At 49.9% G+C, this 225559-nt stretch overlaps 3 protein-coding genes and 1 long non-coding RNA gene across 8 annotated transcripts; 3 read left to right on the top strand and 1 right to left on the bottom strand.

Moving 5' to 3' along the window:
- Positions 1–3356: 3356 nt before the first annotated feature.
- vps72b (vacuolar protein sorting 72 homolog b) lies at positions 3357–19814 on the bottom strand. Its single transcript, XM_063032623.1, has 6 exons — positions 19657–19814; positions 11891–12043; positions 9741–9864; positions 8772–8957; positions 7099–7243; positions 3357–4162 (listed from the first exon to the last, which is right to left on the bottom strand). The coding sequence occupies exons 1-6, from the start codon at positions 19771–19773 to the stop codon at positions 3793–3795; spliced, it is 1095 nt and encodes a 364-aa protein (XP_062888693.1). The 5' UTR covers positions 19774–19814; the 3' UTR covers positions 3357–3792.
- Positions 19815–32423: 12609 nt separating this feature from the next.
- On the top strand, positions 32424–44853 carry LOC134343066 (uncharacterized). Its single transcript, XR_010017148.1, has 3 exons — positions 32424–32538; positions 32853–33212; positions 44760–44853. It is a non-coding gene; the product is annotated as an uncharacterized LOC134343066 (long non-coding RNA).
- A 6457-nt stretch (positions 44854–51310) lies between these two features.
- LOC134343065 (aquaporin-10-like) lies at positions 51311–74679 on the top strand. Its single transcript, XM_063041920.1, has 7 exons — positions 51311–51382; positions 52545–52724; positions 56592–56718; positions 64439–64576; positions 66583–66701; positions 68328–68545; positions 73873–74679. The coding sequence occupies exons 1-7, from the start codon at positions 51374–51376 to the stop codon at positions 74024–74026; spliced, it is 945 nt and encodes a 314-aa protein (XP_062897990.1). The 5' UTR covers positions 51311–51373; the 3' UTR covers positions 74027–74679.
- Positions 74680–83475: 8796 nt separating this feature from the next.
- Positions 83476–181774, top strand: LOC134343067 (phospholipid-transporting ATPase ID-like). Of its 5 annotated transcripts, XM_063041921.1 has the most exons (29): positions 83476–83558; positions 99656–99723; positions 102427–102485; positions 103522–103635; positions 105590–105688; positions 107830–107891; positions 109116–109188; positions 109859–109929; positions 110967–111046; positions 112394–112552; positions 112960–113048; positions 115061–115257; positions 122276–122484; positions 126134–126177; positions 128612–128777; positions 146915–147103; positions 149129–149244; positions 154281–154445; positions 156183–156294; positions 161604–161709; positions 163126–163267; positions 163721–163904; positions 166391–166614; positions 168340–168423; positions 170472–170717; positions 171080–171218; positions 172678–172953; positions 178213–178343; positions 179238–181773. In XM_063041921.1, exons 2-29 carry the CDS (start codon positions 99693–99695, stop codon positions 179526–179528), a joined length of 3858 nt encoding a protein of 1285 aa, XP_062897991.1. In that variant the 5' UTR covers positions 83476–83558; positions 99656–99692; the 3' UTR covers positions 179529–181773. The 5 variants fall into 5 exon arrangements, with proteins under 5 accessions (XP_062897991.1, XP_062897992.1, XP_062897994.1 ...); XM_063041922.1 differs by lacking the exon at positions 105590–105688 and having other exon boundaries at positions 179238–181774; XM_063041924.1 differs by lacking the exon at positions 172678–172953 and having other exon boundaries at positions 170472–170727; positions 179238–181772.
- The last annotated feature ends 43785 nt before the right edge of the window (positions 181775–225559 follow it).

The raw sequence follows: 225559 nt of genomic DNA on the forward strand, positions 1-225559 counted from the left end.
TTAGGATTTGGGGGCCCATACCAAACTTCCTCAATCACCTGAAGTGAAAGAGGCACTGTTGTGTCTTTTTCACCACACAGCTGGTGGGTACAGATCACATGAGGTCCTCGGTGATGTGGATGCCGAGAAGCTTGAAGCTGTTTACCCTCTTAACCCCAGATCCATTGATGTCAATAGGGATTAGCCCATCTCCGTTCCTCCTGTAATCCACAACCAGCTCCTTTGTTTTGTGACATTGAGGGAGAGGCTGTTTTCTTGACATCACTGTGTCAGAGAGATGACTTCTTCCCTGTGGGCCACCTTGTTTGAGATAAGGCCAATAAATGTAGTGTCATTGGCAAATTTAATAAGCAGATTGGAGCTGTGGGTGGCGATACAGTCATGGGTATACAGGGAGTGAAGGAGGGGACTCAGTACGCAGCCCTGAGGGGCTCCTGTGTTGAGAGTCTCAGATGGTTGGAGGTGAGGGAGCTCACTCTTACAACCTGCTGGTGATCTGACAGGAAGTCCAGGATCCAGCTGCACAAGACAAGGTCAAAGGCCAGGGTCTCTGAGCTTTTTGTCAAGCCTGGATGAAACTATGGTGTTGAATGCTGAACTGTAGTCCAAGAACAGCATTCTCACATAAGCATCCTTCTTCTCCAGATGTGTGAGGACGGTATGTAGAGCAGTGGCTATTGCATCATCTGTAGATAAGTTGTGTCAGTAGATGTATTGTAGGGGGTTCAGTGTGGGTGATAGCATGCTGCAGATGTAATCCTTGACCAGCCTCTCAAAGCATTTGCTTATTATTGAGGTGAGTGTGACAGGATGCCAGTCGTTCAGGCATGTTACCTTGGTCTTTTTTGGTACAGGGACAATGGTGGATAATTTGAAGCAGTAGGGCACTCTACATTGGGAGAGGGAGAGATTAAAAATATCAGTAAACACACCTGCCAGTTGTGCTGTGCACATCCTGAGTACTCGCCCTGGGATGCCGTCCGGTCCCACAGCCTTGCGACTGTCCACTCGTTGGAAACGTCTGTGTACCTCAGCCTCAGAGATGACCCGGTTGCAGGTTGTAGAGGTGGCTTTCCTCGGAGGCTCAGAGTTAGTGACATCAAACAGAGCATAAAAGTGATTGAGCTCATCTGGCAAAGAGGCCACACATCAAAGTTGCTGGTGAACGCAACAGGTCAGGCAGCATCTCTAGGAAGAGGTACAGTCGACGTTTCGGGCCAAGACCCTTCATCAGGATGAGTCCTGACGAAGGGTCTCGGCCCGAAACGTAGACTGTACCTCTTCCTAGAGATGCTGCCTGGCCTGCTGCGTTCACCAGCAACCTTGATCTGTGTTGCTTGAATTTCCAGCATCTGCAGAATTCCTCGTGTTGGCAAAGAGGCCGCTATGTTGGCGGCATCACATTTGGCTTTGAAGCCTGCAATGGTATGAAGCCCTCGCCACAAGTCACAAGTCACGTGTGCTATTTGTTGTGAATCTTGACTCAATCTTCTCCCTATATTGTTGATTCGTAGCCTTAATAGCTTTGTGCAGACCATAGCTGCTTTTCTTCAGCTCTAGTCGATCGCCAGTGATGTAAGCTTGATGTCGCGCTGTCAGTGCTGTTCACACTGAACTATAGATCCAGGGTTTCTGGTTCAGGAAGATTCTGACTGACCTGGGGGGCAACATCGTCGATGCATTTCTGGATGAAGCACGTGACTCCATGAGTGAACTTGGAGACATCCTCATCATGGAAGACATTCCAGGTGAAGTCATCGAAGCAGTCCTGCAGCATGGAGGTCGAATGGTCGGACCCAAGGTGGACAGCTTTAACTATGGCTGCCTCTTGTTTCAGCTTCTGCGTGTACATCGGCAAGCAACCAACAACAAAAAACAAGCCCTGTTCCTCCCTCCCTCCCAAGCACATACACGGCCCTTTAAGCCCAGGACAGGCCTCCAGCAGACACAGACTTCGGCCTGCAGACACCAGACCTTGATCTCCCCAGCAGACAGGCAGAGATTCACAGACTTGGCTTCAGCCAATAGGCCTTGCCTTCCAGACTTTGTCTTGAACCCTAATATTGCTCTGTACACCAAAGGTGTTAAATGTCCTGCTATTAACTGACCTGCCAAAGTGCAACACCTCACACTTGTGTGGATTAAACTCCATCTCTCATGTCAATAATCAATCTATATCCTGCTGTATCCTTTGACAACCTTCACTGTCCACACCACCACTAACCTTTGTGTTACCTGCAAAGTTACTAACTCATCATCTACATCTAGATCCATGTCATTTAAAGATTTCAAAACACATCAGAGGTCCCAACACCGATCCCTGTGGCTCACCTCTAGTCAGCAAACACCCCTCCACTACTGCCCTCTGTCTTCTCTGGGCAAACCAATTCTGAATCCAAACTAACAAAACACGTATCTTAATCTTGTAGGTGCACAACTAGATTTCTTGGAATGATACCCGAGGTACAGTATTCACAGGTAGTGTTCTTTTACAAGTTGAGATATTGTTACACTAACTTGGGGATGACGGTGGTGCTCTTTAAAAAAACACATTCATTCAGTAATCCAAGGTTGGTGAACAAGTGTGAGGCAATTACAGTTTAACCCTTCTGAATCCAGTCTGATTTATAACCCAACAATTTACTTCTCTACTGCCATCTGTACCCCAACTTGGCACAGTAGGTAGAGTCGTTGCCTCACAGCTGCAGGGTAGCAGGTTCGATCCTGATCTCTGCTGCTACGTATGTCTGTGTGTGTGTGCATATATGCGCACACACGTATCTAGCGTTTGAAACTCTGAGTTTACCTTTCCCTGCCAGAACATAATGACATCCAAAGTTGGTGGGTTAACAGGCGGCTGTGTGCAACCCCCCGTCGTGGAACATGGGAAGATTAAAATCAAATCAGCTCAGACGACGTGGACCCTGTGGGGTCTGTTTTTGTCCTGCATCTTTCTGTGGAATGGAATGGATGAAAAGGTTAAGGAAAATGGAAGCCTCCACCATTCACAGATCATAGCACAAACCCATGGGCAGTTACAATGGTGGGAGGGTTCCTGTGGGAAATGGGAGACTGTAAACCGGGAGAACTATCAGTGTAACGCAGCCATGGCCCCTTGCTACTCCAAATACACACTGCATCCAGATCTAAGCAGGAAACTGGGAACAGAAGGGTTCCTGGTCTTTGAAAGATGACTTGAATAAAAGGGGAATATCTGTCCCAGAGCTAGACTTTGAACCTCTGTCCTTCACACTGTTCTAGGAGGATTTTGCAAAGTTTCCACCATCATTCACTGCAACCTCAAAAAGTTCCAAAATATCTTCAGCAATAGAACCTACAAGCTTTTACAAGGAGGAGCAACTTGTAATCATTTTGCAGATTTATTATTTAAAAATGACACTTTTAGGGGCATAAAGGTAGGCTGTGAATACACAAAAGATTATTATTTCTGCAACACATTGCCCCTGGCAGATAGATGTGACAAACTCAACCAGACACAGAGTGAAGCTCCCTCGACACTGTCCCATCTCATACTCTTGGGGTCAGTCATAGAGTAATTGGGAGCCTAGAGTTCTGGGACCTCTACAAGTCCTATTACACACTCGCAGGACCCCAGGTACGGAGTGAAGCTCCCTCCATCCAGTCCCATCACACACTCATGTGTTCAGATAACGAGTGAAGCTCCCCCTACACCGTCCCAGGAAGAGATGATACATCTCTCTTTGGATCAGAGGGGGAGAGGGAGAGGGCCATAAAGTACTCCCCTCCCACCCCCAACACTCCCCTCTCCCTTCAGGTAGGAGGTGCAGCCTGTTTGATGATGATCCTCTGGCGGTTGCGGCCAGCCTGCTCAGGCTGCGAGCTACCCTGGGAGCTGGGCAGCCCGTGCGCCGTGATGTACTTCTTGTAGGCTTCACGGATGATCTTGAAAGCCCGGGTGTTGGCGTAGGGGATGTCGGTGATGGGGTCACGGTACAGGGCTGGCTTATGGGTGACGGGGCAGAGCTCGCGGGCCGGGACCCTGGGCGGCTTGGCCTTGGGGAAGGCACGTTCAAAGGTGGCGTCATCACTGAAAGTGATGAAATTGCGCAGGCACCTCCCCACAGGAGCCAGCGCTGGTGTCTGGGATTGCTCCGATGTCGGCTGCGGGTCGTGGTCCAGCCTGCAGAGGGAAGAAGAAAGATAGAGAGAGATCAGATGTGGATGCTCAGGGGCTCATTCCCAGCACTCTATGTAAAAAAAACTTGCCCAACACACCTCCTTTGAACTTTCTCCCTCTCACCTTACCTGCATTTACACAGTTTGTTTACAGTTTACAGTTCCTGATGTTTACAGTTTACAGATCCTGTTTACTGTTACTGTTCTATAGATTTGCTAAGTATGCCTGCAGAGAAAAAGTATCTCAGGGTTGTATGTGGTGACATGTATGTGCTCTGATAATGAATTTTACTTTGAATTTTGAAGTGCCTGTCCTCCTCTAGTATTAAATATTTCAATCCTGGGAAGAGGATACCGACTGTCTGTTCTTTCATTGCCTCTCATAATCCTATAGACCTCTATCAGGTCTCTCCTCAGCCTTGACCGCTCTACAGAAAACAATCCAAGTTTCTCTGACCTCTCCTTATAGCTCATCTCCTCCAATCCAGGCAACATCCTGGTGAACCCCTGTCATGGTTTGATCAGAAACGAATGCAAAACTCCAGATGCAGCCTAACCAGAGTTTTATAAAGCTGCAACATAACTTCCCGCGACTAATGAAGGCAAGCATGCCATACGCCTTCTTTGCCATCATATCAACCTATGTGGCCATTTTCTGGGAGCTATGAACTTAGACCTCACAATTCCTCTGCTCTCCACAATTGTTAGGGGACTTGCCCTTAACAGTGTACTGTCTCTTTCCATTCAATCTCCCAAAGTACAACACTTCATATTTAGCTGGGTTTAACTCCGTTTGCCATTTCTCTGCCTATATCTGCACCTAATCTACAGTGTATCCCTGCTGTATCTTTTTACAACCTTCTACACTGTCCACAACACCACCAATTTTTGTATCACCTGAAAACTCACTAACCTACCCATCTACATTTTCATCCATGTCATTTATATCGATTACAAACAGCAGATTTGCCAAAGTAGATCCCCGCAGAACATCACTAGACATAGACCTCCAGCCAGAATAAGGCCCATCAACCACTACCCCCTGTCTGAATGCAAATAGCCTATTCGTCAGAGATCCCATGCACATTATTCTGGATAAGTCTCCCATGAAGGACCTTTTCAAATGGCTACTAAAATCCATCTTGACATTGTCCAGAGCTCTACAAGGCATAGGTCAGAGTGAGACAGGATGCTCTCCACTTGCCTGCGTGAGTGTGGTTCCAGTAAACCTCTGGAAGCTTGACAACGTATAAATGCCTTAAAAGCAGCCTCCCCTCAATGAACTGTCTACACTTCTCACTGCCTCAGTGCCTCAGTATAGCAGCCAACATAATCAAAGACCCCTCCAACACTGAACATTCTCTCTTCTTCTCCCTCCCATAGGGCAGTAAATAAAAAAGCCTAAAGTGATGTACAACCACATTCAAGGACAGCTACTACTCTACTGTTAAAACACTACTTAACGGACCCCTTGTATGACAAAATGGATGAACTTAAGTTTCTCACTGTACATCAGTACACGTGACAATAACTCATTAAGAAGATTGTTTTGCATGCCATCCGTACAGAGCATTTCAGCACCTCGATAGATTGAGGTAGTCCAAGGGAAAGCAATAACAGAATGCAGAATGAAGTGTCACAGTTACAGAGAAAGTGCAGCACAGGCAGACAATAATGTGCATGAGCCAAGGTGAGGAAGATTGTGAGGCCAAGAGACAATCTTACTGTGCTGGGGAACCATTCAATACTCTCATAAAAGTGGGATAGAAGCTGTCCTTGAGCCTGGTGCTATGTGCTTTCATAGAATGCAGCAGGAGGTAGGAGCTGATAATAGTAGAGTCCGATGAGGTAGACTGTGAGGTCAAAAGTTCTTTGTTACTGTACGAGATAAAAACCCTGAAAGCATGTACCACAAGGCTGAAGGACAGCTTCTACCTCTAGTACAATACGATGGACTCTTAACAGCACAATCTAACTTGTTATGGCCCTTGTCCCTTAATGCCTGTCTGCACTGCACTTTCTTTGCAACAATAACACTTATTCTGCATTCTGCTGTTGTTTTCACTGGGGTTAGGAGAGCTAAGGTACCGGTGACCCCTGTTTCCATCCAGGGGGTCAGTGTGGACATGGTGGAGGATTACAAATACCTGGGGATACGAATTGACAATAAACTGGACTGTCTAAGAACAATGAGGCTGTCTACAAGAAGGGTCAGAGCCGTCTCTATTTCCTGAGGAGACTGAGGTCCTTTAACATCTGCCGGACGATGCTGAGGATGTTCTACGAGTCTGTGGTGGCCAGTGCTATCATGTTTGCTGTTGTGTGCTGGGGCAGCAGGCTGAGGGTAGCAGACACGAACAGAATCAACAAACCCATTCGTAAGGCCAGTGATGTTGTGGGGATGGAACTGGACTCTCTGACGGTGGTGTCTGAAAAGAGGATGCTGTCCAAGTTGCATGCCATCTTGGACAATGTCTCCCATCCACTACATAATGTACTGGGTGGGCACAGGGGTACATTCAGCCAGAGACTCATTCCACCGAGATGCAGCACAGAGCGTCATAGGAAGTCATTCCTGCCTGTGGCCATTAAACTTTACAACTCCTCCCTTGGCGGGTCAGACATCCTGAGCCGATAGGCTGGTCCTGGACTTATTTCATAATTTCCTGGCATAATTTACATATTACTATTTAACTATTTATGGTTCTATTACTATTTATTATTTAGGGTGCAACTGTAACAAAAACCAATTTCCCCCGGAATCAATAAAGTATGACTATGACTATGATCTTGATGTACTAATGCAACAAAATGGATGGCATTCAAAACAAAGTTTTGCATGTGTGACAATAATAAACCAATTTACCAATCCTGCACTTCATGGAAAGCAGGGCAGCCGTTATCCCTCCCCCCCCACTCCCCACATGGCCCCTCACTCACCCTTCTACATCCACATTCTCCTCCTTTACGTTGATCTCAGTGACCAGCGGCATGGTGACGGAATGGAAACGGATGGTAGGTCCCACGCACCGCCGCTTCTTCAGCACCTGCTTCTTCTTGTCCGCCTCCAGCCGCTCGTAGTTCTCTGCAGGGGTGGGATTAAAGAGCCAAAGATGTATATCACACGTCATACGTACATCAAAACACACAGTGAAATCTGTGTCAGCAACCAACACTGTCCAAGACTGTGCTAGATGCAAGTGTCATCGTACTTCATGGTCACAGAGAGCAGGAGGAACTGAACTATGATCACTGGCACTGTAAAGTGTTACGCTAACCACACCATCGAGTCTGAAAAGTTCTGTGTGGCAGGGGGAGAAAGATCAGAGAAAGGACTGTGCACTTGGGCAGCACAGTTAAGCATTTAGAGCAAGGACACGTGGAGAACCTTCAGGCCCTCTAGACTATCCCATCACTCATAGTTCAAAGTAAGTTCATTATCAAAGTACGTATGTTACCATACACTACCATGAGATTCATTTTTTACAGGCATTTACAGGAAAAGGGAAATACAATAGACTTTTATGTAAAAAGTATACATAAACAAAGACTGACAAACAACCAATGTGCAAAAGAAGACAAACTGTGCAAATAAAAATAGTACTGGGTATGTGAGTTGTAAAGAGCCTTGAAAGTTGAGTCTGTTAGTCGTGGGATCAATCAGAGTTGGGGTGAGTGAAGTTATCCTCACTGGTTCAGGAGCCTGATGATTGTAGGGTAACAACTGTTCCTGAGCCTGGTGGTGTGGGACTCACGTGCCTCTGCCTGATGGTAGCAGCAAAAAGGGAGCCTGGCCTGGATGGACGCTGCTTTGCTTGTTGCCGTGCTCCATGTCAATGGTGGGGAGGGCTTTGCCTGTGATGGACTGGGCTGTGTCCATCACTTTCTGTAGACTGTTCTGTTCCTGGGCATTGGTGTTTCCATACCAACCCACACTCTCCACTGTGCACCTATGGAAGTTCGTTCAAGTCTCTACATGATCGGGCTGATCCACTACACTACTTCGCTGTGCTGGATGGGAAAGTCCGCTGTTGCTTCCACCTCCTCAGGAGGATAAGGAGTTCAGCATGTCCTCACTAATTTTTTTACAATGCACCACAGAGAACATATTCGGACCACAAGAGAACTCTGGGCACAACTCAGTACCTCAGGGAATCTAGCCTTCACTCTGCCTTGAGAAGGCAGCAGCCCACCCACCCTGGACATTCTCTTTCCTCTCTCCCCCCGACAGGTGGTGAACTAGTGTTTGTCGATGCTGTCTTGTCCCAGGTGCTGTCAAGCACCTTGACTGTTGTGGGAGATGCACTCACCCATGGAAGTGAAGTGTCCTGACATGCGTCTCGTCTTTGGGCAAGAGACATTGGAAAATTAGGTGAGTCACACCTTTGGGATGTGGGAGGGAACTGGAACACCTGAGCGGGACACTCACACAATCACAGGGAGAAGATGCAAACCACACACACAAAGACAAAGACCAAACACACATGCAACCAAACAAAGATATGCACACACACAACACTGGAAGTGGGGATCGAATCCACGACTGGGGCCACAGGGCAGCAGCTCTACCAGTCGGGCAGGATGAGCGAGCAGCCCCGTGTTTCTGAACCTACCCAGGGAGCGCAGGTTGATCTCCTCAGTGAGCTTGGCCTCCGCCAGCAGCTCCTCCTGGCTGAGCTGGTGGGTCTCTGCATGCGGCGCCTTGCGAAGGCGGCGGGGCTGCACCTGGCGCTCCTGCACCCGCAGGTATGTCAGCCGCGTGTGCTCTGTGGTCGACTGCCGCACCGACTTGCGGCCACCTGCAGGGAGAGCGGAAGGGAGGAAGTGCGGGGAAGGAAGGAGTTGAGAGGAATGGATGGGGCGAGGAGGAAGAGAATAGATCACGGTCATGGTCAGTTGTGGCTCCTGACTCGAAAACTCAGAACCACCATCCCCAAACCCCCGATCCTGTCACTAACACAGCAAGATCCCACCATCAGCAATATAACACCCCAACCTCCCCCGACCAGATACCTCCTCTGACAACAGTACATCCACTCCAGGTTCAATCCTGACCTCCAGTGGGGTGTGTGTGCGCGCACACGCACGCACATGGGTTTCCCTCGGGTGCTCCAGTTTCGACACCTCGCCCATGATGTGTTAGGTTGGAGGGTTAATTGCCCACAGTAACTCTTAACCACCCCCCCCCCCAGTATGTTGATGAGGGGTAGGATCTGGGGGATTTGACAGAAAATTGCAGGAGAATGAAATGTGATGGGCGTAAATGGGTGGTGGGTGGTTGGTGGTTAGTAAGACTCACTTTGCTAAAAGACCTACCCCAGTCCCAGACGTCTTTATAAGGAATAAAGACTGGATCCTAAGAGCACACCAAAGGCAGAGGTTCTACTTCTCGGCCACATCAGCTGATTAACCCATCTACCCGACATAGTTGGAATGTGAGAGAGAATTGAGCACCAAACCGTCACAGAGAGAATGTGTAGATTACATGCACACACAGAGCACCAAGGTCTGGATTACCACAGTCTGCCTCTGTCGGGCAGCTTTTGTTAGTGAGTGAACAACGTGTGGCAATGGACACTTACATTCTCCAAATTCGTCCGGGAGATCAGTGGTGTCCCCCTTGTCAGGATATGCTTTCTCTGACGTGCCAGGGGTGCCCAAAGACTTCCTGGGCTTGGCTTTTGGCCGACTCGACTTCACTGGCTCCTGCAGAATGACAACAGGCATTAACTCTGGTGTGGGGGGAGGAACACAGAGAGATCCAGCACAGAAACAGGATCTTCCGCCCACCCAGTGTTTTGTCCACGCTAGGCTGAACCAGCGTTTAATTATCCGTCCCTCGTTGCTCTGAGAAGGCAGCGGTGATGAGCTGCCTTCTACAACCACTGCAGTCCTTGAGGTGTGAGTAAGATGTCAGGGAAGCACTTCTAACATTTTGACTGAACAACGGTGAAGGAACGGCGATATATTTCCAAGTGGGATGATGTGTGGCTCGGAGGGCAACTTCCGGGGGTGGTGTTCCCCGTGTTTTTGTGGCTCTTGTCCTTCTATCTGGTAGAGGTTGTGGATTTGGAAGGTTTATGTCTAAGGAGCTTTGCTACATTGCTGCAGTGCATCCTGTACAGACTGCTGCTACCGTGCATCAGTAATGAAGTGAGTGAGTGGTTGTGGATGAGGTGCCACAACTGAGTGGGCGGCTTTGTCTCAGGTTGTGCTGAGCTTCCCGAGAGCTGTTGGAGCTGTACGTACCCAGGGAAGTGGAGAGTGTCCACTCACACTCTTGACCTGTGCTTTGTAGACGTTGAACAGGTGATGTGGCGTATGTGGAATACATAGATTAACTCCACCCAGGGAATTGGAGAGTGCCCCATCACACTCCTGACCCGTGCCTTGTAGACAGTAGAGAGGTAATGTGGCAAAAGTTGAGTGCATGGACTAACTCCACCCAGGGAACTGGAGAGTTGAGCCTTGTAGACAGGTGAACAGGTTTTGGGGAGTTTTGAGGTGATTCCTTCCATCAGCTCTTGTAGTCAAATTGCATGTCAAGGGCTACTCCAGTTCAGTTTCTGGTCAAAGATAGTCGCATAGATATTGACAGTGGAGGATTCAGTGATGGAAATACCATTGAATGTGTAAGGAAAGAGTTAAATTTGCCAGAAGTCATATTTGATTCCTCCTTAGCATGCGCAAAATTGTGTAACACAAAATGATGATAATATACTAAAATGGTGTCAGCTTGTTATTGGAACGGGTTTGTTCTTGTCACATGTACCAAGATACAGTGAAAAGCCTGTCTTGCACACTGTTCATACAGATCAGATCATTACACCCAGAAAATGCTGGAGAATCAAGGCAGCCTCTACGGCGAGGAATAAACAGTCAATGTTTTGGACCAAAGCCTTCATCAGGATGAAACATTGACTGTTTATATTTCCTTCCATAGATAGATGGTGCCCGACCTGCTGAGTTCTTCCAGAGTTGCTCCAGATTTCCTGCATCTGTAGAATCTCATGTATTCAAATCATTAAGAACGAGGTTAAACGACATCAGAATGCAGACTAGTGTTCCAGTTACAAAGAAAACGAGGGCAGGTCGACAATAAGGTATAAGGTCATAATGAGGCTCAAGGTGAGGTCAAGACTTCATTTTATCATACTAGGGAACCATTCTCCGGTTTGTGCTTCTGGGCTTTTGTACCTTCTACCCAGTGGGAGGAGAGAGAAGAGAAAATGTCTAGGGTGGGGTCTTTGATCATACTGGCTGCTTTACTGAAGCAGTGAGAAGTGTAGATGGAGTCCATGAGAGGAAGCTGGTTGCAATGTGAAAGCAAAAGAGAGAATTAGCAATTGTTTTGAGAAAGTGATCGAGTGCCAGTCAGCAGCATTGAGGGTCGTAAGGATGATTAAGATGCTGTTCTGTGGAAGAGTGGCCATACAGAGTGCCCTGTCACACTCGTGACCGGTGCCTTGTAGACAGGGGAGAGGTAATGTGGCGGATGTTGAGCGCATGGACTAACTCCACCCAGTTGAGCCTTGTGATCAGGTTCTGTGTCAGTGCAGGTGTAACTGTTATGGCAGGGGAGGAATGAGAGGCCAATTCCCATCATCTGATCTGCGCTGTGCCCTGCAGTCAAGGAGCTGGCAGTCAGATATATAAGAGGATGGAGAAGCGCCCACAGGAGAGTTTCTGCACCTCCCCCCCTTCCCCGCCCCCATGCCCACCCACACCTCACCTTGTAGACTTTGGTGATGACACGGCGTTTCCTGCGCGGCTCGTCATCCTCCTGGTCACTGGCTGGCTCATCCCCCTCGTCAATGTCGAAGTCAGAGTCCACCTCGTCCTCGCTCTCTGACTGGTCCGTATTGTACTCGTCATCTCCAGACTCCTGCCGAGGGAGGAGGGAGGAGAGGTAGAAGGAGAGGGAAAGGGGGAAGGAAGAGGGTGGAGGAGGGAAGAGAGTAGGGGAGGATGAGGAGGAAGCAAAAAGAGGGAGGGAAGGGAGGAAAGAGGGAAAGGAGGGGAACAGAGAGGGGTAGGGTAGAGGGATGATGGGAGGAGAGGGGGAGGATGGCGTGAGAGGAGGAGGATACAGAGTGAGGGAAGAAGGGAGAGGGAGAAGGGGTGAGAGGCATGAGGGGGAGGGGGGAACGAGAGGAGAGGGGTGGCGTGAGGGGAGGAGGGGCAGAGGGATGGGGAGGGGGAGGGGGAAGGGTGAAGGGGAAATGTAGGGGAGGGGGAGAGAGAGAAGGCGAGGGGGAGAGGGGGGAGTGGGAATGTAGAGAGATGTCATAGAGAATGAGAGTGGGAGAAAGTGAAAAGGGAGAAGGAGGATGGTGGAAGGGGAAGTGGGGGAGGAGGAGGGAGGGGAAAAAAGAGAAAGGACAGAGGGAAATGGATAGGAGGTAACAAAGGGGGAGGGAGGAGATATGGAGAGAAAGATATGTGAGGAAAAGTTTGAAGGGGAGGGGAGAGCAGTGAGAGAGGCAAAAGAGAGAGAGTGGGGCGGAGAGTGTCATCAGGGACAGCCAACACCATGTCCTGCCGGTTGCCCAGCAAAATTCTCCCCAGTCCCAAACAGCCCTTACCTGCTAGTAAACACAGTAACCCAATGCACGCAGCAAGCTGGAGTTCAGTTTATTGTCACTCAGTCGTACACATGTATACCATCAAATGAAACAACGTTCCTCCTGACCAGGGTGCACATCACAATACATACTACTCACACACACACGACATATGAAGTAATATTACCACAAATAAATGAACAAGTAATAAGGTGCATTTACAGCACAAGTTAAAACAGTCTAATACTACTGGCACTTCATATGTGATCAGGCCTGGATGGTGTCAATGAGTTCAGTTGTCTTACAGCCTGGGGGAAAATCTGTTTCCCATCCTAACAGCCCTTGTCTAATTCCGCAGTACCTCCAGCCTCATAGTAAGGGTCAAAGAGATTTTTGGACAGATGGAAGGACTGATTTACAATGCTAAGGGCCCTGCATACCCAGAGCTCCTGATAAATATCTCCAATCCTTTGTAGGGATTTGCGAACAAGTTCTATGAATCACATTTTCAATCACAGTAAACACTGGGTGTAGTTTGTGAGGAGGGATCACCCCGCCACAGGAGAAGTAGTGAGGAGGGAGAGCTGCATGGTGGGAGGGGCAGTGAAACCAGGTGAGGGAAACGGTGGGTAGGTTGATGTGAGAAGCTGACTAAGGAGGAATTTGATAGGAGAGGAAAGTAAACCATGGAAGAAAGGAAGGAGATGGAGAACTAGAGGGAGGGGTGCACCTGGTCTCGCCTATCACCTGCCAGCTTGTACTCTGCGCTTGCCCCTTCTTATTCTGCCGTTTTCCCCTTTCTTTTCAGTCCCGACGAAGGGTCTCAGCCCAGAATGTCAATTGCTATTCCCCTAGCTCGATGCTCCCTGACCCTCCAGTGTTTTGTGTGTGTACTTCAAGATTTCCATCATCTGCAGAACCTTTTGTGTCACTGCCAGGCAGGACATCCCCTGACTCTGGACACCCCATGCAGTAAAATCCTCTCCACATACAGTGGTGCTATAAAAGCTTGTGAAACCTGTAGAACTTTCTCAATTTCTGCATAAGTATGACCTAAAATGTGATCAGATCTTCACCTGTCTTAAAACTAGGTAAAGAGAACCCAATTAAATAAATAACACAAAAACATTATACTTGTTCACTTATTTATTGTGAAAAATGATCTAATATTACTTGTATTTGTTGGGAAAAGTATGTGACCCTCTGGAGTAAAGCTTTCTACAAAAGCTAACAACAGGAATTCTGCAGATGCTGGAAATTCAAGCAACATACATCAAAGTTGCTGGTGAACGCAGCAGGCCAGGCAGCATCTGTAGGAAGAGGTGCAGTTAGTGGTTGGAACCAGTTAGTCCTGACGAAGGGTCTCGGCCTGAAATGTCGACTGCACCTCTTCCTACAGATGCTGCCTGGCCTGCTGCGTTCACCAGCAACTTTGATGTATGTTGTTTCTACAAAAGCTATTTGGAGTCAGGTGTTCCAATCAATGAGATGAATTGGAGATGTGGGTTGTAGAGGTGCCCTGCCCTATAAAAAGGACACACAAAGTCAGGTTATTGACAGAACCTGCTCTTCTCAAAAAAAATCTGTTTATGGTGCACCATGTCTTGATCAAAACAACTTTTAGAAGACCTTGGAAGAAGAATTGTAGAGATGCATGAAACTGGAAAAGGATATAAAAGCTTTACTGAGTGTTCATCAGTCTACAGTAAGAAAAAACCTCTACAAATTGCTTCTCTCCCTTGGTGTGGGCATCCTGCAAAGTTCACACCAAGAGCACAATGTACCATGCTAAAGGAGGTGAAAAAGAACCCAAGGGTAACAGCAAAAGACCTGCAGAAATCTGTAGACTTGCTAAAGTCTCTGTTCATGTGTCCACTATAAGAAAAACACTGAACAAGAATGGTGTTCATGGAAGGACACCACGGAGGAAACCACTGCTCTCAAACAAAAACATTGCTGCACGTCTCAAAGTTTGCAAAAGACCACCTGGACGTTCCACAATGCTTCTGGGACAATGTTCTGTGGAGAGATGAGACAAAAGTTGAACTTTTTGGCAGAAATGCAGAGTTATGTTTGGAGGAAAAAAGGGCACTGTACACCAACACCAAAACCCCATCCCAACTGTGAAGCATGGTGGAAGAAGCATCACGGTTTGGGGCTGCTTTGCTGCCTGGACAGCTTGCAATTGTTGAGGGAACAATGAATTCAAAATTGTATCAAGACATTTTACAGGAGAATGTCAGGGTAGCAGACAGTCACCTGAAGCTTAATAGAAGTTGGAGAATGCAACAAGACAATGATCCGGAAGACAAGAGTAAATCAACAACAAAATGGATTAAAAAGAAGAAAATTTGTGTTTTGGAATGGTCGAGTCAAAGTGCTGACCTTAATCCTATAAAAATGTTGTGGAGGGCCTGAAGCAGGCAGTTCATGCAAGGAAGCCCAGTAACATCCCAGAGTTGAAGCAGTTTTGTAAGGAGGAATGGCCTAAAATTCCCCCATACTTTTTCCAACAAATACATATAATATTGGATCATTTTTCTCAATAAATAAATGAACTATAATGTTTTTGTGTTATTTATTTAATTGGGTTCTCTTTATCTAGTTTTAGGACAGGTGAAAATCTGATCATATTTTAGCTCATATTTATTCAGAAACGTTGAAAATTCTACAGGGTTCATAAACTTTCTAGCACCACTGCATACCCTGGCAAGCCACATACAAACACTCTGAAACGCTAACTGGTCCTTCCAGATACAGCCCAACTTGCCTTTTACCAGGTATTGGCAGGAGTTAAGAGCCTGAGTTACAGGAAGAGGTTTGGCATGCTGGGAATTTAATCACTGAAACATAAGAGACTGCTGAGGTCCCTCCATTAGTTGGGGTCAACCATGGATGTTGTTTCCCAGCTGTCTAGGTGATACAAAAGCCAGGGTAGTATGATATTGAAAGCAAGCTGTTGCCCATATAGCAAGCTCCCCGTCTCCACAAAGCTGATGAACCCAAAGGAAATGCAGAGGCCAATACAGTTTGACACCAGCAGCATCACAGGAGTTGCTAGTCAGCGTTGAATTCAACATAGGACTGCCTTAGAGACTCCAGCTCCAGATTTTTCCCTCGGGGTTTACTGTCAAAGCCTTCCCCATGTGTAGGTACAGTGCAAGGCAGTGGAGGTTTGAGATCAGAGTCTTCCTTCTCCTAGACGAGCTGCCAGCCACGGTTGACAAGCCTCGTCTGCGTAATGCAACTGGTTTTAAAGTGCCAGTAACCTGCCTTTGCCCCTCCCCCTGTTAGCAGAAACGGTTATGCCGAGCTTAGTATTAGCTACACATGAAGGCCAGGAGCTGGACTTGGTTGTCAGAGGCTACTTGAGGTGCACGCCACTGGGAGCATTTAAAAGTAGTGGGAGCTTATCTCCATTACCACCCACGGCTATGACAACCTTACAGAACTGTAGGAGACTGAGGGGTGATGTTACAGAGGTGTGTAAAATAATGAGGGGAAAAGACAGTGAATGCACAGTCATTTTTCCCTGGCTTGGGAGACCAGACTCTAGGGACCCTGGGAAAAAGACTAGAGGGTACAAGTTTAAGGTGAGAGGGGAGAGATTTAAAGGGGGCCTGGGGACAACTTCTTCTACACACAGGTTGTGGAAATATGGAATGAGCTGCCAGTGGAAGTGATTGAGGCACAATTACAAGGTGTAAAAAAAAGTTGGACAGGTACACGGATAGGGAAGGTTTAGAGGGATACGGACAGGTACACGGATAGGAAAGGTTTAGAGGGATATGGACAGGTACACGGATAGGAAAGGTTTAGAGGGATACGGACAGGTACACGGATAGGAAAGGTTTAGAGGGATATGGACAGGTACACGGATAGGAAAGGTTTAGAGGGATACGGACAGGTACATGGATAGGAAAGGTTTAGAGGGATACGGACAGGTACACGGATAGGAAAGGTTTAGAGGGAGATGGGCAGGTACACGGATAGGAAAGGTTTAGAGGGATATGGACAGGTACACGGATAGGAAAGGTTTAGAGGGATACGGACAGGTACACGGATAGGAAAGGTTTGAAGGGATATGGACAGGTACACTGATTAGGAAAGTTTAGAGTGGTATGTGCGAAATGCAGGCAAATGGACTGGCATAGACAGGCAACTTGGATGGTATGGATGAGTTGGCCTGAAGGCCTGGAATAACTGGTGGACAGTTGTGAGAAGAAGAACCTAAGTCTGAAAATGGAGAAGACCAGGAAATAACTGTTGACTTTAGGAAGGCACAAATGTATCATCCCCCTCTGCAAATACATGTTTGCTCCAAAGAGAAAGTTAAGTGCACCAAGTTCCTGGGAGTTCACATCACAGATGACCTCATTTGATCCCTCAACATCATCTCCCTGAACAAGAAGCGAGGCTCCCCCACCCCCCTCTTAACTGCGTTTTACAGGAACACTATTGGGAGCGTCATGACAAGCTGCATCTCAGATCCATCTGGTATGGGAGCAGCAGAGCCACGGACCAGAAGTCCCGACGAAGAACTGTGAGAACAGCTGAGAGGATTGTAGGGGTCTCCCTACCATCCACCAGGGCCATTGATTAGGAGTGCTGCGTACACAGGCCCCTTCGAAATAACATGGATCCCACCTATCCTTCCAGCATCCTCTTTGACTTGCTACCACCAGGCAGGAAACTACGATGTATAAAAACAAGAATAGTCAGCATAGAAACAGTTTCTTCCCCCAGTTCATTAGGCGTCTGAACTCCCAGCAGCTTCGTATTCAAAGTATCACTGGTTAATCTGTTCCGTTGCTTACAATATTTAATTTATTTATACATAATTTATCTCCTAAGTGTACCACTGTGCTTTACACCCCGGTCCAGGGAAGCGTTGTCTCATTTGACGGTATACATGTATATTGTTAAATGACAATAAACTTGACTTGCTGATTCAGTGATATGTTTGTGGTCCTGCATAAATTTTGAATGTTCCAATTAGACCAACGCCTAACCCCTGAACTCCAACATCTCCACACAACTAAAATTCCTCGGACCCAGGAGCATTCTGGTAAATGGCTTCTGCAAGCCTGTGCCCCTCAGCTATGTGGAGTACTTCGCCATGTCTTCAACCTGAGCCTGAGGCTCCGGAGAGTTCCTGTGCTGTGGAAGACGTCCTGCCTCGTCCCTGTGCCGAAGACGCCGCGCCCCAGCGGCCTCAATGACTACAGACCGGTGGCATTGACCTCCCACATCATGAAGACCCTGGAGAGACTTGTTCTGGAGCTGCTCCGGCCTATGGTCAGGCCACACTTAGATCCCCTCCAGTTCGCCTACCAGCCCCGACTAGGAGTTGAGGATGCCATCGTCTACCTGCTGAACTGTGTCTACGCCCACCTGGACAAGCCAGCGAGCAATGTGAGAGTCATGTTTTTTGACTTCTCCAGTGCGTTCAACACCATCTGCCCTGCTCTGCTGGGGGAGAAGCTGACAGCGATGCAGGTGGATGCTTTCCTGGTGTCATGGATTCTTGATTACCTGACTGGCAGACCACAGTACGTGTGCTTGCAACACTGTGTGTCCGACAGAGTGATCAGCAGCACTGGGGCTCCACAGGGGACTGTCTTGTCTCCCTTTCTCTTCATCATTTACACCCCGGACTTCAACTACTGCACAGAGTCTTGTCATCTTCAGAAGTTTTCGGATGACTCTGCCATAGTTGGATGCATCAGCAAGGGAGATGAGGCTGAGTACAGGGCTACGGTAGGAAACTTTATCACATGGTGTGAGCAGAATTATCTGCAGCTTAATGTGAAAAAGACTAAGGAGCTGGTGGTAGACCTGAGGAGAGCTAAGGTACTGGTGACGCCTGTTTCCATCCAGGGGGTCACTGTGGACATGGTGGAGGATTACAAATACCTGGGGATACAAATTGACAATAAACTGGACTGGTCTAAGAACACCGAGGCTGTCTACAAGAAGGGTCAGAGCCATCTGTATTTCCTGAGGAGACTGAGGTCCTTTAACATCTGCCGGACGATGCTGAGGATGTTCTACGAGTCTGTGGTGGCCAGTGCTATCATGTTTGCTGTTGTGTGCTGGGGCAGCAGGCTGATGGTAGCAGACACCAACAGAATCAACAAACCCATTCGTAATGCCGGTGATGTTGTGGGGATGGAACTGGACTCTCTGACGGTGGTGTCTGAAAAGAGGATGCTGTCCAAGTTGCATGCCATCTTGGTCAATGCCTTCCATCCACTACATAATGTACTGGGTGGGCACAGGAGTACATTCAGCCAGAGACTCATTCCACCGAGATGCAACACAGAGCGTCATAGGAAGTCATTCCTGCCTGTGGCCACCAAACTTTACAACTCCTCCCTTGGAGGGTCAGACACCCTGAGCCAATAGGCTGGTCCTGGACTTATTTCCTGGCATAATTTACATATTACTATTTAACTATTTATGGTTTTATTATTACTATTTAATTATTCATGGTGCAACTGTAACGAAAACCAATTTCCCCCGGGATCAATAAAGTATGACTATGGTGGTAGTGGAGAATGAGGACGGGTGCATTTCAATTCTCACAATGCATTGCAGTGGGGATGTGAATATGCAAACCCTCCTCCCTTCCATTCGCTCCACTCCATCTCCGAGACAGCCGCAAACCCCTGGGGTTATCCTTCCGAGAAACCCGGGACGCACACTTCATACTCCGGGAGACAGGCGCGGAGACTGCGTCGTAACTGACTGCGGTGACGTCCAATAGGACACGAGGGTTTCCCCAGACAGAAGGCACCAATTCAGCCAATCGGAGGGCGAAGAAACACAGTTGGTCCCGCCCTCCCTTCAACCGCCATACCCGCCATTAGGCCGTCCGGCCGACCGCCTTGGCCCGGGAGCGGGGGCCACTGTCCCTACCGCCGCCGCCTACCTCGTGGAAGCCTCCGTAAGTCGTCTTGTAGAAATCGTCCTCTTCCTCTGCCTCCAACAGCCGCGACATGCGGTTGCCGGCATTTTTGCGCGACGGCCTGTTCTCCGCCAGGCTCATCCTTCCCTGTTCGATGCGTTCGACCCTCCTTGACAACGGGCAGGCGCGATCCGTCGAGTGGCGAGCGGACTCTGATCGAACCGACAATCGAGAGCCGAGAGCATCGATGGCATCCGAGTTCATGGACAAGTTTGCGCGAACGCAATGAAAAACTAGTTTGCGGCAGCATCCGAGGCATTACAATCATAAATATTGAAACAGGATCAGGTTAATAATAATATATTATCAATATCCTGAAATGTGCTGATTTTAGGAAGCAGTACATTGCAAGACATTGTAAAAATCTACACATTACAATATGAGCAACACACATCAAAGTTGCTGGTGAACACAGCAGGCCAGGCAGCATCTCTAGGAAGAGGTACAGTCGACGTTTCAGGCCGAGGCCCTTCGTCAGGACCAACTGAAGGAAGAGCTAGTAAGAGAAATCTCTTCCTAGAGATGCTGCCTGGCCTGCTGTGTTCACCAGCAACTTTGATGTGTGTTGCTTGAATTTCCAGCATCTGCAGAATTCCTGTTGTTTACATTACAATATGAAATACATTTTAAAAAATAAGTAAGTAGCACAAAAAGAGAACAAAATCAGTGAGCAAATGTACATTCAGAAATCTGATGGCAGAGGGGAAGAAGCTGTTCCTGAAACGTTGAGTGTGTACCTTCTCTCTAGTGGTAGTGATGAGAAGAGGTCACATCCTGGATGGCGACAGGCCTTAATGATGGATCAGCACACACAAAATGCTGAAAGAGCTCAGCAGCTATGGAAATGAGTATACAGCTGACGATTCGGGCGGAGACCCTTCATCAGGACTGGAAAGGAAGGGGCAGAAATGCGAATAAGAAGATTGGGAGGGGGTAGGGGATGGGAGGAAGTACAAGCGAGAAGCTGGGGGTGGGGGAGGGGAGATGAACTAAGAAGCTGCGAGGTGATAGGTCGAAGTGGTAAAGGGCCGAAGATGAAGGAATCTGATAGGAGGGCAGAGTGGACCGTGGGAGAAAGAGGGGCACCCAGGGGGAGCGACTTGCAGGCGAGGAGAAGCAGTAAGAGGCCAGCGTGGGGAATATAAGAAGAGGAAAGAGGGAGGGAAAATATTTCTAGAAGGAGAAATGAATATTCATGCCACAAAGTTGAAATATGAGGTGTTGGCCCTCCACACTCATTGAGGCAGAAGAGGAGGCTACGGACTAACATGTCAGAACAGGAACGGGGATAGGAATTAATGTTGGCCACTGGGAAATCATGCTTTTTGCGGATGGAGCGGAGGTGCTCGACAAATTGATCTCACAACTTACGTCAGGTCTCACCAATGTAGAGGGGCCCACATCGGGAACATTCAAGTACTCGAGACAACCCCAACAAATTCACGGGTGAAGTGTTGCCTCATCTGGAAGGACTATTTGGGGCCCTGAACCGAGGTGAGGGAGGGGATGAATGGGCAGGTGTAGCATTTCTGTCACTTTCAGGGATACATGCCAGGAGGGAAATTAGTGGGGAAAGATGAATGGACAAGGGAATCACAGAGGGAGCGATCCCTGTGGAAACTGGAGGTAGTGATATGTTTAGTAGTAGGAGATGGCAGAAGTTGTGGAGGATGATGTGCTGGGTGCGGAGGCTCATGGGGTGCCAGGTAAGGTCAAGAGGAACTCTATCACTGTTAAGGCAACAGGAAGATGGGGAGCACACAGATGTCCAGGAAATGGAGGAGGTGTGGGTGAGGGCAGCAACAATGGTGGGGGAAGGGAAATCCCATCCTTTGAAGAAGGAGGACTTCTCTGATGTCCTGGAAAGGAAACCCTCATTCTGAAAACAGATGCAGCAAATACGAAAGAACAGAGAAAAGGAAATAGCATTTTTCTAGGAGACAGGATGGGAAGAGATATAGTTAAATAGAAGATACCAGTGGACAGTTTGTCTCCAGAGATGGCAACAGAGAGTTCCAGAAAGGAGAGGGAGGTGCCTGAAATGGACCAAGTGAATTTATGGTAGGGTGGAAGTTTGAGGCAAAGTTGATGAAATTAGCAAGCTCCGCATGGGTGCATGAAGCAGCACCAATGCAGTCCATAAGACGTAGGAGCAGAATTAGGCCATTCAGCCCATCGAGTCTGCTCTGCCATTCCATCAGGGCTGATCCGGGATTCTATTCAACCTGATATACCTGCCTTCTCACTATATCCTTTGATCCCCTGACCAATCAGGAAACAATCAACTTCTGCCTTAAGTATACCCACGGACCTGGCCTCAACTGCAGTCTGTGGCAGAGCATTCCACAGATTCACTACCCTCTGGCTAAAAAAAATTCCTCCTTACCTCTGTTCTAAAAGGTCACCCATCAATTTTGAGGCTGTGCCGTCTAGTTCTGGACACCCCCAACAAAGGAAACACCCGCTCCACATCAACCATATCTAGTCCTTTCAACAGTCGTTAATGTAGCGCAGAAAGATTTGGGGAGCATTACCAGAGAAGGCTTAGAACATGGGCTGTTCTATGTCACCAGTGAAACAGCTGGGGCCCGTGCAGGTGCCCATGGCTACCCCTTGAGTTTGGAGAAAGTGGGAGGACCCACATTCCACCGGCTGGGGGAGGGGATGATGGATGCTGTTTCCTCGAGGCACCACGTCTTGAAGATGTCCTCCATGGAGCTGGAAGAGTCTACAACCCTCCACAGCCTCTTCTGATCCTGAGCATTGGAGCCTCCACACCAGATTGTGATGCAACCAGTCAGAATGCTCTCCATCATACATCTCCAAAAAATTGTGATGAGAGTTTTTAGTAACATATCAAATCTCTTCAAACTCCTAATGAGATAGAGCCACTGGTGTGTCTTCTTCGTGATTGCATCATATTGTTGAGCCCAAAATAGATCTTCTGCGATGTTGGTGTCCAGTAATTTGAAACGGCTCAGCTTGTCACTGTGTGTGTTCTCCCAAGGGCCGAAATTGTCCTGTAGGTTTTCTGCGTTTCTGTGTCACATCTCCTCCATGAAGTCCACAATCAGTTAGTCGATCTTCTTGGTGTTAAGTGCGAGGTTGTTGTTGCTGACATATCTCACTCCTCTAAGCCTCCTCATTGCCATCTTCATTTACACAAGAAAGAACAATTAAACCAAAAAAAAAAGTCCATTGTAGTGCCAAGTTGCTCTACTAAGGTAGTGATTAGAATTGCACAGAGGGTTCAAGAACTGATTTTTTTTTAAAGATTAAAGATTAGTTTTATTTATCACACGTACAAGGAAACATACGGTAATGTCCTCGCCTAGTTCTGGGGTCTGAGCCCGAGACAAGACCCAGGTTCTGGGTCCTTGTCCAGTCTCTGGCTCGCAGTCCAAGCCCAGGCTACTAGTTCCCAGTTCCTTGTCCTGATCCCGCTTTCCAAGCCAAAGTCCTAGCCCAGGTCTGTGTTCCTGTCCCAGCTCCCAGTCTGTGTCCTGTCCTGTCCCTAACTCTAGTCCAGTCCAGTTCCCAGTACTTCAGTGTCTGAGTCTTGCATTTGGGTCCATTCCCAACGCCCCCTTTATGACAGGTTTCCATCTCTGAGAGGAACACCACCTCCCACAGGATTCCCCCTCCACCACCCCGACCCGGGAAATACACTCAGTGGCCACTTTATTAGGTACAGGAGGTATTTCTGTATGTTTGTAGTCTTCAGCTGCTGTAGCCCATCCACTTCAAGTTTCAACATGTTGTGCATTCAGAGATGCTCTTCGACACATCACTGTTATAACGTGTGGTTATTTTGAGTTCCTGTCAGCTTGAACCACTCCGGCCATTCTCCTCTGACCTCTCTCATTAACAAGGTGTTTTCACCCACAGAACTGCCACTCACTGGATTTTTTTTTTTTTGTTTTTCACACTATTCTCTGTAAACTGTAGAGGGTGGGGTGTATAAAAATACTCAAACCACCCCATCTGGCACCAACAATCAGCTACTTAGATCACAATTCTTCTCCATTTGTGGGAACCCTCTTCCTAAACGGACTGCTGGCATTCAACATGGCAGCCCAACTACCACCCCCCCCAAACCAATCCTGCCCTCTGGAGGGGCAGTGAGGGATGGGCAATAAATGCTCACCAGTTAATGGCTCGAAAACCCCTAGAAACCTTCACGGAAGTGAATCTCGAGTTTGTGTACTTTAATACTGAATGGACATCAAACTTTGAAGAAGCCTATGAAACAAAATCAAAACCTTTTGACCTTCAGCTAAGTGACATGAAGTGGGGTGGAGAGACTGATACCCAACGGCAGAGCAGAGGGGCAGGAAAGAGAATTATGCACTGGCAGTGAGGAGGGAGCTGTGACGGGACGGGGTAGTGAGGAGGGAGCTGTGACGAGACAGGGGTAGTGAGGAGGGAGCTGTGACGGGACGGGGGTAGTGAGGAGGGAGCTGTGACGGGACCGGGGTAGTGAGGAGGGAGCTGTGACGGGACGGGGGTAGTGAGGAGGGAGCTGTGACGAGACGGGGGTAGTGAGGAGGGAGCTGTGACGGGACGGGGGTAGTGAGGAGGGAGCTGTGACGAGACAGGGGTAGTGAGGAGGGAACTCTGTACCTTGGGAGCGGCAGGTTGTGCCACAACAACAACCTCTCACTCGATGTCAGCAAGACCGAGGAGCTGATTTTTGACTTCAGGAGGAGGAAACCAAAGGTCCATGAGCCAGTCCTCATCAGGGGGTCAGAGGTGGAGAGGCTGAGCAACTTTAAGTTCCTCTGTGTTATCATTTCAGAGGACCTATTCTGGACCCAGCACAATGTAATTATGAAGAAAGCACGCCAGCGCCTCTAGTTCCTTCAGAGTTTGTGAAGATTCGGCGTGACATCTAAAACTTTGACAAACTTCTATCGATGTGTGGTGGAGAGTATTTTGACTGGCTGCCTCACAGCCTGGTATGGAAACTCCAATTCCTTTGAACAGAAAATCCTACAAAACAGTGGATTCAGCCTAGTCCATCATGGTTAAAGCCTTCCCCACCACTGAGCACATCTACATGGAGTTCTGTCACAGAAAAGCAGCATCCAACATCCGGGACCCCCACCACCCAGGACATGCTCTCCTCTCACTGTTGCCATCAGGAAAAAAGGTACAGGAGCAACAGGGTTCATACCACCAGGTACAGAAACAGTTATTATCCCTAATCATCAGGCTCTCGAACCAACGGGAATAACTTCACTCAACTTCACTTGCCATATCATTGAAATGTTCCCAGAACCTACAAACTCACTTTCAAGGACTCTTCATCTCATGTTCTTGATATTATTTATATATTGTTATTATTTCTTTCTTTTTGTATTTGCACATTTTGTTGTCTTTTGCACACTGGTTGAATGTCCTGTTGGTCTGTCATTGACTCTATCATTCTATAATGGATTTATTGAGTACGCATGGAAGAAAATGAATTTCAGGGTTGTATATGTACCTTGCTAATAAATTCACTTTGCACATTTCAAAGTTCAGGCAGGTCAGGCAGCATCTGTGGAGGGAGAACCAGAGATAATATTTCAGGCTGATTTTCCTGGAAGTTAGAACTTGGTGAAAGTGACTGAGGGGTTGTCTGTGATCTGACAGAGATGAAGACTGCAAAGTCTCACTGGAGAAATGCACAGTGGCGTATAGAGCAGTTGTAGGTATGGATGAAGAAATGGCAGTTGGAGTTTAACCCTGGTAAGTGTGAGGTGTTGCACTTTGGGAGGCCCAGGTGTAAAGAAGCGCTATACTATTAACAAGACACTAGGACATAGGAGCCGAAGTAGGCCATTCAGCCCATCGGACACCCCGGCTGAAATCTGGAGGAAAACACATAGAGGATGCAGAGGGGGATCAAAAAGGCGAGGAAAGAGGACTGGGTCGAGACAACAGAGACTTATGGAGAAGAGGAATTCTCCACTTGGACTGCACGTGGACAAACCCGACCAAAGCTTTTCCATGGAGGGCTTCCAGACCGTTTGGGCTGACCGGAAGTGCACTGAGAGCGGTAAGCGTAAAGGAGTTGGGGGCTTGCTGTTCTGGTTAACAACGGATGGTGCAATCCTGGTCATATTACGATCGAGGAACGCGTTTGTAGCCCGGATATTGAACTTTTTGCTGTTGGACTCCGGCCATATTCCACCGAGATACAACACTGGGCGTCACGGGAGGTCGTTCCTGCCTGTGGCCATCGAACTTTGCAGCTCCTCCCGTGGAGGGTCAGACACCCTGAGCCAATGGAGTTGTTTCCATCTGGCATAGTTTGCATAGTGTTGTTTGATTGTTTGTGGTTTTTGTATTGCTATGCTCTATTCTTGGTAGATGCAGCTGTAACGAAACTCAATTTCCCTCGGGATCAATAAAGTATGTCTATGTCTATGTCTATTTCTATGTCTGCTCTGCCATTCCACCTTTGATGATTTATTTCCCCTCTGAAGCCCATTCTCCTGCCTCCTCCCCATAGCCTTACTGATGAAGAACCTATTAACCTCCGCTTTAAATACACCCATTGACTTGGCCTCCACAGCTGTCTGTGGTAATGAATTCCACAGTTTCACCACCCTCTGGCTAAAGAAATTCCTCCTCATCTCTGTTCGAAAGGGATATCTTTCTATTCTGAGGTTGTGACCTCTCGCAGGACCCTTAACAGTGTTGATGTGTCGAGAGGTCTTGGAGTCCAAGGCCATACCTCCCTGAGAGTGGCTGGTAAAGAAGGCACGCAGCATGCTTGCCTCCATTAGTCAAGGCTTTGAGTTCAATAGTCAGGAAGTTATGTTACAGCTTTACAAGACTGGTCAGGCCACAGCTGGAGAATTGCATTCGGTTCTGATCGCCCATGACAGGAAGGATGTGGAGGCTTTGGAGAGGGCGCAGAAGGATGCCGCCTGGGTTAAATGGTTTGAGCTGTAAGGAGAGGTGGGACAAACTTGGACTGTTTTCTCTCCAGTGGGGACAGCTGAACAAAGACCAAATAGCAGTTATGACAGGCATAGAAAGAGTAGGCCGTCGATAACTTTCTCCCAGCATCGACCTGTCTAATACCAGAGGGCATGCATTTAAGCTGGCGGGGGGGGGGGGGGGGTGGAATTCCAAAGGAGACGTGCAGGGTAAGTTTTTTACACAGAGAGTGGTTTGTACCTAGAATGTGCTGCCCGCGATTGTGGTGGAGGCAGATCTGATAGAGGTGTTTAAGAGGATCTTAGACAGACACAAGGACGTGCAGGGAATGGGGGGGATATGGACGTTAGATTAGATTAGATTATGAGGACACGCAGTCCTCTTTTATTGTCATTTAGTAATGCATGCATTAAGAAATGATACAATATTCCTCCGGTGTGATATCACAGAAACACAGGACAGATCAAGACTGAAAAACTGACAAAAAATACATAATTATAGCATATAGTTACAACAGTGCAAGCAATACCGTAACTTGATGAAGAACAGGCCATGGGCACAGTAAAAAAAAGTTCAAAGTCTCTCAAATGTCCCACATCTCATGCAGACGGGAGAAGGAAGAAAACTCTCCCTACCATGCCCGACCACAGTCTGACTCTGAGTCGTCCGAAAACTTCGAGCCTCCGACCAGCCCTCCGACGCCGAGTACCGAGCACCATCTCTGCTGAACGCTTCGACCCCAGCCCCAGCCGCCAGCAGCAGGCAAAGCCGAGGATTTGGGGCCTTCCCTCTGGAGACTCTCGATCGCACAGTAGCAGTGGCAGCGAACCAGGCATTTCGGAAGTTTCTCCAGGTGTTCCTCCGTGTTTCTCACGGCTGTCTCCATCAAATCAGGATTGTGCAAGGTACCCTATTTAACAAATATGATATCATTTCACCGGAGAGGCTGCGCACGTTGCGTCGTGCCGCCATCTTCTCCTCCTGCCTCACGTGTCAGTGCATGTTAAATTAATCTGGCTAAACACCATGGGTGGAAGGGACTGTTCCTGTTGCTACACTGTTCGGTGTTCAATTTCTTGGGTGCGGGAGGGCTGTTCATGGCAGCTTCTCTGTCTGAGGGAGGTGTAAGCTGAGATTGGCACAGGAGTGGGACAGAATCCCTGAGGAACCAGCAGGCAGAGTCTCTCTGTCTCTCTCTCTCTTCCTCTGCAGATGCTGCCTGACTTGCTGAGTGTTTCCAGCATCTCCTGACTTGATTTGAAATTCCTTGATGTGCATGTTAACCCTTCCTGTGCCAATGCCAGAGTTGTTATCGGGGTTGCATTGAAGCGGGTTGGAGGGTGGTGATGGTGCTGAAGTGGGTGTCAGCGTATCGTGTGTACGTCACGATGTGCGTCAAGGTGTTAGTATGTGTGTGTCAGTTCGGGTTTGTCGGTGTGTGAGTTTGTGTGTCACCACATGAGTGTTTGTATGGTGGTGTGGGTGTGTGTAGCAGTGCGAGCATGTCAGTGTGTGCTAGTGTGAGCGCATTCAAGTGTGTCACTGTGTGTCTGTGTATGTCAGAGTGTATCATTGTGTATGTCAGTGTAAATGTTTGTCAGTGTGAGTGTCTGTGTGTGTGTGTGTGTGTGTGTAGGTGTGTATACTCCTGTGAGGATGTGTCCATTTGTGTGTCAATGTGAATTTATGTCTCTGTGAGTGTGCTACTGAATCTGTGCCTGTGTGAGTGTGTCATGGTCTATGTATTACAGTAGTTGTGCAAATGTGAGTGTCACTGTGTGTGTCTGTGTGAGTGACCGTGTCAGTAAGAGTGTCAGCGTGTGTCACCGTAGTGTCAGTGAGAGTGTGTCAAAGTCAGTGTGTGTTTGAGTGGGTGTATCGCCTAGTGTGAGAGAGTGAGAGTGTCTGTGTGTATGTCACTGTCAGTATGTGGTCTATGTGTCAGTGTGTATGTGTCAGGGTATATGTCACTGTCAACATGTGTGTGTGCGAATGTGTCAGTGTGCGTGTGATTCAGTGTGTGTATGTGTGTGTTATGTGTTAGTGTGTGTATGTGTGTGTTATGTGTGTCCGTGTGTGTTATGTGTTAGTGTGTGTTATGTGAGTCAGTGTGTGTATTTGTGTGTTATGTGTCAGTGTGTATACGTGTGTCCGCACAGCCCTCACTCGCTTCCCCCTGCCCCGCACCTCCCGGCTTCACGCTCCGACCCGCAGCGAGCCGAGTCGGGGCGGGAGGCCGAACTCATCAACCCAGCAGCCTCGCCCCAACCCGGTGCTGGACGAGGCGTTAAAAGCCCCGATCAGGAAGCAGCTCCACACATCATCCCGGAGATCCCCCACAGCCCAGAGTCCCTACCTACCACGCGGGGCTGGCGCAGCCGACAAAAGGACGTTCCCTGCGGTAAGCTGCTCCTCAGAGTTCCTGCCGTGGCGCTGTCAGCCCCGCCGAGAGCCGGGAGCAGGCATGGACAGAGTCAGGGCACTCAGGAGAAAAGACCAAAGCAACACTTTCAGTACACTGGATGAACTCAGCAGGTCGGCCAGCATCAGTCAGAAACTTTGAGTCGACGTTTCGGGCCGGAGCGAAGGGTTCTGACGAAGGGTTCCGGCCCGAAACGTCGACTCATCGTTTCTGACTGATGCTGCCCGATGTGCTGAGTTCATCCAGTGTACTGAAAGTGTTGTTTAAAAACAACAGCAAGGACAATCATGGAAACTACACGCCCGTCAGCCTGACATCAGTGGTGGGGAAGGGACAGGATCTACCAGCATTAGGACAGCCAGCGTCTAATTAGGAGTCAACATGGCTTTGTGTGTGGAAAGTCACTCAGAGGTCCCTGAAGAGGTAACCAAAAAGATAGACGAGGCTAGTGTAGTGGATGTTGTCTACTTGGACTTTAGCAAGGTCTTCAACCAGCGCGGTAGGCTGCTCCGGGAGGTTACGTCATATTGAATCCAGGGACAGCAAGTTAGCTTGGCTGTGGGAAGCAGAGGGTGAAAGTTGAAGGTTGTTCCTCAGAGGGAGTTCGGTGACCAGTGGAGTACCACAGCAGTCAGTGTTGGGACCCTTGTTTTTCAATATTTAATGATCTGAACACGAATGCACGAGGCTTGATCAGTTCTGCAGATGACGCAAACAATAGGAGGTGTTAATAGTGAAGAAGGTAATCGCAGATTACAGGAGGAAGTTGATCAATTAAGGGGGTGGCAAACGGATTTAAATACTGAAATGGTGCATTTTGTAATGTCCAACCAGAGAGGGACTTGAGCGATGAAAGGTAGGGCACTAGGAAGTGTAAAGGAACCGAGGGACCTGGGAGTTCTTTGAAAGCAGCAGACAGACAGGACGGTGAAGAAGGCATTCAGCAGGTAGGCCCTTATCAGTCAGCGTACTGAGGGCAAAAGTTGGGACATTACTTTGCAGTTGTATTAGTCATAAGTGAGGCTGCACTTGGTAAACACACAAAATTCTGCAGATGCTGGAAATCACACACACAAAATGCTGGAGGAACTCAGCAGGTCAGGCAGCATCCATGGAAATTAATAAACAGTCGACGATTCAGACTGAGACCCTTCATCAGGACTGGAAAGGAAGGGGGAAGATGCCACAACAAGAAGGTGGAGGGAGGGGAGGGAGGACAAGCTGGAAGGTGACAGGTGAAGCCAGGTGGGTGGAGAATCTGATAGGAGAGGAGAGTGGACAACAGGAGAAGGGGAAGAAGGACGGGCACCAAGGGTAAGAGGCCAAATGGGGAATGGAAGAAGAGGGAAGGGGGGAAGGAAAAAATACCAGAAGGAGAAATCAATGCTCATGCCATCAGGTTGGAAGCTACCTAGACAGAATATGAAGTGTCGTTCGTCCGCTCTGAGAGTGGCCTCATCATGGCACAAGACATGTTGGATTGGGAATGAGGATAGGAATATTTTGGCCACCAGGTCATTCCACTTCTGGTGGATGGAGCAGAGGTGCTCAACCAAGTGGTCCCCAAATTTACATTGGATCTCACTTTGGGGACCACATCGGGAGCACCAGACACAGTAGACGATCCCAGCAGATTTGCAGGCAAAGTGTTGCCTCACCTGGAAGGACTGTTTGGGGCCCTGAATGGAGGTGAGGGAGGTGGTGAACAGGCAGGTGTGGCACTTTGGCCACTTGCAGGGGTAAGTGGCAGGAGGGAGATTAGTTGGGAGGGACGATTGGACAAAGGAATCACAGAGGGAGCGATCCCTGCGGAAACCGGATAGGGGGAAGGGGAGGTAAAGATCTGTTTGATGTGGGATACTTTCGAAGATGGCAGGAGTTGCAGAGGATGAGGTGTCTGATGCAGAGGCTTATGGGGTGCTACGTAGCACAAGAGAAACTCCATCCCTGTTGAGGTGGGCAGATGGAGTGAGTGCAAATGTCCAGGAAATGAATAAGATGCGGGTGAGGGCATCATCAGTGGTGGAGGAAAGGAAACCCCTTTCTTCAACGAAGGGGGACGTCTCTGATGTCCTGAAAAGGAAAGGTGTATTATGTACAGATTTGGTCACCCTGTGGTTAAACTGGAAAGAGTACAGAAAAGATTTTCGAAATGTTGTCTGGACTCAAGGGTCTGTGTACAAGGAGAGGTTACCCAAACTGGGTCTTTATTCTTTGGAATTCAGGAGAATGCGGGGAGACCTTATCAAAGTGTTTAACATCACGGGAGGCATAGATAAGGTGGGTGGTAACAGTCTTTTCCCCAGGGTAGGGAAATCCAGAACAAGGGGACAAGCTATCCAGACAGATCATTCCACACACGAGTGCGAGGGAAAATAGAATGCCAAGTGCCAAGCAGGCGGACAGAGAAAGTGCAACACACACAAAATGCTGGAGTGACTCGGCAGGACAGGCCCCAGTGAAGCAGACTGGGAGATCAAGAGCTCATCTTGATTTAACATCTGCCGGACGATGCTGAGGATGTTCTACGAGTCTGTGGTGGCCAGTGCGATCATGTTTGCTGTTGTGTGCTGGGGCAGCAGGCTGAGGGTAGCAGACACCAACAGAATCAACAAACTCATTCATAAGGCCAGTGATGTTGTGGGGATGGAACTGGACTCTCTGATGGTGGTGTCTGAAAAGAGGATGCTGTCCAAGTTGCATGCCATCTTGGACAATGTCTCCCATCCACTACATAATGTACTGGGTGGGCACAGGAGTACATTCAGCCAGAGACTCATTCCACCGAGATGCAACACAGAGCGTCATAGGAAGTCATTCCTGCCTGTGGCCATCAAACTTTACAACTCCTCCCTTGGAGGGTCAGACACCCTGAGCCAATAGGCTGGTCCTGGACATTTCCTGGCATAATTTACATATTACTATTTAATTATTCATGGTTTTATTACTATTTATTATTTATGGTGCAACTGTAACGAAAACCAATTTCCCCCGGGATCAATAAAGTATGACTATGACTATGACTATCTTTCAGCGCATGCTGACGTCTGTTCGTGTCTGATAACAGAGGGAGAGAACCTGTCCTTGAGCCTAGGGGTACGTGTTCTCAGCTTTTGCATCTTCTGCCTGACACATATAGAAACACACTCACACACACAGACACAAACACACACTCTCTCTCTCTCTCTCTCTCTCACACACACACACACACACACACACACACACACACACGCAGGGTTCAGCCTGTACAACCCTCGGGAAGTTCTCCCTGCGGCGCTGACGCCAGTTATGAGGAAATCGCAGCAGCGATTGTACCGATTTCTGCAGTCGACCTTACACCGCCTGTCCATTCCCTCAACATCAGCTGTTCGGCTGCGGGGCGGTGGCCCAGATGGTGACCGGTAATGGCTGCCGCGGCGAGCTCCTCTCCATCAACCTGGGATTCGGGCTCGGAGCCACCTTCGGCATCTATGTCACGGGGGGAATCTCTGGTAAGTGGTCCATACGCAGGAACACTGCCCCTCCCGACAGGGAGTCACAGGCTGGGATCTAATGCAGGGGTTCAGGGGGTGGGGGTAGTATATAGAATAACACCCTGGCAGAGGGCTACGGTCGGCGATTTAATCCAAGGCTTCGGTGCGGGGCGGGGGGGGGGCGGTTGTTGTATATAGAATAACAGATCCTCAAGAGTAGGTTATAGATCCTGGGAGTGGGTAAAGGGATGGGATCTTTAATAAATAAAATTAAATACTGAAAGAGTTTTGTTATCAGCTGGTAATTTTTTTTACACCCTTCTGTGCGTCAGCACCATGGACAGTTTGCAGCGGAATCACTTAACAACTTCCTGACAAAATTTGACCATTACGAGGCCTGGAGACGGGCGACCCAAAACGTTGGGGAGGGGAGAGAAAGAGAGAGAACGATCTGAAGAGATTTAAGGCGGCATACCGGCTCTCTGGGCCCGGGCAGCTGAAGGCAGAGCAGCTCAAGGCGGAGAGAGGGATCTTTGGAAGGATTGTGAGACCTCTGGAAGGTGATGGGTTGGAAGGGTTTTCAGCGGCTGTTACAAGCCTTGGACACGGAGATGTCGGGAGGTCCAGGAATGAAGATTGGCGGAACGATTATTCACAGCCGGGATCAGCTCAGAAGAGTCCAAATGCGGCGGGTGAGTTGATCCGGACACCTCTGCCAGTGTAGGTCCAGGCATGTTCCCTGGGATTGAGATGGTGGTGGGGAGGTGGGGGAATAGATTCACAGAGCCACGGAGCACGGGAACAGGCTCTCCGGTCCATGTCGACCAAGATGCCCATCTAAGCTAGTCCTGTATTTCGCCCATGTCCCTCTAAACCTTTCCTATCCGTGTACCCGTCCATATCCCTCTAAACCTTTCCTGTCCACCTATCTGTCCAAATATCTTCTGAAGGCTCATAATGTACCTGATGCAACCACTCCCTCTGGCAGCTCATTCCATATACTGACCCCGCTCTGTGTGAACCGCCCCTCCCCAAACTCGCAGCTCACGTTAAACCCGTGCCCTGTCGTACTTGATTCCACAACCAGGAGAAAAAAGACTGTGTGATTCACCCTATCTACAGCACTCATGATTTTACACACCTCCATAAGGTCATCACTCAGTCTCCTACGCTCCAATGAATAAACTCCCAGTCTGCTCTGTAATGCAGGATCTCGAGCCCCGGTAGTTAGTCAATCTCCTCTGCACCTTCCAACTTCGTGTTGTCTCTCTGCAGTGGGGTGTCTAAAATCGCATTGGAAACGCGGCGCCCGCCAACATCGTGTTTACATTCCCGTGGATTCGGTTTGCTGTGCCTGTGGCCGTTGTGGAGAAGGGACGTTGCTCTCGGGAACCAAATATAAAATGTTCCTTGTGTAACACCACTGCAGTGGCGGCGCGATCTCTCGAGTTGGTAAGATGTTCGCCTGAGGGGTTGTCTGTTGGTGGGCCCTCAGGTGGATGTCGAGGCCGACCCAGGATCCATATATTGTGGTGCGGTGGGCACGAGTACGCGATGCCTGTGACTAGCGGTTGGGTGATTTGGTCGTTCCGTCTCTCCTTTCGGTCTGCGGTACAGTGGAGTGCCTTCTCGTGTAGGTTAGCTCCCTCTTGAGCAGATTTCCTCAGGGTGGGTCTGTTGTGTGCAATGTCTTGAACAACACACGCAAAATGCCGGAGGAACTCAACATGTCAGGCAGCGTCTACGGAGGGGATAAACAACTGCATTTCCGGCCCAGATCTTCATTAGGTCCCGATGAGAGTTTCGGCCTGAAACGGCGACTTATTACGCATCTCCTCCATAGATGCTGCTTGACTTGCTGAGTCCCTTCAGCATTTTGTATGTCTTACTCTAGCTTTCCAGCATTTGCAGAATATCTTATGTCTACGAGCCGGATGTCTTCCCAGATTTGAGATGTAATGCTGAATTTCTCCAGGCTGATTTTGATCGTACCTTTCAAGCGTTTATTTGCCCACCAGGGGCTTGGTAATATTCTTTCAACCGGGAATAAAAGTTCTGTTTGAGGAGACGCGAGTTTCGGCTTCGGCGTGACATGACCTCTCTGTCGGAGTTGGTGTTGCTTTATCGTGATGGCGATGTTGTCGACGTTAGACTCCGCTGCACGCCAGTGTTAGTGCGTCAGTCCTTCCGACTTGAAATAACATCGCTACCGTGATCGCATCCACGACAGTCAGAGTCATAGAACACTACAGCACAAAACAGGCCATTCGGCCCGACTAGTCTGTGCCGAGCTATTATTCTGTCTCGTCCCATCGACCTGCACCAGGACCGCAACCCTCCATATACTCATCCAAATTTCTCTTAAATATTGAAATCAAACCGCATCCACCGCTTCCGCTGGCACCTCATTCCGCAATCTCGCCACCCGCTGAGTGAAGATCAACTCCTTTATGTTTCCCTTAGATCTTTCAGCTTTCACCTATGACCTCCGGTTTAAATCTCATCCAACCTGGAGTCAGATATTTACCCTATCTATACCCCCCATAATTTTGTATCCTGCTATCAAATATCTCCTCCGTCTCCCACACGCGAGGGAACAAAGTCCGAACCTCTTCAACCTGTTCCCACAACTCAGGTCCCCAAGAGTGAGACAGATCAGATAACGTACGGCGGCCGGAATCTTTTCTAGTGATCTCAGGGAATGTCGAGGGGTAGAAGGGGAACGTGAGGGATTCTGAAAACGCCAGACAAGCGTTGGCCCGGGATCGGTCCTCTGAGATGACGGCGTCCAGGAACTTGAAGCTGCTCACCCTTTCCACCGGTGACCAACCGCTCAGTGAGGACTGGTGTGTGTATTCCCGACTTCCCCTTCCTGAAGTCCACAATCAATTCCTAGTTCTTGCCGATGCTGAGTGCGAGGTGGTTGTTGCGACACCCCTCAGCCCGTCTATCTCACTCACTTCCCTGCGCGTCTTGGCCACGGTGTGGACCGGTCCAGCGAGGCCTCCGACCCAACATTTCCGCCCCAGAACTCAAACGGTAGTGTGATAGTAATTTATAGTATTCTATGTCTTGCGCTGTACTGCTGCCGCTAAAAAAACACATCAGTGATATCAACCCGATTTTGATATATAGTTCACACAACACACAGGAGGTCGGGATCGAACCCCTGTCGCCAGGGCTGCAAGATGGCGCCACCCACTGCGCCACTGCACAGGAAAAGGCTGACAGCATCACTTGGTGAACTTTCTTGTGCTTAACTTTCAGGCGCCCATCTAAATCCGGCCGGTTCCTTCAGCCTGTGTTTGTCAGGGAGGTTCCAGTGGAAGAAGCTGCCATTTTGTATGTTGTCCCAGACCCTCGGGGGGTTCGTTGGTGCTGCTATCGTGTATTGTGCATGGTGGTAAGGGGGGAGGGCGGTAAGGGCGCAGAGACGATTTGGGCTGACAAGCTAAAGGTGTGGACTTGGCAAGGAGAGGGTGGGGGGAGTGAAGAAGGGATGTTTCCCCAGTGGAACCTACTGTTGATATCTGGAAGCTCAGAGTGTGGGTCAGCACTTCCGGTATAGACACTCGATCAGAGTTAAAGTCAAGTTTATTGTCAAAGACACTGGTACAATGGAAAACTTACAGCATTAGTTAAACAAATTAACATAGTCATAGTCATACTTTATTGATCCCGGGGGAAATTGGTTTTCGTTACAGTTGCTCCATAAATAGTAAATAGTAATAGAACCATAAATAGTTAAACAGTAATATGTAAATTATGACAGTAAATTATGAAATAAGTCCAGGACCAGCCTATTGGCTCAGGGTGTCTGACCCTCCAAGGGAGGAGTTGTAAAGTTTGATGGCCACAGGCAGGAATGACTTCCTATGACGCTCTGTGTTGCATCTCGGTGGAATGAGTCTCTGGCTGGATGTACTCCTGTGCCCACCCAGTACATTATGTAGTGGATGGGACACATTGTCCAAGATGGCATGCAACTTGGACAGCATCCTCTTTTCAGACACTACCGTCAGAGAGTCCAGTTCCATCCCCACAACATCACTGGCCTGACGAATGAGTTTGTTGATTCTGTTGGTGTCTGCTACCCTCAGCCTGCTGCCCCAGCACACAACAGCAAACATGATAGCCCTGGCCACCACAGACTCGTAGAACATCTTCAGCATCGTCCGGCAGATGTTAAAGGACCTCAGTCTCCTCAGGAAATAGAGACGGCTCTGACCCTTCTCGTAGACAGCCTCAGTGTTCTTTGACCAGTCCAGTTTATTGTCAATTCATATCCCCAGGTATTTGTAATCCTCCACCATGTCCACACTGACCCCCTGGATGGAAACAGGGGTCACCGGTACCTTAGCTCATCACCCCTCCCCCCGCGGCGCTGCTTCCTCACCGCTATTCCCACAACGCTCCCTCATTATCTGTGAGGCCTTCCGGCTGCCCGTCCGGCATAGTCAACCCCTATATGTCCGGCCTCAGCGGCCGGCCATGAGAGACAATCAGCCACGGCATTATCTCCCCCCTCGATACGTCGGATATCAGGTGAGAACATGCCATGTAGGCCAGTTGGCGTTCCTGCCATAAAGGGTCATTGCGTGCCAGAGGTCAATGAACGCGGTGAACTGGCGACCCTCGAGTAGAAAATAATGATGGGAGAGAGCGAGAAGCTCGGGGTCAAAGGTGTTGAACTTGCTTTCGCGGGGACGGAGCTGACGGCTAGACAAGGCGAGCGGCTGCCGCACGCCTCCGACCGACCATTCGAGCGCGTCGGTCTATGGGGGTGTTGTGTGCGCCAGCACGGTCGGGATGGAAAGAGCCCGTTTGCGTTGCAGCCGCGGCCACCCTGGCTTGTCGAGGAGGGGAAAGGGGCAGGAATGATGCACCGCCGCCTGGCTGAGTGTAGATTATCCTCCTATAGTCCTTCACCGGCGTATTGGTGAGCGCTACGCAGACTTGATCAGGCATTTGCCGAATGAAGAGTTCTTTAAAAATAAAACAAAGATGGTGATTTCCCAGGAGGTACACACGTGGTCCGTTAGCTCCGGTGGCCCGGCATCCGAGACCGGGCAAGGGGAGCAACTGTTTGGCGATCTCAGACTCCGATAGTCCAGAGCTCTGTAAAAGGTGAGTTTTCAGCCATCGGTATTTATCGTGTCCAGCTGGATGTTCTAACAGACCCACCACTCTCACAGCCGTGGAGTTGCTGAGTGACACTACCACGTGGAATTATCTGGTGTTGTCGGCGGTGATTTCCCGCAGCCCGAATGGAGCCTCGGCTTGTACAAAACAAGCGACGGCGTTTTGCTGCCAGACTCCGGCGGTTTCAAAGCGCCTGCACTGGTCGACACGTTCAATAACTCTGGAATCGTCCCAGAGCATCGGGGTCGCCAGCTATGTTCCCTCTAAGCTGTGCGTGTGTGCGCGCAGTCACGTTTTTCAACCAGCGCACAAAGGAAATTAATGTGCGCACAAAAGGTTAGTTACCTAAAATAATGTAGTAATTAATAATTATACTTATTGAAAATAATCTTTTAGCTAAATGTTTCTGTTAACTAGTTAGTCGGTTTTTCAAATACCACAATGCACGTCACCGACTGATTCACTTCATTTTGCGCGAGACAAAATTAACAAGATAAGGAAGTAGTATCTGGGAGACAATGTTTCGTGGAGTGACAAAGTTAAAGTTTTGCTAAGCCAACAACATGAAGAAAACGTCACAGTAGATACAAGTTCGCTGTTGACTTTTATAGTCTTTGTGTTCATTTAGAAGTAAGGTTTCCTGAAGATGAGGTACAAGAATGGTCAGCTTTTGATTTCTCCGCAATTGCAAATTGTGGCTTCACATTTGGCGATGAACAAGTTAATGCCTTATGTCTAAAATATCGTGATTTTCTAGCTGAAAATACTGTAATAGTTAGACAGTTAAATGATTTCAAATTTTCCGTCCAAGAAAAAAATTAAATCCAAACTGATTTCAAACTTCGCTCAAATGGTGGCATTTGATGAAAAGTTTTGCGACCTTGCACAGTTGATGGACATTGGGGGAACCTTTCTTGCGTCTCGTGCGGACTGTGAGCGAGGTTTTAGCCTAATGAATCAACTCAAAAACAAGCTGAGAAACCGTTTAGGTGAATGTCATTTCGATATGTTAATGAGAATCAAAAGCCTTCAATTGGATGGAAGTTCTATTAGTCTAGATAGAGTTTACAAAGAATGGGTAAATGCCAAAGTCAGGAGAGAGAATAAAATAACTTGAGTGACTTAAATATGTATGTTATTTTGTTGTTATTCTGTGCATTTTTATGTGGGATATTCTGTAAACCGACATAAACTGTCCCATGTGTGCATTCAGTGTGCACATACTTTTGTCACAGGAAAAAAATTTGCACAACATAAGATTTTTGCACCAGTAAGTTTTTATTCAAACATCTCCTTTAAGCAATATTTAAAATGGACCATATTTTTAATTTACTTAGTTTTAATGTGAAAGGATTAAACCATCCTGTGAAACATAATAAGATATTTAATTATATTAAGAAATTGAATGTCTCAACTATTTTTTTACAAGAAACACACGTTCATAAATGTGGTAATTTACATCTTTTCAGCCATTGGAAGGGTTTATCTTTCCATTCCTCCTTTCAGGCTAAGGCAAGAGGAGTTTTGATTCTTACAGACAATTCAGTTTCTTTTGTTCATCATAATGTAGTGTCTGATACCAATGGGTGTTTTGTTATAGTCTCAGGGAAATTAGATAATAAATTAATGGTTTTTGCTAATTTGTATGCCCCGAATATAGATGATCCAGGCCTTTTTTAATGTTTTGTTTTGCTTTTACCAGATTTAAGTTTATATTCTTTGGTTTTAGGAGGAGACTTCAACTGTTGTTTAGATACTGTTGTAGATTGTTCTTCTTCTAAATGATTGTCTTGTAGTAGATCTGCCTCCTTTATCCAATCTTTTCCCATGAAATGTGATATTGTTGATGTTTGGCGTTTTTGTATCCAACAGATAAAGAGTACTCATTTTTTTCTCATGTTCATCATACATATTCATGTTCATCATTTTTTTTGTTGATAGCCAATTGATTCCATTAGTTCGATCCTGTGAATATAAAGGAATTGCCGTTTCAGATCATGCTCCTGTGTTTTTTTATCTTTAAAACTTCTGGGTATCTCCCAAATAAACAGATTCTGGTGTTTTAATCCAACTTTGTTATCAGATAAAGATTTAAAAAATTTTTTGGAGAGACAAATTATTCCTTTTTTTTGAAGAGATACACTAGAAGAGACGTCTAGTCTTATTTTAGGGAATGCTTTTAAGGCTTATATTAGAGGTCAAATTATTTCTTTTACTGCAAGTGTTAGGAAAAAAGCTAACAAGGAGAGAATTGAATTAGCCAATCAGTTGAAACAATTAGACCAAAAATATGCTTTGGCTCCAAATCCTGTTTTATATAAAAGGCATGTTGAAATTAAAACTAAATACGATCTGCTTTTGATTTATCCAATTGAAATGCAACTTTAAAAGATAAAAGTCAATTTTATGTTCATGGAGATAAAATGGGTAAACTATTAGCTAACCAACTAAAGACCTTTATAGTTAAACATCAAATTAAAGAAATTTGTAAAGCTAATAGTGATAAAACGTCTGATCATTTAGAAATAAACAATGCTTTTAGAGAATTCTACTCTAAATTTTATAGTTCTGATCCTCCTAAAGATAATACTCTAATGAATAATTTTTAGATTGATTGAACATTCCTACACTTTCTGATGATATTCGAAGATTGTTGGATCAACCTATTTCCTATGAGGAAATTGCCGAGGTTGTACACTCTTTGCACTCAGGGAAGGCTCTGGGTCCTGATGGATTTTCTAGAGAATTTTATAAGGCTTTTTCCTCTTTGCTTATACCTCATTTATATTTAGTCCTTTCCAACTCTTTTAAATTAGGCAAGTTGCCACAATCTATTTATGAAGCCTCTATTTCACTTATTCTTAAAAAGAATAAGGACCCAGTTGAATGCTCTTCTTATAGACCAATTTCCTTACTTAATGTTGATACTAAAATTTTATCTAAACTTTTGGCTGGTAGGATTGAAAATATTTTGCCATCTATTATCTCTGATGGATTTATCAAAAATCAGTACTCCCACTTTAATATTTGTCATTTATTGAATGTTATTTATTCTCATTCTAAAGAGATTTTGGAATGTGTGATATCCTTAGATGCTGAGAAAGCCTTTGATCAGGTTGAATGGAATTATTTATTTATAACTTTAGAAAAATTTAACTTTGGGCCTGATTTTATTCAATGGATTAAATTACTTTACTTATCTCCCTCCACTCAGGTTCTTACTAACTCTCAGTACTCTAAACCATTTAAACTTTATCGTGGAACTAGACAAGATTGTCCTTTGAATCCTTTGCTTTTTGATTTGCTCTTAGAACCTTTAGCTATTGCTTTCCAGGAATCTAATGATATCACTGGTATTTTAAGGAGAGGTATTGCTCACAAAGTGTCGCTTTATGCTGATGACCTCTACATTTCTAATCTGGAGTCTTCTTTACCTTCTCTACTTTCTTTGCTTTCCTGCTTTAGTCAGTTTTCTGGATATAAACTTAACTTTCATAAAAGTGAACTTTTTCCTTTGAATAATTTGGTATTAGTTAATACTAACCTTCCTTTTAAAATTGTAAGAAATCAATTTACTTATTTGGGAGTAACAATTACTAGGAATTATAAATTCCTTTTAAAGAAATTTTTTTTACACTTCTGAATTATGTTAAGAAGGCCTTTCAAATTGGTCACCCCTCTCTTTATTGTTGATTGACCGAATCAACTCCATTAAAATGAATATTTTGCCTAAATTTTTATATTTATTTCAGGCCGTACCTGTTTTTATTGCTAAATCCTTTTTTGATTCGTTGGATTCTATTATATCTTCTTATATATGGAAAAATAAAATTTCTCAATTAAATAAAGTTCATCTTCAAAAAGCTAAAAAGAATGGAGGTTTAGCCTTACCCAATTTTAGGTTTTATTACTGGGCAGTCAATATACGGAATCTTATGCTTTGGTCATATTATATTAACCGAGAGGACTGTCCGGTCTGGGTTTCTTTAGAAGCTAACTCTGTTAATAAATTCTCCATCATTTCTCTTCTTGGATCCTCAATTCCTTTATTTTTAAGTAATTTAACTGACAATCTTGTAGTTAAACACACTTGGAGTATTTGGGTAAAATTTAGAAAATATTTTGCTTTATTGAGTTTTTCACTTTCAAGTCCCATTTTTTCTAACTATTTTTTAAACCGTCTATGACTGATGTGGTTTTTAAGGAGTGGAATAGATTGGGTATTAAATGTTTTCATGATTTGTTTGTTGGAGATAGTCTCTCTTCATCTGAACAACTGTCAGTTAAGTATAGCCTAATGAGAACTCACTTTTTTCGATATTTACAAATTAGAGACTTCTTGCATTCTCAAGTACATACAATTCCTAAAAGTCCAGATAAAAATTTACTTGATATAATTTTTAATTTGAAACCCTTCCATAATGCATCTATATCTAATATTTATGGTATGTTGTTGGGAATGAGAAATATTTATTTTGATAAAATTAAAAATCTTTGGGAACAAGATTTACAGATTCCAATTTCTGAGGACACTTGGAATGAAATTTTTAAATTGGTTAATACCTCATCGTTATGTGCCTGTCATTCCCTTCTACAATTTAAAGTGGTTCATAGGGCCCTCATGACTAAAGATAAGCTAACTCGTTTTTATTCGGATATATCTCCCTATTGTGACAGACGTAACAATGGAGAAGCTTCACTAATCCATATGTTTTGGACTTGTCCGAGTCTTAAATTGGAAGGAAGTATTTCAAACTTTTTCAGTGCTTTTTAAAGTAAATTTTAAACCTAATCCTTTGACTACCTTATTTGGTATTGTTGGAGGAAATGATTTAAATTTGGAGACACATGATCTGCATATTTTGGCCTTTATTTCTCTCATAGCCAGGAGGGCATTGTTGCTTAAGTGGAAGGATGCCACTCCACCTACTCATGCCCATTGGTTACATGATGTTATGTCTTGCTTAAATTTAGAGAAGATTCACTGTTCAATTTCTGAACCTAAACAAGATTTTTTAACATTGTGGGGACCTTTTTTGAATCATTTTCAAAATCTTTGATTTGCTATTAAGCACAGTTGTTGGCTAATAATGTTTTACTATATGTTAAGGATTTCTTCCTTTTCTTTTCTTTTAACCTAACAGCTGTTTTTATTTCTGGTAGTGGGTTTAGATTTTTTGTATAGTAAAATTATCTCTTTTCAATATTATGTTTAAATTTAATTTTATATAGATATGGGGTAATTACACTTTATCTGTGATTTCAATATATTGTCATTGATATATATTACATATCTTACTGTCACACGTCCAGCAACAATGAGTATAGAATGAATCAGGTTTTATAAACATTTATTAAACTCTGTTCAGCAATAGTGAAAAGTATTCAAACGACTAACTTAACTGGAAGTTAACTGCTATACGGCAACTCTGGAACAGTTCTTAAAGTGGTAAGTTCGAACACAGTTTTAGAGTGGTAAATTTGAAAGTCCAAGTGATTTACACAGTCAGTAAGGAGAGACTTGTCCAGAAATGGATTTCTTTGAAGACATGACAGTACTGCTGATCCTATCCAAAGGATTCACGACGTAGGAAGTAAAATGGCTTAAAGGAACTGACCTTTTTCCTGGATGGTGAACACAGCACAAACCTTTCCTGAGCTTGCAGGGGTTATCTCAGATGCAGGCCACTATTCCCAAAAGAAGATTCAATAAGGTCGATCCTTTATAAAACCGCCGAACGACACCAACTTTACTCAATCCTTCGGGTTCCCGTACTTTAGTAAGGTCTTCACTCTCCAATACTAGACTGTAAAGGTAAATCAAAGGTGCAACACACAAAAAACTGGCAGTGATTGGCGAAACTGCCGGCACAACGATTTTTACCTTACAATGGAAAGTAAAACTCCACTCTAAAATGAAACTGCACCATGAGACGAATATGCAGCATAACGGAGTAACTGACAAACTAAACAACGAATCAACTGCAACACAACAGGCGTTTCCCCGTTTATGTACCTGTAGGGAACATGTCATCACGTGACCTCACACTGGTGGGAAAATTACATCACCCCACCATCAGAAGACCATTACATCAGGCTCACAAGATACTCGATTACATCATGGTCATAAGACAGTCACAAGGTACCCACGAGGTATGTAACACCTCCTTCCAAAAAGAGAAAATTTTAGTCTGTTATGAGCAAAATTTTAACAACTATTTACACAAAAAAATACAAATGTATAAAATCTACAATATACACAGTATTATCATACAGCACCTTGCAAACTAATATACAGTGGGAGTGTTACAAATGTTAAAATACCACTCCACAAAAAATACTGTACTCTGTGTTCTTTTATGTAAGAAATTTAATAAAAATATTGAAAAAGAAAGAAAGGACAGGTATACAGATAGGAAGGAGGTCAGACATTAGCCAATGGGACTGGCTTAGATGGGAATCTTGGTCAGCATGGATCTGTTGGGCCAAAGGGCCTGATTCTGTGCTCTGTACCGCTATGGAATTGGGCACCATGGTGATGTAGGAGTTAGCACAGCGCTATCACACACAGAGTGTCAGAGTTCAGAGTTCAATTCTGACACCACCTGTAAGAACGTCCTCCCAATGAACATGTGGATTTTCTCCGGGTGCTCTGGTTTCCTCCCACATTTCAAAGATGGAACGGCTAGCAGGTTAAATGGCCGTTGGAAATTGTTCTATGGTTAGTCTGGTGTTAAATAGGTGGGTCGCTGGGCGGCATGGTTCATTGGGCTGGGAGGGCCTGCTCCACACAGTATCTTGAAATAAAATAAAGAAGGTGGGTGTTGGATATTGCTCCCCACTACCTCGTGTTGTTCATATTTAAAAATAAAATTTGATAATTTTTTATCATATATTTGATAATATACGCAAGAAAAACAAATTGCATGCACAAAATGCTCTCATCTTCTCCCTTTGTTCATCTCTCTCTTTCTCTTTGTCACATTCCCCTCTTTTCATTCTCCCTGCACCCATCCTCCCTTTTCTATTGTTGCTTCCCAATTTCCTCTTCTCCTCCTCCTCTCCTCCTCTCCCTCCCTTCTTCCTGCGCACCTCAGTGGCTGCAGCGTGCACTGTCTACAAAGTGTACCTCCCCTCCCGAGCCCCCCACCTCTAACGCCAAAGGAAGCAGCCCCACCCTCAGGCTTGCCACTCTTCACTGTGTCTGAACCCTCTGCAACAGCAGCTCGGGAGCCCTTTCCTCTCGCGGACTGCAGCGTTTGCCACCGACCCCGTCGAGGGGCAGTGACAGATGGCCGACAAGCGCGAGCCTTGTTTGAATCTCATGAAACGATGCCAAAGGAAGGGAAGTCTTCTCACAGACTGGACTCTGTGCCTGCCTCAGTTCAGGATAATTTAGAGGTGTATTTTGTTGATACTAAACTTGTAATTGTTGTGATTACTGTGATAATTGCTGGTTATTTGGGCTGGGTGGTTATCTTCAAAAGGCCTTTGCTCCCTGACTAACTAGGATCAGAGTGATTGTTGATCCTCATCAGGGCCTCTTCCCCACCCTGCTAATGATAACCAGAATATTGATAAACACGCACAGCAAGAGTCCACTCAACTCCTCATGTCTGTCATGCCCTGGAGAGGGGTCACCAGCTGACCCCAACTTTGGCCTCAGTGTCTCTTATCGCCAGGGCAATGACCTAGGCCGTAACAGTTGTGTATTTAATATTTCAGTAATGATTGAGTAACCTTGTATATACACCAGTTGGTTAAGCGTTCCTGTTCATTTAAATAATTCGTTATGGGTTATATGTTTAAATCTGTGAACTGCATACGTGCCACCATGTGATACGTGCGTGTCTCGATAAAGTAAAACCATAAGGTAGGGCCCTCTTTCCAGACTCCTGTGTCTTCCTTTGAATTGTTTAATGTTTTGAAGTTGCAAAACATAACATTGACAACGAGGTATTTTTAAAACAAACCCGAGACGGTTATCGATTTGTTCAAATGCAGCGAGACGTTCAAACTAAAAAAAACACAGCGACTTAAAAATGCAGCCCATGCGTGCAGAGACATTGAGTTGGAAAAAAAACAAAAGAATTCCTGAGTTTATAAAGAGTGAGTACTGGGTGACAATGCTCACAAAAAAAAAGCAGAAATGGCTGGCTACATCAGAAAGATTGACGAGTTTGATGACACAACAGCAAACTGGCTCATGCATACTGAGCTAATTCAACAGTATTCTGAAGCAAATAAAAAATAGCCAATGAGAAATGAGTGCCAATTTTGCTGAATTTATTGGATTTAAGAGCATACAGTTAACTCTGAAGTTTGACTGCTCCAACCAAACCACCTGAAATGAGAAAGAGTAACGCAGGAACATTTAGAACCAAAGCAGAACGCTTTAGGTTTCATAAGCAGAATCAAAAGGAAAGGGAGTTCATGCCAGCCCACGTGGTTGAATTGACGAGATTGTCTAAGCATTGTCACTCTGGTAACATGTTTAATGACGCACTGAGAGATTGTTTAGTTCGGGGAAAATCTTAAAGTATTCAAAAACGGCTCCTAACTGAAGCTCAACTTGCATTCTAATGAGTAGTTGAAATTGCTGTTTCAATGGAAACCGTAGACGGAGATGCAATTGAGTTGCAGTCAGGAATGAATGAAAGTGAGTCTGAAAAACACTACAGTTCTAAACAGAAACCAGCCTAGCCAAATAAATTGTGTTACCATTGTGGCAGGGGCTCACATTCACCAAACAAATGCAGATTTAAAGGTAAACTTGTAGAAAATGCAAGAAAGTAGGTCACAGACAAAGAGCATGTTGGGCAAACAAAAATAAATGGACCGCATATGGTAGAGAAAAAGATTTTTTAAAAATCGAGTCCCATTTTCAAAAAGAGCACTAATCTGCATGCTATTGATGAGATTTACAATGTGAAAATTAACAACAGGCAAGCAACATGACTTACACCAGAGGTGAGCAGCAAATTAATAAAATGGAATTGGACACTGGTTCAGCTATTTCAGATATTCCACAAAATGAGTTTGAGGGGCATTTTAAAGATACTGAACTGATGCCTGTAGATATCCAACTAAGAACTTTGGAGAAAAGATAACTCCAGTGGGAATGACATTTGTAACAGTGAATAACTGACCAGCCACATTGGGCTTGTATATGGTAAAAAGAGAAGGGCCAGCATTGTGGAGATGTGAGTGGCTGAGACAACTACAACTTGACTGGAGATCCATCCACCATTTGCATGCCACATCCACGGCGATAGAGTCAACTGACAGTGAATTAAGAAAGGTACTGGATGATGTCATGACTGTCTCCATGCCAAACACCATGAACCATTGCCCAACAAAGGGCAAACAGGTGTTGGTGACAACCTCTGTGCCTCTGGTTGGAAAGCACTTTGGACCAAGGAAGGACCATGCTGCTCAGAGGAAGTGTGAAATGATAAAAGCAGTGGTCTGACTACAACGGTTTTCATAAGCAACATATCTGAGAAAGCTTCTGATATGTAAATCAGGCAAATAATTTCAAAATGTGGCTTGTTTTTAAGCCAGGAGAGAGATCAAGAAAGCTGCAGACATTTGGCTTTTGTAAGTATAGAGAGCTAGAATCTACTCTGTGTGCATTAAGGTTATTGCATGAACTTCAAGTGGGAGACGAGTCATAGTCATAGTCATACTTTATTGATCCTGGGGGAAATTGGTTTTCATTACAGTTGCACCATAAATAATTAAATAGTAATAAAACCATAAATAATTAAATAGTAATATGTAAAGTATAGACAGGAGGGGTATAGATGGAATAAATGCGAGTAGGCTCTTTCCACTTAGATTAGGAGAGATAAATACGAGAGGACATGGCTTTATGGTGAAAGGGGAAAGGTTTAGGGGGAACATTAGGGGGAACTTCTTCACTCAGAGAGTGGTGGGAGTGTGGAACGAACTGCCATCTGATGTGGTAAATGCGGGCTCACTCTTAAATTTTAAGAATAAATTGGATAGATACATGGATGAGAGAGGTCTGGAGGGTTATGGACTGGAAGCAGGTCAATGGGACTAGCGGAATAAAATTTCGCATAGACTAGAAGGGCCGAATGGCCTGTTTTCTGTGCTGTAGTATTCTAAGAAGCTGCTTGTAAAAGTAGATACAAAGATCAAAGCCCAGCTGGATGAATGGAAGGCCAAAAAGAAAGGAGTCAGTGGAGATACGAAAACAGAGAATTCGTCAGATGAGGTTGTGGATGAGGAAACCAAGAGAAGAGATCAGATAGTAAAGACAGCAATCGAAGGATTAATAAGAGAATACTCCAGTGAACTAAATGCACCTTCCCAAGATCAAAATGCACAATCTAGAAGAAAAAAACTGGAAGGAGAAGGGTGGCCACCACTGTCAGAACCACTTCCTACAGTCTCAAAGTCAGCTCCTGCAGCCACCACGGAGGAGGCTTCCAAACCCGAGATGGTTTCACAGCCACATTCTCACCTGTCAAGCAGAGTGACTACAATCCCCATCCCTTCTTATTCTACAAGATTAAGAAATCTTCGACAGCAATGAAACCTTTGAGCCTGAATGGGACAATTTGCAATTTGCTGTGTTGTGGATGTCTATATATACTCGAGACAATCTCAATGTGATATCTTCTCCATCCCTCTGCCCTGTAACACCAAGTTGGCACTTCATTCAAATAGCGCCCCTCACATCTCTCTGTCGCACTCCCGCAGCAACCCCACCACTCTTGGGGTGTCCAGGAGTCGCGACGTGTGCTGGAAATGTCAGACTCCCAAGTGCTGAGGGAGGATTGATTCTGATGCGGAGATGGCGACCAAAGCGGAAACATATTCATTCCAACAGAACACTGGCGGCTTGGCCAAGTGACACTGCGAGACATGACATTCTCAAAACTATGACCCTGCCATTAGTGCAAATCGAGCATCTGCTTAGATAGTACAAGCAACCCAGCATCCCTGAGCCTATCAAAATAAACTGAACAAGCTTATACAGAAATCACTAGGGATTGCATTACAAAGAGCAAGTCGCTCGACAAAAATCACAAGGAATTCCAAATGATTAACGACTCTCGTTAAACAGCAATTATCCAGTTCTGGTGGTCCAAGTATCACTGAGCTCAATACTCTCTGGCACCCCACACAAACTTGAAGAGCTCATTACACTGGGAGCAAGGTAGAACATATGGCGACATGGGATGGGAGGAGCAAACGATGTGGCCAGTCTATGCACAGAACCCCCAAACCCCCATGCCCCATCGTAGTCAAGCGACCTCCATTCCACCTGGGACAGTTTACTCCCTTGGGCCTTTGGGCCCTCATCCCACACCCCTGATGTTTGAATCTGGTAGGCGGCATACGGCAGAGAGGCTGCCTCCTCCCCATCGCCCTCGTTACCCTTCCTCTTGACTCTGCACCCCTCCAATGACATACAGTCCTGTTGATTGACATGAAATCCCCCAAGACCAGGTCAGGAGAGGCCAGTTCATTCAGGAGGGGTCCCTGGGATGTGATGACCGAAAGGAACTTTTTGGGACGTTATCAACTCATAGAGTCACACAGCACAGAAACTGGCCATTCAGCCCAAGTGGTCTATGCGGACCAAGATACCCAAACTAAGGTAGTTCCATCTGTCCACGTTTGATCCGTATCCCTCTAAACCTTTCCTATCCGTGTACCTGTAAACCTTTCCTATCTGTGTACCCGTCCATATCCCCCTAAACCTTTCCTATCTGTGTACCTGTCCGTATCCCTCTAAACCTTTCCTATCCGTGTACCCATCCACATCCCTCTAAACCTTTCCTATCCGTGTACCTGTCCGTATCCCTCTAAACCTTTCCTATCCGTGTACCTGTCCATATCCCTCTAAACCTTTCCTATCCGTGTCCCTGTCTACATCCCTCTAAACCTTTCCTATCCGTGTACCTGTCCATATCCCTCTAAACCTTTCCTATCCGTGAACCTGTCCATATCCCTCTAAACCTTTCCTATCCGTGTACCTGTCCACATCCATCTAAACCTTTCCTATCCATGTACCTGTCCAAGTATCTTTTAAATGTCATTAATCTACCTGCCACAATCACTTCCTCTGGCAGCTCGTTCCTTAGACTGACCACCCTCTGGGTGAAGAAGTTGCCCCTCAGGTGCCTATTAAATCTTTCCCCTCTCACCTTAAACCTGAACCCTCTAGTTCCTGATTCCCCAACACTGGGGATAAAACTGTGGGCATTCATCTTATCAATGCCCCTCATGGTTTTATACAACTCTTTAAGGTCACCCCTCAATTTCCTCTTCTCCAAACAATAACATCCCAATCTGCTCAAGCTCTCTCTGTAACTCAGTCCTTCGAACCCTGGTAACATCCTCTTAAATCTCCTCTGCACTCTTCCCAGTTGTGCTATGTGTGGTGGTATGTGCTGTGTGACTGTATGTGGGGTGACTGTAACTGGTGTGTGTGACTGTATGTGTTATGTCTGATGGTAAGTATTGTGTGTGACCATATGTGGTGTGTGTGTGACTGTATGTGGTGTGTGTGACTATATGCAGTGTGTGTGACTATATGCAGTGTGTGTGACTAAGTGGTGTGTGTGATTGTATATGTGTGTGTGTAACTGTATGTGCTGTGTGTGACTAAGTGGTGTGTGTGATTGTATGTGTGTGTAACTGTATGTGCTGTGTGTGACTATATGGAGTGTGTGTGACTAAGTGGTGTGTGTGACTGTATGTGTGTGTGACTGTATGTGCTGTGTGTGACTGTATGCAGTGTGTGTGACTAAGTGGTGTGTGTGACTGTATGTGTGTGTGACTGTATGTGCTGTGTGTGACTGTATGCAGTGTGTGTGACTAAGTGGTGTGTGTGACTGTATGTGTGTGTGACTGTATGTGCTGTGTTGACTGTATAACACAGTGTTTTGCACGTTGGCCTCGGAGAAGCGCTGTTTTGTTCAGCTGTATGGTTGAATGACAATTAAACTTGAACTTGTGCAACTGCAAATGACATCCTGACTTCTGGACTCTGCCCTGACCGAGTGTGTCGAATGACTTCTTCACCTCCTGTCACCTGTGACTCCACTTTCAGGGAACCACGTACCTTTATCTCGATTCCCTCTGTTCTACAGCACTCCCCAGGACCTTGTCGTTCACAGTGAACGTCCCCTCTCCGATTTAACATTTTAAATACAATGGCTAACGACAAACCAATAGTTAGTGACTTTCTGTGGAGGAAGAAGGTAAAATTCACTGAACAATTTATTAAACGGCGGTCCGTTTCACCAATGTCCTATGCACCTGGAACATAATGTGGAGGCAAGAAGGGTTGAAATTCAACTCCTGAATGATTGATTGTTAAACGACGCTCTCGAATGTTGGGATTCAATCCGCTGATCTAAAGAGCTGTCAAAGGGGGTGAACAATCCCACCCCCCCCATGGAGTTTAGGAGCGGGTTGGAGTGTGGCAGCCAATCAGTGCAGGGTGGGCTAAAGCAGGGAGACTGTCCACCAGCTCTCATTGGCTGGTCAATAGTCAGATCCCAGCAGCCAATCAGGGAAGGGCGTGTCTCTCCTTCTCTCTCTCTCTCTCTCTGCTGAGGTTGCTTCCCTCGTCTTATCAGGAATCAAATGAGTTAATGATTGCCAGAGGTAGGACAGGCTTTGGCAATAAACAGCTGAGAGTCAAGGGTGACACAACATCTCAGAAATGTCTCAGGTGAGATAGGGAGAACTTCTCCAGGGTGCACATCCAGCTGTTGGTCAACTAACTTCAGGGATGGGGCAGGGGAAGGTGGAAGGAAGTGAGTGATGGCTGTGTGCAGAGAGAGGAGTCAATGTATTCCTGCTCCAGAGATCTGGGCTCGATCCTGACCTCCAGCGCTGTGAGTGTGTGAGAGAGTGTGTGTGAGTGTGAGTGTTTGTGTGTGTGTCAGAGAGAGAGAGAGAGAGAGAGTGTGTGTATGTGAATGTGTGAGAGTGTGAGTGTCTGAGACAGAGAGTCTATGTGTCAGTGTATGTGTAAGAGTGTGTGTGTGTGTGTGTGAGAGAGAGAGAGTGTGTGAATGTGTGTGTGTGTGTGAGAGAGAGTGTGTGTGTGAGTGTGTATGTGAGAGAGAGTGTGTTTGTGTGTATGTGAGAGAGAGTGTGTTTGTGTGTGTGTGTAAGAGAGTGTGTGTGTGATTATGAGTATGTGTGTTTGTGTGTGTCTGTGTGAGTATGTGTGTATGTGTGTGTGTGAGAGAGTGTGTGTGTGTGTGTGTGTGTGTGTGTGTGCGTGTGTGTGTGTGTGCATGGAGTTTGCACGTTCTCCCAGTGACCACGTGCCCCCCCCCGAGAGCAGTGTAAATGGGCTAGTACAAGCTGTGTGGGCTGAAGAGCTGTGCAGCCACTGGCTGCCCTCAGACAGCAGAGGGAACTGTTTTGCCACTGGTAGATGGATGTCATGGGGTCACAAGGGGTCCTGGAGTGGGACTGATGGCCTCCCACCTCTGTGATGGCTGGGTTGATCAACCCCAGGGGTTACCGCTTGATGGCGAGAGGTGGTTTCACTGGGGTAGAGTATTACCAAAGGATGGGGTCATGAAATGCCCCACCAAGGGAAGACACAGCGTTGAGAGGGAGTGACGGGGTGAAATTGCCTCTGGGGTGGGCCACACCCCAAGTTTGAAAGGAAAGAGACTGGAGACAGACAAAGGTATCCCGGCGAGGGGGTGGCAGGGGTTTCCATGGGACGGGGGAGGTGGGAGAGAGGAGATGGATGCTGGGGGGAGCTCACGGCATTGCAGAGGGATCAGGAAAGGCAGCTGGGAGACGAGAGGTGGGCTCCGCCCCCAGGAAGGGTGAGCTGCCTGTACCTGACTGGACTCTGACACTGGCAGGCCCCATCACTAACTCCATCGCTGGATGACATGGCGACAGAGGATCGACCTTTGCCCCCGGCCCAGCGGGGGCGGGAGAAGGCCTCGACGGGGCTGAAGACCTTCTGGAGCAGAATACGAGTGAAGAATGAGTTACTGAGGCAGTGCTTAGCCGAATTCCTCGGAGAGTACATACTGATCGTAAGTGTGGGGTCCAAACTTGCCGGGGCTGGTCGAGGGTAAGGCTCCCTTTGCACTGTCCTATCACACACCACCGAGGTCAGACGCAGAGTGAAGATTCCCGCCTGTCCAGCCTCTCCTCTGAACTCAAAGCCTCATCCTCAGGAATCTTCTCTCCAGCTTGGGCACCAAGTAGCTCACGGCATTGCAGAGGGATCAGGAAAGGCAGCTGGGAGATGAGAGGTGGGTTCCGCCCCCAGGAAGGGTGAGCTGCCTGTACCTGACCGGACTCTGATACTGGCAGGCCCCATCACTGGTTAGCAACCCCACCAGTGGTTAGCCTGACACGATCCAAGCTCGGGGAGTTCTGCAGTTCACAGTTCGATTCTAACGCTATTCTGTAAGGAGTCTCTATACGTCCTCCCCGTGGTTTCCCCCGGGTGGTCCGGTTTCCTCCCAACGTCCAAAGGCGAACCGGCTAGGTCATTGTAAAGTGTCCCATGATTAGGTTAGGGGTCAATCGGGTTTGTTGGGGGTTGCTGGGGCAACGTGTCTCGAAGGGCTGCAAGGGCCTATTCTGTGCTGTTCTGCTAAATTAATAAATGGCCTCCTTCCTGTACCTGTTATACCACAAAGAACAGATCTCCAATCTCTCCTTGTGACTGAAACACAACGTCCTGGGGAATCTCCTTCCTGTACCTGTCGTACCACAAAGAACAGATCCGAGCTCTCGTCTTGTGACTGAAACACAACGCCCTGGGGAATCTCCTCTGCACTCTCTCCAGTGCAGTCACCTCCCTCCCGTAGTCAGGTGACCTGAAGTGCACACAGTGCTCCAGCTGTGGCAGGAGGGAGGGTCGCCACCGTTCGATTTCCTAGTTGGGCGGGAACATCATCGTTGGTCCCCATTTCTCAGCCGGAGGTCTTGGGAGTCACGGAACTGTTTGCTTCGCCTCTGGCCAGTGGGCATGCTTGCCCCCCACCCCCACCAGACCCAGTGTGAGGCAAATGTGCCCCCATCATTGGGAACCCTACTCTATAAAGGGCTTGGATGAGGAGGTGGAGTGTGGGTTCGTAAGTTTGTAGATGCCACAAAGGCTGGTGGAGTTGTGGGTGGTGTAGGAGATGTCACAGGTCACAGAGCTGGGCTGAGAAGTGACAGGTGGCAAGCAAGCCAGAGAAATGTGACGTGATTCAGTTCGAAGGTCGAATCCCGGAGGCAGAGTACAAGGTTTACAGCAAAGTTCTCAGCAGTGCGGAGGAACCGATGGACCTTGGGGTCCACATCAAGAGATCTCTCAGCATTGCAGCACAAGTCAGTAGGTTGGTTAAGAACTCATTAGTTGGGGAATGGAATTCAAGAGGCCCGAGGTAATGTCGCAGCTCTATCAAACTCTCTTATCAAGTTTATTGTCATCTGACAGTAAACATATACAACTAGATGAAACAACATTCCTCTGGAACACAGTGCACCCACAAAGCACGTATCACACACAGCACCTAAACCAAAGTATGACCATACGTAGTTAAAGTAAATCAAAGCGCACAGAGTGTGCAACACGGGTAAACAGTAAATAGTGAACAGTTTACTGGCCCAGTTCATTGTCCGAGTGACGAGACAGGGTATTCATTAGTCTCCCAGCCCGAGGGAAGAAGCTGTTCCCCAGTCTGACAGTCCTGGTCCTGATGCTCCTGTACCTCCTTCCTGATGGTGGTGGGTCAAAGAGATCGTGGGATGGGTGGGAGGGACCCTCAACAATGCTTTGGGCCCTTCTCTGCAATGCTCCCAGTAAATGTCACAAATAGTGGAGAGAGAGGGAGACCCTGGTGATCCTCTTGGCAATTTCTACCGTCCTCTGTAGGGTCTCGTGTTCCGATTGCCTTGCAGCTTCCGTCCCTCACAGCCAGACAGGACACCGTGCTTCCACTGCAAGTTGTTAGAATGGGGGTGGGGACCCTCGCACACCTCAGTCTGTGTGGACACTGTCGTGTCTTCCTGACTGGTGCGGAGGTGTTGTGGGTCCAGGTTCGTACACCGGGGAACGTTGTCTTCACTCTCTCCACGACGGAGCCATTGAACTGCAACGGAGAGAGGTTGAACACCACCTTCCTGAAGTCCACAATCATCTCTTTTGTCTTGTCCACACTGAGACTCAGGTTGTTGTTCTCGCACCATTTGACAAGGGCTTTTCCCTTCGGAGCGGGGGGGTGGGCGCAGTGAGAGGTAACGTGATAGAGGTGTATAAGATGATAAGAGGCACAGGCAGAGTGGACAGCCAGAGATTTCTTCCAAGGGCAGAAATGTCTAATACAAGGGGGCATAATTTTAAGATGGTTGGAGGAATGTCAGAGGTGCTGGACACATGGACTCTGCTACCAGGAGTGGTGGAGAGGCAGATACATCAGGAACATTTAAGAGATTGTCAGACAAGCACATGGAAAAATGCAGGGCTACGTGGAAAGGGTGTGTTTTATTGATCTTGGAGTAGAGTTTATAGAAAGGTACAGCATAGAAACAGGCCCTTCAACCCATCTAGTCTGTACTGAACCATTTAAATGTCCTACTCTCATTGACTTGCATTGCGACCATAGCCCACCATACCCCTATCCACACTTCTCTTAAACTTAGAAATCAAGCTTCCATTCACTGCTTGTGCTGGCAGCTCGTTCTACACTCTCACACCTTCTGAGTGAAGACGTTGCCCCTCATGTTCCCCTTAAATGCTTCGTCTTTCACCCTTAACCTATTGCCTCTGGTTGTAGTCCCATCCAACCTCATTGGAAAAAGCTCACTTGCGTTTACTCTATCTATACCCCTCATAATTTTATACACCACTATCAAAGCTCCCCTCAATCTTATGCACTCTAAGAAATACAGTCCTAACCTATTCAATCTTTCCTTATAACTCAGGCCCTCCAGACCCAGCAACATCCTTGTAAATTTTCTCTGTACTCTTTCAAACTTATTTACATCTTTCCTGTAGGTAGGTGAACAAAACTGCACACAATACTCCAAATTAGGCCTCACCAACATCTTATACAACCTCAACATAACATCCCATCTCCTGTACTCAATTCTTTGATTTAAGAAGGCTTTTTTTATGACCCTATCTACTTGTGATGCCACTTTCATTGAATTATGGACCTGTTTTCCCAGATCCCTTTGTTCTTCCACACTCCTCAGTGACCTGCCATTCACCGTGTAAGACAAACTCTTGTTGGTCCTACTAACGTGCAACACCTCACACTTGTCTGCTTTAAATTCCAACTGCCATCTTTCTGCCTATTTTTCCATTTGGTTCAGATAATGTTATAAGCCATAAGAACCTTCCTCGCTGCCCATACATCCCCAATCTCGGTGTCATCTGTAAACCTGCTGATCCAGTGAACCAGATTATCATCCAGACCATTGATATACAAACAACAAAGGACCCGGCACTGATTCCTGCAACACTTCACTAGTCACAGGCCTCAGGTCGGACAGGCAACCACCTACCACTCCCTCTGGCTTCTCCCACAAAGCCAATTTACTACCTCATCTTGAGTGTCGAGCCACTGGACCTTCTTAACCGACCTCCTATGTGGGACCTTGTGAAATGCCTGACTGAAGTCCATGTAGCCAACGTTCTCTGCTTTGTCTTCATCAACTTCCCTGCAACTTCTTCGGAAAACTCCTTACAGACAGCGCTGGAAATGAGCTCTGAAGTCCGCAACACCCCAAGCCGTGTTAATCGCGACCTACCATGGCACCCTCATGACGTGTATGGTTGTGGCCTTCCTGCTAGCTCCTTCAGGCGGGTTAAAAGTCTGTCGCAACGTGATGGGCCAATTGGCTCGCACTGCACTGTAATGTTCTATGTTTTGATGTTAACTTCTTTCTCACCCTAGTTAATGGGATCGGCATCTGTAGCGCAGGTCATCACCTACCACAACCAGAAAGGATCCTACCTGTCCATCAGCATGGGCTACGCCATTGGAGTCCTCTTTGGCATCTATGTGTCCAGTGGAGTCTCAGGTAGGGCATACCATCTCAGCGCACAAACTCTGCCCAGGCTTGCAGCTACACACGGTCAGAGGGCCAAGACTATCGGTGGCCAACCGTACACCTGCTCGTCAATGCAGTTATCTAAATAGCCGATCACGTGGCAGCAACGCAGCGTGTAAAAGCACGCAGACACGGTCAAGAGCTTCAGTTGTTGTTCAGACCAAACATCAGAATGGGGAATAAGCTGACTTTGACCGTGGAATGGTCAGGCGAGTGTGAGGTTCTGGACGATGCAGAAGGGCCTGTTCCATGCTGTCTCTCTAAATAATATTAATTAGCAACAAGATGTAGCAAATAAAGTGACCTCAGGGTGTACAGAGAATAACAGATCCCGGGAGTGGGTTACAGACTGGGATCTAATCCAGGGGTTCAGGGGGTTTATATATAGAATAACAGATCCCGGGAGTGGGTTACAGACTGGGATCTAATCCAGGGGTTCAGGGGGTTTATATATACAGAATAACAGATCCCGGGAGTGGGTTACAGACTGGGATCTAATCCAGGGGTTCAGGGGGTTTATATATACAGAATAACAGATCCCGGGAGTGGGTTACAGACTGGGATCTAATCCAGGGGTTCAGGGGGTTTATATATACAGAATAACAGATCCCGGGAGTGGGTTACAGACTGGGATCTAATCCAGGGGTTCAGGGGGTTTATATATACAGAATAACAGATCCCGGGAGTGGGTTACAGACTGGGATCTAATCCAGGGGTTTAGGGGGTTTATATATACAGAATAACAGATCCCGGGAGTGGGTTACAGACTGGGATCTAATCCAGGGGTTTAGGGGGTTTATATATAGAATAACAGATCCCGGGAGTGGGTTACAGACTGGGATATAATCCAGGGGTTTAGGGGGTTTATATATAGAATAACAGATCCCGGGAGTGGGTTACAGACTGGGATCTAATCCAGGGGTTTAGGGGGTTTATATATAGAATAACAGATCCCAGGAGTGGGTTACAGACTGGGATCTAATCCAGGGGTTTAGGGGGTTTATATATAGAATAACAGATCCCGGGAGTGGGTTACAGACTGGGATCTAATCCAGGGGTTTAGGGGGTTTATATATAGAATAACAGATCCCGGGAGTGGGTTTCAGACTGGGATCTAATCCAGGGGTTTAGGGGGTTTATATATAGAATAACAGATCCCGGGAGTGGGTTTCAGACTGGGATCTAATCCAGAGGTTTAGGGGGTTTATATATAGAATAACAGATCCCGGGAGTGGGTTTCAGACTGGGATCTAATCCAAGGGTTTAGGGGGTTTATATATAGAATAACAGATCCCGGGAGTGGGTTACAGACTGGGATCTAATCCAAGGGTTTAGGGGGTTTATATATAGAATAACAGATCCCGGGAGTGGGTTACAGACTGGGATCTAATCCAGGGATTCAGGGGGTTTATATATAGAATAACAGATCCCGGGAGTGGGTTACAGACTGGGATCTAATCCAGGGATTCAGGGGGTTTATATATAGAATAACAGATCCCGGGAGTGGGTTACAGACTGGGATCTAATCCAGGGATTCAGGGGGTTTATATATAGAATAACAGATCCCGGGAGTGGGTTTCAGACTGGGATCTAATCCAAGGGTTTAGGGGGTTTATATATAGAATAACAGATCCCGGGAGTGGGTTACAGACTGGGATCTAATCCAAGGGTTTAGGGGGTTTATATATAGAATAACAGATCCCGGGAGTGGGTTACAGACTGGGATCGAATCCAAGGGTTTAGGGGGTTTATATATAGAATAACAGATCCCGGGAGTGGGTTACAGACTGGGATCTAATCCAAGGGTTTAGGGGGTTTATATATAGAATAACAGATCCCGGGAGTGGGTTACAGACTGGGATCTAACCCGGGGGTTCAGGGGGTTTATGTAGAGAATATTAGATCCCTGAGAGTGGTTTAGAGTCTAGAATCCAGAGGTTCTATGGTTTATATATAGAATAATATTATTTTATTGTGTAAATTAGCTACCATTTATGTTAATTTATATCTAACCAATGTCAAAGTCGAGTTGATTGTCAGCTGCACAAGTCCGTGTGTGCACAGGTGCGATGAAAAACTTGCATTACAGGCTCACAGCATCAGATCAGTGAGCCTGCCTTGTGCTGCAGCTGTGAGCTGGGCCCAGGACAGGTGTGAACGTCCAGGAATTTAAAGTTGCCGACTCTCTCCACCACCAATCCGCCAGCGTAGATTGGCCTCTGTTCACCCTCCTGCCCCTCCTTGAAGTCAGCGATCGGCTCGTTAGTTTTACCGCCGTTGAGCCAGAGGCTGTTGTAGCACTGCTCAACCAGGTGTCCTACCTCACCTATTCCAGGTGACCTACCTCACACTCCTGTACCAGGTGACCTACCTCACCCCTGTACCAGGTGACCTACCTCACCCCTCTACCAGGTGACCTACCTCACCCCTCTACCAGGTGACCTACCTCACCCCTCCACCAGGTGACCTACCTCACCCCTCTACCAGGTGACCTACCTCACTCCTGTACCAGGTGACCTACCTCACCCCTCTACCAGGTGACCTACCTCACCCCTCCACCAGGTGACCTACCTCACTCCTCTACCAGGTGACCTACCTCACCCCTCTACCAGGTGACCTACCTCACTCCTCTACCAGGTGACCTACCTCACCCCTCTACCAGGTGACCTACCCCACTCCTGTACCGGGACACCTACCTCACTCCTGTTCCAGGTGTCCTATCTCACTCCTGTACCAGGTGACCTACCTCACTCCTCTACCAGGTGACCTACCTCGCCCCTCTACCAGGTGACCTACCTCGCCCCTCTACCAGGTGACCTACCTCACCCCTCTACCAGGTGACCTACCTCACCCCTCCACCAGGTGACCTACCTCACCCCTCTACCAGGTGACCTACCTCACCCCTCTACCAGGTGACCTACCTCACTCCTGTACCAGGTGACCTACCTCACTCCTGTACCAGGTGACCTACCTCACCCCTCCACCAGGTGACCTACCTCATCCCTCTACCAGGTGACCTACCTCACCCCTCTACCAGGTGACCTACCTCACTCCTCTACCAGGTGACCTACCTCACCCCTCTACCAGGTGACCTACCCCACTCCTGTACCAGGACACCTACCTCACTCCTGTTCCAGGTGTCCTATCTCACTCCTGTACCAGGTGACCTACCTCACTCCTCTACCAGGTGACCTACCTCACCCCTCTACCAGGTGACCTACCTCACTCCTGTTCCAGGTGACCTACCTCACCCCTCTACCAGGTGACCTACCTCACCCCTCCACCAGGTGACCTACCTCACTCCTCTACCAGGTGACCTACCTCACCCCTCTACCAGGTGACCTACCTCACTCCTCTACCAGGTGACCTACCTCACCCCTCTACCAGGTGACCTACCCCACTCCTGTACCGGGACACCTACCTCACTCCTGTTCCAGGTGTCCTATCTCACTCCTGTACCAGGTGACCTACCTCACTCCTCTACCAGGTGACCTACCTCACCCCTCTACCAGGTGACCTACCTTGCCCCTCTACCAGGTGACCTACCTCACCCCTCCACCAGGTGACCTACCTCACCCCTCTACCAGGTGACCTACCTCAGTCCTGTACCAGGTGACCTACCTCACCCCTCTACCAGGTGACCTACCTCAGTCCTGTACCAGGTGACCTACCTCACTCCTCTACCAGGTGACCTACCTCACCCCTCTACCAGGTGACCTACCTCACTCCTCTACCAGGTGACCTACCTCACCCCTCTACCAGGTGACCTACCCCACTCCTGTACCAGGACACCTACCTCACTCCTGTTCCAGGTGTCCTATCTCACTCCTGTACCAGGTGACCTACCTCACTCCTCTACCAGGTGACCTACCTCACCCCTCTATCAGGTGACCTACCTCACCCCTCTACCAGGTGACCTACCTCACTCCTGTTCCAGGTGACCTACCTCACCCCTCTACCAGGTGACCTACCTCACCCCTCCACCAGGTGACCTACCTCACTCCTCTACCAGGTGACCTACCTCACCCCTCTACCAGGTGACCTACCTCGCCCCTGTACCAGGTGACCTACCTCGCCCCTGTACCAGGTGACCTACCTCGCCCCTCTACCAGGTGACCTACCTCGCCCCTCCACCAGGTGACCTACCTCACCCCTCTACCAGGTGACCTACCTCAGTCCTGTACCAGGTGACCTACCTCACTCCTGTACCAGGTGACCTACCTCACCCCTCCACCAGGTGACCTACCTCACCCCTCTACCAGGTGACCTACCTCACTCCTCTACCAGGTGACCTACCTCACCCCTCTACCAGGTGACCTACCCCACTCCTGTACCAGGACACCTACCTCACTCCTGTTCCAGGTGTCCTATCTCACTCCTGTACCAGGTGACCTACCTCACTCCTCTACCAGGTGACCTACCTCACCCCTCTATCAGGTGACCTACCTCACCCCTCTACCAGGTGACCTACCTCACTCCTCTACCAGGTGACCTACCTCACCCCTCTACCAGGTGACCTACCTCACTCCTCTACCAGGTGACCTACCTCACTCCTGTTCCAGGTGACCTTCCTCACCCCTCTACCAGGTGTCCTACCTCACCCCTGGACCCTGGTTCATTTACTGTCTGTGATTCATCAACAGAGGAGTCGACAACTGATTATGAATGGTGTGTAGCCACACACTCACCTGTCTACAGGGGGTAGAGTGGGTGCTTAGCACACAGCCTTGATGTGGACCTGTGACGGTGGAGTTGGTCAGAATTAGAATCAGGGCTATTTTTATTGACATCTGTTGTGAAATTTGTTATTTTGCTGCAGCAGTACAGTGAAACACAAAAATATATGATAAGCTACAATAAGTTTTATTTAACCACAGAACCATAGAAACTACAGCACAGAAACAGGCCCTTTGGCCCTTCCTTGGCTGTGCCGAACCATTTTCTGCCTATTCCCACTGACCTGCACACGGACCATATCCCTCCATACACCTCCCATCCATGTATCTGTCCAATTTATTCTTAAATGTTACTTTGTTACTTTTATTTAGAGATACAACTTGTTACAGGAGTTGCAAACCAATGAGTCAACACTGCCAATTACACCCATGTGACCGATGAACCTGCAAACCCGTCCGTATTTGGACTCTGGGAGGAAACCAGAGCACCCGGAGGAAACCCACTGGGTCACAGGGAGAACGTACAAACTCCTTACAGACAGTGGCAGAATTGAACTCAGGCTGCTGATCCAATCCTCACAGCGGGATCAGAAGCGGAGAGGGGGAGCAATTTCAAGTCCCTAGTGTCAATATCTCTCAGGATCTAACCTGGTCCCAACATGTCATGCAGCTATAAAGGCAAGGCAACGGCTATATTTCATCAGGAACTTGAGGAGATTTGGTTTGTCAACTAAAACACTCAAAAATACCTACAGAGGGGGTTGCGTGACAGGGGGCAGGGGGTGGGGGGCTACTACACAGGACCGAAAGAAGCTACAGAAAGTTGTAAAGTTAGTCAGCTCCATTTTGGGCACTAGCCTCATAGTATCCAAGACATCATCAGGGAGCGGTGCCTCAGAAAGGCAGCGTCCGTTATTAAGGACCTCCAGCACCCAGGGCATGCCCTTTTCTCACTGTTACCATCAGGTAGGAGGTACAGAAGCCTGAAGGCACACACTCAGCGATTCAGGAACAGCTTCTTCCCCTCTGCCATCTGATTCCTAAATGGACATTGAACCCTTGAACACAACCTCACTTTTTTCTGTTTTTTAGATTATGAGGACACGCAGTCCCCTTTTATTGTCATTTAGTAATGCATGCATTAAGAAATGATACAATATTTCCTCCAGTGTGATATCACAAAACACAGAACAGACCAAGACTGAAAAAACTAACAAAACGACATAATTATAACATATAGTTACAACAGTGCAACAATACCATAACTTGATGAAGAAGTCCATGAGCACAGTAAAAAGTTCAAAGTCTCTCAAATGTCCCACATCTCACGCAGACGGGAGAAGGAAGAAAAACTCTCCTTGCCATGCCGACCACAGTCCGACTCCGAGTCAACCGAAAACTTCGAGCTCTGATCAGTTCTATGACACCAAGTACCGAGCGCCATCTCTGTCCGAACGATTCAACCTCAACCTCGGTCGCCAACAGCAGGCAAAGCAGGGGATTTTGAGGCCTTCCCTCCGGAAGATTCCCAACCACGCAGTAACAACAGCAGCAAACAGGCGTTTCAGAAATTTCTCCAGATGTTCCTCTGTGCTTTCACGTCTGTCTCCATCAAATCAGAATTGTCCACGGCCCCTATTTAACGGATACAACATCATTTTTCACCGGAGGGTTTCTGATATTTCATTTATTTCTGTTTTATCACCATTTTTAATTCAACTATTTAATATACATGAATAATATAATATGAACTACTTACTGTAGTTCAGTTTTGTTCTATATTTCTCATGTATGGCATTGTACTGCTGCCGCAAAGTTAACAAATTTCACAACACATGCCGGTGATATTAACCCTAAATCTGATTCTGATTTTGCTGCTATAAGGGCATTAACCACTACACTACTGTACTGCTATAAATGAATAAACAATTAGTGCAAGACCAGGGCAAAGAGTGAAGCAGTGTTCATGGGTGGAGCGGAAGAACCTGTTCCCGAGTCGTTGAGCGTGGGTCGTCAGACTCCCCTACCTCCTCCCTGGTGGTAGTGGGAAGAGGGCATGTAGCAGATGGTGAGGGTCTTTAGTGGTGGATGCTGCCTTCCCGAGGCACCGCCGTTTGAAGATGTTCGATGGAGGGGAGGGCCGTGCCTGCGATGGAACTGGCTGAGCCGACAACCTTGTGCAGCCTCTTGCGACCCTCCGCACTGGAGCCTAACACCAGGCAGTAATGCAACCGGTTAGAATGCTCACCACTGCACAGCTGGAGAGAGCTGCTAGACAGCGCCCTCTACTGACTGTGAGCCGAAATGCTGGCAAACTCCAGGTCCAAGCGAGACAAGATGGTGCGGGAGGCATCTGCTACACTGGACTTCACCGGGAGAAATCGCCAAGAGTTTTTGGTGACACATCGCGTCTCCTCTAACCTCTGGAAATAGAGCCGCTGGGATTGCCCACTTCATGATTTTGTGTCTTTTCTCTCATTTTGAAGAAGGAATCAGTGGAGGGGTTCAGCAATTACCCTGCTTCTGAATTTCTTGATGCTTTCTGACTACAAAAGAAATAGCAATAAGATTGAAAGAGTAGAGAAAAAAAAATTACAGAAAATGCTGTCGGGACTTCAGGACCTGAGTCATAGGGAAAGGTTGAACAGATTTAGACGTCATTCCCTGGAGCGCAGGAGGATGAGGGAGATTTGTTAGAGGTACAGTATATAGCATTAAGAGGGTTATAGCTAGGGTAAATGCAAGCAGCCTTTTTCCACTGAGATTCAAATAGTGAAAGCTGAAATGTTTAAGGGGAACATGAGGGGGAGCCTCACTCAGCAGTGATGGATGCGGGTTCGATTTCAATATCAAAGAGAAATTTGGATAGGTGCATGGACGGGAGGGCTACGGAGGGCTGCAAGTCAATAGGACTAGGGAGATTAATGGTTTGGTATGGAGTAGATGGGCCAAAGGGCGTCTGTGCTGCAGCAATGTACGACTGACCCCCCCCCCCCACCCCGTGTGGTTTTCAGGGGCACATTTGAACCCGGCAGTGACCTTGAGCCTGTGCACCTTGGGCCGGTTTCCGTGGTGGAAGATGCCTTTCTACACGCTGGCGGAGTGTCTCGGTTCCTTCACGGCGGCAGCCAGCACCTACACGATGTACTACGGTATGTGGTCGGTAGGGGGCGCTGGGGACGTGGGGGTGGTCGGAGTTGAGGGAGTTGTGAGCAGACATGGCGCTGGGTTGGTTGAAGAGCCCTGGGGAAGGGAGATCAAGGGACGAGGGGGAGGTGTTAAATCCATTGGCCACAGCACTGTCGCCAGTGGGGATGGTGACACTGCAGCATTATACATTTACATAGGATTACTCAGCAGCAAAACTGGCCCTTAGGCCCAACTCATCCATGCTGACCCAGTTGCCTTCCTAAGCCAGTCCCATTTCCCACGTTTGTCCCATAAACCTTTCCTATCCGTGTACCCGTCCGTATCCCTCTAAACCTTTCCTATCCGTGTACCTATCCGTATCCCTCTAAACCTTTCCTATCCGTGTACCTGTCCATATCCCTCTAAACCTTTCCTATCCGTGTACCCGTCCATATCCCTCTAAACCTTTCCTATCCGTGTACCTATCCGTATCCCTCTAAACCTTTCCTATCCGTGTACCTGTTCGTATCCCTCTAAACCTTTCCTATCCGTGTACCTGTCCATATCCCTCTAAACCTTTCCTATCCGTGTACCTGTCCGTATCCCTCTAAACCTTTCCTATCCGTGTACCTGTCCGTATCCCTCCAAACCTTTCCTATCCGTGTACCTGTCCGTATCCCTCTAAACCTTTCCTATCCGTGTCCCTGTCCGTATCCCTCCAAACCTCTCCTATCCGTGTACCTGTCCACATCCCTCTAAACCTTTCCTATCCGTGTACCTGTCCACATCCCTCTTATCCTTTCCTATCCCTGTACCTGTCCGTATCTCTCTAAACCTTTCCTATCCATGTACCTGTCCGTATCCCTCTAAACCTTTCCTATCCGTGTACCTGTCCATATCCCTCTAAACCTTTCCTATCCGTGTACCTTTTAAATGTTATTGGGTATACTGCCGCAATCACTTCCTCTTGCAGCTCATTCCATAGACTGACCACCCTCTGGGTGAAGAAGTTGCCCCTCAGGTTCTTATTAAATCTTTCCCCTCTCACCTTAAATCTGTGCCCTCTAGTTCATGATTCCCCCACCCCTGGGGAAAAAAACTGTGTGCCTTCACCCTGTCTACAATATGTCCCTTTTGATTTTATACACCTCTCTAGTTCACCCCTCAGTCCCCTACACTCCAAAGAAAATGGTCCCAACGTCACCCATACCTCAGGCCCTCGAGTTCTGACAACATCCTCATCGATCTCTACTGCACTGTTTCCAGCTTAGCATGCTGACCAAAACTGAACACAATATTCCAATTGTGGCCTCACCAACATCTTGTACTACTGCAACATAACGTCCCAACTCCAAACACCTTCTTCACACCATCTACCTGTGTCAGGGAATATTTACCGAGCACTGAATGGGCCCCTGTCCCCTTACCCACTCCCACCACAGGGTCCAGAGACCCACCTGGGATTTGTGTCCCACCTCGGGCTGAGAGGTGGACCCATTGTGAGGCACACACTGATCCAGTTACAATCCCACCCACCCCCACCTCGCCTGGTATCTACGAGACTCCAGTACGACCCCCACCAACTCAGCTGCTGCTGGGGTGCTTGTGACACTGGGCAATGTCACCAATGATGCCCCTCAGTGGGGAGATCGCTCACTTACCATCCCATGGAGATCCTTCACTGGCCCTCCCACACAGCAGATCCCTCATTCCCTTCCCACGGCACAGAGATCCCTCCCCAAATTGGGGAGATCTCTCATCACCACTTCCACAATGTGGGCATCCTTCACCACCCATCCTACAATATGGAGATCCTTTAATACCGCGCCCCCCACAGTGCGGAAATCCTTCACTTCCACAGAGATCCTTCGCCACTTCACTGAGTGCAGAGATCCCTCACTATCTCTCTGACAGTACAGAGATCCCTCACCACCCCTCCCCGTCGGGGTCTGGGACTCGGAGGGAGCGGGCCAAGGTGCGTGTGGACCCTCAACCCCTCTGTCCCTTCGGTCTCTTCTCCCCGACATAGATTCCATCCATCAGTTTTCCAACGGGAGCCTGTCCGTGCTGGGACCCCGAGGGACGGCCGGAATCTTCGCCACCTACCCCGCCGAAGGCATCAGCAACAGCAATGGCTTCATCACCGAGGTAAATCCATCCTCAATCCTTCCTCCGGGACCCCCACTTCCCTGAGGAATGGCAGTGAAGGGCAGGGAAGGCCTCGAAACGCGGGATCGTGGTGTTGGGATGAGGGGTTGCTTTTATAAGTAAGCACAACTAGAATTTTAAGAAGTTCCATTGGAGTGCAAAGTGGTCACAGTGTTGCTGTACCAAGATGGTGATTGGGGTTGAGCTGGTCGGTTCAGGAACCGAATGGTTGAAGGGAAGTCGCTGTTCCTGACCCTGGTGGTGTGGGACTTCAGGCTTCTGTACCTCCTGCCTGATGGGAGCTGTGAGAAGATGGCCTGGCCCGGATGGTGGGGATCTTTGATGATGGATGTTGCCTTCTTGAGACAGTGGCTCCTGTAGATACAACCGATGGTCGGGAGGGATGTGCCCGTGATGTATTGGGCCAAGTCTGGGGGGGGGGCGGGTAGGTGAGAGGTTGGAAACTCTGAAAATCCCAGATGTTCAGTGTTTGACTCACCAGGGCTCCCATTTCCCACTCCCTTCAAACTCATTGGGACCCCGTTTCCCATCCACGTTAAAACCACCACACCCTATTTCCCACTCCCTTTAAACCCACTGGGATCTCGTTCCCTGCTCCCTTTAAACCCTCCGGGACCCCGTTTCCCACTCCCTTTAAACCCACCGGAATCTCGTTTCCCGCTCTCTTTAAACCCACTAGGACCCATTTCCCGCTCCTTCCAAACCCACCGGAACCCCGTTTCCCACTCCCTTTAAACCCACTGGGACCCCGTTTCTCACTCCCTTTAAACCCACTGCGAGCTCGTGTCCTGCTCCCTTTAATCCCACTGGGACCCCGTTTTGCTCTCCCTTTAAACACATCAGTCAACCCCTTTCCTGCTGCATTTAACCCCCGAGTCCCCATTTCCTGCTCCCTAAACCCACCCCGTTCACTGGAATCTGTATACATTCCTGAACAGGATTACATGTTGGTTGTGGCATTGATAGGAAAATTAGCCAGTGTGACACCACAGGAGCCTGGATTATCAGAATTTATCCAAGAATTAGGGACGGTGGCTTCTAGCCCTGTACTCAAATCCGCCAATAAACTCTTTGGCTTCCTACTTCCTGGGAGGGTCCTGAGATCTCCTCCGTGCTGGGGTCTGAGTTTGGGTCCCAGTCTCAAAATAAATCAGGGCGGAAACGGGTCAATCGGCGAATTGGTTTGTTATTGTCACGTGTACTGAGCACAGTGAAAAGCTTGTCTTGTGTCCTGTTCACACAGATCAGATGAGATGTAGAACAAGGTAGAACAATAACAGAAGGCAGAGTAAAGTGTAACAGCTCCAGAGAAACTGCAGTTCCGTAAACAATAAGATACAGGATGATAACAAGGTAGATTGTGAGGTCGAGAGTCCATGTCATCGTACCAGGGGACTGTTCAATGGCCTGATAACCGCGGGGTGGAAGCTGTCCTTTGGGTGCTTTAGCTGGAGGGCGGTGAAATTCTCCAGGAGAACTGGAGATGACCTGAGAGCTGAGAATGACTGAATGTTGAGCGAACGGAGGGGCTGATTCAAAGGGACCGCAGGCCTCTGACGTCCCTGTAACCTTGACGACATTTCCCCTCCCTCCTCACCCCCGCAGGTAATCGCCACCGCCGTGTTATTGATCTGCATCCTGGCGATCGGCGACTCGCAGAACGCGATGATACCCGTCTTCCTCCAGCCGCTCATGACCTCTGTTTGCGTGCTCCTGATCGGGATCGCGATGGGAGCCAACACCGGCTACGCCATCAACCCGGCGAGGGACTTCGGGCCACGCATGTTCACTCTCGCGGCTGGCTGGGGATCCGAGGTGTTCACGTGAGCCATTTCCACACCCTTGACGACCTCCGGAACCTAGAACACACTGTGTTTCTGTCTCACACCAATATCCCTTCTGTCTAAAATAATCAGCATCCCTCCATTCCGGAATGCGTCTGTCTAAGAGCCTCGACACACCTGTATCGTATCCACCTCTCCACCACCCCCGGGAACACGCTCCAGACACCCACCCCTCTCTCTGTAAAATAACTTGCCCCGCACATCGTAAGGAACATTACAGCACAGGACAGGCCCCTCGGCCCAAAATGTTGTGCCGGACTAATTAAACTTGTCACTTTATGCCTAACTAAATTCATCCCTTCTGCCTGCACAATGCCCATGTTCCCCCATTCCTGGCACATTCGTGGGCATTTCTGAGAGCCTCTTAAACCTCACTGTGTCTGCCTCCACCACAACCCCGGCAACGCACTCCAGACTCTGCCTCTCTCTCTGTGAAACACTTGCCCCGCACGTCTCCTTTAAACCTACCCCGTCTCACCGTAAATACGTGCCTCTGTATTAGACATTTCAACCCCAGGGAGAAGAAGCTGCACGTCTGCTCTATCTCTGCCTCTCAATATCTTATAAACCTCGATCAGGTCTCCCCGAAGTCTCGGCCACTCCAGAGAGAGCAGCCCATGTTGTCCAACCTCTCCTTATAGCTCACGCTCTCTAATCCAGGCAGCATCCTGGTGAACCTCTCCAAAGCCAACACACGCCCACACCACAACAGCACAACGCCCCCCCCCCAATGATGGGGAGACCAAAACTGAACACAATACCCTAGATGCAGGCTGACCTGACCAGACCCTGAGGGGCAGGTTCTTCACCCAGGGGGTGGTCAGTCTATGGAGCAAGTGCCACAGGAAGTGGTTGAGGCAGGAACATTAATAATGTTTAAAAGACCCTTGGGCAGGGAGACGGATAGGAAAGGTTTAGAGGGATACGGACAGGTACACGGATAGGAAAGGTTTAGAGGGATACGGACAGGTACACGGATAGGAAAGGTTTAGAGGGATACGGACAGGTACACGGATAGGAAAGGTTTAGAGGGATATGGACGGGTACACGGATAGGAAAGGTTTAGAGGGATATGGACGGGTACACGGATAGGAAAGGTTTAGAGGGATACGGACAGGTACACGGATAGGAAAGGTTTAGACGGATATGGACAGGTACACGGATAGGAAAGGTTTAGAGGGATATGGACAGGTACACGGACAGGAAAGGTTTAGAGGGATATGGACAGGTACACGGATAGGAAAGGTTTAGAGGGATATGGACAGGTACACGGATGGGAAAGGTTAAGAGGGATATGGACAGGTACACGGATAGGGAAGGTTTAGAGGGATATGGACAGGTACACGGACAGGAAAGGTTTAGAGGGATACGGACAGGTACACGGACAGGAAAGGTTTAGAGGGATATGGACAGGTACACGGATAGGGAAGGTTTAGAGGGATATGGACAGGTACACGGACAGGAAAGGTTTAGAGGGATATGGACAGGTACACGGATAGGAAAGGTTTAGAGGGATATGGACAGGTACACGGATGGGAAAGGTTAAGAGGGATATGGACAGGTACACGGATAGGAAAGGTTTAGAGGGATACGGATGGATACACGGATAGGAAAGGTTTAGAGGGATATGGACAGCTACACGGATGGGAAAGGTTTAGAGGGATATGGACAGGTACACGGATGGGAAAGGTTTAGAGGGAGATGGACAGGTACACGGATAGGAAAGGTTTAGAGGAAGACAGACAGGTACACAGATAGGAAAGGTTTAGAGGGATATGGACGGGTACACGGATAGGAAAGGTTTAGAGGGATACGGACCAAACTTTGGTAAATGGGATGTGTTTTTGACTACCTATACAGTCTCTGCTTTGCATAAAACTTGTTTGTTAACCTTTGCCAGTCCCACTCCTTCTCAGGCAGTTATTACCTTTCAACCATCAGGCTCTTGAACCAGGTGGATAACTTCAACCACCAAGGTTCAAAGTGAAATTATTATCAACCCGAAGATTAATTTTCTAGTGGACATTCACAATGAAACACAACATAATCAATGGAAAAACTGCCCACAAGTCAAAGCACAACAAACTGTGCGAATGCAAAAATAAAGAGAATAATAAATAGATAAACATTGAGAACATGAGGTGAAGAGTCGTTGAAAGTGAGTCTATGGGTTGCGGGAACGTGTCAGTGATCTCGCTGTGAATTACTCCCACTCCGTACTGATTCTATGACCTACAGGTTTGCTATCATGGGCTCTTTAAACTCAGGCTGTCAGTGTTAATTTTATTAGCACAGTTCGTATTCTTTTGCACAGTGACTGTTTGCCAATTCTTGTGATCCTGAGGAGGTTCACAAGAATTATCCTGGAATGAAAGCATTAATGTCTAACAGTGTTTGGTGGCCCGGAGCCTGGACACACTGGAGTTTAGAGGAATGGGAGGGGTGAAATCTCATTGAAACCCACCAAATATGGAAAAGCCGGGACAGAGTGGGCGTGTAGAGGATGTTTCCTATTGTGGGAAAGTACAGGTTGTCCTTTAGAACAGAGATGAGGAGGAATTTGTTTAGCCAGAGGGTGGTGCATCTGTGGAATTCATTGTCACAGACGGAGAGGGGGCCAAGTCATTGGGTAAATTTAAAATGGACGTTGATAGGTAAAGGCATTAAAGGTTATGAGGAAAAGCAGCAAATTAGTAAGGTCATTACTAAGAGAAGGCAGGAGAATGGGGTTGAGAGGAAAAATAAATCAGCCATGATGGAACGGCAGAGCAGACTCGATAGGCTGAATGGCCGGATTCTGTTTCTATGTCTTAGTCTTGGTAAATTATGCCAGGAAATAAATCCAGGACCAGCCTATTGGCTCAGGGTGTCTGACCCTCCAAGGGAGGAGTTGTAAAGTTTGATGGCCACAGGCAGGAATGACTTCCTATGATGCTCTGTGCTGCATCTCGGTGGAATGAGTCTCTGGCTGAATGTACTCCTGTGCCCACCCAGTACATTATGTAGTGGATGGGAGACATTGTCCAAGATGGCATGCAACTTGGACAGCATCCTCTTTTCAGACACCACCGTCAGAGAGTCCAGTTCCATCCCCACAACATCACTGGCTTTACGAATGGGTTTGTTGATTCTGTTGGTGTCTGCTACCCTCAGCCTGCTGCCCCAGCACACAACAGCAAACATGATCGCACTGGCCACCACAGACTCGTAGAACATCCTCAGCATCGTCTGGCAGATGTTAAAGGACCTCAGTCTCCTCAGGAAATAGAGACGGCTCTGACTCTTCTTGTAGACAGCCTCGGTGTTCTTAGACCAGTCCAAAGAACACTGAGTATATGTTCTCATAAAGTCCTATTGAGTTTCTTTTACCCTGTAAAGGCCTGCAAGAAAACAAATCTCAATATAGTATATGGTAACATATCTACTTGAATTATGAATTTACCTTGAACTTTGACCGCCATCCTCGCCACCTCCCTCTCAGGGAAATTTTTATTCACCTCCTTCGTGAAAGGGTAGAGCGACCGGTTGGAAGTTCCACCCTTTCTTGCAGGAATATACAGAAAAAAATGAACACAATAGAATTTTATGAGAAAATAGATAAAACCACAAGGCATAGGAGCAGAATTAGGCCATTCAGCCCATCAGTCTACTCTGCCGTTCCACCGTGGCTAATTAATTACCCTCTCAACCCCATTCTCCTGCCTTCTCCCCGAAACCTTTTATGCCCTAACTAATCAGGAACTTGTTGACCTCCACTTAGAAGAGATTGCTTCCAATTTGGGTCATCTGTACCCTAAGGCAGTGACCACTGGATTCTAACCCCACCCCCCCTCGCCGCCCCAGCCATGAGGAACATCCTCCCCATCTCTGGCCTGCCCCTCCTCCCACAGCCCCGTCGAGCTGGGCCATGCCCACCTGACCCCCCCTCAGGACTCTGTCCGGTGAGCCGATGTTCCGAATCCGGAAGGTGAAGGGAGGTCTGCGTTCGGGGCATGAACCCGATTCCTGGACCCTTCTCAACGGTTGGATCCGGATGTCAGATGTGTCTTCACTGATGTTTCTCTCTTCTCCTCTGCTCCCTCTTCTCCATCCTCCACCATCTCTCCAAATCCTCCTCCCATCCTTTCATTCCCTGCCCCTCGTCCCAACCTCCACCCTTCACTCTCACCATTCCTCCCCACTCTTCAAAACCTCTCCCTCCTTCCTACTCCATTTCTCTACCCACCCCTCCTTCTCCTCTGGTCCCCACCCTCCCTCCCCAACTCCCTCAAACCCTCATCATCCTCCATACCACTCCCTCCATCCTGTCTCGACCCATTGCACTCCTGCCCTCTCAAGCCTCCCCACCTCTCCAAACTTCCCTTCACCCCACCCCATTTCTCCTCCTTATTACCCCTCCCTTCCTCTCCTACCCCTCCTCTCCGTACATCTCCCTTCCTCTCCTACCCTTCTCCACCTTATCACCTCTTCCCTCCCCTCCCATCCCTCCAGCCCCTCACCTCCTTCCCTCTCTTCTTCTCCTACCCCTCCCCTATCCTCCACTTACCTCTCCTCTCCCTCTACTGTCTCTCCCCACCCCTCCTCCTCTCCCCTCCCCCTCTCCTCTGCCCCTTTCCTCCCCTCTACTTCCCCTACTCTCCCCTCTCTCATTCCCCATCCTCATTTCCATTCTCCTCTCTCTATCCCTCCTCATCACTCCTAACTCTCGTCTCCTCCCCTCTAACCTTCACCCCACCCCTCTCTACCCCATCCACCTTCCTCCTCGAACCTCCAACCCTAACCTGTCTTCTCCTCCCCATTCCTCCTCTCTACCTGTTCCTTCTTCTCCCTTGCCCCCTCTCCCTCTGCCTCTCCCCTTTCCCTCATTTCTCCATCTTTCCGCCCTCTTCTCCCTCTCTCCTCGCACACTTCCCTTCTCTTGCCACCCTATACTCATTGCTCCCTCTCTTCCCTCTGCACCCCTCCTCTCTCCCACTCTTCTCCCCTCACTCATTCATCTCTTCCCTCTCTCCCTGTCCATCTATCCTCTCCCCTCTCCCGCTGCTTTCATCCCACTCCTCCTCTCTCCTTCCCTCTCCCTCCCCATCTCTGCTGCACAACTCTACTTTCTCCTCTCCCCCACTCTTTTTCCATCGCTCTCCCGTCCATTCTCTTCCTCGTCTTGCCTTCTCTTTCCCCATCCCCCCATCTCCCTCTCTTCACCTGTCTCCTCTCTCTCTCTCCCTCACCCCCTCACTCTCCCCCCCCTGTTTCCCCCTCCTTGCTCCCTGCCCGCCTCCCTGTCCCGCACCTTTCTCTCCCCCCAGGGCTGGGAATAGCTGGTGGTGGATCCCTCTGGTGGCCCCCATGTTGGGGGGGCTGCTGGGGACACTGATCTACGAGCTGCTGATCGAGCTTCACCACATGAAGACCCTGTCCCCCACAAAGGTGAAGGCGGCCGAGAGGGAGGATCCCGTGTAGGCCGAGGAGGACTGGGCCGTTCCTCGAACACGTGGCCCCGAGAACCGCACGTGCTCCCAGCCTATGGTGTACTTTACGCCTGTGGTGCACGAACCAGGCCTGTATTACACGTTCCAGATGGTGTTATGTGGACCAGGCCTCTGTTAAGTGTGTCAGGCTTGTGTTTTACGGACTAGGCCGCAAGTTTAAGTTTCATTGTCATTCAGCCATACACGTGTACAGGTACACAACCAAGCGAAACAGCAATCCCTGGGGCCACAGTACAGAGTCGCTCACAGTCAGAAGATATCACACAAGCCCCTGGGTGTCATGGCCTGAAGACTGAAGGTCTCCTGGAGCCACGTTTCTGCAAGAACAAAATCACAGCAGTTCCTCACCTGGCGCTGGGCCAGCCGCAGACGAAGGCGATCCAACCTGTCTTCCGGGGAGCGAACAGTGGAGAGGCGGCCTGCAGGGGACATCCTCCACCCCCCCCCCCCGAACCCCACACCGACTCCAGGGCGCCTGTGGCTTCTCCGTCCCCCCCCACCCCCACACCGTTTCCGGTGCCTCGTTGCCACCAGTGGCTTGTGCTCGGCCTAGAGCAGCAGAGGTCCGCAGCCTGGCGCTCTGCAGTGCTGGGAGGGTGGGTGAGGGGGAGTGGGGAGGAGGAGGGCTGGGTCCAACTGTTACACGCTCCCTCCTTCTTAAAAACTCATTAAACGTTGCCCAGTTCTTTTCAACCTGCGACTCCAAATCCTTTGGGAGAGATGGGGAAATGCTGGCTCCACAGGGGTCATAGGGCAGCAGGGGCACAGCAAGATCCCACTTTCAATGACAGCACCCCCCCCCACCCCTGACCACAGACTGGCCACTTTTCAACCCAGTGGGGGGGGGGGGGAGAAGAGAGGGGAATGGTGGAGGTGGGTGAGAATTCACTCCCTCCTCATCCGAACCCACCTCACCCCTCAGGGCGATGGGTTTCTTCCTACCCTCAGTTGGAAGACTGCGGTTTGTACTCTGACCGGGAATCAGACCTCGCAGCCCCACCACACCAGGCAGGTAATAGACCTCCTCAGGCGAGGCAGGTTGGGCAGGGGAGAGGTGGGCTTCTGTGTCCTGGGCTGGAGGGTGCAGGTGGAGACTCCTTGCTGGGAGGGAACTACAGTCAGCAATGTGTCCACACCAATTCCTGATCAGAAATGCTCCCTCCCTTCCTTCCTCTAATCCCTCTCCCTACTTCCAACACCTTCCAATACCTTTCTCTCATTTCTCCATTTACTCCACTCCCCCTTGGCCTCTCCCCATTCACTCCCAATGGGACCCCACCCCTTCCCATTCACTCCCACCGTCCACACTCCCAATGGACCCCACCCCTTCCCGTTCACTCCCACCGTCCACACTCCCAATGGGACCCCATCCCTTTCCATTCACTCCCACCGTCCACACTCCCAATGGGACCCACCCCTTCCCATTCACTCCCACCATCCACACTCCCAATGGGACCCCATCCCTACCCATTCACCCCACCGTCCACACTCCCAATGGGACCCCATCCCTTCCCATTCACTCCCACCATCCACACTCCCAATGGGACCCCATCCCTTCCCATTCACTCCCACCGTCCACACTCCCAATGGGACCCCATCCCTTCCCATTTGGCAAATAAAGCCAGCACACTGTACTCGTTTATTGGTCATCGATATCCACAGCACTGGTTCTGATAGGGATGGGGTAAACAGACCTCCTGTCTTCCCCAAACATCCCACCCATGGGCAGGACCCTGTGAGGAGAGACCCCAAACGTGCAGCTACCTTGCCCCTTCAATTCCCACTGCCTCTTCTTTATCAAAAATGTTACAGCAGGCTCTTAAAAATCGGACTCATTTAACCAACCTGCATTTGATTGAGAGGTACATACACACAAAATTTTTTAGCCCGAAACATCAACAGTTTATTCCTCTCCATAGATGCTGCCCGATCTGCAGAGATGCTCCAGCATTTCTGTGATGCTCTGGATTTGCAGTGTCTAAGAGTCTCTTGTGACACAAACAGATACGGGTCAGCTCTGACAGGGGTCGCCTGCCATTCCTTCCTCAAGTTCACGTTCACTCACAACACGCTGGAGGAACTCAGCAGGTCGGGCAGCATCTGTGGAAAAAGATCAGTCGACGTTTCCAGCCGGAACCCTTCGTCCGTCCGGAAAGGTCGACTGATCTTTTTCCACCGATGCTGCCCGACCTGCTGAGTTCCTCCAGCGTGTTGTGAGTGTTGCTTTGACCCCAGCATCTGCAGAGTATTTTGTGTTCAAGCTCACGTTCAATGGTCATTCAACCATACCCAGGAATACAGCCAAACAAAACAGTAAACAACAGGAATTCTGCAGATGCTGGAAATTCAAGCAACATACATCAAAGTTGCTGGTGAACGCAGCTTGGCCTGCTGCGTTCACCAGCAACTTTGATGTATGTTGCTCAAACAAAACAGTGTTCCTCTGGGGCCAAGATGCAAAACACAGACACAGACACAGAGCGATAGCACATATATGTGATTATGATAGCAGAGAACGTACAGTTACAAAACATACAAGTAATAATAACAGAGTACCCTGGTCCCTGAGTATCACGGCCAGTAGATGATGGTGTATGGATGTTGGCCTGGATTCACCTTTTATCCAGCTTGCCGCAGTTCCACAAATCGCAGAGGGCAGCTGCAGGCGGAGGCTATACAGCTTGCCTTCCTTGGGATGAACACGGGAGTGTAGCCCTGACAGGAGGGACATCCCCCAGCCCAGTAGAGAATCTGCTCTGGCCTCTCCTTCATTTGTGATGGCAGCAGATGGTTCCAGGCTGTGAGGGCCGGGTCTGTGCCCCGGCAGCTCCACTGCCAATGAATCAGTGAAGGAGACTCGTTGTAGTCCTCTCCCCTGGATGGCTGTAACACGGGCACACGACCAGCTCCACTATCCGGCTACTCGCTCGTGCGGTAGGTAGGCCTGAGTTACTTGATGTTCCTGACAGCCAGCAACCATCAAAAAGATGTTGATAAAAGATGAAGAATTGCACCTTTGTTTGGATCCAGCGAGCCTACTGTATCTGCGCGCTCTGCTATCTTTCCTGCAGGGTGAAACGTCACATCAAGAGTGTGATTGCTTCACTCCCAGACGAGCTCAACGTTCTTTCATGCTCACTTCGAGAGGGGGAATAAAACTACAGCTGTGTGAATCCCTGCAGCATCTGGGTGACCCCGTCATCTCTGACGTCAGAGCATCTTTCGAGAGGGTGAACCCCCACAAGGTGTCAGGCCCTGATGGTGTACCTGGGTGGAGTTTGAAAACCTGTGCCAACCAACTAGGGAGTGTTGAAGGACATGGTCAATCTCACTGCTGCAGTCGGAGATTCCCACTGCTTCAAAAGGGCGTCAATCGTATCAGTGCCCAAGAAGAGCAAAGTGAGCAGCTTCAACAACTATCATCTGGTGGCACTGACATCTACTGTGATGAAGGGTCATGGCGAGAATCAGCTCCCGTCCAAGCAAGGGCCTGGACCCACTGCATTTTTGCCTACTACGACAATCGGTCTGCAGCAGATGCAATCTCACTGGCTCTCCAATCGGCCTTGGATCACCAGGACAATAGTCACACCTACACCAGGCTGCTGTTTATTGACTACAGCTCAGCCTTCAACACAATCATACCCTCCATTCTAATCAACAAACTCCAAAACCTGGGCCTCTGTAGCTCCCTCTGAGGATCCTCGACTTCTTCAAAAAGGCAGCGTCATCAAACCCCCCTCCCCTACACACAAAACATCAAACCCCCCTCCCCTACACACAAAAAAACCATCAAACCCCCTCCCCTGCACACAAATCAAACCCCCTCCCCTAGACAAAAACCATCAGACCCCTCCCCTACACACAAAAATCAACCCCCCTCCCCTACACACAAAACATCAAACCCCCCCTCCCCACACACAAAACATCAAACCCCCTCCCCTACACACAAAAATCAGACCCCCTCCCCTACACGCAAAAATCAGACCCCCTCCCCTACACGCAAAAATCCAAACCCCCCTCCCCAGACATGAAAAACCATCAAACCCCCCCCAAACACAAACCATCAAACCCCCTTCCCCTACACACGAAAACCATCAAACCCCCTCCCCTATACACAATAAACGTCAACCCCGACCCTTACACGTTAAAAATCGTGCAAATTGCAACAAAATACAAAATCAAAAGGCATACGATATTCAGTTCAGCTCAGTGTTGAATCTGCAGGCCGACCCGGTTCAAAGTTGACCAGGATCGCAACAGAAATAGGAGCAAACAGAAAGACTGAAAGCACATCCTCGAGTCCAGAATCCATAAACCACGGCGATGAAACCCTGCTCCTGCTCCTGTCCCTGTCCCTGTCCCTGTCCCTGTCCCTGTCCCTGTCCCTGTCCCTGCCCCTGTCCCTGCTCCTGTCCCTGTCCCTGTCCCTGCCCCTGCCCCTGCCCCTGTCCCTGCCCCTGTCCCTGCCCCTGCCCCTGCCCCTGCCCCTGCCCCTGTCCCTGTCCCTGTCCCTGCCCCTGCCCCTGTCCCTGCCCCTGTCCCTGCTCCTGTCCCTGTCCCTGTCCCTGTCCCTGCCCCTGCCCCTGTCCCTGCCCCTGTCCCTGTCCCTGTCCCTGTCCCTGCCCCATCCCCCGACAGAACGAGAGAGACCATCGCCCACCGACTCGTTCCTCCGGCGGCGTCGAGCACCCGTTCGCCCCCGCACCTGCGCCGCTGATTTCGATCTCTAATCAGTGACGAGACACGGAGTGGATCACGGGCTCGCTCTCGTCCCCTGGTTTCTATGCCACACGCTTTGCTCACCGCCTCGTGGAACCCTCTCGATCGGCCCGAGAACTCGCCACTGCATCGTAGACAACGGGCTCCCACGGCAGAACCACGTCGGAAATAAGTGGAAAACGATAAGGGAAGGGAAGGGACATTTGTCAGTGATATTCAACCTGATTCTGATTGAGAGATTCGTTCTGACCATAATACATACTCAGAGCAGGGTTCGGCCATTCGGCCCATCAGGTCTGATCGACACTGTCACTCCAGATGCTGGAGGAACTCAGCAGGCCAGGCAGCGTCTATGGAAAAGAGTCCCGGGCCGAGACCCTTCATCAGGACTGGAGAGCGAAGATGAGAATTCAGAGTGAGAAGGAGAGGGGAGGGGAGGGGAGGAAGAAGTAAAAAGTGGCGAATGGCAGGTGAGACCGGGAGGCGCCGAGAGTGAGGTAGAGAGTTGGGAAGTTGATGGTGAAAGAGATAAGGAGCTGGAGAACGGGGAGTCTTACAGGAGCGGACTGAAGGCCATGGGAGAAAGGGAAGGGGGAGGAGAACTAGAGGGAGGCGATGGGCAGGTAGGGAGAGAAGGTGAGAGAGGAAAATGGAATGGGGAATGGGGAATAGTCATTACTGGAAGTTCGAGAAATCGATGTTCACGCCAACAGGTTGGAGGCTACCCAGACGGAACATAAGGTGTTGCTCCTCCAACCCGAGTGTGGCCTCAGGTAGAGGAGGCCATGTTGGAATGGGAATGGGAAAGAGAATTAAAATGGATGGCCAGTAGGAGATGCTGCTTTTTCTAGCAGACAGAGCATAGGTGCTCTGCGAAGTGGTCTCCCAATCTACCTTGGGTCTCACTGATACACAGGAGGCCACACCAGGAGCACTGGGCACAGTATCACAGACCACTGGACGCACAGGTGAATGTTGCCTCACCTGGGAGGACTGTTTGAGGTGCTGAATGGTAGTGAGGGGGGAGGTGTAGGGGCAGGTGTGGCACTTGTTCCACTTACAAGGATAAGTGCCAGGAGGGAGGTCAATGGGGGGGACGAATGGACAAAGGAGTCGCGTAGGGAGCGATCCTTGCGAGAAGCAGAGAGAGTGGGGGAGGGAAGGAAGTGCTTGGTGGTGCGATCCCGCTGGAGATGGCGGAAGTTACAGAGAATTCTGTAGGGATCGCTTAGTGTCACCTCACTTGGCAGCACCGACCCGGAATTGGTCGTCTCCCGGCCTGCACCCTGTGGGAAAATGGCCAGCCGGTTGGTGAGCTCCAAGAACGGGAACTCGTCGCAGTTTGAATGCTGTTACAGGCCAGGAACCTCGACAGAACCCCAGCCGCCCTAAGTAGGAGAAAAGAGACATTAAAGAGAGGAACTTCAGTGGTTTCCACAGGCGAACATGAAGAGGCAGACATTTGGCGCCGTCTTAGCAGCACGAAGGAGGATGGAAGTGGAATCTTTGAATAATAACAAAACAGAGGAAGGTTGATTGTTTGCTGGGATCAAGGAAAACTTACCAATGTACCAACTTTCTTAGGCGTCTGCAAACTCGGTTTGTCAAACAAGGATTCTCTCAAACATCTATAGACCGGAACAACAGGACAACGCTTTACAGTACCAGCAACCGGGGTGTCTGTAAGCAGTTTGTACGTTCTCCCTGTGACCGTGTGGGTTTCCTCCGGGTGCTCTGGTTTCCTCCCACAGTCCAAAGATGTGCCAGTTGGTGGGGTAATTGGTCCTGTGATTAGGCAAGGGTTAAATCGGGGGTTGCTGGTTGGTGTGGCTCGAAGGGCAAGGAGGGCTGTTCCACACTGCATCTCAATAAACAAAACAACAATAAATAAATAAACGGGCCACAGAAAGTCTCCCAACGGCGGAACCTCATCCCGGTACGGCCACTGCTCTACTCCGTCCTGACCCTAAATCATGAGCACAGATTCTGCAGGTCGTGGAACATCAGCTGTTTTATCGCCCTTTGCAGGTGCTGCGTGATTTGCTGAGTTTGTTTGACTTGTTAAGAGAGCAGCAAACACTGGCCAATCTGTCACCGGCTCATCGTCTTCACGGTCGTTGCCTCGGGAGGGCTGACGGTACCGTCAGGGGTACCTGTCTCCTGGCTGTTTCTTTTTCTCCCTTCTACCCTCTGGGAGAAGATAATGGAGCGTGAAAGCCTGGGTGACTGGATCCAAGATCAACTTCTTTCCCACTGCTGTCAGGCCCTTCACCTCTCTCACATCCCCCTCCCGGTGGAGACGCCACGTTCTCGCGCCCTTAATTCCTCCCGACTCCCTCTCTCCTGGCTGCCACCATCGGGAGCAGGTGTTGCCCTGCAGCAACCGGGCTTTTTGCTCCAGCTTTCACTCCTGCATCTGGACTCCACAGCTCCACAGGGAACTGTCTTGTCTCCCTTTCTCTTCACCATTTACACCTCGGACTTCAACTACTGCACAGAGTCTTGTCATCTTCAGAAGTTTTCTGATGACTCTGCCATAGTTGGATGCATCAGCAAGGGAGATGAGGCTGAGTACAGGGCTACGGTAGGAAACTTTGTCACATGGTGTGAGCAGAATTATCTGCAGCTTAGTGTGAAAAAGACTAAGGAGCTGGTGGTAGACCTGAGGAGAGCTAAGGTACCGGTGACCCCTGTTTCCATCCAGGGGGTCAGTGTGGACATGGTGGAGGATTACAAATACCTGGGGATACGAATTGACAATAAACTGGACTGGTCAAAGAACACTGAGGCTGTCTACAAGAAGGGTCAGAGCCGTCTCTATTTCCTGAGGAGACTGAGGTCCTTTAACATCTGCCGGACGATGCTGAGGATATTCTACGAGTCTGTGGTGGCCAGTGCTATCATGTTTGCTGTTGTGTGCTGGGGCAGCAGGCTGAGGGTAGCAGACACCAACAGAATCAACAAACTCATTCGTAAGGCCAGTGATGTTGTGGGGATGGAACTGGACTCTCTGACGGTGGTGTCTGAAAAGAGGATGCTGTCTAAGTTGCATGCCATCTTGGACAATGTCTCCCATCCACTACATAATGTACTGGGTGGGCACAGGAGTACATTCAGCCAGAGACTCATTCCACCGAGATGCAACACAGAGCGTCATAGGAAGTCATTCCTGCCTGTGGCCATCAAACTTTATAACTCCTCCCTTGGAGGGTCAGACACCCTGAGCCAATAGGCTGGTCCTGGACTTATTTCATAATTTACTGGCATAATTTACATATTACTATTTAACTATTTTTGGTTCTATTACTATTTATTATTTATGGTGCAACTGTGATGAAAACCAGTTTCCCCCGGGATCAATAAAGTATGATTATGACAGTTCACGTTCGCTGTTTACTTGTTTTCACTATTTGCACTTCCTCTTTTGTCAGTCCTTCTTGTGTGGGTTTTTAAAAAATGATTCTTTTGTGTTTCTTTGTCTTGTGAGTGCCTGCAAGTAGATGAACCTCAAGATTGTATATGATATATTGTATATGGTGTACATACTGTGATAATAAATCTGAACTTTGAACTTCAGCAGGCCATATATTATATCTTAACATATATTACCGCTCAACCATCAGGCTCCTGAACCAAAGGGGATAACTTCACTCAATATCACTTGCTCCATCGTTTAAAAGCCCTCACAACCTTCAACAACTCTTCATCTCATGCTCTCGATTTTTTTTATATAGGCATCCATCAGTCTTGTGAGACCATGGATTTGCGCTTGGAAAGTTTCCAGGGCGCAGGCCTGGGCAAGGTTGTATGGAAGACCAGCAGTTGCCCATGCTGCAAGTCTCCCCTCTCCACACCACCGATGTTGTCCAAGGGAAGGGTATTAGGACCCATACAGCTTGGCACCGGTGTCGTCGCAGAGCAATGTGTGGTTAAGTGCCTTGCTCAAGGACACAACACGCTGCCTCGGCCAAGGCTCGAACTCACGACCTTCAGATCACTAGATGAACATCTTAACCACTTGGCCACGTGCCAACTCGATATTTATTGCTTATTTATTTGTTGTTATTATTTATTTATTTGCTTGTTATTATTATTTCTCTCTTTTTGTATTTGCTGTTTGTTGTCTTTTGCACACTGGTTGAATGCCCAAGTTGGTGCAGTCTTTATATGATTCTATTACGGTTATTATTCAATTATGGATTTATTGAGTATGCCCGCAAGAAAATGAACCTAAGGGTTGTATATGGTGACATATATGTACTTTGATAATAAATTTACTTTGAACTTTAGATGGCATTACAATCTCTGCTCCATTCTGTTGTTTAGCGCTCCTCGCTGCTTGGTATGTAATTTTACTAAGTAGACTGTTTAGTCCGTCAAATTCACGGGAGCCAGCGTTCGTGTGGGGGATAGCTCCCTTTCATTCCCCATCAGCGCGGCCCCTTTAAGTAGCCAGTTGCCCCGCACAAACCTGGCGACGGCCACATCCGCCCCGCTTCAAACCCCAGCTCCTCCCCCCTGACGTCCGCCTCTCCGGCGCGGGGCCCGTGCGCGTGACGTCACCGCGCCGCGGGTGATTGACAGCCTGCCCCGGGGACCGTGACAAACAAGAACCAGCTATCAAATGGAGCGGCGCTGAGGGCATGGACGGGAGTGAGTGAGTGAGGGAGGGAGGGAGGGAGGGGGAGTGGGGTAACGGGGCAGAAGAGGATCGGCCAGGAGGAAAAGGGCAGGTGACCTGCACAACTGAACTGCAACTTGCATTCGATGCACAGGGAAAGGTGAGAGCCGGCGATTGCATTTCAAAGAAATTTGTTGCATCAAATTGAAGAGGTTTTCTCACTCGCTCTGTCTCTGCCAAGATGTGCTGCGTGGCCGGCTGCTGTGCAAGGGCTCGCTCTTCCCCTCGCAGACGCTGCTGCATTCCGATCGGTCTTGGCCACAGAAGTTTGGTGTCGATTGCAGCGTTGGACAGAGACAGGGAGGGAGGGAGGGAGGGAGAGGGGGTGAGAGGTGAATGGGGACTGGAGGAAGGGGACGATGGGGAGAGGGCTGGTGCTGGAGTGGGGGAGGATGGAGGACGGGGTTGCCTGCGGTGAGAGAGAGCTCCCAGCGAGGGAAGCCCAGCAGACTGGGGTAAATTATTTAGGGGATCATATTTGAAACATCTCACATCCCGAGTGGAGATGTTGAGATGTTTCCACCAGTGGCAGTTTGGGGCCCAATTTCAGGACCTGGGGGGAGCAACTTGCCATCTTACAGCGTGGAAGCGGCCATTCGGCCCATCTAACCCATGCTGACCAAGATGCCCATCTGAGCTAGTCCCATTTACCCAGGTTTGGCCTACATCCCTCTTAAAACCATTCCTAAACCAGCTACCTAAACGTCTTTTAAACATAATTGTAACCACAAACTCTCTGGGGGTTTGTGAGGTGGCAAATCTCTGGCATTCTCCACAGTGTTGTTGTGGGGGGGGGTCTGGATCACTGGGGTTGTTTAAAGAAGAGGGGTGTGGTAATGTAGCGAGATCGGGGGCACAAAGAGACTGCGGACACTGGGATCTGGAGCAACAGACAATCTGCTGGATGATCTCAGCGGGTCGAGCAGCGTCTGTGGAAGGAGGAAAGGATTTGTTGATGTTTGGAGTCACTGACATGTGCCGCACTATGTGTTGTTTTGCACCAGCAGTTCAGCGCAAGGGGTGGAAATGACTAGAAGTTGCGAATGAGAGGGAGAGTGAGGCGGTGTTCACGGGTTCGTGGACCGTTCGGGAATCCGATGGCGGAGTGGAAGAATCTATTGATTGTTGAGTGTGTGTCCTCTCGGTGGTTGTAATGGGAGGAGGGCATGTCCCAGGGGCTGAGGGTACCCAGTGATGGATGCCGCCTTCTTGAGGATGTCCTCGATGGAGGGGAGGGTTGAGCCCATGATGGATTTGGCTGAGGCTATGACCCTCCGCGGCCTCTTGTGATCTTGAGCACTGGAGCTCCACACCAGGCAGTGATGCACCCGGTCAGAAAGCTCTCCATCCATGAAGATTTGCAGGAGCCATTAGTGATGTACTAAATCTCCTCAAACTCTGAATGACGTACGGCCATTACCGTGCCTTCTTCGTCGTTGCCCAGGATAAATCGTCTGAGATGTTGATGCCTAGGAACCTGAAACTGCCGACCCTTTCCACCACTGACCCCCCCAGTGACCTTCCACTACTGACCCCCCCAATGACCCTTTCCACCACTGACCCCCACCTCTCCAATGACCCTTTCCACCACTGACACCCACTCCAATGACCCTTTCCACCACTGACCCCCCATGACCCTTTCCACCACTGACCCCCAATGACCCTTTGCACCACTGACCCCCCAGTGACCCTTTCCACCTCTGACCCCCCCCCCCGCCCCCCAGTGAGGACTGCTGTCCACAGTCAATTCCTTGGTCTTACTGACATTGAGTGTGAGGTTGATGACGTGGCACCACTCAACCCCCTGACAATCCTCATCACCAGATGAGATTCTGCCAACAACAGTCGTGTGGGCCTGCAGGCTCCTGTACCTCCGCCCCGATGTTAGTAACGGGAAGAGGGTGTGTCCCGAATGGTGAGGCTCTATGCCCCCTTTTTGAGGCACCTGCCTCTCGAAGGGTTCATTTTGGCTTGATTCCCTGTATTTGGTTTCTCCAGCAGATTTTTTTATGGGGGGGTCACGTTTGAGTATGATGAGGGACTAGGTCAGAAGACTAGATGAGGCCTGAGGTAGATCAGATATGATTATACTGAGGGAAGGGAAGGCCAAGTGGCCGCCTCCTTCTATATCTCTCATGTTCTCGAATGGGGAAGGGGAAATGACGGAAAGAGGGGGTGAGGAGCGAGGGGGAGGAATTGACTTGGGACATGGGAGGGAGATGGCTTGCATAGGGAGAGGGGTGTGGCGAGGTTTAGGGAGGGGTAGCTGGGCTGAGATCTAGGATTAGCCAGAGGTTGGGTCGGGACCGGGCTGGGGGAGGGAAGACCATTCTGTTAAGGCTGATTTATACTTCTGCATCAAATCGACGCTGTAGGTACGGCGTAGCCGCGAACCCTACACAGAGCCTACGCGGATCCCTACGCCTTAGCCTGATGCTCACCTCTCCCAAAATGTAACTACACGTCGCGGCAACGCAGACCGCAACAGCTGTGATTGGTCCACTTGGTAGCATCGCATTTCCTCCTACGCTGCAATAGCTTCCCATTGGGCGACTGAAGGGCAGGGAAGGAACTCTGGCTGCAATGCTTTCCATAAAGCTTTACAGACCTCCGAAATTATGGAGGACACATTTCGCTTTTACGAAAAAAGACGCTCGCTTTACACTTGTTTACCCCGAGGAAGACTACCATGACCACGAAGCCTTACACGAGCAGGTGTGTGTGCATGCGCGACGTGCACGAATTGCAGAGCGACGCAGACACACCAACGCACAAGTATAAATGCTCACCACGCACGTAGGCCTCTTGTGTAGGCTACGGCGTCCATTTGAGGCAGAAGTATAAATCAGCCATTAGTAATGCCCCAGGATCAGGGGTTTATACCGATCAGCAGTGAGGAGGTGAGTTGTGGTAGGAACGGAACCAACCACTCTCAGAAGTGAGTTGAGAAGGAATTGCTCTACAAGGGTAGTTCACCCGTGGTGGGTAGAAGGGCCTCTAACAAGGATGGAGAGGTGGTGGAAGATGGAGGGAGGTGGAGGAGGGTCATTATTCTGGCTGGAGGTCCGTGGTGTCAGATAGATAGATATACTTTATTAATCCCGAGGGAAATTTGGTTTCGTTACAGCCGCACCAACCGAGAATAGAGTGTAAATATAGCAATACAAAAACCCTCAACAATCAAACAACAAAATGCAAACTATGCCAGATGGAAAATAAGTCCAGGACCAGTCTATTGGCTCAGGGTGTCTGACCCTCCACGGGAGGAGCTGCACGTTCGATGGCCACAGGCAGGAACGACCTCCCGTGCCGCCCAGTGTTGTATCTCGGTGGAATATGGCCGAAGTCCAACAGTAAAAAGTTCAATATCCAGTCTGCAAACACATTCCTCGATCATAATATACCCCGGATTGCACCATCCGTTGTTAACCAGAACAGTAAGCACCCAACTCCTTTACGCTTACCGCTCTCAGTGCACTTCCGGTCAGCCGGAACGGTATTACCCACTGTTCCACAGGGATCTGTGCTGGGACCGCTGTTTGTGATTTTAAATAGAAAAAGAGCAGGCGGGTCAGCCGTGGATGGAGCTTATTGAGAAGAAGGAAAACTCTGATCTCAAACCTATGGGGTCTTGCAGCCACACTCACTCATGGGGAGGGCTTCGGAGGAAAAATGCGAAGCTGGGGTTCCTAACGTGGTCCTACGTTGTCTTCAACACTGTCTGGCAACTCCTGTGACGCTGTTGGTGTCCAACTGCATTGGTCTCTGCGGCTCCTTCAGATTCAGCTGCGTATCTCCATGTCGAACTGCCCCGGATGCAACATGGTCAGTCTCCACAACAGAGGCCATAACAGATGAAAATGTACATGGGTGGGTGAGCAAGTTGGCAGATGACAAAAAAAGAATTTGGTGAGTTGTGGACAGTGAAGAAAGCTGTCCAGGGATGGTTTGAAACATGGGCAGATAAACAGCAGATGCAGTTTAATCGGGGCACGTGAGAGTAGATCAGGTGTAAAGGGACAGTCACACCAGTGGACACACTTGCCTTCATCGGTCAGGGTGCTGAGCATCACAAACAGGAAGTTGTGTTGCGGTTGTATAAAATTTTGTTTAAGCTGCATCTGGAGTATTGTCTGCAGTTCTGACCGCCTCATTACAGGAAGGATGTGGTGGGCTCTGAAGGGGGCGCAAAAGAGATTCAGATTCAGTCTTCGTGTTCCCCTTACCCTCTTGCTGTTCCTGTAATCCAGGTGCTGCCTGGGTTAGAGGGCATGAGCTGTAAGGAGAGGCTGGACAAACAGGTAGTTTTCTCTGGAGCGTCGGAGACTGAGGGAAGACCAGGATAGAGGTTTATAAAGTTATAAGAGATAGAGATAGAGTAACTATAACCCTCCCCGTCAGTCTCCCCGTTAACTATAACCCTCCCCATCAGTCTCCCCTGTAACTATAACCCTCCTCATCAGTCTCCCCCCATAACTATAACCCTCCCCGTAACTATAACCCTCCCCGTCAGTCTCCCCGTAACGATAACCCTCCCTGTCAGTCTCCCCCGTAACTATAACCCTCCCCGTCATTCTCCCCCCATAACTATAACCCACCCCGTCAGTCTCCCCGTAACTATAACCCTCCCCGTCGGTCTCCCCCGTAACTATAACCCTCCCGGTCAGTCTCCCCCGTAACTATAACCCTCCCTGTCAGTCCCCCCCGTAACTATAACCCTCCCCGTCGGTCTCCCCTGTAACTATAACCCTCCCCGTCAGTCTCCCCGTAACTATAACCCTCCCCGTCAGTCTTCCCCGTAACTATAACCCTCCCCGTCAGTCTCCCCCGTAACTATAACCCTCCCCGTCAGTCTCCCCCGTGACTATAACCCTCCCCGTCAATCTCCCGCCGTAACTATAACCCTCCCCGTCAGTCTCCCTGTAACTATAACCCTCCCCGTCAGTCTCCCCCGTAACAATAACCCTCCCCATCAGTCTCCCCGTAACTATAACCCTCCCCGTCAGTCTCCCCGTAACTATAAACCTCCCTGTCAGTGTCAGTCTCCGGAAACTATAACCCTCCCCGTCAGTCTCTCCCCGTAACTATAACCCTCCCCGTCAGTCTCCCCTGTAACTATAACCCTCCCCGTCAGTCTCCCCCGTAACTATAATCCTCCCCGTCAGTCTCCCCTGTAACTATAAACCTCCCCGTCAGTCTCCCCCGTAACTATAACCCTCCCCGTCAGTCTCCCCCGTAACTATAACCCTCCCCGTCAGTCTCCCCGTAACTATAACCCTCCCCGTCAGTCTCCCCGTAACTATAAACCTCCCTGTCAGTGTCAGTCTCCGGTAACTATAACCCTCCCCGTCAGTCTCTCCCCGTAACTATAACCCTCCCCGTCAGTCTCCCCTGTAACTATAACCCTCCCCGTCAGTCTCCCCCGTAACTATAATCCTCCCCGTCAGTCTCCCCTGTAACTATAAACCTCCCCGTCAGTCTCCCCCGTAACTATAACCCTCCCCGTCAGTCTCCCCCGTAACTATAACCCTCCCCGTCAGTCTCCCCCCGTAACTATAACCCTCCCCGTCAGTCTCCCCGTAACTATAACCCTCCCCGTCAGTCTCCCCGTAACTATAACCCTAACTATAACCCTCCCCGTCAGTCTCCCCCGTAACTATAACCCTCCCCGTCAGTCTCCCCCGTAACTATAAACCTCCCCGTCAGTCTCCCCCATAACTATAAACCTCCCCGTCAGTCTCCCCCGTAACTATAACCCTCCCCGTCAGACTCCTTCCGTAACTATAACCCTCCCCGTCAGTCTCCCCCATAGCTATAACCCTCCCCGTCAGTCTCCCCTGTAACTATAACCCTCCCCATCAGTCTCCCCCCGTAACTATAACTCTCCCCGTCAGACTCCCCGTAACTATAACCCTCCCCGTCAGTCTCCCCGTAACTATAACCCTCCCCGTCAGTCTCCCCGTAACTATAAACCTCCCTGTCAGTGTCAGTCTCCGGTAACTATAACCCTCCCCGTCAGTCTCTCCCCGTAACTATAACCCTCCCCGTCAGTCTCCCCTGTAACTATAACCCTCCCCGTCAGTCTCCCCCGTAACTATAAACCTCCCCGTCAGTCTCCCCGTAACTATAACCCTCCCCGTCAGTCTCCCCATAACTATAACCCTCCCCGTCAGTCTCCCCGTAACTATAAACCTCCCTCTCAGTGTCATTCTCCAGTAACTATAACCCTTCCCGTCAGTCTCTCCCCGTAACTATAACCCTCCCCGTCAGTGTCCCCCGTAACTATAACCCTCCCCGTCAGTCTCCCCCGTAACTATAATCCTCCCCGTCAGTCTTCCCTGTAACTATAAACCTCCCCGTCAGTCTCCCCCGTAACTATAACCCTCCCCGTCAGTCTCCCCCGTAACTATAACCCTCCCCGTCAGTCTCCCCCCGTAACTATAACCCTCCCCGTCAGTCTCCCCGTAACTATAACCCTCCCCGTCAGTCTCCCCGTAACTATAACCCTCCCCGTCAGTCTCCCCCGGAACTATAACCCTCCGCATCAGTCTCCCCCGTAACTATAAACCTCCCCGTCAGTCTCCCCCGTAACTATAAACCTCCCTGTCAGTGTCAGTCTCCGGTAACTATAACCCTCCCCGTCAGTCTCTCCCCGTAACTATAACCCTCCCCGTCAGTCTCCCCTGTAACTATAACCCTCCCCGTCAGTCTCCCCCGTAACTATAATCCTCCCCGTCAGTCTCCACTGTAACTATAAACCTCCCCGTCAGTCTCCCCCGTAACTATAACCCTCCCCGTCAGTCTCCCCCGTAACTATAACCCTCCCCGTCAGTCTCCCCCCGTAACTATAACCCTCCCCGTCAGTCTCCCCGTAACTATAACCCTCCCCGTCAGTCTCCCCGTAACTATAACCCTAACTATAACCCTCCCCGTCAGTCTCCCCCGTAACTATAACCCTCCCCGTCAGTCTCCCCGTAACTATAAACCTCCCCGTCAGTCTCCCCCATAACTATAAACCTCCCCGTCAGTCTCCCCCGTAACTATAACCCTCCCCGTCAGACTCCTTCCGTAACTATAACCCTCCCCGTCAGTCTCCCCCATAGCTATAACCCTCCCCGTCAGTCTCCCCTGTAACTATAACCCTCCCCATCAGTCTCCCCCCGTAACTATAACTCTCCCCGTCAGACTCCCCGTAACTATAACCCTCCCCGTCAGTCTCCCCGTAACTATAACCCTCCCCGTCAGTCTCCCCGTAACTATAAACCTCCCTGTCAGTGTCAGTCTCCGGTAACTATAACCCTCCCCGTCAGTCTCTCCCCGTAACTATAACCCTCCCCGTCAGTCTCCCCTGTAACTATAACCCTCCCCATCAGTCTCCCCTGTAACTATAACCCTCCTCATCAGTCGCCCCCATAACTATAACCCTCCCCGTAACTATAACCCTCCCCGTCAGTCTCCCCGTAACGATAACCCTCCCTGTCAGTCTCCCCCGTAACTATAACCCTCCCCGTCATTCTCCCCCCATAACTATAACCCACCCCGTCAGTCTCCCCGTAACTATAACCCTCCCCGTCGGTCTCCCCCGTAACTATAACCCTCCCGGTCAGTCTCCCCCGTAACTATAACCCTCCCTGTCAGTCCCCCCCGTAACTATAACCCTCCCCGTCGGTCTCCCCTGTAACTATAACCCTCCCCGTCAGTCTCCCCGTAACTATAACCCTCCCCGTCAGTCTTCCTCCCCGTAACTATAACCCTCCCCGTCAGTCTCCCCCGTAACTATAACCCTCCCCGTCAGTCTCCCCCGTGACTATAACCCTCCCCGTCAATCTCCCGCCGTAACTATAACCCTCCCCGTCAGTCTCCCTGTAACTATAACCCTCCCCGTCAGTCTCCCCCGTAACAATAACCCTCCCCATCAGTCTCCCCGTAACTATAACCCTCCCCGTCAGTCTCCCCGTAACTATAAACCTCCCTGTCAGTGTCAGTCTCCGGAAACTATAACCCTCCCCGTCAGTCTCTCCCCGTAACTATAACCCTCCCCGTCAGTCTCCCCTGTAACTATAACCCTCCCCGTCAGTCTCCCCCGTAACTATAATCCTCCCCGTCAGTCTCCCCTGTAACTATAAACCTCCCCGTCAGTCTCCCCCGTAACTATAACCCTCCCCGTCAGTCTCCCCCGTAACTATAACCCTCCCCGTCAGTCTCCCCGTAACTATAACCCTCCCCGTCAGTCTCCCCGTAACTATAAACCTCCCTGTCAGTGTCAGTCTCCGGTAACTATAACCCTCCCCGTCAGTCTCTCCCCGTAACTATAACCCTCCCCGTCAGTCTCCCCTGTAACTATAACCCTCCCCGTCAGTCTCCCCCGTAACTATAATCCTCCCCGTCAGTCTCCCCTGTAACTATAAACCTCCCCGTCAGTCTCCCCCGTAACTATAACCCTCCCCGTCAGTCTCCCCCGTAACTATAACCCTCCCCGTCAGTCTCCCCCCGTAACTATAACCCTCCCCGTCAGTCTCCCCGTAACTATAACCCTCCCCGTCAGTCTCCCCGTAACTATAACCCTAACTATAACCCTCCCCGTCAGTCTCCCCCGTAACTATAACCCTCCCCGTCAGTCTCCCCGTAACTATAAACCTCCCCGTCAGTCTCCCCCATAACTATAAACCTCCCCGTCAGTCTCCCCCGTAACTATAACCCTCCCCGTCAGACTCCTTCCGTAACTATAACCCTCCCCGTCAGTCTCCCCCATAGCTATAACCCTCCCCGTCAGTCTCCCCTGTAACTATAACCCTCCCCATCAGTCTCCCCCCGTAACTATAACTCTCCCCGTCAGACTCCCCGTAACTATAACCCTCCCCGTCAGTCTCCCCGTAACTATAACCCTCCCCGTCAGTCTCCCCGTAACTATAAACCTCCCTGTCAGTGTCAGTCTCCGGTAACTATAACCCTCCCCGTCAGTCTCTCCCCGTAACTATAACCCTCCCCGTCAGTCTCCCCTGTAACTATAACCCTCCCCGTCAGTCTCCCCCGTAACTATAAACCTCCCCGTCAGTCTCCCCGTAACTATAACCCTCCCCGTCAGTCTCCCCATAACTATAACCCTCCCCGTCAGTCTCCCCGTAACTATAAACCTCCCTCTCAGTGTCATTCTCCAGTAACTATAACCCTTCCCGTCAGTCTCTCCCCGTAACTATAACCCTCCCCGTCAGTCTCCCCCGTAACTATAACCCTCCCCGTCAGTCTCCCCCGTAACTATAATCCTCCCCGTCAGTCTCCCCTGTAACTATAAACCTCCCCGTCAGTCTCCCCCGTAACTATAACCCTCCCCGTCAGTCTCCCCCGTAACTATAACCCTCCCCGTCAGTCTCCCCCCGTAACTATAACCCTCCCCGTCAGTCTCCCCGTAACTATAACCCTCCCCGTCAGTCTCCCCGTAACTATAACCCTCCCCGTCAGTCTCCCCCGGAACTATAACCCTCCGCATCAGTCTCCCCCGTAACTATAAACCTCCCCGTCAGTCTCCCCCGTAACTATAAACCTCCCTGTCAGTGTCAGTCTCCGGTAACTATAACCCTCCCCGTCAGTCTCTCCCCGTAACTATAACCCTCCCCGTCAGTCTCCCCTGTAACTATAACCCTCCCCGTCAGTCTCCCCCGTAACTATAATCCTCCCCGTCAGTCTCCACTGTAACTATAAACCTCCCCGTCAGTCTCCCCCGTAACTATAACCCTCCCCGTCAGTCTCCCCCGTAACTATAACCCTCCCCGTCAGTCTCCCCCCGTAACTATAACCCTCCCCGTCAGTCTCCCCGTAACTATAACCCTCCCCGTCAGTCTCCCCGTAACTATAACCCTAACTATAACCCTCCCCGTCAGTCTCCCCCGTAACTATAACCCTCCCCGTCAGTCTCCCCGTAACTATAAACCTCCCCGTCAGTCTCCCCCATAACTATAAACCTCCCCGTCAGTCTCCCCCGTAACTATAACCCTCCCCGTCAGACTCCTTCCGTAACTATAACCCTCCCCGTCAGTCTCCCCCATAGCTATAACCCTCCCCGTCAGTCTCCCCTGTAACTATAACCCTCCCCATCAGTCTCTCCCCCGTAACTATAACTCCTCCCCGTCAATAACCCTCCCCGTAGCTATAACTATAAACTCCCCAGTCAACTATAACCCTCCCCGTCAGTCTCCCCGTAACTATAACCCTCCCCGTGTCAGTCTCCCCCGTAACTATAAACCCTCTCCCTCTCCCGTCTATAACCCTCCCCGTCAGTCTCCCCGTAACTATAACCCTCCCCGTCAGTCTCCCCCGAACTATAACCTCCCCTCAGTCTCCCCGTATACTATAACCTCCCCGGTAACTATAACCCTCCCCGTCTCCCGTACTATAACCCTCCCCTAGTCAACTATAACCCTCCCCTAGTCTCCCCGTAACTATAACCCTAACTATAACCCTCCCCGTCATCTCCCCTAACTATACCTCCCCGTCTCCCCGTAACTATAACCTCCCGTCGTCCATAACTTAACCTCCCCGTCAGTCTCCCTCTAACCCTCCCGTCAGCTCCTTCCTAACTATAACCCTCCCCGTCAGTCTCCCCCGTAACTATAACCCTCCCCGTCAGTCTCCCCCGTAACTATAAACCTCCCCGTCAGTCTCCCCGTAACTATAACCCTCCCCGTCAGTCTCCCCCGTAACTATAACCCTCCCCGTCAGTCTCCCCGTAACTATAACCCTCCCCGTCAGTCTCCCCGTAACTATAACCCTCCCCGTCAGTCTCCCCGTAACTATAACCCTCCCCGTCAGTCTCCCCGTAACTATAACCCTAACTATAACCCTCCCCGTCAGTCTCCCCCGTAACTATAACCCTCCCCGTCAGTCTCCCCGTAACTATAACCCTCCCCGTCAGTCTCCCCCCGTAACTATAACCCTCCCCGTCAGTCTCCCCGTAACTATAACCCTCCCCGTCAGTCTCCCCGTAACTATAACCCTCCCCGTCAGTAACTCCCCGTAACTATAACCTCCTCTCCCCTCCGTAACTATAACCCTCCCCGTCAGTCTCCCGAACTCCCCAGTAACTATAACCCTCCCCGTCAGTCTCCCCTAACTAAACCGTCAGCCCTGTAACTATAACCCTCCCCGTCACTGTCTCCCCGTAGTCTCCCCGTGCTCCGTAACTATAACCCTCCCCGTCAGTCTCCCCCGTAACTATAACCCTCCCCGTCAGTCTCCCCCGTAACTATAACCCTCCCCGTCAGTCTCCCCCGTAACTATAACCCTCCCCGTCAGTCTCCCTCCCCGTAACTATAACTTAACCTCCCCGTCAGTCTCCCCGTAACTATAACCCTCCCCGTCAGTCTCCCCGTAACTATAACCCTCCCCGTCAGTCTCCCCCCGTAACTATAACCCTCCCCGTCAGTCTCTCCCCAGTAACTATAACCCTCCCCGTCAGTCTCCCCCGTAACTATAACCCTCCCCGTCAGTCTCCCCCGTAACTATAACCCTCCCCGTCAGTCTCCCCCGTAACTATAAACCTCCCCGTCAGTCTCCCCGTGTAACTATAAACCTCCCCGTCAGTCTCCCCCGTAACTAGTAACCCTCCCCGTCATCTCCCCCGTAGTCAGTCTCCCCCGTAACTATACCTCCCGTAGCTCCCCCGTAACTATAACCCTCCCCGTCAGTCTCCCCCCGTAACTATAACCCTCCCCGTCAGTCGCCCCGTAACTATAACCCTCCCCGTCAGTCTCCCCGTAACTATAACCCTAACTATAACCCTCCCCGTCAGTCTCCCCCGTAACTATAACCCTCCCCGTCAGTCTCCCCCGTAACTATAAACCTCCCCGTCAGTCTCCCCCATAACTATAAACCTCCCCGTCAGTCTCCCCCGTAACTATAACCCTCCCCGTCAGACTCCTTCCGTAACTATAACCCTCCCCGTCAGTCTCCCCCATAGCTATAACCCTCCCCGTCAGTCTCCCCTGTAACTATAACCCTCCCCATCAGTCTCCCCCCGTAACTATAACCCTCCCCGTCAGTCTCCCCGTAACTATAACCCTCCCCGTCAGTCTCCCCGTAACTATAACCCTCCCCGTCAGTCTCCCCGTAACTATAAACCTCCCTGTCAGTGTCAGTCTCCGGTAACTATAACCCTCCCCGTCAGTCTCTCCCCGTAACTATAACCCTCCCCGTCAGTCTCCCCTGTAACTATAACCCTCCCCGTCAGTCTCCCCCGTAACTATAAACCTCCCCGTCAGTCTCCCCGTAACTATAACCCTCCCCGTCAGTCTCCCCCGTAACTATAATCCTCCCCGTCAGTCTCCCCTGTAACTATAAACCTCCCCGTCAGTCTCCCCCGTAACTATAACCCTCCCCGTCAGTCTCCCCCGTAACTATAACCCTCCCCGTCAGTCTCCCCGTAACTATAACCCTCCCCGTCAGTCTCCCCCGTAACTATAACCCTCCCCGTCAGTCTCCCCGTAACTATAACCCTCCCCGTCAGTCTCCCCCGTAACTCCCCTCAGTCTCCCCGTAACTATAACCTCCCCGTCAGTCTCCCCCGTAACTATAACCTCCCCGTCAACTATAACCCTCCCCGTCAGTATAACCCTCCCCGTAGTCTCCCCCGTAACTATAACCCTCCCCGTCAGTCTCCCCTGTAACTATAACCCTCCCCGTCAGTCTCCCCGTAACTATAACCCTCCCCGTCAGTCTCCCCCGTAACTATAACCCTCCCCGTCAGTCTCCCCGTAACTATAACCCTCCCCGTCAGTCTCCCCGTAACTATAAACCTCCCTGTCAGTGTCAGTCTCCGGTAACTATAACCCTCCCCGTCAGTCTCTCCCCGTAACTATAACCCTCCCCGTCAGTCTCCCCTGTAACTATAACCCTCCCCGTCAGTCTCCCCCGTAACTATAATCCTCCCCGTCAGTCTCCCCTGTAACTATAAACCTCCCCGTCAGTCTCCCCCGTAACTATAACCCTCCCCGTCAGTCTCCCCCGTAACTATAACCCTCCCCGTCAGTCTCCCCCCGTAACTATAACCCTCCCCGTCAGTCTCCCCGTAACTATAACCCTCCCCGTCAGTCTCCCCGTAACTATAACCCTAACTATAACCCTCCCCGTCAGTCTCCCCCGTAACTATAACCCTCCCCGTCAGTCTCCCCCGTAACTATAACCCTCCCCGTCAGTCTCCCCCCGTAACAATAACCCTCCCCGTCAGTCTCCCCAACTAACTATAAACCTCCCCGTCAGTCTCCCCCATAACTAAAACCTCCCCGTCAGTCTCCCCCGTAACTATAACCTCCCCGTCAGACTCCTTCCGTAACTATAACCCTCCCCGTCAGTCTCCCCCATAGCTATAACCCTCCCCGTCAGTCTCCCCTGTAACTATAACCCTCCCCATCAGTCTCCCCCCGTAACTATAACTCTCCCCGTCAGACTCCCCGTAACTATAACCCTCCCCGTCAGTCTCCCCGTAACTATAACCCTCCCCGTCAGTCTCCCCGTAACTATAAACCTCCCTGTCAGTGTCAGTCTCCGGTAACTATAACCCTCCCCGTCAGTCTCTCCCCGTAACTATAACCCTCCCCGTCAGTCTCCCCTGTAACTATAACCCTCCCCGTCAGTCTCCCCCGTAACTATAAACCTCCCCGTCAGTCTCCCCGTAACTATAACCCTCCCCGTCAGTCTCCCCATAACTATAACCCTCCCCGTCAGTCTCCCCGTAACTATAAACCTCCCTCTCAGTGTCATTCTCCAGTAACTATAACCCTTCCCGTCAGTCTCTCCCCGTAACTATAACCCTCCCCGTCAGTCTCCCCCGTAACTATAACCCTCCCCGTCAGTCTCCCCCGTAACTATAATCCTCCCCGTCAGTCTCCCCTGTAACTATAAACCTCCCCGTCAGTCTCCCCCGTAACTATAACCCTCCCCGTCAGTCTCCCCCGTAACTATAACCCTCCCCGTCAGTCTCCCCCCGTAACTATAACCCTCCCCGTCAGTCTCCCCGTAACTATAACCCTCCCCGTCAGTCTCCCCGTAACTATAACCCTCCCCGTCAGTCTCCCCCGGAACTATAACCCTCCGCATCAGTCTCCCCCGTAACTATAAACCTCCCCGTCAGTCTCCCCCGTAACTATAAACCTCCCTGTCAGTGTCAGTCTCCGGTAACTATAACCCTCCCCGTCAGTCTCTCCCCGTAACTATAACCCTCCCCGTCAGTCTCCCCTGTAACTATAACCCTCCCCGTCAGTCTCCCCCGTAACTATAATCCTCCCCGTCAGTCTCCACTGTAACTATAAACCTCCCCGTCAGTCTCCCCCGTAACTATAACCCTCCCCGTCAGTCTCCCCCGTAACTATAACCCTCCCCGTCAGTCTCCCCCCGTAACTATAACCCTCCCCGTCAGTCTCCCCGTAACTATAACCCTCCCCGTCAGTCTCCCCGTAACTATAACCCTAACTATAACCCTCCCCGTCAGTCTCCCCCGTAACTATAACCCTCCCCGTCAGTCTCCCCGTAACTATAAACCTCCCCGTCAGTCTCCCCCATAACTATAAACCTCCCCGTCAGTCTCCCCCGTAACTATAACCCTCCCCGTCAGACTCCTTCCGTAACTATAACCCTCCCCGTAGTCTCCCCCATAGCTATAACCCTCCCCGTCAGTCTCCCCTGTAACTATAACCCTCCCCATCAGTCTCCCCCCGTAACTATAACTCTCCCCGTCAGACTCCCCGTAACTATAACCCTCCCCGTCAGTCTCCCCGTAACTATAAACCTCCCTGTCAGTGTCAGTCTCCGGTAACTATAACCCTCCCCGTCAGTCTCTCCCCGTAACTATAACCCTCCCCGTCAGTCTCCCCTGTAATTATAACCCTCCCCGTCAGTCTCCCCCGTAACTATAAACCTCCCCGTCAGTCTCCCCGTAACTATAACCCTCCCCGTCAGTCTCCCCCGTAACTATAATCCTCCCCGTCAGTCTCCCCTGTAACTATAAACCTCCCCGTCAGTCTCCCCCGTAACTATAACCCTCCCCGTCAGTCTCCCCCGTAACTATAACCCTCCCCGTCAGTCTCCCCCCGTAACTATAACCCTCCCCGTCAGTCTCCCCGTAACTATAACCCTCCCCGTCAGTCTCCCCGTAACTATAACCCTCCCCGTCAGTCTCCCCCGTAACTATAACCCTCCCCATCAGTCTCCCCCGTAACTATAAACCTCCCCGTCAGTCTCCCCCGTAACTATAAACCTCCCCGTCAGTCTCCCCCGTAACTATAACCCTCCCCGTCAGACTCCTTCCGTAACTATAACCCTCCCCGTCAGTCTCCCCCGTAGCTATAACCCTCCCCGTCAGTCTCCCCGTAACTATAACCCTCCCCGTCAGTCTCCCCCATAACTATAACCCTCCCCGTCAGTCTCTCCCCGTAACTATAACCATCCCCGTCAGACTCCCTGTAACTATAACCCTCCCCGTCAGTCTCCCCGTAACTATAACCCTCCCCATCAGTCTCCCCGTAACTATAAACCTCCCTGTCAGTGTCAGTCTCCGGTAACTATAACCCTTCCCGTCAGTCTCTCCCCGTAACTATAACCCTCCCCGTCAGTCTCCCCGTAACTATAAACCTCCCCGTCAGTCTCCCCGTAACTATAACCCTTCCCGTCAGTCTCTCCCCGTAACAATAACCCTCCCCGTCAGTCTCCCCGTAACTATAAACCTCCCCGTCAGTCTCTCCGTAACTATAACCCTCCCTGTCAGTCTCCCCGTAACTATAAACCTCCCCGTAACTATAACCCTCCCCGTCAGTCTCCCCGTAACTATAACCCTCCCCGTCAGTCCCAAAATCCCTCCCCCTACATCTGAGGTGGTGAGAAGGGAGTCCTGCGCTGCAGGAGAGGCACCGGTGAGGAAGTGCCTCACTGTGCAAGAGGTGGTGAGGAGGGATCTCTCTGAGAGAGACTAAGCACAAAACACCTCACTGGGAGGGATCGCTGTGGGAGGGGCGGCAAGGAGGGAGTGCCTCGCTGTGGGAGTGGTGGTGAGGAGGAATATTTGTGTGGGGGCAGTGGGGAGGAAGCGCCTCATTGTGGGAGGGGTGGTAAGGAGGAGGCACGGTGGGAGGGGCACTGTGAGGGAGGGATAGATTGTTAATAGATCTGTCTGTCTTTCTGTTCCCCCTTCCCTCTTGCCTTTCCTCAATGTAGACCTTCTCATGGGAATAATTAAACGTGGAACACTGCAATGGAGCTGTGTAAGAAAAGACCTCCTCCTGGTGAGAAACTTCTTCCCAGTGTTTGGGGTGTGACGAAATTCTGTGGATGCTCATCAAAGGGGTGGGAAAGTGGGGGCGGGGGGTGGTGGTTGGAGTGTAGGGAAGGGTCCAGGTGTGGGTTGCTTTAGCTCCTGGGATCCATCCCCTCCCCCAATCCACTCCCAATGGACCCCACCCCTTCCCATTCACTCCCACCGTCCACACTCCCAATGGGACCCCACCCCTTTCCGGTTCACCCCCACCATCCGCATTCCCTATGGACCTCACATCTTCCCATTCGTTTCCCCCCCCCATCACACCCCGTCCACACTCCCACTAGGATCATCAGAGTAGAATTAGGCTTTCGGCCTGTTGTGTTTGGTCTGCCATTTGATCATGGCTGAGTTAATTTTTACTCAAAACCCCATTTTGCCTTCTCCCTGTAACCTTTGTTGCCTTTACTAACCAAGAACATGTCAACCTCTGCTTTAGATATAACCAATGACTTGGCCTCCACAGCCGTCTATAGCATTGAATTCCACAGATCCTCCACCAATTTGCTAAAGGAATTCCTCCTCGTCCCTGTGGTAAAGGGACACCCCTCTGTTTTGAGTCTGTGTCCTCTGGTCCTTGACTCCTCCACCCTAGGAAAGATCCTCTCCGCATCCACTTGTGTCTCGGCCTTTCAATATTCAATAGGTTTCAGTGAGATCTCCCTTTCATTCCCAGTGCCATCAAACGCTCCTCATATGTTAACCCTTTCATTTCTCGGGAACCTCCTCTGGACTTGAAACATTGCATTTACCTTCCTGAGCACCGACTCAACCTGCAAATTAATCTTTAGGGTTATTCTCACACTGTGCGAGAACTTCCAAGTCCATTTGCACCTGATTCACTGATTTCACTCCCTGCTTAGGAAATGGTCCAGGCCTTTTATTGCATGACTGTGCACTATCTTTCACCTGCCACCTTTTGCCCATTCGCCTGTCTGTCCTTTTGCAGACCACGTACTCCCTCAGCACTCCCTTCCCCATCAACCTATGTTTGTTATCGATTGCAAACCATCAATTCCATCATCCAGATCATTAATGTGTAACATGAAAAGTAGCAGACCAAACTAGTGGAACATCACTAGTCGCCGGCAGCCAACAAGAAAAGACTCCCTTTATTCCCACTCTTAGCCTCCTGCTGGTCAACCCATGCTAGTGTCTTTCTTGAAATATCTCTTGTATGGCAACCTTGTCAAAGGCTTCTGAAAATCCAGGTAAACAACATCCACTGACTGTCCTTTGTCTATCCAGCCTGTTACCTCCTCAAAGTATTCCAACAGGTTTAAGGAAAACATGTTGAGTTCAGCCTCGATAAAGGAGGCTGTGATAATGTGCCTCCAGGAGCCCCAAAACCTCATCCTTAATAATGGACCCTATCATCTTGCCAACCATTGAAGTTAGGCTAACTAGTCCATAATTTTCTGTCTTTTGCCTCCCTCTCTTCCTAAAGAATGGAAAGACATTTGAATTTTCCAATTCTCCAGAACCACCTAGAGCCTCGTGTCTCCTGAAAGATCACGACTAATGCCTCCGCAATCTCTTCAGCCTTCTCTTTCAGAACTCCGGGATGTAGTCCGTCTGATCCAGGTGACTTTCCCACCTTCAGACCTTCCAGCTTTCCAAGCACCATCCCCCCAGTAATAACAATTGCACTCACTTCTGCCCTGAAACTCTTGAATTTCTGGCATTCTGCTGGTGTCTTCCACAGTGAAAACTCTTGCAAAATACTTACTATGGATGCCTCGTCCTGTTATCCCTGTCATGAAGGCTCTGTCTTTGTGACCACCTCCAGCTCCAACGCTCTTCCCTGTCTTGATACTCCGGCCACTACTCCCTTCCCCGTCTTCATAACCCCCACCCTCCTCTCCGTCTCTGTGACCCCCTCTAGTCCCTTCACCATTCCGTCTCTGTATCTCCCTCCAGCCCGTTCGCTCCCTCCCAGTCTTTGTTCATCAAGGCAGTCCAGATGAAAACAGAATGCAGAATAGAGTGTCACAGTTACAGAGAGAGGGCAGTGCAGGCCGGTAAAGTGCGAGAGCCGTGACAAGGGAGATTGGGAAATCAAGTGTTCATCTTTTAGTGTGTGTGAGGCCTATTCAAGAGTTTGATAATAGTGGCACAGAATCTGTCCTTGAGCCTGGTACGTGTTCTCGAGTTTTTTTATCTTCCCGATGGGCGAGGGGGAGAAAAGGGAATGTCTGCATAATCTTTGATTACACTGGCTGCTTTCCTGAGGTAGTGGGAAGTGTAGACAGAGTCCATGGAGGGGAGACTGTTTTCCGTGACGTGCTGAGCTGTGTCCACAACTCTCTGCGGTTTCTTGCGGTCTCAGGCAGAGCAGTTGCCCAGATAGGATGGATCAATCAAAATTAGAGAGGGTCATCGGGGCCACACTGAATGTCCTTAGCCTCCTAAAGGAGAGAGTAGTCTGGTGAACTTTCTTAGCCACGGCGTCTGAGAACCTGGACCAGGAGAAGTTGTTGGTGACGGTAGAGCTGACAACCACCTCCACCTCTACACCAGAGCCCAGAGTCAGGAGGGTGGGCGATGGGTGGAAGTTATCTGTTTCCCTCTCTCCACCCCCTACCCTGCTCGTTCTGAGTTCCTCGTGCTCCTCCCCTCCCCTTCCCTCCATAACCCTCTGGGAGACTCACTCTCTCGTCATTCTCTGCAGAGGAGGAGCGCAGGGTGAGGGCCAACGCTCGGGAATACAACGAGAAGTTCCAATATGCGGTGAGTGTCCTCGGGCGGGACGGGGAATAGGAAAGGGTGGGGCGGGTGGTGAGAATGGTCGGTGAGCCAATGGCCAAGCCCAAAATCGGTGGAGCAGAGGACTGTGGGATGTGGATCGGTTGCAGGTCGGGGCGGTAAAATGGCAGATGCAGTTTATTCCAGGCATGCGTGAGCTGTTGCAGTTTGGGAGGTGGAATGTAAGGGCAGGGTGTTTAATGGCAGGGCTGTTGAAGTACAGAGGGATCTTGGGGTCCAGGTCCACTACTGCCTGAAAGTGGTGGCACAGGGCAATAGGTTGGTAATGAGGGCGAACGTCATGCTTGTCTTTATTAGTGGAGAAGTTGAGTTCAAGAGTCATGTAATAACTTGGTAAAACTCTGGTTAGGCTGCATCTGGAGTGTTGTGTACCGTTCTGGTCGTCCCGCTGTAGGAAGGATGTGGGGGCTTTGGAGAGGGAGCAGAAATAGATCACCAGGATGCTGCCTGGATTCGAGGGTATGAGCTGTAAGGACAGGTTGGACAAACTTGGGTAGCTTTCTCTGGACCAGCGGAGACTGAGGGGAGAGCTGATGGAGGTTTTTAAGGTTATGGGGGGTAGAGACAGGGTATTTGGTGAGAATCGTTCTCCCAGGATGTCAAGTACTAGAAGGCAGTCAGGGGTCAGATGCAGAGGTTGGGTGAGAGGTCAGACTGGAGGATCTGCCTGGGGTCAAGGGTCAAACTGGCAGGGCCTGGGATCAGGGGTCATGAAATTTGGTTAGAGCTCCGAGATCGGGACCGTGCCAACCCTGGGCATTTAAGAGATGGCCTTGGTACTTCACAAGAGGAGGGGGAAGGAGGGAGAGGTTGGAGGTAGGAGCCTCCCCACAGGCCATGTGCTGGTGCTGGGTGCAAGGGGTGTGGGGTGTGTGGGTACTGGCCATTTCCCTTGGCCCGCTCTTTTGCGGTGGGGAATGGGGTCTGTCTTCCCACAGCTGCTCACTTCCCTCAACCCCCTGTCCCTTCGCTCTTAATCCACTCCCCTCCGCCCAAACAGAACAATTGCATCAAGACCTCGAAGTACAACATTATCACCTTCTTGCCTGTCAACCTCTTCGAGCAGTTCCAGGAGGTGGCCAACACCTATTTCCTGTTCTTGCTGATACTCCAGGTACATTCATCTTGGGCTGCACGATGGGGGGGGGGTGGGGGGGGGCACGCTGGGGAGGGCAGGTGGGGGTGCGCTGGGGAGGGCCAGAAGTGGGCAAGGGAGGGATTGGCCTCAGGAAGCGTCCCACTGCCAGGAGATGAGTGGGAGGGGTGAGATGGAAGGACCTGCTTAGTCTGAGCATTACCGCCCAACCCACTCCTGGGGCAGGTTGCGGGATCTTGCTGTGTGCCCTGTGGTTTATGAAGGTCATGCTCTCTAGAAGGTGGGTGTGCCCTTGGCTTGTAAAGGATTTGTTTTTGGTGGGAGGAGGAGAAGGAATTGGAATCTAGCAGCCCCTGGAATTTCCCTTGAAGGTTTCCGAACCTTCCCCCCATCCCCAGAAGCCTTTCCTCCTCTGAGCACTGGAGCCCCGCTGTCTCCTCCAAAGGGTTAACTCCAGTGACCTGCTATCGGATTGTTCAGAAAATCCCAATGGATTGGCGTAAGGCTCACACCGGATTTCTGTCCCCCTGGGACCCCATTTCCCCAATCCCAACAGGGCCCTCTCTCCCGCCCCTTTTAAAACCACAGGATCCCAGGGTTCAGAGGAACACACACACATGCTGGAGTGCTGGAGGAACTCAGCAGGCCAGGAAGCATCTACGGAAAAAAGACGTCAATGTTTCGGGTTGTTTTTGTGCACTTTTGTGTGTGTCGCTTGGATTTCCAGCATCTGCAGATCTTCTCTTGTTTGTCCCAGGACTCAGAGACCAGGATTTGGAGATAAAGGTCAGGAGACTGGGACCCAGCAACTAGAATCAGGAGACCCAGGATTGGGTTATTGGGGCCAGGAGAGTGGGAGAACAGGCCCTGAAGATTGGGATTGGGAGAGCAGAATCAAGAGGCCCAGCCCTGAAGATCAGGATCAAGAGAGCGGGATCTGGAGAATGGGATTGCGAGACCATAGTCTGGAGATTAGGATCTGGAGAATGGGATCGTGAGACCATAGACTGGATTAGGATCTGGAGAATGGGATCGCGAGACCGTAGACTGGATTAGGATCTGGAGAATGGGATCGTGAGACCATAGACTGGAGATTAGGATCTGGAGAATGGGATCGCGAAACCATAGTCTGGATTAGGATCTGGAGAATGGGATCGCGAGACCATAGTCTGGATTAGGATCTGGAGAATGGGATCGCGAGACCATAGTCTGGATTAGGATCTGGAGAATGGGATCGCGAGACCTTAGACTGGAGATTAGGATCTGGAGAATGGGATTGCGAAACCATAGACTGGAGATTAGGATCTGGAGAATGGGATCGCGAGACCATAGACTGGAGATTAGGATCTGGAGAATGGGATCGTGTGACCATAGACTGGATTAGGATCTGGAGAATGGGATCGCGAGACCATAAACTGGAGATTAGGATCTGGAGAATGGGATCGCGAGACCATAGTCTGGCGATTAGGATCTGGAGAGTGGATTGTGAGACCGTAGACTGGAGATTAGGATCTGGAGAATGGGATCGCGAGACCATAGACTGGAGATTAGGATCTGGAGAATGGGATTGCGAGACCATAGACTGGAGATTAGGATCTGGAGAATGGGATCGCGAGACCATAGTCTGGAGATTAGGATCTGGAGAATGGGATCGCGAGACCGTAGACTGGATTAGGATCTGGAGAATGGGATCGCGAGACCATAGACTGGAGATTAGGATCTGGAGAATGGGATCGCGAGACCGTAGACTGGAGATTAGGATCTGGAGACTGCAACCCAGAGACAGGGACATGAAGCCCTGACCTGGAGTCCAGGCCCTGGGTCTCTGGTGTTGTCACAACTGGAGATGGGAGTCTGGGGATAGGGAGGGCAATCCGTTCACACCCCGCTTACTTTCCCCTTATTCTGCTGTCCCCCATCCCTTCCCCCTTCCGTCACACTAACCTCTCCCGGCTCTTTCTCCCCCTTGCAGCTCATCCCGCAGATTTCCTCGCTGTCCTGGTTCACCACCATTGTGCCTTTGGTCCTAGTCTTGACCATCACTGCCGTCAAAGACGCCACGGACGACTACGTGAGTCTTCACCCAGCCTTGCCCGCACCACTGAGTGGGCAGGGGCCTTGTCGTTGTGGAGGGAAGTTTTAGGAAAGAGGTGGCGAGAGAGACGAAAGTCTTCGCACTCAAAGTGCTGGAGGAACTCAGCAGCTCAGGCAGCGGCTGCAGGAATCGGTGGGGGAAACATCCAAAGCTGAGAATCAAGACCCTTCGTTGGGAAGGGGGAAGAAGCCAGAATAAGAGGGTGGGCAGGGGGGAGTCGGGCAAGCTGGCAGCTGATGGGTGAGACCAGGCAAGGGGTAGCTGGGTGGGTGGGTGAGGGGGTGTGTTGTGTGAGAAGGCGAAGGTGATCATTGGATGCGGTAAAGAGCTGAAGAAGAATTCTGATAGGAGAGGGGAGAGGACCACGGGAGGAGGGGAGCTGGAGGGAAGAGGTGGGTAGGTGAGGAGAAGACAGGGGAGCCAGAATGAGGAATGGGAAAAGAGAGAGTGGCGAGGTGAGGATATCTTTATCTGAATATTATGGTGTGAGGTGGGGTAGTGTCGATGTTCAAAGGGACCCAGTTACAGAAGGCCACCAGACAGGGGCGGCAAGTGATCAGGAGAGGAGATGGAAAGTTCGAGTACAGCAGTGAGGGTTTCTCACGGCCCTGGTGAGGGTGCACCAGGAGGACTGTGCAGCTTGCTGCCCCCCGACCCCAGAAGCGACGTCCTTACCACGGAGGGACTGCAGCGAAGGTGGAGGTCCAGGGGCACCGGGGATTGGGGAGAGATCGAGGTAACCCGGACTGCGTTCTCTGGGCCTTGGAAGCACGAGGGGAGATCCCATCTTGGCTTGATGGGGAGGGTGTCTTCCCCTGGGCTGTGGCGTCGAGGACCAGAGGTCACCATCTCAGACTGGGACGGGGAGGGTGTCTCCTCACCCGGGAGGCAGGCAGGGGGTTCATGGACCCTCACCCCTGCAGCACCCCCAGGAGTTCGGAGGTGGGTGGAGTCCTGGTGTTGAGGGAATTGGGGGGGGGGATAGGGGCAGGGAAAGTTAGGACGGGGAGTAAGCCCGATAGGCTGACTGGCTTTGGTTCAGCTCGAGTTTTGAGCAACAAACAGAGGGTTTAACTAACGGCAGTCCAGAGCCTGCCCAACCTCCTTTCCTCTGGGACTGGGGTCAGTGTCCCGGGCTGGAATGGCCTCCTTCCCCTCCATGCGGTGCCTGCGATCACCTACCCACCCTTCTCTGCTGAATCCTCACCTTGGCTCCTGGCCTCTGCCCCCTTGGGGGGGAGGTATGGACAGATATGTCAACCGGGGCAGAAGTTTGGGGAGGGTTGGGACAGGGGTTGCTGGGGAGGAGGGGGTGACAGCTCAGCAGTTACTGATCGGGGGTCGGGGGTCCAGAAAAATCCCTCTGTCCCCCACCCTCCACCCCTGAGGAGACAGGAGTGGACATCCCTTCGTGGGGTGAAGTCAGTACCCTCTCTCCCCACCACTCCTCACACATACACAGGGTCACGCGCAGGGGAATGGGCTGGAGGGATGTTTGCGAGGCAGGGGGCTGTGGAGGAAGGGGAGGGGCAAAAGCAGAGGGGTTTGGGGAGGATGGCAAGAGGGGGAGGAAAGAGAATGAAGGGGACAAGAGGGAACACCCTTGAAGGGAGACAGGAGACCTCCTACATGACTCAGTCTGTGCCAGGGACGTGTCACTTTCCTTACTCCCTCCAGTGGTGGATGGGAGGAGGAAACCCTACCATCACTCTTAACTTTCCCCCTCCTTCCTTCCCCCTCCTTCCTTCCTCCTCCTTCCTTCCTCCTCCTTCCTTCCCCCTCCTTCCTTCCTCCTCCTTCCTTCCCTCTCCTTCCCTTCCCCCTCCTTCTCTTCCCCCTCCTTCCCTTCCCCCTCCTTCCAGCATTGCCAGTATCAGGGACATTGATGTGACTTCCTAATCCAACCCACCTTCCTCTTCCCATCCCTCCCCGTGCTCTCCACCACTCTCTTTACACCACCCTCTACAACCCCTCTACCTCTCACCCTCTCCTCCCCCCTCTCCCCTCCCCCTCTCCCTCTCCACCCTCTCCCCCTTCTCCCCCTCCTCCCCCGCTCTCTCTCTCTCTCTCTTCCTCCCCCCCACCCCTGATCTGACTCCTCTCTCCTGTCTCCGCAGTTCCGCCACAAGAGTGACAAGCAAGTGAACAACCGGCAGTCCCTTCTCCTCATCAACGGCAGGTGAGCATCCTCCCTCGCCGGGCCGCGGGTTCGGGTCGTTCCTCCACCTCTGGTTGCTGCTCTCTGATGGCCCCGTCACACCATCTCCCATCTACCACCCTCTCGCTGTTACCCACCGACCCATCCCCAGCGGTGGGGACCCTGGCTCCCACTTGCTTCTCGAATTCTGTGCTCTCCCCAACTGCTTCCATTTCCCTGGGAACGCAGTGGGATTTACTGCTGGGTCCTGACATGGAGGCTTTGGAGAGGATCCTGAGGAAGTTTAACAGGAGGCTGCCTGCTTTGGAAGGTGTGAGCCACGAGGTGAGGTCGCACAGCCGGGTTGGTTTCTCTGGAGCGTTGGAGGGTGAGGGGAGACCGGATAGAAGTTTATATGGTCATGAAGGGCATGCATGGAGCAGACAGCTGGTGTCTTCCTCCTCAGTTCGAAATATCTGATATCAGACGACATGCTTTTAATATGAATGGGGGGGGGGATTCAAGGGAAGTGTGTGGAGTTTTTTTTACAAATCTATAAAGTTTATTTACAACAAATACACACAAGGTACAGACATTCAATATTTACAAGACAGTAAGTATACTCAAAATATGGTTACTACCGTCTATAAAAAAGTCAGTACCCGGGGGGGGGGGGCGGGCGGTGTGGAGTGTTTTTATTTTACACAGAGTGGTGTATGCCTGGAATGCACTGCCAGGGCTGTGGTAGGGGCAGATTCTATTGCAGAGTTTAAGAGGCTCTTAGGCACATAGATGTGCAAGAGATCTGAGGAAATGGACCATGTACAGGTCGAAGGGTTTAGGTGTAATTTTGGGCATGGACATGATGGGTCAAAGATCCTGTTCCCGTGCTTCATTATTCTGTGTTCCATGTTCAGAGTCTGAAATTGAAAGTCAGCATACTTAACGCTAACCTAAAACCACAGTATAATCATTGAAAGGGGCCTATTTATTATGAGCAAGTTGGCCACCTCATCCACTAAGGCCTCAAAAGGGGGTCAATGCAATGCGTGGATTTGAGCTTTAATTTCAAAATTCGAAGACAGCTCCAAACACCATCAATTCTCCCTCTTGCTCCTGCTGCTGGTTTTGCGATGGGGATGACTCTTTATTCAGAGGTGGGCTGAGTCTGGGAGATTCGGCCTCTTGGCCACCAGCAGCCATTTTGTTATCCCACCTAGGAATGTCGTCAACCCGTTGACCTGACCCTCCTTCATCTTCCCACAGGCTCCAGAAGGACAAATGGATGCACGTGAGGGTGGGCGACATCATTAAGCTCGAGAACAACCAGTTCGTGGCGGTAGGTGCCCACCTGGTTAAGGGGGGGGAGGGAGGATCGGGGAGAAGTGGGAGGTGACTGTTTTGGAGGAACACACATAAAAGTTGCTGGTGAACGCAGCAGGCCAGGCAGCATCTCTAGGAAGAGGTGCAGTCGACGTTTCAGGCCGAGACCCTTGGTCAGGAGGAAACTGGGTTTGGCTAAAACTTAGCCCAGGAGCAGATGCCATGGGTTGTCATGGGAAACCAGGGCTGGAAGTTTGTAATGACATGGTGACAGCCAGCTGGAACATGAAATCTGTTACTAATCCACGTCTCTGTGGCCCGCTCCGGCCCATACACCCCTCCCTGTCTCTGTAACCCCCTCCAGCCCCTACACCCCTCCCTGTCTCTGTAACCCCCTCCAGCCCCTACACCCCTCCCTGTCTCTGTAACCCCTAACAAAATGGCTGCTCTGGGACCCACTCTTCATATCCACCCCTAGATCCCCCTGTGACCCACTCCTCCAAAATTCTCAATCCCGAGGTAACTATTCCTTCAGCTGCCGCAGCCCCGTGCTGTGGATATCCTCCCCTCTCATCCGTCAACGTCAGTCCCCTGTCTCAACATCTCCCAGAGTGGTTAACGATGGAATTGGCCGCATTGCTTTCTCTCCCCGTGCCCGACGGTCTTTTCTTTGTCTCTTTCGCCAGGCTGACCTGCTTCTGCTTTCCAGCAGTGAGCCGCACGGTCTGTGTTACATCGAGACGGCAGAACTGGACGGGTGAGTCCGGGACATCCCTGGGGACTTGGTGTTCTCTGGTTTATGTACGGAATATCAGATCCCCGTGAGTGGGTTGGGAGAGAGACAACGCAGATGGGTGGCCCTGGTCAGCAGGGGTACGGTATCATAGAGTCACGGGGGTATGATCCCAGTGAGTGGGTTGGGAGAGAGGATGGGACTGGTCAGCAGGGCTACGATGGGCTGAATGGCCTGTTTCACTCCGCTGTGTCAGTGAATGAGCTATAGACTGAGTGTTGTGGGTAGAAACTAGTCCGACAGCACAGCAGATACCAACACAGTGAGGGGCGAGGGTGAGGAGGGGGAGTCACGGGAGGGGGTGGGGAGGAGGGAGAGTCACGGGAGGGAGGGGGAGGAGAGAGAGTCACGGGAGGGGGTGGGTGAGGAGGGAGAGTCACGGGAGGGGGTGGGTGAGGAGGGAGAGTCACGAGGGGGTGGGGAGGAGGGAGAGTCACGGGAGGGGGTGGGTGGGTGAGGAGAGAGAGTCACGGGAGGGGGTGGGTGAGGGAGGGAGAGTCACAGGAGGGGGTGGGGAGGAGGGAGAGTCACGGGAGGGGGTGGGTGAGGAGGGAGAGTCACGGGAGGGGGTGGGTGAGGAGGGAGAGTCACGGGGGGTGGTGAGGAGGGAGAGTCATGGGAAGGGGTGGGGAGGAGGGAGTCATGGGAGGGGGTGGGCGAGGAGGGAGAGTCACGGGAGGGAGTGGGGGAGGAGGGAGAGTCACGGGAGGGGGTGGGTGAGGAGGGAGCGTTGTGTGAGGGGCAGTGAGGAGTGAATTCACGCTGTAGGAGATTCGGGCTAGGCGTGCTGCGCTGTGGGACCGGTGCCGTGTGGGGGTGCTGTACAACACTGGCTCCAACACCAACCGATGTCACTGGATCTCAGTCTCTCCACCTCTCACCCTGGTCGCTTCCACTGATTGGCCGGCAGTGGCCCCCCGCTCCGTGATTGGCTTCTGGGCAGCCACATGGGGATTGGTCACATGGGGCGGACTCTGATTGTTGCCCAACTGGATTTGCAGGGAAACCAACATGAAGGTGAGACAGTCGTTGTCAGTCACGTCAGAACTGGGAGACACCAACAAGCTGGCCGAGTTCGATGGTGAGTGGGAAGCCACAGTCGGGGTGATCACTGGGACTGGCTTGCAGGCTGGGATCTGATGCAAAGCTCTGGGTGGTTTATATATCGAATAATAGACTCCGGGAGTGGGTGACAGACTGGGATCTAATCCAGGGGTTCGGGTGGTTTATATATAGAATAACAGACCCCGGGAGTGGGTTACAGACAGGGATCCAATCCAGGGGTTCCATGGGTTTATATAGAGAGTAACAGATATACGGGAGTGGATCACAAGCTGGGATCTAATTGGAATTGGTTTATTGTCATACATACCAAGGTACAGTGATGAGCTTGTCTTGCAACTGTTCATAAAGACCAGATCGTTACACAGTGCACAACGATACAGAATGATTGGGGGGGGTGGGTCGTAGAACCAAGGTTGGGGTTGGGCCTTGAAGCAGACACTGGGAAAATCATCAGAGGGTGGAGTCAGTGGGTCAAGAGGCAGGGCTGTAGGTGTTGCTTGGGCCTCAGAAAGCCAAAGAAGGATTTGGGGTGTGGCTTGGGACCAGTGGTCGGGATTTGATTCCATGGGGGTGGGGAGTGGCTTGTTTGGCGGGCAGAGTCATGGTGCATGAAGCAACAGGTGGGGCCGGGCGTGGTTAGAGGCATGTGGGTTAATGGGCGTGGCCCTGGCGGCAGGGTGTGGGCCTGGAGGCGAGGGTGGGCCTGGCAACAGTGGGTAGCCTAGTGATAATGGGCGGCCCGGCGACCATGGGTAGGCCTGGTTACTGTGGGTAGGCCCGGCAACCGCGGGTAGGCCTGGCGACCGTGGGCGGCCTAGTGACAATGGGCGGCCTGGAGACCGTGGGTGGTCCTGGTGACCGTGGGCGGCCTAGTGACAATGGGTGGCCTGGCGACCGTGGGTAGGCCCGGTGACCGTGGGTAGGCCCGGCGACCGTGGATAGGCCTGGCGACCGTGGGCGGCCTAGTGACAATGGGCGGCCTGGCGACCGTGGATAGGCCTGGTGACCGTGGGCGGCCTAGTGACAATGGGCAGCCTGGCGACCGTGGATAGGCCTGGTGACCGTGGGCGGCCTGGCGACCGTGGATAGGCCTGGCGACCGTGGGCGGCCTGGCAACCGTGGATAGGCCTGGTGACCGTGGGCGGCCTAGTGACAATGGGCGGCCTGGTGACCGTGGGTAGGCCTGGTGACCGTGGGCGGCCTGGTGACCGTGGGTAGGCCTGGCGACCATGGGTAGGCCCGGCGACCGTGGGTAGGCCCGGTGACCGTGGATAGGCCTGGCGACCGTGGATTGGCCTGGCGACCGTGGGCGGCCTAGTGACAATGGGTGGGGCCAGATTGACGTGTGTGTGTGTGTCGGCAGGTGAGGTGATCTGTGAGCCCCCCAACAACAAGCTGGACCGATTCACGGGGACCCTGCGCTGGAGAGCGAGCGAGATCCCGCTGGACAACCGCAACGTGTTGCTGCGTGGCTGTGTGCTGCGCAACACAGAGTGCTGCTTTGGGCTGGTGCTCTTCGCAGGTCAGTCCATCGGACCTCATCTACCCCTCCCCTTCCCCTTCCTCTGCCTGCCTCACACTCTCCCCACTCACACTCAATGTTCATTTCTTCCTCTTCCTCTCCTCTGCCTGCTTCATCTTTCCCCTCCCCACTCACCCACCCTTTCCCCTCTCCCCTCTTCCTCTCCTCTCCACACTCACTATTCTCGCTCCCTCTCCCCTCTCTGCCTCACACTCAACTTCCCTACTCACCCTCCCCTCTCCCTCTCATTCCTCACCCTCTATCCCATTCTCGTCCAACTCCCCTCCCATCTCCCATCTCCCATCTCCTCTCAACCCCCCCACCGCCTCTCCTCCCCACTCCCCAACATCTCCCCTCTCTCTCGGCCCTCCCCCTGGGAACGCACTAACGCAGCCTCCCGTCCACAGGCCCGGACACCAAACTGATGCAGAACAGTGGTCGTACCAAGTTCAAACGGACCAGCATCGACAGGCTGATGAATACCCTGGTTCTCTGGGTGAGTTGCCGGGCCACTTGAGGGATAGTCCGTGAGCCAGGACCCCAAATTTGGACCACCGGTACCATTTGCGGGGGGGAATAACTCTTATAGTGATTCCACCTGGTTCTTCTGAAGGGGTTACGTGAGGATCAAGAAAGGCAGGGCGGTAGATGTCATCTACACAGACTTTAGAAAGGCCTCTGACAAGGCCCTGCATGGTGAGCTGGCCTAGAAGGTGACATCACTGGGGATCTAGGGTGAATGGGTCAATTGGATCTACAACTGGCTTGGTGGAAGGAGATGGTGTGGAGAGGTGACACTGTCGGTTAATCTTGCTGGTTGGAGGCCTGATTGCCCAGTGGTGTGCTCACTGTTGTCTGTTGTCTATGTTAAAGATTGGCATTGGAGTTGGTGACTGGATACAGTGAAAAGCTTGTCTCACATACTGTTCTTACAAATCAAAACATTACACAGTACATTGAGGTAGAACAGAGATAGGAGAAGGGTATACTGGCTTTGGAGGTGATGCAGAGGAGGTTTACCAGGTTGATTTCAGAGATGAGGGGGTTAGACTATGAGGAGAGATTGAATCGTTGGGGACTGCACTCGCTGGAATTCAGAAGAATGAGAGGAGATCTTTTAGAAACACAAAATTATGAAAGGGATAGATAAGATAGAGGCAGGAAAGTTGTTTCCACTGGTAGGTGAGACTAGAACTAGGGGACATAGCCTCAAGATTCGGGGGACTAGATTTAGGATGGAGATGAGGAAGAACAGCTTTTCCCAGAGAGTGGTGAATCTGTGGAATTCTCTGCCCAATGAAGCAGTGGAGGCTTCCTCAGTAAATGTATTTAAGATAAGGTTAGATATATTTTTGCATAGTTGGGGAATTAAGGATTATGGGGAAAAGGCAGGTAGGTGGAGGTGAGTCCATGGCTGGATCAGCCATGATCTTATTGAATGGTGGAGCAGGCTCGATGGGCCGGATGGCCAACTCCTCCTCCTATTTCTTGTGTTCTTATAAAACAACAGCAATGCAGAAAAGAGTGTCACAGTTACAGAGAGAGTGCAGAGCAGGCAGACAACAAGGTGCAAAGGCCATGATGAGGTAAATTGGGAGACCAAGAGTTTGTCTTATTGAAATAGTTTGGAAAATCTGTAGCTCGGGTGGTCGATGAGTTGCTAAGATTGGAGAACAACTCAACCCACCGAGTCCATTTTATCGTACAAGAGGTCCATTCAGTGGTCTGATGACAGCGGGGTAGAAGCTGTTCTTGAGCCCGGTGGTCTGTGCTTTCAAGATTTTGCATCTTCTGCCCCCCCCCATGGTGGGAGGGGATTTTGATCATGCTGGCTGTTTTACCGAGGCAGTGGGAAATGTAGACGGAGTCTGTGGCGGGGAGACTGTTTCCGTGATGTGCTGATCTGCGTCCACAACTCTCGGTGGTTTCTGAGAGATTGGGTTGAGTGTGTAGGTAGCATGCTTAGTCATCTTGTGGAAGACAGCAAAATTGATGGTTTGTGAAAAGACAGTGAGTGTCTTTTAAATGTTGTTAATGTACCTGCCTCGACCACTTCCTCAGGCAGCTCGTTCCATAGACCAACCACCCTCCGGGTGAAGAAGTTCCTATTAAACCTCTCCCCCCTCGCCTTAAACCTGTGCACTCTGGTTCTTGATTCCCCAACCCTGAGGATAAAGACTGTGTGCATTCACCCTATCTGTGCCCCTCATGGTTTTATGCACCCCTCAGTCTCTTATGTATCCTTGTCAATCTCCTCTGCACTTTTTCCAGGTTTCAGACATCTTTCCTAAGGCAGGGTGACCAAACCCAGACAGACTGTCCCAGGTGTTGCCTCACCAACGCCTCGTACAACAGTGACGGTGAGGCCCATTGCTCTAGGCCACTTCCTGAGGCAGTTCTGCCCCGTATTGTTGCCAAGCCCTGTCTCCCTGCCCTGCTCTCCCGCGACTCCCGCCACTCCTCTCCTGATACACCCACTCAAATTTTTCCCGTTTTTTCCGTTCCCAGATCTTTGGATTTCTGGTCTGCATGGGAATCATCCTTGCCATCGGGAATTCCATCTGGGAGCACGAGGTCGGGAACCTCTTCCAGATCTACCTGCCCTGGGACCAGGGCGTCGACAGTGCCTTCTTCTCCGGTTTCCTGTCGTTCTGGTCTTACATCATCATCCTGAACACGGTGGTCCCCATCTCACTGTACGTGAGGTGAGTTCGACCCTGGCTTCGCAGCCCACGTTTAACATGGTGGTTTGAAAAAAAGGTCTAATGTAGAAATCCAGTTCACTGCACAGGTGGAATGAAAAACTTACTTGTAGCAGCATCGCGTGGACATACAGTAATATGAGGTACACAGCATTCACAAAAAAAACAGACACACAGTGTCACACATCAAAGTTGCTGGTGAACGCAGCAGGCCAGGCAGCATCTCTAGGAAGAGGTGCAGTCGACGTTTCAGGCCGAGACCCTTCGTCTCAATTCCTGTTGTTTGCGTTTTAAAATACACACATTGTCCTCTTTATTAGCTTTCCTGATCCCAATAAAGTGGCCACTGAGTGTACGTTCATGGTCTTCCGCTGCCGTAGCCCATCCACTTCAAGGTTCGATGTGTCGTGTGTTCAGAGAAGCTCTTCTGCACACCACTGTTGTAACGTGTCGTTAATTTGAGTTACTGTCACCTTTCTGTCAGCTTAAACCACTCTGCCTTTCCCCTCTGACTTCTCCCGTTAACAAGGTATTTCATCCACAGAACTGCCACTGGCTTTTTTTTTGTTTTTCACACCATTCTCTGTAAACTCTAGAGACAGTTGTGCATGAAAATTGCAAGAGATCAGCAGTTTCTGAGGTACTCCAACCACCCTGTCTGGCACCAGCTGTCATCCCATGGTCAAAGTCACTGAGATCACATTTCTTCCCCATTCTGATGTTTGCTCTGACCAACAACAGAACCTCTTGACCATGTCTGCGTGCTTTTATGAGTTGCTGTCACCTGATTGGCTGATTAGGTAATTGCATTAACAAGCAGGTGGCACTGAATGTGTATTAAACATGGATGAGGGAACACGAGGACACGTAGATCAATGTGACTGATGGGGGATGAGCCGTGACTTGATAGAGGTGTATAAGATGACGAGAGCTGTAGCTCAAGAGGACAGACGGACAATTCCTCTTATGTGTAGAAATGGCTAATACAAATGGTGGTCATTTTAAGGTGACTGGAGGAACGTACAGAGGCGATGTTAGAGGTGTGTTCTTTACACAGAGCGTGGTGGGTGTGTGGAACGCACTGCCAGGAATGGTGGTAGAGGCAGATACATTATGGACGTTCAGAAGACTTAGATAGGCACATGGGTGAAAGAAAAACGGAGGGCAATGTGGGAGATTGATCTTGGAGTAGTGTAGGTTTAGAAAGTTGGCACAACATCATGGGATGAAGGGCCAATACTGTGCTCTACGTTAAACATAAACTCCACATAATTTTCACAAGGCAGGACACAACTAGAACAAAACTAAAGTTCTAAGTAAATTTATTATCAAAGTACATATATGTCATCATATGCTACCCTGAGAATCATTTTCAAAAACAAAGGGCATTGTATTGCAAAGTGGTCACAGTGTTGGTTGCTATACTGAAATGGTGATTGGGGTTGTGCCAGTCGGTTCAAGAACCGAATGGTTGAAGGGAAGTTGCTGTTCCTGAACCTGGTCGTGTGGGACTTCAGGCTTCTGTACCTCCTGCCCGATGGGAGCTTTGAGAAGATGGCCTGGCCCAGATGGTGGGGATCTCTGATGATGGACGTTGACTTATTGAAGCAGCAGCTCCTGTAGATATAACTGATGGTGGAGAGCGATGTGCCCCTGACATATGTTGGTCTGGGTCCACTACCCTGTAGCTTCTTACATTCTGCACCTTTGCATTCGCATTCCAGACCATGTTGCAACCAGTCCAGATACTTTCAATAGTACACCTGTTGTTCAGTGACAAGCCAAACCTCTTTAACCGCCTAAGAAATTAAAGATGTTGACACGCCTTCCTTGTGATTGTGTCTGTGTTCTGGGCCTGAGACTGGTTGTCCGAGATGTTAACTTCCAGGAAATTAACGCCGCTGACTTTCTCCACCACCGCCGATCGTCCATTGTAGATTGATGTAGGTTCGCTGTCCTTTCCCTTCCTGGAGTCGTGGCTGTCACCTGCAGACTTGTAGGTGGGGTTGGAGGTACTGAAGCCTGGAGTCCCACAGCACCAGGTTCAGGAAGAGTCCTGAGTGTTTTTGGGGAGGGAAGTAGCGAGGCAGTGGAGAATTCTCCGAGGACAGCCAGGCATGAATGTTTCTTTAGAGGAGGGGCAGGCAGTTATCTTGGTGGATCCAAAGTTCAAAGTAAATTTATTATTGAAGTGCACATTCCTTGGCATCCACATTTCCGAGGATCTCACCTGGTCCCTGAACTCCTCCATCCTGATCAAAAAGGTGCAACAGCACCTTTATTTCCTGCACAGCATCAAGAAAGCTCACCTCTGTCCCAGGATACTGACGAACTTTTACCGCTGTACCATTGAGAGCATACTCACCAACTGTACCTCAGTGTGGTATGGCAATTGTCCCGTATCGGACCACAAAGCACTCCAGCGTGTGGTGAAAACTCCCCAGCGGATTATCGGCACCCAATTGCCCACCATTGAGAACGTCTACCATAAACGCTGGGCAGGGCGAAAAGCATTATCAAGGATGCATCTCACCCTAACCATGGACTTTTTACTCTCCTCCCATCTGGTAGGCGCTACAGGAGCCTCCGCTCCCACACCAGCAGGCACAGGAAGAGCTTCTTCCCTGAGGCTGTGACCCTGCTGAACCTCTCATCACAGCGCTAAGCAGTATTGCACCCATATTGGACTGTGTCAGTACTTTTATATTTGTGTGCTGTAACACTTTTTATTCGCAGTTATTTTGTAAATAACACTATTCTTTGCATTTCTGGTCAGATGCTAAATGCATTTTCATTGGCTTTGTATCTGTACTCAGCACAATGACAATAAAGTTGAATCTAATCTAATCTAATCTAATATGTCACCAAATACTGGCCTGAGATTCATTTTCTTGTGGGCAGATAAAAAAAGCACAATAGAATCAATGAAAAACTTTGCTCAACAAAGACTAACAGACAATGTGCAAAAGACAACAAATAATGCAAATGCAAAAAAAAAGGGAAACAAACAAAATCACAATAAATATTGAGAAGATGAGATGAAGAGTCCTTGAAAGTGAGTCCATAGGTTGTGGAATCAGTTCAGCGACGGGATGAGTGAAGTTATCTCCTCTAGTTCAGGAGCCTGCTGGTTGAGGGGTAATAACTGTTCCTGAACCTGCTGGTGTAGGTCCTGAGGCTTCTGTACCTCCGTGCTGATGGCAGCAGCGAGAAGAGAGCAGGTCCTGGGCAGTGGGGGTCCCTGACAATGGATGTTGATTTCCTGCAACAGCGCTCTGTGATCGATGGTGGGGAGGGCTTTATGTGATAGACTGGGCCATATACACTACTTTTTGTAGGATTTACCATACAAGGTGTTTCCATTCCTTGTGATGCAACCAGTCAGTGTACTCTACACTGGCACCTATAGAAGTTTGTCAAAGTTTTAGATGATGCGCTGCATCATTACAAACTTCTAACAGTAACAGTGCTACCGTGCTGTCGTTGTCATTGCCCTTTCCTGCTGGACCGAGGACAGGTCCTCTGAAATGATAACACCAAGAAATTTAAAGTTACTGACCTTCTCCACCTCTGATTCCCTGATGAGGACTGGCTCATGGACCTCTGGTTCTCTTCTACTGAGGTCAATAATCAGCTCCTTGGCCTTGCTGATGTTGAGTGAGAGGTTGTCGTTGTGACACACCTCTGCTAGATATTCAATCTCCCACTTATATCCTTCCTTTGATTTGGTCAACTACAGTGGTGTTATCAACAAACTTAAATATGGCGTTGGAGCTGTGCTTAGCCTCACAGTCATAAGTGTGAAACGAGTAGACCAGGGTGATAAGCACGTGGCCTGATGCCCATGATGGAGATTGTATAAGACCTGATGCTGATGGAGATCGTGGAGGAGGTGTTACCAATCCATTCTGACTGGGGTCTGCAAGTGAGGAAGTCCAGGATCCATTTGCACAAAGAGGTCCTGAGGGCGAGGCCTTGGAGCTTGTTGACTAGTTGTGAGGGGATGGTGGTGTTGAATGCTGAGCTGTAGTCAATAAACAGCATGCTGATGCATGCATCTTTGCTGTCCAGATGTTCCAGGGTTGAATGAGGAGCCAGTGAGATGGCATTTGCTGCAGACATGTTGCTCCCGGAAGCAAATTAAAGTGGATCCAAGTTGCTTCTCAGGGGGAGCTGATACGTTTCATCACCGACATCTCAAAGCACTTCATCACTGTGGACATAAGTGCTTTTGGACGATAGTCGTCAAGGCAGGTCACCATGTTCTTAGGCACTGGTATAACTGAAGCTGCTTGATGCAGATGGGCACCTCAGACTGGTGAAGTGAGGGTGAAGATCTTGGTGAACAATCCAGCCGGTTGATCAGTGCAGGTCTTGAGTACTTGGCCAGATACCCCGTCTGGGCCGGATGCTTTCCATCCTGAAGGATGCTCTCACATCGGCCTCAGAGACTGAAATCACAGGGTCATCAGGGGCTGTGGGAGCTCATGAAAGTGCCTCTGGGTTGTGACGGTCAAAGCCAGTGTAAAAGGCATCGAGCTCGTCTGGGACTGAAACTTTGTTGTCCCCTAGGTCCCTTTGTTTCACTTTGTAGGAGCTGTTAGCACTCAAGCCCTCCACAGCTGTCAAGCATCCTTCCGTGATTCTGCCACTGTGCACGTGAGATGGCTTCCCAGACGTTGTACCAGGACGCTTTGTAACTTACTTGGTCGCCAGACCTGGATGCCACTGATCTGCCTCAGGAAAGCGGTTCTTCAGCGGGACTTCTGTTTGGGGAAGGCTCTGAGTGATTTTGTGGGGAGACACTGGTCCAGGAGCGTTTTTATAAAGTCCATGACAACTGTGGTGTATACGTTCAGATCCTGACCACCTCTTTGTTATCCCAATTTCTGAAGCCTTGCTCTTTCGCCGCTGCCTGTATGCAGGCAGGAGAAGAACAGCTGAGTGGTCAGATTTCTTCAAACTCCAGTCCAGGGATTGACAGGCAGAGTAGCAGTTGTCAAGTGAGCTGGGACCCCGGTGCCTCAGGTGTCATGTTGATGGTTATTGGGCAGGGATTTCTTCAAGCTGGTCTGATTGAAGTCCGCTGCAGTGATTTGAAGGGCGTCAGGGTAGACTGCTTCTCGTTTGCAAAACGCAGCACTTAATTCATAGAGTGTTTGCTTAACATCTGCATTTGGCAGTCAGGATCACGGAGGAGAAACCTCACAGTGAATGGACACCTTGACCATGGCCAGGAGCAGGCTGACAAGGACCTGACCCTACACCTTCCACACCGGGTGTCCAAAGGTCAGGACTGTGGGGCTGAAAGTTCAATAGAGCCAAGGGAGCAGCCCCTTCAGATACTCCAACAGGGGTGGCAAACTCCCCGCTGGTAAATTGGTTCATCATTGCCACGTGTCCCTGAGATACAGTGAGAAACTTATCTTCCACACTGCCCATTCAGATCGCATCGCCACAACAGGGTATCGAAGTGGAATAAGTGAATAACAACAGAGTGCGGAATAGAGTGTTACAGTTACAGAGAGAGTGCAGTGCAGGTAGACAATAAGGTACAAGATCATGACAAGGTAGACTGTGAGGCCAAGAGCCCATCTTATTATACTAGTGGAGTATTCAGGAGTCTGAAAACAGTGGGATGGAAGTTGTCCTCGAACCTGGTGGTACCTGCTTTCAGGCTTTTGTACCTTCTGCCAAGAAACATGTCTCATATGCACAGAATAAAATTCTCCAAGCTGAAAAAGTGACAGGCACCTGGACCATAAAGTGACTTACAAACACTGCTCTGTGCAGTACTCTCCACCGCGATCCCGCAGTAAAAGGAGAGGACTGCTGAGTAGAGAGACTTCCACTGTGAACTCCCCGTAGGCACGCAGGTGGCAGATGAGTCCGTGGATGGGATGGTGTGGAGAGGCCTTCACTCTGTGTCTGACCCCGGGAGTGTGTGATGGGACGGTGTAGAGGGAGCTTCACTCTGTGTCTGACCCCGGGAGTGTGTGATGGGACAGTGTAGAGGGAGTTTCACTCTGTGTCTGACCCCGGGAGTGTGTGATGGGACAGTGTAGAGGGAGCTTCACTCTGTGTCTGACCCCGGGAGTGTGTGATGGGACGGTGTAGAGGGAGTTTCACTCTGTGTCTGACCCCGGGAGTATGTGATGGGACGGTGTAGAGGGAGCTTCACTCTGTGTCTGACCCCGGGAGTGTGTGATGGGACGGTGTGGAGGGAGTTTCACTCTGTGTCTGACCCCGGGAGTGTGTGATGGGACGGTGCGGAGGGAGTTTCACTCTGTGTCTGACCCCGGGAGTGTGTGATGGGACGGTGTAGAGGGAGATTCACTCTGTGTCTGACCACAGGAGTGTGTGATGGGACGGTGTAGAGGGAGCTTCACTCTGTGTCTGACCCTGGGAGTGTGTGATGGGACGGTGTAGAGGGAGCTTCACTCTGTGTCTGACCCTGGGAGTGTGTGATGGGACGGTGTGGAGGGAGCTTCACTCTGTGTCTGACCCAGGGAGTGTGTGATGGGACGGTTTAGAGGGAGTTTCACTCTGTGTCTGACCTCGGGAGTGTGTGATGGGACGGTGTAGAGGGAGCTTCACTCTGTGTCTGACCCTGGGAGTGTGTGATGGGACAATGTAGAGGGAGTTTCACTCTGTGTCTGACCCCGGGAGTGTGTGATGGGACGGTGTAGAGGGAGCTTCACTCTGTGTCTGACCCTGGGAGTGTGTGAGGGGACAATGTAGAGGGAGATTCACTCTGTGTCTGACCCCGGGAGTGTGTGATGGGACGGTGTAGAGGGAGTTTCACTCTGTGTCTGACCCCGGGAGGGTGTGATGGGACGGTGTAGAGGGAGTTTCACTCTGTGTCTGACCCCGGGAGTGTGTGATGGGACAGTGTAGAGGGAGCTTCACTCTGTGTCTGACCTCGGGAGTGTGTGATGGGACAGTGTTGAGGAAACCTCATGAGATGCTTTCTGTGTGCGTTCCCTGACCTCTCCTGTCCCCCTCTGCCCTCTCCGAGCAGCGTGGAGGTAATCCGCTTGGGACACAGCTACTTTATCAACTGGGACAAGAAGATGTACTGTGGCTGGAACGACACAGCTGCTGAAGCCCGGACCACCACACTGAGCGAGGAGCTGGGCCAGATCGAGTACATCTTCTCCGACAAGACCGGCACTCTCACCCAGAACATCATGACCTTCAACAAGTGCTCCATCGGCGGCAAGACATACGGTGAGGGTACCTTCCCCACCACCCCCCGCCCGGCATCACTTCCTTCATCATAACTTCCCTCCGCACTCCCCGTCACGAGGAGGGACGCTGAGCTCCCCGGTTCGGGGAGAGCATACCTGGGAGACCAGTCGTCCAACCAATATCTGGTCCAGGGAAGGATTGCTGCAATCTTTTACAAATGGAGATGCAGGCAGCTTCTTGTGATTGGGATGGTGGGGGAGTTTGGGGAATTGAGTCAGAGTCCTGGAGGCATAACTGCATGGAAACAGGCCCTTCTGCCCAACTGGTTCATGCTGACCCAGTTTCCCATGTAAGCCAATCTAATTTGCCCACACCCTCTCAACTTCTCCTATCCTTGTACCTGTCCACAAGTGTCTTTTAAAAGTTGTTAATGTACCTGTCTCAACCACTTCCTCTGGCAGCTCATTCCATGTACTGAGTACCCTCTGGGTGAAGAAGTCACCCCTCAGGTTCCTATTAAACCTCTCCCCTCTCACCTTCAACCTGTGCCCTCCAGTTCTCGATTTCCCCAACCCTGGGGAAAAGACTGTGTGCGTCCACCCCATCTCTGTCCCTCATGATTATATCTACCTCTATCAGGTCACCCCTGTCTCCTGTGCTGCAAGGAATACAGTCCCTACCTGCTCAGCCTCTCTCTCTAGCTCAGTCCCTCGAGTCCTCCCACCCTGTGGGTCAAAAACACGTGAATCCCTTTAAAATGTTCCCACTTACCTTAAACCTATACTTCCTCATTTTTGATTTCCTTTCCTTGGGATAAAGACTGTGTGCATTCACCTTATCTGTGCCCCTCATGATCTTACACACAACTTAAAAGGGCCCCTACGCGCCAAGGAATAATGTCCCAACCTGTCCAGCTCTTCCTGTAATTCAGTCTTCCGAGTCCCGGCAACATCCTCATGAATCTCATCTGCACTCTTCCCAGCTTAATGATGTCCTTCTGACAACAGAACAGACGCTCTGTCAAATCAGCCCACTTGGCTGGGACACTGTCCAGCTCCCTGAATGCCCCGTCCCTCCATCGCAGTGTCGGCAGCGTGCGCCGTCTGCAAAGCACACCGTGGTTACCCACCCGGGCTACTCCGCCAGCCTTGAAGTCTTTCCCCTCTCACCTTAAACCCACACCCTCTACTGTCCCACCTTCTCTCTGCCCACGTGATTTTACCTTGTAAAAGGCTCAGGAACACACACATATAGGGTACCAAACACTGTTGCATAGAACTCTATTTGTAAATGTGGACTAGAGAGCGAGTTTGTAAATCTGACGGGAGTTGGGAGTAGTGAGGGTGAGGCACTGTGGGAGGGGTGTGGGACAGGTGGCAGAGAAGGAGTTCCGGGGTTGTGGGGGGGGGGGTCTGTGGGTGCAGCCCTGAGACCCCAGGCAAGGCCATTTGATTCCAAACAATTGGTTTGTTGATCATTAGTCATAGTCATAGCCATACTTTATTGATCCCGGGGGAAATCGGTTAAAAAGTCTCACCTGTTCAGCTGTGAAGCCCACCGTGGTGGTTTCGTGTGGGGAAGGGGTATAGTCATGAGAGCAGGCTGGGGGACTGTGAGGAGGGGTAGGAGGGGAGAGTGGAATATGTGTTGGTTGGGGGCTGACAACAGATGGCTCATGTGGGGGATGGGCAGGGGTCACAATGTCAAATCTGTTAAAGAACAGGTTAAGTTCATTGGCCCTGTCCACACTGCCCTCAGCTCCTCTGTTGCTAGTTGCCGAAACCCAGTGATGGTCCTCATCCCCCTCCAGACCTCTCTCATGTTGTTCTACAGAATGTCTCTCTGGTGCTTCTCGCTCCCTCCTCTCTCCCTTCCCCTTTTCTCAACCATGATTCTCCTCTGCCTGATCCCTTCCCCCTCTCAGTCCACAGTAAGACCCGTATCAGAATCAGGTTTACCATCACTCACGTACGTCACGAAGTTTGATTTTTTTGTGACAGCGGTACGGTGCAATACATAAAGTCACTACAGTACTGTGCAAAACTCTCAGGCACCCTAGCTCTCTATCCAAAGACTTTACGGCTTTGTAATGTGGGAGGAGACGGAGCAGCGGTGGAAACCCACGCGTCACGGTGAGCTCGTACACCGATTACAGGCAGCTGTCGCTGGCGCAAGTGTTATGCTAACCATGACACTAGCTGCTATGCCACTGTGCCACAGCTACAGCACAAGGATTGGCCCACCATACCTCTGCCGAACACAATTCCAAATCCCCTCTGCCTGTACATGATCCAGATCCCACCATTCCCGGCATCTCCAATCTAACAGCCTTCGGAATGCCACCATCCACTACCACCCCCTCTCCAGCCACCCTCTGCATCTGTGTAAAAGAACTTGACCTACACATCTCCTTTAAACCTTCCCCTCCTCCCCTCAAATGCTGCTCCGTAGTACTAGACATCCCAGCCCTGGGGAAAAGATACTGACTCTCTGCTTTCTATATCGCTCAAAGTTTTATAAACATCTGTCACGGTTTTTATAAACCTCTAACGCAGGGGTTCCCAACGTGTGCCCATATCAATGATAATGCGGTTAATTGGACCAACAAAGTTACAGATGATACCAAGACTGGGTATGTAGTGGACAGCGAGGAGGACTATTAAAGACTGCAGTGAGATCTGGATCAGCTGGAAAAATGGGCTGAAAAATGGTTAATGCAGACAAGTGTGAGCTGTTGCATTTCAGTCGGACCAACCAGGGTACGTCTTACACTGAACAGTAGGGCATTGAGAAGTGCGGTCGGGATCTGGGAATACGGGTCCATAATTCATGAAAGTGACGTCACAGGTCAAAACGAAAGCTTCTGACACATTGGCCTTTGTAAGTCGAAGAATTAAGTACAGGAGATGGGAAGATATGTTGAAGTTGTATAAGACATTGGTGAGGCTTAATTTGGAGTATTGTGTGCAGTTTTGGTCACCTACCTACAGGAAAGGTGTAAACAAGGTTGAAAGAGTGCAGAGAAAATTTACAAGGATGTTGCCGGGACCTGAGTTATAGGAAAAGATTGAATAGGTTAGGACTATATTCCTAGGAATGTGGGAGATTAGGGATGAGGCAGTTTAAATGGTTTGGCATGGACTAGATGGGCCAAAGGGCCTGTTTCTGTGCTGTACTTTTTTGTGACTCTTATCACCCTTTGGTTATGGTAGGGCCATGGCATAAAATGGTTTTGGAATTCCGGCTTTAATGTCACATCTCAGTCTCCTTCACTCCAGGGAATACAGCCCCTATAACTCCAGCCCTCGACATCCTCTATAACTCCCCCCTCCCTCCCTCTCTCCTTCCCCCCCTCTCTCCCCCTCTCTCCCTCCTCTTCCCTCCCTATCTCAGACATTCTCACTGATACTCTCCTCCTTTCCCTCCTTCATCTCTGTCTCCCTCCCCTACTCTCTCTTTCTTCCTCTATCTCTTCTCCCTCTCTCCCTCACTGAATCTCCATCTCTCCGTCTCTGTCTTTCTCTCCCTCTGTTTCTCTCTCATCCTCTGACACAGTCTTTCTCCCACTTAGTGACAAATGACACAGACACCAGACACTGACACAGTCTGTCTCTCTCACACACACACACACACACACTCTCCGTTTGAACCAGATCGCAGACTCAAACTGTTGTGTCTTCCTTTCCAGGAGATCTGAGCGATCAGATAGGACACAAGCACGACGTGAGGGAGGTGAGTTACTCGGTCACAGCTGGGGTTTACCTCTCACCATCTCAGATTGAGGCCATTTGGGATGGAGATTTCTCCACGCAGAGAGCGGAGAAGGGAATGCTCGGAATTCTCTGCTCAGGTGTCTCCGCTGGGTTCTGAAGCAGATGGATTTCAGGATATTGAGATTGGGCCAGGAATTGAGGCTGGAGTTAATCAGAGAGTGAGTGGTGGGGAGGGAAATAATGCAGAACAGTGTGTGAGTGTTGGGGGATTAATCCCCTTCCATGGTCAGGGGGACTGACTTCAAGAGCCACAAGCGAGTGTTGCAGCTCTGGTTAGGCCACACTTGTGTTCAATTCTGGTCGCCTATTGCAGGAAGGATGTGGAAGCTTTGGAGAGGGTGCAGAGGGGACTTTCTCAGTAAATAAATGAATAAGTATAATGTTTTTGTGTTATTTATTTAATTGGGTTCTCTTTATCTAGTTTTAGGACTTGTGTGAAAATCTGGTCAGATTTTAGGTCATATTTATGCAGAAATAGAGAAAATTCTACAGGGCTCACAAACTTTCCAGCTCCACTGTAGGGTGCTTTCTGTGGTACATGGGTAAAAACCGGTGGGGTTATGCTGAGTTTCCATAGCCTCCTGAGGAAGTTGAACTTTCTTGACAATGGCCCCTACATGCTTGGACCAGGCCAGGCTGTCGGTGGACCTTGCAGCTGTCCACCCTCTGGACCTCGGCACCCCTGGCACAGACAGGGGCACGTACTCCATCCCTCCAATGACCAGCTCCTTTGCTGTCACCAAGGGAAAGGTTGTCATGACACCATGTCAGTAGGCTCTCTCTCTCCCTTCCCTGTCTATCCTTGTCTGAGATACAGCCCACGACGGTGGTGTCAGCCGCAAACTTGCCGATGGAGTAAGACCAGGAACCGGCCACACCCTCGTGAGTGAGGGCTGAGGGATGGACCCATGTGGGCAGAGCGGGCCGGGATAGGACAGTGTACAGGCCTGTGCTGGCTGACACCCTGGTCCGTGTTTTCCACAGCACTACAATATAAAAGCGAGGATTAATGCCTTTATGTAAGGTATTGATCAGATCATATTTGGAGTAGTGTGAGCAGTTTTGGGCTCCATATTTAAGAAAGGATGTGCTGGCGTTGGACAGAATCCTGAGGAGGTTCACAAGAAAAGGGGAAGTACAACGAGATCTAGGTGTCCTTGTTCATCAGTCACTGAAAGTAAGCATGCAGGTACAGCAGGCAGTGAAGAAAGCTAATGGCATGTTGGCCTTCATAACAAGGGGAGTTGAGTATAGGAGCAAAGAGGTCCTTCTGCAGTTGTACAGGGCCCTGGTGAGACCACACCTGGAGTACTGTGTGCAGTTTTAGTCTCCAAATTTGAGGAAGGACATTCTTGCTATTGAGGGAGTGCAGCGTAGGTTCACGAGGTTAATTCCTGGGATGGCGGGACTGTCATATGTTGAAAGATTGGAGCAACTGAGGTTGTATACACTGGAACTTAGAAGGATGAGAGGGGATCTGATTGAAACATATAAGATTATTAAGGAATTGGACACGCTAGAGGCAGGAAACACGTTCCTGATTTCGGGGGAGTCCAGAACCAGAGGCCACAGTTTAAGAATAAGGGGTAGGCCATTTAGAACGGAGTTGAGGAAAAACTTTTTCACCCAGAGGGTTGTGGATCTGTGGAATGCTTTGCCTCAGAAGGCAGTGGAGGCCAATTCTCTGGATTCTTTCAAGAAAGAGTTAGATAGAGCTCTTAAAGATGGCGGAGTGAAGGGATATAGGGAGAAGGCAGGAACGGTGTACTGATAGTGGATGATCAGCCATGATCACAGTGAATGGCAGTGCTGGCTCGAAGGGCTGAATGGCCTGCTCCTGCACCTATCGTGTATTGTCTATTGTCTAGGAATGGTCCTGGGAATGAAAGGGTTAATGTGTGGGGAGCATTTGATGGCCCTGGGCCTGTGCACGTTGGGGTGTAGAAGACCATGAGACATGGGGGCAAAATTAGACCACTTGGCCCATCGAGTCTTCTCCGCTGAATCAGGGGGGAATCTCATGGAAACCTGTCGACTATTGAAAGGCCGAGATAGAGTGGATGTGGAGAGGACGTTTCCGACAGTGGAGAGTCTAGGACCAGAGGGCACGGCCTCAGACAAGGGTGACAACCCTTTCGAGGAGGAGGTCCTTCTGCCGGCAGGTGGTGAATCTGTGGAATTCATTGCCACTGGCGACAGTGGAGACCAAGTCATTGGGTGTGTTTAAAGCAGAGGTTGATAGCTTCTTGGTTAGTCAGAGTGTCAAAGGTTATGGGGAGAGGGCAGGAGAATGGGGTTGATAGGGATAATAAATCAGCCATGATGGAATGGGGGAGTGGACTCGATGGTCCAATTGTAGTGGTCTGACGGTTTCTCTCCCTCTGACCACGCAGAGGAGGCCGGTGGTGGATTTCTCATTCAACGCCCTGGCGGACCCAAGCTTCTCCTTCCAGGACCCGTCACTGCTGGAGGCTGTCAAATTGGGTGATGCCGAGGTCCATGAGTTCTTCCGGCTGCTCGCCCTCTGCCACACTGTCATGTCCGAGGACAAGGAGGAGGGTAAGTGGGGGGAGTGGGGAGGGTTGGCTGGAACCTGCTCTGGGATCCTCGGATGCCATCCACCCCAAAGCCCCAGACAAATTACCTGCTCTGGAGCCACAGACCTCTCTCCAGCAGCATACCCATCTTGTTGGGATCTTGCCCATTTTCCAGGACCCTGTCACCTGAAAATTTTCCCTCTTCTCAAACATCTAGCCTCTCTTAAACACCCCTGCACTCCTAAATCCAGGCCTCTCTTAAACACCCCCAGATTCCTAAATCCAGGCCTCTCTTAAACACTCCCACGCTCCTAAATCCAGGCCTCTTTTAAGCACCCCAACACTCCTAAATCCAGGCCTCTCTTAAACACCCCAACACTCCTAAATCCAGGCCTCTCTTAAGCACCCCAACACTCCTAAATCCAGGCCTCTCTTAAACATCCCCACACTCCTAAATCCAGTCCTCTCTTAAACACCTCAACACTCCTAAATCCAGGTCTCTCTTAAACATCCCCACACTCCTAAATCCAGGTCTCTCTTAAACACCCCAACACTCCTAAATCCAGGCCTCTCTTAAACACCCCACATTCCTAAATCCAGGCCTCTCTTGAACACCCCCACATTTCTAAATCCAGACCTCTCTTAAACACCCCAACACTCCTAAATCCAGGCCTCTCTTAAGCACCCCAACAGTCCTAAATCCAGGCCTCTCTTAAACACCCCCACACTCCTAAATCCAGGCCTCTAAAACACCCCCACACTCCTAAATCCAGGCCTCTCTTAAACACCCCAACACTCCTAAATCCAGGCCTCTCTTAAGCACCCCCACACTCCTAAATCTAGGCCTCTCTTAAACACCCCCACACTTCTAAATCCAGGCCTTTCAAACCACGCCCCTCACCTGAACAACATCCACCCCCCCCCCCATGAACCACTCCCCTTGTAAACCGTGCCTCGAGTAGGGTAGTGTGGGGAAAGGGGGTACTTGGGAGGCTGAGGTGGTTGGGAGAGGCTGTTGGTGGAGTAGAGGACTGAGCTTTGCTGTTGGAGGTTGCTGTCAGGAAGGGGCGTAGAGATGGCAGGAAGCAAGGAAGAATACAGAGGTAACGAGTGGGAGGTGGTATTGTGTGACAGGAGTTGTATGGAGGAAGGTGAGTGACTAGTTTCTGGGAAATAAAAATGTAAGTATTGAATTGATGTTTGTCGTGGCTTATCATCCAGTGATGGAGGCAGTAGACAGGGTTTAAATAAACGAAGAAAGGAAGAGTTTGATGTTTGGTAGAGTTTTGAATGTGGACCTGTTTCTGTTATCAATCTGATTCGATTAACTGTGGATTTGAAAAAAAAACACTAGGAGCTTTTTATGGGTGCAAATCCTTTAAGAGACGGGGTACACTTTGTATTTTGTAGAGATAGTAAGCAAAGTGAGAAAGTTTTGTGATTAAAAGCTGTGAGAGGAAGGAAAGTGGCACCAAGGAATTGTATCGAATGACAGTGGCTTTGGGGAGTAACCACAAGAGGGCCCCCTGCATCAAGTTCAACATAACTTAGCTGGGGGAAAAGTTGTGGATGCTAAATGTTTAAAGGGGTTTTGTGGTGCAGTTGGAACAGATAGCTTATCACTATTAGTCAAATTTGATGTGAAAAAGTCTGCAGATAGAGTTAATTTAGTTATATGAGTAATTGGTTTGAGTCTATGTGCCACTCCCTTCGGAGATGTTTTCAGTGCCAGAAGTTTGGTCATTTAACAAGGGTAGAGAGCGGTGTGCTGGAGAACATGACCATGGCAATTGTGGAGAAATCATGAGGCTGAAAACCGGCAGCCGTGCAGGGGAACATAGGTGTCCTGTGTATCAGAAAGATGGGCATTTCACAGGTAGCGGCTCTGCAGAAAGTACAGAAGACAGTGTCAGTGGGACCCACTGATATCCATGATACAGATAGTTCAAAGACAAGTGTGTAAAATGCACGACTGTATAACAAAAGATCTGTGATTTCTCATAACCTAAATTTGTTACTTTCATGGCAGATGTGATAAATTGTACAGCACAAGCTAAAAGTAGAACAGAAAAAATATCAGAATCGGGTTTAATATCATCAGCGTACACCACGAAATTTGTTGTATTGAGACAGCAGTACAGTGCAATACATAACAAGTGAAAACTATAAATATACATACAGTATATAAATTAAGTAGGTAGTACAAAGGGCAAGGGGAAAATACTGAGGAAGTCTTCATGGACTCATTGTTCATTCAGAAATCCGATGGCAGATGGGAAGAAGCCGTTCCTGAAACGTTGAGTGTGGAATTTCAGGCTCCTGCACAAAGAACCACTAAGTGAGCAATAAAGAAAGGGAGGATAGATTATGAAAATAAACTAGCACAAAATATAAAAATGGATAGTAAAAGTTTTTGTAATTATATAAAGTGGAAAAGGGTGGCCAAAGTGAACATTGATCCCTTGGAGGACGAGGAGGGGGAATTGATATTGGGTAATGAGGAAATGGCAGAGGCTTTGAATGACTATTTTGTGTCAGTCTTCATGGTGGAGGACACGTCTAAAATGCCAAAGAGAGATGTTACGGATACGATAGGAGGTGAGGAACTCTATTCAATGCCTACCACTAAAGAGGGTACTGCCGTGCAAACTTGTGGGTCTGAAGATAGACAAGTCCCCTGGTCCTGATGGAACACATCCCAGGGTACTGAAAGAAATAGCAGAGGTTATAGTGAGGCTTTGGTGATAATTTACCAAAATTGTCTGGACTTGGCGGATTGGAAAACGGTGAATGTCACGCCACTGTTCAAAAGGCAGGTAACTATAGGCCAGTTAGTTTAGCATCTGTAGTTGGGAAAATGCTTGAAGCTGTCGTTAAAGAAGAAATAACGAGGCATCTGGAAAGAAATGGATCCTTCAGGCAGACACAGCATGGATTCAGCAAAGTCAGGTCCTGTTTGACAAACTTACTGGAGTTCTTTGAGTATATAATGATGGAGGTTATTTACTTGGATTTCTAGGAGGCGTTCAAAAAGGTACCGCATAAAAACCTTTTCCATAAGATAAGGATGCATAGAATTAGGGGTGATGTATTAGCATGCGTAGAGGATTGGTTAACTAGTAGAAAGCAGAGAGTTGGGATACATGGGTGTTTCTCTAGTTGGCAATTAATGGTGAGCGGTGTGCCACAGGGGTTGGTGCTGGGCCTGCAACTGTTCACGATATATTAAGGATCTGGAAGAGGGGACCGAGTGTTGTGTATCTAAGTTTGCTGATGATACTAAATTGAGTGGAAAAGCAAATTGTGCAGAGAGATATAGATAGGTTAAGTGAGTGGGCAAAGGTCTGGCAGATGGAATAAAATGTTGGTAAATGCGAGGTCATCCACTTTAGAAGGAAAAAGAAAAGATCAGATTATTATTTAAATGGTTAAAGATTACAGCACGCTGCTGTACAGAGGGACTGGGAGTGCTTGTGTATGAATCCACAAAAGGTTGGTTTACAGGTTCAGAGGCTATCAAGAAGGCAAATGGGATGTTGGCCTTCATTGCTAGAGGGATTGAATTTAAGCGCAGGGAGGTTATGCTGCAACTGTACAGGGTACTGGTGAGGCCGCACCTGGAGTACTGTGTGCAGTTCTGGTCTCCATACTTGAGGAAGGATATACTGGCTTTGGAGGCAGTGCAGAGGAGGTTCACCAGGTTGATTCTAGAGATGAGGGGATAGCCGATGAGGAGAGATTGAGTTGCCTGGAATTCATAAGGATGAGAGGAGATCTTATAGAAACATACAAAATTATGAAAGGGATAGATAAGATAGAGGCAGAAAAGTTGATTCCTCTTGTAGGTGAGACTAGAACTGAGGAACATAGCCTCAAAATTCAGGGGAGTGGATTTATTACGGAGATGAGGAGGAACTGCTTTTCCTGGAGATTGGTGAATCGGTGGAATTCTCTGCCCAATGAAGCAGTGGAGGCTACCTCAGTAAATATATTTAAGACAAGGTTGGATAGATTTTTGCATTGTAGGGAAATAAATTTTTATAATAGAACATTGACTCAGACCATGAGAGGCCTGCATCGGGCATTTTCATGCCTTACAAGACGCAGATTGGAAGTCTGTGTGGGGCGCCACTCCTTGCACAGACTCTAGAGCAATGTGTGATTAAGTGCCTTGCTCACGGACACAAACACGCTGCCACAGCTGAGGCTCGAACTAGTGACCTTCAAATCACTAGACGAACGCCTTAACCACTTGGCCACGTGCCCAACACTATAATAGAAGTTATATTAAATGCTGCAGAAAAACATCCAGTGATAAACGATTTACCTCTAGGAGTTACTAATGATGCCTTATAAGGTCAAGTAAATGATCTTTAGACTGCAAAGAAGGATTGCTAATGGTTTTCTAATCTTACAATGGTATAGTAGAAGTTAGGTAATGGTCAAGAATTTCAGAAAATTGTTAGAAGTTTTACCAAATAAACCTGATGTTACTGTAAATGTGTACAGGAAAACTGGTTGTAATCTTGGCTAATTTTTAAGATATAAGGTTATATTGATATAACATAGGTAGCATTGATTTAGGGAGTGCAGAGCGGCTGCGTATGGACGCGCCGCCATGTTGAAAACTTTTAAGACACATTCGGAAAATGGGTAATGGAGGAGGAGTGGCTACCTTTGTTAAAAAGGTGATAGCACACAGAGTTTTGGAATTTGGAGTTGTTTATGAGTGGTTGTGGTTGAAATTTGGGTAAAGAATAGCAAAGTACAGGTAATAAATTTTTATAACCCTGTGAAAGGTTATCATCTGATATATTGGAAAATGTGGGAGGAAATAGGAAAAAGAATGTCATATGGTTTGGGGATTTTAATGCTCTTAATTCTATGCGGGGTTGTGACGCAAATATGAATGGGACATGGTGGAAGACTTTCTGGATGAAAAGTGTTTGGCGTACTTGAATGATGGTGGGAGTACAGGGACAATGAATAATACTGCGTCTGCTCTGGTATCTGAGGGTAGAGCAAACGTGTGGCTGGGAAGCTGTAATGATACATCAGAGGGGAGTGATCATTTCCCCATTATCTGTACTATAGGAATAGATGTGCATCAGAAGAAAGGATCTCATATCTCCAGAAGGAATTTTAAAAAGGCATGTACAGTGGATTCTAGTTAATTGGACAAATTGGGACCAGTACCTTTTGGCCCAATTGAGCAGCTGCCCCAGTTAGCCAGGATTTCATGGGAATTGTTAAAAAGCTATAATCATCACAAACTGAGTAACAAATTATGTATTTAAATGAAAAACAGAGCAAATTTGAATATTACCATTGCTACTGTTGTAAACGTAACTTTGCTGGATCAAATAACGACAGCACAAAAAGATCGTTACTCATCTTTTCACCCGTTTATTTCTTCGAGCTCAGCTGGCGAGTGAACTTGGACCCGACATCAGGGAGAGAACCTTTCTCATCTCCCCGGCGGTTCTACAAGTTCACTGCCCGATGTCAGAATTGTCAGAAGTTATAAGGCCACCGATACAAAAGAACAATCAGTTTGATAACTATTCTGGTCAAGTCAATGGACTATTGATACAGAGAACAATCAATTTGATAATTATTCCGGTCAAGTCAATGGACTATTGACACAAAAGTACAATCAATTTGTTAGACACTCCAGCCACCTTAAATAAAAAGGGAATGTCCTACCTGGTTTGCTAGAGCCACAACTTAATGACAAAGATAAGAACATCCGTCAAATTTATGCTTTAAATAAAAAGGAATGTTCTGTCTAATTTTCATCAGGTACTGCTTTTCACACCTTTTGATTTTGACAAAAAGCAGTACCTGATGGAAATTAGAACATTCCTTTTTATTTAAAGCATAAATTTGACGGATGTTCTTATCTGCAGTCACAGACATAGTCAGTACTGAATCCATTGTTTACAGGGATCTGAGAATCCCCCATTCCCTTAAACTTTATCACTACAGTACTATAAAACTATGTATGAGTTCCTAATAGTTATCGATGGAGGAATTCATCCAGCGTATACTGTCATGTTCATTTGATTGACAGTAAATGAACAAAATCAGTGCAGACACCTGATGCAGAATATGGACTGTCTTCATAAAATGCTTTCGACAACTGCATCCTCCAAATCTTCATTTTCATTGTAACATTCAAGATGATTGTTAATACCTTCAAATTTTTGTAATTCTTAACTTGTTGAAGTAGTGACATCATTGTAACTCCCGGCCATTCCTGACATCTCCAAACAAAGAGTCTCCAGCCCCCATTAGGCAGCATAGTGTCCCAAATAAACAAAGGGAATTCCAGCTATTTTCTCAATTAGTTTTTGTTCTTTAAGAACCCAAATAAGCAGCTGCCCTGATGAACCGATGGCCCAATTAACTGTATTTGAAGATTTATGTGAAAGTAGATACCCTGGACATTTGGTTTTGGAAGCTATCAAACTGAGTGATAGTACCTTGTGCTCTGTACTCTACTCAATAACTAAGTAAGCAATTCTCAAGATGTAGGGAGATAATAAAATGAAAACTTCCCTGGTGGGCAGACGAATATAAAAGAACTGAGAAAGAGTGGAATATAGCTTTTAAAAAAGTTAGGCAGTGGTACTCCTGTTTGCCTTTTATACAGTATAAAAGAGCCCAAGCCATTGCAATAAAGGTAGTGAGAAGGGCAAAGAAGATATATTGCAGAACGTCCTGTGATAGCATTGGGAAGGAAATTGAGGTCAGGAAAGTTTGGGGTTTGATATGGAAAATGAAGGGGTGTTAGAAAACTTAACACGTTACCAGTTTTGTATGGTGGGGAGAAAGCCACAGTTACTGACTCTGAAAAAGCAAAATTGTTAGCAAAAACATATGTCAGTCTACAAAGTTTGGCCAATTTAAGTAAAGAAGACAGGTCTTATAGAGAAACAGTTTTGGCAAGCAATCATCAAATTGCAGAGAAAAAGAATGTTCCAGTTTCTGCTGGGATGTTGAATTTACATTGTCTGAATGTGAAAGGGCTATTAATGGCACTGGTCAGGCATCAGCTGGGAAAGATCATACTTGTTATAACATGTTTACACAGTCACCAGATTAGAAACTTATGTTGGTTTTGAAATTTTTTAGTACAATGTGGGTTGAAGGGAGACCTCCTCTTTCCTAGAAATTAACAATTATCCATATATTGAAAGCTGGTAGGGATCAATCAGATCCTTCCCGTTATAGATCTATTCCACTAACTGCATATGCATGTACGATGATGGAATGAGTGGTTATTGAAAGGCTTTCTCATTTTGGTGGAAAGTTGTGAAAAATGAGCTGTGTACCAATCTGAACTGGTGTTAAGTTTGGAATCTGATATTCATAGGGCCCAAGTTAATGAAGAATGAGTGACAGCAGTTTCCTTTGATGTAGAGAAAGCTTATGGACAGGACACAAGGGTTACAACTTAAAGACGGGAATTGGTGGAATGTTCAATTGGATTTAAGATTTTCTATGTGACCAGGGACAGGAAGCTACTAGTTAGGATGGGAACAACATTCCCCAAGGATTATGAGATGGAGAATGTGACTCCATGGGGAATGTATGTAGCCCACTCCTTTTTAATATCTATTGATACTCTTAATCGTTGGATCCTGGACGACAGGCTCTGGTCGTGAGTTCAGTTTCCCTTTAAGGAAGAGGAAGTGAGGAAGCCTGCTAGGCCACAAGTAGGATTGAAACACTGGCTTTAGAGACCACCCCCCCCCCAATAACTCCCAACTATCCTGCTGCCGAATGTACACTCTAAAAAGTAAAACTGAAGACCTTGAAGTAAAATTGCCTTATCTGGGGACTGCTGCGTGCTTTGCTTCACGGAAACATCCCTATCTCCCAGTTTCACCGCGGCGCTGCAGCTCAATGGTTTCAGCATTCACCATGAAGACAGGGTGGCTCAGTCTTCTAAAGGCAGAGGAGATGGAGTAGACTAACCATTATGGTGCACAGATGTGGCAGCTCTGTCTCGGTCCTGCTCACCCGACCTGGAACATCTTGCAGTCAAATGTCTTTTCACGGTTATCTGGAGAAGACAAATCCCAGAGTTGTAATCTATGCAAAGACTTTGATAATTAAATATACCTTTGAAAGCACTGTATCACAGAAGACAGCTCACCCTGCCGAGGGAGCTTTCCGCCGTCATCCTGGTAGCGGTGTATATTCCACCTCGGGCCACGGCTAGCCGGGCACTGGAAACACTGAGCTCCGTAATCAGCAGATGCTGAGCAGTGCATCCTGGTGCGTTCCCTATCATTGTGGGGAATTCCATCCGGACCAGTTGGAAGTCTCTAAACAGCTACCACAATATATCACCTGTGGAGCCAGAGGAACAACACACTGGGCCACTGTTATACCACCGTAAAGAATGTTTACTGTGTCGTCCCACGCCCACACTTTGGAAAGTCCAAACACCTGGCTGGACTTCTACTCCCAGGGTATAGGCAGAGATTAAAGACCGCAGCACTGTTGGTGAGGACCAAGAAGGTATGGTCAAGGGGAAGTGGGAGCGCCTATGAGGCTGCTTTAGGCAGTGGACTGGATAATATTCAGGGACTCATCTTTGAGTCAGTTGTCAGTGACTTCACCAAGACCTGCATCGATGAGTGTGTGCCTTCAGGAACGTATCAGACATACCCAAACCAAAACCTATGGATGAACCAGGAGATTTGTAGTCTGCTGAGGGCTAGATAGGTGGTATTCAAGACCGGTGATTGAGAACTTTATAGGAAGTCCAGGTACGACCTATGGAAGGCTGTCTTAAGAGCTAAAAAAAACAATTCTAACTGAGGTTAGAGACAGAATTAGAAGCACGTCAGCTTTGGCAGGCTTTCCAGGCCATTCCTTCCTACAAAGTGAAATCCAACACCACGAATGGCAGTCATGCTCCCCTCCCAGGTGAGCTCAATGCCTCTTACGCACGCTTTGAAAGGGGGAATAAACTATATCTCTGCGAATCCCTGCAGCATCTGGTGACCCTGTGATCCCTGTCTCAGAGGGTGAACCCCCGCAAGCTGTCAGGCCCTGATGGTGTACCTGGTGGAGTTCTGAAAACCTGTGCCAACCAGCTGGCGGGAATGTTCAAGGACATCTTCAATCTCTCACTGCTGAGGTCAGAGGTTCCCACCGGCTTCAAAAGGGCAGCAATCATACCAGTGCCCAAGAAGAGCAGGGTGAGCTGTCTTAACAGCTATCATCCAGTTGCACTCACACCTACTGTGATGCACTGCTTTCAAAGGTATATTTTATTATCAAAGTCTTTGCATAGAATACAACTCTGGGATTCGTCTTCTCCAGATAACCGTGAAAAGACATCAAACCCCGCCCCCCAGCACAGAAAAGAAAAAGAAACACAATTCACAAACCCCTAAACCCCCAACCCCTCCCTTGCATAAAGGCTAACAGATCGCCCACCCAGATACAGTAAACTATCAAACCCCTAATCCCCACACAAAAAAGACAGTGACAGTAACGTCAACCACATCAAACTCCCAACCCCTCCCTCGCCCAAAAGATGTAACATTGCCCACCCACCCACCAATCAGCAACAAGAAGGAAAGCAGAGAAAACTGAAGGGGAGCAATATAAACTACAGTCCACACCGATAATCACATAAACCTCAGAATTTCAGAAACATTCTCCGTCAGCGTTGAGGAAAGCAACAGCTCGGCTCAGTCCTTCCATGAGGTCCTCATCCGCCGAGACACGGCCTCCGGAACAACAACCCAACATGACTTATTGTGGGGAGCAACCTCGGCCCGACCCAGCCTCCATGTTCTCAATCTTACTCGATGTTTCAATCAGCGAGAAATTGAGTCGATCACGGCCCCGTGTTCCATCTCTGGTCTATTCGGGACAGCTTATGTTCACTGTCCTCTCCTGGAATTTTCTTTGGGGCAGCAGAGTGCTAGATCACTCAGCTGAGCTCCAAACTGTAAGGCACTGTCTCCAGCAGTTTCCAAAACACAATTAAGATAAAAAGATTAAGTAAAATGCATAGAAAAAGTGAAATAATAGATGATTTTGAAGATGTTTCCTGAGAAATCATGGTGCACTGGTGCCATCTTGACTGGAAACCTTTGAGGGGTTGATTATGGCGAGAATCAACTCCTGCCTTAGCAAGGACCTGGACCCACTGCAGTTTGCCTGTCAGCACAATAGGTCCACAGCTCACTGGTTCTCCAATCGGCCTTGGATCACCTGGGCTTGACACCGACATCAGGCTGCTGTTTATTGAATACAGCTCAGCACTTAACACCATTATTCCCTCAGTTCTAATCAACAAGCTCCAAAACCTGGGCCTCTGTACCTCCCTCTGCCGCTGGGTTCTTCACTTCCTTACGGGAGACCGTGGTCAGTGCGGATCAAAATTGACATCTCTTCCTCGTTGACAACACTAGCACATCTCAAGGATGTGTGCTTAGCCCATGCCCTGCTCTCTCTACACTCATCAATGTGTGGCTAGACACAGCTCGAACGTCATCTATAACACAACTGCTGTTGGCAGAAGGTCAGATGGTGATGATGTGGTGTGCAGGAGTGAGATAGATCAGCTGGTTGAGTGTTGTCGCAACAACAACCTTGCACTCAATGTCAGTAAGACCAGGGAACTGATTGTGGACTTCAGGAAGGGGAAGACGAGGGAACACACACCAGTCCTTGTCGAGGGATCAGCAATGGAAAGGGTGAGCAGTTTCAAATTCTTGGGTGTGCAAAGAAAGCATGACAGTGACTATATTTCACTAGGAGTTTGAGGAGATTTGGCCTGTCACCAAAGACACTCACAAATTTCTACAGATGTACCGTGGAGAGCATTCTAACTGACTGCATCACCGTCTGGTGTGAAGGGGCCACTGCACAGGATCAGAAAAAGCTGCAGAAAGTTGTAAACTCAGCCAGCTCCATCGTGGGCACCAGCCTCCCCAGCATCGGGGACACCTCTAAGAGGTGATGTCTCAAAAAGGTGGCATCTGTCATTAAAGACCCCCATCACCCAGGACAGGCCCCCTTCCCATTGCTACCATCAGGGAGGAGGTACAGGAGCCTGAAGACCCACACTCAATGATTCAGATACAGCTTCTTCCCCTCCACCATCAGATTTCTGAATGAACAACGACCCCATGAACACTTCCTCAGTATTTTTCCAATTTCTTTTTGCACGACTTATTTAATTTAATTTTTATGTGTATTTCTTGTAACTTATAGATTTTATTACTATGTATTGCATTGTACTGCTGCCACAAAACAACAAATTTCATGACATCTGCCAGTGGTATTAAACCTGATTCTGATGATGGTTCAGTATGGACGAGAGGCAGAGATATAAATTATATCATTAGGAAAATGCAAGCAGCTACTCATGAAGTAGAGGGGCAGGGGCATTGGTGGGGTTTAACTTCTCTGTTGCAAGGACCCAAGTTATTTGTTTTTCTAAAAGGAACATTGCAGCCACAGTTGATCTCAAGTTATACGGTAAATCTGTTAAACACGAGTCAGTGATAAAGTTTCTAAGTATGCGACAGACACAAGGCTCCCATGGAAGGGGCATGTGAACAAAATTCTAGAGAAGTGTAAAACAGCCCTTAATGTGCTCAGGTGTGTAGTTGGGTGTGAGTAGGAGGTCACTAAAACAAATGTATTTTGCTTTAATCAGATCTGTCTTTGGTTGTGGATGTGTTGTTTCTGGGTCAGCCTGACCAGCGGTCTGAAAGCCCCTCGATAAAGTTCAAGCCCAAGAATCGAGGTTATGTTACGGTGCTTACAGTTTTGGCATTACTGGCAGAAATGGGTGAAGTACCTTTACATCTACACAGGTTACAGTTAGCAACGGTTTATTTGTGGTCACCCAATATAGGCAACGTCAGCAGCGTGGTGTATTCATAAGGTCTTCTGTTCAGCGTGGATGGGAATTGAACGGGTTTGTTTAATGTGCAATATTCTACCATTCCTCCTTGGTTTTTCCCTTTGCCTGCGATTGATTTAAGCCTTCAGGAAAAGGTCAAGATGCAGATTGATTGTATATGGTTACATTTGGAGCACTGGGGATGCCAGGCAGAACACTAGTGGGATGTGGGAAGATAGGGAGATCGCCGGTGTCCGTGACGACTACACCTGCAAGCGTGCGTCCAGCTGAAGCTTCTAACAATCCGCGTTAAGGAGTTGGAGCTGGAGCTGGATAAACTCTGGATCATTCAGGGGGCTGAGGGGTTGATAGAGAAGACGTACAAGGAGGTAGTTATACCCAAGGTACAGGGCACAGGTAAATGGGTGACCTTCGGGGGAAGGGGGCCAGCAGGCCAGTGCAGGGTACCCCTGTTCCCCACAACAACAGATATACTACTTTGGATACTGTTGTGGGTGGGGGGATAACCTAGCAGGTGAAAGCCACAGATTTTAGGTCTCTGGCACTGAGTCTGGATCTGTAGCTTAAAATGGAAGGGCGGGGGTGGGGGGGTGAACAAAGAGGTGATCTGTAGTGATAGCAGTTCGTTCATTCAATAGGAGAACAGAAAGGAGGTTCTGTGGATGAGAATAAGATTCCCAAATGGCTTGTTGCCTCCTGGGTGCCAGGTTCCGAGGTATGTCCGATTGAATCCACAGCACTTTAAAGTAGGGGGGTGAGCAGCCAGTGGTCGTGGTCTGTGCCGATACCAGTGATGTGGGTAGGAGGGGTGACGAGGTCCTGTATAGGGAGTTAGGTGCTAAGTTAAAGGACAGGACCCCCAGGGTCGTGATCTCAGGATTGCTACCTGTGCTACGTGCCAATGAGGCCAGAACAGGAAGATCATACAGTTTAACATGTGGCTAAGGAGTTGGTGTAGGAGGGAGGAACATCACGCTCTCTTCCAGAGAAGGAGAGACCTGTACAGAAGGGACGGTTTGCACCTGACCTTGTGGGGGGCGGGGGGTGCTCTAGTATCCTAGCGGCAAGGTTTGCTAGTGCTGCACGGTGGTGGGTGGCGGGCTAAACTAGAGTTACAGAGGGATGGGAACCAGAACGGTTGGTGGAGTGGTGGTGGGGAAAAGTTTTAAGTCTACGTACAAGGTCAGGATTTGAAAGGTTGAGTGTGGTGGGACTAATATTCTGAGCTGTGTATATTTCAGTGGAAGGAGTATTGTAGGAAGGGTGGGTGAGCTTAGGGCGTGGATAAGCACATGGAATTATGGCATTGTATCCATTGTTTGTCGGGGTAGGTAGGACTGGAAGTTCAATATTCAGGGCTTCCATTCTTTTAGGCGTGACAGAGTGGGAGGGATTAGAGGGGGAGAGGAGGCATTACTAGTCTGGTAAAACATCAATACAGTGCTCAGTAGGACAATTGGAGAGCTTGTCTAGTGAGACGTTATGGGTGGAACTGAGGAATAAGAAAGGTACAACCACATTAATGGGGCTATATTACAGACCACCCAACAGTCCAAGGGGTTTAGAGGAACAAATTTATAGAGATATCGCAGACTGTTGCAAGAAACATAAAGTTGTTACAGTAGGTGATTTTAACTTTCCACAGATTGACTGGGACTCACTAAAAGGGCTGGATGGGGTAGAGTTTGTCAAGTGTGTTCAGGAACGTTTCCTTAATCAGTACATAGAAGTCCCAATGAGAGAGTGTGATACTGGATCTGCTATTGGGGAATGAGACGGGGCAGGTGACAGAAGTTTGTGTGACACTTTGCAACCATTGATCATAATGACGTTAGTTTCAAGGTAATTATGGAAAAGTATAGGCTGGTCATCCCTTGGGTTAAGATTCTAAATTGGAGAAAGGCCAATCTTGATCATATCAGAAAGGATTTGGGACAGGCTGTTTTCTGCCAGAGGTGTACTGGATAAGTGGGAGGCCTTCAAATGTGAAATTTTGAGAGTAGAGTTTGTATGGTCCTTTCAGAATAAAAGGCAAGGATAACAGATTTACAGAACCTTGGTTTTCAAGAGATCGTGAGGTGTTGTTTAAGAGAGAAAAGGTCAGTAGCAGGCATTGGCAGGGAGAACAAATGAGGTACTTGAGGAGAATAAGAAATGAAAGAGAACTCATTTAAAAAAAGGAAATCAGGAGGGGTGAACAAAAGCACGAGGTTGCTCTAGCAGACAAGGTGAAGGAGAATCCGTTGAGAGCAAAAGGATTGCAGGGGACAAAACTGGTCCTCTGGAAGATCAGAACGGTAATCTGCGTGGAGCCAAAAAGAGATGGGGGAGATTGTAAAAGAATTTTTTTGCATCTGTATTTACTCAGGAGATGGATTCAGGGTCTGCGGATGTGAGGCAAAGCGGCAGTGAAGTCATGTGCCCTGGACAGATTACAGAGAAGGTGTCTGCTGTCTGGAGGCAAATTAGAGTGGATAAATCCCCGGGGCCTGACATGACCCGATGCGGATTGCAGGGGCTCGAGCAGAACATCGTTATCCAGTAGTAGGATCTGAAGGATTGGAGGATAGCTAATGTTGTTCCGTTGTTTTAGAAAGGTTCTAAGAATAAGCCAGGAAGTTATAGGCCGGTGAGCCTGAAATCAGCAGTGGGAAAGTTATTGGACAGTATTGTAAGGGTCATGATATTAAGTATTTGGATAGACAGGCTCTAATTCGGGATAGTCAGCAAGGCTTTATGCGTGGTAGGTCGTACCTAACCAACCTTATAGAGTTTTTTGGGGAAGTTACCAGGAAAGTTGATGAAGGCAAGGCGGTGGATGTTGGCAAGGCATGAACTTTAACAAGGCATTTGACAAAGTCCCATGTGGGAGGTTGGTCAATAAGGTTCAGTTGCTTGTCGTTCAAAATAGGGCAGTAAATTGGATTAAACATTGGCTTTGTGAGAGATAATGGTTGCCTGTCTGACTGGAGGCCCGTGACTAATGGTGCACCACAGGGATCAGTGCTGGGTCCCTTGTTGTTTGTCTTTCTTTCTTTTTAAATCTTTTTATTAATTTTCAAAATTATAAACTCAGTAACAAATTTGGTACAAAGAAATTGGAATAATGTTAATCAGCATATATAAAACAAATTTTAAGGAACATAGATATAAAAGACTTCCAAACTCATAATGAAATTAGTCATTAAAAAAGAAATAAAAAGAAAAAAATATATATAAACAAAAAAAACCCAAAAGGAAAAGAGAAAAAAAAAACCCAAAAAAAGGCAAAACAGGACTAGACCAATAACTTGTATCAGATGCGTTCAGTAATGCAGAAGGGATTAATAGCAATTATTTATGATATAATTATGAAATTACAGCCAGGTATATTTGATAAAATTAAAAATGAATGGGAAAGGGAACTTCAACTTTGTTTACCTATAGAGAAATGGGAAAAAAATTTTCAATTAGTTAGTACTTCTTCTATAGGTGCTAAACACACACTAATACAATTTAAAGTAGTACACAGAGCCCATATGTCCAAACATAAATTAGCTCGTTTTTATTCCCATATAAATCCTATTTGTGATAGATGTCACTCTGAAGTGGCCTCTTTAACTCATATGTTTTGGTCTTGGCATTGTTTGTCATCTGCATCAATGATGTGATTGCTAATGTGGTTAACTGATCAGCAAATTTATGATTGACACCAAGACTGGGGGTGTAGTGGACAGCGAAGGAAACTATCAAAGCTTGCACCACCTGGAAAAATGGGCTGAAGGGTGGCAGATGGAATTTAATGCGGACAAGTGTGAGGTGTTGCACTTTGGAAGGTCCGGTCAGGGTAGGTTTATCACAGTGAGCAGCAGGACACTGAGGAGTGTAGTAGAACAGAGACATCTGGGAATATAGATCCATAATTGCTTGAAAGTGGCGTCCCAGGTAGACAGGGTCATTAAAGAAAGCTTTTGTCACCTTGGCCTTCAGAAATCAAAAGTATTGAGTACAAGAGATGGGATGTTGGATGTTGAAGTTGTATGAGATGTTGGTGAGGCCTTGGAGTATTGTGTGCAGTTTTGATCACCTACCTACAGGAAAGATGTAAATAAGATTGAAAGCATGCAGAGAAAATTTACAAGGATGTTGCCGGGACTGGAAGACCCGAGCTACAGGGAAAGGCTGAATAGATTAGGGTTTTATTCCCCAGAGTGTAGAAGATTTATGGTAGATTTGATTCAAGTACACTATATCATGAGGGGTATACATAGGGTAAATGCAAGCAGGATTTTTCATAGAACATCGAACATAGAACATAGAATACTACAGCACAGTACAGGCCCTTCAGCCCACAACGTTGTGCCGACCCTTAAACCCTGCCTCCCATATAACCCCCCACCTTAAATTCCTCCATATACCTGTCTAGTAGTCTCTTAAACTTCACTAGTGTATCTGCCTCCACCACTAACTCAGGCAGTGCATTCCACGCACCAACTACTCTCTGAATAAAAAACCTTCCTCTAATATCCCCCTTGAACTTCCCACCCCTTACCTTAAAGCCATGTCCTCTTGTATTGAGCAGTGGTGCCCTGGGGAAGAGGCGCTGGCTATCCATTCTATCTATTCCTCTTATTATCTTGTGCACCTCTATCATGTCTCCTCTCATCCTCCTTCTCTCCAAAGAGTAAAGCCCTAGCTCCCTTAATCTCTGATCATAATGCATACTCTCTAAACCAGGCAGCATCCTGGTAAATCTCCTCTGTACCCTTTCCAATGCTTCCACAACCTTCCTATAGTGAGGCGACCAGTACTGGACACAGTACTCCAAGTGTGGCCTAACCAGAGTTTTATAGAGCTGCATCATTACATCGCGACTCTTAAACTCTATCCCTCGACTTATGAAAGCTAACACCCCATAAGCTTTCTTAACTACCCTATCCACCTGTGAGGCAACTTTCAGGGATCTGTGGACATGTACCCTGAGATCCCTCTGCTCCTCCACACTACCAAGTATCCTGCCATTTACTTCCCACTGAGGGTTAAGGGCGACAGGTGAAATGTTTTAGTGGAACATGAGGGGGAACCTTCAGTCAGTGGGTGGTGAGAGTGTGGAACGAGGTGCCAGCACGTGCGGGGTTGATGTCAACATTTAAGAGACATTTGGTTGTACACGTGGATGGGAGGGGTATGGAGGTTTATGATCCAGGTAAAGATCAATGGAACTAGGCAAAATAATGGTTCAGCATGGACTAGATAGGCGGAAGGGCCTCTGTGCTGTAGATTTTCTATGTCTCTAAGAAGACGAAGACATGCCACCTCTTAGATCCTACCCAGTCTCCAGGACCTTCCCATCGTTCCACAACCCTGCCCACGATAGAACACCACCCCCTGGAAGCTCTCTGGAAACCCAGGGACTCGATGGGACTCCTTCCCTTCCCAGGAATCACAGCCACTCCAGACCTCACCATTCTTGAAATCAGTCCCAGAAACCCACCCCATTTAACCCTCCCCCATCCTCCCCTATCCCATTGTTCACCTTCATTTACAGCCCTTTCTCCCACCTCTTTCTCCATCCCAACCCCACCCGTGCCTTCCTCTTCCCACTCCCCACCAACCCCTTCTTCTCCTCTCCCCCTATACCCTCACCTTCCCTTCCCTTCCCACTCCCCTCATCTGTCCCACCCACTCCATCCCTCTGTCCACTTCCACCCTACACACTCCTCACCAATGAGGGAGGCATACTTTCCCCATGCCCACTGTGTGCCCAGGGTCGGTGCCCACTGTGATATGGGCTTTACCAGTGCCCACAATGCCATGTCTGGGATTGTGCTGTGTGCCCTGTAGGCGCCCTGCTGTAGGAGCTGGGCTTCACCCATGCCCACTGTGTGCCCAGAGGGGATGCCCCACTGTGAGAGATAGGCTTTCCTGGTGCCTGCAATGTTGTGTCTGGGTAGGAGCCCCATTGTGGGAGTTGGGCTTTCCCCCTCCAGGCTGTGTGCTCAGCGTTGGCACCTCTCTGTGCGAAGTGTGCTTTCCGCCATGACCGCTGTACCATGCGTGCCCAGGGTGGGTGCCCTGCTGAGAGAGCTGGGCATTCCCTCATGACCACTGTGGCGTGTCTGGGATTGTGCTGAGGACATCCTTCTGAGATGCTGTCTATTCCTCCCCCTCTCCCTGTCGTGTCTCAGTGGGAGATGTGCTTTTCCCATACCCGGGTGGGTGCGCCACTGTGGGAGGGCCTGCTGAGCTGGTGTGTATTCCTACCCGCACAGGAGAGCTGTACTACAAGGCACAGTCCCCGGACGAGGGGGCGCTGGTTACCGCCGCACGCAACTTCGGGTTCGTGTTCCGCTCAAGAACGCCCGGCACGGTGACTCTGAGTGAACTGGGACGGGACGTCACCTACCAGCTGCTCGCCATCCTCGACTTCAACAACATCCGCAAACGCATGTCCGTCATTGGTGAGTCATCCGTGAGCGTGCTGGGACGGTGCAGAGGGAGTTTCACTCTGTGTCTGACCCCGGGAGTGAGTGATGGGACGGTGTAGAGGGAGTTTCACTCTGTGTCTGACCCTGGGAGCGTGTGATGGGACAATGTAGAGGGAGCTTCACTCTGTGTCTGACCCCGGGAGTGTGTGATGGGACGGTGTAGAGGGAGTTTCACTCTGTGTCTGACCCCGGGAGTGTGTGATGGGACGGTGTAGAGGGAGTCTCACTCTGTGTCTGACCCCGGGAGTGTGTGATGGGACAATGTAGAGGGAGCTTCACTCTGTGTCTGACCCCGGGAGTGTGTGATGGGACGGTGTAGAGGGAGTTTCACTCTGTGTCTGACCCCGGGAGTGTGTGATGGGACGGTGTAGAGGGAGTTTCACTCTGTGTCTGACCCCGGGAGTGTGTGATGGGACGGTGTAGAGGGAGTTTCACTCTGTGTCTGACCCCGGGAGTGTGTGATGGGACGGTGTAGAGGGAGTTTCACTCTGTGTCTGACCCCGGGAGTGTGTGATGGGACGGTGTAGAGGGAGTTTCACTCTGTGTCTGACCCCGGGAGTGTGTGATGGGACAGTGTAGAGGGAGTTTCACTCTGTGTCTGACCCCGGGAGTGTGTGATGGGACGGTGTAGAGGGAGTTTCCCTCTGTGTCTGACCCCGGGAGTGTGTGATGGGATGGTGTAGAGGGAGTTTCACTCTGTGTCTGATCCTGGGAGTGTGTGATGGGACGGTGTAGAGGGAGTTTCACTCTGTGTCTGACCCCGGGAGTGTGTGCTGGGACGGTGCAGAGGGAGTTTCACTCTGTGTCTGACCCTGGGAGTGTGTGATGGGACAGTGTGGAGGGAGTTTCACTCTGTGTCTGACCCCTGGAGTGTGTGATGGGACCGTGTGGAGGGAGTTTCACTCTGTGTCTGACCCCGGGAGTGTGTGATGGGAAGGTGTAGAGGGAGCTTCACTCTGTGTCTGACCCCGGGAGTGTGTGATGGGACAGTGTAGAGGGAGTTTCACTCTGTGTCTGACCCCGGGAGTGTGTGATGGGACGGTGTGGAGGGAGTTTCACTCTGTGTCTGACCCTGGGAGTGTGTGATGGGACGGTGTGGAGGGAGATTCACTCTGTGTCTGACCCCGGGAGTGTGTGATGGGACGGTGTAGAGGGAGCTTCACTCTGTGTCTGACCCTGGGAGAGTGTGATGGGACAGTGTAGAGGGAGTTTCACTCTGTGTCTGACCCCGAGTGTGTGATGGGACAGTGTAGAGGGAGTTTCACTCTGTGTCTGACCCCGGGAGTGTTAGGGATAGTGTAGAGGGAGTTTCACTCTGTGTCTGACCCCGGGAGTGTGTGATGGGACGGTGCAGAGGGAGCTTCACTCTGTGTCTGACCCTGGGAGTGTGTGATGGGACGGTGTAGAGGGAGCTTCACTCTGTGTCTGACCCCGGGAGTGTGTGATGGGACGGTGTAGAGGGAGCTTCACTCTGTGTCGGACCCCACCCCAGGAGGGTGTGATGGGACGGTGTAGAGAGAGTTTCACTCTGTGTCTGACCCCGGGAGTGTGTGATGGGACGGTGTAGAGGGAGTTACACTCTGTGTCTGACCCCGGGAGTGTGTGATGGGACAGTGTAGAGGGAGTTTCACTCTGTGTCTGACCCCGGGAGTGTGTGATGGGACAGTGTGGAGGAAGATTCACTCTGTGTCTGACCCCGGGAGTGTGTGATGGGACGGTGTAGAGGGAGTTACACTCTGTGTCTGACCCCGGGAGTGTGTGATGGGACGGTGTAGAGGGAGTTTCACTCTGTGTCTGACCCCGGGAGTGTGTGATGGGATAGTGTGGAGGAAGATTCACTCTGTGTCTGACCCCGGGAGTGTGCGATAGGACGGTGTAGAGGGATGAATCGTTCCTGTGTGTACCCATCCAGAGCTGGATTGTGTCAGTGACGGGTGGGCTCTGAGCGAGGGGCAGTGAGGGTTAGTATCCTGGGTTCAGTATGGCTGTTGTTTTCAGTGAGGACCCCGAAGGGGAGGATCCGCCTGTACTGTAAGGGCGCCGACACCATCCTGTTCAAGCGGCTGCACGGTTCCAATCACCGGCTCATGAACGTCACCCTGGAGCACCTCAACGTGAGTGTGGTGGTACCCTCTTCCCCTCCCTCCCCCTCCCCCTATTCCCAGCACCTCACACCCCTCCCCCCATCTACCCTCACCCCCACCCTCTCCGCTGGCCCTGCGCCACCCCCTCCCCCTCACTCTGCCTCTCCCCTATCCCTCTGTCTCCCCAGTATTGTGTTATCTCCACCCCACTAACCCACCTATCCCTTCCAAAAACCCCTCCACATCCACCACCCTCTCTCTCCTTCCTCTCCCTTTACCTTTTCTCCCCTTTCTTCCCCATCCACCCCCACCTCCCTCCCCATCTCTCTCCCTCTCACTCTCTCACTCTCCTTAAGGAAACATAGAAACATACAAAAGCTACGGGACAATACAGGCTGAGCTGACCGTGTACTTCCTTTAGAAAATACCTGGGGTTACCCATAGCCCTCTATTTTTCTAAGCTCCACGCACTTATCCAGGAGTCTCTTAAAAGACTCTATCGTATCCATCTCCACCGCCGTCGCCGGCAGCCCATTCCACACACTCACCACTTTCTGCATAAAAAAACTTACCCTGATGTCTTCTCTGTACCTACTTCCAAGCACCTGAAAACTGTGCCCTCTCGTGCTAGCCATTTCAGCCCCAGGAAAAAGCCTCTGACTATCCACATGATCTTTTCATCTTATACACCTCTGTCACGTCACCTCTCATTCTCCGTCGCTCCAAGGAGAAAAGGTCGAGTTCACTCAATCTATTCTCAAAAGTCATGCTCCCCAATCCAGGCAACATCCTTGTAAATCTCCTCTGCACCCTTTCTAGGGTTTCCACATCCTTCCTGTAGTGAGGCGACCAGAACTGAGCACAGTACTCCAAGTGGGGTCTGACCAGGGTCCTCTATAGCTGCAACATTACCTCTCGGCTCTTAAACTCAGTCCCACGATTGATGAAAGCCAGGGCACCGTATGCCTTCTTAACCACAGAGTCAACCTGCGTAGCAGCTCTGAGTGTCCTCTGGACTTAGTCCCCAAGATCCCTGTGATCCTCCACACAGCCAAGAGTCTTACCATTAATACTATATTCTGCCATCTTATTTGACCTACCAAAATGAACCACCTCACGTTTACCTGGGTTGAACTCCATCTATCATTTCTCAGCCCAGTTTTCCATACTATCAATGTCCCGCTGTAACCTCTGACAGCCCTCCACACTATCCACAACACCCCCAACCTTTGTGTCATCAGCAAATTTACTGAAACATCCCTCCACTTCCTCATCCAGGTCATTTATAAAAATCACGAAGAGAAGGGAACCCAGAACAGATCCCTGAGGCACACCACTGGTTACCGACCTCCATGCAGAATATGACCCGTCTACAACCACTCTTTGCCTTCTGTGAGCAAGCCAGTTCTGGATCCACAAAGCAACATCCCCTTGGATCCCATGCCTCCTTACTTCCTCAGTAAGCCTTGCATGGGGTACCTTATCAAATGCCTTACTAAAATCCATATACACTACATCTACTGCTCTACCTTCATCAATGTGTTTAGTCACATCCTCAAAAAATTCAATCAGGCTCATTAGGCACGACCTGCCTTTGACAAAGCCATGCTGACTATTCCTAATCAGATTATGCCTCTCCAAATGTTCATAAATTCTGCCTCTCAGGATCTTCTCCATTAACTTACCAACCACTGAAGTAAGACTCACTGGTCTATAATTTCCTGGGCTATCTGTAATTCCTTTCTTGAATAAGAGAACAACATCCGCAACCCTCCAATCCTCCAGAACCCCCCCATCTCCATTGATGATGCAAAGATCATTGCCAGAGCCTCAGCAATCTCCTCCCTCGCTTCCCACAGTAGCCTGGGGTACATCTCATCCGGTCCCAGTGACTTATCCAACTTGATGCTTTCCAAAAGCTCCAGCACATCCTCTTTCTTAATATCTCCATGCTCAAGCTTTTCAATCCACTGTAAGTCATCCCTACAGTCGCCAACATCCTTTTCCATAGTGGATACTGAAGCAAATTATTCATTAATTACCTCTGCTATCTCCTCCGGTTCCATACACACTTTTTTACTGTCACACTTGATTGGTCCTATTCTCTCACGTCTTATCCTCTTGCTCTTCACGTACTTTTAGAATTCCTTGGGGTTTTCCTTAATCCTGCTGACCAAGGCCTTCTCATGGCCCCTTCTGGCTCTCCTAATTTCATTCTTAAGCTCCTTCCTGCTAGCCATATAATCTTCTAGATCTCATTACCTAGTGTTTTGAACCTTTCGTAAGCTTTTCTTCTTGACTAGATTTTCAACAGCCTTTGTACACCATGGTTCCTGTACCCTACCATCCTTTCCCTGTCTCATTGGAACGTACCCATGCAGAACGTCACGCAAATATCCCCTGAACATTTGCCACATTTCTGCTCTACATTTCCCTGAGAACATCTGTTCCCAATTTATGCTTCCAAATTCCTGCTTGATAGCTTCATATTTCCCCTTACTCCAATTAAACGGTTTCCTAACTTGTCTGTTTCTATCCCTCTCCAATGCTATGGTAAAGGAGATAGAATTGTGATCACAATCTCCAAAATGCTCTCCCACTGAGAAACTTGACACCTGACCAGGTTCATTTCCCAATACCAGATCAAGTACAGCCTCTGCTCTTGTAGGCTTACCTACATATTGTGTCAAGAAACCTTCCTGAACACACTTAACAAACTCTACCCCATCTAAACCCCTCGCTCTAGGGAGATGCCAATCAATATTTGGGAAATTAAGATCTCCCACCCCAACAACCCTGTTATTATTACACCTTTCCAGAATCTGTCTCCCCATCCTCAATGTCCCTGTTACTAATGTGTGGTTTATAAGAAAACGCCCAGCAGAGTTGTTGATCCCTTCCTGTTCCTAACTTCCACTCACAGAGACTCTGTAGACAACCCCTCCATGACTTCCTCCTTTTCTGCAGCCGTGACACTATCTCTGATCAACAGTGCCACTCCCCCACCTCTTTTGCCTCCCTCCCTGTCCTTTCTGAAACATCTAAAGCCTGGCACTCGAAGTAACCATTGCTGCCCCTGAGCCATCCAAGTCTCTGTAATGGCCACAACATCATAGCTCCAAGTACTGATCCACACTCTAAGCTCATCTGCTTTGTTCATAATACTCCTTGCATTAAAATACACATCTCAAACCATTGGTCTGAGCACATTACTTCTCTATCATCTACCTATCCTCCCTCTCGCACTGTCTCCAAGCTTTCTCTATTTGTGAGCCAACCGCCCCTTCCTCCGTCACTTCAGTTCGGTTCCCACCCCCAGCAATTCTAGTTTAAACTCTCCCCAATAGCCTTAGCAAACCTCCCTGCCAGGATATTGGTCCCCCTCGGATTCAAGTGTAACCCGTCCTTTTTGTACAGGTCATTCCTGCCCCAAAAGAGGTCCCAATGATCCAGAAATTGGAATCCCTGCTCCCTGCTCCAATCCCTCAGCCACGCACTTAACCTCCACCTCACTATATTCCAATATTCACTGTCGCATGGCAGAGGCAGTTATCCCAAAATTACTACCTTTGAGGTCCTGTTTCTCAACTTCTTTCCTAACTCCCTGTAGTCTGTTTTCAGGACCTCCTCCCTTTTCCTAGCTGTGTCGTTGGTACCAATATGTACCACAACCTCTGGCTGTTCACCTTCCTACTTCAGGATATCATGGACGCGATCAGAGCACATCCTGGACTCTGGCACCTGGGAGGCAAACTACCACATGTATTTCTTTCCTGCGTCCACAGAATCGCCTGTCTGACCCCTAACTATAGAGTCCCCTATCACTGCTGCCATCCTCTTCCTTTCCCTACCCTCCTGAGCCACAGGGCCAGACTCTGTGCCAGAGGCGCAACCAATGTTGCTTCCCCCAGGTAGGTCGTACCCCTAACAGTATTCAAAGAGGAGTACTTATTGTTAAGGGGTACTCTCTAGTATCTGACTCCTGCCCTTCCCTCTCCTGACTGTTACTCACTCATCTCTCTCTCTCTCTCTCTCTCTCTCTCTCTCTCACTTTCTCTCAGGCTACTTCCACACTAGACTGGATAATTTTGAAAACGCCGGTTTCGGGTAAAAACGACAGGCGTCCACACTAGGCGTTTTTCAAAATATCTCTGTCCCCACTAAAGCGGATATTTGGGTGAATCTCCTCCTACTGGGCATACGCAGACACATCTACAGAAAACAAGCGAAGGGGAAACGGTATAATGTTTACGTTTCCGCAGCGGCATTGTGCTATTTCCATTGTCAAAAACTAGAGTACCAACAACAGCGAAAGGAAGTTTTCAGCAATGTCTTCGAGGAATACAAAGAAACCCTCTGCTGGAAAAATCAGACCGGACTTCTTCATTTAGACAGACAATGAAGTCGAGCTGTTTCTGCGAGTTACAAACAACTACAAAGTCAGCAAAGCAGTGGAGAAGTTTAACTCCAAACAAACTATTAACGTAGACAATAAAGTAAACAACACACGCATGAAGCCGTCCTCTACCCAAGATCAACAAGCGAGTGGAATCTTCTGCCGCCAGACCTGCGCAGTATTTCTGACATTAATATTTTTAAAGTTAGACTCAATCAAATCAATTTGGGGGATCTAGTCAAAAAAGCTCACTTTACAATTTAACTCTCACGCTGTTCACACCGACTGTGCGTTATAACGGTCGTCCGGCAGTGCTTGCGCAGTACCAAGCAGAAGCAGAAAAAGCATTGTTGTTGTGGTGTTGTCATGACAGCGTTTTTAAATATCTCCGTTGACCCCGTCCACACTACAACGCGCAACAATCGTTTTCAAATTTACACACTCTGGAGAGTGTTTTAGCAAAGCTCCGTTTTCGGGGGATGAAAACGCCGTTTCAATGTGGACGGAGGGTCAGAACGAAGAGAAAAGGCTTCGTTTTCAGAATTATCCGGCGTAGTGTGGACGTGGCCTCACTCTGTCTGTCTCTCTCTGCCCATCTGTCTCTGTTCCTGTCCCCACCCCCTCTCCTTCCCCAGACCAGTTGCTGACCCCTGGTGTCCCCCCTCCCCAGGAGTTTGCGAGCGAGGGTCTGCGGACACTGGTGCTGGCGTTCCGTGACCTGGAGGAGGGGGTGTACGCACAGTGGGCGGAGAGACACCGGAATGCTCAGTTGGCAAAGGAGGACCGCGAGGAACGGCTCGCCGCTGTCTACGAGGAAATCGAGCAAGAGATGATGGTATAACAACACAACCCTTGGGGGTGGCGTTAAACTGATTGAACTTCACCTATCCACCCTCAATACAGCCACCAATGGCGCACATCAGAGCCCAAAGTAGTTTCCATCGACCTGTTCTACCTGTGACTGCCACCCATGTTCCCTCCTCACCACCCTATCCCCCCTTACCACTCCTCCCATCCTCCCAAGGTGTGGTGCCCCCTCATCACAGACCCTTCCACGGTGTGGCATTTTCCCCTCACTGCCCCTCCCACCGTTCCCTCCATACCAACCCCCCCCGTGCTGTCTCCTCGCCGCCCCCCCCTCCATTCCCTCCTCGCTGCCCCTCTCCTCTGTTCCCTCCTTGCCATCCCCGCTGTGCTCCCTCCTCTCTGCCCTTCCCTCCATTTCCTCCTCATTGTCCCTCCCTCTGTGCTCCCTCCTCTCTGCCCTTCCCTCCATTTCCTCCTCATTGTCCCTCCCTCTGTGCTCCCTCCTTGCCACCTCTCCCTCTGTATTGCCTCTGTTCCCTCGCACAACACATTCTCCTCACTGCCCCTCCCACGACACACACTCCCTCCCTCAGCATGCCACTGGTCTCCTCCATTGCTGCTCTCCCATTCTAGAAGCTCACAGCGGATCTGACTCACTTTATCCACACCATCTCATCCACATCTTCCCCTCTCCAGACCCCTGACAATCTTTCTGCCCTTCCCTGAATGACAATCAATCTCCTCCAGGGCCTCTACCGACACCACTCCCTGACACGGAGGGAGGAGGCTCCTTGTGAGGGTAAACTTTGCCCTTTATCCTTCTCGAGGAGACCGTAACCCCCTTTTAAACAGCAACCCCGGTTCCAGGTCCTTCCGCAGGGGGAAGCAATCTCCACACCCACCCCACAGGGTCTCTCCATTTCAATTCCAAGCCCCCTCACTCCCGGAAACCCCAGCAGATATGAGCTCAGCCTGTCCAACTTTCCATCATGGGACAATCCAGCCATTCCTGGGATCAGACTGGTGAAACTTATCCCAACGCAATAACAGGGAGACATGTACTGTATGTGGCGCTCCCGGTGTGGTCCGGTCCTTGTAAGCTGAACTAGGTATAAATAAATCGATTCAAACACTTGTCCTTAACAGAAAAACATTCCAAAGAGGGAGTTCCTAGAGGGGTTGGAGTAATGTTGTAGGGGCCAGAGGGGAGAATGGTGTATGTTACAGAGATGGAGACGAGTGTAGGGGCTGGAGGGGGCTACAGAGACGGGGAGGGGTTACCGAGACAGGGAGGCATGTAGGGGTCAGAGAGTTACAGAGACAGGGACGGGTGTAGGGGCTGGAGGGGGTTACAGAGACAGGGAGGGGTGTAGGGGATGGAGGGGGTTACAGAGACAGGGAGGGGTGTAGGGGCTGGAGGGGGTTACAGAGACAGGGAGGGGTGTAGGTGCTGGAGGGGGTTACAGAGACGGGGAGGGGTGTAGGGGCAGGAGGGGGTTACAGAGACAGGGAGGGGTGTAGGGGCTGGAGGGGGTTACAGAGACAGGGAGGGGTGTAGGGGCTGGAGGGGGTTACAGAGACAGGGAGGGGTGTAGAGGCTGGAGGGGGTTACAGAGTCAGGGAGGGGTATAGAGGATGGGGAGGGGTGTAGGGGCCAGAGGAGGTTACAGAGATGGGGAGGGGTACAGGAACTGGAGTGGGGGGTTTACAGAGACGGGGTATACTAATCCTAGCTCTGATTGGTTAATATTTTTGTTCCCTGCAGCTGCTGGGAGCCACAGCCATTGAGGATAAGCTCCAGGAGGGGGTCCCAGAGACCATCGCCATCCTCACACTGGCCAACATCAAGATCTGGGTGCTGACTGGTGACAAGCCCGGTGAGTCCGCAGGGTCCCGCTGCCTGCCTGCTCAGAGTGAGCAGCCAATCAGGTGCCTCCAACAGGGAATCAGACAGAGGTGGCTCACTGCAGCGGTCCCCAACCACCGGGCCGCGAGGAAATGATACGAGTCAGCTGCACCTTTCCTCATTCCCTGTCACGCACTGCTGAACTTGAACATAGGGTTGTCAACTGTCCCATATTTGCTGGGACATCCCGTATATTGGGCCAAATTGGTTTGTCCCGTATTTCCCCCACTAAGGTAGAGCGTTCCTATGAAACTTTTCGTGCCAAAATGGCGTAAAGCGAAGAAGCAATTACCATTAATTTTTACGGGAAAAATTTTTGAGCTTTCCTAGACCCAAAAAATAACCTACCAAATCATACCAAATAACACATAAAACCAAAAATAAATAACACTAACATATAGTAAAAGCAGGAATGATATGATAAATACACAGCCTATATAAAGTAGAAATAATATGTGTACAGTGTAGTCGGGAAGATGAAGGCAAAACCAATTTGTGGTGAAAAAAAATCGGCACGTACACGCATGCGCACACAGGTGCCCGCGCAAGGCTTCATGGTCATGGTAGTCTTTCTGGGGTAAAGTGTCCCGGGATTTGACTGCGACTTTTGTCCCTTATTTGGGAGTGAGAAAGTTGGCAACCCTAACTGTAAAAGACATGTTGAGGTGAGTTTAACCCCACGTGAACACCCCCCCACCCCCGGTCGGCCGGTCCGAAAGAATATTGTTAATATTTAAGCGGTCTGCGGTGCAAAAAAGGTTGGGGACCCCTGGCTTACTATACTACAGACTGTCCTGGACTCGATGGAGAGGGAACCAGGGCACACAGGAGAGACCTACACAGTCACAAGGAGAGTACACACACACACACACACAGTACATGCCGTCCAGCCCACAATCTTGTGATGACCTACTCCACAATCTAACTTTTTCCTCCTACACAACCCATAACCCTCTATTTTTCCTTTCCTCCATTTGCCTATCTAAGAATCTCTTAAATGCCTCTAATATATCTACCTCTTCCGCCTCCACCACAGCAGAGTACTCCACGCACCCCCCACTCTCTGAGTTGAAAAACCTACCTCTGACACCTCCTCATACTTTCCTCCAGTCACCTTAAACGTTAGTCATCTGGTATAGCCTTTGCCTCGCTGGGGAAAAGTCTCTGGCTATCCACTCTTATCAGTGCCTCTTATCATCTTGTATAGCTCTGTCACCTTTCATCCTTCTCCACTCCAAAAACAAAAGCCCTCGCATGTTCAACCTATGCTCATAAAACATTAGATTAGATTATGAGGACACACAGTCCTCTTTTATTGTCATTTAGTAATGCATGCATTAAGAAATGATACAATATTCCTCCGGTGTGATATCACAAAAACACAGGACAGACCAAGACTGAAAAACTGACAAAAACCACATAATTATAACATATAGTTACAACAGTGCAACAATACCATAACTTGATGAAGAACAGTAAAGAGTTCAAAGTCTCTCAAATGTTCCACATCTCACGCAGACGGGAGAAGAAAGAAAACTCTCCCTGCCATGCCCGACCACAGTCTGACTCTGAGTCGTCCACAAACTTCGAGCCTCCAATCAGTTCTCCGACACCGAGTACCGAGCACCATCTCTATCCGAGCAATTCGACCTCAGCCTCGGTCGCCAGCAGCAGGCAAAGCCGGGGATTTTGGGGCCTTCCCTCTGGAAGATTCTCGATCGCCCAGTAACAGCGGCAGCAAACCGGCATTTCAGAAATTTCTCCAGATGTTCCTCTGTGCTTTCACGTCTGTCTCCATCAAATCAGAATTGTCCACGGCCCCTATTTAACAGAGACGATATCATTTCACCGGAGAGCTGCGCCCGCTGCGTCACGCCGCCATCTTCTCCTCCCGCCTATACTCTTTAATCCAGGCAGCATCCTGGTGACTCCCCTCTGCACCCTCTCCAAAGCCTCCAGCTCTTTCCTACAAAGAGACGACCGGAACTGAACCAACCTCTGGCAGAGCGTACTCAATCTACCACCACCCAGTGTACCCTGCAGGCTAGCCAATTCGAGATCTACACACCGCTTCCCTGGTTCCCATGCCTCATGACCTCGATCAGCTTTCCATGAGGAACCTTGTCAAGTTCCTTACCACAATTCACATCCAGCACTCTAAATTGTGGTCACTTGTTTGACAAAGTGATTCAGGCTCATGGGCTATGCTGTTATCCCAAAACAGAATATGCTTCTCCAAACGATCATAAATACTGACTCTTCGAATCTCCTCCCATGGTTTGCCAGCAACTAGAGTAAGACTCACTTGTCCATAATTCCCAGGATTATCACTATTACTTTTCTTGTACAAAGGAATAATTTTTGCAACGCTCCAACCACTCCCGTGGCCAGTGAGGATACAAAGATCATTGCCAAAGGCAAAGCAATCTCTTCCCTCAATGTTCTTCATGCACGTGTGGAATGCCTTGAGATTTTCCTTATTCCCATTCACCAAGGCCTTCTCAGGTCCATTTCTAAGCTTCTGAGTCCCTTCTAAAGCTCTTTTCTGGCTACTTTATAACTCTCAAGAGCTTTTGCTTCCTGAATCTTAAAACCAAAGCTGGGTCTCTGGAGGTAGGAGACAGCAACACTAATTTCAAATGCTGGTCCAGTGTAGAGAGAACTTCACTATATGTTTGGCCCTGGGGGTATGTGATGGGACGGTATAGAGGAGCTACATTCTGTGTCTGACCCTGGGAGTGTGTGATGGGACAGTGTAGAGGGAGTTTCACTCTGTGTCTGACCCTGGGAGTGTGTGATGGGACGGTGTAGAGGGAGTTTCACTCTGTGTTTGACCCCGGGAGTGTGTGATGGGACAGCGTAGAGGGAGTTTCACTCTGTGTCTGACCTGGGGAGTGTGTGATGGGTCAGTGTAGAGGGAGCTTCACTCTGTGTCTGACCTGGGGAGTGTATGACAGGACGGTGTAGAGGGAGCTTCACTCTGTGTCTGATCCCAGGAATGTTTGATGGGATGGTGTAGAGGGAGCTTCACTCTGTGCCCGACCCCAAGAACAGTGCCGGGGGGGCGGGTGGGGGGGGTAGGTTTCTGTCTCCAGCCCTTTCGCACCACCAGATTCAGTAACAGTTATTGGCCTACAACCATCGGGCTCCTGAACCTGCAAGGATAACTTCAGTCACCTCAACAAGGTGAGTGAGTCTATAGACTCACTTCCAAGAGCTCTCCCACTCGTGTTCTTAGTATTATTTACCTGTCTTTCTATTTGTCCATCTACCTACCTATCTATTTATATGTCTGCGTATCTGACTATCTATCTGTCTATCTGTCTATCTAACTTGAACACTCACCCCATCTTCCCATCACCGTAACAGTGATAGAGTTCCTCTTGTCCTTACCAACCACCCCATCAGCCTCCGTATCCAACATGTCATCCTCCACAACTTCTGCTACCTCCAAAGGGACCCTACAGCCCTACAAATATATCTTTACCCTTCCCCCACCACATTGCCGCAGGGATCGCTCCCTCTGTGATTCCTTTGTCCATTCGTCCCTCCCCACTAATCTCCCTTCCGGCACATATCCCTGCAGGCTGCCCAAGTGCTACTCCTGCCCCGACGCCTCCTCCCTCAGCTCCGTACGGGGCCCCTAACAGTCCTTCCAGGTGAGTCAACGCTTCACCTGCGAGTCTGCTGGAGTCGTCTCCTGTGTCCGGTGCTCCCCCATACGGCCTCCTCTACACTGCTGAGACCCACCGTAAGTTCATCAAACACCTCCAATCCGTCTGCCAAAAGCAGAACTTCCCAGAGGCCAGACATCTTAATTCCAAATCCCATTTCCATTCCGACATGAGGGTCCGTGGTCTCCTCTCGTGCTAAGATGAGGCCACTCTCAGGGTGGAGGAGTAACACCTTATGTCCTGTCTGGATAGTCTCCAATATTGATTTCTACTTCTGTTTAAAAAAAAATCCCCCCTTCCCTCTTCTTCTATTGCCACTCTGGCCTCTTACCTCCTCTCACCTGCCTATCACCTCTCCCTGGTGCCCTTCCTCCTTCCCTTTCTCCCAAGGTCCACTTTCCCCTCCTATCAGATTCCTTCTTCTCTAGCCCTTTACCTTTCCCACCCACCTGGCTTCACCCATCACCTTCCAGCTTGTCCTCCCTCCACCTTCTTATTCTGGCATCTTCCCCCTTCCTTTCAAAGGTACACTTAATGTCAGAGAAATGTGTACAATATACATCCTGAAATTCTTTTTCTTCGCAAACATCCACGAAAACAGAGGAGTGTCCCAAAGAATGAATGACAGTTAAATGTTAGAAATCTAAAGCACCCCCCAGCTTCCCCCTCCCATGCAAAGCAACGATCCCCTCTCCCCACCAGCAAAAAAGCATCTGCACCCTCCACCGTGCACTCAAAAAAATATCTGCACCCTCCACCGTGCACTCAAAGCATCTGCACCCTCCACCGAGCACTCAAAGCATCTGCACCCTCCACCGTGCACTCAAAGCATCTGCACCCTCCACCGAGCACTCAAGCGTGCAGCAAAGCATCAGTAAAGACACAGACTTGCAGTACCCCAAAGACTACTCGTTCACCCAGTCATTCGACATATCGCAGGCTCTCTCTCCCTAATAAGGAACAAAGCGATGTCCCTGTTTCACAGTGAGCGGGGAGACATAACAACAACTCGCTGGCTTATGATGTTAAAAGTCCATAGCGTCGCTTCTTCCGAGCTCTGTGCCCAAAGAACTCGGGTCTCTGGACACACAGCCACAGATCTTCCGTCTCCCGTGACGCACCGATTTCCTGCAGAGGCACTGACCTCAAGTCCGCCCGCCTCCAGAGCCGCGAAATCCCGAAACTCCGAAGGCGAGCTAATCTCCTAGTCCGTGTCCTTGGTATATTCCAGTCCTGATGAAGGGTCTCGTCCAAAATTATCGACTGGTAATTCATTTCCATAGATGCTGCCTGACCTGCTGAGTTCCTCCAGTACTTTATGTGTGTTGCTCCAGATTTCCAGCATCTGCAGAATCTCCTGTGTTTACGATATCCGTACACCTTTCTCTATTGTTGCTATTATTTGTTTGTTTTTTTCTGTTTGAACCATTCCTTTACACACTGGTCGTTGGCTGGTTTGTATTTGTCTGTAGTTTTTCATTGCCTCTACTGCATTTCTCTAAAAGCCCACAAGTAATTGAGTCTCAGGGTTGTGTACGGTGACATGTATGCACTTTGTTAATAAATTTACTTTGAACTTTGAACTGCACTGTCTCCCCCTCCCCAGAGACGGCGGTGAACATCGGCTACTCCTGCAAGATGCTGACGGATGACCTGGCTGAGGTTTTCCTGCTGTCAGGAAGCACCGTCCACGAAGTCCGCGAGGAGCTGCGGTGAGTGTTCCCTGTGCCGACGCTGGGGTCAGGGAATGGGGCAGAGTTCGGCCCCTCGGGGCTGGGTGGGAGAATCCGGAGGGGCTTTGCAAAGCTCCATCCCCACCAGCACCTCCTTCGAGGGAGCAGAGGTCCACTGGAGCTGGGGTCTGGGTCATGATTCTGGTGAATCTGGGGGGGGGGTGGTGTTCCTAAGGAATGGAGCTGGGGATTTGGGAGCCCGTGAGTCAGGATCTGATCGGAATGGGAATACCAATCCATCTCCCCACCCTTTCTCCTGCTTACGTCAATGGTGCTGAGGTCGAGAGGGCTCAGAGCTTCCAGTTCCCAAATGTGAACTTCACCAACAGCCTGTCCTGGCCTGACCGCATTGATATCACAGCCAACAAAGTTCCCCAACGCCTCTACTTCCTCAGGAGGCAAAAGAAATTCTTCATATTCCCATAGACCCTCAGCGATGCACCATTGAAAACATTCTACCTCGGACGGCAACTGCTCTGCCTGAGACCGCAAGAAACCACAGAGAGTTGTGGACACAGCTCAGCACGTCACGGAAAACAGCCTCCCCTCCTGCTTCTGTCGACACTCACACTGCCTCGGTAAAGCAGCCAAGATAATGGCCATTCTCTCTTCGGCCCCCTCCCCTCGCCCGTTGGGCAGAAGATGCAAAAGCCTGAGACCACCGGGCTCAATGTGTTAAATGCTTCCCTGGTACGATAAGGTGGGCCCCTGACCTCATGGTCTGCCTGGAATGATCTTGCACATTGTTGTCTGCCAGCACTGCACTCTCCCTGTGACTGTTACACTCTATTCTGCATTTGGTTACTGCTCTTCCCTTGTACAACCTCAATGCTCTGTGTGACAAAATAATCTCCATGGACACATGTAGAACGTGCTGGACATCAGTATGTGGCAATTATAAACCATTTCACCATCTCCCTCCCCCTCCCCTCCCTCCCTGTCCTCACTCCTCCTCCTCTCTCCCCTCCTCTCTCCCCCCTCCTCTCTCCCCACTCCTCTCTCTTCCTCTCTCCCCCCCTCCTCTCTCCCCCTCTCTTCCTCTCTCCCCCTCTCCCCCTCCTCTCTCCCCCTCCTCTCTCCCCCAATCCTCTCTCCCCCCTCCTCTCTCCCCCCTCCTCTCTCTCCCCTCCTCTCTCCCCCCTCCTCTCTCTCCCTCCTCTCTCCTCCCTCCTCTCTCCCCCTCCTCTCTCCCCCTCCTCTCTCTCCCTCCTCTCTCCCCCCTCCTCTCTCCCCATCCTCACTACCCCCCTCACTCCTCCTCCTCTCTCCCCCTCTTCCCTCCCCTCCCTCTCCCCACTCTCCTTCTCCTATATATTTCACTCTCCCTCTTTCACTGTATCTCCATATTTCTCTCTGTCGTGATCTTGATCTCTCTCTCTCTCTTCGATCTTCCAGTCATGCCCGCCAACGGATGCGCGACTCCTTCCGCTCCATCAACGGCTTCAGCTCCTCGGAGAAGCTGTCCTCGCCCCACCTCACCTCCGTGGTGGAGGTAGTGCCTGGGGAGTGTGCCCTGGTCATCAGTGGGCACAGCCTGGTGAGTCTGCACCCCACGCCCAATAGCTGCCCGCCATGGGCCCCGGTGGTAAGGCCAGCTCCGTGGCCGCGGACTGGTTTGGGGAGGGGTGCGTGGTGTTAGACCACTGACAGCAGACGGGGAGTAACACACACGCACACAAAATGCTAGAGGAGCTCAGCAGGTCGGGCAGATTTAGGGGCAGTGGGAGAGATTTGGAGGGCAGCTGAGGGGGACCGTCCTCATCCAGAGAGTGGTGAATCTCTGGGACACACAGCCACAGAAAGGGACGGAAGCAGAATGCCTATGGTCCCTGAACCCTGGACCTGGGTGGGTTGCCCTATGGGGGAAGTGTCAAACCGGCTGGGCCTGTGCACTCAGAGTCCTGGTCCATATCTGCCTGTGGGAGTGCTTCCCCGCGGTCTGAGTGTATCAGAGCGTCTCCCCGCCGTCTAACGGCCGTCTGTGCCCCAGGCCCACGCCCTAGAGGCGGACATGGAGCTGGAATTCCTGGAGACGGCCTGTGCCTGCCGTGCCGTCATCTGTTGCCGGGTAACGCCCCTGCAGAAGGCCCAGGTGGTGGAGCTGGTGAAGAAGCACAAGAAGGCGGTGACGCTGGCCATCGGCGATGGCGCCAACGATGTCAGCATGATAAAGAGTGAGTCCTTTCAGGCCGTTGTGCCTGTACTGATCCGTTCGCCTCGCTGTCCCATTCGTTCCTCTCCACGCCACACACCCTCTCATTGGCTGCTCTCCCAGTCACACGTATTCCCATTGGCTGCTCTCCCAGTCACACGTATTCCCATTGGCTGCTCTCCCAGTCACACGTATTCCCATTGGCTGCTCTCCACACCACTGACCCTCCCATTGGCTTCTCGCCCAATCACATGCACCGCCAATGGCTGTTCTCCCAGCCACACGCACTCATTGGATGTTCTTCCAGCCACTCGCATTCCTATTGGCTGCTCTCCCAGCCAGTTGTACTCTCATTGGTTGCTTTCCCAACTAAGTTCACTCATTGGTCACTCTCTCGTTAATTCCTCTCCGTGCCTCTCTGTCCCAATGGCCGCTCTCCCCTGCTGCTTGCACTCCCTTTTAATTTCATTCTCCCGGCCTCTAAGCTCCCATTGGTCACTTCACGATACCCCACACTTTCCCATTGGTTACTCTGCCCCAGCCCTCCCATTCGCAGTGATCCTTTTTAAATTTGTTCCCAGTTCTAAATGCTAGCACGATAAAGCATCCCCCATCCTCACCATCTCTGTAACACCCACCCCACCAGCCTCTAATCTCTCCCCGTTTCTGTAAACATCATCAGCCCCTACACCCCTCCCTGTCTCTGTAACCCCCTCCGGCCCCTACACCCCTCCCTGTCTCTGTAACCCCCTCCGGCCCCTACACCCCTCCCTGTCTCTGTGACCCCCTCCAGCCCCTACACCCCTCCCTGTCTCTGTAACCCCTCCAGTCCCTACACCCCTCCCTGTCTCTGTAACCCCCTCCAGTCCCTACACCCCTCCCTGTCTCTGTAACCCCCTCCGGCCCCTACACCCCTCCCTGTCTCTGTAACCCCCTCCGGCCCCTACACCCCTCCCAGTCTCTGTAACCCCCTCCGGCCCCTACCCCCTCCCTGTCTCTGTAACCCCCTCCAGCCCCTACACCCCTCCCTGTCTCTGTAACACCCTCCAGTCCCTACACCCTACCTGTCTCTGTAACCCCCTCCAGCCCCTACACCCCTCCCTGTCTCTGTAACCCCCTCCAGCCCCGACACCACTCCCTGTCTCTGGAACCCCCTCCAGCCCCTACACCCCTCCCTGTCTCTGTAACCCCCTCCAGCCCCTACACCCCTCCCTGTCTCTGTAACCGCCTCCAGCCCCTACACCCCTCCCTGTCTCTGTAACACCCTCCAGTCCCTACACCCTACCTGTCTCTGTAACCCCCTCCAGCCCCTACACCCCTCCCTGTCTCTGTAACCCCCTCCGGCCCCTACACCCCTCCCTGTCTCTGTAACCTCCTCCGGCCCCTACACCCCTCCCTGTCTCTGTAACACCCTCCAGTCCCTACACCCCTCCCTGTCTCTGTAACCCCCTCCAGCCCCTACATCCCTCCCTGTCTCTGTAACCCCCTCCAGCCCCTACACCCCTCCCTGTCTCTGTAACCCCCTCCAGCCCCTACACTCCTCCCTGTCTCTGTAACCCCCTCCAGTCCCTACACCCCTCCCTGTCTCTGTAACCCCCTCCAGTCCCTACACCCCTCCCTGTCTCTGTAACCCCCTCCAGCCCCTACACCCCTCCCTGTCTCTGTAACCCCTCCAGTCCCTACACCCCTCCTTGTCTCTGTAACCCCTCCATCCCCTACACCCCTCCCTGTCTCTGTAACCCCCTCCAGCCCCTACACCCCTCCCTGTCTCTGTAACCCCCTCCAGCCCCTACACCCCTCCCTGTCTCTGTAACCCCCTCCAGCCCCTACATCCCTCCCTGTCTCTGTAACCCCCTCCAGCCCCTACACCCCTCCCGGTTTTTGTAATCCCTATATCTCTCCCGGTCCCTGTGACTCCCTACACTCCTTCCCATCTCTGTACCAGCTCCAGCTCTCCCACTCCCTGTGAGCCACTCCAGCCCCTGCATCCACACTCCTCTCGTCCCAGTCCCCCGCTCCATGGGCCAGCCCCTCGCCGTGTCCCTGTGAGACACTCCAGCCCCTACATCCACACTCCTCTCGTCCCAGCCCCTCGCCGTGTCCCTGTGAGCCACTCCGGCCCCTGCATCCACACTCCTCTCGTCCCAGCCCCTCGCCGTGTCCCTGTGAGCCACTCCGGCCCCTGCATCCACACTCCTCTCGTCCCAGCCCCTCGCCGTGTCCCTGTGAGCCACTCCGGCCCCTGCATCCACACTCCTCTCGTCCCAGCCCCTCGCCGTGTCCCTGTGAGCCACTCCGGCCCCTGCATCCACACTCCTCTCGTCCCAGCCCCTCGCCGTGTCCCTGTGAGCCACTCCGGCCCCTGCATCCACACTCCTCTCGTCCCAGCCCCTCGCCGTGTCCCTGTGAGCCACTCCGGCCCCTGCATCCACACTCCTCTCGTCCCAGCCCCTCGCCGTGTCCCTGCGGGATGCCCCAGATTGACGTCGGTGCTTGTGGCCTGTGCAGCTGCTCACATCGGAGTGGGGATCAGCGGGCAGGAAGGGATCCAGGCCGTGCTGGCGTCCGACTACTCGTTCTCGCAGTTCAAGTTGCTGCAGCGGCTGCTGCTGGTCCACGGCCGCTGGTCCTACCTGCGAATGTGCAAGTTCCTCTGCTATTTCTTCTACAAGAACTTCGCCTTCACCATGGTCCACTTCTGGTTCGGCTTTTTCTGCGGCTTCTCCGCCCAGGTACAGCCCCCCCCCCCCATATTCTCCTGGGGTCCCTCCCCACAACGCCTATGGGTGCCCTCTCTGTTCCCTGTCCCACCTCCCGCGTGGACCCCTTGCAGGAAATCGCCCTGGCCCCCCTCCTCCGCGTCTCTGTCATCCCTGGGGGTGGGGGAGTAACATCTGGCTTCACCTCTTGAGATAACATCTGGCTGAATATTGTACATGATCCCTGTGTTCTAACATCTGGCCTGCATCTCCTCACATCTGTCAACCCAATTTTAACACCTGGCTGTAACAGTCCTGCCACTAACATCTGTCTAATACACTACAACACATTCTCTATGTTCTAACATCTGGCCTTCACATCTGTCAATTCTGGTTTCAACATCTGCTGCACCTCTGGCCATAACAGCCCTGGCACTAACGTCTGGCTGCACGTTGAATAAATTCCCTACGTTCTAACATCTGGCTGATATTGCCCGCATTCCCTGCAGTCTAGTAACTGGTTATACCTCTGGGCATGACAGGACTGGCCGAACACTGCACACTTAATCAGGAATTCTAACTTAAGTCCTCCCTGTTCTAACGTCTGGATCCACCCCCAGGTGCAACAGGCATGGCACTAACATCTGTTCAAACATTGTACACATCTGTCTGATCTGGTTTTAACATCTGGCCACACCTCCAACATACCAGGCCTGTGCTAACACTTGGCTTATAGCATTCTTTTTGTCTGATATCTGCCAACCCATCTGCACATCGATCAATCTTGCTAAGAAATGGCCCCATTCCACACATTCAGAGCCAACTCTAACATCTGGCAGGTCACTGCACATCCCCTGTTCTGATATCTAGCCAACCCCACTCTGCACATGGTCTGTCTTGGTCCTAACACCTGTCCTTGATTCTAACATCTGTCTCCACCTCGGTATTACTTGACCCATTCTAACATCTGACTGATTATGTATTTTCTAGGTTCTTGCTAACCCCCCCTTCACATCTGTCAATCCCAGCCACCCCAAAATGGCTGCAGTGTGCACCGTTTACAAAATGCAGCACGGTTACTCAGCCAAGCTACCCCGACAGTCCCTCCTGAACCTACCACATCTCCCGCACAGGGGAGCATCAACTGCAGGTTTCCCTGTTGACCAACCCAACTGGAAAATACATCAGCTGTTCCTTAACCGCCACCGGGTCTGAATCCCAGAACTCCCTTCCCGTTGGACCGTGGCAATTGGAGATGGGATCATAATACGTTAGAGCAGAATTAGACCATCTGGTCCATCGAGCCTGCTCTACCATGCCCTTACTAATCACAAATCCATCAACGTTAGCTTTAAATATCCCCAATGACTTGGACTCCACAGCTGTCAGTGGCAATGAGTTGTACTGATTCACCGTCCTCCGGCCAAAGAAATTCCTCCTCACCTCTGTTCTAAAGAGATGTGCTTCTAGTCTGAGGCTGTGCCCTCTGGTCCTAGACTCTCCCGCTATAGGAAACTTCCTCTCCATGTCCATCCTATCTAGGCCCTCCAATATTCGATAGGTTTCAATGAGGTGCCCCTTCATTCTTCTGAACTCTGGTGAGTTCAGGCCCAGAGCCGTCAAACGCTCCTCAAGATGGTGGCTCATCACCCCCCCCACTCCTGAGGGGTGGTGAGGGAATGACGGTAAATGCTGGTGCCTTTTCCTCCCCCCACCCCCCAGCTTCACCTTGTAATCGGTCTGATCTTTTCCCTGCAGACTGTGTACGACCAGTACTTCATCACGCTGTACAACATTGTCTACACGTCCCTTCCTGTACTGGCCATGGGGGTCTTTGATCAGGTACGTGCCGGGCCAGCGGGGCTGCTGTTGGAATTGGTTTATTGGTGTCACATGTACTAAGATAGAGTGAAAAGCTGGTCTTGCGTACAGTTGACACAGATCAGATCATGACACAGAGCACTGAGGTAGAACGAGGTAAAACAGTAACAGAGTGCAGAACAAAGTGTGACCACTGCAGGGTCAGTACAGTGCGGGCAGACAACAAGGGTGCAGGGACCACAGCGAGGTGGATTGTGAGGTCAGGAGTCGATCTTATCATTCAATAGTAACAGCGGGGTAGAAGCTGACCTCAAGACTGGTGGTACGTGCCTTCAGGCTTTTGTATCTTCTGCCTGATGGGAGGGGAGAGAGAAGTGTTCAGAGTGGGTGACGTCTTTATTATGCTGGCTGCTTTACTGGGGTAGAGAGAAGTGAAGGCAGAGTCCATGGAGAGGTTCGGCAGACTGGGACTTTATTCCTTGGAGTGTAGGAGACTGAGAGGTGACCTTACAGAGGTGCATTAAATCATAAGGAGCACTTTTGGGGTGAACGTACACAGTCATACAAGACAAGCTTTTCACCCAGAGGGTGGTCCGTCTATGGAACAAGCTGCCAGAGGAAGTGGTTGAAGCAGGAACATTAACGTAAGACACCTAGACAGGTACATGGATAGGAAAGGCTTAGAGGGATACGGACAGGTACACGGATAGGAAAGGTTTAGAGGGATACGGACAGGTACACGGATAGGAAATGTTTTAGAGGGATATGGACAGGTACACGGATAGGAAAGGTTTAGAGGGATACGGACAGGTACACGGATAGGAAATGTTTTAGAGGGATATGGACAGATACACGGATAGGAAAGGTTTAGAGGGATATGGGACTGACTGATCTTGGTCGGCATGGATTAGTTGGGCCGAAGAGCCTGTTCCTCTATGCTGGCTCTTGATCTCGGGTCAGCCATTCCCACACCTTTTACCCCCTCCCGGTGTTTATCCACAGTGAGACTTTAGCTGAATCCGCTCTCTCTGCCCTTCCAATGCCAGACGTCAGAAGATCCTGCCTTTCTGGTGGACAGGAGGGCCAGTGAGGGTGGTGCAGCTGAGGTGACCTACATGGGCTTTCGACAAGTTAATTGGCAAATTAGGAGCAAAAGACATAGGAGCAGAATTAGGCCATTCGGCCCATCGAGTGTGCTTCACAGTTCCATCATGGCTGATTTATTATCCTCTCTAACCCTATTGTCCAGCCTTCTCCCTGCAATCTTTGACATTCTTAAATTGGTATAATTTGGTTTTATTGCTGAGGTGTAGTGACAGACTTTTCCTGTGTCATCTGTACGGATCTTTTCATCACTTTAGTACAGAGTAAAGCAATGACAGAATGCAGAATAAAGTGAGAGAGTGCAGTGCAGGGTACGTGACTTGAAGGCAGGAAAAGTCCTGGGGTATGATGGCAGTTTGGATGTAAAACGGCTTTGGGGAGGAAAGTTTGAAGGTTGCTAGGTGTGTTTGGTGCCTAGTGTTGACGCTGTGCTTTTTGTGAGAGGCAGTACTGGTTTCAAGTCACGTTCAAGTGCACTGCCAAATGCACAAGTCCGCACACGCACAGGTGGAGTGAAACACGGGCACGCAAGGGGCACTCAGAAGCAAAATAGATAAATTTTATATGCAATTTTTACAAGAAATAACACAATTTGAACAAAAAAGTTCAGCTGAAATGCAAAGAGGTCACAAAGTTTCTGTACTGAGCTGGTGATTAGGGATGTGCAGGTCGGTTCAGGAACCGAATGGTTGAAGGGAAGTGGCTGTTCCTGAACCTGGTGGTGTGGGACCTCCTGCCCGACGGGAGCTGTGGGAAGACGGCCTGGCCCGGATGGTGGGGATCTGTGATGATGGACGTTACCTGGTGAGACAGTGGCTCCTGTAGGTATGACCGATGGTGGGGAGGGATGTTCCTGTGAGGTGCCGGCCTGTGCCCGCTCCTCTCTCTGCAGCTTCTCGGGTTCCTGCGTGTTTGAAGCGCCATACCAGAACGTGCTGCTTCTGAAAGGGTACTTGTTCACCCAGGATGTCCCGGAGCAGAGGAGCCTACAGTACCCAAAGCTCTACGAACCGGGACAGCTGAACTTGCTCTTCAACAAGCGGGAGTTCTTCATCTGCATAGCGCAGGGGATTTACACCTCCACCGTCCTCTTCTTCATCCCCTACGGGACCTTCGCCGACTGCACGCGCAATGACGGCAGTCACATGGCCGACTACCAGTCCTTCGCAGTCACCGTGGCAACCTCGCTGGTGATCGTGGTGAGCGTGCAGGTGAGGCGTGGTAAGCGTGACCTCACACACGCAGGCGCGGGGGGGACAAGTCTGGCACACACATGGAAACGCAAACGCGTGCACACATTCGTACACACACACTCACTCAACGCACAAACATGCAGACAGACATGCACTCACTCACACACACACAGACTTACACACTCACTCACACAGACACACTCACATACACACACACACACACTGAGTCAGTCATACGGCAATGTTTGTTTATTCTGTTCCTGGGCATCCCCTGGTCCTTCCTCATGTGTCAGGCTGCTGTTCCCCGGTGGGACGACCCGTGGGATTTTGCGCCTCCTCTGTGCCATGGGCTAACCCCGCTTCCTGTGGTTGACCTCCAGATAGGACTGGACACTGGGTACTGGACGGCAATCAACCACTTCTTCATCTGGGGGAGCCTCGCCATGTACTTCGTCATCCTCTTTGCTATGCAGAGTGGCGGCCTCTTCGAAATATTCCCCAACCAGTTTCCATTCGTAGGTGAGTCCCTGAGGGGTAACTTATGGGCAAATGCGGTCCGTCGCACAGTAATTCTCCAACTATCCAACACATTTTCTCACACCCTCCGTTACCAAATTGCTGGGACTCTCAGATGCAATCTCTGGCTTGTTCAAATGGGAGCTGCAGGAAACAGCCTACAGAATCTAATGTGTGTGTGTGTGTGTGTGTGTGTGTGAACAACAGGAAACAGCCTACAGAATCTAGTGTGTGTGTGTGTGAATGTGAACAACAGGAAACAGCCTACAGAATCTAATGTGTGTGTGTGTGTGTGTGTGTGTGAAAACAGGAAACAGCCTACAGAATCTAATGTGTGTGTGTGTGTGTGTGTGTGTGAACAACAGGAAACAGCCTACAGAATCTAGTGTGTGTGTGTGTGTGTGTGTGTGTGTGTGTGTGTGAACAACAGGAAACAGCCTACAGAATCTAATGTGTGTGTGTGAATGTGAACAACAGGAAACAGCCTACAGAATCTAATGTGTGTGTGTGTGTGTGTGTGTATGTGAACAACAGAAAACAGCCTACAGAATCTAGTGTGTGTGTGTGAATGTGAACAACAGGAAACAGCCTACAGAATCTAGTGTGTGTGTGTGTGTGTATGTGAACAACAGGAAACAGCCTACAGAATCTAGTGTGTGTGTGTGTGTGTGTGAATGTGAACAACAGGAAACAGCCTACAGAATCTAGTGTGTGTGTGTGAATGTGAACAACAGGAAACAGCCTACAGAATCTAATGTGTGTGTGTGAATGTGAACAACAGGAAACAGCCTACAGAATCTAATGTGTGTGTGTGAATGTGAACAACAGGAAACAGCCTACAGAATCTAATGTGTGTGTGTGTGAATGTGAACAACAGGAAACAGCCTACAGAATCTAATGTGTGTGTGTGTGTGAACAACAGGAAACAGCCTACAGAATCTAATGTGTGTGTGTGTGTGTGAACAACAGGAAACAGCCTACAGAATCTAATGTGTGTGTGTGTGTGAACAACAGGAAACAGCCTACAGAATCTAATGTGTGTGTGTGTGTGTGAACAACAGGAAACAGCCTACAGAATCTAATGTGTGTGTGTGTGTGTGTGTGTGAACAACAGGAAACAGCCTACAGAATCTACTTGAGGAGAGTTAGTGTGTCCACTGATCCACTGGGACCCTGCTTCCCATTAAACCCCCCATAAGGCACAGGCATCACGGTCCCGTCTGGCAATTCCCCATCTTGCTATTTCCTCCTTAACTGGGCCTTAATCCCCTCGTCTGATTTCCAATCATTCCCAGTTCCACTAATTACAACACACCTGGTTCCCATTAGCGAACATTGGATAAAACTCGGACAGCACTGCCATGCTTTGCCAGTTCGCTGGTTGACTCTAGTGTGAGTCAACCTCGTTTCCTGATTCCTTGGGACTGTCTAAGCTCCGCATCATTTCCTGGATACTCTACAGAAACCTTGTCTCTGTGTAAAGACTCTCCTGGATACCAGTTCCCCGTTCGTGGCGTTGCTAACGCTTCACAACTCCGCCTCTGCGCCTGCGTTCTGCACTTGGGTTCGTCCCCAGCCACGTCCTTGCAACAGAACGAATTGGTCAAGAATGAACCCAGCGGACACGGACCCCGTGCAACTGCCCCTCGCCAGCCAGGGCTACCTACTGAGCGCCCACGACCAGCTGCTCAGAGAGGTCACAGAAAACCTTTGTGCGCTGTCCACGAATGTGAGGAAGGTCAGTGAGCAGGTTGACCGGGTATCCACTTCCCTTACTCCGTCCCTTCCAAGAACCCCGACTGACCGAACCGCACAGCCTGGGATGGCTACGCCCCCTGGATCGGCAACACAATCCCCTCGAGAGCCCTACGTACCGAGCCGGAACCCTACGCTGGGGACCTAGCGCCTTCTTATTACAATGCTCTTTGGTGTTTGAGCAACAGCCACGTATGTACACCTCCGACAGATCAAAGATTACATACATCATGGGGCTGTTATGAGGGGATGCCCTGGCATGGCCCACCGCGATCTGGGACAACCGACCAGAGGTCCGTTCCTCCTTCCCCTCCTTTGTCTCTGAAATGAGGAAGGTCTTTGAACAGCCCATTTGTGGTAAGGACGCCGCTAAGCGCTTGCTAACTCTCTGTCAGGGTTCGCAAAGCGTAGCAAAACACTCCATCGAGTTCCGAATGTTAGCGGCCCACTCTGGGTGAAATGACCAGGCACTATGGGAAGTGTTCCGACAGGACCTCTCAGATAAGACAAAAGATGAACTGGCAGCGAGGGATGACGCGGACGGCCTGGACTCACTGATCTCTCTCGCCACCAGGCTTGATAATTGACTTAAAGAGCGTCTGAGAGAACAGACCAGTCGCCCCACTCCTCGGGTCAGCCCACGGCCCACCTTACCACCTTCAGCCAGCCTCCCTTCCCCAGCCGCTCCAAGTGTAGCTCCTGCTCCCACCATCCCCACTACCCTGGGGGAGAAACCGATGCAGCTGGGACGGAACCGTCTCTCCCCTGCCGAACGACTTCGGAGGCGGAGAGCTGGGGATTGTTACTATTGCAGCCAACCGGGACATTTCCGGGATAACTGTCCTGTGCGGCCAAAAGGGGGAGCTCACCAGTAGTAGGGGGGACCCTGGTGAGCCGGACGACACTCCCTTCAGTCCCCCAGCCCCGGATGCAGATCTCAGCTACCGTGAATTATCAACAATAGTCCCTGTCCCTGTCCGCCTTGGTGGATTCCGGTGCCGAGGGAAATCTGCTGGACAAGGACATAGCCTCCCGGGCTGGAATACCTCGGGATCCGTTAAGTACCCCTCTGGAGGCCCGGGCACTGGACGGAAAACTGCTGGCTCGGGATACCCACTGTACGCCAACCCTGACCTTGATTCTGTCCAGAAACCATCGAGAGAAGGTACAATTTAATCTAATCCATTCTCCTCGAGCTCCTGTAGTTCTGGGACATCCCTGGCTGAACCACCACAACCCCTATATTGACTGGTCTACCGGGAGGATAGCCAGCTGGAGCCCGTTTTGCCACGCCACCTGTCTGCAGTCGGCTCCACTCCCTAAAGTGGCTACCGTGACCCCACCTGTCTTGGAACTCCTCGACTTGTCCGGAGTCCCCGCGGAATACCATGACCTGGGACAGGTATTCAGCAAACCACGGGCTCTTTCCCTGTCTCCGCACCGCCCCTATGATTGCGCTACCGACCTTCTCCCCAGGGGCTCACTACCCACCAGTCGTCTTTATAACTTATCCCGACTGGAGAGAGAGGCCATGGAGAAATACATCAGTGAGTCCCTCGCGGCGGGCATTATTTGACCTTCATCCTCCCGGTGGGCGCCGGTTTCTTCTTTGCAGAGAAGAAGGGTGGGTCACTTCATCCCTGTATTGATTACCGAGGCCTAAACAATATAACAGTTAAAAATAATTGCCCACTACCCCTCATTAACTCGGCATTTGAACCACTTCACGGAGCCACCACCTTCTCGAAGTTGGACCTTCGTATTGCCTACCATCTAGTCAGGATGAGGGAGGGAGACAAGTGGAAGGCGGCCTTTAATACACCTCTGGGCCACTTCGAATTCTTGGTCATGCCGTTTGGCCTCACCAATGCCCCGGCTGTTTTTCAAGCCCTCATCAATGATGTATTGAGGGACTTTATTAATCGCTTCCTGTTCGTCTACCTAGATGTATCTTAATATTTTCTAGCAGCCCCAGAAACACATTCACCATGTCCGTCTAGTCCTCCAGAGGCTGTGGGAGAACACGTTATTTGTGAAGCCAGAGAAATGTGAGTTCCCCGTCCCTTCGGTCAGCTTCCTGGGCTATATCATCGAGAGCAGGCAGGTGAGGGCAGATCCCGAGAAGATCCAGGCGGTGGAAGAATGGCCCAGACCCACAACCCGCAAGCAACTTCAGCGGTTTTGGGGGTTTGCAAACTTTTATCGCCGATTTATCAGGGACTACAGTAGGGTGGCAGCGCCCCTTACCCGACTTGCCTCGCCTACCACCCCCTTTTGTTGAGACTCCGAGGCTGACTCGGCATGCACTGACCTGAAGAGGCGGTTCACAACCCCTCCCATCCTGGTCCAACCGGACCCCTCCCGTCAATTCATTGTTATGTTGACGCCTCCAACTCCGGGATAGGAGCAGTCCTGTCCCAACAATCAAGTCCGGATGAAAAGCTTCATCCCTGTGCCTTCTTTTCTCGCCGACTGTCCCCGGCCGAGTGGAATTACGACGTAGGGAATCGGGAACTACTGGCGGTCAAGCTAGCATTGGAGGAGTGGAGGCACTGGCTGGAGGGGCAGAACACCCGTTTGTTGTTTGGACTGATCATAAGAACCTGGGATATATTCAGACCGCCAAACATTTGAACTCCCGCCAAGCCCGTTAGGCATTATTTTTTGGACGGTTCAAGTTTTCCCTCACCTACTGTCCAGGGTCCAAGGATGGGAAGCCGGACGCACTCTCCCGCCAATACGACTCCAGGGAGGACACTTCCAGCCCGGAGACTATCCTCCACCATCCTGTGTGGTGGCAACCCTCAATTGGGAGATTGAGTCCATAGTAAAGGAAGCCCAACGGGATGACCCTGACCCTGGCAATGGACCCACCGATCACCTTTTTGTGTCTGATTCTGTCAGATCTCAGGTTCTCCGGTGGGGGCACACATCTCGGTTCGCCTGCCACCCCGGGAGTGATTGGACCCTGGCTCTCCTGAAAAGACACTGTTGGTGGCCTTCCATGGAGGCGGATACCCGTTCCTATGTCTCTGCATGTTCTGTCTGTGCCCGTGGAAAAGCCTCCCATCGGCCACCTGCAGGATTACTTTGTCCCCTACCTGGTGCTGGTCGTCCTTGGTCGCACATCGCCCTAGATTTCGTTACGGGTCTACCCCCTTCACACGGAAACACCACCATACTCACCGTAGTAGACCGGTTCTCCAGGACGGTGCACTTTGTAGCCCTCCCTAGACTCCCTTCTGCTCAGGAAACCGCAGACCTTCTCATCCACCACGTCTTCCGCCTCCACAGAATCCCCGTGGACATCGTCCCCAATCGAGAACCCCAATTCGTCTTGCAGGTATGGAAGGCCTTCTGTCAAGCCTTGGGTGCCTCGGTCAGCCTGTCATCCGGCTTCCACTCACAGACAAACGGGCAAACGGAACGGGTCAACCAGGACGTGGAGGCGACACTATGTTGTATAACAACCAACAACCCGTCTACCTGGAGCGACCACCTCACGTGGGTTGAGTACGCCCACAACTCTCTGGTTAGTACTGCCATCGGAAAGTCCCCCTTCGAGTGCTCCCTTAGATACCAACCCCAGCTGTTCCCTACACAAGAAGAGGAGATTGCGGTGCTGTCTGTTCAGGCCCATATCGATCAGTGCCGCAAGGTTTGGGAGGACACATGCACGGCCCTGCTCAGATCAGCCGATCGCAACCGGAGGATTGCCAATCGACACTGGACTCCTGCGCCGGAGTATCAACCTGGGCAGATGGTGTGGCTCTCATCCAAAGACATTCCTCTCAAAACTGAGCCTGAGAAACTCGTCCCTCGCTTCCTGGGACCTTTCAATGTCGAAAGTATCATCAACTCCACAGCAGTCTGACTTAAACTACCAAGATCTATGCACGTCCATGCTATTTTTCATTTTTCCCAATTAAAACCACTTTCCGTCAGCCCCTTGTGTCCTCCGACTGAAACCCTCCACCCGCCCGGATCATCGACAACCATCCAGCATACACCGTTCAGCGGCTACTAGATGTGCGCCTTCGGAGCAGGGGCCTCCAATAACTGGTCGACTGGGAAGGGTACGGCTCAGAGGAGAGTTCCTGGGTTTCCCGCTCCTTCATCCTGGACCCCTCCCTCATCGGAGACTTCCATTGGGACCATCCAGACAAGCCTGGAGGCTCCCATTGGGGGGGTGGGGTGGTACTGTCATGGTCCCTTCTGGCAATGCCCCATCTTGCTATTGCCTCCTTAATTGGGCCTTAATCCCCTTGTCCGATTTCCAATCATGCCCAGTTCCACTAATTACAACACACCTGGTTCCTATTAGCGAACATTGGATAAAACTCGGGCGACACAGCCATGCTTTGCCAGTTCGTTGGTTGACTCTAGTCTGAGTAAACCTCGGTTTTCTGGTTCCTTGGGACTGACAGTTCTAAGCTCCACATCATTTCCTGGATACTCTACGTAAACCTTGTCCCCGTGTAAAAACTCTCCTGGATCCCGGTTCCCATTCGTGGCAGTGCTAATGCCTCACGACTCTGCCTCCGCGCCCGTGTCCTGCACTTGGGTTTGTCCTCAGCCTCGTCCTTGCAACAACAGGAGGAGATTTAGGCCATTCAGTCCATCGGGTCTGGTCCACCGTTTGATCACGGCTGATTTATTATCCCGTTCTCCTGCCTCCTCCCCGTAGCCTTTGATGCCCCGACTAATCAACAACCTATCAACCTCTGCCTTAAATATACCCAGCGGCTTGGCCTCCTCACCCACCGTGGCAATGAATTCCACAGATTCACCACCCTCTGGCTGCGTAGAAATTCCTCCTCCTCTCTGTTCTAAAGGGATGTCTTTCTATTCTGAGGCCGTGTCCTCTGGTCCAGGCACCCCCGGACAATAAGATTCTCTTCCCCCCCCATTCATCTAAACTCCAGTCAGTACAGGGCCAGAGCGAGCAAACAGTCCAATTCCTGTGAACCTTCTCTCCAAGGCCCAGAACTGCTCACACTACTCCAGGTGCGGTCTGACCAATGCCTTCCAAAGCCTCGGGGCAGTATAAAATCCTGGCTTTTGTATTCTAGAATAATCTTTCACATTCTAAAACAGCTTTGTGTGTTGAGGATCGCTGTGATGTTCCGATCCTGCTGTGAGGGGACGGTTTGCGTTTCAAGGGTACACGTTTGGTGGGAGAGGGTGGTGGAGGAGGGGGCGTAGAGCGAAGGGGTGACCCCTGTTCTCTGCCCTCCCACAGCCAACGCCAACAACACCCTGGGGCAGCCGGTGGTCTGGCTCACCATAGCCCTCAGCACCGTCATCTGCATCATACCCGTCATTGCATTCCGCTTTCTCAAGCTCGACCTGCAGCCCCAGCTGGCAGACACGGTAAGATCCCACGTCCCCAGGCTCCGCACCCCCACCACACACTTCTCCACCCACCCTCCCGCTGGCTTCTGTCCCCACACGATCTGCCCGCCTCACACTCGGCTCCATCACCCCCCGCCATCGAATCTGCCCCCTCGCCCTCGATCTGCCCACCTCACACTCAGTTCCGTCCCCCCCTCGCCATCAAATCCGCCGCCTCGCGCTCGATCTGCCCACCTCACACTCAGCTCTGTCTCCCCCTCGCACTCGATCTGCCCCCCCCCATCAGCTCCGTCCCCTCCTCACACTGGATCTGCCTCCCCACACTGATCCTGCCCCCTCTCACTCAATCTGCCCACCTCACACTCAGCTCCACCCCTCCATCGGCTCCGTCCCCCCCCCGCCATCGAATCCGCCCCCTCACACTCGATCTGTCTACCTCACACTCAGCCCTGCCCCCCTCCTCACACTCGATCTGCCTCCCCATACTGATCCTGCCTCCTCATACTTGATCTCCACCCCACTCCCTCTCTTGGGCTCCGTCCCTGACTCCACAACTCCACATCCTGTCTGTTCGTGCCAGTACTCTGCACCCAGGCCCCACCCAGCACTATGGGCCCTGGTCCCCGATCCCCTTGAATGCCGTCCCTTCTCCCAAGCTCCACCACCTCCATACCCTGTGCTACCTGCCTCCCCGTCCCTTCCTCCCTCCCTGTCACTCAGTCTCTCCTTGCTCTTACCCTCACCCATTCCCCTCAGCCTCCTTCTTCACTCCCCACCCTCCCTATCCCCTCTTCCCGTCACCCCTTTCCCTCTCCCTCCCTGCCACTCCTCACTACGCCCTGCCTCCCTCCCTCCTCTCCCCCCTGCAGACACACCCCTGACTCTTCTGACTCTCCCCCCTGCCCCCGCCAGGTCCGCTACACCCAGCTGGTACGCAAGAAGGCCAAGCCGTCGCACCGCTGCCTGCGCCGGACGGGCAGGGGGGACTCGCGCCGTTCCGGCTACGCCTTCTCCCACCAGGAGGGCTTCGGCGAGCTCATCACCTCCGGCAAGAACATGCGGCTGCCGGGCCTGGGGCTGGGCCTGGGCCCGAGCTGGATCGACACCATCCGCCGCCGGAGATCCGAGCTGGCTGCCTCGCCCGGTGCCAGCCCTGTCTCCGTTGAGCAGGCCCCAGCCGCCGGCGAGGAGGCCTCTGTGTAGGGGCTGGGATCATGGAGTGGGCCCTAAGGGGAGAATAACTCCAGCCAGATCAGAGGAGTGGGCAGGGCCTGTTACCAGCGATTGGAGCCTGCAAGGGTTGAGGAGTGAAGCTTTCTCTCTGCCTCCCGCTCTCCCTCCGCTTATTCTCCCTTGCTCTCTCCCCTCCCCATTTGGTTCCACCTTCTATTTCTGCCACTCTCTTCCCCCCTCTCCCCTTCTCTATTCTGCCTTTCCACCCTCCCCTTTCCCTTCTCTCTCACCGTCCCCTTCTTTCTCTGGGGAGATCAGCCTGAGGTCGAGGAGTGGAGTCTCATACCACTTGTCCTCTCTTCCCTCTCTCTCTCTCCCTCTCTCTTGCTATCTCTCTCTCTCTCACTCTATCTCTCTCACTTTCTCTCTCCCCTTCTCCTTCTCCCGCTCTGCTGCTCCATTTTTTCCCCTGTCTCTTGTCCCCCACCCCCCAAGCCCCCAGCTCACGGGGTTCTCTAGCCCGGAAGTGCTTTCTCCACCGCGACGGGGCCCGCCGTCCCCCAGCGCTGCTGCCTCCGCACGGTGGATATCACTTCGTCCCCAGTGCTGTTCGCTCACAAGCTCACTCCCAGCCACCGTGACCAAAGCCGGCTACCGCGCGGGCGGGGCGCGCTGCCGAATGGGGGTGGGGGGGGTGTACCCACACCAGGGAGTGCAGATTACCCACCCCTCAGGGCCCGGGTGTGGGCTCGGGGGGGAGTACCCGCACCAGGGAGTGCAGATTCCCCACCCTTCGGGGCCCGGGTGTGGGTGGTGCTGGCCTCCAGTGAGCTGTCTCCTGTTCCCGACCAATGTCCGTACCCCGTTTCCCAGAGTGAGGGCAGAAACCCAGCCATTCCCATTCTCCCCACGCCCTTGGTCACCAAGAGCAAGTGCACGCACACACCCACATACACACACTGTCACATACACAGTCACACACACAGTCACACACACAGACACGCACACTCACACACACACACACTCACACTCACACCCACACACTCACACACACAAACACCCCCACACACACACTCTCCCACACACACAGTCTCACACACAAACACATACTCTCACGCACACACACACGGCTGCCATGGTACACAGTAGTTAAGGTGACGATGTTACAGCTCAGGGCATTGTGGAGTTTGGAGTTGAGAGTTCAATTCCAGTGCCGTCTCTACGGAGTCTCTGTGTTCTCCTGTGTGGGTTTCCTCCGGGTGCTCCGGTTTCCTCCCACAGTCCAAGGATGTACCGGTTAGTAGGTTAATTGGTCATTGTAAATTGTCCTGTGATTAGGCTCGGGTGGATTGGGGTTGTTGGGGACGATGTGGTTGGAAGGGACAGAAAAGCCTGCTCCGTGCTGTATAAGTAAACAGATGCAACGGGCAGACACGCGCACGCTCGCTGTAGAAACGGCGACATCATCAGATTGTGTCGTGGGAGAACATCAAAACACAGAGAACCCTCACGAACTTGACAAATCGCTCCAGGGGCTTCAACTGGTCCAACCCTCGTCACCCATTTAACCCCCTTGGGAGCCGATCTCCGAATCCGGAACAAACCCACGGCCTGCACCATTGTAGGCAATGACTATGTTAGTCATCCATCTTGGGCTGACAGAGATGGGCCCCAAGGGCCCGAAGACTGGACGCCCCAGTATTAAGGCCTGGACTTCGGCCGAATTTAGAAAAACAGAGCCACTGTTTTGCTCTATTGTTGAGTAACAATATTAGACAAAGCCACTGTGATACCAACTATTCTTTCTACATCCTTCATCAGCACAAGTTTATTTTGTAAGTTATAAAAACATCCAGCAAGAAGTCACCCTGAACACAAGATGGTGGACAAGCATGACATGAAATGTTTACATAGAGACTTTTTGTAAAAAAACAGCAGGAATGGTCACAGAAAAAAATGGTTAGTGACATTTTTTCTATATAAATATATTAAGAAAAAGAAGTATGTTTTCCTTTTTAAAAAAGCCATTGCTTATTTTGTGTTTTTTTTTGTAACACCGGCTATTAAGTTTGGGGCATCTGACCATTCTTTGTCTCACTCACTTGGCCGACGAGGTCACAGGTCAAATGGTACTCAAGGAACTGTGATTAACTGAGCTGGACACACGTTATTTTCACGTTTTGTTCATTTGAGATGCTAGCAGGGCTGTATATACACAGATATATTATATAAATATATATATATATATATAAATATAAAAACATTTCCATAATTTATTATACATTTCTATACCTGCAAAATGTATTGTTTTATGAAAAAATAGATTTTTTTTAAAAATACCAATTCCCCGTGTCCTGTGTTCATTGAGGTGGGTGGGGGGAGGTTGAAGGGTGTTTTTTATCTCTGGGATCTCAACTCCATACAATCCCAATGGTTTCCACCCCTTCCCATTCACTCCCACTGTCCACATTCCCAATGGGAACTATCCCTTCCCATTCACTCCCACCATCCACACTCCCAATGGGACCCCACCCCTTCCCATTCACTCCCACCGTCCACACTCCCAATGGACCCACCCGTTCCCATTCACTCCCACCGTCCACACTCCCAATGGACCCACCCCTTCCCATTCACTCCCACTGTCCACACTCCCAATGAGACCCCACCCCTTCCCATTCACTCCCACCGTCCACACTCCCAATGGGACCCCATCCCTTCCCATTCACTCCCACCGTCCACACTCCCAATAGACCCCACCTCTTCCCATTCATTTGCAGTGTCCAGGCACAGATTTCCTCGCACAGACTGTCAGCTAAAAGGACAGTTTCTGTTTGAGTGATTGTATTTCCAACTTCCAGTATATTTTATTTGGAGATCTGGGTAAGGCCAACCCTCAGCGCGATTCCCTCACCACCTGACATCCTGAATTTGACCATGTGGGGAAGGTGCTATTAAGGAGAGATTTCCAGGATTCAGACTTGGCGCTGGTGAAGGGATGTCTGACTATAATTCTGAGTCAGGATGGTAGGTGGGAACCTGTGGGTGATGGTGTTCCCTGCGTCTGGTGGCATTGGTGAGGTTTCTGACAAGTGGAAGTCCCAGAAAAAGGGAATCGTGAGTCAGAGGTTGGCTTGGACTTTCTTGTACAGTATGGCATCTGTGGGACTGAATGGCCTTGAGTCTTTTTGCCAGTTGGTCACAGAAACAATCCCTGCAGTCCATTTGGTCCATGCCCACCAAGATACCCATATAAGCCAATCCCATATGGCCCTCTAAACCTTCCCAAACTGTATCTGCCTCAACCTCTTCTTCTGGCAGCTCGTTTCAGATACTGACCCCCTCTGGGTGAAGAAGTTGCCCCTCTTGTTCCTATTAAATCTCTCCCCTCTCACCTTAAACCTGTACCCTCTAGTTCCTGATTCCCCGACCCCGGGGAAAAGATGAGTACATTCACCCTATCTCTGCCCCTCATGGTTTTATACACCTCTATAAGGTCACCCCGAAGTCTCCCACACTTCAAAAATAAAGATTTAGACTGTCCACCCTTTCCTTAAAACTCAGGCCTTCGAGTCTTGGCAGCATCCTCGTAAATCTCTGCACTCTTTCCGGTTTAATGATGTCTTTCCTATAACAGGGTGACCAAAACTACACAATACCCCAACTTGGGTCTCCTCAACCTTTTGTCGGACTGCAATATTAAATTCTAACACCTGTACTCGGTGGCCTGTCTGATGAAGGAAGCGTGCCAAATGCTTTCTCCACCGCCCTGTCTCCGGGTGACACCTGGATTGCCTGACTGGTTTGCAGATGCCTCCATTCTGCCCACGAGGGGTGACTGAGGGCCTCTTCACTGCTGACTATAATATTTCTCCTCCATCTTTGACATCCCACACCAAAGTTGTCGGGAAGGGGGAGGAGGGTGACCATAGCACCAATCTTCGTTGGCGAATCGGTAGTGGAGAGAGTCAGCAGTTTTAATTTCCTGGGTATTCACACGTCAGATGAGTTGCCGAGGGCTGAGCATGTAGAATCAATCACAAGGAACGGGCACTGGGATCTTTACTTTCTTAGCAGGTTCAGCTTGTCACCGAGCACTCTAACAAACTCCTACAGACGTCCTGTGGAAAGTGCCCTGGCTGGCTGCATCTCTGTCCGCAATGGAAATTCAACTGTGCAGGAATGTGAAAAGCTGCCATTAGTAATGGATTCAGCCCAATACATCTCGGGCACATCGCTCTTCACCGTCGGTCGTAGCTACAGGAGGTCCTCCCTCAAGAAGGTAACGTCCATCATCACAGATCCCCACCATCCGGGCCAGGCCATCTTCTCACAGCTCCCATCGGGCAGGAGGTACAGAAGCCTGAAGTTCTACACCACCAGGTTCAGGAACAGCTACTTCCCTTCAACCATTCGGTTCTTGAACCGACGAGTACAGCCCTAATCACCATCTCAGTACAGAAACACTGTGACCACCTTGCATTACAATAGACTTTTTAAATGTCCTAACTGTGTTAGATAGATAGATAGATATACCTTATTAATCCCGAGGGAAATTTGTTTTCGTTACAGCCGCACCAACCAAGAATAGAGCGTAAATACAGCAATACAAAAACCCCCAACAATCAAACAATATGCAAACTATGCCAGATGGAAAGTAAGTCCAGGACCAGTCTATTGGCTCAGGGTGTCTGACCCTCCACGGGAGGAGCTGCACGTTCGATGGCCACAGGCAGGAACGACCTCCCGTGCCGCCCAGTGTTGTATCTCAGTGGAATGTGGCCGAAGTCCAACAGTAAAAAGTTCAATATCCAGTCTGCAAACACGTCCCTCGATCGTAATATGCCCCGGATTGCACCATCCGTTGTTAGCCAGAACAGTAAGCACCCAACTCCTTTACGCTTACCGCTCTCAGTGCATTTCCGGTTCTTTCTCATAATAACGCACGAGGTAGAGCTGCAAGTAAGTTCTTCATCGCACCTGGGTGTAGGTGTGTTTTTGCATATGGCGGCTTGATTTGAAGTTGCCTTCAGACTGGGCACAGTGCAACCTCACACATTCAGTGCTCAATTCAACAATGACTCTTCCCTTTCTGCATTCTGTCTTATTATTTTTAAGTTGATGTTTTATTCTTTCACACCTTCACCTCCTCTTTCAGCAGACGCCAACGTCACTTATGTTTTTCTGTCTTGCCAGGTCTTTCTCTTCCCGCTCCACTTCCTCTGTGACCTTTAAGCTTGACTCATCTGAAACTTTTCTGGTGACTCAAGCTGTTAACACTTGTTTCCCTCCCCCAGTGTTTTCCGGTTTCATCTTGGCGCTGGGCATTTGCAGGGTTTTTTTTTGCTCCTCAGCTCAGTGGTGTTGGGTTTAAAACAGGGGTGCACTACCCTTCCCAGCTGGGCTCCCGGGCTCCAGGTTCTCGAAGACCAGCATCTTTCTCACAGAGACTGCGAGCTCACTACCAATCAGAAACTGTTAATGTCCCAGGTCCAAGATCCTAGTAACTCTGCTCTCTCTTTTGCTTTCTCTCACCCTCTCCGTAGAGGCTGCCCGGCTTGCTGAGTGTTTCCAGAATTTTCCCTCTCTTTCTGTTGTCTTTTCCAGTGTGGTCTAACCAGAGTTTTATACAGCTGATGTTTATGTAGCGACCCTCGAACTCAATCCGCCAACTTATTGACCCACCCTCGTCACTTCCTGATCCAGGTCATTTAAAAAAAAATCACAAGGAGCAGGGGTCCCGGTACAGATCCCTGTGGAATACCACTAGTCACCGATCTCCAGGCAGAAAACACTCCATCTGAAACCATGGTCTGCCTTCTGTGGGTGAACAAATTCCAAATCCACACCCTTGACGAGCTACCATGGGAATCCATGTGAAACACCTCACTAAATACACCACTTCCTCTGCTCTACCTTCATCAATATGCTTTATCACATCCTCAAAAAACCCCATCAGATTCGAGCAGCACAATCTGCCCCTCACAGATGTGACCTGACCAGAGTTTTACAAACACAACTTCCTGACTCGTTGCCTCGACTATAAAAGGAAGCAGGCAGTACGCCTTCTTTTCCGACCTATTGTCCTGTACAGCCACCTTCAGAGAGCTGTGGGCTTGGGCCCCAAGGTCCCTCTGTACGTCAACGCCGTTAAGGGTCCTTCCATATACTGTTTACTTTCTTTTTACCCCAGGAATTCAAAGATGCTGACTCTTTCCACACTCACCCAGCAGTGAGATCTGGTGCCCGGTCTCCCGCGTTCCCCTTCCTGAAGTTAACGATTAGCTCCTCGTTCCAGTTGAAGTCGAGTGTGAGGCTGTCGTTGCCCCTCGGCTAGGGGTTCCATCTCAACCCTGTGGGCTGGCTGCTCACCAGCGGAGGCTGTGGGTTAGCACTGACGCTGTAGTTCGAAGGTTGGCGGCGGTGTGGAGAGCGTGGAAGGTTGTCATGGGTTACGTTGGGATAGGGACAGGATGCAGAGTCAGACGGAGAAGTGGCAGATGGAATTCAATGCCGACTTTCCAACCCAGACGTGGAAGATTGAATTGATCAAGCTTCGGTGAGTCCGGAGTCTGAGGCCTAGTGTAGAGTGATTGGAGTGTCCTGGCATTGATGCTGAGGAGTGAGGCTTGAGGGATAAATTGTGTTCATGCAAACAACACATTTCACTCTATTTTTCAATGTTCATGTGATAAAGAAATTTGAATATTGATAGTCGTAGTCATAGAAACAGGCCCTTTGGCCCATCTAGTCCATACTGAACCATTTAAGCTGCCTACACCCATTGACCTATATGCAGACTATAGCACCTCCCCCAATACCCCTGCCATCCCTGTACCTATCCAAGCTTCTCTTAAACGTTGAAATTGAACTCGTATGTATTACCTGCACTGGCCATAGTGACTATGGACTACGACCACAGTCTGTGCAGATTGGTGATAGCATCTCCTCCTCGCTGACGATCAACACTGGCGCACCTCAGGGGTGTGTGCCTAGCCCACTGCTCTACTCTCTATATACACATGACTGTGCGGCTAGGCATAGCTCAAACACCATCTAAAATTTGCTGACGATACAGCCATTACTGGTAGAATCTCAAGTGGTGAGAGGGCATACAGGAGTGAGATATGCCAACTAGTGGAATGGTGCCACAGCAACAACCTGGCACTCAACGTCAGTAAGACGAAAGAGCTGATTGTGGACTTCAGGAAGGGTAAGACAAAGGAACACATACCAATCCTCATAAAGGGATCAGAAGTGGAGAGAGTGAACATATTCAAGTTCCTGGGTGTTAAGATCTCTGAGGATCTAACCTGGTCCCAACATATCGATATAGTCATAAAGAAGGCAAGACAGTGACTATACTTTATTAGGAGTTTGAAAGATTTGCCATGTCAACAAATACACTCAAAAACTTCTATAGATGTACAGTGGACAGCATTCTGACAGGCTGTGTCACTGTCTGGTCTGGAGGGGCTACTGCACAGGACCGAAAGAAGCTGCAGAAGATTGTAAATCTAGTCAGCTCCATCTTGGGTACTAGCCTACAAAGTACCCAGGACATCTTTAGGGAGCGGTGTGTGAGAAAGCCAGCACCCAGGACATGCCCTTTTCTCACTGTTACCATCAGGCAGGAGGTACAGAAGCCTGAAGGCACACACTCAGCGAGTCAGGAACAGCTTCTTCCCCTCTGCCATCCGATTCCTAAATGGACATTGAATCTTTGGACACTACCTCACTTTTATAAAAATATACAATATTTCTGTTTTTACACTTTTCTTTTCAATATACATAATTGATTTACAGTACTTGTTTTTTACTATTGTTTTATTTTATTTATTTATTTCTTCTCTCTTCATATATTATGTATTGCATTGAACTGCTGCTGCTAAGTTGACAAATCTCACGTCACATGCCAGTGATAATAAACCTGATTCTGATTGTGATTCTGATCTCCTTGCCTGCCCATCGCCTCCTCTGGTGCTCCTTCCCCCTTTTCTATCTCCCATGCTCTTCCGTCCTCTCCTGTTAGATTCCCTGTCTCCAGCCCCATATCTCTCTCACCAGTCAACTTCCCGGCATTTTCACCTCACTGCTCCCCCTCCGGTTTCATCTATCACCTTGTGCTTCTCTCTCCCCTCCTCCCACCTTTTAAGTCTACTTCTCAGCTTTATTTCTCCAGTCTTGATGAGGGGTCTCAGTCTGAAACGTTGACTGTACTCTTTTCCATAGATGCTGCCTGGCCTGCTGAGTTCCTCCAGCATTTTGTGTGTGTTTCTTGGATTTCCAGCATCTGCAGATTTTCTCTTGTTTGTGATTTGACTAACCTTTTCGATATTTCCTTCTAACTCAGGTAATTTTGGACCTGTATTTCCAGCTCCCTTTGTTCTACCACACTCCTCCGTGCCCAACCATTCACTTGTAAGACCCCCGCCCCCGGTTGGACCTGCCACAGTGGAACACCTCACACTTGTCTGCCAATTTTCCAGCCGGTCCAGATCCTGCTGATCCTGAATCTTGAAGGTGGAGTACAAAGTTAATGGCAGGAACCTTTGCAATGTGGAGGAACAGAGGGATCCTGGATCCAACATAGAACATAGAACAGTACAGCACAGTACAGACCCTTTGGCCCACAATGTTGTGCCAACATTTTAAACTATCTCTGATCAACTAACCCTTCTCTCCCACTTAGCCGACACCACCAAGTTCAAGAACAGCTGCTGCACTTCAACCATTTAGTTCTTGAACTGTCCGGTATAGCAACAATGCACAGGAATGTAAAAAGCTGCTGAGAGTAGGCGGATTTGGTCTGATACATCACAGACACATCCCTTCCCATTCTTGATAGTATCTACAGGAGACGCTGCCTCATGAAGACAACGTCCATCATCAAAGATCCCCACCATCCGGGCCAGGCCATCTTCTCACAGCTCCCATCGGGCAGGAGGTACAGAAGCCTGAAGTCCCACACCACCAGGTTCAGGAACAGATACTTCCCTTCAACCATTCGGTTCTTGAACCGACCAGCACAACCCCGATCACCATCTCAATACAGAAACACTGTGACCACTGTGGAGTTTGTTTTTGTTCTAGTTATGCTAGTTCTTGTATTAGTTTTGTACAATGTATGGTTTTCTTGTGAATGTTGTGTATCAGAATCAGAATCAGGTTTATTATCACTGGCAAATGTCCTGAAGTTTGTTCACTTAGCCGCGGCAGTACAATGCAATACATGATAATATAGGAAAAAATAAATAATCAGTTACAGTAAATATATATATACACTGAGTGTGTGCTTTCAGACTTCTGTACCTCCTACCTGATGGTAACAGTGAGAAAAGGGCATGTCCTGGGTGCTGGAGATCCTTAATAATGGACGTCACCTTTCCGAGACACCGCTCCTTGAAGTTGTCTTAGGTACTACAGAGGCTGGTTCTCAAAACGGAGCTGACTAATTTTACAACTTTCTGTAGCTTCTTTCAATCCTGTGCTGTAACACCTCCCATCCACCCCCCCCCCCCATATAAGACAGTGATGCAGCCTGTCAGAATGCTCTCCACGGTACGTCTATAGAGGTTTTCTAGTCTTTCTGGTGACAAGTTGAACCTCCTCAAACTCCTAATGAAGTATAGTCACTGTCTTGCCTGCTTTATAGTTGCATCAATATGTTGGGACCAGGTTAGATCCTCAGAGATCTTGACACACGGGAACTTGAAGCTGCTCGCTTTCTCCACCTCTGATCCCTCTATGAGGATTGGTTCATGTTCCCTGTTCTGTCTGTGATACTGCTCCGAGCAAGGTTTTCATTGCACCTGTGTACACATGGGCTTGTGCAGATGTCAATAAACTTGCCTTTGAAAATAATAACACATTAATAAATGAATTATTGTTTAAATACAGGGAAAGAAATTATATTAGTTTACTACCCAGAAAACCAGGTATGATTTTCGGAGGGCTATTTCAAGGGCAAAGAGGCGATTTCGAACGAGGTTGGAGGCGATATCAGATTCACGGCAACTCTGGCAGGGTTTGCAAGACATTACTTCCTACAAAGTGAAACCCAATAGCATGAATGACAGTGATGCTTCACTACCAGGTGAACTCAATGCCTTCTCTGTGCTCTTTGAAAGGGAGAACACAACTACAGCTGTGAAGATCCCTGCTGCACCTGGTGACCCTGTGATCTCTGTCTCAGAGGCCGATGTCAGGCTGTCTTTAAAGAGGGTGAACCCTCACAAGGGGGGAGGCCCCAACAGAGTACCGTTAAGGCTCTGAAAACCTGTGCCAACCAACTGGCAGGAGTATTTAAGAACATTTTCAACCTCTCACTAGTACTCACATCGAAAGTGATGAAAAGCTCTGAGAGGTTGGTCTTGACTAGATTGAACTCCTGCCTCAGCAAGGACCTGGACCCAATGCAATTTGCCTATCGCCACAATAGATCAACGGCAGACGCAATCTCAATGGCTCTTCACACGGTTTTAGACCACCCGGACAACACAGACACCTGGCACTCAACGTCAGTAAGACGAAAGAGCTGATTGTGGACTTCAGGAAGGGTAAGAGGAAGGAACACATACCAATCCTCATAGAGGGATCAGAAGTGGAGAGAGTGAGCAGTTTCAAGTTCCTGGGTGTCAAGATCTCTGAGGACCTAACATGGTCCTAACATACTGATGCAGTTATGAAGAAGGCAAGACAGCGACTATACTTTATTAGGAGTTTGAAAGATTTGGCATGTCAACAAATACCCACTTCTATAGATGTACCATGGAGAGCATTCTGACAGGCTGCATCACTGTCTGGTATGGAGGGGCTACTGCACAGGACCGAAAGAAGCTGCAGAAGGTTGTAACTCTAGTCAGCTCCATCTTGGGTACCAGCCTACAAAGTACCCAGGACATCTTTAGGGAGCGGTGTCTCAGAAAGACAGCGTCCATTATTAAGGACCTCCAGCACCCAGGGCATGCCCTTTTCTCACTGTTACCATCAGGGAGGAGATACAGAAGCCTGAAGGCACACATTCAGCGATTCAGGAACAGCTTCTTCCCCTCTACCATCCGATTCCTAAATGGGCTTTGAACCCATGAACACTACCTCACTTTTTAATATGTATTATTTCTGTTTTTGCACGATTTTTAATCTATTCAATATACATATACTGTAATTGATTTATTTTTTCTATATTATGTATTACATTGAACTGCTGCTGCTAAGTTAAGAAATTTCACGTCACATGCCGGTGACAATAAACCTGATTCTGATTCTAACTACCTGTATTAAAATTTTTCATCCCCACCATCCGGGCCAGACCATCTTCTCACAGCTCCCATCGGACAGGAGGTACAGAAGCCTGAAGTCCCACCCCACCAGGTTCAGGAACCGCGACCTCCATCTGTTGGGTTTTGAAATCACGGTGTGGCCATGTAAACAAGGACTCACTCGAATGGCAAAGGGCACTGCGGGGAGCCTGTTGCCACAAGTGGTCTGGAAGTTGATTGCCGTAAGATGATCAGTTCCTCAATGTGTGCACAGCTATGATCATGCTTGTTAAAAGAAAAACAACAATTGCTTCCTCAAAGTGTACATGTAACACCCATATTTGTTAAAGAGCAGTGATCAGTTCCTCAATGTTGCACCCATCGATCAAAATATTTATTAAGTGGTCAAGAAGGAGCCTGCAGCTGACCTACGGAGTCTCTGGGTGCCCAGATGACCGTCAAAGTGATTTGTTCATTTAAAGACACAGGACAGAACAGGCTTCCAGCCCAGTGAGCCACAATGCCCAGCACCCACCTCTTTTACCCAAATCACAGGACAATTTACAATGACCAATTAACCCTCTAACTGACACACCTTTGGACTGAGGGAGGTCTGGAGCACGCGGAGGAAACCCATGGGCTCACAAGACGAACAACATTGGAATTGAACTCCGAACTCTAACACCCCGAGCTGCACTGGTGTCAGGCTAGCTGCTCCGTATCTACTTTGAATAGAGTGGTAGGAAGAAAACCAGTGTGAAGAGAAGTCAAAAAATGACAGAGTTAATCTCCGAGAATGAAGAGCGTTCAGGACAGCGTCGGGGCCAATGGTCAATATCCGAGAACCCAGAACGTTCGGGACAGTGCTGGGACCAAACTGATTCTTGGACTGCTGGGATTCTCAGAAAATCCGGAACTTTCAGGACAGTGCTGTGATCAATGGTCTATCTCAGAGATTCCAGAATGTTCGGGACAGTACTGGGATCAAACAAATTCTTGGAGTGCTGGGAATCTCCTAGAATCCAGAACATTCGGGACAGTGTGGGACCAGTGGTCAATCTCCTAGAATCAGAACGTTCGGGACAGTGTGGGTCCAGTGGTCAATCTCCTAGAATCAGAACGTTTGGGACAGTGTGGGTCCAGTGGTCAATCTCCTAGTATCAGAACGTTTGGGACAGTGTGGGACCAGTGGTCAATCTCCTAGAATCAGAACGTTTGGGGCAGTGTGGGACCAGTGGTCAATCTCCTAGAATCAGAACGTTTGGGGCAGTGTGGGTCCAGTGGTCAATCTCCTAGAATCAGAACGTTTGGGACAGTGTGGGACCAGTGGTCAATCTCCTAGAATGAGAACGTCTGGGACAGTGTGGGTCCAGTGGTCAATCTCTGAGAATCCAGAACATTCGGGACAGTGCTGGATCTCTGAGATTCTAGAATGTTCGTAACAGTGTCAGGACAAAACTGATTCTCCACACTCTTGGTTGAGCAAGTATTTAGCTCCAAGTTCCCAGCTGTAACTGCGTGTCCCAGTCCCAGCCACACAGACATCAAGACCAAGAAAGCTCACCAGCATATCCGTTTCCTCACAAGGCTAAGGTCACCATGCGGGACAAGCCCTCTTCTCATCGCTGCCATCTGGGAGGAGGTACGGGAGCCTGAAACACACACTCAACGTTTCAGGAACACCTTCTTGCCCTCTGCCCCCAGATTCCTGAATGGTCCATGAACCCACAGTCACCACCTCACTATTCATTTAGAGTCACTCAGCACTACAGTATAGGAGTTGGCCTTTCAGACTATCTAGTCCGTGCTGAGCCATTACTCTGCCATTGGCCCACACCTGTATCACAGCCCTCCATATCTCTCTCTCTCTCTACGCATTCTACTTTCTGAAATGCTGAAATTAAAGCTTCATCTGCTGACGGCTCATTCCACACTCTCTGAGTGAACAGGTTCACCTTTCACCCTTAACCCCTGACCTCTAGTTCTGGTCTCATCCAACCTCATTGGAAAAGGCCTGTTTGTGTTTACCATATCTCTATCTGATTGTTTACCTCTATCTGATCTCCCCTCATTTTTCCCCACGCTCCAGTGAAAAACGCCCTAACCTATTCAAGCTTTCCCTGTAATCAAGTCCAGGCAACATCCTCCTGAATTTATTAATTTTTGTTGCAACTTGTCGCAAGTCTTTATGTCTTGTTCTGTACCACAGCCACAAAATAACAGATTTCATGACAGCATGTCAATGACAATAATTTGATTCTGAAATTCGGCACATCCCCGCTGACCCTCACCAATGTTTACAGGTGAACCACAGAAAGCATCCTATTTCAGCATCATGGTTGGGTTGGCATCTGCTCTGCCGGTGACCACAAGAAGCTGCAGAGAGTTGCGGACACAGATCAGCACATCACAGAAACCAGCCTCCCCTCCACAGACACTTCCTGTTGCCTCAGTAAAGCAGCCAGCATAATCAGAGATCACCAACCACCTGGACAATCTCTCTTCTCCCCTCTCCCCTCAGGCAGAAGGTACAAAAACTCGATGACATGTATCACCAGGCTTAAGGACAGCTTCTACGCCACTGTTATCAGACTCTGAACGGACCTCACACACGCTAAAAGATGGTCTCTTGACCTCCCAATCGACCTTGCACTTTATTTGTCTGCCTGCGCTGCACTCTCTCTGAAACTGTAAAACTCTATTCTGCATTTTGTTTTCCTTTTTGTACCAGCTCAGTGGACTGATCTGTCCTGAATGGCACACAGACAAAAGCTTTTCACTGTATCTCGGTACATCTGACAGCAAGAAACCAGTTGCCCGTTCATCTTCTTTTGCATTTTGCACAGCGGGGAAGCACAGTAGCGTCATAGTCATAGTCATAGTCATACTTTATTGATCCCGGGGGAAATTGGTTTTCGTTACAGTTGCACCATAAATAATAAATAGTAATAGAACCATAAATAGTTAAATAGTAATATGTAAATTATGCCAGTAAATTATGAAATAAGTCCAGGACCAGCCTATTGGCTCAGGGTGTCTGACCCTCCAAGGGAGGAGTTGTAAAGTTTAATGGCCACAGGCAGGAATGACTTCCTATGACGCTCTGTGCTGCATCTCGGTGGAATGAGTCTCTGGCTGAATGTACTCCTGTGCCCACCCAGTACATTATGTAGTGGATGGGAGACATTGTCCAAGATGGCATGCAACTTGGACAGCATCCTCTTTTCAGACACCACCATCAGAGAGTCCAGTTCCATCCCCACAACATCACTGGCCTTACGAATGAGTTTGTTGATTCTGTTGATGTCTGCTACCCTCAGCCTGCTGCCCCAGCACACAACAGCAAACATGATCGCACTGGCCTCCACAGACTCATAGAACATCCTCAGCATCGTCCGGCAGATGTTAAAGGACCTCAGTCTCCTCAGGAAATAGAGACGGCTCTGACCCTTCTTGTAGACAGCCTCAGTGTTCTTTGACCAGTGGTTAGTGTAACGCTACTACAACGCCAGTGACCCAGGTTCAAACCCGCTGCTGTCTGTAAGGAGTTTGCAGGTTCTCCCTGTGACCCATGCTGTTCCTCTGGGTGCCCCGGTCTTCTCCCACAGCCCACCGACAGGCAGGTTAGTGGGTTAATTGGTTACATGGGTGTAATTGGGCACCACAGACCCGTTGGGCCGAAGGGCTTGTCACCTCTAAATTTAAAATATTAAAACATTTTGCAGTAAAACTTCCAGTAACAGTGAGGCTCAAGAGAGTGCAAAAACGCAGGGCTCCTGTGAGTTTTGGTACGTGGTGGGAATCTCAGGACCAGTAAAACAGATGCCAAACCATCAGGATTTCCCCAGAGTCGGACAGTGTATTATGGCAGTTTTATTGTAGGAGCATGGGTACAGGCACACATCCCTGCGGGGTTGTTTCCTGACCACTTGTGTCAGCTGGCTCCCCACTGTGCCCTTCCCCAGTGGAGTGCAACTTTGCTTACGTCACCATGTGTCAACCACGGCTACCAAGTCCCCTGCGCTGCAAGGTGCCATTCCTCTACCTTGTGCACTGGTGCAGCTACTTTGGGGGGCAAAGAGGGAGTTGTGAGTGTGTCTGAAGATGGAGAATGAAGTTGACAAGTGACTGGAAGCTCAAGGCCATCCCTAGAGGAGCTACTCCTGGGCACCAGGAACTGAATCCAGGACCTTTGGTCATCGTCGTGGCTATCCCTCAAGGTCGAGGATGATGGTCTTCATTCTGAAGAAGTGGCCCACAGAGTGAAGATGCCTGTGTGTGTATTTGTTTAACGTGTACTTGATGTTGCACTCCAAGAAGCACACGATACTTCACAAATCAGCCAACTGATTCCAATGGCATGGAAACCATGACGATTGGAGCTGATGGATTTGTTGCAGCCTTCATCCGCCTTCACAGCCATTGAGTTTGAAGTAATTTTGTCGACCTGTTCCACCGTTGAGGTCTTGGTTGGATTGTTCTTTGTCAGGGACCTCACCCTCGACCTTACCGCCATGGGTGACCCTACCAGGAGCATAGCTCCAGACGGCATCGCTCTCGGGATCTCAGGACCACACAAGCTTCTCCACCGCGACAAGGTGACAATCCACGGAGAAGAGACCTTTGGTATGGGAATGAGGAAAAGCCACCAGTGAGACAAAGGGGGGAGACTCCAGGACTGACTCCTGCTCCTGGAGGTGTTGGAGGAGGGTTGAGGAAGAGTCTTACTGACCCTTCATCTCTGAGCTCTAACCAATCCCCAGCCACTTCATTAGGCCCCATTGGGTGAATCTATGGAGGGGTTTTGATAATGGACAAAGTTTAAATTAAATTTATTATCAAAGTACATATATATCACTGGAGATTCATTTTCTTGTGGGCCCACTCAGTAAATCCAAGAACCATAATAGAATAAATGAAAGACCGATGTGTAAAAGACAACAAACTGCAAATACAACAGAAAAAAAGAAATAATAATAATAAATAGGCAATAAATATCAAGAACATGAGATGAGGAGTCATTGAAAGTGAGTCCATTGTTTGCGGGAACAGATCAGTGATGGGGCAAGTGAAGTTGAGTGAAGTTGTCCCCTCTGGTTCAAGAGCCTGATGGTTGAGGGGTAATAACTGTTCCTGGATCTGGTGGTGTGGGACCTGAGGCTCCTGTACCTCCTTCCTGATGGCATCAGCGTTAAGAGAGCACCACCTGGGTGGTGGGGGTCCCTGATGATGGATGCTGCTTTCCTGTCACAGCGTTCCGTGTAGATGTGATCATGGTGGAGAGGGCTTTATCTGCAATGGACTGGGTTCCATCACTATTTTTTGGAGGAATTTCCATTCCTGGGCATTGTTGTTTCCATACCAGGTCGTGATGCAACCTGTCAATATACTCTCTACCACACATCTGTGGAAGTTTTTGATGCCCTGCCAAATCTTCGCAAACTTCTAAGGAAGAAGAGGCACTGCCAGGCTCTCTTATAACTGCACCTATGTGCTGGGCCCAGCACAGGTCCTATGAAATGATAGCACCGAGGAATTTAAAGTTGCTGACCCTCTCCACCTCTGATTCATCCAATGAGGACTGGCTCATGGACGCCTGGTTTCCTCCTCCTGAGGTCGATAATCTGCTCCTTGGTCTTGCTGACATTGAGTGAGAGGTTGTTGTTGTGGCATCATTTGGACAGATTTTCAATCTTGCTCCTATATGTTGAATTGTCACCACTTTTGATCCAGCTGATGATAGCGGTGTCAACAGCAATCTTAAATATGGCATCGGAGCTGTGCTTAGCCTCTCAGTCACAAGAATAAAGCCGGTAGAGCCGGCAACTAAGCACTCAGCCCCTGTGGTGCACCTGTGCTGATGGAGATGGTGGAGGAGATGTTGTTGCCAACCTGAACTGACTGGGGTCTGCAAGTGAGGAAATCGAGGATCCAGTTGCACAAGGGATGTGTTGAGGCCAAGTTCTTGAGGCTTACTGATTAGTTTGGACACGACAGTAGTATTGAATGCTGTGCTGTGCTTGATAAAGAACATCCTGACATGTTCACCTTTGCTGTCCAGCTGTTCCAGGGTTGAGTGAAGAGTCAATGAGATGGCATCTGCTCTGGACCCGTTGGCAAATTGGAGCAGATCCAAGTCGCTTCTCAGGCAGGAATTGGTGTGTCTCATCAACACCCTCTCAAAACACCTCGCAGTGGATGCAAGTGCTACTGGATGACCATCACTGAGGCAGATCACCACCTTCTTCAGTGTGATTGAAGCAAGTGGGTGTCTCAGACTGCCAAAGCAAGAGGTTAAAGATCTCGGTGAACACTCCAGCCAGTTGATTGGCGACAGGTCCTTAGAACTCGGCCAGGTACCCTGTCTGGCTCGAATACTTTCCATGGGTCCCTCCTGGATGCTCTCATGCCAGCCTCAGAGACTGAGATCGCAGGGTCAGTGGGGGCTGTGGAATTTTGGAAAGCTCCTCCATGTTTTGATGGTCAAAGCCAGCATAGAAAGCATTGAAGCAACACACACAACTCAGCAGGCCAGGCACTTCAGACCGGGACACTTCTGCAGGATAGAAAAGTAATGAGAAGGAACGTGTCCAGCTCTCGGCTCCATCCCTCCCCCTCCTGTCTTCTCCTATCATTTTGGATCTCCCCCTCCCCCTCCCACTTTCGAATCTCTTACTAGCTCTTCTTTCAGTTAGTCCTGACGAAGGGTCTCGGACCAAAACGTCAACTGTACCTCTTCCTACAGATGCTGCCTGGCCTGCTGCGTTCACCAGCAACTTTGATGTGAGAAGCTATCTAGTCTTGGCCCGAAACGTCGACCCTGCTCTTTTCCACCGATGCTGCCTGGCCGCATTGTGAATTGAGTTGCAGATTGCTAAAGGACACAGTGGGATATACATCAGTTGTAGATTTGGGCAGAGAAATGGCAGATGCAGTTTAATCCGGACAAGAAAGGAAAATGGGGGGTGGGGGGGGGATATGTGTGAGGAAAGAGTTAGATTAACTGTGGAGTATGGTAATAGGTCAGCAATATTGTCGGCTGAAGGACCTCAACTGTGCTACGTGCTATGTCGAAGTGTGAATTGTTACCCTTTGTAAAGGGAGAATGCACGCTTAATGGCAGGGTCCTTAACACTATTAATGCACAGCAAGATCTTGGGGACCAAGTCCACAGTTCACAGAAAGTGCCTGCATGGGTTGACAGGGTGGTAAAGAACGCAGAGGGACTACTTGCCTTTATCAGTCAAGGAACTGAGTTCAAAGAGCTGGGAAGCTCCCTAACAGCACTGTGGGTGTAAAGGGAGTAGAGGAGGGGACTCAGGACACAGCCCTGGGGGGCACCTGTGTTGAGGGGCAGAGGGGCAGAGGTGAGGGAACCCATTCTTTCCACCTGTCGGTGACCCGATAGGAAGTCCAGGATCCAGCTGCACAAGGTGGAGTGCGGGCTGAAGTTTCTGAGCTTCCTGTCAAGTCTGGAGGGAACCATGGTGTTGAATGCTGAACTGTAGTCCGGGAACAGCATTCTAATGAATGGACCCCTCTTCTCCAGGTGAGTGAGGACGGTGTGTAGTGCTGTGGCTATGGTGTCATCGGTAGACCTGTTCTGTCGGGAGGTGACTTGTAGGGGGTGCAGTGCGGGTGGTAGCAAGCTGCGGATGTAGTCTTTAACCAGCCTCTCAAAGCGTTTGCTTATTATTGAGTTCCCGAGTCACATCTGCGGCTGCTGTCGATGCCAGAGGAAGAACCCCTGGCCACCTGGTTTTACAGCCCACCATGGTAAGAAGGTGTGTGAAACCGCGGGGGTGGGGGGAGAGGACAACAAGGTCAAACCATCGCTCCGGGATCTCAGACGGTGACAATGGTGCCTGGACATGACGGTTAATTTTTGCCCGCTGGAAGGCACTCCATGCAGGCTGCAGTCGAATCACACCCGTCCTTTCGAAAGCCGTGCCACACAAACTTTAATGCAACCAGATTCAGTGAGGCCTTCCAGCCCGGGTACGAGAGGCCATGCGTGGAGTCAAAAAAGCAGTCCGCCTCCAGTTTGCGGGTACTATGGGCAACCAGTGGAGGCAATCGCACAGGAGGGGAACCCCAGCCTCTTCGAACTTAACGTCAGCCAGCCGCAGGCCCGTGACTGTTGATCGGTAAGCCTGGACCTCTGGATCAGTAACTTGTTCAGCTGCCACGCCGGCATAGTCAACTCCTGTGTGTACGGCCTCAGTGGCCGGCCCTGAGAGTCAGTCGGTCACGGCATTATCTCCCCCCTCGATATGTTGTACGTCAGTTGTGAACTCGGACATGTGGGCCAGTTGGCACCGCTGCCGTGCAGACCAAGGGTCTGATATTTTGGCCATCGCGTGCCGGAGGGGCTTGTGGTCAATGAATGCCGTGAAATGGCGACTCTCCAGAAGAAAACGACAAATCAATCCGGATAGAGACCGAGAAGCTCACAGTCAAACCCGTGCTGTACTTCCTTTCGGGGGGACGGAGCTGCCGGTTGAAGAAGTCGAGCGACTCCCACAGGTCTCCGAGCCACTGTTGGTGCACAGCACCCCCGGCAGAGTCTGAGGCGTCAGTGGTGGTGGATACGGGAGCGTTGGGAGCGGGTACACCAGAAGCATCGCGTTGGGACGAGCTTGTTTAGTGAAACCAAATGGCCTGGTCGTATCTGCTGACCAGTCAAGCTCGTGATTTAGGGGTATTGCCTTTTCGCGCTCTCTACACGGGGAGCATAAGTTCGGCTGCTCGCGGATAGAAATGAACCTCCCTAAAAACTGCTGTAGTTATTTAATAGTGCGGGGTGGTAGGAAATCCATAACAGCGGCTACGTTTGATGGGAAGGGTTTTGCACCTTCTGTGGAGACGTGATGGCTCAGAAAGTCAATGGGTTGACCACCCAAACTGGCATTCTGCAGGGTTAGTAGTCAATCCGTTTTGGCTTAAGTGCTTGAAAAGCGTGCAAAGATTAGATACATGTTCGGACTTGAACCCACTGGCAACAAGTACTGTATGTCATCCAGGGAAACAAAAAGAAAATCTAAGTCTTTTAATACGAAGTCCATCAGCTGTTGGAAATGGTGCATTTTTCAGCCCAAACAAAATGCTCAGAAGACGGTAAAAGGGTTATCACAGCACACAGATATCTGACGGTAGCCCCTAACTAGATCGACTTAGAAAAGCATTAACTTTCCAGCTAAACACGTCAAAAAGTCTTGGGTGTGTGGGACTGGGTAATGATCGGCGGGGGGGGGGGGTAACGACCTAGTTAAAGCATCGGTAATCACCACATGGGCAGCAATCACCATCGGACTTAGCGACCACGTGGAGGAGTGAAGCCCAGGGGTTATTCGACCGGTGTATAATGCCATGTCTTTCCATGCTGGAAAACTCGGCCTTCACGGTTGCCAGCTTTTCTGGGTCCAGTCTACATGTGCCAGCCGGTCCAGTCGTGGCTCCCGACCCCATGTCTTGTGACTGTGGTAGAGAATGTGGGCTTGGTGAGGTTTAGGAATTCACCCAGCCGTCCAGTAAACTCATATGTGGTGCCTGCGCTCGGCGGTCATTGTGGGGAACTTACTAGGGGAGCAGGGTAATGGCCCAAAGTCTTTCACATCCACAAGTCAGCAGTTCTTAAGGTCACTGCTGGGCACGCAGGCAATCTGCACCAGACAGAGGTCCAGCCACTTTGGCCAGGGCGATGTTCCATGTGCGAAATCACCCACCACGTCCCGTCAGTCTGGATCCTGTTGCCGTTGGCGGCCTCCACAGGGTTTCGTCGCTCTTTGCCTTCTCATCGATAGGCGATGCTGGCAGCACATTCACCCGAACACGGTGTCACACAGGAAGCGTTGCCCTGAAAGGGTGTCCATAGTGAACAGTAGACGACCCTGGTAGCTGGAACCCACGGTGTTCACAGACCTCTGTTGTCCCGATGTGCTGGCACTGTCGAAGCTGCAAGGCGGTCATCACTTCCTAGTGTTCATACCAAAGTGAGCATGGTAAAAACACAGGCTCGGTGTTGTCTGTTTCACAGCTGCAGGCATCCACATGTTCAGGAGCCTGGCTGACCAGGCTTATTGAGTTAGAGAAAGGAGGAGGAATGATTCACTGCTGTCTGCTCCGCCAAGTGTAGACAATCAGTCATTTTAGCAACTCTATAGTCCTTCACGGGTGCATTAGCGAGGGCTATGCAAACTTGATCAGGCATGAAGAGCTCTTTAAAAATAAAACAAAGATGGTGATTTCCCGGGAGGTGACGTGGTCCATTAGCTCCGGTGGCCCAGCATCGCCGAGACCGGGCAAGGGGAGCAGCTGTTTGGTAATCTCAGACTCCAATAGTCCAGAACTCTGTAAAAGGTGAGTTTTAAGAACATAGAACATAGAACATAGAATAGTACAGCACAGTACAGGCCCTTCGACCCACAATGTTGTACCGACCCTCAAACCCTGCCTCCCATATAAGCCCCCAACTTAAATTCCTCCATATACTTGTCTAGTAGTCTCTTAAACTTCTCTAGTGTATCTGCCTCCACCACTGACTCAGGCAGTGCGTTCCACGCACCAACTACTCTCTGAGTAAAAAACCTTCCTCTGATATCCCCCTTGAACTTCCCACCCCTTACCTTAAAGCCATGTCCTCTTGTATTGAGCAGTGGTGCCCTGGGGAAGAGGCGCTGGCTATCCACTCTATCTATTCCTCTTATTATCTTGTACACCTCTATCATGTCTCCTCTCATCCTCCTTCTCTCCAAAGAGTAAAGCCCTAGCTCCCTTAATCTCTGATCATAATGCATACTTTCTAAACCAGGCAGCATCCTAGTAAATCTCCTCTGTACCCTTTCCAATGCTTCCACATCCTTCCTATAGTGAGGTGACCAAACTGGACACAGTACTCCAAGTGTGGCCTAACCAGAGTTTTACAGAGCTGCATCATTACATCGCAACTCTTAAACTCTATCCCTCGACCTATGAAAGCTAACACCCCATAAGCTTTCTTAACTACCCTATCCACCTGTGAGGCAACTTTCAGGGATCTGTGGATATGTACCCCGAGATCCCTCTGCTCCTCCACACTACCAAGTATCCTGCCATTTACTTTGTACTCTGCCTTGGAGTTTGTCCTTCCAAAGTGTACCACCTCACACTTCTCTGGGTTGAACTCCATCTGCCACTTCTCAGCCCACTTCTGCATCCTATCAATGTCTCTCTGCAATCTTTGACAATCCTCTACACTATGTACAACACCACCAACCTTTGTGTCATCTGCAAACTTGCCAACCCACCCTTCTATCCCAACATTCAGGTCGTTAATAAAAATCATGAAAAGTAGTGGTCCCAGAACAGATCCTTGTGGGACACCACTAGTCACAATCCTCCAATCTGAATGTATTCCCTCCACCACGACCCTCTGCCTTCTGCAGGCAAGCCAATTCTGAATCCACCTGGCAAACTTCCCTGGATCCCATGCCTTCTAACTTTCTGATAAGCCTACCGTGTAGAACCTTGTCAAATGCCTTACTAAAATCCATATAGATCACATCCACTGCACTACCCTCATCTCTATGCCTGGTCACCTCCTCAAAGAACTCTGTCGGGCTTGTTAGACACGATCTGATTTTCAGTGATTGGTATTTATCGTGTTCAGGTGGGTGTTCTAGTAGACTCACCACTCTCACAGCCGTGAGTGACACTATCACATAGAAATATTTGGTGTTGTCAATGGTGATTTCTCACAGTGCAAATGGGGCCTCGGCTTGTACAAACCGAGCGACGGCATTTTGCTCCCAAAACTCCAGCAGTTTCAAAGCAATTGCATTGGCTGATGTGTTCAATAACTTCTGGAATGTGCCTAGAGCTTCGGAGTCACCAGCGTATGTTTTCACAAATAAAACAGCGTGAATGAGGCGCTTTATATTTAAGACAAACAGTAACAATTCATTTATCGTACTCCGAACACCAAACACAAAAAGCACAGTAACAGACTAGCCTCTTAAAGTGAGCCCTAACTCAATGTCAGTAGTTGTGAATTATGTACGTTTCCACCAATGAGATTGCCCTACAAATTCAAAGGAAGTGTGTGGGGCAAGTCTGTTTTTACACAGAGTGGTGGATGTTAGTGGTGGTGGTGGAGGCAGATACAATAGGGGATGTTTATTAAGAGGCTCTTAAATAGGCAATGCTCAGAGAATGGAGGGATATGGACACTGTGTGGGGAGAAGGGGTTAACTTAGCTAGGCATTTAATTAATTCATTAATAGCATGCAAAAGTTTGGGAACCCCTAGTCAAAATTTCTGTTACTGTGAATAGCTAAGCGAGTAAAAGATGAACTGATTTCCAAAAGTCATAAAGTGAAAGATGACACACTTCTTTAATATTTTAAGCAAGAAAACTTTTTTATTTCCATCTTTTACAGTTTCAAAATAACAAAAAGGGAAAAGGGCCCAAAGCAAAAGTTTGGGCACCCTGCGTGGTCAGTACTTAGTAACACCCCCTTTGGCAAGTATCACAGCTTGCAAACGCTTTCTGTAGCCAGCTAAGAGTCTTTAAATTCTTGTTTGGGGGATTTTCACCCATTCTTCCTTGCAAAAGGCTTCTAGTTCTGTGAGATTCTTGGGCCGTCTTGCACGCACTGCTCTTTTGAGGTCTATCCACAGATTCTTGATGATGTTTAGGTCAGGGGACTGCGAGGATTTTAACTTCGTCAGTCCACAGGACTTGTTTCCAAATTTCATCAGGCTTGTTTAGGTGTTCCTTTGAACCTTTTGAATAGAACTTTTTGGCCGCAATGAGCAAAGGTATGTTTGGAGAAAAAAGGGTGCAGAATTTCATGAAAAGAACCCCTCTCCAACTGTTAAGCACGGGGGTGGATCGATCATGCTTTGGGCTTGTGTTGCAGCCAGTGGCACGGGGGAACATTTACTGGTAGCAGGAAGAATGAATTCAATTAAACACCAGCAAATTCTGGAAGCAAACATCACGCCATCTGTAAAAAAGCTGAAGATGAAAAGAGGATGGCTTCTACAACAGGATAATGAACCTAAACACACCTCAAAATCCACAATGGACTACCTCAAGAGGCGCAAGCTGAAGGTTTTGCCATGACTCTCACAGTCCCCCGACCTAAACATCATCAAGAATCTGTGGTTTGACCTCAAAAGAGCAGTGCATGCAAGACGGCCCAAGAATCTCACAGAACTAGAAGCCTTTTGCAAAGAAAAATAGGCAAAAATCCCCTGAACAAGAATTGAAAGACTCTTAGCTGGCAATAAAAAAAAACGTTCACAAGCTGTGATACTTGCCAAAGGGGGTGTTACTAAGTACTGACCATGCAGGGTGCCCAAACTTTTGCTTCGGGCCCTTTTCTTTTTTGTTATTTTGAAACTCATAAGAGATGGAAACAAAAAAGTTTTCTTGCTTAAAATATTAAAGAAATGTGTCATCTTTCACTTCATGCCTTTTGGAAATCAGTTCATCTTTTACTCGCTTAGCTATTCACAGTAACAGAAATCTGGACCAGGGGTGCCCAAACTTTTGCATACCACTGTAACACCTCAGTAGTGAGGAGGTTAGCGCGACACTATTGCAGCTCAGCTTGTCCGGGTTCGGAGTTCAAATCTAGCGTCTCCTGTAAGCAAGTTTGTTCGTTCCTTCCCATGTACGTGTGGGTTTCCTCCGGGTGCTCTGGTTCCCTCCCACAATCCAAAGACGTACTGTTTCATAGGTGAATTGGTGATTGTAGATTGCCCCCTGACTGGGCTAGTGGGTTTGCTGGGTGGCGGTGAGCCACGAGCGCTCGCCCTGTGCCGTATCACAGTGGGCCAAAGGGCCTGTTTCTGTGCTGTAATGTTCGAGGATCTGTGGGCCAGAGAACCCCGTCCCCTGATAAATCCCTCTGCCAACTCTCTGACCAGTCACCTCTGGAAAAGCCGTGACCCCAGCCAGCGCGTCATTGGTCGGGCAGGGGAGGGGGTGGGGTTGCTTTCCAAGAAGGAGGGGGCTCTGAGTGTTGGGGGAGAGGAAAGTGACTCTCATCCAATGGATGGCGTTAGTGGGAGTGAACGTGGCTCTTCCTGGGTTTGGCAAGGACTTGCCAGAGGGTGAGCAGACTCGAAGGGTATGTGGTGTAACTTTGCCTGATCTCAGGGTGACTGGGCTCACTGGTATCAACAGGAAGCTCCCTCGCCTGCGTGCCGCCGATCATGTTTAAAGCCAGCGGTAAGAAACAAAAGCAGTTTGGAGCAGTGTCACAACTGTGAATCAGGCCTGTCCTTGGTTTTTGATTTCCTTTGAACGAAAGCCAAGATTTCACTTCTTTGCACCTTCCCCCAACACCTTCCCCATATCAGCATCTGGTGGGGGGGTCAACACGCACACCCTCTGCACGGTTCACTGCCTCCTGGCAACGATGAAGGTGCGGCCAACGTGTATTGCAGTCGGGATGGTGGAGGGGGAACATGTGGGTGGTGGCGATCGCTAGGGCGGGAGAGGTTGCGGGTTAGAGGAGCCTGGGAGAGTAACCACGGTGTGTTTAGTAGACGGTGCACACCGTGGTGATGGGAAGGGGTGTTTAGGGGAGCGGATGGGGTGCCGATTGAACAGGCTGCTTTGTACCAGGTGGTGTCAAGTCTCCCCAGAGTTATTGGACTGGTACTCCCTCAGGGACGTGGAGTGTCCTGTCAGATTCTTCACCCGTACCTTGTAGACAGGAGAGAGGTAGTGTGGCGGATGTTGAGTTCATGGACTAACTCCACCCAGGGGATCGGAGAGTGCCCCGTCACACTCCTGACCTGTGCCTTGTAGGCAGGGGTAGAGACCGTGAGGTGCCAGGAGGTGAGTTACTCACTGCAGGACCCCCAGCCTCTGACCTGCTCTTATAGTCCCAGTGTTTCTCAGGCTGGTCCAGCTGAGTTTCTGGTCAGTGATAATGCCCAGAATGTTGAAGTTGGGAGTTTGGGAGATGAAATGTCAAGAGGAGCTGGTGAAACATTCTCCCATTGGATGCAGTCACTGATTGACACCCCTGCGGCATGAATGAGGGCTCACCTTTGCACAATTTGTTTCTCTATTCAATTTCCACTAAACTAAATGGAAAAACAGATTGTGCAGAGGATGTGGAGAGTCTGCAGTGGGATATAGATAGATTATGTGAGTGAGCAAGGGAGTACAACTTTGGTAAATGCAAATCATCCATTCAGGATAGGATAAATCGAAGATCAGATTATTATATAAATAGTGAAATATTCCGGTATGTTGTTGTGCAGAGGGACTTGGGAGTGCCGTGCATGAATCACAAAAGGTCTGATTGCAGGTACAATAGGTTAACGAGAAAGCAGATGGGATGTTGGCCTTCATTGTTGGAGGGATTGAATTCAAGAGCGGGAGGTTATGCAGCAACGATACAGAGTACAACTGAGGCTGCATCTGGAGCACCATGTGCGGTTCTGGTCTCCATACTTGAGGAAGGATACTCTGGTTTTGGAGAGGGGGCAGAGAAGGTTCGCCAAGCTGACTCCAGAGATGCAGGAGTTAGTCTGTGAGAGACTGAGTCACTTGTGAGCATGCTCGCTGGAATTGGTGACCTTATAGAAAATATAAAATTATGAAAGGGACAGAGGCAGGAAAGTTGTTTCCACTGGTAGGTGAGACTAGAACCAGGGGACATTGCCTCAAGGTTCAGGGGAGTAGATTTAGGATGGGGATGAGGAGAAACTGCTTTTCCCAGAGAGTGGTGAATCTGTGGAATTCTCTGTCAGGAAGCAGTCAAGGCTATCTCACTGACTATATTTACGACACGGTTAGGTAGAGTTTTACATAATAAGGGTATTAAGATTATGGAGAGATGGCAGGTAGATGGAGCAGACTCCATGGCCAGATCAGCGGTGATCTTAACGAATGGCGGAGCAGGCTCGACTCCTGCTTGGTCTTCAGTTCTGATGGCAACGATGTGGAGGATTCAGAGAGGGTGTTGAGATTAACCAGATGCTAATTTTAGAGAACATATCTTGTGATAGACACACACACACACACACACACACACACACACACACACACAGACACTCACACAGACACTCACACTCACACACACACTCTCTCACACACACACACTCACACACACACACACACTCACACACACACACACACTCACATGTTCTCACACATATTCAAACACTCAAACATGCACACACGGTCACACACACACACACACTCACACACACACACACACACACACTCACACACACACACACACACACACACACTCACACACACACACACTCACACACTCACACACACACACTCACACACACACACTCACACACACACACACACACTCACATGTTCTCACACATATTCAAACACTCAAACATGCACACACGGTCACACACACTTCTTCGGTTATCCATCAAAATCTGATGACGATGTCCACTCCTTTAACAGTGAGATCTTTGATGACTGTACAGTCCTATCCTGGACCCACAAGCTCTATTGCAGGTGGGACATGTATATGTGGTAGTGGTGACAACCATGACTGCATTTCTCCTGGCTCTCTTCTGCTGTCTTCTGGTTGTTCTTTCCATCTCCAGAATACGAACCCCGTCCCTACACAGCTGTCGCCAAGTGGTACGGTCAGCAGAAACCTCCTCCAGGTCCTCGGGTCTGATCTTGCACTTCCTTAAAGCATTCTTCATCTGATCCTTATAGCACTTCTTCGGCCCTCCAGCTGAGCGTTGACCATGATGGAGCTGGCTGTATAACACTCTGCAGGGTAGCCAACATGGGGGCATTCTTATCCCGTGCCCCAGCCACTGCAGCTGACGCTGGGTGATCATGGCCTCAATACTCCTGCAGTTGGTCTTTACAAGTATTTCAGTGTGAGGCACCCGCTCATGTCAGGTAATTCCCAGGATGCGCTGGAGGCGGCTTATGTGGAAGTGCTCCAAGGACTTGATGTGACGGCTGTAGGTTACCCAAGCTTCACAGCTATAAAGGAGGGTGGTGACACAGACCGCTTGGTATATGGTGACCTTTGTGGAGGGACGAAGGCTCCTGTTCTGAAAGACTCTACGCCGAAGTCGCCCAAAGGCAGCTGATGTCTGTTTAATGCGGCTCTGGATGTCGTTGTCAATGCCGCTATCCTCAGAGAGAATGCTCCCCAGATATTTGAAAGATGGCACTACTGACAGCTTTTCATCACCAACAGTGAAGGCAGGTAGAGTGTGTGGGACACTGGTACTCCATTGACAAACCACTCTGTCTTGGTGGTATTGACAGTCAGCCCATCCTGCTGTACGCTCTCACTGCCTCAGTAAGGACAGTCTGAAGATCCTCCGGAGTATGGACCACAAGAGCACAGTCGTCTGCATACTGCAGCTCCAGGACCCACTCTCTACGGAGTTTGGTGGTTGTGTGGAGCCTCCTGATGTTAAAGAGGTTGCCATCTAATCTGACATCCACTGCCACACCACTGCTGTCTTCAATCTCGTTGTGGAGAGGCTTGGTAACACACAAGAGGAAGATGTTAAAGGGCACTAGCGCCAGCACACAGCCCTGCCTCACCCCTGTGCGTACAAGGAAGGGCTCGGACTCTTGTCTTCCTATGGTCACCCGAGCAGTCATCCCATCATGGAACTGGCGGAGGATGTTAACAAATTTATTGGGACAGCCAAACCTGAAGAGGACATCCCATAAGAGCTCTCTTTACACAGTGTCGAATGCTTTGGAGAGGTCGACAAAGGCCATAAACAGGTCCTGATGTTGCTCCCGGCAGTTTTCCTGAAGCTGCCCGGCTGTGAAGATCATGTCGATCGTGCTCCTGTTCTTCCTAAATCCACACTGTGATTCAGGCAGCATTGACTCGGTGATGTTGCTGATGAGTCTCTGAAGCATCACCTTAGCCAGGACCTTTCCAGCAACAGAAAACAGTGATATGCCCCTACTATTGCCGCAGATGGCCTTGTCACCCTTGTTACACTCAAATATACACACACACATACACAGATACACACTCACACATACTGTATATATACAGACACACACATACACACACAGACACACACACACACACACACACACACACATATGGATGCATACAAACACACACACATACAAAAATACACAGACTCACACACACAAACCTACACACGTACACACACATGCACACCCACACATATATATACAAATACACACATGCGCAGACACACACATACACACGCACACACACACACACAGACACACACACACACTCATGTATTTCTCTGCTGAAGCTCCCTTTGAACTTGACCAACGCCCCAGAGTGATCAATTAAGGGTCAGTGGGCATCGGACAGAGCCTGGGAGTCTGGAGGGGGATTGGTGGGACATCAGACCCCCAGCTTGGAGAAGGGGAAGTGAAAAAGGGTGGAACGCTGTGGACTGTGACTGGGGTTTAGAGAGGGAATTCCAGAGTTCGGAGACTAAACAACTGAGGGAACAACCATCAGTGGCAGAATGATGGGAATTTGAAGGGAGGGCAAGAGGGAACTGGGGATGTGGAAGATCTTGGAGGGAGTTACAGAGACAGGGAGGGGTGTAGGGGCTGGAGGGAGTTACAGAGACAGGGAGGAGTGTAGGGGCCGGAGGGGGTTACAGAGACAGGGAGGGGTGTAGGGGCTGGAGGGGGTTACAGAGACAGGTAGGGGTGTAGGGGCCGGAGGGGTTACAGAGACAGGGAGGGGTGTAGGGGCTGGAGGGGGTTACAGAGACAGGGAGGGGTGTAGGGGCTGGAGGGGGTTACAGAGACAGGGAGGGGTGTAGGGGCTGGAGGGGGTTACAGAGACAGGGAGGGGTGTAGGGGCTGGAGGGGGTTACAGAGACAGGGAGGGGTGTAGGGGCTGGAGGGAGTTACAGAGATGGGGAGGGGTGTAGGGGCTGGAGGGGTTACAGAGACAGGGAGGGGTGTAGGGGCTGGAGGGGGTTATAGAGACAGGAAGGGGTGTAGGGGCTGGAGGGGGTTACAGAGACAGGGAGGGGTGTAGGGGCTGGAGGGGGTTACAGAGACAGGGAGGGGTGTAGGGGCTGGAGGGGGTTACAGAGACAGGGAGGGGTGTAGGGGCTGGAGGGGGTTACAGAGACAGGGAGGGGTGTAGGGACTGGAGGGGTTACAGAGACAGGGAGGGGTGTAGGGGCTGGAGGGGGTTATAGAGACAGGGAGGGGTGTAGGGACTGGAGGGGGTTACAGAGATAGGGAGGGGTGTAGGGGCTGGAGGGAGTTACAGAGACAGGGAGGGGTGTAGGGGATGGAGGGGTTACAGAGACAGGGAGGGTGTAGGGGCCGGAGGGGGTTACAGAGACAGGGAGGGGTGTAGGGGCTGGAGGGGGTTACAGAGACAGGGAGGGGTGTAGGGGCTGGAGGGAGTTACAGAGACAGGGAGGGGTGTAGGGGCTGGAGGGGGTTACAGAGACAGGGAGGGGTGTAGGGGCTGGAGGGGGTTACAGAGACAGGGAGGGGTGTAGGGGCTGGAGGGGGTTACAGAGACAGGGAGGGGTGTAGGGGCTGGAGGGGGTTACAGAGACAGGGAGGGGTGTAGGGACTGGAGGGGTTACAGAGACAGGGAGGGGTGTAGGGGCTGGAGGGGGTTATAGAGACAGGGAGGGGTGTAGGGACTGGAGGGGGTTACAGAGATAGGGAGGGGTGTAGGGGCTGGAGGGGGTTACAGAGACAGGGAGGGGTGTAGGGGATGGAGGGGTTACAGAGACAGGGAGGGTGTAGGGGCCGGAGGGGGTTACAGAGACAGGGAGGGGTGTAGGGGCTGGAGGGGGTTACAGAGACAGGGAGGGGTGTAGGGGCTGGAGGGAGTTACAGAGACAGGGAGGGGTGTAGGGGCTGGAGGGGGTTACAGAGACAGGGAGGGGAATAGGGGCTGGAGGGGGTTACAGAGACAGGGAGGGGTGTAGGGCTGGAGGGTGTCACAGAGACAGTTAGGGGTGTAGGGACTGGAGGGGGTTACAGAGACAGGGAGGGGTGTAGGGGCTGGAGGGGGTTACAGAGACAGGGAGGGTGTAGGGGCTGGAGGGGGTTACAGAGACAGGGAGGGGTGTAGGGGCTGGAGGGGTTACAGAGACAGGGAGGGGTGTAGGGTCTGGAGGAGGTTACAGAGACAGGGAGGGGTGTAGGGTCTGGAGGGGGTTACAGAGACAGGGAGGGTGTAGGGGCTGGAGGGGGTTACAGAGACAGGGAGGAGTGTAGGGGCTGGAGGGAGTTACAGAGACAGGGAGGGGAATAGGGGCTGGAGGGGGTTACAGAGACAGGGAGGGGTGTAGGGGCTGGAGGGGGTTACAGAGACAGGGAGGGGTGTAGGGGTTGGAGGGGTTACAGAGACAGGGAGGGGTGTAGGGGCTGGAGGGGGTTACAGAGACAGGGAGGGGTGTAGGGGCTGGAGGGGTTACAGAGACAGGGAGGGGTGTAGAGGCTGGAGGGGGTTACGGAGATGGGGAGGGGTGTAGGGACTGGAGGGGGTTACAGAGGCAGGGAGGGGTGTAGGAACTGGAGGGGGTTACAGAGACAGGGAGGGGTGTAGGGGCTGGAGGGGGTTATAGAGACAGGGAGGGGTGTAGGGGCTGGAGGGGTTACAGAGACAGGGAGGGGTGTAGAGGCTGGAGGGGGTTACGGAGATGGGGAGGGGTTTAGGGACTGGAGGGGGTTACAGAGACAGGGAGGGGTGTAGAGGCTGGAGGGGGTTACAGAGACAGGGAGGGGTTTAGGGACTGGAGGGGGTTACAGAGACAGGGAGGGGTGTAGGGACTGGAGGGGGTTACAGAGACAGGGAGGGGTGTAGGGGCTGGAGGGGGTTACAGAGACAGGGAGGGGTGTAGGGACTGGAGGGGGTTACAGAGACAGGGAGGGGTGTAGGGGCTGGAGGGGGTTATAGAGACAGGGAGGGGTGTAAGGGTCAGAGGGAGTTACAGAGACAGGGGGGTGTAGGGGCTGGATGGGGTTACAGAGACAGGGAGGGGTGTAGGGGCTGGAGGGGGTTACAGAGACGGGGAGGGGTGTAGGGGCTGGATGGGGTTACGGAGACAGGGAGGGCTTTAGGACCAGAGGGGTCCACACAGAATGGGAGACGTGTAGAGTCCAGAGGGGGTCACATAGACGGCGATGTGTCCGAGGGTCTGACGGCCGGAGGGTGTTACAGAGAATGGGAGGGATACACTTTCAAATGGAAGTCAATAACCCCACTTTGCAGTGAACCTCAGCCTGTGACCCCTGACCTGACCCCTGCCTTTGTTTACACTTTGACGTGCTGCTCCAATCATCCCGAAAGTTTCTGACTCACTGGGGATGTGGCCCCATCAACCGTTTGCCCTCGGCATTTGAGGAAGAGGTGAGGCCATCTCCTGCGGAACAGAAGCCACAGAAAGCAGAAGTGTGAGCAGTGTCCAGTGTCTCCTGGCCTCTCTGAGGAGGTGCTCTGCTTCTTGCCCTCCTCTCCCATACCTCGGAGCCCCACCAGGCCACTCGGCTCTTCAGCATATCCCAGTAAACCCATGGGTCACGGGTCCCTCTCCCCGTTCCTCAGGTCTGACCACAACTCCACCCTTTGCAGGAGGGGGTCACGAGTCTCCTCTGCCCTTCTCTGTGTCCCTCAGGGTATCTGTCATAGAGTCACAGAGACTGGGTGGGCTGCAGGAGCCTGAAGGGGTTACAGAGATAGGGAGAGGGTGTAGGGACCAAAATTAGCTACAGAGTCGGGAGGGGTGTAGGGGCCAGAGGGGATTATAGAGATGGGGAGTGTATGGGCCAGAAGTGGGATTACTGAGATGGGGAGGGGTTTAGGGGTTGGGGGGGTTACAGAGACAGTAGGATATGATTGAGTTTCTCATTCAAATTGAAACTGCGATTAAAAACCAGTGTATTCTGCCTAAACAATGGAGCCTGCAATGGTAAGAGGGAGGAGTTGGATAGGGTAGACTGGGAACACAGAGTATATGGTGGGACGGTTGAGTAACAGTGGAAGACTTTCAAGCACATTTTTCACGGTGCTCAACAAAAGTCTATTCCAGTTAAAAACAGGGACAATAAGGCTGGGGAGAGCCAGCCTTGGATAACTAAGGAAATAAAAGAAGATATCAAACTAAAAGCTCGTGGGTACAAAGTCACCAAAAGTCATGGGAAACTAGAAGATAAAGAAAACTTTAAAAAGCAACAAAGAACCACTAAGCAAGCAATAAAAAAAGGGAAGATGGATTATGAAAATAAACTAGCACAAAATATAAAAATGGATAGTACAAAGTTTTTATAATTATATAAAGCGGAAAAGAGTGGCTGAAGTGTATGTAGGTTTCTTGGAGGACGAGGAGGGGGAATTGATATTGGGTAATGAGGAAATGGCAGAGTCTTTGAATGACCATTTTGTGTCAGTCTTCATGGTGGAGGACACGTCTAAAATGCCAAAGAGAGATGTTATGGATGGATGGGAGGTGAGGACCTCAATACAATAGCTATCACTAAAGAGTTAGTGCTGAGCAAACTTAAACACGAGGAATTCTGCAGATGCTGGAAATTCAAGCAACACACATCAAAGTTGCTGGTGAACGCAGCAGGCCAGGTTGGAAGAACAACACCTTATATTCTGTCTGGGTAGCCTCCAACCTGATGGCATGAACATTGACTTCTCTAACTTCCGCTAATGCCCCACCTCCCCCTCGTACCCCGTCCGTTATTTATTCTTATACACACATTCTTTCTCTCTCTCTCTCCTTTTTCTCCCTCTGTCCCTCTGACTATACCCCTTGCCCATCCTCTGGGTTTTCCCCCCTCCCCCTTTTCCTTCTCCCTGGGCCTCCTGTCCCATGATCCTCTCATATCCCTTTTGCCAATCACCTGTCCAGCTCTTGGCTCCATTCCTCCCCCTCCTGTCTTCTCCTATCGTTTTGAATCTCCCCCTCCCCCTCCCACTTTCGAATCTCTTACTAGCTCTTCCTTCAGTTAGTCCTGACGAAGGGTCTCGGCCTGAAACGTCGACTGTACCTCTTCCTAGAGATGCTGCCTGGCCTGCTGTGTTCACCAGCAACTTTGATGTGTGGTGCTGAGCAAATTTGTGGGCCTGAATATAGACAAGACCCCTGGTTCTGATGGAACACATCCCAGGGTACTGAAAGAAATGGCAAAGTTATAGTAGAAGCTTTGGTGATAATTTACCAAAATTCTCTGGACTCTGATCAGGTCCCAGCAGACTGGAAGACAGCAAATGTCACACCACTGTTCAAAAAAGGATGTAGGCAAAAAGCAGGCAGGTAACTATAGACCAGTTAGTTCAACATCTGTCGTTGGGTAAATGCTTGAAGCTATCGTTGAAGAAGAAATAGTGAGGTATCCGGAAAGAAATGGATCCATCAGGCAGACGCAGCATGGATTCAGCAAAGGCAGGTCCTGTTTGACAAACTTTCTGGAATTCTTTGAGGATATAACAAGCGCAGTAGATAGAGGGAACAGATACAATAGACAATAGGTGCAGGAGTAGACCATTCGGCCCTTCGAGCCTGCACTGCCATTCTGAGATCATGGCTGATCATCTACTATCAATACCCGGTTCCTGTCTTGTCCCCATAACCCTTGATTCCCCTATCCATAAGATACCTATCTAGCTCCTTCTTGAAAGCATCCAGAGAATTGGCCTCCACTGCCTTCTGAGGCAGCACGTTCCACAGCTCCACAACTCTCTGGGAGAAGAAGTTCCTCCTCAACTCTGTCCTAAATGACCTACCCCGTATTCTTAAACCATGCCCTCTGGTACTGGACTCTCCCAGCATCTGGAACATATTTCCTGCCTCTATCTTGTCCAATCCCTTAATAATCTTATATGTCTCAATCAGATCCCCCCTCAATCTCCTTAATTCCAGCATGTACAAGCCCAGTCTCTCTAACCTCTCTGCGTAAGACAGTCCGGACATCCCAGGAATTAATCTAGTGAACCTACGCTGCACCTCCTCCATAGCCAGGATGTCCTTCCTTAACCCTGGAGACCAGAACTGCACACAATACTCCAGGTGTGGTCTCACCAGGGCCCTGTACAAATGCAAAAGGATTTCCTTGCTCTTGTACTCGATTCCCTTTGTAATAAAGGCCAACATTCCATTAGCCTTCTTCACTGCTTCCAGATGGAGGTTATTTACTCGGATTTCCAGAAGATGTTCAATAAGGTGCCGCATAAAAGACTTATCCATAAGATAAGGGTGCATAGAGTTGGTGGTGATGTATTAGAATAGATAGAGAACTGGTTAACCAATAGAAAGTTGAGAGTTGAGATACGTGGGTGTTTATCTGGTTGGCAATCAGTGGTGAGCGGTGTGCCACAGGGGTCTGTGCTGGGCCTGCAACTGTTCACGATTTACATTAATGATCTGGAAGAGGGGACCGAGTGTAGTGTATCTAAGTTTGCTGATGACACAAAATTGAGTGGAAAAGCAAATTGTGCAAAGGATTTGGAGAGTCTGCAGAGAGATATAGACAGGTTTAGTGAGTGGGCAAGGGTCTGGCAGATGGAGTACAATGTTGGTAAATACGAGGTCATCCACTCTGGAAGGGAAAATGGAAAAGCGGATTATTATTTAACTGGTAAAAATTTCAGTATGCTGCTTTGCAGAGGGACTTGGGAGTGCTTGTGCATGAATTGCAAAAGGTTGGTTTGCAGGTGCAGCAGCCTATCAAGAAGTCAAATAGAATGTTGGCCTTCATCGCAAGAAGGATTGAATTTAAGAGCAGGGAGGTCATGCTGCAACTGTACAGGGTACTGGTGAGGCCGCACCTGGAGTACTGTGTGCAGTTCTGGTCTCCTTACTTGAGGAAGGATATACTGGCTTTGGAGGTGGTGCAGAGGAGGTTCACCAGGCTGATTCCAGAGATGAAGGGGTTAGACTATGAGGAGAGATTGAGTCGTCTATGAGTCGTCTGGGACTGTACTCACTGGAATTCAGAAGGATGAAAGGAGATGTTATAGAGACATATAAAATTATGAAAGGGATAGGTAAGATAGAGGCAGGAAAGTTGTTTCTGGTAGGTGAGACTAGAACTAGGAGACATTGCCTCATGACTCGGGGGAGTAGATTTAGGCTGGAGATGAGGAGGAACTGCTTTTCCCAGGGAGTGGTGAATCTGTGGAATTCTCTTCCCAATGAAGCAGTGGAGGCTACCTCAGTAAATATATTTAAGACAAGATTGGATAGATTTTTGCACAGTAGGGGAATTAAGGCTTATGGGAAAAATGCAGGGAGGTGGAGATGAGTCCATGGTCAGATCAGCCATGATCTTATTGAAAGGAAGGAGCAGGCTCGATGGGCAAGATGGCCGACTCCTGCTCCTATTTCTTATGTTCTTACGCTCATAGAACACGACAGCAGATAGTGTGTCCTTCAGCTCATCAAGTCTGTGCTGACCCGGTCTTCTAAATTGAGGAGGCGGGAGTGGTGAGTACCTGGAACTCACTGCTGGGGAGGTGCAAGCTGATGCAAACATGTTAAAGCAGTTTTGGAGTTTCTGGGTGAGCACTTGAATTGCCCAAGTATAAAAGAGCTCAAAGTAAAAGTGAAGGAGTTTACTGTGCTGAGCACAATTTCATGTATGCTCCGGTACAGTGAAACTCACAGAAGCCTCCGGATCACAACATTCACAAGAGAAACATAAATTATACAAAGCAGCACAGACAGGGTGCTGGAGGAACTCAGCAGGGCAGGCAGCGTCTATAAACAGTGGACGTTTCGGGCCGAGTCTGAGAGGGAAAGGGGAGGGAAAAGAGGCCAGCCTGAAGGTGATGGGTGAAGCTAGGTGGGTGGGGAAGGGTCAGGGGCTGGAGAAGGAAAGAATCTGATAGGAGAGGAGAGGGATAACAGGAGAAAGAGAAGGGGGGAAAGTAATAGACAGGTGAGAAGAAGTGAAGGTCTGAGTAGGGAATTGAGGAGATCGTTAACCAGAAGAAGAAATCAATATTCATACCATCAGGTTGGACATCTTTTACAAGGACGAACACAATTAGAACAATGCAAAACAAATTTTATTTCAGTGCAAAGTGATTAAGGTGATCACGGTGTCGCTTACCGAGGTAAATTGGTTTGTTGTTGTCACGTGTACCAAGGTCCCGTGAACAACTTTGTTTTTCATGCTGCCCATACAGATCATTTCATCACAACAGTGCATTGAGGTTGTAGAAGGGAAACGCAGTAACAGCTTGCAGAACAAAGTGTCACAGTTGCAGAGCGAGGGCCACAGTGAGGTAGGTTGTGAGCTGAAAAGTCTAGAGGGCCACTTAATGGTCCTACAGCACTGGGTCCTTGAGTCCGGTGGTACATACTTTCAGCTTCGTGTATCTTCTGCCCAATGAGTGATTCTATGATTGAACAGTGGTTCAGACGCAGTACAAGTGTTCCTGCGCAGGTCCAGAGCAGAGCTTGAAAAACCCAGTCTTCATAAAAGACAGGTATTGTCCAGCGGAGTGGTCATCATCGGAGTAGTATGAGTCAGGGTGGTAAGGCTTTGGCTCAACAGGCTTCGGTGAGGTAAGTAGGTAAGTTTATTTCTTAACGCAAACACGAGGAAGTCTGCAGATGCTGGAAATTCAAGCAACACACACAAAATGCTGGTGAACGCAGCAGGCCAGGCAGTACCTATAGGAACAGGTAGAGTCGACGTTTCACTTTCCGTCCTGACGAAGAGTCTCGGCCCGAAACATCGACTGTACTTCTTCTTATAAGTTTATTTCTTACTTCTTTCTCTTATGTAACTCTTGAAAGAATAGAGGGTATGTCTGCAGGTGTCAGATATGGGATTTCCAGGAGACTTCCAGCCTCTCTGATGCATTAGGTGCATCGAGATGTTGCTCCTTAGGGACCGTGTTAGAGATCTGGAGCTGCAGCTCGATGACCTTCGGCTTGTTAGGGAAAGTGAAGCAGTGATAGACAGGAGCTACAGGGAGGTCGTCACCCCAAGCCTACAGGAGACAGAGAAATGGGTGACCGTCAGGAGAGGGAAGGGGGAACATCAGATAGTGGAGAGCACTCCTGTGACCGTCCCCCTCAACAATAAGTACTCCATTTTGAGTACTGCTGGGGGGAGTGACCTACCTGGGGGAAGCAACAGCAGTCATGCCTCTGGCACTGAGTCTGGCCCTGTGGCTCTGAAGGGTAGGGAACTGAAGGGGACGGCAGCAGTGATAGGGGACTCTATAGTCAGGGGGACAGACAGGCAATTCTGTGGGTGCGATCAAGAAACAGGAGTGGTAGTTTTCCTCCCAGGTGCCAGGGTCCGCGACGTTTCTGAACACATCCACACTATCCTGAAAAGGGAGGGTGAGCAGTCGAAAGTCGTGGTACACATTGGTACCAACTATGTAGGTAGAAAAAGGGAGGAGGTCCTGAAAACAGAATATGGAGTTAGGAAGGAAGTTGAGAAGCAGGACCTCAAGGGTAGTAATCTCGGGATTGCTGCCTGTGCCACACGACAGTGAGGATAGGAGTAGAATGAGGTGCCAGATAAATGTGTGGCTGAAGAATTGGAACAGGGGGCTGGGATTCAGATTTCTGGGTAATTGGGACCTCGTCTGGGGCAGGTGGGACACATACAAAAGGGACGGGTTGCACTTGAATCCGAGGGGGACCAATATTCTTGTGGTCAGGTTTACTAGAGCTGTTGAGAGCGGATTAAACTAATATGGAACAGGGTTGGGAACCAGGATGATGGAGCTGAGGATGAGCCAGCAGGTTCACAATATGATGGGTGTAACATGAATATAAGGAAGGACAAGCTAATGACTGGGTACAAATGCAGACACAGCAAAGAGTTAAATTGTACCATAGAGACAAAATTCAAAAGGGTGAAGAATGCAGGACTGAAGGTGCTGTACTTAAATGCACGTAGCATTCGGTATACGTTGGATGAACACATGGCACAGTTAGATTGGTTGGTATGACGTTGTGGGCATCACTGAGTCGTGGCTGAAAGAAGGTCATAGTTGGGAGCTTAACATCAAAGGACGGGCAGGAAGACAGAGGTGGTGGTGTGGCTCTGTTGGTCTTTTTTAGTACAGGGACAATGATGGATAATTTGAAGCAGGAGGGCACTCTACACTGGGAGAGGGAGAGATTAAAAATGTCTGTAAACACACCTGCTGTGCACATCCTGAGTACCTGCCCTGGGTGCCGTCTGGTCCCGCAGCCTTGCGACTGTCCACTCGTTGGAAACACCCGTGTATCTCATCCTCAGAGACGACCAAGATGCAGGTCGCTTCGACCCCCATACACCCCCCATGTACCCAGTCCCATCGATCTGTACCCAGACACAGACCCCCATACACCCCCCATGTACCCAGTCCCATCGATCTGTACTCAGACACAGACCCCCATACACCCCCATGTACCCAGTCCCATCGATCTGCACCCAGACACAGACCCCCATACACCCCCCATCCATGTACCCAGTCCCATCAATCTGTACCCAGACACAGACCCCCATACACCCCCATCCATGTACCTAGTCCCATCGATCTGTACCCGAACACAGACCCCCATACAATCCCATCCATGTACCTAGTCCCATCGATCTGTACCCAGACACAGACCCCCATACACCCCCATGTACCCAGACCCATCGATTTGTACCCAGACACAGACCCCCATACACCCCCATACATGTACCTAGTCCCATCGATCTGTACCCAGACACAGACCCCCATACACCCCCATCCATGTACCTAGTCCCATCGATCTGTACCCGAACACAGACCCCCATACAACCCCATCCATGTACCTAGTCCCATCGATCTGTACCCAGACACAGACCCCCATACACCCCCATGTACCCAGACCCATCGATTTGTACCCAGACACAGACCCCCATACACCCCCATACATGTACCTAGTCCCATCGATCTGTACCCAGACACAGACCCCCATACACCCCCACGTACCCAGTCCCATCGATCTGTACCCAGACACAGACCCCCATACACCCCCATCCATGTACCTAGTCCCATCGATCGTACCCAGACACAGACCCCCATACACCCCCCATCCATGTACCCAGTCCCATCAATCTGTACCCAGACACAGACCCCCATACACCCCCACGTACCCAGTCCCATCGATCTGTACTCAGACACAGACCCCCATACACCCCGATGTACCCAGTCCCATCGATTTGTACCCAGACACAGACCCCCATACACCCCCCATACATGTACCTAGTCCCATCGATCTGTACCCGGACACAGACCCCCATACACCCCCATCCATGTACCTAGTCCCATCGATCTGTACCCAGACACAGACCCTCATACACCCCCATCCATGTACATAGTCCCATCCATCTGTACCCGAACACAGACCCCCATACACTCCATCCATGCATCTAGTACCATTGATCTGTACCCAGACATAGACACCTATACACCCTCATCCATGTACCTAGTCCCATCGATCGTACCCGGACACAGACCCACCCCCCCATACACCCCCCATGTACCCAGTCCCATCGATCCGTACTCAGACACAGACCCCCATACACCCCCATGTACCCAGTCCCATCGATCTGTACCCAGACACAGACCCCCATACACCCCCCATCCATGTACCTAGTCCCATTGATCTGTACCCAGACACAGACCCCCATAGACCCCCATCCATCCCATCCACGTACTTAAGCAAATTTCTCTTAAATGTTGACTTTGACCCCATAACCACCACTTCCGCTGGCAGCCAATTACACACTCTCACCACCCTCTGAGTGAAGAAGATTCCCCTCATGTTCCCCTTAAATATTTCACCTTTCATCCTTAACCTATGACCTCTAGTCTCACACATCCTGATTGGAAAAAGCCTTCTTACCCTACCAGTACCACTCATAGTTTTGGAGACCTCTGTCAAATCTCCCCACATTTTCCTACGCTCCAGGGAAGGATGTCCTCATCTATTCAATCTCTTCCGATAACTCAGGTCCTCATTTTCTATGCACTTTCAATTGTTTCCTATAGTTAGATGTGTAGAACTGCACGCAATACTGTGTTGGAAGGTGTCGGAGTTCACAGGCCGAGAGGTCAGAGAAGGAGTGAGACCAGGGAAGTAAAGCGATAGACCATGCCGGCCTCCAGTGAGAGTTTTAGAGAGGATGGTTGTCTGGCCATTCTCTTTGGGTCCCAAGATGGTGGAAAGGTAAAAGGGCAGGGGTTGCACTTCCTGTGATTAATTGGGAATGGGAAGTGGTAGGTGGGAAGGGAAGAGACTACCAAGGGGATAAATTCTTCTTCATATCACTGAAACTGGAGGGGAGTGTGTGCTTGGCAGCGGGATCTTTTTGGGAAGGATTATGGTAGTATTAAACTTTGGTTGGTCTGCAGTTGGAGTATTATGTTGCGCCCTGGCTGCCCTCTTACACAATCTGAATCTGAATCGGGTTTATTATCACTGATTTCTACGACATGAAATTGGTTTATTTTGTGGTAGCAGTACAGAACAAAGACATAAAATTCCTGGAAGTTACAAAAATAAATAGTGCAAAAGAGGGATAGTGAGGTGTTGTTCATGGGTTCATGGACCGGTCAGAAATCTGATGACAGAGGGATAATGAGGTGTTGTTCATGGGTTCATGGACCGGTCAGAAATCTGATGACAGAGGGATAGTGAGGTGCTGTTCATGGATTTATAGACCGGTCAGAAATCTGATGACAGAGGGATAATGAGGTGTTGTTCATGGGTTTGTGGACCAGTCAGAAATATGATGTCAGAGGGATAGTGAGGTGCTGTTCATGGATTTATAGACCGGTCAGAAATCTGATGACAGAGGGATAATGAGGTGTTGTTCATGGGTTTGTGGACCAGTCAGAAATATGATGTCAGAGGGATAGTGAGGTGCTGTTCATGGATTTATAGACCGGTCAGAAATCTGATGACAGAGGGATAATGAGGTGTTGTTCATGGGTTCATGGACCGGTCAGAAATCTGATGACAGAGGGATAATGAGGTGTTGTTCATGGGTTTGTGGACCGGTCAGAAATATGATGTCAGAGGGATAATGAGGTGTTGTTCACGGGTTTGTGGACCAGTCAGAAATATGATGTCAGAGGGATAATGAGGTGTTGTTCATGGGTTTATAGACCAGTCAGAAATCTGATGACAGAGGGATAATGAGGTGTTGTTCATGGGTTCATGGACCAGTCAGAAATCTGATGTTGGAGGGGAAGAAACCGTTCCTGAATTGTTGAGTGTGAGTCTTCAGGCTGCTGTATCTCCTCCCTGATGGTAGTGATGAGAAGAGAACATGTCCCGGAGGTGAGGGTCCTTAAGGAAGATGCTGCCTTTTTAAGGCATTATTTCTTGAAGATGTTGTTGATGGAGGGGAGGGTTGTGCCTGTGATGGATCTGACTGAGGCTACGACCCTCTGCAGCCCCTTCTGATCCTGAGCATTGGAGCCTCCACACCAGGTGTTGATGCATCAGACAGAAAGCTCTCCACCATACATCTGTAGGAATTTGTGAGTCTTTGTAAGAATCGCCTGAAATTAAGTTAGAGTTGCTGGTGTGCCTTCTTGGTGATGGCACTGGTGTGTTGGGTCCAGGACAGACCCTGCAAGATACTGACACCCAGAAATTTGAAACGTTCCCACCAGTCACAGGAAAGATGTGGAAGCTTTGGAGACAGTGCAGAAGAGTTTTGCCAGGATGTTGCCTAGGTTAGAGGGCAGAGAGGTTGGACAAACTTGGGCTGTCTTCCCTGGAACAGCGAAGACTGATAGAGGTTTATAACATTATGAGAGACATATACAGGGTAGACAGTCAGAACCTTCCTCCCCAGGGAATGTCAGATCCTAGAGGGCATAGGCTTAAGGTGAGAGGGGGCAAAGTTTGAAGGGGATGTGTTGGGTCAAGTGCTTTGAATGTGCAGCCATGGGTGGAGGTGGAGGCAGATACAATAAAGAGAAAAAGAGGCTCTTGAACAGACAGGGAATGGAGGGAAATGGACCATGTGCAGGCAGATGTGATAAGGTAGGGTGGTATCGTAGTCAGCACAGAGATTGTGGGCTGAAGGGCCTGTTCCTGGCCTGTACTGTTCTAGGGTTTCATTTCCATTTCTCCAATCTGATTTATGTATCTATTTATCTAGAGATTAACTATCTTTCTATTTATCTGTTATTTATTTCTCTAGCTATTTATATATTTGTTTATTTGTTTGCAGGTTTGTTTATTTATTGAGATACACCGTGGAACAGGCCCTTCCAGCACTTCCAGCCACATCACTCAGCAATCCCCCAGTTTAACCCTCGCCTAATCACAGGACAATAGGCAAGGACAACTAACATAGCAGTCATAGAGTCTATTCTCACATACGGATGCGAGACGTGGATACTCACCAAGACGATGGTTGCTACACACGAATGCTCCGGATGGCTCTTGACGTGAGTTGGCAACAGCACATGACGAACGTCGAGCTCTATGACGACCTACCGATGCTCTCCACTAAAATCGAGGCGAGAAGACTGCAACTAGTGGGGCACTGTCTACGCCACCCCGAGCTACCTGCCAGCCTAGTCGTCATATGGGAGCCCAAGCACGGGAGGATGAACCCTGGGTGCCCTCCCAAGACTATGGTCAACACGCTCCTAGAAGACAGCGGCGCGGCTAATGTAGATGAACTGAACACACTGATGAGGGAGAGGGAGAAGTGGAGAGTCCGTCATCGTGCCTGACGCCGGCCCCCTAGGCCTGAGTCGACGTAAGGTGGGAGGAGAAGATGACAGCGCGCGCAGCTCTCCGATGAAATGATATCGTATTTGTAAGTAGGGTGCCGTGCACAATTCTGATTTGATGGAGACAGACGTGAGAAGCTGAGGAACATCGGAAAAATTTCTGAAATGCCCGATTCGCTGCCGCTGCTACTGTGCGATCGAGAATCTCCGGAGGGAAGACCCCAGAACCCCCGGCTTTGCCTGCTGCTGGTGACCGAGGCTGAGGTCGAATCGCTCGGATAGAGATGGTGCTCGGTACTCGGTGTCGGAGAGCTGATCGGAGCGCGAAGTTTTCGGACGACTCAGAGTCGGACTGTGGTCGGGCGTGGCAGGGAGAGTTTTCTTCTTTCTCCCGTCTGCGTGAGGTGTGGGACATTCGAGAGACTTTGAACTTTTTTACTGTGCCCATGGCCTGTTCTTCATCAAGTTATGGTATTGTTGCACTGTTGTAACTATATGTTATAATTATGTGGTTTTTGTCAGTTTTTCAGTCTTGGTCTGTCCTGTATTTTGTGATATCACACCGGAGGAATATTGTATCATTTCTTAATGCATGCATTACTAAATGACAATAAAAGGGGACTGCGTGTCCTCATAATCTAATCTAATCTAAACTAACCCAGCAACAGGTACACTTTTGGACTGCCGGAGGCTCACGGGGAGAGCGTGCAAAATCCTTACAGGCAGTGGTGGGAATTGAACCCGGGTCTCTGGTACTGCAAAGCACTGTGCTGACCACCACACTACCGTGTCACCCACACAGCACAGAAAAGGCCCTTCCAACCCAACCAGCAACCCCTCCACAACCTCAGTCTAATGACAAGAAAATTTACATTGACCAATTAACCTACTAGCTATGGGAGAGGTGTTGAAGAGGACTTTATTTAGGGACATGAATATGCAGGGGTTTGGATCCTGTGCGGGAGGGAAGGGATATCACAGTCGGCACTGACACTGTGGGCCAAAGGGCCTGTTCCTGTGCTGTGTTCTTTGATCCACTGAACGTGGAGGTCGGTGGGGAGGCGACGGTGAGGAACTGCGCTGAGCTGAGATGATGAAAGGAGTACGGGAGAGGGAAGAGGTCTGGTTGATATCTCTCTCAGCGGCGGCAGAGGGGAAGCCACGGTCAAGGAAGGAAGAGGCTCTGGGGGTGGGGGGGGAGACAGTGTCTCATCCTCAGAACCAATGCGAGGGAGGTGGGCGAACTGGATGGAGCAGAGTTCCTAAGGGAGGCAGGGTTGAGTTGTGGGCGTCCACAGGCTGGGGGTGGACGTCGGTCGCCAACCCATCCCCTACCCAGCATGATGGCACTCCCTCCTCACCACCCCTCCCCAGCGTGGCATTCCATCCTCACCAACCTACCCGCAGTAGGGTGCTCCCTCCTTGTCACCGCTCCCACAATGTGGCACTCCCTCCCCACTGCTCCTCCCTCAGCACCCCGACAACTGTGTCTCACCTGGGTGACCCAGGGGCACGGTGAGTAGAGCCACTGAACCGCAGCCCCAAAGACCCCATCAGTCCCGAGCTCCAGAGAGAGGAGTGTCTGTCTGTCTGTCTGTCTGTGTACGTGTGTGTGTGTGTGTGTCTGTCTGTCTGTCTGTCTGTCTGTCTGTGTACATGTGTGTGTGTGTGTGTGTGTGTATCTGTCTGTCTGTGTACGTGTGTGTGTGTCTGTCTGTCTATCTGTGTACATGTGTCTGTGTGTGTGTGTGTCTGTCTGTCTGTCTGTGTACATGTGTCTGTGTGTGTGTGTGTGTGTGTGTGTATCTGTCTGTCTGTCTGTGTACATGTGTCTGTGTGTGTGTACGTGTGTGTGTGTGTGTGTGTGTGTGTATCTGTCTGTCTGTGTACGTGTGTCTGTGTGTGTGTACGTGTGTCTGTGTGTGTGTGTGTTGTGTGTGTGTATCTGTGTGTGTGTGTGTGTGTGTGTGTACGTGTCTGTGTGTGTGTCTGTCTGTCTGTGTGTGTGTGTGTGTGTGTGTGTGAGAGAGAGAGAGTATATCTGTGGTGTGTGTGTCTGTCTGTATCTGTGTATGTGTGAGTGAGTGTGTGTGTGTGTGTA

This window comes from Mobula hypostoma, chromosome 2, assembly GCF_963921235.1.
Source record: "Mobula hypostoma chromosome 2, sMobHyp1.1, whole genome shotgun sequence".
NCBI lineage: Eukaryota > Metazoa > Chordata > Chondrichthyes > Myliobatiformes > Myliobatidae > Mobula > Mobula hypostoma.

Bases quoted from the DNA above. Each gene is read 5' to 3' on its own strand.
- vps72b (XM_063032623.1), bottom strand. From the start codon at position 19,773: ATGAGCCTGGCGGAGAACAGGCCGTCGCGCAAAAATGCCGGCAACCGC. The intron at 9,865-11,890 runs GTGAGGTGTGGG...GTCATTCTGCAG, and splicing joins TCATCACCAAAGTCTACAAG to GAGCCAGTGAAGTCGAGTCG. The intron at 4,163-7,098 runs GTGAGTGAGGGG...TTCCCTCTGCAG, and splicing joins GAGAATGTGGATGTAGAAGG to GCTGGACCACGACCCGCAGC.
- LOC134343067 (XM_063041921.1), top strand. From the start codon at position 99,693: ATGGAGCTGTGTAAGAAAAGACCTCCTCCTG. The intron at 99,724-102,426 runs GTGAGAAACTTC...CATTCTCTGCAG, and splicing joins TAAGAAAAGACCTCCTCCTG to AGGAGGAGCGCAGGGTGAGG. The intron at 171,219-172,677 runs GTGAGTCCCTGA...GATACTCTACAG, and splicing joins CAACCAGTTTCCATTCGTAG to AAACCTTGTCTCTGTGTAAA.
- LOC134343065 (XM_063041920.1), top strand. The intron at 56,719-64,438 runs GTAGGGCATACC...TGTGGTTTTCAG, and splicing joins TGTGTCCAGTGGAGTCTCAG to GGGCACATTTGAACCCGGCA. The intron at 66,702-68,327 runs GTAAATCCATCC...TCACCCCCGCAG, and splicing joins GCAATGGCTTCATCACCGAG to GTAATCGCCACCGCCGTGTT.